Source organism: Halichoerus grypus, chromosome 15 (genome assembly GCF_964656455.1).
Source record: "Halichoerus grypus chromosome 15, mHalGry1.hap1.1, whole genome shotgun sequence".
NCBI lineage: Eukaryota > Metazoa > Chordata > Mammalia > Carnivora > Phocidae > Halichoerus > Halichoerus grypus.
This window is the reverse complement of record NC_135726.1, coordinates 21277445-21565802: the sequence shown is the minus strand read 5'-3', so window position 1 is coordinate 21565802 and position 288358 is coordinate 21277445.

The following is a 288358-nucleotide window of genomic DNA, read 5'->3' as shown; positions in this document are numbered from 1 at the left end:
CCAAATCTGTCACTTCTGAGATATATGGAATTTGGCACCTTAGCTAGCTTGTTTTGCCTTCTAGCTCATCAGCTTTCTAATGACTAAAATAACACCTGTCTCACTTGTAAATATTGAACAAGATTCTGAATGTGCAAATGCCTAGGTCAGAAGAAGTCCTTCCTAAGTGGTAGTCATTTGCCCTTACTTCTTTATCTGCAAAATGGAAATCAAATGCAGAAAATTATATATATATATATATATATATATATATATATATATATATATATAGTCCTTTCAAAATTACTGCAATAATGGAGCTTACATAACTTTAACCCAGTAATCCACAAACCTATTTGACAAGATCTTACATAATCATTTTTCTAAATGTATTTTTAGAATAAATAAATGCATCAAATAATTGACTTACAAACATGTTTTACATTAGCCTTGTTTATTGTTTATCTATTGGTCTTTTTTTCTTAGAGGGTTTCTAAAGTATAGTAATAAATATTTTCATCATTACCATCATCATCATCATAAACTACATGTGTCTAATACATCCAGTGGATTAATGGCTGTATCTGTTGTCGATAATATTTATATTCCCAGGGACAGGGCAGAATATGTGCACAGAGTATTTATTGAATGAATGAAGCATGATTATTATCACATCACTACCTTATTGCTGGCAGTTGAATTTTTATTGATTTTATAGTGTTTTAGTGATTAAACCCACATAAAGCAATTAGATATTAAATGTAAGCCCTAGGGAGTTCTTTAATTTAAGCAATAATAAAATAAATTTAGCATTTGAAATAAATCAGACCCAGATAAATGAACCAATTTGCCCAAAATTATCTGCTTTATAATAGCAGAAGGAAAATGTAGATGCAGATTTTCTGATTTATAGCCACAGATACACAGAAACAGTATATCTGTGTTTGCTAAGCCAAATGCTGCAGTTTTATTGGATAGAATATTGAAACCAAGAGAAGAGAGTTGACAAGGAAGAAATTCATAGAACTAGAAATAGAGCTTATCCATTAAAACAGGAAAGGTAGTTTTCCAGGTAGAGAGAATGAGTTGTGAGAGAAATTGACAATGAGGGAGTAACCCAGTTTAAATCTGCAAACACCTAAGTAGAGTAAAGACACAAAATACTGTTTTTTTGTTGTTTAAAAATAATGAAGATGAAATTAACATAAATAAAATGAACCACTGTAAAGTGTACAATCCACTGGTATTTAATATATTCACGATATTGTGCAACACTCCACTAATTACGTAAATGTTTCAAAAATATTTTCACCACCTCGAAAGGAAACCCCATACCTATTAAGTAGTCACTACTCGTCCCCCCCTTTGCCCCAACAACTAACAATCTCCAGTCTGCTTTCTGCCTCTATATGGATTTGCCTATTCTGGATATTTCAAGTAAACAGAATCATACTCTAGTACCTATGACCTTTTGTGCCTGGCTCCTTTCACTTAGTGTCATGTTTTGACATTCAGTCAAGTTGTAGCATGTATCAGTAATTCATTCCTTCTCTGGCTGAATATTATTCCATTCTATATATACACTAAGGATGGCAAACCTAAGACATATTTTGTGACTGCAACTTTTTTTTTTTTTTTTTTTTTGACAGAGAGAGAGATAGCGAGAACAGGAACACAAACAGGGGGAGTGGGAGAGGGAGAAGCAGGCCTCCCGCCGAGCAGGGAGCACGAGGCGGGACTCGATCCCAGGACCCTGGGATCATGACCCGGGCCGAAGGCAGACGCCCAACAACCGAGCCACCCAGGCGCCCTTGTGACTGCAACTTTATCTCCTACTGAAGTAGCTTTTGGATTTGTCATATTAATGTTGAGTGATTAATCTGTGATGCTCTTTAATTTTGCTTGGGTTGCTTCTGTTAGCAACCATCTTTTTTAGCCCTAAGTTGGTACTATTGGGAGAGAAAAGAGAAAATCTCTACTGTTACAAGAGCCTTTGTGAAAGCAATCTAATCTTTCATCTCCTCCTGGAATCCCCTATATTTGCATAATTGTTTTGACTTTGGTCTCTATTGAATCTCTCTCTCTCTCTTCCTAAAGTTCAAGAACAGGGGCAGATGCCCATGTGCACACTCCATTCAGGAGTGGCCCTTGGCCACCTCATTTCTCGGTGGCTTTTGTTGTGCTCATCTGTTCAGGAAGCCTGGTTTTACAAGGGCTCATTTGCTGGTTAATTGCATTCTCAGATCCTCGAAGAAGGCTGGCGCACCTGCTCTCCACTTCACTGTCTCTTTTGATCTCTCTAGAAATATCCAACTTTGATTATGTGAAAATCTTCTGTAACTGTAATACGTGCCTAGAAAGCTACTGAAACCCTCCATTGTGGCTATGCTGACCTGAAAGAGGCTATTTTAGGGGTCATGTGGAGTGACAACAAGAAAAAAAAAAGACTTTCTTATTTCAGTGTGTAATCCAGTTCAGGAGATAGAAGTTCACTTGGTATTTAGCAGATGTTAAACAGATGTGAATTGCACAGTTAACACAATTTTAACACAATTTTTAAAACACTGGTCTACTATTAAATTTCTATTTTCTAAGCAATCATGTACTATTGCTGGGAAATTTATGGAGAAAACAGGAATATGACCTCATTTCTATATAAATACTATAGGAGAAAAACAAAACAAATGAAAATAGAAAAAACATATATATCATCATAAACTAATCAGCATTGTCCTCAGAATATTCACTGTACGTAGCAAAATTTATTTCCAAGACAGAATTATCACCTAGTTCTTGATTTCTCACAGCTCTTACATAAACTTTTTTAGTGGAACTTACTATTTCCACTTTTGTGGACTAACCATTCAGTCCGTGTTCTGCCACCTTTCACTCCTCTCCACATGCTCACTAGAAAAGTATTCCTCTTACAACAAATCTTGTATCTTCCTTTATTATATTAAAAAAAATTATCCCATGCCCCCCACCCCAACATCACAGGGCTTGGAACAAAGTGGAATGCTAGGGTACTTACCAAAGATTACATATATATTTACTCATTCATGTATTAATCTGTCAAGACATCTTGAATATATATGATGCAGGAGCACTATACTAGATCTTAAAAATGGAGGTTTAGAGCAATTAAACAAAAAGTTTCAAGACTTGTCAAAGCCTTTATATTTCCATCATTTAAATTCCTTATTGTTTATTCTTATCCAGTCATGGAAACTAAGTTTTCACATATAAATGTATATTGCCTTCCAATTAACCTGTCGGTGGTTAACAACTAAATCAGGTAGGATGACATTTCTGTGAGGACTGTCATACCAATTCCCATGAAAAGTATCTTTTTTTTTTTTTTTTTCTTCATGAGGTGAATCATAGATGTGTTAACTTAGGAAAAGTAAATGTTTTATGTGTACCATCTGGAGCGTACTTACAAAATGATATACTTGTATATCTTTTGTGTTTTTCCCTTCCTTAAGAAAAGAGAGTTCAATACATTTAAAAGTCATAACATCCATGCATTAGAAGGGAAATTGGAAGTCAATGGCTCTAATTCCTCTGTGATATTTGAATCTTTCCCATACATATATTTGAATACTCAATAGTTAAGCCACTGATTTGTGATTTGGGGAGTTTGTATCAGCTTCCTTGAGAAACCTTGGTTTCTTCATTGCTAGTTCTAACTCTTAACAACAGTCTGAAGATAACCTATATATTTTGTAAGACTTTGGGTCATTGTTCCAAGGTTATACTTCTACCCCAACTCACTTTTGCTAACTTACATTCAAGTTTTGTTTTTGCTTTTGCTTTAACAGGAAAGACTTTTTTGGCTGGCCACAAGACCTTTCTTGCTGGCAATAGAGATCTTATTTTATTCAAGCTCCTCTATACTTTACTGAAATGATTCAACTTTCAATGGGAACTTTCATTTCCAATATCAGATTAACCCTATTTCTTATAAGATGACTATCCAAAGCCATTAGAGTAATAGTTGTTATTTCTATAACACTAAATCTTATTTTCAGCCCAGAGCTATAATCATCTTATTTCTCTTTTGGAACATGGGTCTCTCTTGTTCTTTCAGAGTCTTTAATTAGGCCATCTGTTTCAAAATTAGTCAACCATTGGGAAAGGATCTAGTTTCATTTGTGTTTACTTGTCTGTTTGCTTTATTTTTACCATTTACATTTTTAACATGGCTTCTTGCTTCTGGTAACCAGAGATCATTTATTTCTCTTACAAGTGGAGAGAAAGGTTTCATGCAATTACCATTCTCTACAGCCATCAAGTGAAAATACAAGTCTTCCATTTTTCATTCAAGGCAAAACTTTTTGTAAGAGTGTCAGATATGTCATATGGGGGGAAAAAAAGAAGATTAGAGGCCTGAGAGACACTATTCACAAGGGTATATATGGCAAAACACAGTAAGTCTTAAGTCATTTTTGGTGGATTAATTCTCTGACTTGTTTGAAAGTAATCTGACTCCTCCCTTTATTTAAACACTATATAATGGAAATTTAAAATTTATTTGATATGACTATGTAGTTATATCTACCCCATATGTAGCTAAGAGAGTTTGAGGCTGGGATTCATGAGGCCTGAGTGTTATACCTACCCGACAGAAACTGCCTGAACTTGGTCAAGTCAGTTCTCAATTTCTTTACAAAGAGAGGTAACGTGTACATGGATTTTCTTTGAGCTCTTCTGTTTAACTTTGTATACCCTTATGATTTCTCAGGGGTGTTTTAAGACTTATGTGAGATTAAGTTAAATACAAAACAACTTTGCAAAAATGGAATTTTATCAGTTAAAACTAAGAGTTTCAGACATAGCAACTCAAACATTTTCAGATTTCCTTTCATTGTGTGCAAGGGACAGCATCCTATTGTCATCCAAGGGAAAAACAGGGCTTTTTTTTCTCCCATTAATTAGAATAAAAATTAATCAAAAGTCCTTGTGAAAGTGGCTGGTAGATTTATTTTTCGAACCTTATAAAATGCAAAGCCTGTAGGCTATGACCATTCACCTTCTCTATCTTCATCTCTTCCTTTTTTCCTCAAACAATGAACATCCCCAAATCTGGCTGTTGGAAGAACTATGTGTATATATTGTGATACCTGGACTGTCAATTGCCTTAAAGCCTGGATTGGTCTGAATAAATGGGTTTAACTTTGTAGATGGTATAATGTCAAAATTTGAAAAGCATTTTCAGGTATAAACTCCTCCTAGAAATAGAATAAGAATATAACTGTATCCTAGATGCATTTTGGCTACTATTGTCAGTGTTTTTTCCCCCTCATTCTCTCATATTATAGGATTTTCTATAGTCATAGGCTATATATATGTGTGTATGTGTGTATGCACATATGTGCATGCATGCATGTGTGTGTATATAGAATTACTATTAATTATATATAAAATATAACGTAATTTATATAATATGGATAATTATAATTATATATTATATGTTATTATATAAGATATACATCATTAATATATATAATCATACACAAAGGTAGAAGAGCTCAGAGAAAACTCATGTATTGCTTATCCTGCTTCAGTAGTTAGTAACATTTTGCTGATCCAACATATATTTTGCTTCTTATTTCCAGAAGGAATATGCTTCTCTATTCCATGACCCTTTGAGGCTGTTATGTTATAATCAAAGAAAAGACATAAAATGGCAGAGAATTTGTCCTTGATGTCCTCAGGCTGATCTAATAATAAAGCACTTCACTGAATTGCAATGAATGATAAACACACTTTATGTGTTTGTCAAAACACTGAAAAGAGTGAATTTTACTATATGTAAATTATACCTCAATAATCGATTGTTAGGGGTGCCTGGGTGGCTCAGTCGTTAAGCGTCTGCCTTCGGCTCAGGTCATGATCCCAGGGTCCTGGGTTCAAGCCCCGCATCGGGTTCCCTGCTCGGCAGGGAGCCTGCTTCTCCCTCTCCCACTCCCCCTGCTTGTGTTCCTTCTCTCGCTGTGTCTCTCTCTGTCAAATAAATAAATAAAATCTTAAAAAAAAAATCGATTATTAAATAAAATATTTAAAAGGAAAGAGAAGAGCCAGAGGGTGAGGGGCATCATGTGTCTATATGTGAGAACACAGTCTATTTAACATTGTTTGTTTGAATTGGTGCCCCATTATGTTCCTGCTTGACATCCTCTTAGACCACAGATTACTTTTGGAATTGGTAAGGCAAACAGCTTTGCTCACATGTAACCTGACTACTATAGCTACAACCAGGGCATTCTTCTCCAGAGCTGCTTTGGTACTGAAGTTTTGAACACATGCAGGCTTTCAGTCAGCACCTAGGAGTTCTCACTAACTTGAAAAGACAGGACATTTAACAACATGCGACAGCCCTGGACTAAAAAGAGATAACAGTTTTTGTTTTGTTTTTGAGATTTTTTGTTTTTTTTAAGTAATCTCTTCACCCAATGTGGGGCTGGAACTCAGAACCTTGAGATCAAGAGTCCCGTGCTCTACCAGCTGAGCCAGCCAGGTGCTCTAATAACAGTTTTTGAATAAACATGTATAAATTCTATTATCAGGGGGACAATTTTGAAGCTCATACTGCTCCTCTTCATTGTTTCACCAAGAGTTCCAAAGGAAAGTGGTCCCCAACGGCCAACAGCGCTATCCACCTCCATCATGACATTTCATATTGGCTCTTTTCTCCCCTCCGCCTCACACTTTCCAGTCTCCCACTCCTTCTCTCATACAGTTTTCCCAAATCAACTACCATCATGCAAGCCTTGACTCAGGTTCTTTCTAAGTGGTAACCCAGTCTGTGGCAGAGAGGAAGTAATATTAACATGCAGTGAGAACTAATTATGTCCTCATATTCTTTCTGAAATTTATATACATTATTTAATCAATTCCTACATTATTATGAGCTAAGATTATTATTCCTACTTATCTTAGCAGTTGAAAATTAAGGACGGTAATAATTCTCAAAGACCATGATTATTAAGTGATCGATCCTTCTGACTTTAAATTCAGTATCTTCCTGCAAAACCAAACTGCTTTGGATGAAAGTAGATCTTCTCATCCAGTAGATTACTTTTAATCTAGCAATTATACTTTTTTCTTAAAAAAATGTATTTATAGTAGGCATCGATTTCAGAGTAGATTAAATTAATTGTCTCACAAGCCCACTCCCCCATAAAATGCAAGCATGCACAATTGTTCCCTGATTTCTCATATTGGTGGGAGTAGTTCATATGTTTTTGTTCCCAACAGCTCCTGAAGAAAACCTGTCTTAATACATAGTAGGGTATCCTTTGTTAGATTCCTACTTTAGACTTAGCACTGAGAAAGATTATTAATATATATTAGCATACAGGCTGTCATATATTAAAAATATTAAAAATCCCAATTAATATATAAGGTATTCCAAGCCTGAGAGAAGTTAAATGATTTAATAAGTTGAGAGTGAGAAAGCAATGCCAAATCTAACTGGCCCAAATCCTGTGCTATTGCCAAGCTTTGAAAATTTACCTAATTTGAATCAACTATGACAATATTTGAAGCCAACTATTGAGAAGCTAGCCCCAATGCTAATTTTATCATGGTTACAAGATGAAAATTCTGTAATATTACAAAAGGTAGGGACTTAGAGTAACAAGTTAATATCCCCAATTGTTGGTATCTAAAATAAATTTAGCTCACTATATTTATTTCAAAATTATCCTATTTCTTTTCTCATTAACATTCCAAAATAAAACTAATTGTGCTGCAAATAAAAATCTTACCATAGCCAAAAACAGCCCTTCTTAAGTCCCATAAACAGAATAATGAGAGCTGGGATTTCTCTTTTCTTCCTCAATAAGTGGGTCACTTAACAATCTCTTCAATCTTCTACAGTATTTTAGGGATTTCCAAGAACTTTCCTATAATAATTTGAGTTTCATTAACTATCCTATGTTGTAGGCAATGCAAGAATTATCATTCCCATTTTACAGATGAAGAAATAGATACTCATATAAGCTAGGGGATTTATCAAAGAATATAAATGCATTCAGACTTTGTCATTTTATTCACTTTATTCTAAATTGCAGTGGCATAAATTACCTCCATATATTGACAATGAGGGAGCTGGTCACTTAGGATAATACCAGTTATTGGCATAGCTGTGGCTGGCTTTTAGTATCTATGACTATTGTCTCATCTAAAAGGCAGTTTCACTGGGAAACACTGATGAATACTTAGCAGTACAGTTCAATTGTTAAGAGAAAGATGTCAGAATTGTGGATGATCGTGGGAATTAAAAAATGCAGATGCATGGGATCCTAAAGGAAATGGCCAAAGTGTGGAATTCAAAAATGTCTAATGAAATAGGTTGAACACAGAATCTATGACACTCAAAATCAGAAAGGCAAGAGTACCATTGGCTTTATGAAGATAAATTCTAATATTGAAGAAAATGGGGCAGATTCCAACTTCTTGTTAAAAGAAAAAAAAGAGATATGCACCCCTATGTTTACTGCAGCATATTTACAATAATCAAGATATGCAACCCAAGTATCCACCCATAGGTGAATGGATAGAGAAGATGTGGTGTATATATACAATAAAATATCACTTGGCCATAAAAAAGAATGAAATCTTTCTATTTGCAATGACATGAATGGATCTAGAGAGTATAATGCTAAGTGAAATAGGTCAGTAACAAAGAAAAATACCATATGATCTCACTCATATATGGAATTTAAGAAGCAAAGCAAATGCACACACAAAAAATGAGACAAACAAAGAAAACAGATTCCTATAGAGAACAAACTTGGCAGCTGCCGAACTGGGTGGTTGGGTGAGTGAAATTGGTGAGGGGTCTAAGAGTATATTTCTCATGTTGAGCACTGAGAAATGTATAGAATTGCTGAACCACTATTTGCATACCTGAAACTAATACAACACTGTATTTTAATTATACTTGGAACGAAAAAAGAAAGAAAGGAAGGAAGGAAGAAAAGAAAAGAAAGGAAAGACAATATCAGGATCCTAGCCAGGTAGACTGATTTCAATTCCAATAACATCCTAACCATGACCATCACCATCATCAATAATTGAATACTTATTTGGAAGTAGGTAAATATGTAAACATATCATGTACATCAGAACCTTTAAATGCGTACGGCCACCTACACATTAGCTTTTAACATCTCTCAACATTTTCCATAACATAGACTCAAAGAGGTCCATAATAACTATGTGTTACATCATCATGTAACATTTAAGGTAACCAAAGTTAATAATGATTATGGAACATTTTCGAGTTTATTCAGTTCCTAAGAGACAAACCAGGTCTAAAAGCTGTCTTCTGAACTAATGTACCATGCTACCTTTTCATACAGAGAACTAAAGAACACAGCTATAAACACACCTAAGCTTGCAAAGTAGGGCTATACAACATGGGTAAACAGTGAGTTGTCACTAATTTGGTGTAGCGCCCTGTCTTACATGGGAATATCAGATACCGCACCCAAGACACTGATTTCAATTCCAGACTCACTTCACCCACTTTCACCTGTACCCACCATGCAAAATAGAGAAAAAAACAATATAAACTATCTCTGTACTTGTCAGGATTTCCTTAGAATATAAGTATGGCTGAAATTGTGGAGTAGAGAATAATATCTACAGTCTAGTAAACCTGGTTTTCTAAATGGGACATGATTTCAAGTAGTAAAGTAAAACAATCCCTTTGGTTTTCCACAAAACTTCAATTGAATAGGCAACACGAGAAATTAGAGCCTGGGCTAGTTAGCCTCCTTTATATAATATTCATTAAGATTTTAAGTGCCCATGATAGACTTCTTTGTTAGCATTTTCATTATCCTTTCTTTATGGTCATTCTTCATTCAATTTTCAATCTATGTGACAGTACTTGCAGCTAAGGTAATTTGAATTAAATTTTCAAGCAAGATCTTTTGTATGTGTGTTTGTGAATTGCCACCAACTTGTTTTATTATAATCAAGATATTTTCCATCCACTCCATTCCTTTATCCACTAATTTACTGAGTTTATCAAAAAAAGCAATCAAGTTAGTCTGGCATAACATGTTCTTTATAAATTTAGCATGGCCCCGGAGAATGTAATCTGCTATTTATTAACAAAGCAAGCAACAGAAGCACAAGCTTTATTTTACTTACTTACTTACTTATTTATTTTTGGAAGCCACACTCCTCCAGGGGACTGTTGCAGAAACTGATTCCTCATTTGAAAGAAGAATTCAAGGTCTGTTCTTTATAAAGTGGTAGGGCCCCTGAGGCAAGGGCTGAGTTTCTTGAAACTCATATAGAAGTCTCAATTTTTGAAATTGGATGGATTTACAAGGGAATATACCCCTGATGTGAAGTCAAGGGCCCTGACATGTCATGGACACGGCATCTGAAATTTTGTAAGCTGGTAAGATCTGAGGCTCACAGTCTGAGCCACAGTTCCCAGTTGGTCTTACTGGAACTCTAGAGCCTAGAAAGGGTCTGCCATCTGTCACACTTTTTGAGTATAAATCTTTTAATTGGTTTCATCATATTTTTTTTTTCCTATTTAGCTAATTATATCTTTAAAAAAATCTCATTTTGTTAAGTAAATTTTGAAACCCCCCTTTGTTTGTATTAGAATAAGGAAGGACTTAATTACATAAATGCAAATAAATAAAACATTTTGAAAACTCCTGATAAATCAAATAGGTTTATATGTAGATTAAATGAAATTGTTCATATGAAAAAGCCTGTAAAATTTAAGTATCATTTCTCTAAATTTATCCAGTAGACAGATTATTTGTTTAAAATGCAGAATTCCACTTGCATAGGTTTTGATTTAACAAGTTAACAAATGGTAATCTTTCTTTTATAAAGATATCTCTTGAGGTGAATTCCACATTGATGATCTTAAAGCTACACTTTTAGGGAAAACAACAACAACAATAAACTTGTTTAAAGTACTATTAAATTGAAAGGAAATGTTAATATTGATCATTTAATTTTAATTTTAGTATGACCAGTTCTAAATACCATTTGTTGTGTTCACTCAATGTATACATATATATCCTGGTATATGTCAATATATCACACATACACACAGACCATATCTTTCCTTCTGTTGTGGTAATGTAATTGCCAACATTTATAAAGAGTCCAGGGCACCATGCCTGACAGTGATGCACAACATTTCCACTATCATTTCTTTTTTGGTCAGAACCCAGTCATATGACCCCAACCTAATTTCAATGAAGAAGGATACATAACCTTCCTATGAGCCTGGGGAAAAGATTGGTGAGTAATTCTTCCCATTGTCCAGCAACGTCCTGAAATAAAGCAGATCTATATATCCCTGAAAGTAAGATATAATTCCCACTCTGAGTCTGAAGGGAAACAGAAGAGTTACATAGAATATTATCTTTGCAACAACCTATAGAGACAATTTAGTCTAATGTCAACATTTTAAGAATGAGTATAGAAAAATATTGAAATTTAGGAATTTAACTTTTTCAAGATGTCTACTTTGAATGAGTGTGTAATTAAATATTTTTAGTCAAAGGATTTAGATATTTGTTTTCTTGTTTTTGTTTGTTTGTTTTTTAACTCTGTTATATGAATTGATTATTTATCCATAATCAGACTCCACTATGCTAACAGTGGTTTACAGATGAAAGAGCTACAAGACATGAATCATCACTAAAAAGGAGTACTTAAAGAATTTCAAAGGCAAGAGAGGAGGTCCAAACAAACAAAAAAACAACACTACAGGAATCTGAAACCTCCAGCACCTATAGCAACATCAAACATTAAATACAGTGCAAACCTTGCAAAAACAAAAGCAAACGAACAAAGAAAAACAATGTGTAAAAAAATAAAGCTATCATCATAACCAGATCCAGATAGGATACATGTTATAGGCAGCAAAGGGGAAGAACAGAGGATTCTGTTATATGGCTGCTACACTAAATGTGAAACAGTAGTTATATTTAAAGGTAGGCTTAGATTAGTTAAAACTATATATTGTAAACTTTAACACCATTTGTTGAAGAGACTTTTTCCCATTGGATATTATTTCCTGTTTTGTCAAAGGTAAATTGACCATATAGTTCTGGGTTCACTTCTGGATTTTCTATTCTGTTCTGTTGATCTATCGGTTTATTTTTGTGCCAGTACCATACTGTTTTGATCACTACAGCTTTGTAATATAACTTGAAGCCTGGAATTCAACTGATGAATGGATAAAGAAGATATATATATTTTTTTTTTTTGAAGGATGAGTAGATGTTTAATAGGCAAAGAACAGTCTTTCAGCCAAAATAGATGCTCAATGTTTCTTGAATAAATAGGAGTACAATATCCTCAATATTATATTGTATTTACAATATTATATTGTATTTATAATCTCTGGGCCATTTAAATAGTATTTTTGTACATGTTTTATTAATCATCTTAAATACTTCCCAGTAGATGTAGTTTACATTAAAATAAATGAAATGCATAATTTGTGTAGTGACTACTGATGAATTTTCAGTTTGTAGCCAAATCAGAAAGTCTCATTTTTTAGGAACCACTATAAAGTTTTGTATTCCCCCATTCTGAGTATGTATGTTCAGTTGCCTTTTGGGTACCATAATGCAGAACTGTGCTTTTTCTTATCTTCTTTCTCCTATTCTTAGTTGTAGCTCATTATTCCAGCTTATTAAGCACTCTGAATCTTGATTCTAACATCCAACATATTAGCTATAACTCTCAGCTTTATATTATCCCCAAATTTGATAAGCATGCCATCTGCGTCTTTATCGAAGTTGTTAATCAAAATGTTGAGGAAAAAGGACCAAGCATTTTCCCCTCAGCATTCAGCCAGAGCTGCTGTAGTGGGAGGGGTCAACAGGTCTTCCATTTTTGTCAGAGCAGGAGAGATAAAGTGATACCTAGACAAACAAAAACTAAAGGAGTTTGTGCCCACTAAACCAGCTTTGCAAGAAATTTTAAGAGGGACTCTTTAAGTGGAGAAAAAAAGAACAAAAGCAACAAAGACTAGAAAGGACCAGAGAACATCACCAGAAATATCAACTCTACAAGGAACACAATGGCACTAAATACATATCTTTCAGTAATCACTCTGAATGTAAATGGACTAAACGCTCCAATCAAAAGACACAGGGTAAAAAACAAGATAAAAAACAAAATCTGTCTAAATCTCCCTAAAATAAAGAAGATGTGGTATATATATACAATGGAATATTATGCAGCCATCAAAAGGAATGAGATCTTGCCATTTGCAACGACGTGGATGGAACTGGAGGGTATTATGCTGAGCGAAATAAGTCAAACAGAGAAAGACATGTATCATATGACCTCACTGATATGAGGAATTCTTAATCTCAGGAAACAAACTGAGGGTTGCTGGAGTGGGGGGTGGGGTGGGAGGGATGGGGTGACTGGGTGACAGACACTGGGGAGGGTATGTGCTCTGGTAAGCGCTGTGAATTGTGCAAGACTGTTGAATCTCAGATCTGTACCTCTGAAACAAATAATGCAATATATGTTAAGAAAGAAAAAAAGAAGAAGAAGAATGTAGCAGGAGGGGAAGAATGAAGGGGGGGAAATCGGAGGGGGAGAAGAACCATGAGAGACGATGGACTCTGAAAAACAAACTGAGGGTTCTAGAGGGGAGGGGGGTGGGAGGATGGGTTAGCCTGGTGATGGGTATTGGGGAGGGCACGTTCTGCATGGAGCACTGGGTGTTATGCACAAACAATGAATCATGGAACACTATATCTAAAACTAATGATGTAATGTATGGGGATTAACATAACAATAAAAAAAATAAAAAAAAAATAAATAAATCTCCCTAAATACTTGTTTTAGACCTAAAGACATCTGCAGATTGAAAGTGAGGGGGTAGAGAACCATCTACCATGCTACTGGACATTAACAGAAAGCTGGAGTAGCCATACTTATATCAAACAAACTAGATTTTAAAACAAAGACTATAACAAGAGAGGAAGAAGGGCATTCTATCATAATCAAGGGATCTATCCATCCATCAAGATCTAACAATATAAATATTTATGCCCCCAACTTGGGAGTGCCCAAATATATAAAGCAATTAATGATAAGCATAAAGAAATTCACTGATAATAATACAATAATAGGAGGGGACTTTAACACCCCACTTACAGCAATGGACAGATCATCTAAGCAGAAAATTAACAAGGAAACAATGGCTTTGAATGACACACTGAACTGGACATACTTAACAGATATATTCAGAACATTTCATCCTAAAACAGCAGAGTACACATTCTTTCAAGTGAAAATGGAAGTTTTCTAAAATAGATTACATACTGGGTCACAAATCAGCCCTCAACAAGTACAAAAATTTCAAGATTGTGTGTATTTTCAGACCACAACATTATGAAACTTGAAGTCAACTACAAAAAGAAATTTGGAAAGACCTCAAATATGTGGAGGTTAAAGAACATCCTACAAAAGACTGAATGGGTAAAAATATACAGAAGCAAATGAAAATGAAAACACAACAGCTTTGGGATGCAGTAAAGGCAGTCCTAAGAGGGAGGTATATTGCAATACAGGTCTTCCTCAAGAAGCAAGAAAAGTCTCAAATACACAACCTAACCTTACACCTAAAGGAGTTAGAAAAGGAACAGCAAATAAAGCCTAAAGCCAGCAGAAGAAGGGAAGTAAGAATCTGTTTCTGGGTTTGCCTCTCTTTCTCTTTATTCCTTATGCTCATTTGTTTTGTTTCTTAAATTCCATTATGTGTGAAATCACATGACATTTGTCTTTCTCTGACAGACTTATTTCATTTAGCATAATACTCTCTAGCTCCATCCACATCGTGGCAAATGGCAGGATTTCTTTCATTTTTATGGCTGAACAATATTCCAGTGTGTGTGTGTGTGTGTGTGTATTAATGGGCATGAACTCCTTTAGTTTTTGTTTGTCTGGGAATCACTTTATCTCTCCTTCTATCCTGAATGACAGCCCTGCTGGATAAAGAATTCTTGGCTGCATGTTTTTCCCGTCCTGCACATTGAATATATCCTGCCACTCTCTTCTGGCCTGCCAAGTTTCTGTGGACAGATCTACTGCAAATCTAATCTGTCTTCCCTTGTAAGTTAAGGACTTTCCTTTTTCTTGCTGTTTTCAGGATTCTTTCCTTGTCTGTGCATTTTGTGAATTTGACTATGAAATGCCTTGGCGATGTCTGGCTTTTTTGAATTTAATAGGAGTTTTCTGTGCTTCTTGGGTTTTGATGTCTGTGTCCTTCCCCAGATTAGGGAAGTTTTCAGCTATAATTTATTTGAATAAAACTTCTGCCCCTTTTTTCCCCTTTATCTTCACCTTCTGGGACTCTATTGATATGGCTGTTATTACATTTTAATAAGTTGCTGAGTTGCATAAGTCTACCTTCATATCATTACCTTTCTTTCCCTCTTCTTTTTAGCTTCATTATTTTCCATAATTTTACCTCCTATATCACTGATTTGCTCCCCTATTTCATCCATCCTCATTTTTATTGCATCCGTTTGGCTTTGCATCTTGGTTATAGCATTTTTTTTTTTATTTCATCCTGTGTTTTAGCTCTTTTATCTCTGCATTAAGGTATTCTCTAGTATGTTTTATGCTTCTTTCAAGCCCAGCTAGCATCTTTATAATTGTTTTAAATTCTAGTTCACACATCTTACTTATATCTGTGTTGATTAAATCCCTGGCTATGAGTCCTACTTCTTGTTCTTTCTTTTGGAATGAATTTCTCGAACTCATCCAGAAAAGAAAAGAAGAAAGGAAAAAGAAAAGAAAGGAAAAAAAAAAAAAAAAATAGACCCTTGGTGTGTTTTGGTCTGCTTGTTAAAAGAATCTAGATCCAAAATTAAAATAAAATAATTAAATAAATGAAAATAAACACAAATTTTAAAAAATATAATTTTTTAAAAATAAGAAAAAGGAATTAAAAATAAAATAAATGAAAAATATAAAAAATAAAGAAAATTAAAAAGGAAGCTAGATCCTAATGCCTCTACAGCTGAAGCTTTGAAGCACTGTATGATCAGTAGACTTGGTGCCGGTGAGTTGTTTGAGCTGGTCTTCTTGGGGAGGGGCTTGTTGCGTTGATTCTCAGGTGGACTTGCCCTAGTGGAAATGCGTCTATAGCTTGCAGGGGGGCAGGGCTTGGTGTAAGTAGCTCTGGCCTCCACTAGGTGGCGCTGTTAGGCTCCCTAAAGTCTTTCAGTGCTCCAGGGTGGGATGAGTATAGCCCGGAGCTGAAAGTTCCTGACCCCCACTCTTGAGTGAGCCCTCACAGAAGAGCAATCAATCACTCCTTTTGTGTCCCCTGTTTCTGTCATAACCCTGTGTTCACCCTGCCTGTGTCCAAGCTTTTTTATCTCAGGTGCACAACTGAATTTCAAAACTCGAAATTTTAGGGACTCCTGTGGCACAGACCCACGCCGTTCCTTCAGGGGAGAGTCTCACTGCGTTTTTGCCATTTGCCAGCCCGTCCCAGGAAAGTGGTTGCAGGACCATGACGCAGTTTGCAGTTTATGGCAAAACAGAGCAGAAATCACGCTCTCAGATGGCTTCACTGTTCCTATGCCTAAGAACAGTGTTGTGCATTGGCGTCTCCCATTCTTCTTGCAACCCAGGGGATTTTCAGACCTTGCTGTCACTCCTGGCACTCTGCCCCGTCTCACCACCTGAGCACCTTTAAGCCAGGAATTGCCCCCATGGTAGTGGAATTCCAAAAGTTTAGATTTTATCCTCCATTGCTTAAAATACTTCACAATAGCCTCCATAAGCAGAGCTCCCTCCCTGCCACCATACCCATGGCTATATCTCCTTCAAGTCAACTTTCTGCACCTCCTACCATCCAAAAGGTGGTCACTTTCCTACTTGTAGACTTGCAGTATTTGCTCTCTCAGAACAAAACAAAACAAAACAAAAAAAAGATTGATTTCTTGGGTGTTCAGAATAATTTGCTAACTATCTAGCTGGTGTTGGACGGATGAGACAAGCTTTGGGTCCCACATCTTAACTCTTCCTAAGAAACAGACTCTTTATTACAGAGAATATACTGATGGTTACCAGAGGGGAGGTGGGTAGTGGGATGGATTAAATAGGTGATGGGGATTAAGGAGTGCACTTGTGATGAGCACTGGGTGATATATGGAAGTGTTGAGTCACTATATTGTACACCTGAAATTAATGTAGCACTGTATGTTAACTAACTGGAATTAAAATAAGAACCTAAAAAAACCCTCTATGTTGTACATCATATAGCGATCACCAAAAAAATAAAATAAATTAAAGAAGTATAGTTAATAGACCAAGAGAGAAGCTAAAATGAAATCATATTAAATGTAATTTCAATGAAAGAAGGCAGGAAAAGAAGGGAGAATAAACTAATGCATACAATTAGAAAACAATTAGAAACATTATCGATATTAATCTAACTATAGCAAAAATAACTTTAAATACAAATAGTTTTAAAACAAAAATTAAAAGACAGAGCATGTAAAGCTAGATTAGAAAAACAAAACAAGATTCAAGTAAAAACCCATTTTGAATGTAAAGACTCAGATAAGGTAAAAATAAAGGTATGGAGAAAGATATGCGTACCTTAATTAAACAGTAGCTGGTGTAGCTACCCTAATTTCAGAAAATAAGCAGACTTCAGAACAAAGAAGATCATGAAAGATAAAAAGGGGCTTTGCAAGATAATAAAGGGGTCAAATCTCTAAGAGGACATAATGAGTCTACGTGTGTATGCATAACAGCAGGATACATATTTTTCTCAATCTTACATGGAATACCTACCAAGATAAAGCACACTCTATGCCACAAAACACATCTGAACAAATTCAAAATAACAGAAGTCATACAAAGTATGTTCTCAGACCACAATGGAATTAAACAAGAAATCCACAAAAGAAAGATAGATGAAAAAACCCTCAAATATTTGGAAATTTAACACACTTCTAAATAACAAAAGACACAAATTACTCATGTTAAAATGAAAAATGGGTCATAACTACTCATACCTTAGACATGAAAACAATTAAAAAAGAATACTATGAGCAACTCTGTGTTCACAAATTTTATAATTTAGTTTAAATGGACCCATTCCTTGACCCAGTCTACTAAAACTCACATGATGGAGAGATACATAAATAATGGAGAGATATTTCATGTTCATGCATTGGGACACTCAGTACTGTTAAGATGTCAGTTCTTCCCCAGTTCATGTATAGATTCAATAAATTCTCAATTAAAATGGCAGCAAGAGATTTTGTAGACGTTAACAAAGTGATTCTAAAATTTATATGAAAAGTCAAAATCCTACAACAGACAAAAAATACTGAAAAAGAAAACCTAAGTTGGAGGACTCATATTATACAATGCAAGATTTGTTATAAATATACAGTAATCAAGGCAGTATGGTATTGGTGAAAGAAAAAAACATACTAACAGAACAAAATAAGAAACCTACAAATACACCAACACAAATATAATCAACTGATTTTTTTTCATCAACTAATTTTTGACAAAAGCATGTTCTGTCTATCCTTCCCTCATTTCCTTCCTTCTTTTCTTTTTCTGTCTCTTCTAAATTTTCATTATTCCTACTATTATTCCTACTTCTGTTACTAGTACTACTACTGCTGCTATTATTACTTTTAAGTAATTTATATGTAAAGAAGTCTAATTGGATATAATTACGATTTTTGAAAAAATTTCACATAGGAAATGCATATTTTATAAATTAAAAATTCTTTAAATATCTATGAATTTTCATTGTGGAGAGACCATGAGAAAATTAAAAGTATTATTTTGCATATTTGAATTCAAAACAATCAGTTACAGATAGAAGAAAACTGGTTAAAATTTGCAACCTATTAAACTGCTGCTTTTGAAGACAGATGATTATTGTATTTATGCTTAAATACTTAGAGATTATCACAATACCTAGTGAATAGTTTGGCTGAATAAATGTTAAATAAAAAAGTGAAAACAGTTAAATAACTAAAGATTTTTAGAATTAATTTAGCTTTTCAGTTATGTGTAATTGTTTACCCTTGTTACTCTGTTTTGGAAATTTACAGTATTCATCATCATGTTAGATTTATATCCTTTTATAAGCATTAGTTTAGACTAAGATAGCGTCCCTTTCTGAGGATATTTTGTGTTTTATTAAGTGCTTTCTCATTGTATATTTTCTCTTATTATTATTTTAATAAATTGTGACATTATTGTTTCCCTCTCCATTTTATAGATGAGGAATTAGAAGCTGAGAGGACTTAAGTGGTCTTCAAATCCAAATAGCTACTGTCTTTGTCCAACTAGGTTGCTGCCATAACAGAATACCATAGATTGTGTGGCTTAAACAACAGAAATTTATTCCCTCAGTTCTAGAGTCTGCAGAGTCCAAGATCAAAATGCAGAAAGATTCGGTGTCGGGAGAGTGCCACTTACTGGTTCATAGAGGGCTGTTTCTAACTATGTCCTCTCCTTAGTGGAAGGCATGAGGGAGTTCTCTGAGATCTCTTTTATAAGGACACTAATTCCATGCATGAGAACTCCACCCTCATGACCTAATCACTTCCCAAAGTCACCAGCTCCAAATATTATCTCATTGGGGATTAAGTTACAACATAGTAAATTTTAAGGGATCACAAACATCCAGTCTATAGCAGGTACATTGCATAAGATTAGATTTATGTTTTCTGACCTTACTAAGGTTCTTTGGGCTAAGCCAAAATATATTGCAACTAAGCTTGAGGATATTTCTTTGGTTAGGATGATAAACATCTGTAGAAAGAAAACCAAACAAATCATTAACCTTTCAAATGTCAAGCCTGGCATATATCCTGACTTCTGGTTTAGATCAAATTCATCATGAGAAGATAGTTTGTCCTTTTATCTAAATTCTGAGTTTTTCTATCACCTGCTATTTTGCATGGATGAATGACTTCCAAGAACACACTGTATCTATCATAGATACCACTTTTTATAGGCTGCCTGAGGTATTCAGCACTCTAATGACTTTACACCAAATAGAAAACAGACATAATAACATTAGAAACAGATTTTTTCCTATATGATCTTTTGATTAAATCAGAGGCAATGATATTATCGTGCTTTCTTTAAAAAAAAGTTTTTTTAAATTAAGTAGACGTATTTTTTTTTTAAAGAAATCCCACTCTAATACCAAATCTTTTGTGTCATTTCCAATGAACTCTTTGGTACCAGTTGCATCACCATAACTGCATTATGTTTTGTTTTTATTATGTTATACAGATGATTTAAAATCAATTATTTTATGCTAGTCTAATTATTAAATCAGGTGGGCATCATGTAACATTATAATGCATTTTATGTGTCAGTAGAAAAGAATACTATAAAATAGTAACTTAAAAACTATATATTTTTTTTACATAATGTTTTTCAACACCACCAAATGCTGTACTCTCAAAGGCAGCCATACAGATTTTCAAACAAATCAAATACAATATAAAATTTCAGTACTCTTCATGGAATTTCAGGCACCATAGTGACACAAATCATGTGGCACATTTCAAATCAACTTGAGTATATGGCCAGATGGAACATTTGGGGAAATAAAAACCACACAGTGACTGATTTTTAGCCATTTTCTTACTTTCCAGAATTTACTCATATCCCAGAGAACACATACAATGATAAATACTTTTTTTTTTTACTCAAAATATCCTCTACATGAAATTATGAACTAGTAGACTTCCTAAGAAATATCAAAGGCTCCATTATCTTGCTGAGTTTGAGAGCTGTCAGTAAAATCATTTCTACTTAAACCCACAGAAAAGAGAAGGAAGGAAGGAAGGAAGGAAGGAAGGAAGGAAGGAAGGAAGGGTGGGAGAGAGGGAGGGAGGGAGGAAAGGTGTGCTCTTCCAAAGGCAAACGTAGTGTCAAATATCTTTGGAATATCCTTTGTGTTAGAGCTACAACCACATTCCTGTGCCAATTTAGAGCTCCAGTTACCCCAAGATTATATAGTGAAATTTTACACATCACAACTAAAATGTGGAAAAAAACAGATAATCGCTCTCATCTTGTTCTACATCCCCAGTCTTTTTTCTAGTACTAGATGATAGGGAAAGTGTAGGCATACTTAAAATTGCAGATGATTCTGTCTTACAATTTATTTTACTTCTTATTCATTCTTATCCCATTTATTTATTTACTGAATCATTTAATCAATCATTTATTTACATCACTATTGATACATCATAGGTAATTATTTATTATCTCTTTATCATCTAATACCATCACTATTTATGTTATTGCTCACTTTTTTCTCCAGTCGTGCTTATTAGGAACTCTTTCAGGTTGGCTCCTGTGTCCTTATTGTATTTAATGGCAATACAAGAATATGCAGGCATATGCTTAGTTTATATTTCCCTTGCCCCAAGTCTAAAATCAACATTTTTAAAAAGGGGTCTTTGTTTCTTTTATTAGGAAATGGTGTTTAGAAGCCATGATCTAAATACAAGATGTGCTCATTGCTTCTGGGTTGTCACTGATTCTAGGCCCTCCAAGAGAATGGAGTTAGGAAAAATATATACATACACATGTATCTATAAGCACATATATTGACTTTTGTTTTCTTACCTGTCTATTTATCTATTAAATAAATATAATTTCATACTGATATATATAACTCTAATTCATAAGCACAGAATTCATTCTAACATTTTCCTTACTTATTTGTAATGTCCTTCTTTGACAGTGAGAAATCTAGCACTCAATAGCGACACTATACTATATATATATATATAAAATTTATTTATTTTTAAGTAGGCTCCATGCCCAAAGTGGGGCTTGAACTCATGACCCTAAGATCAAGAATCTTGTGGTCTACTGACTGAGCCAGCTAGGTGCCTTCAAACAGATGCTTTTTTTTTTTTTTTTTTTTTTTTTTTTTAAGTATTCTTCATTGCTTTAAATATGACATCTATGTTTAATATAATTAGATACATTTTTCACAGTCTGCTTATATTCTGGGTGCCACCCCAAACCTGGTCAAAATTTTTTCAGCTCTAGAAGCATTTTATGTAGATGTAGTAAGGTAGATTTTCCATAGTTCAACATGCTATCTGCAGATAGAGACAGTTTGTATTCTTCTTTTCTAATCTGTATGTGTTTTTCCTCTTTCTTGCCTTACTGCACTGCTAGGATTTCTAGTGTGGTGCTGAGTAGGAGAAGTGAGAAAATTTCCTTGCCTTGTTACCAAACTTAGAAGAAAAGCATCTAATTTCTCACCACTTAATATGATGTTGGTTGGAGGTGTGCTTTGTTCAATTTTTCATATTTTTATATGCCTACAATCATCTTCCCCTTCCTTCTCCTTCTCCACCTCCTCCTCTTCTTTTTTTATTTTTAAATTTGGACATATGTATAGGGAAGTAGATACTATTTATTTTATCTTTATATATAAGCACATCTTCCCTTCTGCTTGGCTTTGGTGCATGTATTTGTGTGTTAATCTACTCATGGATTAGACTAGGTTTGATGTTTTTATTGACATTGAGAACAGGGAGGAGCCTCTGTGCTGTTTTCTACTGAGCTCTTGATGACTCGACCAGAATTCCCTTTTAAAAGGAAATATCAAAAGGCAATAAAAAATACGAGCATAACACTTAGATTTTTCCATTAAGAGGTGGAGTCTGTTTTCCTTAAACTTGAATCTGGGCTAGCCTTTCTACTTGCTTTGGCCAATAGAAAGACAAAAAGATGGTCTCTTGAGATCTTGGAATTTCTACTCTTTATGCTCATAGAAACTTCATCCACCACTACGTACATGAATTCAGGCTAGTTTGCTATGAGATGTGAGACATATGACCCAGTCCGCCTGTGCCCTGGCCCATAGTCAGTCCCTTGCCAGCCAACTGTCAGATATATGAATGAGACTTTTGACCACTGGCTGAAGACAAATGCATGAGTCAATCCAGCCAAAACCAGCAGAAAAAACTGTCCAACTATGCACAGCCAAATTGCCAATCATAGAATTGACCACAGGGATGGATGGTAGATGCAAAAAAATCCTTCCATCTCCTCCCTTTTCTTCTATTTGCAACTTTCAGAAGTAGAAGGACTTTATGCCTGCCATTAGATTATAAATCTGTTATATCTTCTTCTTCCCTAGTGTGTGGCTCTTTTATCTTGATTAGTAAGAGAAAATTTCCTAATATTAAAAACTCTGTTATTTATCCACAGAGTTTGCTTTCAAGACAATTGATTCACTGTCGACAAATCTGTCTACAAAATTTAAAATTCAGGCATTAGCAATGAACCATTTATTTGAGCTTGATGCCCCAAAGCAGTAAAACTATTGATTTCAATATGCAGAGAAATCTGGAAATATATGGACTAATGATCCAAGAAGCATTGATTCAATATCACATAGTATTATGTATTTTATCATTTACTAACCACAGTGATTCCTTTCAATCTTTTCCAGTTATACCCATCACTAATCCCTGATTTGCCATTCTACTTTCTTCTAACTTGATCTTAACTTAGCCTGTTGCAGAGATTTCTTCCTATAAAGTCTTGGTTTCACAATATCTGAAATGATTTATAGTTACCATAGTACTTATTGCCTATTATATTTTCTCCACTTATAATCAACACTTCTTTACACCAAATATTTGGAATCTTTTATTATTGCTTTTGTTCTACTTGCTAGAAACTCCTGGAGTAGAATGTATTTTGTGTTATTTAAAAAAGTAAGTGAAAGGAGAAGAGGGAGTTAACTTTTCAGTACTGTATCAAGGGAGCATACTTTCCAGATATCTACTCAGTTTCTGCAATGAAAAACAAATGTTTCCTTTAAAAGTCCCATATTAACTTTAGGGTAAAGTCACACTACTTATTTTGTGGGCCCTATAGTATTGGGTGCTGACAGACTAATATAAATAAATCACATCTCATTCCATTAAACCCTCAAATTTACTTTCACTCCTTGACACATACAGAAAGGGGCACTACTGTCCTGTAGTGCTATTACCTGCCTTGTCTTATTTGACAAAGTCTAAATATATTTTCAAGATATATTTGGTCACTCTTCTCTTTGACCTCCTCAGGTGCCCTATAAAGTATTTCTTTCTGTGATATTAAAATATTTGTACATAGCTCTATAAGCTCATAGTGTGTGGCATGGTGATTGTCCATTCCCATGTTAAACTCATTCAAAGACAGAGGCCTTGTCATATTGTTCTTAATTTGGATAGTAACTGGAACACTGTAGTTATATTACTTATCAAGTTACAAGAACCAAGATATCATGACTATCTTGTTTTTGGCCCTCTTTCCTTATCCAACAGAGATCTTGATGCCTAATAAAAAATCAGTGAATACATGATGAGTGAGTTAGCCTGTGCATTCTGCATATAAATAATGAACAAAACATAGAAAATACAGCCCTTCATTCATGGAGCTGATGGATCATTGATGAAGAACAGATATCAAAAAAGAATGTGCCTATACAATATAAAAACAGAATTTTAATTAGAAAGCTGAAGAGAAAAATGTATTGAGTTCCATTTTCAAAAGAGCTATCCAAATATAGCATACGAAAGCTCAGTAATATTTGGGCAATACCAAACACAATATTCTAGTGAAGTATAAACAAAATAAAAATATAAACACTCATCAATTTAGATAGAACTATATATAATAGAGCTAAGACATATTATCTTAAAAAAGTTCCCCCAAATTTTAATTCATGGAGAACAAATATTGAGGTTATAGCACATTAATTGCTGAGTTCATCTTTATCACGGAGTGAATTTGGCAACATCTTCTCTCTTTACATGCATATATGTTTATGGCTAAAGACTGATCAGAGTGTGCTGTGTTTGGTAGTAGAGAATTATTAATCTCAAGGAGTAGAGTCATTATGCATAGTTCTTATAATTATTTGTTAAAGCCAATTCTTTTTAAAAAAATTTTTTTATTGTTATGTTAATCACCATATATTACATCATTAGTTTTTGATGTAGTGTTCCATGACTCATTGTTTTTGCATAACACCCAGTGCTCCATGCAGAATGTGCGCTCTTCAATACCCATCAACAGGCTAACCCATCCTCCCACCCCCTTCCCCTCTAGAACCCTCAGTTTGTTTTTCAGAGTCCATCGTCTCTCATGGCTCATCTCCCCCTCTGATTTCCGCCCCCTTCATTCTTCCCTTCCTGCTATCTTCTTCTTCTTCTTCTTCTTTTTTTTTTTCTTAACATATATTGGATTATTGGTTTCAGAGGTACAGATCTGTGATTCAACAGTATTGCACAATTCACAGTGCTCACCATAGCACATACCCTCCCCAGTGTCTATCACCCAGTCACCCCATCCCTCCCACCCCACCCCCCACTCCAGCAACCCTCAGTTTGTTTCCTGAGATTAAGAATTCCTCATATCAGTGAGGTCATATGATACATGTCTTTCTCTGATTGACTTATTTCTCTCAGCATAACACCCTCCAGTTCCATCCACGTCGTTGCAAATGGCAACATCTCATTCCTTTTGATGGCTGCATAATATTCCATTGTATATATATACCACATCTTCTTTATCCATTCATCTGTCAATGGACATCTTGGCTCTTTCCACAGTTTGGCTATTGTGGACATTGCTGCTATAAACATTGGGGTGCACGTACCCCTTTGGGTCCCTACATTTGTATCTTTGGGGTAAATACCCAGTAGTGCAATTGCTAGATCATATGGTAGCTCTATTTTCAACTTTTTGAGGAACCTCCATACTGTTTTCCAGAGTGGCTGCACCAGCTTGCATTCCTACCAACAGTGTAGGAGGGTTCCCCTTTCTCCACATCCCCGCCGACATCCGTCGTTTCCTGACTTGGTAATTTTAGCCATTCTGACTGGTGTGAGGTGGTATCTCATTGAGGTTTTGATTTGGATTTCCTTGATGCCAAGTGATGTTGAGAACTTTTTCATGTGTCTCTTGGCCATTTGGATGTCTTCTTTGGAAAAATGTCTGTTCATGTCTTCTGCCCATTTCTTGGTTGGATTCTTTGTTCTTTGGGTGTTGAGTTTGATAAGTTCTGTATAGATCTTAGATACTAGCCCTTTATCTGATATGTCCTTTGCAAATATCTTCTCCCATTCTGTCGGTTGTCTTTTGGTTTTGTTGACTGTTTCTTTTGCTGTGCAAAAGCTTTTTATCTTGATGAAGTCCCAATAGTTCATTTTTGCCCTTGCTTCCCTTGCCTTTGGTGATGTTTCTAGGAAGAAGTTGCTGCGGCTGAGGTCGAAGAGGTTGCTGCCTGTGTTCTCCTTTAGGATTTTGATGGACTCCTGTCTCACATTGAGGTCTTTCAACCATTTGGAGTCTATTTTGTGTGTGGTGTAAGGAAATGGTCCAGTTTCATTCTTCTGCATGCAGCTGTCCAATTTTCCCAACACCATTTGTTGAAGAGACTGTCTTTTTTCCATTAGACATTCTTTCCTGCTTTGTCAAAGATTAGTTGACCATAGAGTTGAGGGTCCATTTCTGGGCTCTCTGTTCTGTTCCATTGATCTATGTGTCTGTTTTTGTGCCAGTACCATACTGTCTTGATGATGACAGCTTTGTAATAGAGCTTGAAGTCCGGAATTGTGATGCCGCCAGCTTTGCTTTTCTTTTTCAACATTCCTCTGGCTATCCGGGGTCTTTTCTGGTTCCATACAAATTTTAGGATTATTGGTTCCATTTCTTTGAAAAAAGTGGATGGTATTTTAATGGGGATTGCATTGAATGTGTAGATTGCTCTAGGTAGCATTGACATCTTCACAATATTTGTTCTTCCAATCCATTAGCATGGAACGTTTTTCCATTTCTTTGTGTCTTCCTCAATTTCTTTCATGAGTATTTTATAGTTTTCTGAGTACAGATCCTTTGCCTCTTTGGTTAGATTTATGCCTAGGTATCTTATGGTTTTGGGTGCAATTGTAAATGGGATTGACTCTTTAATTTCTCTTTCTTCTGTCTTGTTGTTGCTGTATAGGAATGCCACTGATTTCTGTGCATTGATTTTATATCCTGCCACCTTACTGAATTCCTGTATGAGTTCTAGCAGTTTTGGGGTGGAGTCTTTTGGGTTTTCTACATAAAGTATCATATCATCTGCAAACAGTGAGAGTTTGACTTCTTCTTTGCCGATTTGGAATCCTTTTATTTCTTTTTGTTGTCTGATTGCTCTTGCTAGGACTTCTAGTAGTATGTTGAATACAGTGGTGAGAGTGGACATCCCTGCCACGTTCCTGACCTTAGGGGGAAAGCTCTCAGTTTTTCCCCATTGAGAATGATATTCGCTGTAGGTTTTTCATAGATGGCTTTTATGATATTGAGGTATGTACCTTCTATCCCTATACTCTGAAGAGTTTTGATCAAGAAATGATGCTGTACTTTGTCAAATGCTTTTTCTGCATCTATTAAGAGGATCATATGATTCTTGTTCTTTCTTTTGTTAATGTATTGTATCACGTTGATTGATTTGCGGATGTTGAACCAACCTTGCAGCCCAGGGATAAATCCCACTTGGTCATGGTGAATAAGCCTTTTAATGTACTGTTGGATCCTATTGGCTAGTATTTTGGTGAGAATTTTTGCATCCATGTTCATCAAGGATATTGGTCTGTAATTCTCCTTTTTGATGGGGTCTTTGTCTGGTTTGGGGATCAACGTAATGGTGGCCTCATAAAACGAGTTTGGAAGTTTCCCTTCCATTTCTATTTTTTGGAACAGTTTCAGAAGAATAGGTATTAATTCTTCTTTAAATGTTTGGTAGGATTCCCCTGGGAAGCCATCTGGCCCTGGGCTTTTGTTTGTTGGGAGATTTTTGATGACTGCTTCAATTTCCTTAGTGGTTATAGGTCTGTTCAGGTTTTCTATTTCTTCCTGGTTCAGTTTTGGTAGTTGATACATCTCTAAGAATGCATCCATTTCTTCCAGGTTATCTAATTTACTAGCATAGAGTTGCTCATAATATGTTCTTATAATTGTTTGTATTTCTTTGGTGTTGGTTGTGATCTCTCCTCTTTCATTCATGATTTTGTTGATTTAGGTTGTTTCTCTTTTCTTTTTGATAAGTCTGGCCAGGGGTTTATCAATCTTGTTAATTCTTTCAAAGAACCAGCTCCTAGTTTCGTTGATCTGTTCTACTGTTCTTCTGGTTTCTATTTCATTGATTTCTGCTCTGATCTTTATGATTTCTCTTCTCCTGCTGGGCTTAGGCTTTATTTGCTGTTTTTTTCTCCAGCTCCTTTAGGTGTAGGGTTAGATTGTGTACTTGAGACCTTTCTTGTTTCTTGAGAAAGGCTTGTATCACTATATACTTTCCTCTTAGGACTGCATTTGCTGCATCCCAAAGATTTTGAACAGTTGTGTTTTCATTTTCATTGGTTTCCATGAATTTTTTAAATTCTTTTTTTAATTTCCTGGTTGACCCATTCATTCTTTAGTAGGATGCTCTTTACCCTCCATGTATTTGAGTTCTTTCCGACTTTCCTCTTGTGATTGAGTTCTAGTTTCAAAGCATTGTGGTCTGAAAATAGGCAGGGAATGATCCCAAAGTTTTGGTACCGGTTGAGACCTGATTTGTGACCTAGGATGTGATCGATTCTGGAGAATGTTCCATGGGCACTAGAGAAGAATGTGTATTCCGTTACTTTGGGATGGAATGTTCTGAATATGTCTGTGAAGTCCATTTGGTCCAGTGTGTCATTTAAAGTCTTTATTTCCTTGTTGATCTTTTGCTTAGATGATCTGTCCATTTCAGTGAGGGGGGTGTTAAAGTCCCCCACTATTATTGTATTGTTGTCAATGTGTTTCTTTGCTTTTGTTATTAACTGGCTTATATAATTGGCTGCTCCCATGTTAGGGGCATATATATTTACAATTGTTAGATCTTCTTGTTGGCAAGACCCTTTAAGTAGGATATAGTGTCCTTCCTCATCTCTTATTACGGTCTTTGGTTTAAAATCTAATTTGTCTGATATAAGGATTGCCACCCCAGCTTTCTTTTGGTGTCCATTAGCATGGTAAATGGTTTTCCACCCCCTCACTTTCAATCTGGGGGTGTCTTTGGGTCTAAAATGAGTCTCTTGCAGACAGCATATCGATGGGTCTTGTTTTTTTATCCAATCTGATACCCTGTGTCTTTTGATTGGGGCATTTAGCCCATTTACATTCAGGGTAACTATTGAAAGATATGAATTTAGTGCCACTGTATTGCCTGTAAGGTGACTGTATATTGTCTGTGTTCCTTTCTGGTCTATGTTGCTTTTAGGCCCTCTCTTTCCTTAGAGGACCTCTTTCAATATTTCTTGTAGGGCTGGTTTCGTGTTTGCAAATTCCTTTAGTTTTTGTTTGTCCTGGAAGCTTTTTATCTCTCCTATTTTCAGTGACAGCCTAGCTGGATATAGTATTCTTGGCTGCATATTTTTCTCATTTAGTGCTCTGAATATATCCTGCCAGTCCTTTCTGGCCTGCCAGGTCTCTGTGGATAGGTCTGTTGCCAATCTAATGTTTCTACCATTGTAGATTACATATCTCTTCTCCTGAGCTGCTTTCAGGATTTTCTCTTTATCTCTGAGACTCGTAAGTTTTACTATTAGATGTTGGGGTGTTGACTTATTTTTATTGATTTTGAGAGGGGTTCTCTGTGCTTCCTGGATTTTTGATGCCTGGTTCCTTCCCCAAATTAGGGAAGTTCTCTGCTATAATTTGCTCCAATATACATTCTGCCCCTCTCTCTCTTTCTTCTCTTCTGGGATCCCAATTATTCTAATGTTGTTTCGTCTTATGGTATTGCTTATCTCTCGAATTCTGCCCTCGTGATCCAGTAGTTGTTTATCTCTCTTTTTCTCAGCTTCTTTATTTTCCATCATTTGGTCTTCTATATCACTGACTCTCTCTTCTGCCTCATTTATCCTAGCAGTTAGAGCCCCCATTTTTGATTGCACCTCATTAATAGCCTTTTTGATTTCGACTTGGTTAGATTTTAGTTCTTTTATTTCTCCAGAAAGGGTTTCTCTAATAACTTCTATGCTTTTTTCAAGCCCAGCTAGTATCTTTAAAGTGATGATTCTGAACTCTAGATCCAACATCGTACTAATGTCCGTATTGAGTAGGTCCCTGGCAGTCGGTACTACCTCTTGTTCTTTTTGTTGAGGTGATTTTTTCCGTCTTGTCATTTTGTCCGGAGAATAGATGAATGAGAGAACAAAATGCTAACAGAGTAACAATGTCCCCAGAAAATATACTCTAAGCAAATCAGAAAAGACCTGAAGCTGGGGGAAAAGAAAGGGAATGAAAGAAAAAAGAAAAAGAAAAAAAAGAAAAGAAAAAGAAAAAGATAAAAACAAACAAAAACAGAACAAAACAAAACAAAAAAAAACAGAATATGATCAAATATGATCAGGCTGGTGCATAGATCAGTGCCACACACTAGATTTCGGGTGTATTTTGGTCTGTTAGAAGAAAGTGCCTCCCAAAATTTTAAAGAAAGAAAAACTTATATATGTACAAAAATAAGGGTTGATATGATGAAGGGATGGAATATGACTGTAAAGATGAAAATTATAAAAAATTTTATAAAAGGAATTGATAAGAAGTTGTTTGAAAAAAGAAAGAAGAGGATTTAAAAAAAGAAAAAGAAAAAAAAAGGGAGAGAATGTGATCATGCAGGAGAGTAGAACAAAACCATACACTAGAGATTTAGGGTATATTTTGATCTGTTAGAAAAAACTATCTCAAAATTTTAAAGAGAGAACAACTTATATATATATGCCAAAAATAAGGGTAACTACTATGAAGGGATAGAATATGACTCTGAAAATGAAAAATAAAAATGTTTTTTTTAAAAAAGGGATAGATAAGATGTTGGTTGAAAAAGGGAAAAAGAAAAATTCAAAAAAAAAAAAAAAGACAGTTAAAAAAAATAACTTTGAAAGACTAAAGAATCATGGTCAAAAAAGCCATGCATTCTATGTGCATTATTCCCCTAGCGCTGGAGTTCTGCTGTTCTCATTGATCGGTAAACTTGGTCTTGGCTGGCTGCTCTCGCTGATCTTCTGGGGGAGGGGCCTGTTGCCGTAGTTCCCAAATGTCTTTGCCTGAGGCGGAATTGCCCCGCCCTTGCCAGGTCCGGGTTAAGTAATCTGCTCGGGTTTGCTCTCGGGAGCTTTTGTTCCCTGCAAGCTTTTGGTACAGCTTTGGAGGACGAGAGTGAAAACGGTGGCCTCCCAATCTCCGCCCCGGAGGAGCCGAGAACTCAGGGCCCTGCTCCTCAGTGAGCCCCCAGAGAAAAGCAGTCAATCACTCCCGTCTCCCTGGTCTCCAGCCACACTCCGTGCTCACCCGGCCTGTGACCGAGCGTTTCTATCTCTGGCACCTGACTCGGTGTGGAGTCTCCAAACCCAGCAGATCCCTGCGGTGCACTCCCGTGCCGCTCCTCCTGGGGGAAGAAGGGGAGTCTCCCCGGATCTGCCACTTGTTGGGTCCCTGCTGGAGGAGCAGTGGCCCGACTGTGCCGTGGATCACGGTTTATGGCAACCCCGAGTTGAGAGCCCGCGCCTCGGCTCCGTCTCTGCAGCCGGCTTCCCTGCTCCGATACCTGGGAGCTCTGCCGCACTCAGGCACCCCCGGTCTTCCTGTGACCCCGAGGGTCCTGAGACCACACTGTCCCACGAGGGTTCCACCCCCCGCTTAGCCACTGGAGCAACGTCCCTCAGCGGAGCTGACTTCTAAAAGTTCCAATTTTGAGCTCCGCTGCTCTATCACTTGCCAGAAGCGGCCGATGGAGGCTCCCTCCCCCGCCATCTATCCTCCCGAATATCGCCTCGGATTCACTTCTCTGCACGTCCTACCTTCCAGAAAGTGGTCGCTTTTCTGTTCAGAGAGTTGTTGCTATTCTTTTCTTTGATCTCCTGTTGAGTTTGTAGGTATTCAGAATGGTTTGATCCCTATCCAGCTGAATTCCTGAGACCAGACAAAATCCAGGTCTCCTATTCCTCTGCCATCTTGCTCAGAAAAACTTAAAGCCAATTCTTCAGACAATTATTGAACATTCGTTATGCAGAATGCACTGCTGTAAGTACTAGATATTTAGTCTTATTTTAGGAATGAAGAAATGGTGTCTAGATTTTATGTCCATCTCAGGTATGGAAGACATGAAAAATTCTAAAAACTTGGTATACTGCAAAAACATACAGTTTCCATTGCTTTGAATATAATCAGTAAGAAAAGAATAAATATCTATGAACCAAGTTTAGTTGATGGGGAGGGTAAGATGTCCACCAAACCCAGTATGGATCAGCAAAGATCTAGAGTTAAACATGGTAGAGTTTGGTACAATAACAAAATGGAATTCAGAAGTCAGAGACCATGTGAGATGTGTGGTTATCATGGGTTGGCAAGAAGGCCAGACAAAGGAAAATATAAAACATATGTTGAGTTTCAGGTAAGAAACATGGGCTCTTTATGAAGCATTAGAGCCTTTTCCTTACAAATGTGTTCCCATTTGTTATTAACTGATTAAAACTCAAGGAAGTATCATTTATGAATATAAAGCAAAGAGAACATTATAGGTCAAACAGAAATATGATTAACATTAGCAAAATAAAAACAGAATCTTTGAACAAATATGTTAATTGCAGGTATTAGATTCTGGTGGATGCTTCTGTTCTCACCAATTGAATATAGAAATAGAAAATGCCTTGTCATCTGTTCAAGCTCTTGGAACATTGCTAGGGTTCGTGTGATCAAAACCCAGGATTAGCTTGCTGGATGCTGGACATGTGACTCAGTCATTACTATAGCTTCACCTGATAGCCAGCAAACTTCAAGATGCAAAACTACCTAGATTATTCACAATGGAACTGTGACCAAAATGCAAGGTCAGCTGAGATGAGAACTGCCCAGCTAGCCAGACCAAATTACTGAACTGCATAATCATGAGCTATGTAAAAGTTTCTTCTTTTGCCACTGAAATTTTGGGGTAGTCTGTTATGCAATAAAAGCTGATATCTTAACCAACATAATGGGAGAGAAATTAAATCTTGACATTATTGCTCAATTCCTGAATCCTCTTTCTCTTTGATTTTTTAGCTTTATTAATGAATAATCTCTTTTTTTCTTTAATCTAGTATAAATTGGATTTTTCTGGCAATTGCAATAGAAAAGGATCCTTGTTGATTCACCTACTAACCAATATGTATATTCCCCTTTTCTATCCCTTTGATCTATTCTACCCACTACAAATATGAACATATTACTCTACTGAATAAAATGCCTGTGGGACGCCTTATCTCTTTTTTAATATATTCCAAAGTATTTGCAGGGTCTTTCTCAATTTATGCTTTGTATAGGTCTTGACATTAATTTTGTAAGTCTTAATTAATTGTCAACACTAAGCTTCTCACACACACCCCCACCCTAGGCACGCCAACTTAATGATTGCAATTAAACACATAAAAAACTCTACCATACCACCATACATTTGTACATGATATTCTCTTTGCCAGAAATGTCCTTCCCCATTTGTCTTCTTTTCTAACTTCTTATTTTTCAAGAATCATCTCCTTTAGCAATCATTTAATAAACATCATAGGATTTATAGGAAACCATTCTCTGTGCTCTGATTTGATAACAAGGTTTGATGGTGCTATAATCATAAGATACTGTGCTTCCTGAATTTCTTTCTCTCCAGGATTTGGATTAGAGCTCACTATATAGTAGGTGTTCAGTGTGCTTTGATAAACAACATAGATATATGACCTAATAACTTTGTTCAGTGCATTTAGAATTCATTCTTTATGAGATTTAAAAATTTTAAGGTACAACTTTAGTTAATGGTTTGGTTATTCCCTTTTCCTTTCCAATGAAAATGGATAAGCAATTGTTAATAAAATTACCTAACAATTAAACTCCAAAATTATATTAAAACTTTAATCCAAATGGAAAGATATTTGGAGGATAGTCAAGGAAGCATATCTATGAAATAGAAATTGCCACCAGGCACAAGTATTAATTACAGGTATTTAAATATATTACAAGATACAAGACTCTCAAATGAGATCCAAGGGTTAATTTTTCTCTCCCTGTGGTTCCTTGAACTCTTCTCTGTATAATTGTGCTAGATGTTTCTTATTTTGCATTCTTATTTTCATATGAATCAACATCTGTCCTTTGTTAATTAGGATACCCTACATTCTTCACACTTGTGGTTTTTAATAATTTTACCCAATGCTCTATGTTGATTGCATTTTTTTTTAGCTTTACAAAATTAGACTTTTCCAAAGCCTAATATCCTTACTATCCTTACAGCATTATGTCCTTGAAAACATTTATTTTTATATGAAACTTGAGAAGCCTTTTGAGATGGTTAGATTAGTGTTAAGTGGAGGTAGCACACATTCAAAAGTCATGGAGGGAAATTTCCTATATGGAACGTTGACATAAAATGACAAAGGACTAAGAAAATTGGCACTTTTAACGGATTTAATAAATTGACAACTTGATGATATTTTCAGCATTTAGCATATAAATTAAACTGTATTTTATACTATCTGAATGTTAAGCATATTTTCTAAAATGGGGCTATAGTTATAAGAAACAATTCAAGTAAGCTATGCATTTTTGTCCATAAAATAGAACTTCAAATTGTTTGACTTTATCTTTTCAGAGTTTTGTTACTGTTTTTCAAATTTCCTTGGATGTGAGTAGAGCCAAAGTTTCAGGAGAATACTGTCAAAAATCAGCAAAGTCTTTACTTAAAACCAAACCATATTAGTGCAGTTAACTTATAGTTGCTGATGACTCATTGAAAGCATTGATCTTAGTCTATCTTTTTTTCTTCCATAATTTGAATCACTAAAAGAGCTCTTATCTGTATTAAATCATGAGAGCTATTTCATATTAAATTGTAAGTTTGCAGATATTGGTTTTATTTTTCGTTGGTGCTGTGTCCTCAAGCTGCCTTCCATAGCAGAGGTATCTAAAAATGCAAGTTGGGTAACACTCCATATCTTACTTTCTCCAAATATGAAACTATTCAACAATAGCTAGGTGGCACACTGGAATTTGAACCAAGTAACTCTAGCCCTGTTTCCAGCAACCTAGGGAATGTTTATGATAACTGAGTCAGCTTCCTCGACTGTGAAGGGAACACAGCTGTAAGAGCATGGCCCATAGTATAAGGCAGACATAGTATAGTTTAAAGAGAAACAGATAGTTAAAGAGAAACACAGCTGTCAATGCTTTGAAAAATACAATGCCTTACCACATGAAAAGGGATATCAAAATTTAAATAGTAGATAGCATTTTTATCTCTCCAATGTCTGTGAATCATGCAATATCTCTCAGTAAATTGGGAAAACAAGGGATGTAAATGTTAATGCCGAGCAGATAAAGCAGATTGTGACTTTGTAAGACATACCCCTAATTTCTGTGTTTGTTTATATATGTGTGTGTATGTGGGTATAACAACATTCGAAGATGTCATTTCTTATTTAAGAGGACTCCTTTAAGAATCAAACCATGCAATATAGTAACATTCACATAGATTTTATCACTCCAACAAGTACTGAACACACAGTTATCAGTGATATATTGTTTCTATTTGTTACAATGGTCAGTACTCAGTGCTGAAGTGAAATAAGAGAAATCAAACAATCAAGTTTAGGAGAATTAAGGCTGAAGATTCTGTCCTAAGAGGTAAACTGAAAGGTAAAAGAAAAAATAAATCTACTAAGTAACGACAAAAATGAAAACAAAAGATGACTATAGAATCATTATGTAGAGTGCTAATAGTCTAATACCAGAAACTATAAAGGATCCTATATAATATGTATATTATTATTAAAAATGACTCCAGATATTACCACATCAAGTCAAAGTCTATTCAAAATATGAAGGTAAAATAGTTTATACTTCCACTATCACCTGTCCCTGTCAATAACTCATAGAAGAGTGGATAGTTACCTCTCCTACAGAAGTGTTGCTGTGTATTCCTAGAATCTTGCTATGTCCTCCCAATCTAGTCCAGGCTGGCTCGTTTAGAGACAAGTTAATTGAGAGAGGAGAGATCCACTCAGTTTTACAAAACTGTTTTTTGGAAAAGCTGAATCTGGAATCTATGTATATTTTTTGTCCCTTGGATACTGAATACTACAGAATAAGACTTCCATTTATAATTGGCTTTAAGAAATAATAATAAAAAAACAATAAGGTAAATGCAAATTTTATCCAAAACGTATTCAGTAACATCGTAGGCCTGGACCTATTTGCTATCTTGATCTTATTATGTCTCATACTAGAATGACCTCCATAATCTTTGTGAAAAAACAAACAAACAAACAAACAAACAAAAACAACAGTTTAACCCTGTAGGAAGTGACCAGAAGTACCCATAAGCACCACATTATTTTTAACAGAAATGCCAATTTCCAGCTCATTGATTCCATACTCTATCCTTGTCCAGATTTCCAACACAGGATCTCTCCTGCCAGCTAACTACCAGCAGAATGAAAAAGTTTTAAGGCTAATTCAGAGATCATAAAACAAGATGACATTTAGCAACATACTCCAAGTAAATATTTCATTTGAAAAGAAAGGAGGTATAGACACAGGTGAATGATAATTTACTAGATGTAACATGCCGATTCATCTACCTCCCTTCCATGCTGCAAGCTCTTACAAGTACACAGTGAGCGTTCTGAATTCCAGCAAGTGTAGAGTAGGTAAGCAGGCCGTGTCTGCAGTCAGTCTGTGAAGGTGCAAATCCCAGGGCCTGCGTTTTGTACTTGTGGAAACTTGGTAATATTACTTAACCTCCCTGTGTCTTGCCTTTTCTCATCTGGGCAGTGGGGATTAGAATAAGTCTCACATCACAGATCTTTTTGGAGAACTAAAGGATTTCATAACTAAAAGCCACTTAAAATCATGCCTGAAGCTCCGTAGTAAAGTCTGTATAAAACATTACTATTCTTTTATACTCCCGGAACTGTATCTCTCCATTTTTTCTCTACATACTTTCCTTAACTAAATTTTTGGGTTTTATTTTTAGGTTACCTTTCTCATCTTGCACTTCCCTCATTATTATGAAAAACATGAGAGGCTATGGCACTGGAAAACAGGTATTGTGTGTAAGTTATGGAGACTAGCCCCTTTATGTAGTCCAGGAGGCATCTGTTATGCACACTAACCTCCTCTTTCATGCTTGAGTCCAGGAGGCAATCAAAGAAAGAATATTGTAAGGGAAAGCAAAATCACAAAACCAGATCAACTTGACTGACTCTTCAATCTGAATGTGCCATGCAAAAGAGATAGAACTTGGTGAAAGAAATGAACATGTAACTCTTTCGTTATATAGGTCCAGCCAAGGAGAGGCGAGAGGTGAGGGTGGGCTCTGAAAGCTTACCCATTCATCCCACGAGCAGACATTATGTCTCCTCAGTGCTAGCTACTCAAAACATGCTGAGCATGAGATATGGGAGTTTGTTTGGAATTAACAGTGAGTCTTTCTCATCTCAGTGCCCTTGCTCAGGACTTGTTATAGAGCCCAACACATGTTAGGAGCTCTGTGAAGGTTTGTGCAATGAATGGTGTGTATTATTAGGAATATGCTCATAAATAAAATTGACCTATCTGTACCTTGTTGCAAGCCTTTTACACTTAGTACAAGATTTAGCTGTTTGTGGTATCAAAAATACCTGCCCAATATCCAACCTCACTTCCTACTATATCTGGTTTTCATACACCACATATTTTAGTTCTCTCTCAGTAGATTTATCCCTGCCCTAGCTCCTCAAAATTCCAGGTTTTGGGTAGAAAGGAGCAAACAGCCTTAGCAGGGATACTCTTTCCCCAATTCTAGCTTCATATAATCCAATGAAGCTTAGTGTTTAAATATTCTTATTCTTTTTTCATATATATAGGTTATTTATTGCTGCACAGCAAATTACCTCAAAACTTATTGGCCTAAAACAAATATAAACATTCATCATATCATATATCATATCATACAGATTCTGTGTATCAGAAATTGAGGTACAACTTGGCTGAGCTGAACCAGCTCCTGTCTCTTCATCTTGAATTGAAGATGAGATGTCACTTGAAGCTGCAGTCATCTGAAGGCTTGGCTGGGAATAAAGGATCTGCCTCCAAGATGGTTCACCCACATGGCTGTCAGGTTGGTGCAGGCTGTTGTCAGGAGGCCTCGATGCATTGCCATATATCTTATTCCTAATTATACCTGGAGCTTATAGTTAGTGCTCAACTCTCTACTCACAGCAGTGCCCTTTCTGGTAATCAGAGATTTTATACCCATGGTCTTCTTCATTCCTCTAGGAAGTCTTATACATGAAGCAAGTGCATATAATACAAAAAGACTAGAAGGGATTAATTTAGAATAAACATATCAAGTCTTGTAGGCACTTATTACACGCAAATCACTAATCCACAAGGGAAAAAGCAGCTCATTTATTGTCCTGAAGGAGATCATATCCTGGTTGTGGAATGGAGTTTGCAAACACCCTACACTCTATCTCATTGTTGGAGGAGTTCTCAGTTTCTTTCATTAGATTTAAAGCTTAAGATATTCATCTGCATTTTTAATACACAGCAATGGTCCTATAAAATTGTGGGGTTTGTAATGTAATCATTAAATATTTGTAGAGCAACTGCAACAGATATGTTTTGGACAGAGATGCATGTAAGCCAAACCAAAACCAACCAAACAAAAACAAACATACCCTGGTAGAACTTACCTCCTAGCAAGACTGTGGTCATGAGAGTGAAGATAAGAAATGACTAAACAATTAACCTCTTAAATTAGTGTGTTACAGTGTGATAAGTGGTATGGAAGTAAATTCAATATAGAACACAGTAATGTGAATCAGAAAAGCAGGAGGGAAGGAACATGTAATTTTAAATAAGATACTGTCAAGGTGGGCCTCATAGAAAAGTGACACATGAGAAAATCTTTGACGCAGATGTAGTAGCCAAGGAGGTGAGGAAGAGGAAGGAGATAATATCCACATAGAGATGTTAGTGCAAAGACACTAAAAGTAGAGAGTGGCTGAAATGTTTGAGTAACATAAGAAAGGTCAATGTGGCTGGAGCAAAGTTAGCAATAGGGAGAAACAAGACCACATACAGAATGATGGAGAAGACTATACCAGCTTGCTAGGTCGTTATCACAAACTTGACTTTGTCTCTAAGGGAAGTGAGAGTTATTGCTGAATTTTGAATAGAAAGATGCATGGCAGCCTACTTTATTTAAGGATACTATTAGCATTTTGGACAAAGATGGCAGAAAAGAGAACTTCACCTTCTGAAAAAGTAAAAAAAATATAAATAAATAACACAATAATTATTGTATATTTTATATATAATAATACATATAACTTATGAAATATATAACATAATTATAATTATATATGTAACTATACATAATATATAATATATGTAACATATAATATATGTAAAAAAACTTTACAATGGTGGACACCGGGCAAAAAGTAATAGTGATCACTGAAAGATAGAAAACAAAAGAGGTGAGCCTGCTATTACCCCAGCGTACTGCATTAAGAGACTGTCCATGGACCAGAGGATCAGTGATCTGTGGCAAAAATTCAAGAGACCTAATATACATGTATTAGGACTTCCCAAAGAGGAGGACTATGTAGAAAGAAAGAAGAAAAAAGACAAACTCCAAACTTCCAAATTTGGTAAAAGGTATAACTCTGTGGATTTAAGAAGCACAGTAAAAAGCCAAGACATATCAAGACACAGTTATCAAGTTTCTTGATACCAATAAAAATTAAAAATCTTAAAAGCACCCAGAGATAACTATAGACAGAGGGACAAAGATTATCAGCTAATTAGCCAATTTCTCATCAGAAACAATGCAAATGAAAAAAAAAAAAAAAAAAGTGGGTCTTCTTTTAAAATACTGAAAGAAAATAAACAAGAAGCTATCAACCTACAATTCCATACTTAGTTAAAATATCCTTCCAAAAAGCCTTTCTCAGATAACCATAAACTTAAAGTATTAATCACTGGCAAACCTGTATTGCAAGAATTGTTAAAGGAAGTCATTCATACAGAAGGAAAGTGTTATCAGATGAATACATAGATCTACAAACAGGAATAAGAACCATTGAAATGATAACTACATGTATAAACACTTAAGGAAGAACTGTTATAACTACACACATTCTTTTAGATATCTAAATAGAGTGACTCTTTTTCCAACTCATTCTATGATTACAATGATACTAAAGCCAAACAAAATTCATTACAAGAAAATTGAATCCAATAATGTATAAAAAAACTAATGCACAATGATTAGGTGGGGTTTAATATAGAAATGAAATGTTGAATTGTGATCTGAAAATTAATATAATTCATCATTTTTATTCACTAATAATTAAAAAAAGAATAACAACATATGAATATCTTAATAGATACAGAAGAAAAATTTGGTAAAATCAACATTCATTTCTGGGGAAAAAAAAAAGAACTCATGGCAAACTAGGAACAGAAATGAAATTCTTCAAACCTGACAGAGGTAATCTATAGGTGACATCGTACTTCACACTTTAGTTTCAGAATAATTTAATTATTAAATTATGATTACTGTTAAATTACTAATTAAATTATTGTTAAATTATTAACAATAATAATTTAATTATTGGTGTTAAATTATTAATTAAATTATTTAGTCTGGGAGAAAAGTTAAATTAATTTCTCTTGAAATCAGGAGCAGGAAAAGGATGCTACTGTTTCTGTTCAGTGCTAATCTGGAGGTTCTACTCAATGCAATAAGACAAGAAAAAGAAATGAAACAGAGATTGGAAAGTAAGAATTAAAACTTTTCTGTGTTCATCAAAAACATGAGTGTCTATATAGATCTATAAAATCTGAGTAGAAAAAATAAGTGAATTTAGGGAGGTTATTGGATCTAAGCAATATTGAAATCTATAAAATATAAGTGAGTGATTAAAGAAAACTAATAGAGAGATATACCATAATTTTAGGGAAAAAATAGGAAAATATCTATATGACTGTGATCTTACATGTATGCCAAGAGCACAATTCTTAAAATAATAAATTGATAAACTGGGCACTTGATCTTCAAAGGCAATATTAGAAGAACAAGAAGACAAACCACAGACTGGGAGAATACCTATGGAAAGTCCATATCTGATAAAGGTCTTGAACTCAAAATATATAAGAACTCTCAAAAATCGACAAGAAGAAAACAACCTAATCAAAAAGGCAAATATTTGAAAAGATACTTCTCCAAGGTAGATAGATAGATGTCAAATAAGCACATGAAAATGTCCTCAATTCATAAGTTGTTCTGGAAATGCAAATTTAAACCACAATGAAATATGCACCCAGAATAGAACAACTAAAATCAAAGACTGATCACAGCAAGTGTTGTCTAGATATTGAGCAAATAGACTGCTCAAATGCTGTTGGTGTCAGGGAAAATGATACAACCAATTTTGTAAAAAGGCTTAGCAGTTTTTAAAAAGTTATTAATAAACTACCATATGATTAAGCCTCTCCAAGTATTCTGTTATTTACCCAATGAAATGACAGCATATTTTCAGACAAAGACTTAGACACAAAGATCATACACTGTACGATTCAACTCGCTTAAAATACTACAAAAATGCAAACTAATCTCTGGGGACAGAAATCAATTCAGTAATAGGCTGGGGAGGGAGGAAGAGATTGTGGAAAAAGTTACAAAATGGAAAAAGGAAACTTCTGAGGTGATGGGTAGGTTTATTACCTTGATTTTTGTGGTTATACGTTAATATGTTTATTATCTTGATTTTGTATCTATATCAGATGGTTTCACAAACGTGTATTTGTTTTGAGACACTTAGTTATGCACTTTAAATGCCCGCAGCTTATTGTATGTCAATGACAAGTCAATAACATTTGTTGGAAACAAAATAAAACAAAGTAAAATATATTTGGCAAGATTGTTAAGGGACACAAGGGCAAAGCAAGGATTCCAGCCAGAAAAACAGATTCGGTAACTCACATAAGGAATTATAGTGGCTCAGATCAACATGGAAACACTGGAGGCAGAGCAAAATGGTAAGATTTTAGATATATTAGTTAGAAATGCCAGTATGATGTTCTGATAGATTGGATGTGGAGTGTCAAAGAAAGAAAGGAGTCTGAAATTACTCTAAAATGTTTGCATGATCACATAAAAAAATGGAGTAGATACAAATGTAGAAAGGGCAGACTGAAAGCAGGTTTTATTTTGGGGATTTATTGGCAGTTCAACTTTTGAGTAGTTAATTTTACATGCCAATTAGACATTGAAATGAGGATATTTCAAAGACATTTGGATCTATGAGTCTGAAGTTCAAGAGAGAAGTCTGGATGACAGATATAAAATTGGCAGTCAGAATAGAAAGATATAATGGTAAAAATAATAGACATAATAGCTACGAGCATGTATTGAGTGTTTACGGGGCTCCGGGATAAAGATAAATGTTTTAGGCCCATTTCAATCAATCTTCTCTGAAGCCCTGTAAAGTCAGTACATTGACTTTGGCCCATATCTTCAGATTAGTAAACTGAGCTTTAAAGCAGTTAAATTGTCCAGATTGGTAAGTGGGAAAGAAAGAACCCATGACATATCTCTCTGAATCCAAAGACTGAATCTTTAACCCTTAGACTGTTCTGCAAAGCAAGTACCTTCTTCAGCACCAGATGGGAATAAGTGGATAGATGTACGGATGAATGGAATGCATGGGAGAAGTAATTTGTGTAAGTCTAAACAAAACAGCTGTTAGCCAAGTGCACCAATTGCTCCAAGAAGGCAAGGGAAAGAACAATCAATTCTGACTGAGGAGACCTGGGAAGTCAACCTAAAAAAAAGTTAGAGTGCTACAAATAACGGGATGTTGCTAGGTATAAAAACAGGAACATGGCAGGATAGATGGAAGCACAGCGGAACAATGACTTAGACATTAAATGTCTCGTCAAGAACAGACAGGGATAAAGAATGAGATTTGGCTGGGCAGTAGGGGCACAGTGAGAAGTGGTGGGAGATGCATTTAAAGAGATCCAAGGGAAGCCAGCGCCGGAACGCTTTAGCGTGATGTGTTAACATACTTCACTGAGACCTGCTGTAATCCACTGCTGGACGCTGGAAGGGAAGACTGTATATTGGTGACACATTGCCATATGTAGAGAATATGATTAAATAAAATCTATGACCAAATGACTCTTTAAAATCCAGGGAAGTTCCTTGCAAATGTCACTCACGGACTGTTTATTGATAAAATTAGGAGAATCTGTCACATATAATATATACCTTTTAAGATTTCTGATTTGTACCTTACTATAATTACTATTTTCGTTGACGGAAAATATGAGATTTTCAGGATCTTATTGTGTATTTAGCATAATACTGTAATTTTTGAGCTAATTTTTTCTTTGTAATATGACAGATTTCTGCTATAATGTTAATATATATTAAAATACTTTATTGTATAGTAAACATGCCAACATATTCAGTATTTTAGTAACTGAAATGACCTCAGGAGTTTCCTAAAGCTCTTTTTTCCTATTTTTCCCATTTTTAAGATGAATGCACTGAGACTCAAGTAAACAAGAGAGTCATTAATAAATTGTGGAAATTAAGGTCATTTAAAATAATAATTTTTCCACTATTCAAATCTCAGAAATTTTTTTTTTTCTCTGACCTGGATGTGGGCAAAGTGAACCTCAGCCTGTTCCCATGATTGAAGTATCATGGAAACTACTTAATGGGGCCCACAATATATATGTATTGCTAAGTCATTTCCTTTGCTTGAAATGGTCTATAGATAATGAAAATAAAATTAAATTAAAATTAAGCTGGTTGGCTAGTTACTAATGCTGAGCACTGTGCCTTAGATATACAAGGCTTTTTTTTTTCTTTTTAATGTTTATAGAATTACAGATATTATGTCCTTGAATTCTTGCCATGACCTTATAATGTAGGTCTCTTAAGTATTCTCATTTATGTGTTATGTAGGAAGAATCTCAGAGAGATTAAAAAAACAACATCCATGATCGCAGGACAGGATCTCATGGACAATGTATCTCAGAGCATGAATTCTACACCAATTTGTCCAATGGCTGAAGCTTTTGCTCTGAGTTACTACATACTATGGTAGTCTTCACAGCCCAGCTCCAAAGGTAACCATGTTGGATAACTCTAACCTGTTCTATATTTTGTGAATAAAAATAATCCCTTCTTTTTGTTGGAAAAATAGCCAAGAAAATAAAGGCTAAGAGTAATATTTAAATTTTTGTATACTATTTGTATTTTTTACTCCCATTATAATTCTCAAAAGCTAAGCAATTCATGACTCAGAGTATGGGTATACTGAAAGCACCCTTCATCTCATCTCCACCTGGACCCTTTCTTCTGTTTGGTCAAGATCAGTTTTCATGAACTTCACTTTTGTGGTTGCTACCATGTAAATATTCTGCAGTTTTATTACTTTTATTTTGTTTTTCTTTTGTTTCTCAAAAGGGGTTACATGAGTACATTATGTCATATTATATTATATATAAAATTTACATATATTATATACAGCCACAAAATATACTAACCTAACTTACTTTGTTTCACTGTTATTTACCATTTAACAGTGACATCACGATTGTTCCCTTTGATAATAATTCCCCTGATAAATGATTGTTCCACATGTAATTGGAATTGCACAATGGTTTAAAATTCAAATAAAGAGAAATATGCACACGTAACTCTTTAACTCTTACTTCTTAATAAGTGCCAAGCATGAAACAGCCTCCACATCCCTCATAATGAAATCTGTGAGGCCTAATTTTTGAGGGGGAAAAAGTACATAAAGTATGATGAAATAAAAAATTTTAATTGATTAATGCATTTGCTAGATTGATTAATCAAATAAAGTAATTATTTAAAGGTATTTGTATTTTTCTCCAAACAGTCCAAAGTAAAATTCAGAACTGATATGAATATTCCTGAATTGGAAATGAGAAATCTTGAATTTACTTACACACAAAGTGTAAATTTACCAGAGATCATGATAAAGATTTCTATTATCTTCACATTTGGTTTTTTACATATGAGGGGTCAGCACATTGTTCTTCTTGCCATCTCGGATATAATTTTCCCCATTAGTAGGAGAAGTGGAAAAAGTAATGTCCCTGACTCGTCAGACTGTTACATTGACAACACAGACCTTGGGTGGAACGCTGGTGTGTCACCTCTGGAAGGAGAGCTTAAAGGGATTTGGCACTAGTAGAGAGGGAGGGGGGTGGGGAGAACAGTGAGATGAGACAATGCAGAAAGGAAACCAATAAAAAAAAAAATGAGAATAGGTAGGTGGAGAAAGATTTCTTGTTGTTGTTGTCATCGCCGATAGTGTTCATATGTTTTACCTTCTCTTAAAAAATAAAAACATCTATGGTTTTCGAAGCAAGAATCCTGCCACTCAAGAAATAACTATTCTAAATATACGAGACCACTTGAGGGCACTGTGGCATTGCATTTTGGTCAAGTGACCTTTGAAACGCAACTCCGGGAGAATAATCTAGTTTTTCAAAACCCAGGATGAGCACACACAGGTACTCTAGGGTAATGTCTGTACATGAGGATGGGCATAGCTGTGTGGACATATAAATCAGTTAGTGCCCCACCGAGGCAGCTCCAGGACCAGAGATTGCTTTCCACATCCGGCTTTCACTATATGCTTCAGAGATTTCCTTTACTGGTTGTTCAGGCTGAACTATGATATTATGATTTTCCAATTGCAGGGATAATGGATCATTTTTGGCATTTCCTACTCATTAGAATCTGTGCCAGTGTGATGGATTAATTTAGGGGCATTTTCTGTCCTTGGTATAATCACCGGGAAGGGAATGAGAACGGCTGCTGAACATTACAGCACAGGGTGCAGGACTTAGATGTGAAAAAGGAGACAGAGAGAGAGAGAGAGGGAGGCTTGGAGAGAATGTGTTCGTGAGGCTTAGCAGAGCAAAGGTAAAAGTCTCAGTTTACTGGATGGGATCGGAATCAGTGGGCAGGTCACAATGGAATGCAGTGCTAATATTGGAAAATGTTTAAATGTATGCTAATAGAGCTGGATCCTCTCATGCAGTAATTTTCCTTTTTATTAAAAATCAACTGACTGCAATAAAAATAATGAAGCCTTTTTATTTGCCATTTGCATTTTTTAGCATTTATAATTCTTGTAATAAAAGAAATATCAGACTTGAGTCTTGTATGAGTAAATGTCTTTGATAAACATATATTGAACATCTACACTGTGATCAGCATATTTATAAGGATGGGAAATAGAGGAAGTCTTAAGAGTTCCTCCTGCCCTTACTCAGAACACTCTTTGAATAAGCTGAAATACTTTTTTAAGCAAATGAAATATGAACTGGCATCCTGTGGTCTCAAGTTCTCCATCTAAATTTATTTAAAAGCTATTCTCATTCTACGTTTTTTTGTTTTGTTTTGTTTTGAGTGAAGGAAGCTTGGGATTCAAAAGTAGCCTTCAACCTCACCCATCTGATTAATTAAAATTGTCAGTAACCTTGGGAAAGTCTTCTATGGCACAGATAAAATAGTGAGCATATCCTCAGTTGTAGACATGTATATGTTGAGAAATTAGAAGTAATCTTGTTACCAGAGAAAAAGGAAAGACATAGTGGAGACTGTGATAGACTTAAAAATAATAAAGAATGTAGGAAAGAATGGCTTATTTAAATATGAACAAATGACAATGAACTTATAATACAGAGTCACATAAATGGAGAGATTTGATGGGTCTATAACATGGCTCTGTATATCATAAAACATGGAAGATGAAACATATAAAGATTATAAGATGGTCTCAGAATGTCATTAATGAATGGTGATAAAACAAAGGAGGAAGGTGGACACATGAACTTATACTGAGACTTTTGATAAGAGGTGCTTTCTGCTCCAAATAAGAGGTTTCTATGAATTATAAAGAATAAGAAACATCAAATCTGTGGTTGTTAAGAAGTTATAGGAAATGTCAGCTAAAAGTAAAACTGAGCTAGTTAAAAGAAAATCTAAAAGGGATTACTTGAAATTTTATAAAAAAGCCAGACTTAATGGGTAATTTCAGAACAAAGTAAGAAACTAATTTTTTGAACATTTTTTTCTTTAGAAACATCCTCAGCGGGTAGTAAGCATCCTGTCAATGATGGTGTCAAGTAGAGACAAGAAAACCATTTGATGGGATGTTGCGAAGAGAATTTTTAAATCAGCTAGTGGTTTAACATTTCTTCCTTAAAGTAATATCAGTCCTGAGTTTCAATTAATATCTTCAAACTATACATTTGAAAATATTTATATGCAAATATCATGTGCCAGTCATAGTAGTGGGCATTGTTGATATCAGAATAAAGAAAAGCAGTATGTATTTTTAATAAAGAGTTACGCATATTCCTGAACAAATGATTTAGTATCATACCAATGGAAAGTGTCACCAAATTGATCCATAGGTTTAATGCAATTAAACCTAAAGCCTAGGGGATTTTTTTAAGGAATTTGAGAAGGTGATTGGCAATTTTATATAAAAAAGCTTAAGAATATAAGTGAAATAAGCCAATCAGAGAAAGACAATTATCATATGATCTCACTCATATACGGAATTTAAGAAACAAAACAGAGGATCATAGGGGAAGGGAGGGAAATAAAACAAGATGAAATCAGACAGGGAGATAAACCATAAGAAACTCTTAATCATATGGGGCGCCTGGGTGGCTCAGTCGTTAAGTGTCTGCCTTCGGCTCAGGTCATGATCCCAGGATCCTGGGATCAAGCCCCGCATCGGGCTCCCTGCTCGGCGGGAAGCCTGCTTCTCCCTCTCCCACTCACCCTGCTTGTGTTCCTGCTCTCACTCTCTCTCTCTCTGTCAAATAAATAAATAAAATCTTAAAAAAAAAAAAAGAAAAGAAACTCAATCATAGGAAACAAACTGAGGATTGATGGAGGGGAGAGGGGTGGGGGCTAATAGGTGATGGATATTAAGGAGGGCATGTGATGTACTGAGCACTGGGTATTATATAAGACTGATCAATCACTGAACTCTACCTCTGAAACTAATAATCCACTATATGTTAATTAATTGAATTTAAATTTAAAAAATGGAAGAAAAAATAAAAAATCAATTAATTAAATTAAAAGTACTTGAGCATTAAAAAAAAAAAGCTTAAGCATAGAAGAAGCACAGGTTATTGTATGGTACTGACACAGGGGTAGATAAAGTGACCCATGCAAGATAATAGATATTATAGAAACTGACTCAAGGTATATGCAAACTTAATGAGTCTATCTATGTAGTATGCAAATCGTTGCATATAGGGGGTATCATGTGATAAACAGTGTTAGGAATACATATTTTAAAATTAAAATGGATCTCTATGTCATAAAACACACACACAATATATATATTCTCCAAATGGAATAAGAACTTAAGTGTGAAACCCAAATCCTTACAACTTCTAGAAGAAAATATAGGAGAATACCTATTTGTCTCTAGGAAAGGAGAGGTTACCTAAGTAATTCATGTGAAACATTAACGCAGAACTGATGTTTCAAACATTTTATCAGATTAAAATTAAGTAATTATGTTCATCAAAAGATACCATAAAGTGAAAAAGGAAGCCAATAAATGAGAGAAATAATTGCAGCATATGTAATTAATAAATAATGTCTAGGATATATAAAGAGCAATAATAAATCAATAAGAAAAACAGCCTTTTTTTATTTAAAAAAATGACAAAAATCATGAATAGGTATCTCTTTCACAAGGAAAGGGAATCCTTTTCAAATAAGGATAGTCACTCAACCTTATTAGATATGAGGAAACTTTCACTTTCACAATCACTTTCACACTCAGTAGATCAGTAAAAACTGGAAATTTGATAATACTGAGTGCTGAAAAAGGTATGGATAAAGAAGAGTGCAAAATAATATAATCATTTTTAGAAATAGTTTTGCATTATTTCACAATTTTAGCATTTGCATAATTTATGACCAAACAATGAAATTCTTAGGTAAACACCTTAGATAAATTCTGACATATGCACCAGGAAACCTACAGGAGAATTGTGATAATAGCCTTGTCAGGAGCTGGGAGGGCGGGGGGAGAAAATCATAAATGGAGTATTATACAACCACAAAAAATAACTGAACTGTAAAAAAACAATACAGACAAAATTTAGTTTTGTAATAGTCAAAAAAAGAAGTCCCATGAGGTTACACTGTATCATAGCATATTAATAAAGCTCAAATGAAGCAAACTAAAATGTAAAAAAAAGACATTAGGAAATGTCTTGAAGGAAGTAATTCTCCATTTTAATATTTTTACATCAAGCTCACAAATAGCAATTATTCCGGTTCCTCTGTACTGGACTTGCTATAGGTATTATTTAACCAAACTCACATTGTCCGTTTAAGAAGAGAGACTAAACAAACAAATGGTGCTAAAAAAGAGCAAGGACCCAGAAAATTACTCATAATGTCCACATGCCTAGACATATGATTTATAAACATATAAGTGACATATGTTTAAGCCATTGGCCTTGAACTCATGTGGCTAGGATTTATGTAGATGGAGTCTTTGCATATATAATTGTATTACAGATCTCCAGAGAAACAGAACCAACAGGATATATCTATATAGAAAGAGGTTTATTGTAGGGAATTGGTTCACATGATATTGGAGGCTGAAAATTCTCAAACTCTACAGTGAGCAAGCTGGAAATAGTGTAGTTCCAATCCAAGGCCAAAGGTCTGATAAACATGCTCTTATAGGAGTCTTATTAGCATTGAGGGTCTTGAATCACCCCGAGCTGGTTTTCAGAATCTCTATCCACATATCTTCAAATAGTCCACTTATTAAAATCTGCTATGATTACCATGCATTCCCTATACAGACTAGATGGGAACACCTCTCATCTGACATCACTGAGGTGATTTCAACTTGCTCTTCAGAAACGTTCCTCTACTCACATATTACAGCTAAGGTTGCCACCAACCTCAATTCCAGAGGTGATAATGTGACAAAGTTCAAGCTTATAAGGTATTCCAATTATTTAATCATTATACTTACTTCAAGAAAGAGATTTGAACAAAGTCAGGTGAATATATCTAATTATCAAGATTTAATTTTTTTTATTCTTATTTTTTAATAGCCAAGAAAAAGACCCTCTCTTTCCACTAATATTGTCTAGCTGGGAGGTTGTAAGCCTGGACCTGTTGGTGGCTGTCTTACAAGAGTGAAGGTAGAGCTTGCCTGAGAATAAAACTAAAACAGAAAATCAGAACCAAAAGATGAAGGCAGACACAATTTTACCCTGTGTTAAACAGTCAGCATGCCTTTGAACTTTCAGGTTTTTTTTTTCCTTTCTTAGGTCAGTTTGAACTGTGTATTTGCCTTTTTTTAACCAAATGTTTTATGACAAACACTTCTCTCACACATTTTTCATGAATGCAGGTTCTGTAACAAGGGCATGGTGACAGGGTGCTTCCCTTCTGGTTTCTTGTTCTCTGAATGCATCCTAGTCTGGTCTATGGTGGCTTCTTTGGTACCTTGCCATGGTTCTTTTTTCCAGAATGGTCCCAGCTCTCCTTCCACTTTAGACTGTGGGACTCCTCTGACCTATCATCCTGCTGACTCTAATTCTTCTTCATCAATGCTCTCTTACTTATTCCCTAAGGTCCCACAAAACATTCCTGGAAATCTAATCACGGAGCACTCACTATGTATGACTTGTTGTAACTTTAGAGCTACTTATCAAATATGAGCTCACATTTTCTTCAAAAGCTCTCCACCTCTGAGATACTCTTGACCATACAACTGGACACCAGCAGACCAGTTCTTGCCAATCCTTAATCTACTCACTAACAACCCAGGCATCTCCAGAATTAATAGTCCTCTTTCTATAATGACTGGAATATATTCCAGCATTTTAATATATATAATTTATTAAACCATTTTCTCATTATGTAATATATTATTTTCAGTGTTTTCTTCTTTTATATTATTCATAATAATATAATAAGCACTTCATTGAGTAGTTTCTACTTTTGTTGAATTATATATTTAGATAAATTAAACTAGAAGAATAAGTTGATTGATAATTAAAAATACCATTATAGCTCTTACCGTAAACTACAATATTGCTTTACAAAAGAGTATAATAGTTTAAGTGACATAGGTGATGGATGAGTATACTAGTCTATAACATCACCAGTATTGGGTGACATTTTGAAATTTCTTCTTTCTTAGGTGTGCAAGAAAATGTGACTGTAATTTTTTTTATTACCTCTTAGATGCATATTTGGCTATCAGTTCTTTTTACAGAATAAGTTCAATTTATGCATTACATAGAAAAGAAAGAGAAATCAATTAAAAAATAAATAACCACATAAGGAAAACCATTGTTATAAGAACAAACAAGATATATACAATAAAGAGTAAAGCAGAATAATAACAAATTTGCATATAATTTGTCATAGAGTGAAAAATCTTTCCTTGACAAGGTATTTTAGCATAAAGTAGACCAAAATAGTTTCCATAAATTTGCTCTATAATTTTTTATATTATTATTAATTTCAAATTTTCACAGAATAATTCAAGTCCTGATACAGGCTTTATAATTGATGTATTAATTTCATTTTTAGCACAATCTATCACATTAGTGAACACTGAGGATCGAGAAATCGTAATTGAGCAGTGCTACTGTCAGTGAGTCGTTAGAATGCATTCAGATGTGTTGTGACTTGGAATATTACTCTTCTCCCACATTACTTAGGCCTTCAGCATGTGATCTGAAGCAAAGTTGAAAGTTGACATAAGGTGTAATGAAGTTAGCTGTGCCAGGTTTTGGTGGTCACTTATAATATTACGTAAGAGAATCGAAAACCTTTTTCTCCTTAATCAATATATTTGAGGAATGTACATTTGGGAAGTTTGGTGCTATGCAATTCTGGAAAAAAAAACACAACATAATAAACTATGTAGTTAGTTAAATAGATACGGAGAACACTGTCCCACACATGGAGCCAGATCAGTGAATAGAGGTCTAGACTGAGAGTCAGATAGTGTGGGTTCTAACCACAACTATCTAGATTACTCTCTACTGGTCTTCGGTAAAATGCTTCACTATTTTAAATGATGGTTTCCTTATATGCTGAATGGGATGAGGAGTCCTTCCCTAATAGACTTTGTGAGGGTCAGCTGTGGTGTCTGTTTAAAATTAATGCACTACAGAAACATAAATTTCTCTTCCTATTTGCATCTCACCATCTTCTACATTGGGGGATAGTTTTGTTCATTTCTGTGGCACAGAGAAACACAAACTGAATTAATTAATTCAGAGTGAAATTATCTTTATATGTCCTCCCAGAAAACACACCCTTTATGCTGTCTGATTCTAAGAAAGCATTTCTCCATAAATAATTGTTGTTGAAACAAAGAGCCTTCCAACTCCTGGAATTGCAATCACATTAGACAAGCATGCCCTCCAAAACGCTGTCATTGTTAATCAGACCTCAGAAATCTACATTGAATAATGGAATTTTGAAATGGAAGAAAAAAATATGTCTCTATATTTTGGCAGGCTTGTGCTTATATATGAATGTGAACAGACATTTGCAGACAATATTATCAAAAGTTCATGAGCAATAATTGTAGTCTTCACTTGATTCTCCATTTTGCCAGTTTCTCTCAAGATTAAATGTGAAAAAGTGCATCTGAAATATATTTAATGGGCTATCCAGAAGGCACTGTGGAAGATAGATTCTTTAAAACTGTTTTTAGACTCAATTGAAGATTTACTACATGAAGAGGTAGAGATGATTGCAAGTGATTGTAAAATCTGTCATGAGAAATTGATTATTGAGCTTCTATATATCTAAGTGCTAATTAGCTGGCGGGTGCTATACACACACGAGTTCTCTCTCATACATATTCTAACACACAGACACACACACGTATACGTGGATGCATATATGTGTGTGTGTCTGCATGTATATGTGCACATATATGATGTACACACATCAATAAAGTCACAATCTGAGGCCTTAATATGTCTTAAAAATGTGTTTTTTTAAATTGAATTCCTATTACCTCTCCAACCATATGTCTCACAACTTCCTCTGTCTTACCCTCCTCTCCTTTTAGTTTTCTGAAATTCCCTGTGTCCTTTCTGTTTCTAGTCTTCATTCCATGCTGATCCTTCTGCCTGGGACACCCTTTACATTACTCATTCCTACTCCAAGTGTCAGCTTTAATGCATTTTCTTTGAGAAGCGTTCCATAGTCTTCCAATTCTGGCTTAAATGTCTTTTATACGTGCTCTCAAAGTACATTGTGATGGTGTTCGTTAATCAGCAGTGACTGGATACTTGTCTACATTGTCAGTTAGATTGCAAACTCCATGAGGACTGGCATGAAACTTTATTAACTGTAGTATCCCCAGTGCCTTAAACACAAAAAAAGCATTTAATGAGAATTTATGGAATAAGTGTATGAAAGAATGAATGAATCAAGCAATTTGGGCAGCTATATTTGGGCCTAACAGGTTCCTCTTAACAAGGACTGGAGATCAGAAGGAAGGGGAAGATAGGATAGGGTGTTTCTTCTCTACTGGTACTGTCAAAAACATTTCTCTATTGGGGCGCCTGGGTGGCTCAGTCGTTAAGTGTCTGCCTTCGGCTCAGGTCATGATCCCGGAGTCCTGGGATCGAGCCCCACATCGGGCTCCCTGCTCAGCGGAGAGTCTGCTTCTCCTTCTCCCTCTGTCTACCACTCTGCCTACTTGTGCTCTCTCTCTGTCAAAAAAAACAACAAAAAAAAAAACAAAAAAAACCATTTCTCTATTTTTTTCGCCAAATGTCTGTTGATAAGAACATAAGCCCAACCATTAAGGCAATTACAATGGACAACTTAGTTCCAATAATCATGAAGTTGTTGATTCAAAGAAATCAGCTAAAAACAATACATTGCAAAATGCTCATCAGCAGTTATCCTATCAGACGCTCATGGGCTCCCTCAGAGGAAAGGGGCAGGTTTGCTTGGGAGACGAACAGTGTTGTTAGCACGATGGTGAAACAGATTATTTTCCTATATTTTGTTCATTTTTTTCTCAACATGTAATGTTTCATAAATAGTACTATTGTTATTTTAAAAGCAAACTTTACAAATTTGGACAGATATATATTAATCTTTCTTTCCATGACTATTACACATTTAGAGGATTTTATATGGATTCCCATAAGATGTCTATATATAATATATACACATATATATAATACTATATATAGTACTTATGTATATTATTTATAGTATAATACATATAGTGTTTATATTATGAACTACTTCTACAATTGTGAGATAAACACATTATACATCCTGGCATGCATGTGGGTATTTGGACCGTTACATAATGAAATCCAAAGGAGCTTGATTCTCCCACAAGCTATGTGACTTTTGACAGAATATTAGATCTCTCTTGGACTCAGTATTTTTCTCCATACATGAGGGAACTGAACCAGGTGATCATCTAAGTTGCTTTACGTTATATGATACAAATCCTTTGAAATGAGAATTTATACAACATTTTTGCTTCTCCGTTATCACATATATTATTCCTTTCTGAAAAGGAGTCAAATCCTAATCTACTTATTGATTCATATATTCATTCGTTCAGCACCCATGTTACCAGCACAGAGTATTACAGTATTAGTGGCACTAATACTAGTAGTACTACTAGTACTACTTCTGCTGACACAGTTGCTGGTAGTGCCAGTAAGACCAACAATTACTGAGTAGGCAGCATGTGTTAAGTACTGAGCTGAAAGGATTTACATGGATCAGCACATTTAGTCGCAGTGGTATTTCTCAGTCCACAAACATCCAGTACTCCCATGAGGGTGGGAATTTAAATTTCCTAAAATAAATATTCCTCATCTCTGCTATTACTATTTTTCTTTGGAGATCATGAAATAGAAATTTATATAACTTCCAAAGTTGTAGTTTTATTTACTGCTATTAAGTGAATGAGCCAAGATTTAAACACAGCCCTCATTCTTAACCAATCTGATACTACTATTATGGTATTTTCAGTATCTGCTTTTATTTTCTTAAACATTTTATTTCAGAATAAGCTTAGATTCACAACATCTGCTTTTTAGTATTGTGTATTTTTAAGAATTCTATCTTTGAGATGCTAAACTGGGATTTCTTTGAGAATAGGAAGTATATTCCCAGAGCATAGCAAAATTTCCAAAACACGAAATAAAAATGGGTGCTCATTGTGTTCCTTAAATCAAATAAAAAATAAACAAAAAGAGAACAACCACAAAAATAAAATAAAACAAAAAATCTCAAGTATGCACTTAGAGACAAGTCTTCTGAGGCAGAAGGTAGAACCGGTCACTGATAGACATCGGGGCTTCATGGGGAAGAGTCCCTAAATGAAAAGCAGGTTGCAGGGATGCCTGGGTGGCTCAGTCGTTAAGCATCTGCCTTTGGCTCAGGTCCTGATCCCAGGGTCCTGGGATCGAGCTCTGTGTCGGGCTCCCTGCTCAGCGGAGAGCCTGCTTCTCCCTCTCCCTCTGCTGCTCCCTCATGCTCATGCTCTCACTCACTAGCTCTCTGTCTCAGATGAATAAATTAAAAAAAAAAGAAAAGCAGGTTGCAGTCTTGGTTGAGCATGGAATAAATTTGTGGGAAAGGCCTGCATTTCCAATGTAAGAGAAAGCATTTAGAAGAATATGTAAACCATCTTTGATAAGAACAATTTATTTATAATTTAATGGTTTTAAAAATCTTGTATTATTCAGTTTTATAATGAAGTATGGATTAGCATTATTTAACAAAAAGAGGTTTTTTTTTTAAATTATGTTATGTTAATCACCATACATTACATCATTAGTTTTTGATGTAGTGTTCCATGATTCATTGTTTGCGTATAAAAAGAGGTTTTAATTGACAAGGTCCTTGGTTTAGAGCGCTGGTATGTGACTATTACATGCTATGTGCCATTTGTCTTCCTTAGTACTAGCTTTAATGGTTCTATTAGCCACATCAAGAGTGTTCTCATAATTTGTCTGCATTTTCTTGTAATTTATGCTATTGTTCCAAGGGGGAAACCCAATGCAAGAGAAAGATGGCACGCATTTTTTAATCAATGAATCTTGTCTAATGCTTTTAAAGCATTTCATTTACAAAATCAGCTTTTATTAGGATGTCAATAAATAGTTCTATGTTTGATGTAAAAAGCAAAGTTGGGTCTATCAAATATGAGGATTTCAAGTATAACCCATAACTTTAAGTTTTTTTTCCAGATTTATTCTTAAAGTTAAGCAGTTTTAGTTTTTTTTATTTTTTATTTTTTTAAAGATTTTATTTGTTTATTTGAGAGAGCGAGAGTGAGAGAGAGAGCATTGAGTGGGTGAAGGGCAGAGGGAGAAGCAGGCTCCCCGCTGAGCAGTGAGACCGATGCAGGGCTCGATCCTGGAACTCCGGGATCGCGACCTGAGCCGAAGGCAGATGCTTAACCGACTGAGCCACCCAGGCACCCCAGTTTTTAATGTCACTTAGAAAATGACTTGATTCTTTGAGAAATCTGACTGAAATATGCTTGGTGTATTACAATATGCTGGCAGCGTAAAAATACATGAATTCAGGTAATAGAAAGCAAAATATAAATGTGGAATAGTTAACTTATCTTTTTTAACTCTAGTAGCAAGTGAATATCATGAGAAATTTGGATTAGAAATAATTAGCAAAACCAAACCAATCAAACAAACAAAACAAAACAAAAAACCTCTTTATTCTCAATTCTGCCTGTTCCTGGGTTGGAGAACTTGGTCATATGTCATCTCTTTGGGCTTTAGGGATTTTTTTTTTAATAAGAATTGGCCTTTTTTATATGTATACTATTTCATGTTGTTTCTTGATTGTGACATTTTAACTATTTTTTTAAAACAGGAATTTATAAGCTTTTAAGATTTAACATTGGTATAAATTGAAGGATGATAAGCATCAAGATTTATGATGATTACATGACAAATTGGTATCTAGCATGTTTAAAATAAAGTATTATGTGTGAAAATATAAAAGAGTGAAAGAAAGTATATTATGACTGAGTAGAAGTCATAAGGCCTATGTCTTGAGTTTAATTTTAGCAACAAAAAATGATACATGAAATAGAATTTTAGGGTGCATAATAAACTTTGTAATTATACAATATTTTAATTTTCCCTCATATCCACCATAAAGAAAACAAACACATATATTGCATTTTTGAAATGGAAAAAACGTGATACATCAATAGCTATGACCACTGATAGCTTCTTGTGATCTGATTCAATACAAGCTCCTCTTTCAGTGAGCTGAATTCTTTCTTTTTTTTGTAAGCTGAATTCTTTTTTTTTTTTTTTTTAAGATTTTATTTATTTATTTGACAGAGAGATAGAGAGAGAACACAAGTAGGCAGAGAAGCAGGCAGAGGGAGAGGGAGAAGCAGGCTCCCCGCAGAGCAGGGAGCCCGATGCGGGACTCGATCCCAGGACCCTGGGATCATGACCTGAGCTGAAGGCAGCCGCTTAACCGACTGAGCCACCCAGGCGCCCCTAAGCTGAATTTTTAATAGCATGTTTTTTTGAGCAATGATATGAGAGCCAACAGATTTTTTTTTTTTATAAAACCAAACATGTCAGTAGGAAAAATACATAGAAAAAAAAAAAAAAAAAAAGAAATGAGGAAAACTATCCAGAATTAGAAGAATGAGAACACAAACCTTCATTTTGTATAAAATCGTATTATGAATATTTTTAAAATAACTCATATATTGCACCATCACTGATTATTTTATTTCTTATATTACACAAAATGAATGTGTTGTATTTTCATTCTTTTTTTTTTTTTTTAAGATTTTATTTATTTGTCAGAGAGAGAGAGCGAGCACAAGCAGGGGGAGCTGCAGGCAGAAGAAGAGGGAGAAGCAGGCTCCCCGTTGAGCAAGGAGCCCGATGCGGGACTCGATCCCAGAAACCTGGGATCATGACCAGAGCTAAAGGCAGACATTTAACCGACTGAGCCACCCAGGCGCTCCTGTATTTTCATTCTTTCTTTTTCTTTTTCTTTTTTTTATTATGTTATGTTAGTCACCATACAATACATCATTAGTTTTTGATGTAGTGTTCCATGATTCATTGTTTGCATATAGCACTCAGTGCTTCACGCAATATGTGCCCTCCTTAATACCCATCACTGGGCTAACCCATTCCCCAGCCCCTACCCCTGTAAAACCCTCAGTTTGTTTCTCGGAGTCCATAGTCTCTCATGGTTCATCTCCCCCACTGATTCCCCCCTTTCATTTTTCCCTTCCTTCTCCTAATGTCCTCCATGCTATTCCTTATGTTCCACAAATAAGTGAAACCATAAGAATTGACTTTCTCTGCTTGACTTATTTCACTTAGCATAATCTCCTCCAGTCCCATCCATGTTGATACAAAAGTTGGATATTCATCCTTTCTGATGGCTGAGTAATATTCCATTGTATATATGGACCACATCTTCTTTATCCATTCGTCTATTGAAGGGCATCTTGGCTCTTTCCACAGTTTGGCTATTGTGGACATTGCTGCTATGAACATTGGGGTGCATATGGCCCTTCTTTTCACTACATATGTATCTTTGGGGTAAACACCCAGTAGTGCATTTGCTGGGTCATAGGGTAGCTCTATTTTTAAGTTTTTGAGGAACCTCCACACTGTTTTCCAAAGTGGCTGTATGAACTTTCATTCCCACCAACAGTGTAAGAGGGTTCCCCTTTTTCCATAACCTCTCCAACATTTCTTGTTTCTTGCCTTGTTAATTTTTGCCATTCTAACTGGTATAAGGTGGTATATCTCAATGTGGTTTGGATTTGAATTTCCCTGATGGCTAATGATGACAAACATTTTTTCATGTATCTGTTAGCCATTTGTATGTCTTCTTACTTTATGTGGAAAACCCAAAAGACTCCACTCCCAAATTACTAGAACTCACACAGCAATTCAGTAATGTGGCAGGATACGAAATCAATGTACAGAAACCAGTTGTTTTCTTATACATTAACAATGTAACTGTAGAAAGCGAAATTAGAGAATTGATTCCATTTACAATAGCACCAAAAACCGTAAGATACCTCAGAATAAACCTAACTAGAGAGGTAAAGGAACTACACAACACTCATGAAAGAAATTGAAGAAGACACAAAAAGATGGAAAAATATTCCATGTTCATGGATCGGAAGAATAAACATTGTTAAAACGTCTATGCTGCCCAGAGCAAACTATACTTTCAATGCCATCCTGATCAAAATACTAATGGCATTTTTCAAAGTGCTGGAACAAACAATCCTAGAATTTGTATGGAATCAGAAAAGACCCCAAATTGCCAAGGAAATGTTGAAAAAGAAAAACAAAGCTGGGGACATCAAGTTGCCTGATTTCAAGCTATATTACAAAGCTCTGATCACCAAGACAGCATGGTACTGGCCCAAAAACAGACACATAGACAGATGCAACAGAATACAGAGCCCAGATATGGACCCTCAACTCTACAGTCAACTAATCTTTGACAAAGCAGGAAAAAATATGCAATGGAAAAAAGACAGTCTCTTCAATAAATGGTGCTGGGAAAATTGGAAGCTATATACAGAAGAATGAAACTCAACCATTCTCTTACACCATACACAAAGATAAACTCAAAATGGATGATGGGTTGCCTGGGTGGTTCAGTCGGTTAAGTGGCTGCCTTCAGCTCAGGGCCTGATCCTAGGGTGCTGGGATTGAGCCCCATGTCCCATGTCATGCTCCCTACTCAGCAGGGAGTCTTCTTCTCCCTCTCTCTCTGGCCCTCCCCCCACCTTGTGCTCTCTTTCTCTCAAATAAATACAATCTTTTTAAAAAAAGTATTTAGTGCATTTTATAATATTTTCCATCAGTATACTAGTCTCATTTTAATTTTTATCAGATTTTACAAGATTTTCAGCCAACTTGAATTGGAAATTACAAAACAAAACAGAAAAACAACCTATCCTTCTCCACAGATGGTTGGGAGGCGCTACTTTGCACTCAAAGCTTTTACCATTAAAGGCCCATCCTATCTTTAGCTCCCACTGACTTCTTCTCCCTCTACACATCCCTTCCTCCTTTGCCAGGATGTAGTCACACCAGCTTTTTTTTTTCTTTCTGTGCCTTGAACATCCTAAGGTTATTTTTGTCACTTGAGTCCTCTGTGCAGTTCATATTATGTGGGCACCTGTGCATTTGTGTGCAAGTATGTGCATGTGTGTGTTTCGGTATGTAATGCTCTTCCCAGAGACTACCCCATCATTGGCTGTCATTTGATCATTGGTGACCATTCAGTCTAAAGACACCAGCCTTGTCCCTGCAGTTCACTTTCATATGTCACCAAAATTTAATTTGTTCCTGGCATTCATCAGTCTCAATCAATTCTCACTTATTTATGTTTATTGTCTGATAAGAGTTGGAGCTCCATGACAGGAAGTATCTGATATAGTCCATTTCTCTAATCTTTGAGCTTGGAATAGTATCTGGAAGATAACAGGTACACAACAATATGGGATATGTGTTAGATAGTGAATAATTATACTGCATTTTATCAGTTTGAAAGTAATTGCACATACATTATCTAATCTAATTTCATTGACCATAGGAACGCTATTACAACCTGAAATAATAACTTGGGTATATTAATATCTCCCCATAAATATTCTCTAAAACATTTAGTTTTAACTTAATTAAAACACATTTGATCGAGTAGAAGGTGAAGCATAAATCATGATTACATGGAGAGAGATGCTGGGGTAGAAAACCTGGACAGGAAACCAATCCAGGACAACTTGGATCCCCATTTATTATTTGAGTTTAAACAAATCCCCTGGTTCATTGTGAATCTCAGATCCTTCATCTATAATAATGAATGTTAAATCTACATTTCTAGGTTTTCAAAAGGATTCAAGGAGATGACACATCTAAAATCACCAAACATAAGTTTGGCATAAAATATGCTTTCTCAATTATTCCCTTAATCAGAGAGAATAAAGCTTGTCATTACTAATAAATTAATACCATATTTAATGACACATTTAAATTATATACCTGTTACTTGTTTACAAAGGAAAGCCTATCTCCCTTTCAGCATTATATATCTATGTACACTTTTATACTTTTAATATATATATATATAGATATATCTATATAACTATATATATAGATATATATATATATATATCTCAGACTGTATTTTTATCACCAAACTCTAATTTTACCTGCTGAGAAAGCATTTCTAAACCTCAAGCAATTTTTACTTAACTTTGAAAAATATTGTTCACTCTTGGGGCCATAATTGTAAATCTAATCTTCCATCTAGCATTCTTAGGGATTTACTGACTGCCTAATTTGATGGTTTGGGACCTATTCATAATTATAATAAAAAATACATGTTAGAACACATTTCTGAATGACATAGTTATTTAATGATTGCCATTTCCACTAGCCTGAAACAGCATTATTGTCAGCATTTAGAGTGATTTATGGACTTGCTGAATATGATACAAAGGAGAGAATGTAATCTGTAAGGAATTTCTGCACAACCACCCTGATTCCTGTTTCACATCCGAAACTTCAGGCATTTTCTCTGATTCATGTCTTTATATATTTAGTTCATATCCTAGCTTAAAACTAATTTCACAGCTCTATTATAAAAATCTACTTGGTTTGGGTGCCTGGGTGGCTCAGTTGGTTAAGCGACTGCCTTCAGCTCAGGTCATGATCCCAGAGTCCTGGGATCGAGTCCCACATCGGGCTCCCAGCTCAGCGGGGAGCCTGCTTCTCCCTCTGACCCTCTCCCCTCTCATGCTGTTTCTCTCTCTCTCTCTCTCTCAAATAAATAAATAAAATCTTAAAAAAAAAATCTACTTGGTTTGAGTTAAAATCAGGAAATTAGAAATGAACTGGTCTGTACTAAAAATATTTATTTAGTTAGATTTCAAAAATATTTCCCCAGTGGGCATTTCAACATTATTGGGTTAAATAAAAGTCTGCAGAATTGCTTCTTCTAACTCATATTTATAACAGGAAATGTTCCTCATGAAAAAAAATCAGATATTCTTATTTTCTCAGGAAAATAATATATTTATATACATGGGAAAATAGAAAATATTTTGGATACATTATAGGGACACTGGTTGGCCAAATCTCTCCGCCATATAAACAGATAATGATCAGGTAGTTCCATAAATATTTCCCAAGTTCCATATTTGTGGAATACAAGAGATTCTAAAACAAGTAAGTCTCTTTTCTAAATGTTCTCACAATGTATCCCCGCTTACAATAAGAGTCAGTTGCATTACAAGGGAGTAAATCATGGAAGCACATGGAAGGGCACCTGACATGGTCATAGAAATTATTTCCATCCTGGGATGCTCCTGGCACATGAATAGGAGTTTGCCAAGCAAGAGTAACAGGAGGTATAATTCTATATTGTTTGGGCTGACCAGAAAATATAGACAAATAAGACTAGTCAGATTGAGTAGAAAGTAGATGAAAGTACAGTGAAAATTAGCTTTAAACCATCCATGGAATCAGTTGGAAATGGCAAGAGAAGACTGTTCAAGCAGATATAGGAAAGGTCAGGAAAGTTTCACAGGCTATGAGTAGGAGTTTGGAATTTTATCCTGAATAATTGAAATAGGAACCTGGTACGGTTAAGTTAGCATTCTTGAGCACTCACTCTAGCAGGTTTGCAATCTACACATGACATGCTTATTCTCATGAAGCTGAGCCCTGGGAGTACTTTTCTCTCTTATCCTTTCATACTTGCCCTTTTTGTTGAAAGCTCAACATGGAGTTATATGAAAACATATTTTCTCCACTCATCATTTTCCCTACCCCATTCTCAGATTCACCATGACTTTTTAAGAACAGAAAAGACATTAAATTTTGAGAAACAAAGAAACTTTGACCCCTCCTCCTTTGTCCCATCAAAAAGTCCACTAGTGCAAAAAGGAATGGGAAAAGGGTTTCCAAAGATGGCTCTTTGTGACATTTACATAACAGAATGTGTCTCCTTGACATGATGTGTGTTAAGTGGAAGGATAGAGTATCTTTCTTATACTGTGATGTCTCCCTTGAAATTTTCCTTACCGGAAAGTATGTTTGCTTACGCGTTCCCAGGAGTAGCAGAAGCAGTGTGTATTTTGTGTATATGAGCAAGTAACTTGGAGAGTCCTGGATGGCTTATACATATAATTAACAACAATTAATAATTAAAGAATAACTTAAAAAGAAAAATAATTAATCAAGAATTAGAAGATTTCTAAAGACCCTAATGAATGTATTTTCTCTGTCTCAATCTGTCTCTCTCTCCCTTGCATACACACACACACACACACACAGAGTAGCACAAACAGGCATTGCTGATCAATCATTTCAATGTCTGAGGTCAATAATCAGCTTTTTTTCAGTGAATAAGCAAGAAATACTTGTCCTGGAGTAGCCAGTTTGCACACAAATACTGTGACAAGCTCCTCAAAGCAGATCCCAAGCCCTTGCAGAGTCAGAACACTGATGCTTTCACATCTTTTACTTCTTTTACTTCAACCATGCTTTTACTTCTAGTTTTAACTCATGTGTTTGAGTTCGTTATGGGTCTAACAGGAATCTCTCTTCCAATCAGATCACAAGCAAACAGTTACTGTATAAAGGTGGCTTACATCATCTTCCATTTCTGTCCACTATGTCAACACTTGACTAATAGACATAAGCATTTCATTGGAAATGCTATAATCATTCCCTGTTCACCAGAGTACAGTTCCTCAAATATTCTGAGCAATACTAGCACCTCCACAAATTATGTCCCTGGATCAAATATATTTTGGTACACTTCCCGCAACAAAATGTCCTCTCCTTAGAAATTCACAATTCAGGGGAATATGTTAAATTCTCAATAATGACACTTGGCTTACTGTTTTACAGAAAAAGTTTCAAACTCATTTGACAACAGAATCTTCCTTCCCTTACTATATTTATACATACACACAAATATGGACACACACAAGGACACACACACACACACACACCCCAAGTGATAGCACAGGAATCCATTTTTAGAAACAATGACATAGGAAATACAATAATTTATAAATCTGCATGCAAACATTTGCATAGTCTATTCTAATCCTTCTTTCATAACCCTCATTTCCCCTGAGATTTTAAAATCTGAGAGAGATGATTTCCTTGTTATAATACTGCAAGTCTATTATTTATACCATGGCTCATTCTTCAACCTTTGCCACTCCCTAGCATCTCAGTAAGGTGTCCTTGGCAGTTTCTAGAACTCATCGTTCTGTCCCTCATTTGATGCTTCATAAAGATACTGCTGATTCTTTGCTAAGTGCTCAAGAAAAAAAAAGATTAAGTAGAACAGGTGTTGGTGTAGGAAGGCCATAGAAGGCTTTTGCAGGACACTATAGACAAAATTACAATTAATTTTGATGATCTTAAAAAAATGTAAATGGTGGAGAAGCATATGATCCCAATTATGATATAAAAATGACATGATATGTAATAGAAAAAAAAAAAAAAAGAGTCTTTGACCTGGGGTCCAGTGCTTATCTTGCCATTTCCTACATTAATGATCATGATGAAAAAAAAAAAAATGATCATGATGGTCTTTATTTTTTTGTAGATTCATCATGTTTACATTGGCATAACAGTCTCCCTCAGAGAACCACTTTAAAAATCAAATAAAATCAATGGTGTGAGTAAGAACATCCCAATTTCTAAACAAATATATAAATTCAAGCCAGAAAATTACTAACAATCATGGTCATAATGAGCATGCGTTATGATTGATCACGTGGGACTCAGTGTGCTATACTAAGAGAACATGCAACACAGTATTTCATTAGATTCTACTAACATCCTTCCCTATTTCACAAATGGAAAAACTAAGTTTTAGAAGTTAAATACCTAGTTCAAGGTCATGGAACAAGTAAGAGATGAAGCTGAGATTCAGAGATAATATTCTTAACCAGAAAGGTTTATTGAATTCTCCTAGGGGTATCCAACCTATTGTATAAATCTGTTTAACCTCACCAAGCCCAGCACGTTATTGAGCATGTCCTAGTTAGCAAGGAACTAACAGATGTATTTATTCACAGAGAGGTAATGTCTTAGTGGAAATTCTAGCCAATGGAAGATACAACAATTGATACCTATTTAGTCAGCTGTTAGTTCTAATTAGCCAGAATTCAATACTGAATCCACTGTTGTACATCCCAGTCTATTAATTCTCAGAGTAGAAAAATCTGCTCTCATTTGGAGTCCACAATATATTTATCATCAGACACATTTATTAAGATTTGTAAGATGCCAAAATTCATATAGCTGAGTTTTCTTTTTCTTTATGTGGAAATTGGGGCTATTAAAACAGTTATTATTTTGAAACTTGGCATAACCTTCAAAATTGCTTGGTTCTAGTCCAACATAGATGTGAAGACCAGGGAAGAAATGAATAAGGTAAGCCTTAACAACATGTTAGTGTCAGGGCTGTGATATTTGGTTCTGTATCTCATAAATATTTGTGGGTATAGTTTTAGTTTCTGGTCTTTGGCATGACATACTTTGTGAGAAACTAGAAATCGAATACAATCCTGGGCACTCCATGATGGATAGAACTTCTAGGACAGATAGAACCATAAACATGAACTGGAGGACAACTAAGACTGAATAGTCTAACATCTTAAACCTTGAACATATTCCAAATTTTCTTAAGGAGAGAGTTTATGTTATTGTTCTATTGCCGCTGTTATTGTTTTATTGAGCAATTAAGATGATGCTGAGATTTTGCAAGGCAGAAAATCTCCCTGTCCTGATCTTTCTTTAACTAACATAGATATCAGGCCTTCAGGGACAATTCACTGGAGTCAATGTTAAAGGAAATTGGGATATACCAAGGAAGGAAATAAATAGTTGAAGGGCACATAGAATGAAAGAGGTAAGTTATACTCAGATCTCACAATGCACATTCTCTTCTGTATGTTTCTTTTTTACAATATTAAAGTATAAATAATAGTGGCTCCTCTTCATCTTCCTTGGGATTATATTATTTTATTTTTTAATTATAAATACATTTCATGACTTTTTAAAAAGATTTATTTATTTGAGAGAGAGAGAGAGAAAAAAAAAAAAAAACAGGGAGAGGGGCAGAGGAAGAGGGAGAGGAAGAGAATCTCAAGCAGACTCCCTGCTGAGCACAGAGCCCAGCACAGGGCTAGAAGTGGGGCTTGATCTCACAACTGTGAGGTCATGACCTGAGCAGAAACCAAGAGTAGGTTGCTCAACTGACTGAGCCACCCAGGCACCCCTATATTTGATGACTTTTAATGGTATAACAGTTCCATATACAGTGCTTTTAGATGTTATCATTTACTGTTATTTAATATTTACCTCTACTCTAGGAGGAAAAACATATTGTAACCATTTTGTAAATGATTTAGCTGAAGTTCAGAGAAGTTAAGTATACAAAGCCTGCAGGCTCCCTGGATTCTCCTTTGGTGTGGATGTTGCATTTGGATCCAGAAAAGCCTAGACAGAGGAGGGCTCTTGGAATTAGTATAACAGAGAGCAAAGGTGATAGGGACCAGAAAGTTTCCATAGCTTAACAGGAGACAAAAGGAGGGTGATTCAGCTAGGGATAACTACATCCAGAGTCAAAGCATTAATTAAATCAGCCACCACTAAAAATTAGGGGCCCATAAGAAGAGGAAAGAGCAAGTACCCAAGAGATATTACCCTTCTGAACAGATGGGATCCAGAGCATGCCACTTTAATCTATGGATGTTTTCACCATGTTGCCGAGAGGTCATGTGATTCTTCCCTTATCCAGAAATCTTGGAAGTAGTAAGGCTATGGTGCAGATATCACAGAGCCTGAACAGTCATCCCCAAAACACTAAATATTACTTTTCTACACTGTTTATTTCAACCTTCTCTCTTGCTCTGTTACCTAACATTTGGAGGGAAGTTGGTGGAGCTGTGAACATTAGGAAGTCCAGATTCCTAATAGATCAATTAAATTATACATGTTATACTTTCTTTTCCCATCAAAGTTAAACTGTGTTAAGTTGCATGTTACTTCTTGTTCAATAGCCAATGGCATTAACCATTATATTGTCACAGTGCACAAACTTTCCAAAATAGATCACATTCTATGGATACTTTTTGCATTTAATTGTCATAATTTCAGAACTGCTAAGTATATCTAATTTAGTACTCAAAACAACATTGTTATATTCTGTTACTGTGTACCAACAATGACGAGGATGATAATTAATACTATTAATAATATAAAGATGAAATAATAGCAGGATAATAGCTTAATTCATCAAGATGCCAACTATGTTTAAGGAGTAATTAATTTATTCATTAATTAAATACTGAACAAAGTTTTTGAGTATTTCAACAGTAAAGGACCAATTATTTACTCATAACATCTTAGATACTTATCACATCTATGCATATGTGGTATCCAGTTTCAGAAAGTACACAGAAAATTCCCCTATTTCTATGGTAGTAACCATTTGTAACACATAAATATATCAAATCAACATGTTATATGCTTTAAACTTATACTATGTTATAAGTTAATTGTAGCTCAATACAGCTGGGGGGCAAAAAATTTCCCTATTACTCTTTTCTATTCCCCTAATACCATCTTCTACTTCCCAAATAATAGAACATCTTTATGAGGTTTTGAAATGGTCCCTTTCATAGGTAATCAATTTAGTTAATAAATGTGAAATAGGCCTGATTCATCAGTAATTACCCATGAACACTCACATGGATGAGCAATGGTGTTTTCTGGATAGTAAAAACTATATGTTCAAGACTAGTTGTTCCTATATGCAAGTCACACATCACTAAGCATTTCTCATTCCTATTTGCATTTTTATGATGCCCAAAGCCTGATGTTGCCAGTCATTGTAAATAAAATATCTGATCTAACCACACATCAAATTAAATGTCTTTTCCTAATTATGTGGAAAACATTTTGTTTTTCATGTTTATTACTTTGTATCCATTCAATAGGGCAGGACTGAGGGAAATGGATAGAACACAAGGAAGTTCTATAAAAGTTACATACACTTAGTAAAAAATTGGAAACCCCAGCACATTTGAACAAGGGGGAAAAAAAAAGTTTTAACTTTATATATATTAAAAAAAACAAAACAAAAAAGGTGAGGATACAACAGTGAAATATGTAGAGAGGCTCCTAGGCAGTTTTTTTTGTTTTGTTTTGTTTTGTTTTAAGTAGGTTCCATGCCCAGCCTGGAGCCCAACACAGGGCTTAAACTCAAGACCTGAGCTGAGACCAAGAGTCAAATTCTCAAACAACTGAGCCTCCCAGGTGCCCCTAAGACAGCCTTTAATGGTATCTCATCTCACTTTCACTGAGGTTCATCGGGCCTGCCAGAAGGCCAGAATTCAATCTGAGTTTGTGCTCATAGCACAGACAACTCACTGCATTTCCCCAAATACTGCCCTGAACATTGTGCAGTGTTTCTCCTGGATGGTAATGAGACCATTGCCTGTTATTACATCTACAAATGTCATCTTCCTACTGAAAGAACTTTTGAGACAATTTTGAAGAACCTAACAGGAGAACATACATACAGTTGTAAGTTGATTTAAAATCAACCAAAAAACTATAGTTAAAAGTATTCCCTATTAGTGAAAAAGAGAGGTTTCTGATGAATAACACCCTCTCCAACCCTGCCATTTATTTTCTTACCAAGTAAGAGCAAAATTAATGGTGACCAGATCACTTTAATGACAGTTGAGGTGATCATAAAAATGTTAAGCTTTATCAAGTGGCCTCTTCAGCTATTCACCAAATAATATAAATTAACTGATTTTTAGCTAACATTTCTTGAATACCTTCTGTGTTCTAGCACTATTTTAGGCACTTGAGGTATAATAATTCATATAGTTTTCTTAATATTTCCAAGAGGTATGTACTAATAGAGTCCTATTTTATAGAAAATAAAAATAAAGCACAAAAAAATTCTACTGGGGGCTACTCACTTGAACTGCTTGGATGGCCTTTCAGAAATGCCCCAAGTTGTGGAGGAAAATCGGTCCTGATATACTTGCAATTAATAAAAACAAGCTACCCCCAGTGAAAGTCAACAGCCCGAGGGAAGGGGGTGAACCCTGGGTGTGGCATGTCCTTGTACTGAGGACAATTACAGGAGAAGTACTCAACTAATAGCAGTAGGCAGTCAAGAATTCTAGCTTCTAGAATTGGTGCCTCAGTTCTGAAGGTGGATCTCAGCAATGCACTAGAGCATCTTCTACTGCCTAATGGAGAATCCCTGGATGTGTGATATAGCCATGGATAAACTAATGAATGAAGGCATGATTGTAAATATTTGTTTGATTTATCATCTGAACAAGGACACCTCAGTTTTCCTAGGGTAGGATCATATTCACCATGTTCAGATTTCTAATTTTCATTTGAAAGAAGAAGCATAATCTGAATTTTCATCAAGGAATATTCATAGATTCCAAATGATGACTATGGGACATGAAAGCCATCCAGTGGAACAGGAAGTACTAGGCTTTTAGTAAAGACGACTCTGGCCACTCAAGACAAATAGAAGGAAATGGACTGTCTCAGAATATCACCACAAAGAATAATAACTCTAGAGATAACACTGAAATTAGGTTTTAATAAACTAGAACAACAGAGGAGGAAGGGAATTACCATAGAGTGAGGTTTGTGCTGAGTGTTTTATTTTTATTATCAAACTTAGAATTTAAAACTCTCTGAATATTAGAATAGGACAACCAGGTGAGGAAGTAAAGGTTCAGAAAGGTAAAGTAAGTTGTCTAAGGTGACACAGCTAAAAAGTGATGCACCTCATATTTAAACACAAAAGTGTCTAGATCAAAATTCAGGGATCTTGTCTAAAGAGGCTACAATTACTGTCTCTAAATTTTATGTTTATTATTAAATAATCATGATTGCTATACCTGACATTAAAATCCATTTTATAGTTCGCTATAGAAATATTATTTTTGAAATTTATTTTGTATTTTTTCTTTATATCTTGCTCAATAAGCAAAGCAAAAACAATGACTGTCCTTGTTTTATATATGGAAGGTTTAGGCTTAGATGAGGGCTCCTTTTGTCTTTTCTATTCTCTGGGCTGCTGGAATGATGGAATTTCCACCCTCATTTGTCACCAGAGTTGATGACATTCTAGGTTGAATTTTAACAGAATGAACTGAGCAGTGTACACAGAAAGCACAGAGTCCTATGGCTCATTTCTTTGGTGTTGCCTTCCTTCCAAAATTACACATGGAAAGGTTTTGAAGAGGCTAAGTGGCTTATCCAAAGTGACTCAGCTTGGACATGGCTGAGTCAAACCATAAAAACAGGTTGTCTGTTTCAAAATCATTTTGACATATTTTTGACACAACAGCTATAGCTCTTGATGTGATGATGGTAACACGTTTCTTTCTTAGTTTTCTTTTTTTTTTTTTTCCCCTGAGTTCCTGCTTCTTCTAAAATGCTTAAGTTCTGGCTCTCCAAACTGATGGCAAGGAGAAGCCAACGTCAGATGAGACCTAGGACAATCTCCTGGCCCAGATAATGCTTCCTCTGTCTACTCCTGTAATCCCTCTGAACAATACTTGGCAACATCTTTTTTGCTCTACAGGAATGTAGAAGATCTTCCCTCCTGCCCCAGGGGGAAAAAAAAGCTATTGTTTGTTTTTTCTCTCTCTCTCTCTCTTGCATCTTTCAACTTAAATAAAATTCTTTTGAAGTCAGATAACCTTTGCTTCAATCACTTTCAATTCCATTGCAGCCAACAATCTCTGTATTACCCATTTTTCATTTTTTTGTGTGTCAAAAGATTTGTTTAATTTCAACTTTTCTCCATTTAGATAGTTCAGAGAAACTTTAACCTTTTATCAGCCAAGTAATTTGCACATTCTTTGGAATACATCTGTACTCCAGAGGAGAGAGAGAGAGAAGGAGAGAGAGAGGAAACAACTCTACATATAAAGGAAATCTTTAGATAAGCACGGAAAAATGTGAGAATCTAAGAATCAGGTGTGTGCACTAGTAGCCTAAGAAGAAATCAGCTTTAAGTTTTTCTTTAGCCTGGAGTATATCCTTAAGTAGAGTAGGAAAATATAGTTCCCCTTACAAGCCACTACCACTCTAATGCATTAAAATTCCAAAAATGGGAGTTGGGGCTAAAGCTGTCATTCACTCATCTGTCAATTCATCCGTCCACTTACTCCTTTTTTCTCTCAATATTCATGAATACCTAAGAGATTCCAACTACTAATAAATCATTCCATTGCCTTGATTTGGTTCCTACATGCATGTCTCCCTCAGAAGGTATTACCAGGTCTTTAAACCATGATCTGACCACATATTCTAGCATGATGACAAAAAAAGCTAAAGGAAACACTGATCAAAACTGGCAATTTGGGGGCGCCTGGGTGGCTCAGTTGGTTAAGCGACTGCCTTCGGCTCAGGTCATGATCCTGGAGTCCCGGGATCGAGTCCCGCATCGGGTTCCCTGCTCAGCGGGGAGTCTGCTTCTCCCTCTGACTCTCCTCCCTCTCATGCTCTCTGTCTCTCATTCTCTCTCTCTCAAATAAATAAATAAAATCTTTAAAAAAAATAAAAAAAAAAAAACAAAAAAAAACCTGGCAATTTGTTTATTGTTGGGGCATTGTTTTCTAATTCATTTCTTATATATTTTTCCCCATTAACTTTCTCTTTGGACACTTTCTATATTTCCTAAAATTCTAGAATGATCCATTCAAGTGAGCAGCCAGAGTAATTTTCATTATCTTAGCTTTGTCATATACCTGTCCAGAGATAAGCTGCACATTCTTTTCTTATTAAATGTATCAGCTGAAGGTTTCTTTACTGAGATCAGGTTATTCTCAACCCTTCAAATCAGGGATAAAAGGAAGAGAGACACATTTAAATTTACCTTAACTTTCACAGACGTTAATCCTTACAAAACATGTCAGGGAGAAGAATCAATAAACTGTTTTCTCTGAAGGGTAAACTGAGGCTTCGAGAGTCAACCTGTACCCATGGGCAGGAAGTTCATTTATGATGGAGCTGAGATTTACCTCAGACTTGTCCAAATCTAAAGCCTTGACTACTTCTACCGGAATAAAGCAAGAGAAAGCTATACACTACTGAAGAAGCCATTGGATATTAGCATAAGATCTGCTACGCAGCTGGTTTCTACTTCATACATTTGATATTTGTTATGGTTATGTTGTCACAGTGGCTTCCTGGTGGTTTTCTATATCTCATTCAACTGGGACATTTTGTCTGTGAATGATCTCTTCTACTAAAGCAGTTGGTACCTCCAAGTTTAAGTGCATCTGTGTATAATTTTAATATGCAGGGCCACTTCCTCTCTGCCACTAACCCCTTCTCTCGAATTATGCAGGTGGCTGACACCTACCACTGCGGCAGTTAGTTGTATTAAATTGAGAAATAGTCACAGGTCATAAACCTCCCAAATAAATAGTGCTCAAATAAGATGTGCACAGAAACTCAAGTTCCAGATCACATTCATTTCCAAGTTGCACTGTGTTCACAACATTTCCCCTTGTTCCTGTAATGAATCCTTATTTGTTTAATGATAGTGATTAGATGCCTTAAATTACCAGAAATAAAATCCATTTCCCTCAGCACTCGGCATATATATGAGAACCATCAGTTGTGTATTCTCCAGGCTCTTTTTATAATGGTACTAAATACATATAAACCAGCATCTGTTGCAGTAATTTAAATGTTTTATCCTTATGTACTATGTGTATATTAAAAACAGAATGTGTTATTTAAAATATTAGTTATGTTCATGGATTAGAATCTTTATTTGTGACTAGCTAACACATAAAGATCACCAAGTGAATACTGCAGAATACACTCTCTGATTCAAGTAGGCATATTATCCATTTGACTCTGTCTGTTTTACATCTATTATTTGGGATTATGGTACAAATACTTAGAATCTACATCTACAAGAGGTCACACCTCTTCTTGCTTTAGGTAATTTTAAAGAAAATAACTACTTTTTCTTAAGCTACCCAGAAACTCAAATACAATTTTGACATTTGCTGCCTTGAAATAATGGTGCTGATTATAATTAAAATTAGAATAGAAATTGAAAATTAAAATGACAAAAAAGAAGGCCCTGGAGTTCAGAAAAATGTATATAAAATAAGGTCATAAAAGGAGAGAAGAGTTGGAACATAGTACACTGACAATTATTTTAGAAATAAAATGTTAATATGTGTAATAGAGGCAATATATTCTATGTACAATGAGGTGACTCTTACCCTGCTATTTTGGGTGCAATGACATTTGATGTATAAGATATTAGAAGGAACATGAACTAAACTCTTCAAAATAAGAAAGGTCAGTATATAGACATTATCTGAGATTTCTTTCATTAATTTTACTGCTTACAAATTCAAGTGGGATTGCAGAATAAAGCCAATTTTAGAGACATGCCATTTGACCCAAGCCCCTCAAAAATGATAATATTTAACCTCTAACTCCAATCTATATTAAAGTGCTTTGCCCTTGAATTAGCCAGTAAATGGCTTTCATTCTCCTCCATCTTGTGCATTTTTGTAGGCATATACTAAATGCCTATGGAACGGAATACTCTATATTGAAGATTAGCCTTTGGATGATAATTTAGTGAATGATATGCCAACTTATAAATTAATATTTACGTTCAAATAAAATATGTAGTTTTATCCATAATGACAGGTACTCTGTAATTCGTTTATTCAGTTCATTTAAAGATGATGTTGGCTCTCAGAAACAAAGAAAAATCATGTTGGCTCTCTTTTACTGTGTAACAAATTACTATAAACTTAGCAGTTTAAAACACCATAAATTTATTACCTCATAATTTCCATAGGTCAGAAGTCCAGGCATGGTATACCTGGATTCTTGGCTCATAGTTTCAAAAGATTATAATCAAAGTTTTGCTACAACACAGCTCATATGAGACTCAGTGTCCTACTTCAAGCTCATTTAAGTTGTTGGCAGAATTACGTTCCTCCTGGTTGTAATACTGAGGTACCATTTTCTTGTTAGCTTTTAAATAGGGACAAATCTCAATTTGTAAGGCTGCCCGCTTTCCTCGCCAAACAGCCTCTAAAACCAGTTCACAGCAACACTGTTGGCTTTCTTCCAAGCCAGGATAAATATTTACCTGTAAGGTCTTCAAGGAGGACCAGCTGGAGGAAAGTTGCCAAAGGGCTCACATGTTAGGTCAGCCTCACCCAGCATAATCTTTTTATCTTAAGGTCACAAAAGCCCTGCCCAGCAGTACCTAGATTAGTGTTTGATTGAAGAGATGAGATAACATACATATACCCTTGGGGCCTGGATCTTAGGGGATAGTTTAGAATTCTACATAACTCAAAAAATACAAACGAAGGCTCTTTATTTAGCAAAGAAGCAGCATTATCTTGCATGATCAAAAACTATGTGTGGGCTTAGACTACCTTGGGTTAACATTCAGGCTCTTGGGAAAAACTCTTTACCTCCCTAAGAGTAAAATTTCATATCCCATATAGATAGGATGTCTATACATGTTGGTTTACCCAGGAAAGTTCTAAATTACCTCTGTTTTTCTGGAGGTAGTAACAGTCTTCCCTTTTATTGTAAAATGCAACCATGTTTGGATAATAAATCACATGGTATACTTCCATGGTTATTGAGAGGATATAATACGAGAATGTGCATAAAATCCTTCAGTATGTTTGCCTAATAAAAGGAACTGAAAAACCATTAATATAGGTACCCCTTTTTCATCAATCTGGACTTGTGTAAATGCCATTGTACAAAGGATTTATGTGTATAAACACTATGACATGTTCAATGATAAATGTAAAGAGATAAATATAAAATAAGAACCTAAGACAGGATAATGAGTTATACTTAAGAATTTCAGAAAATTAGGAAACCAAAATCAAAAGCCAAAGTTATAAGTAAATTTGTGTTGGAAATACAAAATTGAAGTGATCAAATTTTGGGGGTGGTGGTGGGAGAAGCTATGTAAGAGTTCTTAGAAGAGAGAATTGAAATGATTCTAAAAAGATAAATATAAGTCTCACCAATGAAAAAGAAAAAGGGAGGATAGTCTAGTTCAAAAACAAACAAACAAACAAACAAGCAAATGAATAAATAAATCCCAGAGAATGGATTAGAAATTCTATGTGGATAGAACACAGGATGATAGATGGAGCCAACAAAGTGAAGTTCATTCCAAATAGTAAAGGATTTTGACAGCTGGGCAAGGAGTTCATATGTTTTTTAATAGGTGATTGACACAATCACAGCATGTCAAATGATTTTAAGGGGCAAGGATTGAAAGAGGGAACAGGGTCAGAAGAAAACGCCAACAATTTGAACAAAAATAATGGAATCTTGAGTTAAGATAGTGGTGGCTTAAAGAAGGAGGAAAGGACATAAATGCAAGAAATGGAAGAATACACACACACACACACATCAAAGCAATATATAATGACTGGAAATATCAATCACTTATAGGATGGATGAAGGGATCTATTAAATAAAAGTAGAGAAAGGTGTCAAAGTTAGGTAGTACAAATACCAAGATTTAAGTTACCAAATTTACAAAGAAAATTGCTCAATTAAGGAAACTATGGCCAGGTATATAAACTATTACTGGAGTAAAGGGACCAAAAAAGGTGGAAGAAAGCAGAGCTGAGTATGGTTTGTACTTTATTACACTGAAGAGTTAGTGAAACTAAAAGCATAGCAAAAATCTGACCAGGTAGAGATAAAGGTGGCCTTTTAAATGAGCATATTTCTTATATCTGATTGCTGTGTTCATGTCAACAGAGTTCCTGTTTTATGGTGTTAAGTACTATAATTACAAAAATTAAAGCAAGTAAGTAATATACTGATTAGAAATATGGCCACATCTTGTCTAGTTAGTTCCATCTTGGGAAAAGTTTTGTGGAGAAGTTTAAAAAAAAAAAAAAAAAAAAAGCATGGCACATGGAGCCTTGAAAGAAAGACTATGACCCTGGAACCTCAAAGTTAATATATATATATATATATATGTGTGTGTGTGTGTGTGTGTGTGTATGTACATATATATGTAATGTTTAAATATATCTCTATGTTAATGTATATATGGTTTAATATATATTTTACATGCATATGCATACATATATTATACATATGTGTGTGTGTGTAGTTTTCCTAGTGTCCCATCAGTTCAACTAACTAATAATCAAGACGATAGAGGAGCTAGATTACAGGGAAAAGCCCAAGACAATATTTGTGTGGATGTTAACCTCCACTTGGTACAACCTAGAAGTCTGTTTCTTGGATTACTTTTTTCTTATTTTAGCCCTAGATGTTTGGGCCCACCTAGAACAGAGTTGAACAGAGTCACCACTATGCATATTCTTAATTGTGTTAAGTATTCTCTCTGTTTAGCTTACTATTTTTCACCCCATTACTTCCAGTGATCTAGGGAGAGTACAGGTTTCAGCAGCATTCTTGACTGCTTTTTTTATACTCCTAGGAAGTGTAATGGTCTCCCTCTGCATCTGGTAACTGATACCATTAATTAGACCTGACAAATTAATGATAGGCTATATTAACCACATTTGTCTAAGCATTACACAGATATCTCCTGCTTCCAGTGGGAATCATTTAGACTAAAGGAAAATATTTAGAATCTGGATTCACCAGTAAAGTCAGGTTTCCTAATCACAGAAGTATCACAAATAGTTTTTAACAAAGAGATAGGCTGAAATCCATTGCATGCATTTCAACCAAAAGCATCAGACCAGCTGGTTTGAAATCTCATCCTAATGGTTAAAAATCATCAATAGTTCCCCATTATATCTTAGCCAGAGAAGGCACTTCACAGTCTGCCTTTCCTAACCTATATCTATTTCCTTTTACAAAATATCCCAGTCTAGTTGAATTATTTGCTTATTCATGTCTTGAAGGGTAATATCCATTTGAAATTGATTTTATCCAGACAAGTTAGGTTTGGCTGTACCTGCTTGTTTCATCCTTACTTTATATCATGAGAGTGGACAAAGCAAGGAATACACAACTCCAGTCTTATATTGTTCCAATGTCAAGAAATAGGGGGTAATCTGGGTAGAAAAGCTACAAGGCACTGATCCTTCATTCAAACTACCTCTTAGGTGCTATGCCAAAACCTGGGTATCTAGGTCACACAGCAAGGGACAATCCCAGCATGCAGAGACTCCCAACTCTCTTCTCAGACATTAGGTCATTTAGGGAGTAGAGATGGAAAAACTAGGGGGGAAAGCACAGCCTCAGGCTCTGGGGAATTTTGCCTCAAGAACAGAGAAGTCAATACAGAATTGGGTTACACAGAAAACATAGTTACTTAGCTGAAACCACATTAAAATCTGTTATCTTCCAATTTGCCCTAGGGTCAGAGCTAGATCAACAAGTCTTAACAATCTAGTACTAAATTCATGGCTAAGCAGTGGAGGGCTCATGCATCTGTGAATGATATTATTTTACTTCTGTAGGTAGCCTGGACTCAGAACTCCATAAGAACAACAGAGCTGAGGAGTCTAGTGATGGTCCCAAGCATTTAACCACAGCATTCAAAACACCCCTCTAAATTCATCACCTGCATTGGAGGGAGGTAGGAGAAACAAAAACGAGTTAGTATCAAACACTACAAGTTGTGTGATTAAAGGGAGTTCTTTTCAGTGGTACTCACAGACCAGGGGTAAAGTTCTAAAAGAGGTTGCAATTGAAAATTTTCAGTATCTCAATCAATCTAATTTAGGTCATGATCCAGAAAGTATGAGTAGGTTTATATGTATTCACTAAAAGAAAACACACAAACAAAATACCTTTTCTGTTCTGTAAAATGGGGACATTAATACTGATAACATGGAATTAAGATGACTATTAACTAAGAGGATAAGGAAGGGACAGTGGAAAATGATATTGATGCTGTATCTCATCCATCTCATCCCCCAGGCCAAGCTGCATTCACCTGTTAACTGTGATAAGGTGTTTTCCACATGCTGGCAGCTTCCTAACTCAAGTGCCTGCATCTCTCCTCTTCTCTGCCCAAGAATTTTCTCCCAACATCCCTGGGCTATGCTAAATGAAAGCAGTTCTCTATTTTGAAATGTGAGAAATTAACACCCAGGGGGCAACCCTTTACCACTAGAAAGTGGGAGTTGGTATATAAATAGCCCAGTCTCCAGTCCTCTGAGTCTATAGGTCTGAGCATGCTCCATACCATTTCTCAACAGGTCCTCAATGTCTTTGAGCTTCAGTTCCCCCAGCCCAGCAGTAACTAACATACCTTCTATTACCTTTCTTTCTTTCTTTCTTTCTTTCTTTCTTTCTTTCTTTCTTTCTTTTTCTTTCTTTCTTTTTCTTTTTCTTTCTTTCTTTCTTTCTTTCTTTCTTTCTTTCTTTCTTTCTTTCTTTCTTTCTTTCTTTCTTTCTTTCTTTCTTTCTTTCTTTCTCCCTTTCCTTTCCTTTTTTTCTTTCCTTTCCTTTCTCTTCCCTTTTCTTTCTTTCTTTTTTCTTCCTTCCTTCCTTCCTTCCTTTCTTTCTTCCTTCCTTCTTTCCTTCCCTCCCTCCCTCCCTCCACCCTTCCTTCCTTCCTTTCTCATTTTACTCACTCCCTTGCTTGTAATTCCTGATCGCTCCCAACTGAAGTACCTGTACTCAAGGCCTTACTGCAGTGTCTCCTTTTAGGAAAACACTAACTAAAATGGGACATCCCCCCCCCCCCATTCCTTTACTTCATAATAGTGTTGTACCTATTCAAAGATCTAATTTAATATTTTATCATTGATTCACTTGTTTATTTCCCCTATAAAAAATGGAATCTCTTTAAATACCAGAAGAATTTATTTGGCATTCTAATTTTAATGTCATTGCAATCAGTAAAAGATTATCAAATAAATGAATAAAAAACACAGAGATGGAAATCAATGAATTGTTCTATGCCTTACTGAGTATTTCTGTGACCAATGTAGCAATAATTCAGCTGACAATAGCAGATGGTAATTTCCATATCCTCTGAGGACATAAACCGTGGCTCACTACAGGCCTGATTTCAAGGAGCTAAGCCGTCCTCTCTACTAAAAAGTAAACTAAAGTAGACAATACTAGATCATTACAATAGTATAAACATTTGGCAATGTCAGGTCGGTTCAAGCAAGTATATTGAGAAGAGAGAAGCTTAGAGTAAGAATCTCAGGGGCATTGGGAACGTTTGGGAAAATAAGATAAGGTGACTTTGGGTGCCAATTTTTTTTTACTCTATTTGGAGGCTCTTCCTTCCATCTGAAATAGTTGTTCAACAAGTTGGAACTGACAATAGACAAAATGTTTTACTGCCATGTGTCAGGCAGCTTGATGCATTTCATGCCTGAATAAATGCAAAATGAAATTTTAGCTCAAGGAGATGGTATAGCAAATGGTTCTTCACAGAGCAAGGAGTAAGGAATATGTGTCCCATGGAGAAACTCATGGTGACAATGTGTCTGATTTATATTTTAATTGCCAGAATAAAATCAAATATCCCTAAATTCAGGCATGCTAATGAACAAGAAGCCGAACTAGCATTTTCTCTGCCTACTGAGTTGTCTAATGTTAGCTGAGAGAAGCAAACAGAGAATCGTAGATCCAAATAGTACCCCAAGGTGTTATAAGCACTATAACTTGCAGATTAACATTAAATGACCTTTTATAAGAACCTTTTGAAATGATACTGAATCTTCAGCAACATGGTTTCCTCACAAAGACATGTTACAAAGATTTGTTAAAATTGTCTACTGAATTTCATTAAATTGGGACATACTATAAAGTAAATCTGACTTTTAAGCCATGTTTTTAAAACTGGCTTAGACAAACATTAGTTTCCTATTTACCATAAGAATTTATTTATTTATTTATTTATTTTACTACCTCCCCCTTTAAAAAAAATATGTTTACTATATTTTATTAAAGAAAATTTATTTTTACTTTTATTGTTAATATAAATATTATTCCTAGCTAATGCTTTTATTTCACAAAACAAGTTTACTTTACTAAAATGAGTCAATATGATTCCAACTTAAAAAAACAAACACACTTAATATATTAGTACATCTATGTGGTCTAGTGGGGAAATACACAATCTTGAAATTGTAACAACAGCTCAAACATTCTCTTTGCAAAAATTCTATTTACTAGAGAATTTTGATGTTACTGTTCTAGTAGACTTGTAGAGAAGGGGAAAGATATGTTTTGAATATATCATTCACTTATTCCATAATGTTGACTCTGTAAGTATTCAATGTATGTTTACTGAGGAGGTTCCCCAAAATCAGATTATTGGTATTTTTCTCCAAAAAGACTTTCTTGAATTATGCAGGTTTAGGGAAGTGACAGAGAAAGAAGAAAGAGCAGCTGTCTGCCTACTCATATACCCACATCCAAGCTGGGCCCTGGGGAATAGTAAGCAATGGGAGTGTACTTGGATATCCAAGTATGATAGAGCTGGGGGTGTGATAGATCAGAGAAACAAAAGGTAATGCATATTTTTAAACTCAGATCTTAAGTTTTTACTTTAAAATTCATATATCGCTACTTAAGAATTCCCTAGTGACTCAAAAGAAGACATGGTAGAGTCTAGAATTATCACATATGAGTATGTACACATGTGTACTATGTCAAGCACTATACTAGACATTACAGTATAAGAGTGATACGTTCCTTCTCCTCTTGGTGTTTATATCATAATGTTCATGTAATAATAAGTGAGGTGTGAACTGACAAAAACAGAAAAATATATACATGTTCATAAAAATTCAGGTAATGCTAAGTACTATAAACAAAATCTAGCAATCTAATTTTTTGAATGACTGGAATTTGGGAGGCTGACAAGTGGGGCAAGAACATATCTGTAGGCTATCCAGGTATACAAGTAGTCTTTTATTTATATATATACTTAATAAAAATTATATATATTTAAAATGTACAACATGATGATTTGATATACTGATTGAAATGATTACTAAAGTCAAGCTAATTAGCATATCATGTCACACAGTTTGTTTTTTTGTGGTGAGAGCAACTGAAATCTACTCTCTTAATGTATTTCCATTATTCAATATAATATTATCAACTATATTTATTATGACTGTATATTAGATCTTTAGACACTCATACTATGTAAGTGCAACTTTGTACCCTTTGACCAATCCCAACCCATCCACCCCAAAACTCCTGGTAAACATTGTCCTGCTCTGCTTTTTGGAGTTCAACTTTTTTTTCTTTATTCCATATAAAAGTGAGATCATACAGTATTTGTCTTTCTGTGTCTGGCTTATTTTGCTTAGCAAAATGTCCTCCAGGTTCACCCATGTTTTAAAAATGGCAGGATTTCCTTCTTTCTCATGGCTGAATAATATTCCATTCTCTGTTGATGGACACTTGATTCATTCCACATTTTGGCTGTTGTAAATAATGCTGCAATAAACATGGGAATGCAGATATCTCTTTGAGATACTGATATTATCTACTTTTCATATATAACCAGAAGGGGTTTGCTGAATCATATGGTAGTTCTATTTTCAATTTCTTAAGGAACCTCCATAACTCCATACGTTTTCCATAATGGTTGCACCAATTTACATTCTCACCAATGGCATATAAAGGTTCCCTTTTTTCCACATCCTCACTGACACATTTTATATTTTATCTTTTTGATAATAGCCATTATAACAGCTGTGAGGTGATAGCACATTACGGTTTGATTTGCATTTCTCTGATGATAGTGAAGTACCCCTTATCAGATGTATGGTTTACAAATAAATTCTCCCATTTCTTAGGCTCTCTCTTTACTCTGTTGGGTCCCCTTGGCTGTGCAGAAGCTTTTTATTTTGACACAATCCCATTTCTCTATGTCTACTTTTGTTGCCTATACTTTTAGGTTATATCCAAGAAATCATTACCCATAGCAATGTCAAGGTTTCCTATGTTTTTCTTCTAATAGCTTTATGGTCTTACATTTTTTTACGGTCTTACATATAAATCTAATATATTTTGAGTTGACTTTTGTATATAGAGTAAGATAATGGGCCTAATTTCATTATTTTGCATGTGGAAAATAGTTTTGCTATCAAACCACTGTACATTTTATATATATTGTATATACATGTACATATATCTGTAGTTAGTTGCATACATGCACATAATTCTACATAATTGTTATATAATACTAATGTTATGTAATACTTTTATAATTAGGAAAGTACTTCTGATTCTCTAGGAACATTTTTGTCTTATCCGTTTTGTCTTATATTAGAATAGGCTCTCATAATTTCTTACTGTTGCCAAAAGAATGATATGACTTTTTCTTTCATTTTATTTTCTACTTGTGTCTTTGAATCAAATGGATGTTTCCAGTAGACGGCATGTAGTAGAATCTTGTTTATTTGTTTTAATCAAGTCTAGGAACACTTTGACTGGGTAGTTTATCCCATTAATATTTGAGGTAATTATTGATAGAGTTTTTTTACAGAGCTTTTAAATTATCTTTTTATTTATATTTCTGTTTCTCCTCAACAGTTGTTCCTTATTGTAGCTGACATTTGGTGTCATGTTCTTACACTGATATTTCTTTTATCCCATCCACCAGTTTAGTGTGATTATTGAGAAATATATTATAATTATATGTGTGACATAGATCCTAGAATATTGTTTTGTAAATATGATTTTATATAATTGATGTCTAAATCAGTTAAGAGAAGAAAGGAGAAAAAACTATTCATACAAATGATCTTTTACAATTACATAATCATCTTTACCAGTGCCTGGTTTTGTTTCGTTTCTTTTCTCTTGTGGATTTAAATTACTGTCTGGGTACATTTGTTTTCATCTGAAAGAACTTTCTTTGGTATATCTTGTAAACTGGGTCTGATAGCAACACCTTCCCTCAGTTTTTCTTCACTATGAACTGTCTATGTTTTCATTTGCATTCCAAAGGATAGTTTTGCTGGGTATAAGAGTCTTACTTGTTTGTTTGTTTGTTTTTTTCTTATTTCTTATAGTATCTTGAATATGTCATATCACTGCTTCCTGGCCTCTCTTTTGTTTTCTGGAAAGCAAGCTTGTAATTTTTTCAGACTCCCACTATATGTAATGAACTGATACTATCTTGCTGATTTTAAGGTTTTCTCTTAGTCTTTATCTTACTGTTGTTTGGATTGCATAATTTCTATCAATCTATATTTAAGTTTGCAAATCATTTCTTCTGCCAGTTAAGGTCCATTTGAACCCTCTTTAGGATAGTTTCCATTGCAGGCGATGTAACTTTACATTTTATTACAGAAATCTCAGCCTGCCATTTCTTAAATAGAACCTTATCATATGAATAAAGGATAGGTGAAGAAGGAGCCCCTGGCTTCCTGGCTGCACTCATCTGAAATTTAGCCTATAAAATATGAAGCTGGGAGGAATAATAAATTCTGGCGGACTCTCTCTTCCAGTAATTCTGGGAGCTGGGTGAGGAAACCTCACCTTTTAGAAACACAACCTACAGATGAGCTTCTATAATCTTGAGTTGGGAAGAAGATGAGTAAGGCAGTGGGTCATGGCTCCACTTTCACCAACTCTTACTGTTCTCATTTAGATTTAGCAGATTTTCTTGAATAAATGTTACTTCATTTGCTATAATGCTAGCTCAAAATGAACATACTTTATATGTTTATTTTTGGTAATTTCCACCAGTTTCAGTTGTTTTCCAGAGGGTCAGATTCATGGAGTTTCTTACATAGCCACCCTAGAAATTGACTCAAAATAGTTCTCTTTCCTTATTCATATTTGGTGTCTGCCTATGTTTATTTATTTTTCTACTTTTAAATTTTTTTTAAAAAAAGATTTTACTTATTTATTTGACAGAGAGAAAGAGCACAAACAGGGGGAGTGGTAGAGGGAAAGGGAGAAGCAGTCTCCCTGCTGAGCAGTGCACCAGACATGGGGCTTGATCCCAGGATCCCACGATCATGACCTGAGCCAAAGGTAGACACTTAACCAACTAAGTCACCCAGGCGCCCCTCTGATTATGTTTATATAGCCCAGCATCTATCAGATGTTTAAAAACTGCATTTGTAAATAAATAAATAAATAAATAAATAAATAAATAAATAAATAAATAAAATTCAAGTGAATAATGCTGAAGGATTCCAATATGTTGGCTAACATTAAATATTTTTGAAGTTGACTGGCCTCACAGACAAGGTTATAGATATGTTGTAGACATATAAATATAGACATATAAATTATAGATGTATAGAATATAGATACATAAATGTCAAGTTGCTTTCTATTTCTTTTGAAAATGAATAAAGGATATGTTAAGTTTCAGTTGTAAACATTCCCTATAGGTCCGAATCCAACTGTATCAAGAGAGTAGATTTGATCACCATGGAAACAAAATATCTCTCCCCTTTACATCTTGCTCAACCAATAAGAATCTTTCAATATAGATTACTCTGTGCCTTCTAGAGAACCCTGGGTCATTATCAATTCCAAATGGAAAAGCACAAAGGAGAATGAAAACACCTCTTCTCAAATACCATGTTAAACAAAACTTTGTAAAGAATCTTTAAACAGTATTTCAAGGAAAAAAAAACATTTTATTTGTATTTTTTCAACAGAGAGTCTAGCCTCTTGTTAGGTGTCTAATACAAAGCCTGATAATTGAGGTCCACAAATAATAAGCAATACAGCTAATAAATTAAGAAGTCTGAGTTTTAAGTAAGGGATATCTGTAGTCAAAACATCTTTTCCAGAGTAAGTGCATATCCCTTCAGTGGTCGCAATAACATAAATCCATAGTATCTTAAAATATGTATGTTAGTTCTTATATTCTGCTTCTGTTACCAATACATAAGAACAGGCTTTTTCAACCATGAGACTAAAACATCCTGGGGCTCAGTAAACAGTATTTAGTAAAACCCTTGGGTTTTTGCATTAGTTTTGTTTTGTTATGTATTTTTCATTTTCAGTTTATCTGAAATCTGGCTTTTGGATGGCCAAAGAGGATAATTTTGTTTCTTTAGACATTTAAAAACAAAACGACTCAAATGCATTTTTATTATTGGTCCTGCTATAGTAATGAAATAAATATGTTTAAAAATAACGTAGTGTAGCAGAAAATGGGCTTGATACCAGATGTGTCTCACAAATCTTAGATCTCCTACTCTTAAGGCAAAGACTTTAGATAATTACATTTTTGCAACACCATAAACAATACCTTTATTATATTTTGCATTAATTTAGTCTTGGCTTGTTTGTCTTTTCTCATACTTGCAGAGGAGAATTTACCTGTGAACTACATTGGTGGGAATAAAATGGGTCAATAAAAATGTAAGATGTCTTCTTATAATTATTTCATAGTTACAACTATAAGATTCATTTAAGCAAATCAGTTTCTTAGGGTTTGTGAAATCCTAAGATGTGGCAACAATGCTTATCAAATGATCATTTCTCAAATAATGATTGACTGTCAGAGAGCAAGTGGGTTTCCTTCTTGTTTTTAATGCAAAATAATCACATGACGTTTGAGGAAAGCACAAACAAAACAATATCCCAGGTATATGCACATGTAATCACTGTTATTTTTTTTTCCCATTACTCTCCATTAGTAAAAGAGGGAGAGTTCTTTCTTTGAAGACATATTAGAATGAAAAATTCTCCCAACTCTTCCATAGTCCCCTGAAATTCATTTCTAAATTCATAATAATGGTCAGTTATTAGAGTTTTGTTATGAAATTATAAACTGTGAGATTAGTCACAGAAACAGTTCACAATTCGTATTTTTTAAGTCACAAAATCTGAGATATGTTAACTTTATAAGAAACAAATACAATCTGTACTGAACACATTTTGTAAATCACAATTATAATTCCTACTGTTAATACTTCATAAATCCCACATACTTTTCACGTTACCCAATTAGCTTGATGCAAACAGAGCATGTCCAAAGAAAGGATATTATGATGTGAGGAGATTTCTAAGCAACATCTACAAGCAATTATTTAAAGAGTCTTTTTCCTTTTATTTTCTTGGAAAAAAAAAAAAAAAAAAGACTGGATAGTAATGGTAACTCATTTAGAACATCACAAAGAATTTATTTTTAAAAGATTTTTTTTTTATTTGTCAGAGAGAGAGAGAGCGAGAGTGAGCACAAGCAGTGGGACCGGCAGGCAGAGGGAGAAGCAGGCTCCCCGTTGAGCAGGGAGCACAACGTGGGACTCCATCCCAGGACCCTGGGATCATGACCTGAGCCGAAGGCAGAAGCTTAATGGACTGAGCCACCCAGGTGTCCAGAACTTCACAAAGAATTTAATGAAAGAATGACACATTTCATGTGTGTGTGCCTACCAAAAAGGGGGTATATGCTCTGTGTGTACAGAAGGAGGTAATCTAATAGAAAGTAAGCCATTGTAACAGCCAGAATGGAAAAGTTATCTAAGTGGTTGAGGATGCTGTTTAAATACGTTGGATGATAGGGTTTCAACATTGAGAACTAATTGGCTAATCCATCCTTTGCCACCCCACCTCCCAATTTTTAAAGTGCATTTTTCAATGCATTTTTTTCTCCAAGCACTAATCCTGGGACAGAAGTCATGTGTCCTACAAATCCAGACTTAAAGGAATCTATTCCAACTTTGTGTCCTCTTCTCTCCTTTCCTTAAGAATTTAATTATTTTCTCCTGCCTTTTTCCTGATTTGCTATATAACATTTCCACTCAGGGCTTTTCTTTCTTACTTTATTTTCTCTGTTAGTAATGTTAAAACTTGTTAAAGAGCACTGTTTCCCTCCATAAAACATGGATCCAAATCTTCTTTACATAAACTAATTATGTATTTCCAATGAAGTTCACATTTTCTATCATCAGGAATTATAAATAATTTCAAACATCATAGTTATGTTTAAGTATACAGAAAAGAATATTAGCTTTATTTAGTGTCTCCAACAGGCATTTTAAATTAGTCAAATTATTTCATTTGTGTAACAACTATGAAAAATAGATATTACACTTATTTTAGTAGAAGGTAATGCCAAGGTTCATCAAGAATAAATAATTTGGCCTAAATTGCAAATCTGCTTTGACTTCAATAACAATTGCTGAAGCTTACCACTTGATATCAACTCTGGTGGCTAGCAAGCTGGAGGTTGAAATCATCTGTAAACTCTTTCACTTGTATGACTGGTTGTTTATTCTACCTATCTCTTACATCTCCTCAGAATTTAACTGGGTCTGTCAACTGCAATACTAACATAATTTCTCATGCGGCCTAGGATTCCTTATAACAGCTTAAGTACAAGGTCAGAGCAAGGGGAAAGAGAAAGAGATAAGAAAAGGGAAAGAACCACAAGGAAGATATTATACCTTGTATGACGTAGCCATGAATATCATACAATGTCACTTCTGCTAGTGTTTATTAAAGTCATAACAAAAAAGAAGAAATTAATCTCCCTTTTGGCCAGATACTGGAAGAGCATGTGGTACTGAAATATAGCTGTGGGCATTTTTTTTTTTTTTTTTTTTTTTTTAAATTTTATTTATTTATTCATGAGAGACAGAGAGAGAGAGAGAGGCAGAGGGAGAAGCAGGCTCCCAAGAAGCAGGGAGCCCGATGCGGGACTCGATCCCAGGACGCTGGGATCATGACCTGAGCCGAAGGCAGACGCTTAACCATCTGAGCCACCCAGGCACCCTAGCTGTGGGCATTTTAGAGAACATACTGTACTACAAGTTTATTCTTTGCCCAAAGCAGACTTTCTCCAAGTATTCTGAATTGTTTATTTATTTTTTCCTTTCAACATGTTGATAGAGATTTTAGAGATTAAATAGAGTCCAAAAGCCTTCCGGAAGTAAATCAGGTTTCATTAAGAACAATGATTAGGTCTTTGGGAGTCACCTTAACAATTCTCACTGACCTTGAAATTAACCAGCACAGTACCAACCACATTGAGTTTCCAACTCAACCTTTTAAGATAACTGGATTTGCACCAAATGCCGAAGGCGGGGTTAAAAAAAAAAAAAAAAAGACCATGCTATTTCCTCCTCTACAATATATTATGATTACATTGTAGTAGAATATTTGATGTAGTAAAATATTTGATGTTTAAATTTCTGTAATTGTGCATTGAAGAACATCCATAGAAAGTGTTCATTCAGGGTGCCGAATGCTAAAAAAGTCAGCATCCCAGAAATGCTGATGAGCATAGCTAAAAATCACCAGTAAACATCTGCACTCTCAAGCCAAAATACCAGACAAGGACAGCCTATCAAGAAAGAAACTTTTTGACAATAATCAATGTACTACAGCCAAACACCACAGCCAAAATGGTGGCCCCACTGCCATCCACACCAGGAAAAACTGAGTTATCAGTCTAGATTACCATAGAAAGTGTTCATTTGGGGCACTCACCAGGCTGTAATGAAATGTTCTAACACTCCCACAAGGATGGTTTCAGAGAAGGCCAAGTAGGGAGCCAGGACTTTCATCCCTGACAGGTGGTAACGTTAACTCCATGCCTCATCATGGTTTTAGAGGAGATGATGTGAGCATCCTAGACTTTCAGTCCCCAGTTACCCAGCAGTAACAAGTCACTCCTCTTCCTCCCAGCCGGTTGGTGTCAGAGGAGACCTAGCAGAGAGGTTCGGGACTTTCACCACCACCAAGGGATTTGACAGGCATTGTCTTCCACATGATGTGAGTCGTAATACCAAGAAGCCACAAACTGAATCAAAACACAATCAACAGATGTCAATGCTGAGATGAAAAAGATGTTAGAATTATCTGACGAAGATTCTATAGTGGCATCATAAAAATGATTCAACAAAGAATTGTGAATGCATTTGAACTTGAAAAGAGCATTTATAAAAACTCAGCATTATTATTAATAATGAAAGACTGACTGAATGCATTCCTACTATAATCAGGAAAAAGGCAAAGATATCTGCTCTTAGCATTCTTATTCAACATAGTGCTAGATATTCTAACCAAGTGCAGTAAGGCAAGAAAAAGAAAATAAAAGAATGAAGATCATAAATAAAAACTTCCTGTATGCATATGATATGATTGTCTACATAGACAATCCCAAAAAATCTATTTTTAAAAAAAGTTATCCAAAAAATAATAGTGAGTTCAGATAGGTTGCAGGGTACAAGATAAACATACATAAATCAATGGAATTTATATATATTTTGCAATGAAAATGTGGGTACCAACACTGAAAAAAACAATACAGTATATAATTGCTCAAAAACAAAATCCTTATGGGGCGCCAGTGTGGCTAATTCAGTTAAGCATCCGACTGTTGGTTTCAGCTCAGGTCATGATATCAGGGTCCTGGGATCCAGCCAGCACTGGGCTCAGCGCTCAGTGGGAAGTCTGCTTTCCCTCTCCCTCTCCTTCTGCCCCACACCCAGCTTGAGCACGCACATGCACGCACTCTCTCTCTCTCTCAAGTAAATAAAATTAAATCTTAAAAAAAAATACTTAGGTGTAAATCTGACAAAAAATGTCAGGAGTAATATGCTGTAAACTAAAAGATGTTGATGAAAGAAATCAAGGAAAATCTAAATAAATGAAGAGACACACATATTCATGGATTAGAAAACTCAATTTAGTAACATACCAGTTCTCCACAAACTGATATAAAGGTTTTATTCAATTGCTAGCAAAATCTCACCAAAGGTTTTTGGAGACACAAGCAAGATTATTCTAAAATATATATGGAAAGCAGAGGATTTAAAATAGAATATTTTTGAAAAATAAGAATCATAAGTCTACCTGGTTTCAACTCTTTTTATATAGCTATAGTAGTCAGGACTGTGAAGTGCAGGTGGAGGGGTGGACACATAGATCAAGGGTTCAGAACAGAGAATCATGAAACAGACCCACACAAAATATGCCCAACTGATTTTTGACAAAGACACAAAAGCAATTCAATGGAGTAAAGATAGTCTTCCAATAAGTAGTGCTAATTCATCTGGACCTCCATAGGCAAAATGAACCTTGACCTAAATTCTATATCTAATATAAAAATTAAATCAAAATGGATCACAAACTTAAAGACAAATGAAAGAAGAAAAAAAATAGGAGAAAAAAAAAAAAAAGGTTGGTGGGGAGGTGGAGAATATCTTTGGGATCTAGGGCTAGGCAAGGGCAAAGTCTAGAGTTAACAGTCCTGATATCAAAATCACAACCTGTATATTAAAAAATGACAAATCGTATTTCATCAAAATTAATAAATTTTTCTCTATGGAATACTCTTTGAAGAGGATGGAAAGACAAGCTATAGGCTGGGAGAAAATATTTACAAACCATATAACCATCAAGGACTATTACTAAAATATATAAAGAACTTTCAAAACTCAATATTAAAAAAAAAATCCAAATAGAAAATGTTCAGGATGCCTGGGTGGCATAGTCAGCTAAGTGTCTGACTCTTGATTTTGGCTCAGGTCATGATCTTGGGGTTCTGGGATCAAGCCCCACCTCGGGCTCCATGCTCAGCACGTGTCAGCCTGTCCCTCTCCCCCTGCTCTTCCCCCTGCTCACACTCATGCACACACTCTCTCTCTCTCTTAAATAAGTAAATAAATAAAATCTTTAAAAAAAAAAAAAAAAAAGGGGGCACCTGGGTGGCTCAGTTGGTTAAGCAGCTGCCTTCAGCTCAGGTCATGATCCCAGGGTCCTGGGATCGAGCCCCGCATCGGGCTCCCTGCTCAGCGGAGAGCCTGCTTCTCCCTCTCCCTCTGCCTGCCACTCTGCCTACTTGTGCTATCTCTCTGTCAAATAGATAAATAAAAAATATCTTTAAAAAAAAAAAAAAAAAGGAAAGAAAATGCTCAAAAGGCATAAAGGACATTTCACCAAAAGAGGAAAATCCCATGAAAAAAATCAATGCATTAGCCATTAGGGAAATGCAGATTTAAACCACATGAGTATCACTAAACATCTATTAAAAAGGCATGTAAGGTGTATGTGTGTGTGTGTACATATATACATATATATGCATATAGACACGTGTGTGTACACACACAAACACTGATGACAGCATGTCCTGATGAGGGTGCATAGAAACTGATTCATTCATATTTTGTGAGAATTTAAAATGGCACATCCACTCAAGAAAACAGTTTCTTAAATAATTAAAAATGCAACTACCACATGACCCAACAACTGTACTCTTGGGCACATACTCCAAAAACTTATGTTCACACCAAAATGTGTATATGGATATTTTTAGCAGCCTTATTTGTAAGAGCCCTAAGTTGCAAACAATCTAGATATACTTCAATGGTTGAATGGTGAAATGAACTGTTATACACCCATTCTATAGAATATCAGTCAACAATTAAATAGGTATCAGACTATTGATACCTTCAACAATCCCGATGAATCTCCAGAGAATTATGCTCAGTGAGAAAAACTGATTCTAAAAGGCTGCATGCTATATTATTTCATTTACATAACATTCTTGAAATTTTAAAATTATAGGGATGGAGAATAGATGTTAGGGCTTCGAGAAAGGACAGGGGCAGGGGGGAAGTGAGTGGGACTTTAAAAGGGCAATATGAGAGATTCTTGTGGCAATGGAAATGCTCAGAATCTTATATGTATAACCAATAATGTCATTTGTGATATTGTATTAGGGTTCTGTAAGAGACCTCATATGGGAAAACCGTGTAAAGAATATATGGGGTCTTTCTGTATTATTTCTTATAACTGCATGCCAATTTACAACTATGTCAAAATGAAATGTTTAATTAAAAACTGTATTCTCTAATACTTTATGTACTCAGTCTGATACATTACCTCTAAGTTATCAGACTGAAAGTGTCTTGAAGGCAGGAAACATTGAGAGCTCTCACCAATTTTTATTCTGCCCTCTTCTTTTGAAAACAACCAAAAAGTCTGAAAAGCACAAAGACCAAAGAGTCTTAAAAACATATGTATAAATGTTTTTATACATTTATAAAGACAAAACAAAGACAAAGACAAAACACCTGGCCTTGGTCTCATGCTGTGTTTTTTAACTAAAGATTAACATAGACCTTTTGGACCAGTATGAATTATCCTCTGTTTATTCCTTCAGTTAACACCTCACTTCTCATTGTCATTCTTTTGGTACTTCAGGCAAATCAACGGTTTTTGATTCTGTCACTGTCCTCCCCAAAGTAGGTTTCTTTGGCTTATATTCCACGAATACTGGTCTCTCTTCCTAGAATGATCTTTAAGAGATTATAGGCAGTGGGATAAATTTAGTAGCATTCTATTTAAGGATATAAACAGCGGGCAATAGAAACAGACAAGATTGAAAAGTCTTACTAGGGAGAGAGGAAAGGTAGGAAGACAAGCTTATCAGGAATGCATCTGAATCCAACCTTAAGGGGCCTGCCACATAGTAGGGATCATGATATAATAATACTTGAACAGATGGGTGTGAGTGATATAAGTTTCTTCTTTAGATGAGTGGGGGGAGGGGTTGCATTTTAGAAATTTTGTTCATGATTTTCTGAAATTAGAAATATATGAAAGTCTATCAGCTTTAGAAGTCCCTCAAAGAGATTAAAATGCCAGGGATAGAGTAGCTTGAATTGGTACAATTTTTTTAAAAGCAAATATATTTAACAGTGTCTTTTTTTAAATGAACTATAATTTCAATAATGAAGGTCTTTAAGCTTTATAAGACCTGAGCACTTCCTCCATCATCCCCTTCCCCAATCACTATAACATGTGGTCAATGAAAAAGTTTCCCTTCGTTGTAGCATTTATTTCCATATATTTTCTTACTTCAATTACATTAGGAAAATCCCATGATAACTTCACCTTTGAATCTGTCAGCTTTCGCCAGAACAGGTCTATGTGGTCTTAGAATTAAGGAGAAGCAGTAGGGGGAGCTCTGACAGCATCAGTTCCAGGGGCGTAAATTTTCCTTCATTGAGCGGGCAATCTCACAGGCTCAATGAGGATCTCACAATAACACCTTGTGATTTGTGAGAACATTTGAGATAATCCATGTAAGACACACACACACACAAAAAAAAAGGAAATAGTTTTAATATCCACGTAGTGTCCTATCTTTATGAAGGTCTTTGAATCATTGTTGATAAAAGATCATCATACCATATACCTGGCTTAGATTCTCCATCCCAATACCCATATATCTTTTTTGCCATTTTAAATGTCAAGCATAGAATTAAAAATAAATATCTAAAAATATTTGGTGCAACACTGTAAAATTTAATTTGTTTCTCTGATGGAAAAGGGGAACAATATAATGCTCCCTCTTCTCTACTCATTTGTCCTTCAGCTCAATAGTGTTTTTGATTTCCTGGTGTTAAAGCCTAATTCTAATTTAACTCTCCTGTGTTCCCCAGAATCTTCAGGTATAAAATTCCACTGACTTCCCACCTGCCTTTTCTAATGACAGCCAGTAGTTTGATGACAGAAAGAGCTAGTGACCTTCCCTGGAAGAGGTCTCTTGGAAACTTCTCTCCTGAGGTTAGTGGGAGTGACAGGAAAAAGAAATTCACAGCCATATCTACTAATGGCATTTAGCAGCGCCATTAAAAAAGGAAACCCCTTGGCACAGCCAACAAAGGTCACCCAGAAGGTACGAGTGCCAGCTTGCAGCAAATACCAGAATTGCTTCCCATCATAAACCCTATTACTCATTCCTCCTGTGTCTCAGGGTGTCTGTAACTATTCACCAGCAACCATTCTTGGACTGTGGCCACTAATAGTGCCATTGTTCTAAAGTCAGGAGAGTGACTTCTTTTATGTACTTAACCTAAAATGAAAAATAAAAAGTACTGACCCTCACTCTGTAAGGAAACAAAACAATTTTCATAGCTCTCTCACTTTTGTCATCTAGACTTAGGATATTGCTTTAGCTTATTCCAAATCTCAACTTCCTTATTTGTAGGACAAAGATAATAATGCCGATATTGCAAGGCTGATGTTGAAAGAATCAGAGATTGTTTATGTGGGTTTTTTTGACACAATTAAGGGGTTCTATGAAGATAGTAATATTGTATTTTCTATGATTTCTCATGTCCTCTTATACTAAATATTTTGGGAAAGTCTTAAGGCATTTATTTAGTTATTACTATTAGATGAAGTGTTCTTCTTCTTTTTTTTCCTAACATGTGACTATTCTGAGAGGTACAGAGTGCCTGTGAAATGAGTGTCATTAAAAAATACCCCACTTGGAAATCATCCATTTACAGTAAGTGGTCACCAATTATTCTCCACTACCCCCGCTACCCAAAATACTGAGAACAGACTTGGCTAGAATTATGGAAGGAGTATCAGTATCAATGGGGAGAATTAGTGAGATGCATTCCAAAAGCCAAACTGGGAGAATTATGAGACTCATTGCAAGAATGCAGAATCCAGAAGCTTAAGGTTTTTGTTGTACTATGCAGTCAATGTCAGGGAATACATTTATAAAACCTTTGCTGGGGGCACCTGGATGGCTCAGCGATTTCAGCTCAGGTCATGATCTTAGGGTCCTGAGATTGAGCCCAGCATCCAGCCCCACATCGAGCTCCCCACTGAGCGGAGAGTCCGCTTGTCCCTCTACCCCTCCCCACACTTGTGCACACGTTCTCTCTCTCTCTCTCTCTCAAATAAATAAAAAAAAAATTTTATTAAAACTCTTTTAAAAAAATTTTGTTAGATTACAAAACCATTAACTCACTCATCTATAATCATTGCATTGCTTTAAATTTGTTTCTTTGAGGTTATAAGCATTAGCTATCTACGTAAAAGCATAAGTAAATGTGGATTTTCCATTAAGTGGATATTAATTAGTGGGAAAATTTTGGTGGTTGCTTTGAAATCCTCAACAAATATATATTTAGCATCTACTTTTTGCATTATGCTTAGTTATGAGTTATGAAAGTAAATAGTCATTCCCTCAGTTTTCAAAATGTTCATAGTTCAAAGAGAAGGGAGGCATTGAAACAAATTGTTTCATAATACAATTACTACAGTGATGTGAAATTGGCATAGTTAAGAATGATCGTGGAAATGTTCGCAGGCAGTTAATATTTCAGAAAAGGGCTAAATTATGGGTATGATTTGGCCAAATATACAATTTGTGTGAGGGATTGAGATGCTTTAGATGTGCTAGTTGAGCAAAAATATATAAAAATAATATAAAAACCTCAGTTTCTATTCTTTTCCCTTGAGAAATAATGGAGACTTCACATCCAGGGTGGTAATTAGGAAGGCACAAAAGACTAGAATCAGAGGAGGCAGCTAGCAGGACAGTCTGAGATCAGGAAGCCAGGTAAAAAGAAATATAGGAGAGTCAAGTTACTGACCAGGCTTTGAGAAATCACCCACAGTGGAAAGTAGAAAGGTCTGTGGTTTTTGTCACTTTTTCACCCCATCAAAATCATAATTTTCTTGGTTACCTCAGATCCATAAGTGGTCCTTGGCATGTGGAAAAGTTTGTTTTAACAGCTTTTAAATAATATTGTATGGTGAGAACACAGAGCAGTGTCGACATTGCCTTGATCAAGCTGGCAACGCTGAGCAACTTTCTAAATAACTGAAAGGGAGGAACTTCTACCCTGTGCCTTAGACCATGTCTATGCACTGACTATGTTGGGAATTATATGCTATTCTCCCCTATTTGTCTGGACTCTCCAAAGGTTAGTGTTTTATTTTACTTACTTTTAATTTGGGGACAATTTGGGGTTACAACTAAAATTTTCAGTATCAGTACACAACCAGAGAATCTAGCAAGTGAAGATTTCTGAGGCAGGGTGTTCATTCTACAAAGGTAGGGAATATTTTACCTAAGGCTGAAGCAGACACAAAATGCAGAATGTTACTATCAGGAGCAGTGGAAAGAATGGTCACGTAAAATTTAGAATGTCTGACAGTGGAAGTACCAGACATATTCTCAAGGAGCCCGGCATTTCAGTAGTGCTCAAGGACCCCAACTAGGGTGTCAGCAAGTACCAGAGGACACACAGTTATCCGAAGGCTGGATGCATCAGTCTCAGGTTGGGAGCAATTATTATAGTTTCTACTATCACTAACAGCAAAGAAAAAGGCCTGGGTTTAGAAATTGTAGGATATAATTCAAATAGTGGCTCTGCCATATTGTGGATTTTTAACTGTAAACAATTATTTAATATACCCGAACCTCAGTTTCCTCACCTGGAAAAAAGAGAGATGTATATTTATTCTTTAAAATGATTACAATAATTTGTTGGGATTGTGTCTTATATAATGTATGGACCTTTCACATACTCTACTCATTCTTTGAAGCTGAGAAGGAGAACTACTGAAGAAATAACCACCATGCAACCCCACCTGGGGCACCAGGACAGGTTTACAGTATGGTTGGATTGAGCTTTAAAATAGCGTTTGGTGTGTGTTAGGCAATCAGTAAATATTTCATAAAACAAATGAACTGATAAAACCACTCTTAAATATTAGAAGGACGTGGATGATTCAGATTTGCTGGCAACACCATTAAAAGTGCTATAGAAATGGTTGACCCCATTGCTCCTCTTTTATACAGAGGAAGTTGGAAGAAATAAAAAGAAATTAAGCATCTACTCAGGATAGCCAGTTAGAGACAAGGTTAACATTTAAACCATGATGTTAGTTTTTATTTATTCTCTTCATATAATTTTGTTTTTATTAATTAGGTTAAACTGAATAGACAATCCAAGACATCCTTAGGGCAATATTTATTCTTTATTTAGTTCGAGAGAGTTCAATGACTGTTCTTTCAGACCAATGGTTCTTTTTTTTTTTTTTTAAAGATTTTATTAATTCATTTGACAGAGATAGATACAGCGAGAGAGGGAACACAAGCAGGGGGAGTGGGAGAGGGAGAAGCAGGCTTCCCGCCAGCGAGGAGCCTGATGCGGGGCTCGATCCCAGGACCCTGGGATCATGACCTGAGCCAAAGGCAAACGCTTAACGACTGAGCCACCCAGGCGCCCCCAGACCAATGGTTCTTAAAACATAATATGCACCACACACACACACACACACACATCTCAGAGATGTTTCATTTGTGTGTGTTGTGTTCATGCACACAAGAGTTCTTTTTACTAGGTTTACTCCCCATAGATGTTGATTTATTTTATTTGAAGTAGAACCAACAGATCTGCATTTTTATATGGAACAAGGTAATTCATATGCATATTGTTTTCCATTTGAAAAATACCACATGCGTTCCTTCGTTTTATTTTTCAACCATTTGTCCACTAAACAATTATTTTAAAATAATAATATAATAAACATCTAAGTGCTACAACCTAACTAAATAAAACAGTATGGTTTTAGCATTGGTTCCATGGTTATTCAAATAGAATTGAGAATTCTTTTGCAGATTTTCCCTGATTCCATTCCCACACCCCTACTCAAAAATAATCAATCTTCTGATATTTTTTCTTTTAAATTCCAACAAATGGTCATTATATTATTATTTATTCATTTGTGGAGCTATAATCTATGTTTGTAACTATCCGTCATATACTTAAACTTTATAAAATCTTATACAGAATGAATCATTCAATATCTTGCCTTTTTGGTAAATACTATTATTTTGGAATATTGGTGCATATAATTTCAGTCCATTCATTTTAATTTCAGCACAGGTTTCTAGTCCATGAATATTTCATACTTTTTTAATATATGTCCTACACATATGTATTTTATGTTATTTCCAATTTTTGTTATAAAAAACAATGCTGAAATTCAAACCTCTGGTACATGTTTTTCTAAGTATATGCTTAGAAGTAATATCTTTACTGGATACTAATACATGGATAATATCTTTAAAAGTACTTAGGATAATAGTGAGAATTTTGGGCAATTTTGTTAATCTAACCCAGCTCAATTCCCTTGCCTAAAAATGAGGATAGTAATTCCTACAGGATTTCATAAAGATTAAATGGGTCATCTTTTGTGAAAGTCATAGGAAATTGAGACAACAAATAGTCTCCAATTTTTTTTCTTTCTCATTCTAAATTGTGTCTATGGACAGAGAACTAAAGACACAAAACTGTCATTGAGACCATCAGCATTTCATACGTTTATCTAAGTCAGAGAACTCACCCATATCAACGAGAAACATCTGCATTCTGCCTGAGTTTGTCTGGGTAACTTTTACTTTGATATTCAGAATCATCATCTTTGAATTTCTGAGCTTGTGACCTGCACAGGTGGGTGGTGTGTCTGTTTCTCTGATTTAAAAAAAAAAAAAAAAAGGGAAAAAAAAATAGTGCCATTGAATCTTATTTCTTATTCTGTCCCTTTTCTCCTCCTCTATTTTATATTCATTTGCTTGTCCTTACTGAGTCTTCTCAGGCTTTTCAACCAAATGCAAAGATTAAATGAAGGCTTTCCTGCAATTTCAAAGCAAAGCAAAGCAATTCCCCTAAAGGGAGAGAAGGCAGTTGCTGACTGTTCACAGACACAGTGAGACTCCGCTTGCCCCTCTGGAGGGAGAAAGGGAGGTCCAAGCTAAGAATAGAAGGACAGGAAAATATTGCTGCCTGATACAAGATGTTGGGACCCGGAGGAAGGAAATCAAAGCATATAGATTTTACTTTTAGTCTATACCAGGCTCTGTCCTGGGCAGCTTCATCACTTTCATAAGACAGGACAGATGACTGCCTATGTTTACAGATTTCAAGGTTATAGAGAAGGTCAATCTCACTCCTACGTTTACCCTTACCTAAAAGAGCCTCATTTTCTCTCGGATTGTTGATTTTTTATCTTCTCCATCCCCCAACATGTCAAAGACTACGTTTTAGTTACCAAACTAAAATTATATGCATAATTTTATAGAATGTACAATTTTCCTGAACAAATATAATATAAATATAATGTTTCCCTTTGGCCCAAAAATTCTATACTAAAAATAGCATATAGTAATACTATGATATCAGGAGAAATATTTATATGGAAAAATATTTATTTCATCATTCTGTAGACTCACAAAAATGGAAATCATTAAATGCATGATAACTGAGGAATAATAACTGAAGTATCATATATTCATGTTAGAAAATATTATGCGGCCATTAAATTGAGGTGTTTAAAGAATTTGCAGACATACAAAAAATTATCACATTAAGTTAAGGAACCAAAATAAGGTAAAAATATAATTGGATTTCAAGGGTATAAATGCACATATTTTACATAAAGAAAATACATAAAATGACTAAAAAATGCAAATAAAAGTAAAAATTGTTTATATTTCTTTGTCCTGACTTTTTTACTGTATGTGTTTTTTTCATATTTTTCTGTATTTTCATAGTTTCTACAATAAGTATGTACTGTTTTTATAAAAGGAAAACATCTGAATTATGGAAAAAATAAAAATATTGCCATTATTTACAGGTAGTTTTTTGGTAAGATTAGAGAACTTGGAGGGTAGAAAGAAAGTATTTTGTTAGCCAAGTATTGGCTACAGAACCAGTCAAATTATTCAAATTCTAGGGCTTTATTCATAAAATCAGTTTATATAACCAGACTACTCACAGTCTAGTTTTGTCCTGAGGGTTAAATGAGTAAATGAGAATGAAGGTATTTTACAAATAGATCACTAAACATAAACACTACATTTTGCCAAAGCAGTCCTACTTTTTTCCTATGGGGTAAGAGGTCATGTCTTATTTCCCCTAAAATTCCTCCCTGGCCTGAAGGAGTTGAATAGATGAGAGGCAGAGACAGTCTCCCATGAATGGATTTCTGTTAGCAAGTTGCTGTGGAAAATGTGTAGGATTTCAGGTGAAACAGATCTGGCAGTTTGGGGGATTTCCTCACATGGAAGGTAAAATTAACATCACGGCTTTCATAGGGTTGCTCTGAAGATCAATTTTGATGACATCCCCAAAATGCCTTTAGGACATGGCCTAAAAGAGGGGTTTGATAAAGGTGGTGCTGTGCCTCATATAATGTCAACTTTTCCAAGCAGTGGCAAGCATTCTGCATTTTCTATTTGCACTGGTAGAAGTTATTAAGAAATACACAATCTTATAACACAACTGACTTGAAATAATAAAGAATCAAGGCATAAAGTGCTCGATCATAACAGCAAAACAAATATATATTTTTTTAATTGTACAATAAAGAGTTTTTCCTGTGTCAGCTACTTAACCCACTACCATTACTGGAGATAATTTCTAGTTGGCAACCATAACTTTCATAACTAGCTGTCAAAAGACCAGAACAACCAAATGAAAATCATATGGTTCCTTTCTTATTATAAACCCAATGGGATAAAAAGACATATAGACATGGTGGAAGAGTCATGAGATTTGTTTGGGGCCTATTTTATAAGGATATTAATCAAATGGAAGGACCCAACCACTTCCCAAAGGGACCATATCCTAATACTATCACATCAGGAATTAAAATCTCAACACACAGTTTTTGAATGGACAAAAAATATCCAGCCTAGAACACAGGTATATAACCAAAGAGTTGAAAGCAGGATCTTAAAGATATATTTGTACATACATGTAGCACACCACCAGTATTCACAAAAGCTAAAATGTGGAAGTAACTCAGGACTATCAATGGATGAATGGATAAACAAAATGTGAGATACACACACACACACAATGTAACATTATCAACCTTAAAAAGAAGGCATATTCTGACATATACTATAAAATGGATGTTTGAGGACTACGCTCAATGAGTAAGCTAGTCACAAAAATGTAAATACTACAGATTCCACTTATTTGATATACTTAAAGTGGTTAAAATCATAGATAGAAAGTAGAATGGTGGTTGTCAGTGGGTGGAGGGAGGGGGAGGGGAGTTCTTATTTAATGAGTATGAGTTTCAGTTTTACTGGATGAAAAGAGTTATGGATGACAGTGATAGTAGTATAACATTATAAATGTATTTAAAACCACCGAACGATGCACTTAAAAATGGTTAAGATGGTAAATTTTATGTATATTATGTTTATGGTTATTTTACCACAATACAAAAAAAAATGGAAATAAAGAATTGATAACTAACAATCTGAGGGAGGGAGATCAAATAAAATAAAATAATAGATGAATCCAAAGGAAGACAAAAAAGAAAAAAATAAATATGAACAAAAATAAGTGAGATAAGTAAACAAATATTAATGAAGTAGATTTAATCCAAATCTCATTCATTACATTAAATACATGTAGATTAAGTTTTCCATGAAAAGACAATGGCTGCCAGGCTGGATACATAAACAACATACTGCAATGATATGCTATTTACATGAGACAGAATTTAATTATAAGAGCACAAAGTTTGAAAGTAATTGAAAAAAGATATGCAATGCAGATACTAACAAAAGCCTATATAGGGGCACCTGGGTGGCTCAGTTGTTAAGCGTCTGCCTTCAGCTCAGGTCATGATCCCAGGGTCCTGGAATCGAGCCCCGCATCGGGTTCCCTGTTCAGCGGGAGGCCTGCTTCTCCCTTTCTCCCTTCCCCTGCTTGTGTCTCTCTCTGTCAAATAAATAAATAAAATCTTTAAAAAAAAAAAAAAAAAGCCTGTATAGCTGTACTAGGATTGGGCAGATTAGCCTTTAAGATAAGAAGTATTACAGGATGTATAAAAGAGCATTTCATAAAATTAAATTGATCAATTCATTAGGCAAATATATTAATCCTAAATTGTATTTATCTAAGACTATAACTTAAAATATATGAAGCAAAAGCCTGCTGACCTAAAAGGAGAAATGAGGAGGAGTTAAGATGGTGAAGTAGGTGAACCCTGGGCTTGTCTCATCCCTCAAACACAGCTAGATCAACATGAAATCATTTTGAACAACAAGGAAATCAATCCTAGGATTAAGAAAACAATCTGCACAATTGGAGGGAGAGAATGTGGCAGATGTAAGGTTTAGAGACATGAACTGGGGGAGAGAAAAGCCTTGGTGCTGCAGAGGGGAAGGAGCCCTTTTCACAGAGAGAAGTCAGAGAGAGAAGGAGAGAACAGAAGAAAGAGCAGCATGTAGTGTTTTTGCAAGACGCTGTGGTGTGGGGATCCCCTGGGCCACACTGGGCCCTTCTTGGAACACATTTGGAAGAAGGTATATTGCCTCTCCAAGGACAAAAGTCCCACTGAGTGGCCATTCAACAGTAGGCGACAGAGGTGCATGCAGAGGGCAGATAATCTTATCACAGCTTTTCACTGTGCTTCATCATAGCCTCTGGGCATCCATGCCGCAACGCAACTGCTATTCTGGGACAGAACAGTTCTGGGCAAAGCACTGGGAGGCTCTCCTTTCGGGCAGGCGAGTGAGTCCACGCTTTGCCAGGTACTTTAAGATTTGGAGTTTTGAATCCCAGCTATCAGCCAGAGATAAAACAGAACTTTGGTGCCTGGAGTGCCAATAGCCAGGGCACAGACAGGTTGAGAATAGGGATCTGATTAAAGCCTGGGACATAGGAGGGGAGATTGTTTGCTTTTCTGTGAGGGCCTCCTGAACAGCAGTGGTGGGGAGATCCCCTCCACAGGGCCTGAGAGGGCAGGGTGATGCCATCTTCTACCCCACTCCCCATCACCAGCCCACTAGTACTGTCAGACTTTAGAGAGAAACAAAGCACCTCCAGCGGAGACTGGAGTCCCTCACACCAAACCCTGCCCTGTTGCACCCAGCAGGGGATCTGTACTAGGGTAGGTCTGACCGTGAGCCAGCATAGTGGGCCTCTCCCTCAGAAAACCAACATGGCCCCCCCACATGTACCAAGTCTACTAATCACAGAGTGCTACAAAGTGTCAGCTTCAGTTCTGGTGGAAATAGAACCAGGCTTTCCTTTATTTATTTATTTATTTTTTAATGTATGTTTTATTTTATTTTGTTTTAATTAATTAATTAATTTTTCTTTGGAATCAGGCTTATAGTTTTTTTGGTTGTCTGTTTGTTTGCTTTTTTGTTTCCTTTCCTTTTCTCTTTTCTTGGATCAGGTGTGTTGTTTTTGTTTTGTTTTGTTTTTTTCAGGCTTATCTTAACAAACAAAGGAAAGCACACCTAGTTAGAGGTCTAAACACTCCCTACTGCAAGTAACTCTGCAGAACTCTGGGGGAAAAAACAGCCAAAACACAATAGCAGAGTGCCCACAGCATACACCAGAAACACTTCCTGAAGTGCCAGGCCCTGTACAGTTAATGACCCTTTCTTAATACAGTATTACTATCAGGAGCAGGAAACATAACAAGCTTTCATAACACACAAAAGTTAGAAACCTACACATAATGACAAGATGGAGGAATTCTACCTAAAAGAAAGATCAAGAAGAAATCACAGCCAGGGATGTGCTCAAAACAGATAAAAGTAATATAACTGAACAAGAATTTAGAACAACAGTCATAAGAATACTAGGTGGGCTTGAAAGAAGCATGGAAGACACCAGAGAAACCCTGGCTGCAGAGATAAAAGACCTAAAAACTAGTCAGGCCAAAATAAAAAACGCTATAACTGAGATGTAAAACCAAGTGGATGTAATCACAATGAGGATGGAAGAAGCAGAGGAAGGAATAGGTGATATAGAAGATAAAATTATGGAAAGTAGTGAAGCTGAAAAGAAGAGGGAAGACAACTATTAGATCATGAATACAGACTTAGGGAACTCAGCAATTCCACAAAGCACAATAATACCTATATCACAGGAGTTCCAGAAGAGTGAGAAAAAGGGGCAGAAGGTTTATTTGAATAAATTATAGCTGAGAACTTCCTAATCTGGGGAAGGACACAGGCATTCAAGTCCAAGAGGCACAGGGAACTCCCCTCAAAACCAACAAAAATAGATCAACACCAAGACATATTATAGTGAAACTTGCAAAATAAAAAGATAAAGAGAATTCTTAAGGTGGCTAGAGACAAAATATCCTTAACCTACCAGGGTAGACACACAAACTTGGCAGGCCAGAAGAGAGTGGATATATTCAACATGGTAAATGGGAAAAATATGCATTCAAGAAGACTATATACATCAAGGCTGTCATTCAGAATAGAAGGAGGGTTAGAGTTTCCAACAAAAACTAAAGGAGTTCATGAACACTAAACCAGCTCTGCAAGAAATATTAAAGGGGATTCTTTGAGAGGGAAAGAGAGGCCAAAAGTAACAGATACTAGAAAGGAACAGAGACAACTTATAGGAACAGTGACTTTACAGGTAATACAATGACACTAAATTCTTATCTATCAATAATTACTCAGTGTAAATGGACTAAATCCTCTAATCAAAAGACATAGGGCATCAGATTGGAAAACAAAACAAAATGAAAAACAAACAAAACAACAACAACAACAAAAACAAGACCCATCAATATGCTGCTTATAAGAGACTCATTTTAGACCCAATGACACCTTCAGATTGAAAGTGAGGGAGTGGAGAACCATCTATCACGCTAATGGACATCAAAAGAAAGTCAGAGTAGTCATACTTATAACAGAAAAACTAGATTTTAAAACAAAGACTGTAATATGAGATGAAGGGCACAATATCATAATAAGGGGTCTATCCAACAAGAAGATCTAACAATTGTAAATATTTATGCCTCCAACTTGGGAGAAGTCAAATATATAAATCAATTAATAACAAACTTAAAGAAATCCCTTGATAATAATACAATAATAGTAGGGGACTGTAACACCCCATTCACAGCAATGACAGATCATCTAAGCAGAAAATCAACAAGGAAGCAATGGCTTTGAATGACACACTGGACTGGATGGATTTGACAGACATATTCAGAGCATTTCATCCTAAAGCAACAGAATGCAGATTCTTTTTGAGTGCACATGGAACATTCTCCAGCATAGATCACATACTGGGTCACAAATCAGGCCTTGACCAGTACAAAAAGACTGAGATAATACTATGCATATTTTCAGACCACAAAGCTATGAAACTTAAAGTCAACCACAAGAACAAATTTGGAAAGTCTACAAATACTTGGAGGTTAAAGAACATCCTACAAAAGAATGAATGGGTTAACCAGGAAATTAAAGAAGATATTTTTAAAAAAGTACATGGAAGCAAATGAAAATGAAAATGTGTTAGTCCAAAACCTTTGGGGTACAGCAAAGGCAGTCCTAAGAGGGAAGTAAATAGCAATTCAGGCCTTCCTCAAGAAGCAAGAAAAGCCTCAAATACACAATCTAACCTTACAGCTAAAGAAGCTGGAAAAAGAACAGCAAATAAAGCCTAAAACCATCAGAAGAAGGGAAATAATTAAGATCAGAGCAGAAATAAATGATATAGAAATAAAAAAAAGACAGTAGAACAGATCAGTGAAACTAGGGGCTAGTTCTTTGAAAGGATTGACAAAATTGATAAACCTGTAGCCACACTTATCAACAAGAAAAGAGAAAGGACCCCGACAAATAAAATCACAAATGAAAGAGAAGTGATCACAACCAGCACCTTAGAAATACAAACAATTATAAGAGAATATTATGAGCAATTACATGCTAACAAATTGGGCAATCTGGAAGAAATGGACAAATTCCTAGAAACATAAACTACCAAAACTGAAACAGCAAGAAATAGAAAATTTGAACAGACCCATAACCAGCAAAGAAGTTGAATCAGTAATCAAAAATCTCCCAAAAAACAAGAGTCCAGGGCTGGATGGCTTCCCAGGAGAATTATACCAAATATTTAAAGAAGAATTAATACCTATTCTTCTGAAGCTATTCCAAAAAATAGAATTGGAAGGAAAACTTCCAAACTCATTCTACAATGCCAGCATTACCTTGATTCCAAAGCCAGACAAAGACCCCACTGAGAAGGAGAATTACAGGCCAATTTCCCTGATGAACATGGATGCAAAATTCTCAAAAGGATACTAGCTAATCAAATCCAGCAATACATTAAACGGGTTTTTTGCCATTATCAAGTGGGATTTTTTCCTGGGCTGCATGGATGGTTCAATATCTGCAAATCAGCTGACATAATACATAATATATCACATTAATAAAAGAAAGGAACCATATGATCCTCTCAATAGATGCAGAAAAAAACAACTGACAAAATACCACATTTTTCTTGATAAAAGCCCTCAAGAAAGTAGGGATAGAAGAAATATACCTCAATATCAAAAAGGTCATATTTGAAAAACCCACAGATAATATCATTCTCAATGGGGAAAATCTGAGAGCACATGCCTATCAGGAAAATGACAGGGATGTCCATTCTCACCACTATTGTTCAACATAGTACTGGAAGTCCTAGCCTCAGCATTTAGACAACAAAAGGAATAAAAGGCATCCAAATTGACAAGGAAGAAGTCAAACTTTCACTCTTTGCAGACGACATGATATTCCATGTAGAAAACCCAAAAGACTCCACCAAAAAATGCTAGAACTGACACATGAATTCAGCAAAGTTGCAGGATATAAAATCAACATACAGAAATCTCTTGCATTTCTATGCACCAATAATGAAGCAGAAGAAAGAGAAATCAAGAAATTGACCCCATTTACAATTGCACTAAAAACCATAGGATACCTAGGAATAAACCTAACAAAAAAGGTAAAAGATTTATAAGCTGAACACTATAGAACACTTATGAAAGAAATCAAAGAAGACACAAAGAAATGGAAAAACTTTCCATGCTCATGGATTGAAGAACAAATATTTTTTTCAAAAGATTTATTTATTTTACTTTAGAGAGAAAGAGAGCACAACTGGGGGGGGGGGGGCAGAGGAAGACGGAGAAAGAATCTCAAGCAGCCTCTTTGCTCACAACCCTGTGGTCACCTCCTGAGCCGAAACCAAGAGTCAGCCACACAACTGAATGGAGCCACCTAGATGCCCCCTTATAAAATGTCTATACTACCTAAAGCAATCTACAGACTGAATGCAATCTCTATCAAAATACCACTAGCATTTTTCAGAGAACTAGAACAAACAACCCTAAAATTTGTTTGGAACCACAAAAGACCCCAAATAGCCAAAGGAATGTTGAAAAAGAAAAACAAAGTAGGAGGCATCACAATCCCAGACTTGAAGCTGTATTACAAAGCTGTAATCATCAAGACAGTATGGTACTGGCACAAAAATAGACAAATAGATCAATGCAACAGAATAAAGAACCCAGGAATGGACCTACAACTCTATGGTCAACTAATCTTTGAGAAAGCAGGAAAGAATATCCTATGGAAAAAAAATCTCTCCAACAAATAGTTTTGGGAAAACTGGACAGCAATATGCAGAAGAATGAAACTGGACCACTTTCTTATACCATACAGAAAAATATATTCAAATGGATGAAAGACCTAAATGTAAGACAGGAAACCATCAAAATCCTAAAGGAGAACACAGGCAGCAACCTCACTGACCCGGCCACAGCAACTTCTTATTAAACATGTCTCCAGAGGCAAGGGAAACAAAAGCAAAAATGAAATACAGGACCTCATCAAGATAAAAAGCTTCTGCACAGTGAAGGAAACAATCAACAAAGCTAAAAGGCAACTGACAGAATGGGAGAAGATATTTGCAAATGATGTAACAGATAAAGGGCTAGTATCCAGATTCTGTAAAGAACTCATCAAAATCAACACCCAAAAAATAAATAATCCAGTTCAGAAATGGGGAGAAGACATGAACAGACATTTCTCCAAAGAAGACATAAATGGCTAATAGACTCATGAAAAAATGCTCAACATCACTCAGCATCAGGGAAATTCAAATCAAACCCACCAAGAGATCCCACCTCACACCTGTCAGAATGGCTAAAATTAACAGCTCAAGAAAAAAACAGATGTTAGTGAGGATGCAGAGAAAGGTGAACATTTTTGCACTGTTGGTGGGAATGCAAACTGGTGCGGCCACTTTGGAAAATATTGTGGAGGTTCCTCAAAAAGTTAGAAATACAACTACCCTATGAACTAGCAATTGTACTACTAGGAATCTACCCAAAGGATACAAAAATGCTGAGTTGAAGAGGCACATGCACCCCAGTATTTATAGCAACAGTATCAACAAGAGCAAAATTATGGAAAGAGCCCCAAATGTCCATTAACTGATGAATGGATAAAGAAGATGTGTAATATTCATATGCATATGAATATTACTCAGCTTTCAAAAAGAATGAAATCTTGACACTTGCTACAACGTGGATAGAACTAGAGTGTATTGTACTAAGTGAAATAAGTTAGTCAGAGAAAGACAAATATGTGATTTCAGTTATATGTGGAATTTAAGAAACAAAACAGATTAACATAGGGGAAGGAAAGAAAAAACTAAAATAAGATAAAAATAGAGAGGGAGGTAAACCATAACAGAACAAGCTGAAGGTTGCTGGAGAGGAGGTGGGTGGGGGGATGGGCTAAATGGGTAATGGGTATTACAGAGGGCACTTGTTAGGATGAGCACTGGGTGTTATATGCAAGTGATGAATCACATAAATAATAATAATAATATAAAGATAAATGAAAAAATCCACACTCTTAATAAATATATTAACATATCCCTATTAAAATTTGATAAAATAATCAGACAAAAATTTTAAAGACATAAAGTAGTTCAGCAAAATAATTAACAAAATTAGCTTGATACACACACACACACACACACACACACTATATGGCAAAAAATAAATGCAAATACATCTATTTTCAAGTGTATATAGAAAAACTATCAAAATTGACCATATGCTAGACCTTAAACTGAGTATGAACAAATTTTAAAGAATTAAAATTATGCATAGTTAGGGGCACCTGGGTGGTTCAGTCAGTTGCATTCCCACCAACAGTGCAAACTCTTGATTTTGGCTAAGGTCATGATCTCAGGGTCATGAGATAGAGCCCTGTGTTGGGCTCCATGCTGGGTGTGGTGTCTGCTTGGGAATCTCTCTCTCCCTCAGCCCCTCCCCACTCGCACACCTCTCTTTATCTAAAAAAAATAAATAAAAATAAAATAATAAAATCATGGATAGTTTAATATCCTTACACAACGGAATAAATTTAAGTATCAATAAAAATGTACCCAAGAAATCTCCAAATAGTTTAAAATAAAGCAATGTAATTCTAAAGAAACCATGGAACACACAAGAAATCACAATGGAAATTTGAATGGTTGCTAAATATATTAGATGGAAAGAAACGATGAAAATAAGAGCAAGAAACAATGAAGTGGGAAACCTGCATCCATAAGAGGAAATCTACAAAGGCAAAAGTTGGATCAAAATTGTGGAAGAAAGAGAAGATACAAATTACCAGTATCAGGAATGGGAATATCACTAAGATCCTATCAACATTTAAAAAATAATAAGCTTTATGGGGAGCCTGGGTGGCTCAGTTGTTAAGCACCTGCCTTCAGCTCAGGTCATGATCCCAGGATCCTGGGATCGAGCCCCACATCGAGCTCTCTGTTCAGCAGGAGGCCTGCTTCTCCCTCTCCCACTCCCCCTGCTTGTGTTCCCTCTCTCGCTGTGTCTCTCTCTGTCAAATAAATAAAATCTTTAAAAAAAAAAGTTTAAAAAATAATAAGCTTTATGAATAGTATTTTGAAAATTCATTTGAAAAATAGATAAAATGGACAAATTCTCTGAAAAACATAAATACTAAATGGATACAAGAAGAAGAAAATCTAAGTCTACATCTATCAGAGTGATAAAATATTTTTAAATAACACTTTTCCTACAAATAAATTTCCAAGCCCAGGTGGCATTACTCTAAATTATCCCCAGATTTAAAGAATAAATAGCATCAGCCTTACACAAAATTATATGTAGAATAGAATATGAAGGAATACTTCCTAACTCTTTCTATGAGTTTATTATATATAGCCTTGTTTCGAGACCAAAGATATTTCAAGAATGAAAATTCACAAGGCAATCTCTTGCATGCACATAAATGAAAATATCTTAATAAAATATTTAAAAATGAACACTACATTATTTAAACGAGATGATACACCACATCCCAGTGGAAACTGTTCCTGAATATCAGGTTGGTTTAACATTTGAAGTTCAATCAATGAAATTCTCTGCACTAAGGAATAAAAGGAGATATGATTATTTCAGTACATGAAAAAAATTTTTATAAAATTCACCACCCATTTATGAAATAAACTCTCTAGAATTAGGAATAAGCGAGCACTTAATCTGATAAAGAGATTCTGTAAATACAGATAAAATTGTACTTTATGGTAAATTATTAAAAACTCTTCCCAGAGATCAGGAATCAGAAAAAAATATTTCACTATTACTATTTCTGTTTAATGAAAAGTATATTAGAAAGTTGCTATGAGGGGTGCCTGGGTGGCTCAGTGGTTAAGTGTCTGCCTTCAGCGCAGGGTCCTGGGATCGAGCCCTTCACCTTGCTCCCTGCTGGTGGGAAGCCTGCTTCTCCCTCTCCCACTCCCTTGCTTATGTTCTCTCTCTCGCTGTGTCTCTCTCTGTCAAATAAATAAATAAAATCTTTTAAAAAAATAAAATAAAAGGAAATTTCTATGGTTTAAATATTTGTGTTTCCCTAAAATTCATGTTGAAAGACTTAAATGTGGTGTCACCAGTAGATGAGGCCTTTGGGAGTTTATTAGGTCATAAGGAGGGAGCCCTGAGATATGGGATTAATGTCATTTTAAAAAGATACTCCACAAAACTCCCTGGTTCTTTCCCCAGTGGGAAGATACAACAAGGAGTGTGCAACCTGGAAGAAGGCCCTCACCAGACCGAGTTGGACCCCTGATCTCAGACTTTCAGCCTCCATAAGTGTGAGAAATAAATCTGTGTTGTTTATAAGCCACCCAGTCTGTGGTATTTTGTTATAGCAGCCTGAAAGGACTAAGACAAGGATCTAACCAATATAATACCATATTCTCACATATATATATGAGAAAGAGAGATATATAATTTATTTATATGAAAACCTTTTTTAAAAATCATAGAACATATGTTAATATTAATATGCAGATTTAGGAATAGCACTATATACGCAATTATATGTTGCATTTCCATACACTAGAAAAAAACTATTTGAAAATAAAATGTTAAGGAGCGCCTGGGTGGCTCAGATGGTTAAATGTCTACCTTCGGCTCAGGTTATGATTCCAGGGTCCTGGGATCCAGCCCTACCTCTGGCTCCTGGCTTGGCAGGGAGCCTGCTTCTCCCTCTCCCTCAGCCTCTCCCCCTGCTCGTGCTCTCTCTTTCTCTGTATCTCTATGTCTCAAATAAATAAATAAAATCTTTAAAAAAAAAAAGAAAAGAAAATGTTAAAATTAAAGGTAACATTTACAATAGTATCAAAATAACATCAAATGCAAAGGAAAAATGTAATGTGAGGTATGCAAGACCCTTACCTAGTAAATGAGAAGAGGGAGAGAGGGAGAGAGAAGTAAATAAATGCATCAATATATAATAAAATTAAATAGTTTAATATTAAAAATATTTTTTCAAAGACGAGTTTGTTTTATCTTTTTTGTTTTGATTTTCTGGGGTTTTTTGTTTGCTTATTGTTCTACATTTTATATGTGAATGAAATGGAAAATGACAATCAAGATCCTCAGAAAAAATAACACAAATGGGTAACTTAAACTAGCAAATATCAAGACTGTATAATGACACGGGGTGCCTGGGTGGCTCAGTCGTTAAGCGTCTGCGTTTGGCTCAGGTCATGATCCCAGGGTCCTGGGATTGAGCCTCCCTGTTCTGCGGAAAGCCTGCTTCTCCCTCTCCCACCCCCCCTGCTTGTGTTCCCTCTCTCGCTGTGTCTCTCTCTGTCAAATAAATAAATAAAATCTTAAAAAAAAAAAAAGTATAATGCCACACTAATTAAGACAGTGGTATAACATTTGTCCAAAGTTAGGCAAAAAAAAAATAATAATAATAATGTAAACCTAAAACTGCTCTTAAAAAAAAAAAAAAGTGTTTTTTAAAAAAATGGAACAGCAGAGAGAGGTCAGAAGCAGACCAACACATGTCAAGTAGCATGATTTACAATGAATGTACCACTTGGGGCACTGGAAAAATGCATGTCTTTTCAATAAATAGCAAACATGCACTTGTATATCCATAGTGGAAAAACGAATTTATACTCTTACCACACACCATAAACAAAATCAATCCCAGATGGTTTATAAATCTAAATGTGAAAGTTGGAACAGTACATATTCTAGAATGCAACATAGAGTATAATTAATTCACCACTCGGGGCAGCAAAAAAGTACTAACACAAGTAGTGCTAACCATAAAATAAAAATTTGATAAAATGAGCTACATTAAAAATAAAATTTCCAATTTGTATCAAAGATATCTTTAAAGAATAAAAATGGAAACCACCAAGTAAGAAAACACATTTGCAAAACACATATTTGGCAAAGGACTTGTACGTAGAATATATATAGTACTCTGACAAATGAATAATAAACAGATAAAACCCAACTGAAAAAAGACGAAGGAAAAAGAAGGAGGAAGAGAGGAAGGAAGTAAATGAGGGTGGAAGGGAATTCATAAATCTTTGAATAGGCATTTTATAAAAACTGTATTTCCGAATGTTTAATAAATATGTGAAAAAATGCTTACTACCATTGATTAACAGAGACATTTAAATAAAAACCACAATTAATTGCACTACTATGTCATTTGTATGACTAAATTTAGTATAATTCTTTTTTTTTTTTTTTTTTAGGGCGCAGGGACAGAGGGAGTGGGAGAGAGAGGATTTCAAGCAGACTCCTCACTGAGCACGGAGCCTGACTTGGGGCTCGATCTAATCACCCTGATATCATAATCTGAGCCAAAATTAAGAGTCGGACGCTTAACTGACTAAGCCATCCGGGCGCCCCAAACTTAATATAATTCTAGATGTACAAAGGGATGTAGCAAATCTGAACTCTCATACTGGAACAACCTCTTCACAAATTTGTTTGAGATTATCTGTTAAAACCAAACATATCATGAGATGTAGCAACCTCACTCCTACATAGATAAGAGAAATGCCTACATATGTACCACAAAGACATATATAAGAATATTTATAGCAACAGTACTTGTAGCAACCCAAATTGGAAACAACATGTCTATGAAGAATATATAATAGACAAATAAATGGTGATATATTCATATAATTAATTAATACATATCTATAGGTTTTAACAGTTCTCTGTATATTTTGGATAATAGTCCTCTATCAAAAATGTCTTTTACAAATATTTTATCCCTGTCTGTGGTATATCTTCTAATTTTGACAGCATCTTTTTCATAACATTTTAAAAATTTTAATGAAGTCCAACTTATCAATTATTTCTTTTGTGCCTTTGGTGTTATATCTAAAAACTCATTGCCAAAGCCAATACCATCTGGATTTTCTCCTATATTATCTTCTAGGAGTTTGATATTTTGTATTTATATTTTATCCTATGATCTATTTTGAGAATTTTATTTATTTTTGGACTGGATTTTCCAAAGGATGGAACTAAACTCTAAAACCCAAAACACTCGGTAGAGATAGTAGGGATAAAGGAGAAAATAATTTCTTTCATTTATTGAAGATCCAGATGGAGTCTGGTAACATACTGAATCATGTAGAACATAGAGTATCTCAGAATATATCATCTGGAAGGAGGCCTGGTAAATTGGTCTTCTTTGACAGTAATGCATTTAATGGATCATTAACAGGTAGATAAAAATGGATCTCTTTGTCAAATAAGTTTTGAAAAATTTTACTTAACATGCAACATATGCCTTTACCATCAAAATTTTTAGGGCCTTTAATGTATTAGTGATTTCTGTGATTCTCCAAATGGGCAATATATTAGCAAGAGTTTCTCCAGCTCATTTTACTGGACATACAATATTTTTCTTGGGAAACCTGGAGTTTTGAGTGAAAAAAATATATTTTATAGATAAAAAAATAAGCTCATGACATGAAGTTCAGTATTGTGGCAAAGGTCATTTGGTTAGTTATTGGAAAATTTAGCATTGGCATAAATTGTTACAAGCCTGTATTGATTTCATTTCTATCTACTTCTCCTTTAAGGAAGGGAAAATTCATTCATTAAATAACTATTTTCAGAGCACCTATTATGGTATTTTGGACATGGGGAATGTCACTACAAGGTCCATGCCTTAAAATTGAACTCTAGTGTCCTAATAGAAAAAAATTTTTATCATGATATAAGGGAACTTGTTATGATTAACTGAGTGACTATTCCAAAGTTTCAGGAGTTTATGTCTTTTTTTTTTTTTTTTAAAGATTTTATTTATTTGAAGAGAGAGACACAGCGAGAGAGGGAACACAAGCAGGCAGAGCGGGAGAGGGAGAAGCAGGCTCCCCGCTGAGCAGGGAGCCCAATGCGGGGCTCGATCCCAGGACCCTGGGATCATGACCTGAGCCGAAGGCAGACGCCTAACGACTGAGCCACCCAGGCGCCCCAGGCGTTTATGTCTTAATGTATACATTGTCAGCTCTATTCAGTCCTTTGTAATTACCGTGGCAACAAGATTAACTGAGTGCTGCTTATGTCATTTGGGGGCATTCATGACTTGCCCTAGTGACCTCATTTATGGGAACTATATTTAGGCTTCTCTATTTGTGCAGTGACTTTGTGAAGATGTTATTTTTGTGACTGGTGATTATGCAGTCAGAAAAACTTGTGCATTGATTGTGAGTTTATATTCTCCCATAAAAACACCATTAGATAAATTCTTCTGCAATCCACTTCAGTCTTTGCAGAGTCAGATAAATGCAAAGTTTGGGCATATGTATTCTTCAGAGCATAAAAAAGTGGGGGGGGCTTGAAATGACAGCTCTCAGTGAGAATTCTGAGCAACGATTAACATTATGAAAGAGCTTGTCCATCTGTTAAAGAAAATCTAAATCCGATTCAACTTGAGCACAACACATGTATTTCCAGAGCAAAGCTCTCATCCAACGAATCTAACAATCCAGGTACTGCAGTGTTTATTATTAGTGTCACATTATGAACAGAAAACTAATCTTAATTTTTTTAAATGTCTTATAGATTTACAATTCAACTTTAGTAATGTGGCTGTGCGTAATAATATATTCAGGCAAATCAAGAGTAACAGTGGATATATCTGTAGAGTTCATTTGTACAATACCTATCTACCAGGGTTTCCCAGGCCTACTACAAAACAAAACAAATTTCAAAATACATAGAAACTTCTCCTAACAAAATCTTACATGCATTAATTTTGAAAAGGTTTACAAAAATTTTTGTTTAAACAAGTTTTGATCACTCTTAGCATAAAGCAACAACAAAAAACTTCTGAATACCCCACTGGGCATGTTCCCATGAAGAAAAACAGTTCCATTAAAAATTATGATCTCATCCTAATTATAATGTGGAGGAAAAACCAAGAGTTCAGAGAAACATGCAGGTAACTGGTATGAATCTTAGCTCTTTCACCTACTAGTCATGTGACCATGGGCGAGCTAAGCAACTTCTGATCTCAGCTTCCTCACCTAGTAAACAGACACAGTGAAAATAACTGTGTCATGTGTATTAAAAAATGAATAACATAACACAATTAGTATGCTACTTAGTATTAAATAGATATACAGGAAGTAGTCGCATCTTTTCCTTTTTCATAGAAAAAGTTTTCATTTACAGAATGCACAACACTTCCTAGAGAGTTTAGTGCTAGAAAAAGGAAGAAAGGCCATTTGTTCGTCTCACTAACTTACTGAAACAAGGCTATACTGTGTAATAAAAGAAGATACTATGAATCATTTAAATAAAGAAGATTGAACAAGATCCAATTTATATTACACAGTCCAAGAGTTACAACACTCGGGTTTCCTTAAATATGTCTCCTAAATGGCATCTGGGTGATATGTAGAATACTTGGTATTAAAATACAATTTAAATTATATTTGGCAGTTTATAATACTATTAAGGCCCTTTTCTTTTGGAAAGGATGTAGTTAGTAATGAAAATCTCACTTAACTTCTCCATGAGTTTGATAGGATTGCCATCACAAAATACCATAGACGGGGTGGCTTAAATGAGAGAACTTTATTTTCTCACAGTTTTGGGGACTAGAAATCTAGTATCAAAGTGTCAGCACGTTTGATTCCTCCCAAGGGCCCTCTCCTTGACTTGGTCCCTATCTTACTGTATCCTCACACAGTTGTCCCTTGGGCTGTGTGCTTCTGTGTCCTAATCTCCTCTTCTTATACGAATACCAGTCATATTGAATTAGGGCCCACCCTTATGACCTCATTTTACCTTAATTGCCTTGTAAAGGTCCTATCTCCAAATGCAGTCACATTCTAAGGTACTGGGGGTTATAACATTAACACATGATTTTTTTGGGGGGGGGCAAGCAGGGACATAGTAAGCCCATAACAGTTTCCCATCATTACAAGTAGAAGACAGCACAAAATACATGGAATAATTATTCTCAGACATTGGATTCCAGGCAGCACAGGAATATTTTCTCTGAGAGAAAGGAAACAAATGTGATGAACAGTACTATTACCCTAGTGTTTTGCCTAGAGGCCCATGCCAGTCTCCAAATCAAGACAAAAATTCTCAAAGCAGAGCATAGTGGTCTCAGTGAGCTTAGGAAACAAAGATCAGAGTTTAGGGAGTCTAAAGTATGTTACAAGGCAGAATTTTGGAGAAGATGTATCTACACAGAGAAAGAGCACCACAAACCTGAAGAGGAATCTATTTCTGTGTTTGCCAAACTAAGTCATGTATGCATGGGGTAAAATTCTAGGAGGCTTCACAAAGGCCTAGTGTGCTGTAAACAGTAATTCTCAAAAATCACATTTCGTAGGTAGACTTTCTAGCTCTGTCAACTCAGTGTAGATTTTTTTTTTTAAAGATTTATTTATTTTTTTTAGAGAGAAAGAGAGAGGGAGAGAGTGCAAGGGGTGAGGGGCAGAGGGAGAGGGAAAGAAGCAGATTCCCCGCTGAGCACAGAGCCCATGCAGGTTTGATCTCGGGAAACTGAGCCAAAATCAGGAGTTGGATCCTCAACCAACAAAGGCACCCAGGTGCCCCAATTCAGTGTAGATTTTTCATTTATCACGTGGGCATTCAATAGGAAACCTAAAAGGCCCACAGCTTAACAGTAAGGCTAAACAATTCCTAGAGTAATAGGTACTCTTAAAACATGCTTAAAAGAAGTCTCAACAGGGGCACCTTGGTGGCTCAGTCGGTTAAGCGTCTGCCTTTGGCTCAGGTTAGGATCCCAGTGTCCTGGGATCAAGCCTGTGTTGGGCTCCATGCTGAGCAGGGAGTCTGCTTCAGATCCTTTCTTCCTCTCCTTCTCTCTGCCCCTGTGCCCCTCCCGGCTTACTTGCTCTCTCTCTCTTTCTCTCAAATAAATAAAATCTTAAAAATAAAAATAAGTTAAAAAATAAAATAAAAAGAACAGCTCTAATAATCCATGGAACAAGACTGAGAAATCAAGAAATAGTAGATAAAATTTACTAAATATGATGAGAGCTATATATCTGAATTTCAGTAAGCTAAACAAAAGCTATGCAAAATAAACACAATAAACCACATAAATGCATATTGTAATCAGACTGCCAATAAGCAGTAATAAAAAAAATTAAAGTAGAGAATAAAAAGGCTTATCAGAGACAAAGAAAAGATAAGGACTAGTTTTCTTCTGTGAATTTATAAAAACAAGAGAATAATTAATACCATTTTTTAAGTTCTGAGAGGAAAGAAAAAGGAACTAGAGTTACCACAGAGAAAATGTCTATCAAAAATGAAGCTGAAATTTATTAAGAAAAAAATTTAGAAATTTTTGTCCAACAGATTTCCACTAGAAGAAATAGTGATTTTTCAGGCAAAATTGAAAGATATTCTTCAGGCATAAGTAAAAAAATAATTCAAGATCAAGATTTGAATCTCTACTAATTAATACACAACAAACAGTAAACATACAGATGAATATAAAGACTTTCCCATATTAAAAATTCCTTGGGCGCCTGGGTGGCTCAGTTGGTTAAGCGACTGCCTTCGGCTCAGGTCATGATCCTGGAGTCCCTGGATCGAGTCCCGCATCGGGCTCCCTGCTCGGCAGGGAGCCTGCTTCTCCCTATGACCCTCACCCCTCTCATGTGCTCTCTCTCTCTCTCTCATTCTCTCTGTCTCAAATAAATAAATAAAATCTTTAAAAAAAAAAAAATAAAATAAAAATTCCTTAAATATTTGAAATCTTAAAGTGAAAATAACAATTATATGTCATAAAATTATTTTATACAAGTAAAATATAGATAAAAATAGTACAAAGGTTGAAAGGAGGAAATTAAAATTATCATGTTATAAGTTTCTTACATTATATTTTAAATGGTCTAATATTATTGAAGGTTAAATTGTTGCCAAAGCTTATGAATGGGGAACAATTAATAGTTTCAACAAATTGTGCTGGAACATCTGGATATCACATTTGAAAAAAAAAAAAAAAAATTGGACCTCAATCCTTGCCTTACCCCAGATAAAAATCATCTTAAAATGAAAAAAGAATTCCTACTGATTCAAAATTAAGGAAACAAATAACATAAAACTTCTGAGATTTAGAAACTTCACAAAAGAAGATACTGAAATGGCTAATAAACACATGAAAAGATAGTCAATATTAGTAGCCATTAGAAAAAAAGAAAAGAAAGTTAACATTACAAGATTTACCTATACACACTTGAATAAATAAAACTTTTTAAACTGACAACACCAAGTGTTGGCTAGGATATGTAGAGAAATTGGAACAAATATGTATTGCTGATGGGAATACAAAATGATACAACAAAGTTTGAAATACTTGGACTCTTCTACACTTGGTATTGCCCAAGAGAAGTGAATGCACATTTGTCCATAGAATTTTTTCTGAATGCTCATAGTGATATTAATCATAACAGTAAGAAAAATGTAGAAATAACTCACATTGCTCAATAGTTAGATGGCTAAGTAAATTATGATTTCTTAGACTACTGAATATGACTCAACAATAAAAGGGAACAAACTACTAAGAGGTGGGGGATGGAGAAAGAAATTATGCTAGAAAAACAGAAAGAGGCCTTTTAGGGTATGGACAATAATTTATACAGTGATCTTGTTTCAGTGAAAAGTCATGGAATGTTTTAAATGAGGATGTGACATGAAATTTTCTTAAAACAAAGTAATTTTGGTTTCTGTGTCTGCAATTATTGAGGGTGGGTGACAGTCAAGAAAATGAATAGACAGTAAGGGACGTTGTGCAGGTACCCGAGTGAGATCCAAGGCAGGTCTTCACTTTGTGGTGGTAATTGCAAAGAGTGTGATGGGCAGATATTTAATACGTAAACAGTTTAAAATACGCATGTCTATGTATATCTACATTGATGTGGATAGAGATACAGAATATAGATATATAGATATAGGTATGATATGAATGTATATATGAGTATAGATATAGGTATAGATATAAATATAGATATAAAGTTGATAAGCCTTCCTTATGGGTGGAATGCAGGTAATTAAAGATGTCAAATCAAATATGACTACAAAATTTCTGTCTTGAGCATTTGGGGGATATGGTTCAATTTAAAAATTGTGGAATACTGGGGGAGAGTGTAGGACAGCTAAGAACCTTGTTGTGTTAGGGATACAGCAACACTAACCAAAAAAAGAAGGCAACACCAAAGCCCAAAGCTATCTTTGAGCAGAATTAAGAAAAAAGCTGCATCTATTGCAAGTGTCCCTGAAGTGGTATTTCTATCAATTCTTGATAGAGATTACCATGGATGCATGTATAATTTGGGTCCCACTTCTGAGATATCAATCAAATTAATGATACAGATGAGCAGAATAAAGTTCTGTTTGTTTATGAGTGTCAGGTGGGCCTGAAATATAATTAAAACAAATCCATCCAGGACTTGGACTTCTGAAGATACCAGCATAATCGGAAACTATGTTTCTACTAATCTGTCTAAAAATAAGCAAACAAGCAAGCCTATTCAAATTCAGGTGAATACCAAGAGGCACATTTGCTCTACCGTGAAATAAAAGTAAACTCAGACTGGTAAACTAACTCTAACTGGGCAATTTAGAGAGATCAACACAAATTTCTGCAACCTCTGCAAAGTCACTAGGTGAAACTGACCAACATTAAGGAGCTTTTTCCATGATCCTCAATTTTCATGTAAAGATGGAAATATTTACTCTCTGGCTACTTGATAAAAACTCTCAACTTATTCCAGAGGTAACTGAATTTGGTGGTTTTAAAATCCCTGGGATGGTCTACAGTTTGCTTAGGAAATCAGGAGCATCATCCTCAACTCCAGTTGAAGTGACATAAAGGCCTGGAGTACAGTACCTCTTCAGAGAAGACGACAGAAAAACACCAAGAACCACTGGCCATGGATTCTAGATCTAGTTTACTACTCACCTAACAAGTACAAGTTGTTTCATACTCTTATCCCTCAGTTTCATTATTTATGAAATGGAAATGAAGTTCATTTCACATGGAGAATTATAAAGATTATATTATTTTGGAAATTTAATCAATAAATAATATTTTCTCTATGTATAAATTTATTCAACAAACATTTATGGGGTTCTTACTATGTGCAAGCCAAATTTAATGGTAATAATCAAGATACAAAAGTCCCTATTCATGAGGATATTACATTCAAATAGAAAAAAAAAAAAAAAATAGGGGCGCCTGGGTGGCTCAGTTGGTTAAGCAACTGCCTTCGGCTCAGGTCATGATCCTGGAGTCTCGGGATCGAGTCCCGCATCGGACTCCCTGCTGAGCAGGGAGTCTGCTTCTCCCTCTGATCCTCCCCCCTCTCATGTTCTCTCTGTCTCATTCTCTCTCTCAAATAAATAAATAAAATCTTTAAAACAAAACAAAACAAAAAAAATAGACAATAATCAGAAATTAACTGAACAAAAATATAATGGAGAAATATAAAGGCAAGTGAAATAAAAATATACAAAAGTGAGGGTGCCTGGGTGGCTCAGTCGTTAAGCGTCTGCCTTCGGCTCAGGTCATGATCCCAGGGTCGAGTCCCACATCAGGCTCCCTCCTTGGGGGGAAGCCTGCTTCTCCCTCTCCCACTCCCGCTGCTTGTGCTCCTGCTCTTGCTATCTCTGTCTCTGTCAAATAAATAAAATCTTTAAAAAAATATATACAAAAGTGAATGGGACGTTTTTCAAAGATTTATTTATTATTTTATAGAGAGAGTGAGTGTGGGAGGGGCAGAGGGAGAGGGAGAGGCAGAATCTTAAGCATACTCTCCGCTGAGCATGGAGCATGGAGCACAGAGCCTGACACAGGCTTGATTTCACGACCCTGAGATCATGACCTGAGCAGAAACCAAGAGTCAGATGCTCAACCTACTGAGCCACCAAGGCTCCCCATGAATGGGTTATTTTTGATAAAGCTTGTCAGGACTGTACCCTGAAAACAAAACCTTGATAAAATGTAGAATCAACTCATGCAGTGGTCCAGAGGAAGAATATAACAAGTAGAACAAAGAGCTAAAACAATAGTCTTGAAATAGAAGCCACTTTGGTGTCTTCAAGAATAGCTGGTGCCTTAGGCTAGTGTGCAGTAGATTTTAGATGAGAAGAAATGGGGCAAGATCTCTGAGCTTTTGATTGCAGTAATTCAAATGAGAGATGATGGGGCCTTTAATTTAGGTAGTGGGAAGTTATGAGGGGAGTCTTATTTGTATTTTGAATAGTTTTTCTGAAGTTTGAAGAAACAAGTTGCTTATGGATTGGATTACATGTGTGAGAAAAATACAGGAATAAAAGTTAGTCAACAGGTATTTGGGTTTAGCCAAATTGTGAGTTATTTAATAGGAGAGAGATTTCTTAGCTGACCTCACAAAGCAATATCCAGGGTTAAATCTGATAGTGTCTAAAAACTTCTAGAGAATTAAAATGTTTGCTAGACATTAGACGATGTTACGTAAACACTAAGTGCATAATACCCAACAGTGCTCCATAATTTAAAAAATAGTTAATTATACAATTAATATAAGCTAATTGTAAAATAATTAGTATAAGGAAAAAAATCAATAACCATAAACCTACCACCCAAATACAACCACTATTAAGAGATGGATGGATGGATAGATGGATGGATGGATGGATGGATAGATGGATAGATAGATAGATAGATAATCTGCAGTTATAAATATACCTTAACATTTTTCAGGCATTTGCTTTGAGTAAAATACAAATGCATGTAGACACACATATATTTTACAATTAGGATAATAAAATTTATCGCATCAGTTAATTCATACATCCCTCTAGTCATCCATATTGCTTAATAAACTTATTTAAGTTAATTAATAATATGTCAATTTTCATTGTCTGTGAATTCACAGACAGGACTTTTGAAGCATCCACATGACCTCAGTTTATAACTCTAATTGTCTTCTTCCCTCTTCATACATAGAAACCACTAAAGTGCTTTGCAGGACAGGATGACCTTAATGAGGACATAGAGTAACTGATAAATAGAAACCATTCTGATTCTACAAAAGATTAGAAAAATTTTTTATCATAGCCATTTTTTTTCTTGCTACCATTGACTTGACTTGAGAAATTCATTGTAACATGAAAATTTAAAAAACCCTGCAGACCTTGAGGGAAGAATTTCATCAAATGCTAATGTTCAAGTAATAGCACATACAAATAGAATACATGCATCTGTGAAATATTAAATATCAATGCAACGTATAGTTATTCCAAAGTCATTCATTTTATATAAGATGTTAGGTCTTGATCTTCCTTCCAATTTAACTTTGCTACTCTGCTCCTGATTGAATTTTTTTTTCAAGCAATGCTATGCATATGGATATAACAGCAGTGTAGATTTTAGCTTCACACCGCATGCATTACCCAAGTCAGGCTCACAACGAGTTAAAAAGAAAACGCTATAAAATCTGATATTTTGTTATTTTAGTTAAGTATCCATTTTTGTTATATGTGTATATGTGATTAATCATTTACAAGGAAAGAGAGAGAAAGCCTAATTTTTAAAGTTTTAATTAAGGCAAAAATAACATCACTGAGCATGAAGAATCAAAGTTGATCAAATCAAATCCTCCGTTGTATAGTGAAGTACTAGACAGTCACTGGACAGTTTTGAGGACTGGATTTAAATCCTAGCTTTATTTTGTGGTACTTGACAACTTAGTTAAACACTGAAAATTGAAGTTTCTTTACCAGTAACATGAGAGAAGTAATTAGCTCAAGCACATTAAAATAAAAATATTGTTTAAACACTTTGAATTAATTTAGCAAACATTATAAAAATAAAGCATCAATGAATTCAAACAGAAGCAAGGCTTCCTGAAGGAGGTGAAATGAGCTAATGGCCTTAAGGATGATTAGGAGGTGGCTTGGTTGATAAAAAGGATGTGGGAAGAAGAAGGCATTCTAGGTTCTAGGTAAGCACAAAGAGTATAATGCATTAGGATGTATGATTATTTTAGGAGGACCACACATAGAGTTCAGGTTACTAAAGAGATTACAGTCATAAGCAGGAGCCTTGCTTAGAATGGTGCCTAGATCCCAATGGACATTTCATCAGACATATTAGATTAATAAGCCAAGAGTACCTATGTAATATAAAAGCCAAAACTGCATGATTAGATGACCTCATTTATCTTGAAGTGTGATTATTGTTAGTAATACTCTTGGTCTTGATATCAAAACCCTAATATTTAGAAATTAATGAGACAGGATCCTGATATTGTTTTTTTCTGTTAATATTCTTAGGGTTTTTGAAAAGGTATCTTAATGTCTATAGATCTAAGTGATATGCAATTGTACCTTTGCATCACTCCTTCTGCTCAGATATATATATATATACCCTACTCTCTGTGACTCTAAAATACTCTTTCTTGGGGGTAAAACAATTAATCCCAAGTTAAATCCCTTTAGCAATATTTTATTCAATTTTCTTATCCTCATCAAGATTTCTTTCTCTCTCATCTTCTCTGTTTTAACAAACAGAGGCTAGAGTTTAAAGGGAGAAATAGATTCCCTCAAAAATACTTTACATCTAAAGGTCACTTATTTACAGAGACATATTTCAGGTGCTATATTAATACTTTCAAGCCAATTTGTTGCAGTTGTTCTTTTTTTTTTCTCATTAAGAAAATCTCAAAGGTAATGAGAATAGTAAAATAAATATCCTAAAGTTTGAATAATGATTTTAGGGGTTCTTATTCTCTAAACCACTTCTGCTAATACATGATGATGAAATTTTACTGTAATGAAATGAAACACATCATCCATAAACCAATACTGTTCAGTTTAAAGACTCTACAAAGGGTCTAAAAAGAGCTGAATGTTGGCTATTCCCCCATTTTTAATGACTTTGAACCAGTCCAAATTTATTCCATAAATAGTTTTGTCCGTGTTTATAAATTTGTAAAGACAAAGATCTAGCAAATCGTCAATTGCTGTGTCTCCACTCATTTATTCATTAATTTATTCCATGCTTCAGGGGCAGCAGAGGATAAAGAAGGAGAGCTGGACTTTGGCCAAACTGAGGGATTTTGCATTACATATGTAAAGCTCAGACTTTTTGTTTTCCTGTGTAGTGGGAGAACTGAGATGTTATAACAAGGGAATGGTCTGATCATTTGTTGTTTCTCAATCAGCTTGCTCTTGCCAAAGGAGGGAAAGTGGATTAACGGACCTAGAGGTGGGGATGAACAGTAAAACGATAAAATGGATACAGATTAAGAGAACATTAGATTTGTCTGAAGGCAAAATAATGAAGTCTTAAAATAATGTAGTGACAGAATGGTTAGGAATGACGGACAGGATTCAGAATACTTATGTGGTGGAAATTGTATAATTTGGAGCTATAGCACGAGAGAGGAAGAACAGCAAGTCTTGTGTTGTCTTTCAAATAACAGGTGATAATATTTACAGACCTGTGGAACCATGCTGTTTATTTATTTTATGAGACTGTGAGGAAGGATTTAATTGTGGGATGAAATATCTCTATGCTTAATGAATAATGACTTGAAAATCTTAAATTCTTAGGCTATGGAAGAGATGACCACATACGAATGAAACTAAGGTTAGAATATATGGCGTGGCAAGGGGGTCAGGAGGCAATGTCATCACAACCTTGAGGACCTTTCTTCTTTAAACTGCAAAATAACTTCATGGCAATGGTGGTTTTGTAAATTCAATCACAGTTGAATGTGGTTTGAATTTAAGGAGAGTGTCCCCAGCTTGGTGGTATCAATTCTTCAGGAAACACAAGCTGAGAATCTTGATGCAAACTTGCAAGAACTGAAAACTTCTAAGACAGGAAGGGGAAACCAGAGGAGAATGAAAATATGAATAGACCAAAACTCTGTACATTTCTAATGTGAGCTTCATTTCCATACTGTACACTTGTGTAGACAGTCTCAAATTCTCAAGGAACCAGAATCCACCCAATGCTGAGTTGTGTGTGTGTGTGTGTGTGTGTGTGTGTGTGTACTCACCATCTCTGAAGAAGTGGCTAATATGGTCCCATATTCCCACTGTGACGAATAACAGAAATAGCAGACTAGCTCAGAAAGTCAGAGAGTGCTGTATTCTATATCACTTCAGACTACCGTGTATATCAGCAAAGCAGCACCATGATAGGGCATTTTCTGGTAAATAGTAAGGACTCACATAATTCAGTAGTGGTTGTTTCCACAGTCCAAATTCTTCACCCCATGATAGATAGTGATGGAATGGAAATTGGCCATAGCGGTGTATTTTAATTCCAACCTATGTAAGCACCTTGACTACTGAAGCCAGCTATGGACTCAGGCTGAGACAGTGGTAACAGAGAAAATACATCAAGAGGCTGAGGATAAATTTCATGGTAAAAACTAAGATCAGTTCCCGAGTATGTGATCCATCATAGTGTAATATTAAGACAATGGACTGAATTTAAGTTTCATTTACTAGTTTTGAGTACAAAGGTTATAGAAAACTATATGGAACTGTCCTCATGGTTGATATCATGGAGATAGGCATGTCAGATAATAGGAATTTAATTAGCAAGTGTTTGGAGATCCAAATAAGAGTGTATTTGATCATTTGATATCTAATTTTGTAAATGATCTCCTTTGTCTCCAACACCCTACTTATTCTCTTATAATTCAGAGGGAAAATCAAGTCGTTTGAAAAGTATACTGCATTTTTAGTTAAAAAAGGCAGGGGAGGGGTTTATATCCTAGTCAACTCACCATATGGGAGTTAAGTAAATTTACTTAAATTATCTGAGCCCTGGTTTTTTCATTTGTAAGCTAAGGGTAATAAAACCCAGCCTGTCTCTTTCTTGGCATTATTTTAAAGACATGGAGGGAAAATACTATACAAGCATGACATCGATGCTATTATTGAATTATTTATCCTGTTTTATCCTCTAAATTTGAATGCCACGCTCTTTTTTAAGGTGCAATAAGGACACTTAAGGCAAGTCCAAAATTCTATCGGCATTTCAACATAAGTTCCTCTACATGGTGGGGCTTTTATTTTTCTTTTACAAGTGTTAATATCAGTATTAATCATAAAATCACTTGAAGACTTCAAGGTTTTAAGAGTCATAGGATAAAAATGAGACTATTCATAAATTTAATGTATGTTTGGGTCATTACCAAACATAAAACATTCCTCTGGTAATTAAAAAGGTATATTTATGCATATGTGTGTGAGTGTACATTTGTATGTATGAATGTGTGAATGTGCATGTATGTGAATTTTCAGTATACAGAGATTCCTTTTAAAATTAGTGATAATAATAAGATTGACCTATCATGTAAACATCTGCCTATCCCAATCAATTTTGTCCTTTTAACATGTATATAGAGGAGTTGAAAATTTGATATTTGTTAAGAATATTCAAAACTATGGAATAAATATGTGGAATTACTCAGATGGTATAAATCTTTTGACAGAGGTCAATCACTATTGTGATTAACTGGCAATTACATTGGCTCAGAATATTAAATAAACATTTCTAGCTGGATTATGTATGCCATAAGCAAAAGGCCATTTTGAACTAAATGTGTTCCAATGCCCACACCAGTTAAATATTCCATGAGTATCATTCAAAGGTGCTAGTTCAGCAGGAAGCCTGGGCAGAGGAAATGACTTCCTTAGGTAAAATGATGAGTTCATTTAATCAGTTTCCAAATTCTTGACAGGGATTAATCTCCCATTAGGAAAGCAGGAAACTCCTGTATACCAAACACATGGAGTGTTGTCTGCCATTTTAGCAAAGAGGTTTTCTTTTTATTGCAGCCATCAAATGTCTTTTAGCACTTTATACATTCATAGTAATTTTCAGCTGATTCAAAACTAAATTGTACTATTATGAGTAATAATAAATATTATTTATTGAGCACAAATTATATGTTAGGCACTATGCTAAGCACCTTGCATGCCTAATCAAATTCTAAAATAAACTGACTGTTGGGTACTATTTATATACTAATCTTAGCACTGACTTCCTAAGTTGACAATGCTAACATGTGGTAATGCGGGAATTTGAACCCCTTCAGTTCACTCCAGAGGAGAAACTCCTAATTAAGTAGCCATTTTTCTTATTCCCTTTCTTCTTTGTGATAATACGACATAATGAGGACAACTCCAGAACTGAACTAAAAAAAAATTGGGGTTTGTAACCTGATTTCACCATTTTTCAATTCCATGAACTTGGTTCCTTAATGTTATCAACTCAAGTCAGCTTGTAGGATGATACTATAGGAGTGAGAAACTCTTGTATCTAAATCAAGCATGGTTTTAGAGACTGTCCATCCAGTGATAACACATCCTCATATTTATATTATGCAAAATACCTAATTTCCATAATAACATTTTTTCATTGGTAAAATGAGCATTAAAAACTTTCTTGTGAACCATGAGAGACTATGGAATCTGGGAAACAAACTGAGGGTTCTAGAGGGGAGGGAGGTGGGGGGATGGGTTAGCCTGGTGATGGGTATTAAGGAGGGCATGTATTGAATGGAGCACTGGGTGTTATACAATCAATCATGGAACACTACATCAAAAAACTAACGATGCACTGTATGGTGACTAACATAACATAATAAAATAAAATTAAAAAAAAAAACTTGTAGTTGTGATGATATATTCAGATAATGGCTATGAACGTACTTAACATAATGCCAGGCACCTAGTGCTACTAATAAAACATTAGATCACTCACCACTTTCTAGGAACAATAAACAAAAGATAATCTAAAATCTATCCATGAATAGGTTAGGGAGCAAATAAACCATGGTTTCTCAACCTGGGATTAATGTAACATGCTCACTAGCAAGTAATGGAGAGATAATCATAGGGCCTGGAGAGAAAATCTTAGGTCATGTGGTCAGAGTTAAGGTATTGCCATGGCCTGTGCCTAGATGTAATGGTAATTCAGTTCAGAAGGAAAGGAAAACTATGAACAGACTTATGTAATGAGCTTTAGCATGTTACCCAGTATTCAAGTCAAAGCTCTTGGCTAAAGACTTCTTTTCCTGACCCACTGAGGCTGCGAGGTATAGCAGTTCTCATCTGGCTACAATAAATGGGAGAAGGATTCCTGATAAATCTCAATATTAATTTTCTTGAATGGTACCTGAGGAAGGGATCACATCAGTGATATCTACAAATAAGTAGTTATAATGCATGTTTCATTTGCACTTAGTTAATAAAAGGGTTTCATCATGATCATTTAAATTCCTCTAATCCCCATACCACAAGACTAAACACACACACACACACACACACACACACCCCTGTATTTTATAACTATATGGACATTTAGGTGAAATCTTTTAAATTGAAGCTATTAAAGTGAGAGCAGTACATCATAGAATAAATTTTCCTAATGAAACCTTCTATTTTATTTTTTTTATTTTCACTTTTTAAAAGATTTTGTTTATTTATTTGAGAGAGAGAGAGACAGAGCTTGAGCAGGGGGCGAGGCAGGGGGAGAGGGAGAAGCAGACTCCCCACTGAGCAGGGAGCCCAACAGCTGGGCTTGATCCCAGGACCCTGAGATCGTGACTTGAGTCGAAGGCAGACGCTTAACCGACTGAGCCACCCAGGCGCCCCGAACCTTCTCTTTTAAATCAATTAGCTCTCTTCAGTACTTTGCCAAAGTTTTAGAGCAGATGACATGGCTAGAAATCCTTATATAAGGCAGAGCCTTAGAAAAACAAATGCCCTCTCAGAGAGTGGGGAGATGGATGTGAAGAGGTATTAATTTATGACTAAGTGAGCTTATTCAATGTCATATCTCATAGTGACACAGTAAGCATACTTCACTAATCACTCCTGGGAGGAAGTTGGAGGCATGAGAAGCCATGCGTTAGGGGATCATGACATAGGGACCAAGTCATTTACTCTTGGTGTAGGTAAGTGAGCTAGAGAAACACATTATATTTATAAGACCTTGAAGATAACATGGTACGTGTTGGGCAAAGAGGGTACCATGTTACATCTGCTCAGGCCTGAGACACAAAAGCCATTGCCAGAGCAGATGGGACTGGTGAAAATGGTGGCCTCCCACTGGAGAGAGTATAAACCCTCTATGTTCAGGTAAATCTCCTCGATACTAACCCTGGACTATTAGAGCCCCATGTTATTTTTTATAGCACCTAAAACCCTATTTCTGTGTTCCAATTCATTTACTCAAGAATTCAGTTACCAGTATATCCATTAATTAATTCATTCCTTTGATCAGGATTTATTGAATATCTACTTCATGCGAGACACCATCAAAGTACATTGCCCTGCTTATACTCAATGGTGAATGAAATATGTATATCTCTTACCTCCGTGAAGCTTGTGGATCTAAAGGAACATTTTATCCATGAGTCTCCAAAGACCAGAGGCTACACATTTTTCATACATAAGTCACCAGTGTCAACCCCATTGTCTGATATATGGCAAATGATCTTTATAAGATGATAGAATTTAACTAAATGATCCCTCAGGACTGCCCAAGCTCTACTATTCTAAAATGATTAGGATAATAGTCATGATAATAATGACAATGATGATGATAATTTGATGATAATAATGAACACATTTTATTGTTCACTAAATAGCAGGCTCTCTGCTAATTATTTTACATAAACTAGCTCATGCAATCCAAGCATATGAGTCAGATATTATTCATCTTCATATCTTACATATAAGAAAAATTAGTTTTAGGTTAGTAAATGTGAACAAATTCTTGAAAACAGATCACTGCACAACTAGTGTCCAATCCAAGATGTCTGACTCTAGAATTATCATATGATACTTGTTCCTTTCTGCAGAAACATCTGCCAGTGATGGGTGATAAATATTACTATGGGTAACAGCAGCACTGGAGTAAAAACACATTCTTAGTAAATAAAGATTTTAAAGACAGAAAAAAAAATGCCTGCTAAATAGAATTTAGGATTTTTCTTCCATCTATCACACTCAATGCAGTTAAGAATACAAGCAACTTTTTACAACCTCCCTTGCCATTTAACTTACCTCGCCATTACTTTGGCAAAAGCATTGCCATGGCAACTGGTCTCTTCCAATTGTGTTTATACTAATGTTTCCATTTTAACTACTGATTTTGAAAGTATTCTCTAACTCTGGCTTAACTGTAAGTTAGGAGGACACAGTTATAAATGGTAAAAGAAAAAAAAAGTACAACCAAAACAACTTGAAGCAGAGCTAAAATCATTCACAGAGAAACAAAAGTTGTTGTGACGGTAATAGTAATAATAAAAGCTACTCTTTATGAAATTGATATGGCATATCAAGATATCTGGGGGGACCCCTATTTATTTCATTTCTCCAAACAGTCCTGTGAGATAGATATTACAGATAAGAAAACTGAGGCACATGAGGTTAAGTAACTTTTCCAAGGTCAAACTGTTAGTAGCTGATATAACATACATACCCAAATTTGTCAAACTCTATAGACCATTCAATTAAAAAAAATCTTAAGGACACCTACATCTGCCTTAAAACTAGTTGATCTCTGGCAGGTAATTTCCATGTCAGTTGATTAAGAATGACTCTAGAGGCGCCTGGGTGGCTCAGTCATTAAGCGTCTGCCTTCGGCTCAGGTCATGATCCCAGGTTCTGGGATCGAACCCCGCATCGGGCTCTCTGCTCGGCGGGAAGCCTGCTTCTCCCTCTCCCACTCCCCCTGCTTGTGTTCCCTCTCTCTTTCTGAGTCTCTCTCTGTCAAATAAATAAATAAAATCTTTAAAAAAAAATGACTTTTCTAGAAGAAGAGCCTGACTGTGATTTTTTTTATTATGTTATGTTAATCACCATACATTACATCATTAGTTTTTGATGTAGTGTTCCGTGATTCATTGTTTGCATATAACACCCAGTGCTCCATGCAGTAGGTGCCCTCTTTAATACCCATCACCAGGCTAACCCATCCCCCCCACCCCCCTCCCCTCTAGAACCCTCAGTTTGTTTCTCAGAGTCCATAGTCTCTCATAGTTCGTCTCCCCCTCTGATTCCCCCCCTTCATTTTCCCCTTCCTGCTATCTTCTTTTTTTTTTTTTAACATATAATGTATTATTTGTTTCAGAGGTACAGGTCTGTGATTCAACAGTCTTACACAATTCACAGCACTCACCATAGCACATACCCTCCCCAATGTCCATCACCCAGTCGCCCCATCCCTCCCACCCCCCACCACTCCAGCAACTCTCAGTTTGTTTCCTGAGATTAAGAATTCCTCATATCTGTGAGGTCATATGATACATGTCTTTCTCTGATTGACTTATTTCGCTCAGCTGACTGTGATTTTTGTGAAAGTATTTATTAAGGATATGTTCCCAGGAAAAGGTATTAATGGGACATTCCAAATTCATTTTCTTCTACTTTCTTTTCTCCGCCCCCACACACTATATATATATATATATATATATATATATACACACGAAGCTTTAGCCCAAAACTAAATTCTAGAAGAGAAAAATCTGTATCATTCAGTTAAGATCAAGTATCCACGTCTGGTTTCATGAAATATGGCCACAAGGACAGGATGATAGAGTAAACACACTGATGCCAATACTTCAGATAATGGTTAATTTTCAATAAAGATGAACAGACAAACACCTGAAAAAATATTCTTCACATTTAGCCTAAAATAGTTATCTCTTTCACATGACAGCTTATAACTGTTGTCATAGTAGATCCATAAACTCTGTTAACAGCTTTAATGCAGTTAGCATTATTTAACCACCTGACTAGTCCTATGAGGTGGGTGTTATTTTCCTCATTTTACAAATAAGGAAAGAACTGAAAGAGCTAAATAATGTACCTAAGGTCACAGAGCTGCAGCAGCAAAGTAGCATTTCAAGCGCTTTTTACCACACCACACATACACATATCCTGGCTGCCTTAACAGATCCAATATTTCTTGGGGATCATCTTTGCGAGTGTGAGAGTGTGTGTTCCTTTTATGATTCTCCCCATCCTTCCTCCGACATTAAAACAGGGTCAAGAAGGCCAGCTCTGGCCGCAGCAGGGTCCTTTTAAGGAGCAGCACCAGGGTTCCCTGGAAACCATTCATCTTCCCTCCCATACTGGGAGACCATCCAGAGCCTGCCACTCTCACAGCCAGACTGTTTAGATAAATATCTCACAGATAATCTTTTTTGTCCCCCTCTCTCTTCTTTTCTACTTGCACCGCCCCCCTATCTTTCTTCCCTCTGCAATTTCCAGGGAATTAATCTTAGATAAGGGCAAGATTTTTTAGACTAGAAAGAATTTCCACGGATTCATTTAACGTCTAAGCAGCTCTCAGAAATTCAATTTCCTTACCGCATATGGAGCACCTACAATGGGCCCAAGTTCCAGAGTAAGATTTGAAGATGAAAAGGATGTGGGGTGCCTTAATTTTGAGCAACATTAAGGACCTATTAAAAAATAAATCTTTGTAAACAAGAACAAAATGATTTTTTTAAATACTGAGAGCTTACCATGTTCCTGTTACTGTACTTCCCTTATAAATGTTCTTATCTAATCCATGTTAGAACTCTGTTAGGTACATACTATCATCACTATTTTACTAATGAAATGTCAAAGTCAAGGTAATATGGCTAAACAAGAATCCCATGTGGGATCTAAACAAGCATTCTTCTGACTCTTTTTAATACCCTCCCTTATCTGTTCAACAATTCAGTGAAATGTAATAAAATATTGAACAGAAGGGTATAGTAAAACTCACTAAAATGCCACACAAGACATGCAGATGTATAAAACGTCACATCTGAATGCAGAATTATGCATTTTATTTTGTGTCATGCTCTTCGTTACGGGATTGTCCGAGGTGAGGATCCTCAGGCAAGACTTCAATAAAAGTCACAGGTCACATGCTTTCATCTATTTGTCGTAGCTACAGTTCTATATTTGGGGAGCTAGGAAACAGGTACCTAGAGTCAAGCAAGAAATTAAGGGGGTGGTAGAGAATGAAGTTGCCAAGAACAAGTCAGATAAACATGGAAGGTCACTGCCAGTATCCACAGAGAATGGGGAATGGGAACGTAGAATAAGACAGCAGGCTGGCAGCTCCACACATCAGAAGGTGCTACAGCAGAGAATTGAGGAGCCTAAACTCTGAGTTCAAACTATCTCAGTTCAACTCTTCACTCTGCATCTTGCTCCCTATCTGGCTTTAACTAAGATATTTACCACTTACGACTCCAGTTCTTTACTTTTATTGAGAGCAATCAAATGTATATTGCCATGACTAGTATTAGATAAGCATTCAAAACATATTATCTGAATTTCTTGGAATAAATCTGCAAATTTGTCTCATTCCTTGTCTCTATCTCACTTAGATTTAAGTCCTACCTGCCTCCATCTGTTGAAGATGCCAGACTCTGGTGTCTTGTAGGTGCCAGGCAGCCCTACAGAATGAAAGAGACAGATAATTTAATTTCTAGGAGAAGGAGGTAAGGGCACATATATAGTCATATTGTACATGACTTTCCCATTTTTATCCCAGTAAATGTGCTCAGAGATAAATTAGTGAAATCATTTGGGGAATGGAATCCTTTGCCTTGACTTTCTTCTCTTTTTTATAGAACTGCTTTCCTGATGCTGATCATCAGGAAAGGATAGGAGGGACCCCATTTTTTGCAAGGCATTTAGAGGAATGGAAGTTGCTCCAGAGCTGTAACCACGCTGCAGAGCCAGTCAGAGTTCATCACACACATCCAGCCACACATGGACATTGATGAATCTGGCAATTAGATCATCCCAGCATCTAATACGTAAAAGGAGCATATTTCTGGTTCTCTTAAAGACTTCATGGGATGCTAACCATGGCATAGTCTCTCCTCTGTCCCTGTGGCAGTAAATTGCAGTGGGATTAATAGCTGAGCTTGCTGGAGTGGGCTTCCTGATAGGGTTATTTTAAAGGACAGCAGTAAGCTGTATATTACAACTTTCACATGATGGCCCCTTCCTTCCCACACATGCTCCAGAGGTGGCTGATGAAGAATGACTTGTGTGATGATGAAGCTCAGATGGTCTCCTTAAAGGTACCACATTGCCTAAGGACAGAGTTCTCAACAAGGTTTGGGCTCCCTGGGTAGAGGTAGAAAATGTGGAATGCAATAATAAATAATTAAGTAAGATTTTAAAAGATTTATAGAGAGAAAACCTAATGTTTGAATTCCTTATTAGAGATAAAGTAGATATTTTCACTATTTCAACAAGTGTTATCAGGGCTGGAACACTGGATCAGACTATGAATACAACAGTTATAATGTTTAATGTCTGTTCTTTTGGCTGAAGTTGTGTCAACTGATTGTGGACGTCCTGGTTATCTCCTGCTGAGTCAGCCCTGACAGGCAGTGATAAATGTCTTTGATTAATAAAACATTAGGAATCAAATTAAATATTACTGAATACATGTAGTGTCTTTGGTAGACAAGATCTTTCAATATATGCAGCCTTTTCATGGGTGGAAAATAGTAACAACTTACAGTAAAAGTTAAGGTTTACTGGGCACCTGTTGCATGATAGGCACTGTTCTAAGTGCTCACAAGTATTATCTTTTAAATCCTTAAAACAAGCCTAAAAGATAGGTTCAGTTTATTTTTCCATTTTACAGATGACAAAAGTTTACCACTTTGCCCAGTAATCTGCAAAGAATATGGCTCCAGATCCTGTCCTCTTATCCATTATAATATATTTTAAAAGTATAATAACAACAATAATAATATTTTCAGTACTGTAGGGGGCTGACTGAAGGCCACCCAAAGATACCAGGTCCTAATCCCCAGAACCTGTAAGTGTTCTGAGATTAGAAGACTATCCTTGATTATCTGGAAGGCTCCTAAATCCAATCATAAGTCACATTTCATATGAGAGAGGCAGAGAGGGATTATACACACAGAAGAAGAGAAGAAAATGTGAAAATGGAGATGAAGATAGGAGGGATGGGGCCACAAGCAAAGAAATGCCATCAGCCACCATAAGCTGGAAGTGGCAAGGGATTGGGAAAAAAAAAAAAAAAAGGAAGAAGAAGAAGGAAGAAGAAGAAGAAGAAAGAAAGGAAGAAGAAAGGAAGAAGAAGAAGAAGAAGAAGAAGAAGGAGAAGGAGAAGGAGAAGGAGAAGGAGAAGGAGAAGAAGGAGAAGAAGAAGAAGAAGAAGAAGAAGAAGAAGAGGCAAGGGATGTATTCTCCCTTAGAGTCTCCAGAGGAAGTATGGCACTGCCCACACCGGACATCTTGATTTCACCCCAGCAAAACCGATGTTAACTTCCAGCCTCCAGAACTGTGAGAAAGTTAAGTTTCTGTTGTTTTAAGCCACCAATTTTGTGGCTATTGGATGGCAGCCACAGGAAACTAATATAAATTGTGAAAAATAATACAGAAGTTATCAGACACTTTATTTTATTTAGAGTTAGTGAAGATGTTAGGGCTAGAACCATTCAGTGATAACTCCTGGAAGTAGAGGTTATATTTGTTGACTCCTAGCCCAACATTTTTACCTCAGATGTAGTATCTCCGAACTTTCAACTAGAATTTCCTCTTGATTAATTGCATCAAACCCTCCTTCCCCTTCAGGGAGATCTTTCTGGTTTAGAGAAGTTTTAGTTTGGAGAGCAGTGCTTCTTTCTTGCTATGTCTCACTAGAGACCCTCACAAAGAATATTTTGTTTAGATACTATGTGACTTTTGAAAAAAAATGGACTTTGGGATGCCAAGGTCGCTCAGCTGGTAAAGTGTCTGCCTTCGGCTCATGTCCTGATCTCAGGGTACCTGGGATCGAGCCCCGCATTGGGCTCTCTGCTCAGCAGGGAATCTGTTTCTCCCTCTCCCTCTTTGCTTTCTCGCTCTCAAATAAATAAATAAATAATAAATAAATAAATAAAATCTTAAAAAAAGAAAATGGACTTTTAATTATCTAGAATGTAATTCTTTTTTGTTAAAAAATATGCATAATTACCTACCTTTCATGGTTTTTGTATTAAAAGGTATAATATATATAAGAGGCCATCCCCAAGTAAGACCCATCTGATTTTTTAAATTTTATTGATTTCCTTATCAAGTTATTATCATTCTTGGGAGAGATAAAACACTAAATTTTTCTGAAGGACATCATTTTCAGATTTAAATGACTCCATTTAAGTGCATCAGAGATCCATGGAAAGGCAGCATGTTGCACAAGGAAGAAAAGAGGTTTCAAGTGGAAAAATTCTTCTTTGAATCACAGGATATGCTGCTTACAGGATTACATTACACAAGACCTATATTCTTTGATCTTTGGTTTCTTCATCTCTAGACCAGAGATAATTGTGTTTGCCTGATCTTTTCCAAGGAGGCTTTGTTGGGGTGGGGAGTAGGGGAGCAGAAATGATAATAGATCTGCCTGTACTTTTTTTTAAACTGAAATATATCTATATATAGATATATAGATATAGATATATAGATATATAGATAGATAGATAGATATAGATACAGATATAGATATAGATATAGATTATTAAGTCCATAGTTTTAAGTATATATCTTGTTTGTTCTAATCCTGTATGTGTCAAAACAGGAAACATGAAATTACTAAGTCACTTAAGAAGCATTTATAGATACTGTGTTAGGATCGTAAAGAGAAACTTCCAGATCTTAGGGATGAATCTACATTGTATAGCATAACCATCTTTCTCACCACAGTCTCTCCTTTTAAAAATTTAGTATACTGATCTCTTACTTATTATTCATGATCTCATTCAACTGTTGCCTTTTTGGTGAAGGATTCCACAATCCACCAAGGTAGATTATGTTTTGGGTTTTTGTTTGTTTGTTGTCCCACAGTACTTATCCCATGTTCTTATAATAGCATTTGCAACTGCCCTGCAATGGGTCTCTTTTTCAAGGCAACCTCTCCTGCTAGTTCCCTGACCCTCTGACCTGCATAGATTATTTAAGGCAGCCTATGGCATCCATCTACTAATCATGCAACTAGAACATTAATGCACGACAAGCCATTTTCAGTAATGACATCCAGAGATATCCATAAAAGACAAACTCTATCATCTTTCCATTCATTTGCACTGCTGAATAGCATTCAGAGCTGACTCCTGATTCAATTAATTTCCTTAAACATCTCTTTACCTGATCTGACCTGGTACCACTTTCCCCATTTGCTCCTCTTTCTCTCTTTAACTGTGATTTGAATTCTACTCCTAACCAAGTAGACTTCTAGCTTAGAAGTAAATACTCATAGCAATCATACTTGGCTCCAGGATCCTCACAGTAGGACATTTAGAGGAGTCCTTCATAGAAAACTAATACATTGGCCCAACTATAAAACTAGAGAGCCTACATATGATCTCCTCTCCCTATACCCTTAATCACTTTGTCCAAGACCTCTGATGTATTTAGTACATGATCACTGAACACATGATGAGATTAAACCTTAAAACAGTAAAGTATTATCCTCTGATAATCTTATTAAAATATTTATTTATTATAAAGACCTGCATTAACCTCATTTCAATAAAGATATAATGAGTACCAACTGTATTTAGACAATAGAGCTGTAGCTCTAAACAACACATTCTGGAGATGCTTACAATATAGTCCTAGAGACAGAGGAGCAAATAGACGGCCACAATGCAGCATACGGTGAAGGTGTTTTGATGGGGAAGTCACGGATGCTAAGGGCATAGAGGAAGATAATGTATATAAGACAAGGAAGAATACAAGGGTAGATTCTAAAAGGAAATGACTCATAAAGGAAGACTGGGACCTGGCCAGGTGAAGACAGGGGAGAGAGCAATCCTCAGTACAGCTCTCCTTTCTCTTTTCTTCCAACATTTTTCAGGCATATTGAACACCCAGCAGGGTTTTAAACTATTTCTGCATAATTTCTTCACTTCTTTCCACCTTCTTTTAACCCTATGTGTCTTCATTTGTAAAATCTGCTCTGTAGTTAGTCAGAAAGCCTAAGTAATACAGCAACTATATCTCAATATTGCTGGTTTTAAAATCAAATAGATTTTATATTAGGCCTATAACAAAAGTTATGGGTTACATTGGAAACTGTTTAACATGTGATCTTCGGCCTTGTTCCTCCCACCATCAGTTTTATTCAAAAGCTACAATTGGATGTTTCATGTGAAAATTTGTAAGATCATACCATTCAGTGACTACAAAAGCTCAGTTCCTTGGAATTTAAACCCAAGTTCCAACTAATGTGTTACATTATATTACATGGTCTGCTCTTATCAATGAAGGTAGAGTGTTTTAAGATTCTTATTTAAGCTTTCAAAATACAAGTCATGTTAGCACTGAGTAACAGAGCAATTTAAAGGAACCAAAGTTTGTCACCAGTAGAGATTGAAATGGGTCAAAAAGCCCAATGTCACTACAGCACTCAACTATATGTGAATGCTTTCCTAGAAGTGTGATTCTTCAAGACCAGCTGGAGGAGTTTCTGGTCTATGCAGTATTACCCACTAAAATCTTGATTATAATACATCTAGAGGAATATTGCAGAAACTTCAAATTAGAGATTATATAAATAAAAGTAAAAGGAAACTCAAATTTGTGTAGGGTTTTTCAGCTTATTCAGTCTTAGTAATTTGCTATAAAGAAAAAAAAAAATAAAGCGGGCCTAGGTTTCTCAGTCAGTTAAGCATCTGACTCTTGGTTTTGGCCCAGGTCATGATCTCAGGGTTATGAGATGAAGCTCTACGTCGGACTCCGTGCTCAGGGCTCAGCACAGAATCTGCTTGAGATTCTCTGCCTCTCCCTTTGCCCCTCCCCACACTTGCTTGTGCTGTCTCTCAAATAAGTAAATAAATAAAATCTTAAAAAAAAAGAATATGTATTTTCTGCCAAATGCCTCACCTTGTTCATCTTATTTATGACTTGGAATAACCTTGGGAGTGATGTATTGTTACTGCAGTATAAAGATGAAGACTTTAATTCAGTTAGGTGATGCAATGACCAAATCAACTGCTTAGTACTCATATAAGCCAGGTCAAAACCCATGCTATCCTCCCTCAGATATCAAGCTTTTTTTTTTTTTTTTTTCACCCCCAGGCATCTCTCTATAAATGGTAGAAAGAAATTGAAGCAGAAAGAAAGGAAAACAGCTAAATGAACTGATCTAAATAAGGCTGATCTCAAGGAACTCAAAGGGCCAAAAAGTCAGACTAAGGTTACAACTCCCTCTCTGCATTGAAGAAATGCAGAGCAAAAACTCTCTTGCCCACTGAGAACCATGTCCTGCCTTGGCAAATGACTATCACCAAACACAAAAGGAAAGTGATTGAATCATCAACCAGCTAATAAAGTGAAGAAAGGTAGTGAAACAGAACACTCTGAATCTGGAGGTAGTGGTAGAGGGCATGGTGATTTGGGCCTTGAACTTGGTTGAGCCTTTTCTCATCACATAAGTCTTGATTTCTATAGGACAATCATTCTCCACCTCTTCCTGAGCAAGACTTGTCTTCTGACTCCTTATTCCCTAAAGCTAAGCTAAAGAATATCAGCCTCTCTTTTTGTCCAGACTCCAAGGCAAGGCTAATCAGTCAACTGTGACTTCCATTCTTTTGGGCCCATCTTGACTATTTAATGTGTTAGACTAGGAAACAAAAATGAAACAGCTTATTTTATGGTGTCCAAGGTCTTGTGCTAAACTCAATTTAACTAGCTGGATATTGTTGCATTATTTCCATTTCCTTGATTAGGAAACAAAACTTAAGGTATATTATTGGTCATTGCCTTAGCTTGGATTCAGAATTCATTTCTCTGATTGCAAATGTCACACTCTATACTGGGAGAAGTCATTTTCTGTGACTCTATATATCTACATAACTGAAACCAAACCCTTACTTTGTACTATTGTTACAAGAAATAGATTAACATGGTAAAGTAAATAAAATAAATTAATGTTCAATAAATAGCATTCTTTTTAAAATTTTTCTACCAGACTCCTTGGTAACAAGTAATATATTTTCTCATCTACTGTTCACTATATGTCAAATGCTTAAGAAACATTTGTTATGTTAAGAGATAATTGATCAAATGAATATTTTAAAAAACAAAAACAAAGAATAAATAGATGAAGGATTGAAATCTCTTGATAGTCCCCCACCCCCACCCCCCCGCCCTTTAGTTCTTCTAGATGTGTAATCCCTTTAGTCATCCAGAGACTGGGCAATAGAAGATTTGGAAGGAAGGGTCTCCTAGATATCCTTCTGCTCCCTGGGTGAAAAACTGTAATAATAGTTCTTAGTCTTTCAATCATTTGCCCTGTCTCATGTTTGTAATTAATGCTGGCTCCCTGGATCCATCCAGTAATAGAATAAAAGGCAAACAGTGTTGGAGAAGCTTATTTCCACCACTCTAAATATAAATTCATACTTAAGGTAACATGTAATAATATCTTTCTATGAATTAATCATCTGGTATATATTGAGTCACTACTCATATGCCAGGGAGCTCTTGCAAATAAAAAGATGAAAAAGCACAGCTGGAATTGGAAAAAAAGAAATTTCCTGCATTTTTGTCATTGTAAAATTATTTAGAAATTAAAAATCTAAATGTGTATCAACAAATGGATACATTAAATTATGGTACATTTACATCATCAATTCCCATGCATCCATAAAAAGAATGATTGAGATACCTCTATATGCTGATGTGGATAACACTACAAAGCATATTGCTAAATGAGAAAAAAAGAGTGTATTATGAATATGAACACAGGAATTTTTCCATAGAGAATGTACACCTATAATACGATTTTATGCCCATGTACAATATCATGGTCACAAATAATGTGCAAAATGCAACCCCATTAATGTAAAACAAAGCTAAATGCCATAGTATCCATATATATGTGCATAAAAGGAATGTGATGCGGTCTTCCACGGCAAGATGGCGGAGGAGTAGGAGACCTGGATTTCGTCTCCTCTCAGGAATTCAACTGGATAGGGATCAAACCATTCCGAACACCTACAAACTCAACAGGAGATCGAAGAAAAGAATAGCAACAACTCTCTGAACAGAAAAGCGACCACTTTCTGGAAGGTAGGACGTGCGGAGAAGTGAATCCGAGGCGTTATTCGGGAGGATAGACGGTGGGGGAGGGGCCTCCGTCCGCCGCTTCTGGCAAGTGATAGCGCCACGGAGCACAAAATCGGAACTTTTAGAAGTCTGCTCCGCTGAGGGACGTCACTCTGGTGGCGAAGTGGGGGGTGGAACCCTCGCGGGACAGTGTGGTCTCAGGACCCTCCGGGTCACAGAAAGACCGGGGGTGCCTGAGTGCGGCAGAGCTCCCAGGTATCGGAGCAGGGAAGCCGGCTGCAGAGACTGAGCCCAGGCGCGGGCTCTCAGCTCTGGGTTGCTATAAACCGTGATCCGTGGCACAGTCGGGCCACTGCTCCTCCAGCAGGGACCCCAAAAGCGGCAGATCCGGGGAGACTCACCTTCTTCCACCAGGAGGAGAGGTGCGGGAGCGCACCGCCGGGATCTGCTGGGTTTGGAGACTCCACCTGGGGTCGGGTGCCAGATAGAAAGGCGCGGTCACAGGCCGGGTGAGCGCGGAGTGTGGCCGGAGACCGGGGAGACGGGAGTGACTGACTACTTTTCTCTGGGGACTCGCTGAGGAGCGGGACCCCGAGTTCTCGGCTCCGCCGGGGCGGAGATTGGGAGGCCGCCATTTTCACTCTCCGCCTCCAAAGCTGTACGGAAAGCTTCCAGGGAACAAAAGCTCCGGAGAGCAAACCCGAGCAGATTACTTAGCCCGGACCGGCAAGGGCGGGGCAATTTTGCCTCCGGCAAAGACATTTGGGAACCACGGCAACAGGCCCCTCCCCTAGAAGATCAGCGAGAACAGCCAGCCAAGACCAAGTTTACCGATCAATGAGAACGGCAGAACTCCAGCGCTAGGGGAATACTGCACATAGAATTCATGGCTTTTTTACCATGATTCTTTAGTCTTTCAAAGTTAATTATTTTTTTTAACTTTTTTTTCTTTTTTCCTTTTTTCTTTTTTTTTGAATTTTTCTTTTTCCCTTTTTCAACCAACATCTTATCAATCCCTTTTAAAAAAAAAAAAAAATTTATTTTTCATTTTTAAAGTCATATTCTATCCCTTCATAGTAGTTACCCGTATTTTTGGCATATATATATAAGTTGTTCTCTCTTTAAAATCTTGAGATAGTTTCTTCTAACAGATCAAAATATACTCTAAATCTCTAGTGTATGGTTTTTTCCTACTCCCCTGCCTGATCACATTCTCTCCCTTTTTTCTTTCTTTTTTTTTTTTTTTAATCCTCTTCTTTCTTTTTTCAAACAACTTATCAAATCCTTTTTTAAATTTTTTTATAATTTCCATCTTTACAGTCATATTCCATCCCTTCATCATATCAACCCTTATTTTTGTACATATATAAGTTTTTCTTTCTTTAAAATTTTGGGAGGGACTTTCTTTTAACAGACCAAAATACACCCAAAATCTAGTGTGTGGCACTGATCTATAATCCAGCCTGATCATATTTGATCACATTCTGTTTTTGTTTTGTTTTGTTTTGTTCTGCTTTTGTTTGTTTTTATCTTTATCTTTTTCTTTTTTCTTTTTTTCTTTCCTTTTCTTTTTTCTCTCTTTCCCTTTCTTTTCCCACTGCTTCAGGTCTTTTCTGATTTGTTTAGAGTATATTTTCTGGGGACGTTGTTACCCTGCTAGCATTTTGTTCTCTCATTAATCTATTCTCCTCTGCACAAAATGACAAGACGGAAAAAATCACCTCAACAAAAAGAACAAGAGGTAGTACCGACTGCCAGGGACCTACTCAATACGGACATTAGTACGATGTCAGATCTAGAGTTCAGAATCATCACTTTAAAGATACTAGCTGGGCTTGAAAAAAACATGGAAGTTATTAGAGAAACCCTTTCTGGAGAAGTAAAAGAACTAAAATCTAACCAAGTAGAAATCAAAAAGGCTATCAATGAGGTGCAATCAAATATGGGGGCGCTAACTGCTAGGATAAATGAGGCAGAAGAAAGAATCAGTGAGATAGAAGACCAAATGATGGAAAATAAAGAAGCTGAGAAAAAGAGAGATAAACAACTACTGGATCACGAGGGCAGAATTTGAGAGATAAACGATACCATAAGACGAAACAACATTAGAATAATTGGGATCCCAGAAGAAGAAGAAAGAGAGAGAGGGGCAGAAGGTATAATGGAGCAAATTATAGCAGAGAACTTCCCTAATTTGGGGAAGGAAATAGGCATCAAAATCCAGGAAGCACAGAGAACCCCTCTCAAAATCAATAAAAATAGGTCAACACTCCGACATCTAATAGTAAAACTTATGAGTCTCAGAGACAAAGAGAAAATCCTGAAAGCAGCTCAGGAGAAGAGATATGTAACCTACAATGGTAGAAACATTAGATTGGCAACAGACCTATCCACAGAGACCTGGCAGGCCAGAAAGGACTGGCAGGACATATTCAGAGCACTAAATGAGAAAAATATGCAGCCAAGAATACTATATCCAGCTAGGCTGTCATTGAAAATTGAAGGAGAGATAAAAAGCTTCCAGGACAAACAAAAACTAAAGGAATTTGCAAACACGAAACCAGCCCTACAACAAATATTGAAAGGGGTCCTCTAAGCAAAGAGAGAGCCTAAAAGCAACATAGACCAGAAAGGAACACAAACAATATACAGTAACAGTCACTTTACAGGCAATACAATGGCACTGAATTCCTATCTTTCAATGTTACCCTGAATGTAAATGGGCTAAATGCCCCAATCAAAAGACACAGGCTATCAGATTGGATTAAAAAACAAGACCCATCGATATGCTGTCTGCAAGAGACTCATTTTAGACCCAAAGACACCCCCAGATTGAAAGTGAGGGGGTGGAAAACCATTTACCATGCTAATGGACACCAAAAGAAAGCTGGGGTGGCAATCCTTATATCAGACAAAGTAGATTTTAAACCAAAGACTGTAATAAGAGATGAGGAAGGACACTATATCATCCTTAAAGGGTCTATCCAACAAGAAGATCTAACAATTGTAAATATCTAAGCCCCTAACATGGAAGCAGCCAATTATATAAGGCAATTAATAACAAAAGCAAAGAAACACATCGACAACAATACAATAATAGTGGGGGACTTTAACACCCCCCTCACTGAAATGGACAGATCATCTAAGCAAAAGATCAACAAGGAAATAAAGACTTTAAATGACACACTGGACCAAATGGACTTCACAGACATATTTAGAACATTCCATCCCAAAGCAACGGAATACACATTCTTCTCTAGTGCCCATGGAACATTCTCCAGAATAGATCACATCCTAGGTCATAAATCAGGTCTCAACCGGTACCAGAAGATTGGGATCATCCCCTGCCTATTTTCAGACCACAATGCTTTGAAACTAGAACTCAATCACAAGAGGAAAGTCGGAAAGAACTCAAATACATGGAGGCTAAAGAGCATCCTACTGAAGAATGAATGGGTCAACCAGGAAATTAAAGAATTAAAAAAATTCATGGAAACCAATGAAAATGAAAACACAACTATTCAAAATCTTTGGGATACAGCAAAGGCAGTCCTAAGAGGAAAGTATATAGCAATACAAGCCTTTCTCAAGAAACAAGAAAGGTCTCAAGTACACAACCTAACCCTACACCTAAAGGAGCTAGAGAAAGAACAGCAAATAAAGCCTAAACCCAGCAGGAGAAGAGAAATCATAAAGATCAGAGCAGAAATCAATGAAATAGAAACCAAAAGAACAGTAGAACAGATCAACGAAACTAGGAGCTGGTTCTTTGAAAGAATTAACAAGATTGATAAACCCCTGGCCAGACTTATCAAAAAGAAAAGAGAAATGACCCAAATCAACAAAATCATGAATGAAAGAGGAGAAATCACAACCAACACCAAAGAAATACAAACAATTATAAGAACATATTATGAGCAACTCTATGCCAGCAAATTAGATAACCTGGAAGTAATGGATGCATTCTTAGAGATGTATCAACTACCAAAACTGAACCAGGAAGAAATAGAAAACCTGAACAGACCTATAACCACTAAGGAAATTGAAGCAGTCATCAAAAATCTCCCAAAACACAAAAGCCCAGGGCCAGATGGCTTCCCAGGGGAATTCTACCAAACATTTCAAGAAGAATTAATACCTATTCTTCTGAAACTGATCCAAAAAATAGAAATGGAAGGAAAACTTCCAAACTCATTTTATGAGGCCAGCATTACCTTGATCCCAAAACCAGACAAAGACCCCATCAAAAAGGAGAATTACAGACCAATATCCCTGATGAACATGGATGCAAAAATTCTCACCAAAATACTAGCCAATAGGATCCAACAGTACATTAAAAGGATTATTCACCACGACCAAGTCGGATTTATCCCTGGGCTGCAAGGTTGGTTCAACATCCGCAAATCAATCAACGTGATACAATACATTAACAAAAGAAAGAACAAGAATCATATGATCCTCTCAATAGATGCAGAAAAAGCATTTGACAAAGTACAGCATCCTTTCTTGATCAAAACTCTTCAGAGTATAGGGATAGAGGGTACATACCTCAATATCATCAAAGCCATCTATGAAAAACCTACAGTGAATATCATTCTCAATGGGGAAAAACTGAGAGCTTTCCCCCTAAGGTCAGGAACGCGGCAGGGATGTCCACTATCACCACTGCTATTCAACATGGTATTGGAAGTCCTAGCCACAGCAATCAGACAACAAAAAGAAATCAAAGGCATCCAAATTGGCAAAGAAGAAGTCAAACTCTCACTCTTTGCAGATGATATGATACTTTATGTGGAAAATCCCAAAGACTCCACCCCAAAACTGCTAGAACTCATACAGGAATTCAGTCAAGTGGCAGGATATAAAATCAATGCACAGAAGTCAGTGGCATTCCTATACACCAACAACAAGTCAGAAGAAAGAGAAATTAAGGAGTCGATCCCATTTACAATTGCACCCAAAACCATAAGATACCTAGGAATAAATCTAACCAAAGAGGCAAAGGATCTGTACTCAGAAAACTATAAAATACTCATGAAAGAAATTGAGGAAGACACAAAGAAATGGAAAAACGTTCCATGCTCATGGATTGGAAGAACAAATATTGTGAAGATGTCAATCCTACCTAGAGCAATCTACACATTCAATGCAATCCCCATCAAAATACCATCCACTTTCTTCAAAGAAATGGAACAAATAATCCTAAAATTTGTATGGAACCAGAAAAGACCCCGCATAGCCAGAGGAATGTTGAAAAAGAAAAGCAAAGCTGGCGGCATCACAATTCCAGACTTCCAGCTCTACTACAAAGCTGTCATCATCAAGACAGTATGGTACTGGCACAAAAACAGACACATAGATCAATGGAACAGAATAGAGAGCCCAGAAATGGACCCTCAACTATATGGTCAACTCATCTTTGACAAAGCAGGAAAGAATGTCCAATGGAAAAAAGACAGTCTCTTCAACAAATGGTGTTGGGAAAATTGGACAGCCACATGCAGAAGAATGAAACTGGACCATTTCCTTACACCACACACAAAAATAGACTCCAAATGGTTGAAAGACCTCAATGTGAGACAGGAGTCCATCAAAATCCTAAAGGAGAACACAGGCAGCAAGCTCTTCGACCTCAGCCGCAGCAACTTCTTCCTAGAAACATCGCCAAAGGCAAGGGAAGCAAGGGCAAAAATGAACTATTGGGACTTCATCAAGATAAAAAGCTTTTGCAAAGCAAAGGAAACAGTCAACAAAACCAAAAGACAACTGACAGAATGGGAGAAGATATTTGCAAATGACATATCAGATAAAGGGCTAGTATCCAAAATCTATAAAGAACTCATCAAACTCAACACCCAAAGAACAAAGAATCCAATCAAGAAATGGGCAGAAGACATGAACAGACATTTTTCCAAAGAAGACATCCAAATGGCCAACAGACACATGAAAAAGTGCTCAACATCGCTCGGCATCAGGGAAATCCAAATCAAAACCTCAATGAGATACCACCTCACACCAGTCAGAATGGCTAAAATTAACAAGTCAGGAAATGACAGATGTTGGCGGGGATGGGGAGAAAGGGGAACCCTCCTACACTGTTGGTGGGAATGCAAGCTGGTGCAGCCACTCTGGAAAACAGTATGGAGGTTCCTCAAAAAGTTGAAAATAGAGCTACCATATGATCCAGCAATTGCACTACTGGGTATTTACCCCAAAGATACAAAAGTAGGGACCCGAAAGGCTATGTGCACCCCGATGTTTATAGCAGCAATGTCCACAATAGCCAAACTGTGGAAAGAGCCAAGATGTCCATCAACAGATGAATGGATAAAGAAGATGTGGTATATATATACAATGGAATATTATGCAGCCATCAAAAGGAATAAGATCTTACCATTTGCAACGACGTGGATGGAACTGGAGGGTATTATGCTGAGCGAAGTAAGTCAAACAGAGAAAGACATGTATCATATGACCTCACTGATATGAGGAATTCTTAATCTCAGGAAACAAACTGAGGGTTGCTGGAGTGGGGGGTGGGGTGGGAGGGATGGGGTGACTGGGTGATGGACACTGGGGAGGGTATGTGTTCTGGTAAGCGCTGTGAATTGTGCAAGACTGTTGAATCTCAGATCTGTACCTCTGAAACAAATAATGCAATATATGTTAAGAAAGAAAAAAAGAAGAAGAAGAATGTAGCAGGAGGGGAAGAATGAAGGGGGGGAAATCGGAGGGGGAGAAGAACCATGAGAGACAATGGACTCTGAAAAACAAACTGAGGGTTCTAGAGGGGAGGGGGTTGGGAGGATGGGTTAGCCTGGTGATGGGTATTGAGGAGGGCACGTTCTGCATGGAGCACTGGGTGTTATACACAAACAATGAATCATGGAACACTATAGCTAAAACTAATGATATAATGTATGGGGATTAACATAACACTAAAAAAATTAAAAAAAATATAACAGTAACAAAAAAATAAAAAAAAAAAAAAAAAAAAAAAGGAATGTGATGGGATGCATACTAAGCTATTGAAGGTGGTTTCTCCTGGAGGGAAATAAGAGATTTTAGGAAATTAGGTGAAGTTTTCATATCATGTGCTACATATTTATGATGTTTATTATTAAACAAACAAAAGTGTTAGACCTTACTCCAAGATTTTATATTTTATAGGGATAATATGGGGAATATGGGCATAAAATCATATTATAGGTATATATTCTCTGTAGAAAAATCCCTTGTTCATATTCATAACACCATCTTCTTATTTGTGAATTTTGTGAAATAAAAACAGTTATGATAACAAGTAAATTAATTTGGTGCATCACTTGAATATCAAAGCAGGGTCTTTAACTTGCTAATGGAAATGTCAAAAATGATCAAGTTCCCATTTCTTCATTTTACATGTGTGAAAAATTAGGCACAGATAAGGAATGCTACCTGACCAAATCACACAGCAAATTACTGGCAGAGTTTAGGGAAATATATGGTTTGGAATCCACATTTGGATTGATTATTTGGGGGCTTCTCTTGATTCTAAAATCAAAGAGAGTAAATATAATGTGATGTATAGTACAATATATTAAGATACTTGGTTATCTTAGTTGCTCCAGGATTGTTTATTCCACAATACAAAGTAGGCAGAGGTGATATTTAACAATTAAAAAACACTAAGGTATGATCATGTTTTGCTCTCAGCATTAGGCTGCTGAACACTACTCCTCCCATTTTTCTTTGATCTCAGCCTTGCAATTTGAAAGCCAGAGGAGTGATAAATGGCCATGAAATGGAGACAAAGATTCCTTTTGTTTGTCCCACAGAATAGGAAGATGGTCAAATTGATCAGTCATCAAGGTATAATGATCTGAAATAAATACCAGCGTCTTTGATGTGGCTTAGGATGCCAGAATCATGGAAAGAGATCATTCTCCTGACTTTCACATAATTGAATGATTATGTTGGTTTGTGAATGGGCTTCCTTAATTGCTAACTGGTAATTTGGCATCCTGACATGTGTGTATGGGAACTATGATCCCTCACCCTGCACAAGGGATAGAAGATTGAACTGAGAGGGATGAATGGGAAGAGAGGTCTCCAAATTAGAAATAATTGGAGCAGAGAGCAGGTGACAGGAAAAGGCACAGAAGTTACTCCCCTTCCCTCAAAGAAATGACACTGAGTCATCTGTGGGAGGCCATAGCCTTGATCTCTGACAGGTGTGTATTTGTTTTTAGAAACCATCAAGCAAAGACTCTGGGATGTTTCCATTTATAAGAAGGATGTAATCTAAAAGCCTTAACCATCCTGATCTTGAGAAAGCCTTAACATGAAAACAAAAGGCCACATGAGCTAATAGGTGAAGGGCATCTGAAAAGGTCAGGAAATATGAGAGATGTTAAAAATTAATAATTTGGAAGAGTACAGATGTTAGAGCTAGCAAATATTATTTGGAGGACCTGCTGTTTTTATGTACCTACTGTGCTACACTGGACAAATAAGTAAACTTTCTATAACCCATTTTCTTCCTCCTTCTCAAAAAGGTGACAACGGGATCACAATTGTCCTTTTGTGATGATTGAAAGAGTTTATGAAAGTGGTACTTTCCGGGAAAAAGGTCTAACTGGCCCTTGGGTCCTCCCCTTCCTCCCTGTCTTTTAGATCAGAATGAAATAAGGTTTATGGTGTCAATATTTTACCAAGCCTTAAAGGCCAATTGGTAGTCCCCACTTATTCACAAACACTTCTCTGGGGAATTTCTCCTTCAACACATGAGAAGCCTCATTTGTGACTTATAATATTTTTTGTAATTTGGATATGCAGAACCTCCCTGACCATCATCATTTCAGTCTCTTATAGTTTTTTACATACAGTCTCAGACCCTACTCTCTAGTCTCATCATCTTCTCACTAGTATTTGAACATTTTCAAATTTAGCTATCTTATCATGAATTCATGTTCAAACTGGGATTAAATTTTTCCAACCATCACCAAATTTTTCTTCCAGGATATCATTGATTTATTTATACCTGTGTTCTTTGATTAATGAACTCAAAATGATTTTTCAAGTACTTCCTATGAGCTAAGAACTGAGAAAGGAACAGAACCAGGGATATCTCATACCTTCATCAAGCTTACTATCCAGAGGAAAATATAAATAAATACAGACATGACCATGAAAGGAAAAATGTGTTAAGATCTATGAAATAAAGTTATACGATACCAAGAGGATATTTGATAGGGAAAACTCCAGTGGTGATCAGGGGCTACTTCCTTGAGTAAAGGATGTGGGATGTGTAATATCTATGTTCATGTGTATGTGATGATGATGGTGATGATGATGATTTTACCCCAGGCAGAAGGCTAAGCTTGTGCAAAGGTTCTCTCACTAGAGGTAATATAGCACAGTCATGTGAAAGATGGATCAGCGTGATTGGAAAGCAAACTATTAAAGGGATTATGGTAAGGGATGAGGTTGGAGACATGAAACATATTAAACTCCCCCAAACTCATTTTCTTCCTCAACCTCAGGTGACTTTGGCAGGGACACTAGGCCATTTTTCCTCCCTTATCCCCTAAGCTCTGTTATCAAGAATAATGTGCCCATGATAACTATCATTTTGCTGACTCAGACAAAATTCTCCATTGCTTTGAGTGAAAATTGCAAATTCTATCCAAGAACATGGGCCATTTCACATTCTTGCCTATATCTTCTGGCAGAAAAAAACAAATTTGCATTAGATGAAAGTGTCAATTATCTCCACCTAATGTCTTTCCCTTTTTCCTTTATAGGTAACCATTGCCAGTGGTTCTCAAACCATGGGGTTCTTCACATTATGCCTTTAAAGTGCCTTAATATTCAGATATGCAAGGCTTTTCTTCTCAAATTATATATATAAAGTCAGGTTTAGACCTGAGAATATGAATGTTTAACAAGGGGATTCTCTGTTTGCAAACTAAAATGTGAGAACTAGTGTACTATGTGAATCAATATTCTTTCACTTTCTGAATAAGAATTTAAACTTTGGTTAAATTATTTTATTTTAATAATAAGATAACAATAATTTTATTATTATCCCTGGCTCTATGCCTTGCCCAGTTCTTGGCTCATAGGAAGTACTTGAAAAATCATTTTAACCAGGGACACCTGGGTGGCTCAGTCGGTTAAGCGTCTACCTTTGGCTAAGGTCATGATCCCAGGGTCCTGGGATCGAATCCCGCATCAGGGTCCTTTCTCAGCATGGAGCCTGCTTCTCCCTCTGCCTGCCGCCCCCCCTGCTTGTGCCTTCCTAGTCTCTTTCTCTCTCTCTGAAAAACAAATAAATAAAATCTCTAAAAAATCATTTTAACCAAAGGTTAAAAATCATTCTTATCTGCTCCTAAGAAGAAAACTCTTGTAATTGACATGTGTCACGTAGGGATTCTGGAAGCTCTCCTCTGGAGTGGTAGATAGATACTACTCATGTTAGGGATGAAGATTCTAAACTAGGCTGAATCACACACCTGCAAGACATGAGTGTTTGTTTGTTTTGTGTTTGTTTGTTTTGTTTTTTTATTACCTGAGCTTTCACCTGGGGGAGATAAGCGGAGCTGGCCAACAAATACCTGGACTTCTGCAAAGACATATTTACTGTCTAGTATGCTGTATTTCCTGCCCTAAATCCTTCTGAGTAGCTGGAACAACATGTGGCCTGTAATAGCCTTGTAATTCTTAATATTTATTTGAAGATAAGAAGATGAGTCCCTGGTGGGTATTGCCCCTGACATTAATACGCATGCTTTCCCAAACTGTGCAATCTCATGCCTTTCTATCCTGTTCACAGTGTCTCTTCCCCTGAGGAATAGCTCCCCACTCTTCTCCACAGAAAAGCTACAAGCCGTCTTTCAAGGCTCAACTTAAATGCTTCTTCAACTTTTTGTTCATTCTCAAGGAAGAAGAATGTGTTGCCTTCTCTGTATTCATGTAGCACCATGTCCGCATTCCTATTTTAGCACTTCATTGTCTGAGTTGCTGTCATCTTTGAAGTGTCTGTGTCTCCTCTTGGGGGCACAGTGTGTCTATGCATTTTGCATATCCACTGTCTTGCACAATTCTTGGAGCAGAAAAAAATGATCAGCTGTTCGTTAAACTCCACTAAATCACAGGGATGGAGCTGGATGTCTTGAGATCAAGTATAAATTATACCACTTCTTCAAGATTTAGGCAATAGCTAAATTTTACCTTAAGGGATTCTATTCCTAAAATTCTTTATGTGCCTAACCCATGGGATTTAGTTTCTGTCTTTTAATGATTCATACTACTACAATTGTTGTGTGGTTGTATTATCATGACTATACTTAAAGAAATTATTGTATGCCTAAGTTTGTCCCCTCAGAATATCACACCCTTGAGAGAAGCAGCCATATCTTACTCTTTACATGGTTTAAAATACCAAATTGAGGTATGAATGCAAAGGAAACATGCAATGGAATGTTTGTTAAAATACATTCAACTGCAGCTTTATAATTTAATGATTTAGAATTATTGTTGGATAGGAATCTGCTTATGTAGGTTGTTAGAATGGGTCTGATTTTGCTAACTTTAAAGAAACATATCATTAAATTATAGGTAGATAGGTAGATGGAAACAGTACAAATAGACAGATAGAAAGATGAGGCCAGAGATACTTAATTTCCCTACATGATGGCTTCAAAGTTGTTCGTATAATAGTAACCCCTGCTCCACTCACACACATGCACACTAGACGGCCTTAATTTTCTTGTTTTGTCTCTACTACTGCTGTGCCCTGCCCCCCATATGCTTCCTCCTTTAGTGGATATGTCATTGGTCTATGTCTATTTGTTTATTTACTTATAAATTTGAATATAATTCCATATTTATTAGTCTTACAACAATTTAATAAATATGGGACAAGTAAGAGAGAGATAATTTCAGCAGGCTTCAGTTCACCATCCTGAAACAAGTATGCTATTTCCATAATCAATATATTTGTGATTAATAAGTATAAAAAGTAACAATCTCTACTTATCACCCTTTGTAGATTTCTCTGTAGAAATTGAAGATTTATTTATTTTCATTGTTCAGTTTCCTATTTGTGGGTTAATTATTTCCCTTTGAGGTCCCACAAAAACATGGGAGGTGAACTTTCCTGATAGTCCTCCAGCTGAGAAGCACAAAATACCCTTCATAAATATTGAAGTAATCAATTATCACTTTACCGTTCTCATTTTAATTTATATAGCTAGTTTTTTTCAGATTCAGATCTGAATGAATCTAAAGATTAAGATTTGATTAAATGTATTAAATAGATGTGTAAGATGTTCCTCCAGCACTTTAGTGATTAAAAAAAGAAAAAAAAAAAGGTATGTTTCACAAAATGATACAGGAGCAATGTTAATGAGTGTATTTGTATTATTTATTGCTTGCATTAATTTAGCTATACTCTTTTCCTTTTTAACTTCAAAGTACTTTCTATCAGTGATAATTAATTGGAAAGGCCCCTGTGATTCTTCGTGACACAGACCTAGGAAGGAGATTTGATTTTAGTTTTACCTCTTCATTGGAATACAAGCCAATAATTTACATGCCTCATGATATCTCGTGGCTTTGGAAAACTATGTCCAGTTTTTACATCATCTTGTATGAACACAGAGTATAATAAATGAGCCAATTCAAAAATACTTGAAACTAATTTCAGAGGGAAAATGAAGAAAAAGGATGGAGAAAAAAAAACCCCACACCTCTTGACATACTTCTGAAATATTGACAGTAAAACAACGACCAATGTGATCTCATTTACAAAAGATGTCAGGTTTTCTGTGACATTTCTCCTAGCCGAGTATTAAAAAAGTGTTGCATAGAATTCTATGTAATGAATGGAAGCTGGTGTTTATAACTATCTCTTTACCAATGTGAGCATTTAGTCCAGTTCCAGTTTTGTGATTTAAAGTTTTTAATAAAACGCCCCCTTGCTTTTTGTTCTATGTGGATAAGGTTTGGGTTGATTATTGCTTTTGTTTTGATTGATGTTGCTATTTTTCTTTCCTCTTAAATAAATATTTGTGAATATAAATACTGAACAAAAGCAATGAATGCTTAAAATATCTACAAATGCTGACAAGTTTTGGTCTAAGAATGCTTGGCTAATTTTTATTTCCATTACAAATTTATGAAACTATGCTATACTCCACACTGTTTGCACTGCTGGGTGTTAATAACATTTCATTTATTTACTTTTTAATAATATTCCCTTTAAAATTTTTTCAATTGTACCTATAGTCAATAATGATGTATTATGTTAGGAAAGTAGGCTTTATGTTAAGTGTGCTTACCATACTAAGTTTTAAAACAACAACAAAAAAAGACACACAACCAACACAACTGTTGATATATTATGCATTTCTTTAATTACTATTGAAGTTCAACCTCTCAAATGCTTATTTTTCTTATATGTCCTTGTCACTGTGTAGACGGTTTATATGATGTTTTCTATTTTTATTGGTACGTTATTTTTCTTTTGATTTTTTATTTGTCCTTTAAAATTATAGTAAATAGTCAACCAATGTTATATATATTTATAGCGCTCCCAGGTAGGTGAATCTCTTATATACTAATATCTGCTAACCAGTATCACCTCCTCCTTACTTCTTATATAATAAAGTCTCATCTTTTTTTTTTTTCCTTAAGATTTATTTATTTATTTTAGAGAGAGAAAGAGAGCACAAGTGGGGGAAGGGGGAGAGGGTGAGAGAGAGAATCCTCAAGCAGCCTCTCCACTGAATGTGGAACCTGACATGGGGCTCAATCCAAGGACCCTGAGATCATGACCTGAGCTGAAACCAAGAGTCGGATGCTTAACCCTCTGAGCCAACCAGGCACCCCAAAGTCTCATCTTTTTAATCTCCCATTTAAGTCTTTCTGTGATCTGACTTTTTTATTTTACTATTTCATTTTGTTTCATTTTAGGTTTTAGCTTTCTCTTTTATTAACATCGTTGCTGAATCTTGTGATGTTTCTAAACTTGCTCATAAATTCTACCAGGCATAAGCCTAGGATAACAATGGTTTGCAAGAAATCTTTGCTGAATGAATGAACTCAAACTGGCCATCCTCTACTCAAGAATCACCCAACATTCTCTCACAGGTACTACCCAGCTCCTAGTATACACACCTCTGACATATTTCTCTATCTCTGATGTTTCAAGAAATTTTAGCAGAGTGCCTGGAAGAAATCAGTTGTTCTAATATAGATTATTCTGAGCTGCCCCAGTGAAAGAATTGTCATGCCATAAATGTGTTTTTCAGAGCAGGAAAAGTTGAAAGCAGTCCTCATCAGATGATGATAACAAATGATGGTGGTTTCTCATTCTCAGATCCTTAAAAATCTATTTGAAGTGTTTAGCACAGGACATAGTAAACTGTAGTCTCACAAAAAATATTAAAGGACCTCATTTTTATTCATTGAGAATCATTGTTACAGTTTTTGCTAGTTTAGATAGTCTACTTTCCCTCTAAAATGATGTGGCCTTGATGGTGTGATTAGTTTAACCAAAAGAATGTTGGCAAAAGTGATGCAAGTAGAAGCCTCATATGTATTTGTATAGTTTGATTTGGCTTTTGTACATCAGTGACCCACCATGAGAAAAGTATGCCACAAGCATCTGCTGGCCCTGGGTTCTGGGCCTCAGAACAAAAGCTCATGGAGCAGATCTGAACCTAATCCAGAGCCTAAAGCCATGCTCAACTGCATCTTCATGCTAAAGCAAATCTACCCAGCTGAGATGCAGACAGGATCAGCCAAATCACAGTTGACGTGTAACTCCCACAGTGTAAGAACAAATGCTGATTGTCATAAGCCACTGAGTTTTGGGATCATTTGCTATGTCATTGTGCAGTAGCTAAAAGGTATATTACTAGTGCTCAGCAGCATCCATAATAATAGTAATAGATTGTCAAGGGCTTACTATAGCTTTTCTCATGTGATCTTCCCATAATTATAGAATATTTTATTATCCTCAGACACAGAGAGTTTAAATATAATGTTAACATAAAAAAAAATAGGTGATGCACTTAGGATTGGAACCCAGGCTTTCTGAATTCAGCACCCAAGTTCTTTATGACCACACCACATAGCCCCTTTAAGTGCCCAAAATGTGACTTCCCAAGAAGATAACATGAGATGTGTGTGTGTGTGTGTTTTAAGATTTTATTTTTATTTATTTTAGAGAGAGAGAGACCACGTGAGTGAGTGGGTCCCATGACTGCGAGACCATGACCTGAGCTGAAACCAAGAGTTGGATGTTTCACTGATTGAGCCACCCAGGTGCCCCAATATGAGGTGTTTTAAGGCCTTTGCAAGCATGTCTGATATTCTTTGTGAATATCGGGAATCTGACCTAATCTGACATTAAGAATATGGGGTAGAGCAGTAACTCCCAATCTCAGCCATTGGTAAGTATCACCCAGGATTGGTAGTGGGGAAAGGGGAGTAAAGATATTCAGGGTCCAACTTGGACATTCTTAAGTAAAAGCTCCATGGGTAGAGACTATGGATATTTATTTGGAAGATACTCCTTAGGTAATCTGGAAGGAGTTAGGCTTGCACCTCACCAAGGGACCCTTAGGCTAGGAATGACAATCTTTTTTTTTTTTTTTTTAGACTTTTTTATTGTTATGTTAATCCCCATACATTACATCATTAGTTTTAGATGTAGTGTTCCATGATTCATTGTTTGTGCATAACACCCAGTGCTCCATGCAGAACGTGCCCTCTTTAATACCCATCACCAGGCTAACCCATCCTCCCACCCCCCTCCCCTCTAGAGCCCTCAGTTTGTTTTTCAGAGTCCATCGTCTCTCATGGTTCGTCTACCCCTCCGATTTCCCCCCCTTCATTCTTCCCCTCCTGTTTTCTTCTTCTTTTTTTTTTTTTCTTAACATATATTGCATTATTTGTTTCAGAGGTACAGATCTGTGATTCAACAGTCTTGCACAATTCACAGCGCTTACCAGAGCACATACCCTCCCCAGTGTCTATCACCCAGTCACCCCATCCCTCCCACCCCACCCTCCACTCCAGCAACCCTCAGTTTGTTTCCTGAGATTAAGAATAGGAATGACAATCTTATTAAGAAAAGAATTTTAGGGAAACCTGGGTGGCTCAGTCGTTAAGCGCTTGCCTTCAGCTCGGGTCATGATCTCAGGGGTGCTGGGATCGAGCCCGGCATCGGGCTCCCTGCTTGGCGGGGAGCCTGCTTCTCCCTCTCTTACTCCCCCTGCTTGTATTCCCTCTCTCGCTGTGTCTCTCTCTATCAAATAAATAAATAAAATATTTTAAAAAAAGGAAAAGAATTTTAGGGGCGCCTGGGTGGCTCAGTCATTAAGCATCTGCCTTTGGCTCAGGTCATGATCTCAGGGTCCTGGGATTAAGCCCCGTGTCGGGCTCCCTGCTCTGCAGGAAGCCTGCTTCTCCCTTTCCCACTCCCCCTGTTTGTGTTCCCTCTCTGGCTGTCTTTCTCTCTGTCAAATAAATAAAATCTTCAAAATAAAAAAAAATAATAATTTTATTTATATTTTCTTTCCTAAATGCCAAAGTTATTTGAATTTCCATTTTTACCTGGAAAGAATGTCATGCCCAGTACACTGAGCTAACAGAGATTCATCAAGAGAAACTCTGTATTCCCCATCTTGACCTTTTTAGCAGTATGATGTCATGAAAAGATCATGACATGAGAAGTCAAAAAGCTGGTTCCCAAGCCCAGCTCTGCTTTACTAGGTGTGTGACTTTGAACATGCCAGTTAAATTCACTTTCCTTATTTAAAACAAACAAAACCCAGCACAATAGTCCTTATTGAGTAGGGTTTTTGAGAGATTCACTGAGCTAACATGTTCTAGAACAACCCTTCCAACGACACAATTTAGTGAGTGCTCAGTACACAATGGGGACAGCGTTCCCTTCTTCTGTGCATCAAGTTGCATGGAAGGTTTGTGACAGTAAGAAAACAAAGAACTGTGCTTTATTTTTTTCTAAAGATTTTTTAAAAATTAATTAATTAATTAATTAATTAATTTATTTATTTGACAGACAGAGAGAGAGCACAAGCAGGGGGAGTGTCAGGCAGAAGGAGAAGGAGAAGCAGGCTCCCTGCTGAGCAGGGAGCCAGATGAGGGACTCGATCCCAGGACCCTGGGATCATGACCTGAGCTGAAGGCACATGCTTAACCGATTGACCACCTGGGTGCCACAAGAACTCTTCTTTAAATGCGCAGTTTTTAAGAGTTCTATGAGCAGTGGATGCTAGGTAAGTGCTTTTCCCCCCAAATCACAATCTGAGACAGAGTCTCTGTAAATATGGGATTATGACTCCGGATAGCATTGCCTTCACGCCTTTAATTAAAAAGAGAAGAGACTTGCCTGAGTGGCTCTGATCCCAAAGCCTTGACAAGATCCCAAATTTACAAAACATGGAGTTGTCTCCAGGTGGTCAATATGACCTGGAATCTCCCTTCTTTATTTTCTAACTTCACGTAGAAATGCGATAATGGAAGATGACTATATCCATTCATTTATATATTGTGGATGTTTCCTACCTGCCTATGCCTAATTTAGAGGAATACTTTTTGATATTTAAAATATTTTTTTTTGGTTTGACTTTGTTTTAGTTTAGTAAGTAAAAGATAAACATATTGGGTACTAAATAAGAAAAAAATACTATTGTTTGAATACAAAACCATTGTCTCTCCCATATCAATCTATCCTGCCTTGTTTTCCACATAGGCAAAGCAATTTGTCAGCTCTATACTCTTACTGGGAAATTGAAGCTTAAAGCTGTTCAGTGATATGCCCAAGGAACTATAGGAAACATAGGTAAGAATGGCACAGGGTTCATTCCATTGAAACTTGCTGAACCACATTGTTACACCATACACAAAAATAAACTCAAATGCATTGAAGATATAAATGTGAGACCTGAAACCAAAAAATCTTAGAAGAGAATATGGGAAGTAATTTCTTTGACATTAGCCATAGATACATTTTTCCAGATATGTTTCCTCTAGAAAAGGGGAAAAAACAAAACAAAACAAAATTAAACCTATTGAGACTATACGAGATAAAAAGCTTTTGCACAGGGAAGGAAACCATCAATAAAACAAAAAGGCAATGTACTGAATGGGAGAAGATATTTGCAACTAGTTTATGCAAAAAAAGGTTAATATCCAAAATGTATAAAAAAGTTATACAACTCAGCAGCAAAGGAAAAAAAAAATAATCTGATTGAAAAATAGGCAGAGAACCTGAATAGATTTTTTTTCCAAAGAAGACATATAGATGGCCAACAGACTCATGAAAAGATGGCCCTCACTAATCATCAGGAAATGCAAATCACAGCCACCATGAGATATCTCCTTATGCCTACCAGAATGGCTAGAATTAAAATGAGAAGAAATAACAAGTGTTGGGGAGGATATGGGAAAATAGGAACCCTCATGCACTATTGGTGGCAATGCAGCCATTATGGAAAACAGTATGGAGGTTTCTCAAAAAATTAAAAATAGAATTACCATATGATCCGATAACTCCACTACTATTTACCTCATAAAACAAAAACACGAATTTGAAAAGATATATGTACCTCTATGTTTATTGCAGCATTATTTACAATAGCCAAGATATGGAAGCAACCTAAATGCCCATTCATAAATGAATGGATAAAGAATATATATAATGGATCATTACCCAGCCATGAGAAGAATGGAATCTTGTCATTTATAACAACAGGGATGGACCTAGAAGGTATAATGCTACGTGAAATAAATCAGTCAGAGAAAGATAAATACCATATGATTTCACTCATAATTTAAGAAACAAAACAAAGAAAAAAAGGAGACAAAACAACAACAGTAACAGACCAAGAAAATAATACAAAAAAACAGACTCTTAAATGCAGAAAACAGATGGTTGCCAGAGAAGAGGTGGGTGGATGAAATAGATAATGGGGATTAAGGGTACACTTATCCTGATGAGCACTGAGAAATGTATAGAATTGTTGAATCATTATATTGTATAATATAATACTATATTAATATAACATTATGTTAATTATACTTCAATTAAAGAAACTTGCTGATTTTTTGGAGGGGGGGAATTATGTCTTTTTGGAAATTAGCGTGAATATCAAGGTGCAGAACTTCACCACCTGATTTATTTTTTAAGTTAACACCACACCCCTCAGTTCATAGTACACTATTAAGTTGTATTATTCTTAAGTAGACCAACATTAAAACAACAAACACATAAACAACAAAACAAAACACCCCTCTGATTTCAATGTGTCCACAATTTCGCAAAGTCCTTTGAGCTATAGCCTTAGTCCACTCATCATCCTTTTGTTATGAAGTAGAGGATCTCATGACACCATACACAGGAACCCACCAAAGCCTGGGAATGGACACAGGGCTGAGAGCAGCCCAGTTCTCGTTCCTTCTATTTTCTTTCTTTTCCTTTCCTTTTTCCTTTTCTTTTCCCTTTTCCCCTTCCTCTTCTCCTACTTCTTCCTCCTCCTCCCCTCCTCCTCTTCTATCTGCTTCTTCTTCCTCTCCCTCTCCTTCTCCTTTCCTTCCCTTACCTTCTCTCTCTGTCTCTGTCTCTCTCTCTGTCTCTTTCTCTCTTTTTTTTCTTTTGAGTGGCTACAAGTGTCTCCAGGCCCCTGCACACTGGAGAGGATCAGGACAAGTTATCAGCTCTGGGCCCTCAGACCAAAGTCTTATCCCTCCCCTCCTATTGACAGGCAAAGGGCATGGCTGAGAAAACCAAGATGTCTGCACAGACAAAAAGGAAAACAGGACCCCAGCCTGCCACCCACCCCAACAAACTACTGTATTGCTACTTCTCAGTGAAATATCCAGGGACAAACCCTTTGAAGGACGAAGTAGGGAGATCATGTTCTGTAATCAGTAAAAAGAAATGAGTAAGAAGCCAAGGCTGATTTCTAGGAAGGGAAATTTATGATGAACACAGTGCCAGAAGAAAAATAACACATCAGAGAATTAGGTATTGAACTGGATTTAGATAGGTTCAAGATCATCCCAAGGCCCCCTGGTCAGTAAGTGGCAGAATTTGAAGCCATATTCTTAACTACTATGATCAAATGTGCTGGATAGTTTTAGGATATTTAGGTACTAGGCTATGTGGGTAGGATGCCTGCATGGAGGTGCAATTACATTTTTATTTCATAATCTGTAATGTACATAACATTATTAGTCATAATGGAGGGCATTTATGGGAGGAGGTACATGAGAAACACTTTGTCTTCTCCATAAAAAACATTTGGAAAGAAAAATACATAAAATGTTTCAGTAAAGTTTGTGCACATTTTCATGTTTGGGATCTAAATGCCCTTACTTTAGCAAATAGGTAACCTTAAATAGACAATGCGAGCAAGGAAGAGCTCTTTTCCTGGAAGGATTTGAACAGCATGACTATCCTGTATCGCGTTTAGTAAGAAGGAAAGGCTGCTTTCAGCAGGGACTTGGCTTTGGCTGTGGCCATAACTTTCTGGGAAGCATCTAACTCTCAGAGTAGTGTGTGTGTGTGTGTGTGTGTGTGTGCGCGTGTGTGTGTGTGTGTGTTTCCCCATCTTGATCCTGCTGATTCCTTTTCTATTTCCAAAAGTTACTCACTGCCACCACTTTTGGGACCCCGTTTCCTTTGTTTTTTTTTTTTTTTTTTTTTTTTTAAGATTTTATGTATTTATTCAAGAGACAGACAGAACAAGCAGGGGGAGGGCAGAGGGAGAGGGAGAAGCAGAGATGCAGGACTCCATCCTAGGACCCTGGGATCCTGACCTGAGCAGAAGGCAGATGCTTAAACGACTGAGCCACCCAGGTACACTGGGACCTGGTTTCTTTACCAGTTAAAAAAAAGAAGAAAAAAAGAAAGAAGGGGAAAAAGGGCTCATGCAGTGATTTCTGAGATCATAAGCTCAGTCTACATTAGGCTCTTTTCTTGGTAAAAAGGCCCAGAGCTTTATGAAAAACAAAAACAAAAACAAAAACTTAAATCTCCTATGGAATTATTTTTGCTTTGAGATGCCATGACTTCAACTCTGGCTTCAAAATATTTCCGTTCCTTCATATAATCACATTCAATAATCATTTTTAGAAATGTGTTCTTTGCATGCCTACTGTTTTGTGCCCTTCATTTTTGTCTGCACCTAATTTGATAGCAAACTAAAGTCAGGAGTAGATAGAGAACATCCTCCAGCCATTGCATTAATTGATGTCTGGGAGTAAGGTAATGCTATCTAATGAGACTGAATCAAGTGATCAGTGTAAAATACTGATTTTCAAATACATTCTATCTAACCATTTGAGCTGCCTTGAAAATTGGCATAATTACACACTCTGAGCCTCTAAGATATGGTAATTCTTGATTCAGATATTTCATTTCACAGGAGAGGGAATGAGAAGGAAAGGTTTGATGTGAGTGACTTCAGTACCCATTGACTAGAACAGAGTACACTTTTCAAACACACATGAAAGAAATGTAAATTATTAAATTACCTGAAGTGATTCTGAACAAGTAGACCCACCCTAACACCTCATACTACAAATAAAGCCTTCATTTTTTTCTTTTACAGAAAAAGAACATCATAATCAAAAGACTATGAATATTCAGAACAAAAATGAGATTAGAAAATTTATGGTGCTTACACAATGAGAGGAAAGAAATTAGATTTTTAATTCATTGGGTCACGTCATACCCATTTCAGATTCCATGGTTGGGCACTTTGTCCTAAAAACAGAGGATTCATTATGAAGTGAAAGCAATTTTAAAAATACATTTTACTGAATTATGGCAAGAAAAACACCATAAAATGACTGGGAGTTAAAAACTGAAGTAATGTGTGTGCATGTGTGTGCAAACACATGTGCACATGTTCACACATTTTGCATGTATGGATGAGAGAATAAGCATAGATGAGAGGCAGAGTTAGTGTTTGGATCCTGTTTCTAGAAAGCAAACCAAGCTGTATGTGACTCTATAATTTCAGTGAGGACAAACCATCTCTCAAAAAAGAACATTATTGTCTGCCTACTATGTTCTAGCAGTTGGATAGTGCTGTAAAGCTGACTATGCCATGGTTTCTGCCCAGAGGAACTTAACAAGTAGAAGATATAGACATGTGAAAAGATCGATTAAATATATTGTAAAAAATGCCATGATCTATCTGCCTCATCCAGACTGCTATACCCTAGGAGTCTACACAAGTCTAGGGTCCCCTCTTTCCAATCTGCTTCCATGTTATCATTTTCTAATCTGTCCTCCATTTGTCCCATTAGAGTAATAATTTTTCTATGATGTGAAAAGCTGGGCACATAGCCTCCCCAACAACTCTTTTGGAAAAAACAAATCTGGTTATGGAATTTTCTGAAACTATGCAGACATTGCTGATAAGTCACAAGAAAACAAACTGCAATTTCTGACAAGAATAACTTTTCTTCTTGCTTTTTCAATATTAGAAAATGGCTTTGTGTAAGGTATTTGATACAGAGATATATAAATCAAGCCATTGATTTTTATCTTCACAAACAACAATATTTATGTGATAACATGAAGAGGAAGAAAACTGATTGTGCATGGAAAAAAATGTCATAAAGTCACAGAAAATGACTGAGAATTTTTTTTTCATATTTTAGCACCTCCCCAGTAAAGGGTATTTAATTTACTTATATAGATGTAATTAATATATAATTTTTATTATATGTTAATTATAATATCTAATTAACAAATTAATATATATTAAATGTGTATAAAATTTATGTTTATATAAAACATAATACATATAAAATACTCTATATATGTACTTTATGTCATACTTAAAATACTTGTAACATCATTTTAGAGATCTAAATAAAGAAAAAATGCATTAAATTTTCAAAATAAGGCAATCTTTACTCAATCTTACATCAACAGATATAAGTTACCAGAAATGTATAGTATTTCAGAATGCCCAAAACAGAAAACTAGAGCTCAGAAAAAAGAAAAAAAAAGAGAGAAAAATGGCATTGTTGAAATGATTTCAAAAGATGTCTAGAGATTCTAAACCCTTGTTTGCTCATCATGTGCTAATGCTTACTAATAGGATTTTAACTATAATAGTAATAAGAAAATGAGTGGCTTCTATTCCATTTATCATTAAACACATACAGGGAAGTGAGAATGGGTTCTTTACATGCCTCACCATTATTTTTTTCTTTCTCTTTTCTCCATTATGTTTCTCTCTTTTTATTCTATATTTTTGGAACAAACTTTTGGTGCTTAATTTTATGTGTCAACTATTATGTTAATTTTATGTGGGCTAAGGGAAGCCCAGATAGCAGGTAAAACATTATTTCTGGGTGTGTCTGTGAGGGTATCTCTGGAAAAGACTGGCACTGAATCAGTAGACTGTGTAAAAAGGATTGCCTTCACCGAAGCAGGTGGGAAACATCTATCCACTGAAGGCCTGAGTAGAACAAAAAGGTGAAGAAAAGGCAAATTCACTCTCTCTGAGCTGAGACATCCATCTTCTTCTGCCCTAAGACATCAGTGCTGCTGGTTCCTGGGCTTTAGGGCTCAGATCAGGATTTACACACCTGGCCCCTGAAATCTCAAGTTTTTGGACTCGAAGTGAATTATACTACCAGCTTTCCTGGTTCTCCTGCTTGCTGATGGCACATCGTGGAACTTCTCAGCCTCTGTAATCATGTGAGCCAACTCCTATAATAAATCTCTCTCTCTCTCTCTCTCTCTCTCTCACACACACACACACGCACACACACATATCACCACCACCTGAGGCATATTTTCATTCATCCTCTCACTTCCTGATCCAATAGTTACGGATCTACTGTACTTATATCTGCTGGCTGGGCTGTTCAAATCATTGCAGAATTCCTCACCACTTTTTGAATGCATTTAATTCAAATCAACAGAGAAAAGTTCCTAAGTGTCCCAGAAATTACCAAGCAAGAGTTTCTGTGTCTGCTTTGTTAATGACATGTAGAAGGAAAAGGGCTTATTTTAAGGTCTGTCACAAAACTTAGAATGTAACAGTAAGAGGATAAAGATAGAGCCCTATCCTTTTTTTGACTTTCACCAATTTACAAACCATTTAAGGTTCTGGCCATCAGTCCTGACCTGCCTGTCTCTGATTCGCATGATGTCAGAGAAGAGAAAAAAGAGTTCACAAACTGTCCATTACCTTATTCCCCTTCTCTTATTTTCTGTAGCAAATATGTACAGAGCAAATTCATGTCAAAAGCCATTTCTACTATAATTTAGACTATAAAGCCTCAAGGTATTAAAGTGTAGTCATTAGTTCATGCTAAACCACACAAAATTTGAAGGAAAAGAGAATTGCATTGTGAGGAAAAGTAAAAATGAGAGGGAGAGGTAAATAGATTGCAATTATTTTGCAAGGATCAAAAACTATTCAGGGCCGTTTAAGATTCATCTTCTAGTCTAGTAAAGGCTACAGCACAGGCAAAATTGAACAAGGGTCTGTTTAATTCAGCAGATCCAAAGTAAAATAAGGATTTTTTTTTTTTACATGAACAACTTAGCTTACACTTAAGGGACAATATTCTGAGGGGTTTTATAATTTGAAATGAATATTCAAGAAGGTTATGGAATCCATTGTGGGAATGTCATCATGTTACATAGGCTCCCACCATTTTGAATGCCATTATACTAAATGTTTTAATTATCCCTTTTCTAAATATATATTTATTGAGTATCTACCATATGCTAGTGTGTCACACATAGACAAACATGTATTAATCATTTCAAAATCCATTTGCTCACTCAATCACTCTTTCAAACATATTAATTAAATAAGCTCCTCTCTCTCATGTGGCATTTCTTTTTTTTTTTAACTAGGTAATAGGATACACAAAGAGTGGTGTAAAAAAATGTCTACATTTGATAAATTCCGGGATTTATGGGGCAGACAGAAATAAAATTTGTTTCAATACAGAGTAACGTGATAAAATAGGGTGATAGGCACAAATATTAACTGTTAGAAGGATCACAGAAAATGTCACAAGAGCAATGGCACTTGAGTTAGATGGATAAGTAAAAGTATGTTTAGGGGATACAAAAATTCATGTGTACATGGTTTTGTACATTTGAGGATATACAATGAGTTCCATGAAACCAGCATTAAGATTCTCAGTAAGGGAAAATTGTGTGCCCATGGGACATTTGCCAATGCCTGGGGCCATTTTTAGTTGTAAGGACTTGTGGGACAGTGCTTTGGGAATCTAGTGAATAGGAGCCAGGTATGCTGCTAAACACTGTATAATGCACAGACAAGTTCCCCATCAAACATTAAAAAGTATTCAGCCTAAAATGTCAGTAGTGATTTAAAGCAAGTGGGTGAAGAACCAATAAAAAAAGAGATAAGAAATGAAGCCAATGATCTAAATATGGTGTTTTGATCTTTTATTATGGGTAATGAGAGGAAATATAATTTTCATAGGATAATTACATTTTTATAATTATTTTCTAAGAAAAATATACAAGTCAAAGGGTGGAAGATAAATTTGTTGGCACTGAAATTGAATGCTACGATATCAATAGTTACACTATCACAGTAATTCATGTGTTAATTCTGGTAAGTAATTATAAGATTGTGAAATAAGACCACAGAGATAGAGCAAGTTACAGAATAGCAAATCAAAAGAAACTACATACAAAAGCACTTAGTGGAAAAAAAAAAAAGTTTGAGAGAGCTCACTAGTTCACTTCATGCAACCTGTTTGAAAGATTTACATTTGAGGTAAGATGTAAAGAAATATGTGTGCTTAGAGGAGTAACAGTAACTCAGGTTGAATTCCCCCATCTGCTACTTTTTGCCCTTCTTATTCTTTTGAAATAGTTTATATTTTGAAAACTCTAGATCCTTGGCAATTTGTTGAACCACATCATCACTGATAGTACTAGAATTTAAAGTATTTGTTCACATTATTGACTCCAAACTGGGCTTGTTAGTATAATGTTATTAAGGAAATTCTCCCACAGATCAATGCCTACTGTTCAGAATGTAATATATTCAAGTAGACACTTAAATCTTACAGAGACAAAAATATGTGCATAGGCCTCTCCTGTCAATTTTTAGTATTTTGTGTTTTTAAAAATTTCTTTTAGTATGAAAATTTTGAAACCCTCCCTGACTCTTTCATTTGCTTAAGCAAAGTATGTGTCTGTGATTCCTTTGGAAGATGCTTTACAGATGGACAGGGCCTCTGTTTTTTGCATTAAATAGAACCAAATGCCGTGTTACATTTGTACAGCAATGAACATTTATGCAAATCCAAAGAGTAGGCAGGTGCAAGAGCAAATTTCTTAATGCCATTTGCTCTGAAAATTATATAAAGCTTCTAAATCTATGCTTTTTATAGTAGCTAAAGGAGTTTTGTTTGGTATTTTTAAACAATAACACCTGCTCCGGGCAGAAAAGTAAGTTCCCATACAGCAGGAAGTGGGCTGCTTTTGGTGGGGAGAGGAGTTCCAGTGCTTGTCTCCAATAAGTAATGAGACAATAAAATATAATGTATTTTGAAAAGGCTGGGGTGGGTGGTGGAGGGAAAAGTAGGGGGGTGGGAGGGGAGAGATTTTGCCTTTTGCACTGACAGATGCAGACAAATGGCAGAAATTCAGCCCAGGCAAGGAGATGGCAGAAGTCCACAGGACTCCATCTGGGGCCTGTTTCTTTGGCCTCTGAAACCTGGCAGGTCTAAATTTCCCTTTCTCTTTCCACAGTAGCTTAAAATGAGAAGGCCTTTGTGTCAAATTCTCTGATTGACTATCATAAGCTAGTGATAGCCATTTCTCTTTTGCTTGATGAATGTGCCTCCATTATTTTCAACCCAATGCCACAGAATCAATAGTGATTAATTAAGGTCAATGATTTGTTCATTCAAATCCCTTTTACCAAAGCTGAATTCTTCCTGATGATATATTTTGATAACATCCTTATTTCCAAAAAGATGCAGAATATCTGTTTTTCTTCTTTTAACACATTTTTATTACATGATTTGTTAATATATTTCTTTGTTCTCGAGGATGCTGGTAATTCACTGATATGTTCATTATTCCTTTAAAGAGGTCTTAGCTTGTGTTGGCAAGAAACAGTGGTGCTAAAACTGAAGAAACTCCTATTTCATCCTAGCTGTGCCATTAACTTCCTTCACTCACTCAGTCGCTTAATACAGTTTCATTGATTTTCCTGAGTAAAATGACATTATGGCTATGACAGCATCACCCCATTCATCTCGAGGTTTGTCAGCTGTTGCAACTTTCTGGACCAATGTCCCATTCTTGTTAACGTCTCCCTGTACATCCCCCAGGAAACTACAATGCATAATCTTTAGAAGGAGGTAGCTTAACTACTCTTCAGCAAAGGATAAGAAAGGGATGAAGAGGGTGTCAAACAAAGGATAAGCAAGGAATAAGAAACTTTCTCTATACTCAGCACCACACTATGTGTTAGAAATTCTGAAATAAGTAACATTTAAGCTGAAATCTTACAAAGCTGAAATCTTTCTCAGATATAAGTATAGAAATATATCACAATAATAAAATAGAATATATCTATTTATTATATCAAATAAAGGAATAGGCATTCTTGTGTGGCAGTTCTGTAATGACAGCATAATTTACTAACTCTGTTGCCTTAAGCAAGATACCTATGCTCCTAGGCATTATCGTGTCTTCCATTTGCCTCTCCAGATCCACCCATACCTTAACCTCAGCCTTGATATATTTGCTTTTCCAGATCCTTCCATGCAGGGTACATTTAAACCAACTGTTTCCCTCAACCAACAGTCCCAACCCTTTGGAATGTGGTCCTCTCCAGAGGCTTTTCTCCTATATTCCTTAATTACCCGTGTACCTCTGGAGTCAAGGGTGGTATAATCTCTGTTCCACAGTGCAGGAAGGAATAGCTCTGGCATTTTCTATATATTCTATCTATACCTTTTTACAATATTCCTTTTAATAAGCCCTCCTAAAATTATAATAGCTTTAATATGTCAACTATTTTCTACTGGTATCCTAATTATTGCAGTTTAAGCTGAAAGTGATATAGAGTTGTCCATGGAAGAAGGATGGTCCAAAAGGTAGCATTTCACAGTCATAAATATATAGGAAAATAAAGTACCTGAGGGGAATAACTAGTAATTTGATGTCTTGATCATATTCCTAGGATAAGAGGCTCAGAGATGGAGACTTACATATTAGGAGCATTCTCAAGATCAACACCTATAGTGGAATGAAGGTAGTGGGGTTGTTCAGAAGGAGGAATCTAATTGTGATTGAATTGCAGTAAAAGAGTCAGATATTACCTGGGGAGCTCTGGTGATGGATTGGCCCTTCAGAATTGCTCTGTCTTTAAGGTAAAGCAGCTAGACCCTGACAATGACCAGTCAGAGAATACAGGTATGGGTGGGAGGGGGCATCAGCTTGGGTAAGGTGGCTCTGTTTGGCTAAACTAAACTCCCCAAGAAAGACTAATTGCTAGTCTTCAGCTGTCTACACTTCCAGCTGCCACTGAGGAAAGAGTGCCTTGGTGCAAAACAGATCTGAAAGGTTGGCACAACACAATATCCATTATCGCACTTGGTATAGAATGATATTTTAGGTCATGTTTTGGAGAGTATCAAAAGAAAAGAGGGAGATATTAAAAAGTGTCTTATCATGAAAAGTCTTGCTAACAGAGATAACTAATTGTAATTAGTAATAAGTTATTTACCCTTTCAAGGACTCACTTGACCATAAAAACCAATAGCTGCTAAGTGAAATAAGTCAAGCAGAGAAAGTCAATTATCATATGGTTTCACTTATTTGGGGAACATAAGGAATAGCATAGGGGACATTAGGAGAAGGAAGGGAAAAATGAAGGGGGGGATATCAGAGGGGGAGACGAACCATGAGAGACTATGGACTCAGGAAATAAACTGAGGGTTTTAGAGGGGAGGGAGGTGGGGGGATGGGTTAGCCCAGTGATGGATATTAAGGAGGGCACGTATTGCATGGAGCACTGGGTGTTATACGCAAACAATGAATCATGGAATGCTACATCAAAAACTAATGATGTACTGTACGGTGACTAACATAACATAACATAAAAAAAAAAAAAAAAGAAAGAAACAAAACCCAATAGCTGGCTACATATCTGAGATTTTTAGGATTTTAACTTTTTTGCATGTATCTAGTTGTTACTCTCATGTATATCAACATGAAAATAAGAATTACAAAGTCAAATATGTCCATATCTATCGGTCTGCTTAAATGAGCCCTTTATTAACCTCCCTGTTTTAAAGAAAACAGGAGGTAAGTGGTTTTTACTAAATGCCTACCCAGGCCAGTCACTGTGGTATTTTCCAACCTGCTTAAGTATGTTGTTCGTCTATATTGGAGCGTCTTTTGTCTCTTTTGTATTATCATTATATATGCACATTTTTCAATCTGCTCTGCTGTCAAGGTAAAACTATGATTTTTTTAGAAAGACTGACATGGATTAATATTATTATTCTACTTAGTTGTTATGGGACCCCTGACTGATTCATTAAGTTAACTCAACCTCAGTTTCCTCATATGCAAAATAAATTCTCCCAAATTCTATAATGTATATAAATGCCCTGCAGAGTGCTTGAAAGATAACAGGTACTCAGCACTGTATGTTACCTCTCCCCTCTCTTGGCACATACTTTCATCTTTCAGTTACTTTTATGCTTCCTTCTCCTCTGGCTTTCTCCTTTCTTCTCTGGTGTGCTCCTTGAGAACAGAATATATGCATAGCACATCTTATTTTTACAGTGGTTAAAATAATGCTTTATGTTTAAGAGTGTTTCTCTTAGTGCAGTCTTTGGGCCACCAATAACAGAGTCACCAGTGTACTTAGCTCAAACAATCCGATTCAGAATATCAGAGGTTATACCTATGGGTTTTATCAGCATTCCAAAGTTAGTCTTACATACCTATACTCTAAAAACTATAAAACACTGATGAAAGAAATTGAAGATGACACAAAGAAATTGAAGACATTCCATGCTCATGGAATGGAAGAACAAATATTGCTAAAATGTCTATACTGCCCAAAGCATTCTACACATTTAATGCAATCCCTATCAAATACCAACAGCATTTTTAACAGACCTAGAACAAAGAATCCTAAAATTTGTATGGAACGACAAAAGACCTCTAAGAACCAAGGCAACCTTGAAAAAGAAAAGCAAAGCTAGGGGTATCATAATTCTGGACTTCAAGTTATATTACAAAGTTGTGGTGATCAAAACAGTATGGTACTGGCACAAAAATAGACAGAGAGATCAATAGACCAGAATAGAAAACCCAGAAAACAACCCACCACTATATGGTCAATTAATCTTTGAAAAAGCAGGAGAGGATATCCAATGGGGGAAAAGACTGTCTCTTCAACAAACATTGTTGGCAAAACTGGACAGCAACATGCAAAAGAATGAAACTGGACCATCATACACAAAATAAATTCAAAATGGATGAGAAACCTAAATGTGAGACAGGAAACCATCAAAATCCTAGAGGAAAACACAGGCAGTTACCTCTTTGACCTCAGCCACACCAACTTCTTAACTAGACACGTCTCTGGAGGCAAGGGAAACAAAAACAAAAATGAACTATTGGAACTTCATCAAGATTAAAAGCTTCTGTACAGCGAAGGAAACAATCAACAAAACTAAAAGGCAACTTACAGAAGGGGAGAAGATATTTGCAAATGATATATCTGATAAAGGGTTAGTATCCAAAATCTATAAAAAATTATTAATTTCAACACCCAAAAAACAAATAACCCAGTTAAGAAATGGACAGAAGATATGAATAGACATTTTTTCAAAGAAGACATCCAGATGGCTAACAGACACGTGAAAAGATGCTCAACACCATTCATCATTAGGTAGATACAAATCAAAACTACAATGAGGTATCAACTCACACCTGTCAGAATGACTAAAATTATCAACATAGGACGCAACATATGTTGGAGAGGATCTGGGGAAAGTGGAACCCTCTTACACTGTTGGTAGAAATGCAAACTGGTGAAGCCACTCTGGAAAACAGTATGGAGGTTCCTCAAAAAGTTAAAAATAGAACTACTCTATGATCCAGCAATTTCACTACTAGGTATTTACCTAGTAAGTAGGTACTTACCTAAAGGATACAATAACACTGATTTGAAAGGATACATGCATCCCAGTGTGTACTGCAGCACTATCAATAATAGCCAAATTACGGAATGTCAATGTCCATTGACTGATGAATGGATAAAGAAGATGTGGTGTGTATACACACACACACACACACACACACACACACAATGGAATATTACTCAGTCATAAAAAAGAATGGTATCTTGCCATTTGCAAGGACATGGATGGAGCTAGAGAGTATTATGCTAAGTAAAATAAGTAAAAATAAGTCAGTCAGAGAAAGAAAAATACTATAAGATTTCACTCATAAGTGCAATTTAAGAAACAAATGAGCAAAGAGAAAGGAGAGAAAGAGAGAGGCAAACCAAGAAACAGGCTCTTAACAAGAGAGAACAAACTGGTTACCAGAGGGGAAATGGGTGGGGGATGGGTTGAATAGGTGATAGGATTAAGAAGTGTACTTGTGATGAGCACCAAGTATTGTATGGAAGTGTTGAATCACTATATTGTACACCTGAAATTAATATTACACTGCATGTTTACTAACAGGAATTTAAATAAAAACTTTTTTAAAAAGACAAAGTTAGTATTATATAGGTGAAAATTTGGGGACCACCATCCCAGGTTATTCATGATAAATATTTGCATAAATATGTGTGGTATGGTACCAATGTCCTTCTCCAAGGAAATGTTGGTAGTCAGTAATAAAAGGAGAGAAAGATAAACATGCTTCTTTTAATACGCTGGCCCTTTTGTGTAAGTTCTATGAAAATGAAATGATGAGTAGGGAGGTTCATGCTAGATTTGGTTAACTATGTCCTATGATATTATAAACCAGAAGGATGCTGGATCAAATTAGAACCCCCACACAATACTTTATCCAGACAATTTGAAGAATTAACTGGACTCTTCTCAAAATTTTCTTATTTAAGAAATGAGAACTAAGACTTCCTGGTGTCTTTGGCAGTATCCTAGATCATTTAGGTTCTTCTGCTATAAAGAGACACAACATAAATGAGATTCAAAGGCTAGAAACTGGCGGATTACAGACACCAATATTATTAAAGACTTTTGTTAATAGAGATTTCAGTCATCCCACTTAATCGTTTCTCTGCTTTGTGGGTTGAGTGGCTATTGTACAATGCTTTTAAAATCTTAATCAATTTCCCTTCTCTCTTCTCTGTTTTTCATTTTTTTGTTTTTATTTTGTTTTTTTCTGCTTTGGACTTAAAGGAATTCCGAGGACAATGATAGCTTTCCTTGTGTACTCCTGTTGATTTCACTCTAAATTTTGATGTTATATGCATTGGTTTATCTTTAATCAAGAACACTTTTTTAAAAATTCTTCACATGAAATGAGTTTGGTTCTTCCATATCATATTGTATATGATTTCTGGGACTATGATTCTGCCACTTTTGGGAAGAAGTTGTTATTTTCCAGCTAAACATGATCTAACTTTCATCAAAATTATTAACTACCTTTACTTCCAGTTCTCTGAGGGATATTTAAAACCAGGAAATCCTAAGAAACTGTTGTTGTACCAGTCTCTGCTGCACAATGGAAATAAACCTGACTCTTTCACAGTAAAATGTATAAAAATCAAAAGAATAAATAAAAACAAATGAAAATTCTATTGTCAGACTCAGCAATCTTCACCATTACAAACTGAGTTAATGACTAATACTCATTTCCAGGCTCTAATATAATGCTGATAATGCACAACAACAGAATAAATCCATACATATGTGTTTTTCCATCCTAATTAAACATTGCCTGCCCAAACTTATCCCTAATCGGCCTTAATTTTTACTTAATAAGTAATGTTTTGTCTATGGTCCCCAAACTGTATGTTTTATATAATTGGTATTTATTTGAATCCTTTCTGGTAGGTATCTTATCTTTCTTTTTTTGTTTATCTAATCCCTAAGATTCCCTCCATTCCACGGCCTCAGTCTTATAGAATGCAACCCACACCATGGCCAATCACTTAGTATTCAGCTAGAAATGCACCAGCACTTAAATAAGGATTGTAATACCCATGGCCAAATGATATTCCTATTCATCTTTCAATGTATGAACTACATAGTTAGATAAATAGATATATTATCTATTTTCTCATGCTGAGTCCTATTTGAATGCAAAGTACAAAACCAAAACACGTCTTTGAATTCTGTTATCTAATCGCATCCTCACACCTCACAATGGACTATGTCAAAATCCAACCAGATATTTCAGCATATGGATCATTAAGGCAAGAGATGAGGCTGACCTTGGCATTCTGGACAACTCTTCAGGGGTCCAAATAATTTAAGCAACAAAGTTAATATGGAAGTCATTACAGTATACTTGAAAAATATCATTCTGGAAAATCATGTTCTCTACAATGTTGGTTTGAGTCAAGGGAGATGAAGAAGTTATATATGGTTCATAAAACAGACTTCAACTGCATTGGGAAGAGAAAAAACTAAACTGCTAGAAACAAACCATGATAGTATCTTCTTAATACCTTTTTCTGTTGTTCTTATTTTATTTCTTTAAACCATCTTTATAAATAAATTATGTTATAAACCAACGACATGAGAAATCTTCCAGGAACTAGATATTAAAAGAAAACTGCTTGAAAGGAGAAGCACAATACAAATTTTACTCTAAAAAACCCAGAAATATAAGCAAATTATCATAAAAATATAATATATAATATATATACTATACAATACAGTATACATACAATATATGTATATAGTTGCAGCACCAAAGCGGTAGTACGGATTCTAGCTGGTAATCAGACTCACAAAATAAAAATAAGCTTTTGTCAAACACTATGTTTACTTAGCTTTATAAAAGTATTCCAGGTAATGGATACAACAGGTAGAGCATTGTCACCTCACTGAGAGACCAGACAGTTTCTGGAATGAGTACACAGTTTTTTTTTTTTTTTTTTTTTGCCTCCTTACCTGTGCAGGCCATATATGGCTTCCATGAATAAGACCCAAGGTGTCTGTGGGTCGATTTGATTCAAAGAAGCCATCCCCTCAGTTCTCCGCCAAACTTTTATACCATTTGAGAGACAGAGGTCCAAGACTTGCTTGACTACCCAGCTTCACAAAATCAGGTCTATTCCCAAAAAGCAAGTGAGGCAGAACAACTTTGTACATTTATCTTAACTCTAAAGTTTCTAAGGAAACATTACTAGTAGAGTGATGAGGGACACCAAGGTCAAGGCTGCTCTCAGCCAAGCCTGCAGAGACTAGGCCTGATATTAACTTGTTAGTCACAGCTATAAAACAACAACGCAATATGGTAAATGCTAACATATAGGCATGTAAAATTCTATCAGAGGGAAAAAAAAAAAAAAAAGAAAAAGAAAAAGAGATTAATCCTAAGTGGGGCACTTAGGAAAGGTTTCATATAAAAGGTAACATTTGAGGGTCTTTTTGAGAGAATAAAGAGAATTTTTAGTAGTTGGACAATAAAGCTAAGGCAATTGAAACACAAGACAGAATAGGTAGGAAACTAGAGAGACTTGCAGATATTTGGGAGAAAAGATTTGGGATTTCAAGATGTTAGAAATATTTTGAGTATAGCATTTAAGGGAAGTGAAACTAGAAGGGCTGGGCCCAACTGATCTGACCTTATGGAATTGAAAATATCAATACAGATTTTCTGTAATAAATTTACATGTTTAAATCTGCCTTGATTTAGGTTTACATTATTAAAAAAGTCAACCTGGGTCACTATCATAATATTATTTATAATTATGGACAATAAAAATAACCTTCATTAACAAAAAGAGAAAAGTATTAAGTACATTTTACCACTTCCCCTTGAAGGACTGTACATTCATTGACAAAGAACGCATGTGATGGACATATGCTATGAAAGCTAATACTATGCATAGTTTATCAGGCCTCCCTGAAAAAAGCGGGTGTTGAAAGAACCAGAACAAGCAGACTAGAAGTACCACAATTTCCAAATTGGGAGTTACGCTCCCTGATGCATTGTTATCATAAAGAATTCTTTTGTGTTTTATTATTTATTGATGTAACTTGTCTTGGGGCACAATTAGCAGTATTGTATAAACTGGATAATATCTGTTCAGCCCCCAAAATATTTTAAAAGTATTTTTCCTCACTCTTAACTGAATAGTAACATCAAGCCAAATTCCTATGATTTCTCTGACAATATTGAAATAAGAATATGTCTAAGGGACAAAAAAGCCTATGGAGTTAAATCCCAGGGAATTAGGGTGATTTTGTTCTGAAATCTCCTGCATTGTTATCTTAGTACTTCTTTGTCTTTGAAAATTTTATATTGAACTGATGTGATTTCTTATGAAAATGGTTCAGTTCTAGGAGATAATACTAAGATCAGTACATTAATTAAGTATAATTTAGAGGGAGTTAGGGTGATACCTGTTACATTCCTCTCATCCAAGCTTCTAAGACTAAAATAAGGTCTTTATTTAAAAAAAAAAAAAAAAAAGTGGTAATTTCGGGGCTGTTCACTTCATTCTTTAAAATTCCAGAGTCTGACAAGTTTAGATATATTACTAATACAAAACCATCCCCTCAAATACATTTAAAAGAAAAATACTTATACGAAGAAATAATCTTTTTCACTAATTGCTTCATTTTAGAAATTAGAAAAATGTATACTTTTTCTGACAATGACTTCTATGCTTATTATTGACAGTTTGGGAATTCAAAAAATTTGAGGTAGCACTTAATGCTATCCATGCCCTACACCTTAGATGCAATCACATCAATACTTACGTGTTTTCTTCTTGAAATTTTACATTTTAAAATGAATGTCTTAATTTTTTCTCACCTAACATGAAGACATACTTTTCACTGAAGTAATACTACTCTTTTTCATAAAAATACCTTTGGTCCGGGCGCCTGGGTGGCTCAGTCGTTAAGCGTCTGCCTTCGGCTCAGGTCATGATCCCAGGGTCCTGGGATCGAGTCCCACATCGGGCTCCCTGCTCGGCGGGAAGCCTGCTTCTCCCTCTCCCACTCCCCCTGCTTGCGTTCCTGCTCTCGCTATCTCTCTCTCTGTCAAATAAATAAATAAAATCTTTAAAAAAAAAAAAAAAATACCTTTGGTCCTACATAATATTACAGTGGTTGAATGTACTATGCTTTACATTGTGATTTTTAATTTTTTTTGGATTTGTAGGCAATTTTCAGTACTGAGCAAGTTGTAGCGAACATATTTGAGAATACAGATATTCTTTACCTGCTTTATTTTTTCCTTAATATTTATTTTTTAAGTTAGCCAAAATATTTATTTTTTAAGTTACCCGAAAAAAAATATTTATTTTTTAAATAAGCTGATATTTATATAAAAAAAATGTCATTTATCACTATGGGTGAATCCTTTGCTTGAGGTCTCTTAATTTTAAAATGACTTTTATCAATCCATTGGCTCACTTCATATACTTAGAGCTGAATGCACAAGATTTCTTTACTTTATAAATAAAATTACAGAGATTTCAAATTACAGCTCAATTTGCTTTAAAGTTCCACGTGATGAAGAAAAGTGATTCTGAAAAAAATGAATGAAAATATAATTTTTCAAAGAAAAATACATTTTTTAATCTCCAAACTCTCTTAGGTTAGTCAAGGTCCTAGCAGGAGGAGGAGAGAGATGGATCATTTAAGCTGGCTAATTTGTAACAAACTAAATTAAGTCGCTCTTTATCAAGATATGGTCAGAATACAAGGAAAAAAATCAAGGGATAGTGAAATATTCTAGATCTAACAATAGCAGAAAGATATAACAAATACCAGGACTGAGGAAACAGGAGGAGATGGTGATTATTGCAACAACATGGAGTAAGCTGGGTGGATAAAGGGACCTGTTATTAGCCCGTGTTAAGGGACATTGTGGCCCACAGTCAACTGGCATGGAAGGATTTGTGGTAAATAAACACTGAGTCTCCTCCCATCCTCTGACCTCATTTGGTGTCTCTCATCTGCCAGACTAATATGGCAGGCAAAGAGTACAGGAGACGCCAGTACAATCCAGTTTCTGGGGCAGAACAGGGTAAAAAAGAGTCAAGAATGCATCTGAGTTGGCAAATGAAATCACCCTCATCTTAAAAGATTTCTATTATGAATCCTTTGGGGGATGATTGTTCTGTGAACAAATAATTACTCTGTGTATTCTTTGCTTGCAAATCTGAGTAGAACTCTATATTATAATACAAAATGGAACAAGATTATTTGAAAGATGTATTGTTGAACTTCAGCTCTAGGAGTAATTTAGATGTTAACAATTACAGCTTTTACAAATTATTTATTTGTTCAATTGTTTAGTGCTTGTTATGTACCAAACACAGTACCATGTGCCAGGCATGTACTCTCTCATTTGATCCCACACAAGTATTGGATATTTTAAGTGTCTTGCCCACAGACATGGAAGCCAACAGAGGCAGAGCCAAAATTTTGGCATGTGGCGTCTAACACTAGCACAATTGAATATATTGCCCTATGTGCATTTGAGACACTATCCCTCCCTCGGGAAAGACAACTTCACTATGTTTTATCACCTTCTTTCCTCCTTCATTAACCTCCCCTACCCCTAAAAGATAATGATCATATTCTGCTTTTGTTTCTGTTGTTATTAACTGTCCATCTTTTCCCATTTCAATCAGCTCTTCCTTTCAGGCATTGTTTCTGGTATTTCTCCTTGGAAGGCAGATTCTGAGATGCAATAACTATTCAGGATTTTTAGAAAGGAGTATTCCTAGGGTTAACATCCGAGAAAGGAGACTGTTTATTTCATGGAGATCTGCATGCCTGTTCAGATATGGGGGCTGAGCCTTGTATCCTTGTAGTGATCATCTGCAGTATGGTGGGTGCTACAGGAAAGGGGCCTGACACTGGATATTGTCATTTTCTTCAGCTGAGAGAGTCACAAGAAGGACTGACAACTGAAGGCCAAGGGTCATCTTGGCAGGACTGCCATCAGGTGGAAGAAAGAGCATTTCACTCCTAAAGGGAGACTGTGCAGTGCATGACAGCATCCACCATAGTAATTATGAATCTCTTCTTTAATTTATAAGCAAAATAATATAAATTATGCACACACATGCTTATACACATATATTCTATTATATGTATAAATGTGTTGTTATAAATAACAAATAAGGAGATTACAGCAAAGGCGTTTAGGCAGTTACTACAGTAATACCTGATAAAATATTTAATCTACATACTTAGAAAAATAAAAGTATATATGTGAATTTGTAGCTAAACCTGCATTATTCCTAGATAAAAAGGACTCACTGAAAAGTTTATGAATTGCTCAACCACAGAAATCAATGAGTTTATACACTAAATTTGTTTTAGATTCTTGAATTAGGGCAATTAATGGCTGTACATTATAGGCACAATTTCTGAATCCTGGCATCCAAATGATTAATGATATTGTAGATTCTACATGTTTATTATTACTTAAGAAAAGAAAGCCTCTGTGAGTGGTCCTGATATTCTGCCCATAGTTGGACAAATTGTTCATTTTTATATTCAAGGTTGCAAACTGTCATGCATGGGTTTGACCCTTCCCTAACTATGGATCTCAAATAGTTTCTTCTGTAGCCAAGGAAAATGATATAGAGAAGTCAAGCTCTTCCTTTAAGATGAGTTCTGGGAGGCAAAACACAGATAGAGTAAAGCTGGAAGAGCAGAGGTTACAGAGAAAAGAAAAGGAAACAGATGCACGCTGTATATTTTATTTATTTTAATCTTCACAATATACTCTAATCAAGAGGTATTTTCAAGTGAAAATCTGAGTTAAAGATTTTAGATGAACTTGCTCATGGTCACACATGAAATATTTTTATAGAGAGTATTTAAACCTAGTTCTATTGACCAAAAATGCAAGTTTTAATCCATTATTCTGGTTCACCTGCTACGAAACTCTTTCAAAGGTAAGCTTGCATTTGGGATATCTAACTGGAAGCACATATATGATGAGTGCACTAACATAATACCAGTTTGCCTTCTTTTCCCACTTTCCCATCTGCAATTCTTGATGCGGATTTGTGACTATTCCTCTTTGGAAGAGAATTGGTATAGATGTATGAAAAACATGAACTCTTAAAAATGTTAAAATCTAGAGCAAATGAACCATTAAAGTGTTCAGATAAAAGTCAAATGAAACTCCTTGTGATTCACTTGTAAATTTGGTTTAAGATTTTTCAATTTCTGGACAAGCCTGCACCTGTCCACAGATTCTGCTTTTCCTCTTTTAATAATTCAGCTGCTGACAGTTGGAGCTTTGCTTCTGCTTCATTAATCTGCTCCTGGGAAGTAGTATTTTCTCAAAATTTTGGTGACATTTTCATTTCTCATCTTAAAGGATCCCTCTCCACCTCTTCCAGAGGTCGCACATTTCCACCAACTCAGACAGATGGACTGGCTCATTCTTATTCAACCTGACAGTGTTCAAAATCAAGTGCTCATTTTTTCCCTTTGATTTACCACTGCTCATTTACATCTTTGCCCATTAGATAGAAGTGCCAGTCTCGTTCCTATTCCTTTTGTCTCTAAATCACAATTCACTGAGTTTGCATCCTCAGAGATATTTTGGATTTTTCTAAGGATGTAAGGGGTTCTTTTTATTATCAATGAAATGTTAATCAAACAAAAGTAATATTACTATAACATGCTGACTCCTCAAACAGATTGTAATGCAAAAAGATCATGGCATATTTTAAATGTATATCTATTTTTTTTTTTTTTTTTCAGTTTCAAAAGACAGTCTATTTAAATACTGATTTTTTTTCCCCTCTAATTCTGGAGGTTTAATTCTGGGCCCTTGTTTGGGTGCCAATGTGTTCAATAAGTAACCTTTTATGTTTGTTTTCCAAACTCCCAAACATACTAATTTCATTCATATTGAGTCTTATTTATAAAGTCAAATATTATAACACATGCTGATTTTTTTTTATGAGTCAGAATATTTGAAACTCTCAAGTTCCACAAAAGAAAGGATGAATTTGGAGCACAAAAGATTTAGAGCAAGGCTCTGGTGCTTACTATGTGACATTGAGTCAGTATCTTAATCTAAGACTCATTTTTTTTTTTTTTTCTTGGCTCCAAAATAGTGTAATTGTCAATGCCTATCTCATAGCACTGTTGTGAGTACCAAATGAATTGCTACATGTAAATTCCTAACACAGAACATGAAACATGGTGGCTTCTTGAAAATGCTATTATCGTTGATATGAAGAGTTTTGGAGCATAAGACACATTACTCTCCAATGGTAACTTGGTTATCCACTTTGAGTTTTAGAGTTTCCATCTTTGACTTGAGAAAAAAGTAAACTTAATGTTATTGGCTGGATTGTGTCCCTCATTCCCATTCATATACTGAGGTCCTGAACTCCCACTACCTCAGAATGTAACCACATTTGGAGATATAATATTTTTTTTTAAAACTTTTAAAATTTATTTGAGAGAGAGAGAGAGAGCACCAGAGAAAGAGCACGAGTTGGTGGGGGGGAGGGAAAGAGAGAGAAGCAGACTCTCCACTGAGCAAGGAGCCCAACATGGGGATCGATCCCAGGACCCTGGGATCATGACCTCAGCCAAAGGCAGACACTTAACCAACTGAGCCACCCAGGCGCCCCTAAAATTCTTTTCTTTATAAAGATTGTCATTCCTAGCCTAAGGGTCCCTTGGCAGTTTTAGGAAATCAATATTCTTACCTCTAATTATGAGGTATAGCATACTGCCCATACACAGGAGGCATTTAATATTTATTTCATTTCCCCAAATTATAAAATTTACAACTTTCTTTGTCTTATAATTATTTGTGTAAATGTTTTTTTCCCTTAAGAATATAATCTCTTGATGTCAGTAATCATATAACCCCTACTTAGCACTCTTCCTTCCATAGCAAAAGTCAGTGATTTGCAACTAGTGCATTGATGATTATTAAGTAAATAAATGGACATATGAATGATAGTGAGGCTGAAATATCTATAGGAAAACTAAAAATTCTGTTTGGACCTCATGTGGTTAAATTTAATGACAACTTTATCTCCAACATCCTGAAATTGCCAGATGGTTGTAGCCATTTTAACATAATACTAATTGGCAGCCTAGAAGCAACACATTACCGGAATATTTTCCCATGTAACTCTCCCTATTTGGGCAATGTGGAAATGTTTACCTCTCATTTACCTTAAAGCCACGTGAATATGGCCTATTTAATATTTTATTTATGTCTTTTCCTTTGTTTTCAGGGTGAGATTATTAACGTAGCATAAATTGTTTAGTTAAATATTCTTGCCAGCCACAAAATAAATGCAAACATGCATAGATCGGTAATGCCTTACTTGAAAAGTGTTCTATCAATATTTTGCAGAGAAAATGAAAGGATTTGTACAACCAGTCTGAGTTGACTTGAGACAACCAAAGAACATCAGCATAGCTTATACCATGCCCGTACATGTAGAGCCAATGAAAGGTTACGAATGCCAATACACAGACTACCATCTAGAACACTGAAGCACATTGGACTGAGTTTTCATCATTGGGAAATCACAATATTTTTCAAATTGATTCAGCAGGTCTATCTGAACATTGTAAGAGAGGTATTTGATTTCATAAGATCATAGTTTGTCTTGCCCATTTGCAGTTAAATCAATTGTCAGTAAGTTCATTTTGAATCTGGCTACATGAAAAATTTTATAATGTAGGAACCCACACAGCATTTCCTGATGTGTGTCCTTTAGAATACCAATTTCTCCACTTATTAGTGAAAATAAGAAAGAAATAGTGGGATATTTTCTAGTCAATTCTATTTGGGAGACCATTACTCAGAGTTAAACTGAATTCTGACTCTCATAAATTTGCAGAAATTTTAATGTATGAATATATGTTAAGATTATCCAAACATGTTATTTTCAAAATGTACTTGACCATGAAACCCTAAATTTAGAGGGTGACTTATAGGCTCATTATACTGTACAATGCACCAAAGAAACTGCTAAGCATAACAGTAAACATTGCCAGCTCGGACATTAGAAATATAACTTTTTTTTTTTTTTTTTTTTTGGTATAGTGAGGAATATATGTCAGCAGAGGGTTGAAACTTAGGAACAAGAAACCTTGAGAATCTCTATTAATCCTCTTGGCTTTGGCACAAGACTGTTTTTTTGTGTGTGTGTGTTTGCTTGGTTTGGTTTGGTTTGTTTTGGTTTTTGTTCTGTGGCTTAGATGTGACCTTACTTATGATTCCTTCCTCTTGAAGGACATGTGAGACCAAATGGGTGTTACTTGGTTAAATCATCCAAAATGGGAATTAAAGCATAATCCAAGGCCAACTAACAGGGAGATAAGGACTATGGAATAGAGTTTCCGGTTAACAAAATAAGGTCTCCCTCAGTGGTTGAACTATTACTCAGTGTGACATAAGTGGTAAGTACTGGAGGTATCTATTCTAAACTTGTTCTTGAATTCATTGTGCTAGGCAGTTGGGATAATGAATTCATATATATGTATATACACATATATGTGTATATACACATATATACACACATATATATATATAATTTGCAAAATGTTTCAGACATAATTTAAAATTTTATCACCCAAAAAAGAAATACTGTACTTTTTTAGTTGTCACCCTCTAATCTCCCTCTCTGACCTGGGTCTAGGCAACCACTAATCTACTTTCTCTGTATATTGATTTTCCTATTTGGAATATGTCATATAAATAAAATAATGTAATATGTGGTCATTTATGATTGCTTCCTTTCACTTAGCATAATGTTTTCAAATTTTCCCATTTTGTAACATATATAAGTACTTCAGTTTATGGTTGAAAAATAGTCTATTGTATGGGTATGCAACATATTATTTATCCACTCATCAGTTGGTATACCTTTGGTTTGCATCTACCTTTTAGCTGTTACTAGTAATACTGCTATGAACATCTGTGTACAAGTTTTGTTTGTACATTCACTTTCATTTCTGTTTGGTATATAACTGGTATAATTGGTATACCCAGAATTTCTGAGTGAAATAAGTCTGTGCTTAACTTTTTGAGGAACTAAGAGACTGTTTTCCAAAGCAATGGTACCATTATATATCCAACAGCTGTGTATGGGGGTTTTGATTTCTCCACATCCTTACCACCACTTAATTTGTGTTTTGCTTTGTTTTGTTTTGTTTTAAAATAAAAGCCATCCTAATAAGGTAAAGTGGTATCTCATGGTGATTTTGATTTGCATTTCCTTAATGATTACTGACATTCAGGATCTTCCCATGCACTTTTGGCTATTTGTATATTTTCTTTGGAGAAATATTTATTGGAGTTCTTTGCCCATTTTTTTTTTTTTTTAAGTTGGGTTGTTTTCTTGCTATCAAGTTCCAGCAGTTCTTTTTATATCATGGATGTTAATACCTTATCATATATGATTTTCAAAATTTTCTCTAATTATATATGTTTTCACATTATTCATGGCATCCTTTAAAGCACAAGAGTTTTTCATTGTGATGAAGTCCAATTCTGTCCCGCCGCCCCCCCCCCCCACCCCAGCTTTTGGTCACTTGTGCTTTTGGTGTCATATATAAGGTTACAGAGATTATCCTTACCTTTTTTACTAAGAGTTTTACAGAATTAGCTCTTACATTTAAGTCAATGATCCACTTTTAGTTAATTTTTGTGTTTGGTGTGAGGTATGAGTCACCTTCATTCTTTTGCATGAGGATATACGGTTGAATTATTTTTTGAAAAACTATTCTTTCCCAATTGAATGGTCTTGGCATTTTGTTGAAAGTCAGTTGACCATAGAGATATTTTATTTCTTTCTCTCAATTCTATCTTATTCATTTATGTGTCTACCTTTAGGCTAGTACTACACTATCTTAATTACTATTATTTTGTAGTAAGTTTTTACATCAGGAAGGATAAGTTATCCATTTTTGTTTTTCCAGATTGTTTTGGCTATTCTGGGTTCCTTGAGTTTCCATGTGAATTCAGGATCAGCTTGTAAATTTACAAATAAGCTAGCTGGTATTGTGATAGGGATTGCACTGAATATGTAGGTCAATTTGATACGCATTTCTTTCCTTACAATACTAAGCCTTCTAATCTATGAACATAAAATGTCTCTTTATTAGCTATTTAATTTCTTAAAAAATAATAATTTTCATAGTATGAGTTTTGCATTTCTTTTGTAAATTTATTCTCAGGTATTGTATTCCTTTAGATGTTGAAAATCAATAGCTTTTTTAATTTAATTTTTGGATTGTTTATTGCAAGTGCATAAAAATATAATTTATTTTTGCATTCTGATCTTGTATCCTGCAAGCTTCCGGAACTTGTTTAATAATTTTAATAGATTTTTTTTAATTGATTCCTTAGGAATTTCAATGTAAAGATCACATTATCTTGCAACAGAGTATTACTTCTTTTTCTTTCTAATATAAATAATTTTTATTTCATTTTCTTGGCTAATTGATGTTGCTACAACCTCTAGTATAATGTTGAATAGAAGTGGTGAAAACAGACATCCTTGTGAAGTTTGTTGTGGGTATTGCATAGATGCTCTTTACCAAGTTAAGTCCCTTTTATACATAGATTGTTCAGTGTTTTTAGCCAGAAAGAGTGTTGGATTTTTATAAATGCTTTTTCTGCATCTATGGATATGATCATGTTTTGTCTGTTTTGTTATTTGTTTTGTTCTGTTTTCTTTTTTTTATTATATTAATATGCTGTATTGTTGATTTATGGATGTTAAAGCAACATCGCATTTCTGGGATAAATTCCACTTGGTCATGGTTTGTTTTGTTTTTTTTTTAAGATTTTATTTATTTATTTGAGGGAGAGAGAGAAAGAGCGAGCACAAGCAGGGGGAGGGGCAGACGGAGAAGGAGAAGCAGGCTCCCCGCTGAGTAGGGAGCCCAATGCGGGGCTCAATCCCAGGACCCTGGGATCATGACCTGAGTCAAAGGCAGATGCTTAACCGACTGAGCCACCCAGGTGTCCTCCCACTTGGTCATATTATATAAAACTTGCTATATGTTGCCAGATTTTATTGCTAATGTTTTGTAGAGAATGTGTCTTTGGAGGGTAGTTTTAACATTATTAATTCAATCTCTTTATTTGTTATAGGTCTATTCGGATTTTCTCTTTTTCTTGAATCAGTTTTGGTAGTTTGTGTCTTTCTAGGAAATAGTCCATTTCATCTAAATGCCTATTTTATTGGCGTACTATTTTTCATAGTACTCCTTTTTATCCTTTTATTACTCTAATGTAGTATTACCTACTCTTTTTATTCTGATTTTAATAAGTTGAGCCTTGTATTTTTTTTCTTGATCAATCTACTGAAAAATTTGTCAGTTTTATTGAGTTTTTCAAAGAAAAAAAACAACTTTTGGTTTCATTGGCTTTTCTCTATTATTTTTTCTGTTTTCTCTTTCATTAATTTCCACTCTAATTTTATTATTCCCTTCCCTTTGTTAGCTTTGGATTTGTTATATTTTTCCCGTCTTCTGGGGGGAAAGGTTTGGTTTCTGATGTTTAGATTTTTTTTTTTTTTGGTTTAATATAGGCATTTACAGCTATAAAATTCTAAGAATTGCTTTAGCTCCATCCTATATATAATGTTGTGTTTCATCTTATTTCTCTCAAAATATTTTCCATCTTGTCTTGCAATTTCCTCTCTGACCCATTGCTTAAGAGTATATTGTTTAATTTTTACATATTTGTGAGTTTCTCAAATTTCCATCTGTTATTGATTTCTAATTTTATTCCATTGTATTTTGTTATTTTTTTATGGTTTGGCCCTATTATTGTCATTACTGATACAACTGGATATAATTTTACTTTTAGTTTTGTTTCTATATGTGTCATGTGTTTTTTTGTTGTGTTTTATCTTTCTTTGGTGCTCTGTTTTTAAGCGATTTATTTTATTTATTTATTTTATTATTTTTTTTTTACAGAAATCTTTCAGTGTGAGGGCAACTCTTGAAACAATTTCACTGGTATGGCTGGAAGCAAATGACTATATATTTTTTCCAGAAGCCAAAAGAAATAACTATTTTCACCCACAGATATCTTGGGATTTATGGAAATATTTGGTGAGCAAGTCCCCAAAAAAAGACTAGGTTTTATGACACTATGTGTTGGTAGGGACATAAAATCATTGCAATTTGATTAAATAAATAATATATCCTATTTATGTACTCCAAGATTGCAGATCAAGGCATTTTATGTTACACTACCTTGAATAATTGTATGCATAGACTTTCCATTTACTGAGGTAAGTGCTGCAGCTGATAAATCTGGTTTGGGGAAAAGGATCTTGCGTTCAAATTAAAGGGATTTAGAATTTACAGTATTCTTGGTATATCCAAAATATATGCCTATTACTCATTAGAATGCAATAGTAAGTCATTAAGGTAACTAAAAGGAGGACATCTGTGACCACTCAACCAGGTGCCTAAGGTCTCAACTGGGCATGAGATAAGATCTATGTCTGCAAAATCATTCCTAATCCTCACTGGAGATCAGATTAAATGTATAGTTCTCAGCATTATCCTGATTAGGTTTGTCTAAAAAAACTGGGCAGAGATAATTTCGAGGAGTCCCAGGACAGTGACATTGGATGAGGTAAGGCATTACGGAACAGGGACTAATGCTTCCAATGAGTTTATATTTATTGGTCAAGATAAGAAAGTGTTTGATGGGGAGTTTTGTGCTGTGGCTGAGTAAAAAATGTTGATATCACTGCATTTAGGGTCTCCTGTGAAAGTCAGTATGTATCAACAATGCACTTCAAGTTCTATTTGTTGGAGGAACAAAATAACTGTAGATTCTTCTTTTTTTTTTTCTCCTGAGGGCAAATGTTTCTAATGAACAGGCATTAGTGTTTCTTCCATTAGGAACTTTTAAAAATATAAATTAATGTCTTGGTATTGTGGCTTCTGTAGCAGTCTCTTGTGTTTTAGAAGAGCATGAATCAATTCACCAAGGCTACAGCCTCTTACATTGTAAACCAGTGAAATTAAGTTTGTGAATCTGAAAAGCTGAAAAATTACTCCTGGGACTGAGGAAAATGTGAGAATAAGACTGAGAAGCCATGATTCCCTATCCATCTTCCTACACACTTACATAGCCTCTGTCATCTGGGAAAGGAAGAAAGGTTTTTACCATGCCAGTTAAAAACTGTGAATGTGACCTAGATAATTCTTGAAGAATTTAGGTGAAACACTGCCTTTAATGTCTATTGGAAGGAAAACTAAACCTTCATTCCTTAGAATGAATTGTGGTAAAACAAGTGTATCAAAAGGGCTAAATTGAGATTTTTAAAAGAAGATTATACATCCAGGTAAGCTGTCTGGATATATTTGGTTATTATCTAAAATAGTTTTATCATATTTAAAACACAGGTAATACAGTGTGTGTGTGTGTGTGTGTGTGTGTGTGTGTGTGTGTGGTAGTTTAAATAACAACCAGACATTATTCTCAGCCATAGGAATAAACAACCTTTCTACAAGAGTAAGAAAAACTTGACATTCAAGAAATATCTAATCTGGAATTATAATGCTGTAAATAATTTTCTCACTGAAAATATGATATTTTATTCCTTACTAGAGTTCTCCTTTGCCACTTATCTCAAGAAAATAAATTATGTAATAAATTTTAATATTCTTAGCTTCCTGTTTTAATTAGAACAGGAACAGAGGATAAGCAGGATGATTGTCTGGCCTGATGCCTAGCTCTTTTATAGATTTCCAATAAATTTTTTGTGAATGATTCACAATTGGTATTGAAACATCAGAGGAATGAAAGTTGAAGAAACTTGAGCTATCCAGCACATAAAGATAAAATCTCCATGTCGGCATTCCCAATAGCTAAAATTTAATAGGAAAGAGATGTTGGACATGATTTGTCCTGCTTCTAAGGAAAGCAAATTTAAAAGAAGGAGGGATTTGGTTCACTATAAAGAAAAACAGTAAGAATTGCCCTATGGTAGTTTAACTTTTTGGCCTTTATCCAGTAGTGTGGTTCACTGACTAAAAACAATGAAATGCCATTTTTTTTCTTTAGAGACCTTGACTGGGTGACCTAAAATGTTTCCTCTAGTATCAAGCCTATAAAAAATTAAATATCTCATGCTTTCAATTAATTTGTTTATTCACCCATTAATTCATTCACATTTAATTTTGAGTATCTACTTTTTCCCCCTAATTGTGTTAGTTACTAATGATCAGAATTTTGGAAGATACACATTGCCCTTTCCCCTCATGGCTTCAAAAACAGTAGAGAAAATAAGAAGTAAACAGACGGTGCCAATATCATGTGATAAGAGCTATAACTGAGAAAGGGAAAGTTATGGAAGCAGAGAGCAGGGGCTTTTCAGCCCTAATACTTTTCCCAAAAGTATGGAGGATTCAGGTACCATCAAGGAAATTTCACACTATTCCAGATACTTATATCAAATACCCTGGGACCAAAGTAAAGTATGGACCATCAAAGAATCAGGAAGCTAGGGTCATGTTTAGATAGACGGAAGAGGCAGAACAGAAAGCCCATTTTCACTGAGACTCCTACGATTCAATTAATTCTGCTAGAGGTTATACTAGGATAGTAATGTACTTTCTTCATAAATGACATACTATCCATTGTTATATTCATTACTGAATTCCTATGAAGTAAGTTGATCTTAGATAATGGAGAGATGGAAATTTTAAGTTTAGCTGTGCAAGTGTCTTCTGAGATTTAATTGACTTGACATTTGAGATTTACCCAGGCCACATTATACACATTTGCAGCTCCAAAGGTTTGATAACATCAATTTTGAAGTCTCCCTATCAAAGGATGGAGAAAGCTCTTTTAGCCTTTCTGTAAATACATTCCTAAAAAAATGCTTCCAATATGATAAAATAGTTTTCTCCAGGTGGTGGTATGCAATATGTCAAGGTAAAAAAATTTGCCCCAAGTAGCTACAAGAAGTAGCAGAGTAGAATGACTGTAGGCATTCTTGTTCTGTGCACATTCCTTGTATACTTCTCTTCTTATTCATGTCAACTGTCCTTCATAAATGAGCTATAGGTTACATTTTTTATACAATACAGCCACTTTCAGAAGTCTATATGAACACACTATAAGTAATAGCACATGATGGACTTCTACTTTCCTAAATTCAAAGGTTACAGGTATGTGAAATTAGGCTGATGTCTTAGAAAATCTATTTTATCATTGGTGACTAGACAGTTGGGGTGGGGAAAATTACACACACACACCCCCATATTAAGTTTGGACAAAGTTTGCAATTCATTAGCTAGGAATATAAAAACAGATGACAGTCACAGGAGATTAAGCCATATTTATACACTTTTACTTGGCCCCAGAATTTTGAGGGAGACATCCGTCACATATGCTATCCACACAGAAGAGGGCCAATGAGAGGTTAAATATGTAATATGTACTGCCTTGTACAAAAAGGGACATGTCCCTTTTATGTTTGTGGCTTAACAAAGCATGCATACTACTTGAATCATTATTTGAGAATATTTACAAATATCTAAGGCCTTCCTTCTTTCTTTTTCTTCCACTCCATTTTTAATGAAATATAGTTCACATAACAGAAATTCACCAAATTTAAGTATACAAACACAGCCATATCCATATCCAATTTTAAAACATTTCTATTACTGGCAAAAAATAAATTTAAAAAATATTAGGGATTATCTTCCTTATCCTCTTATCCCCAGTCTTAGAAAAATACAAGTCTACTTCTTGTCTGTATGGATTTGCCTATTCTCAACATAATAACATAATATGTGGTTGTGTTCTTTCATTTAACAAAACAGTTCCAAGGTTTATGTGTGGTGTAATATATATCAATACTTCATTCCAATTTACGGCTGAATAATATTCCATTGTGTGAAAACACCACATGTTATTTATCCATTTATCAGTTGGTAGGTATTTGAATTATTTCTACGTCTTCGATAATACTTTTTTGAAACTTTGTGTACTTTTTTCTTTTTTTTGGTAGACACACATTTTTGTTCCACTTGGGTATTATACCTAGGAGTGGATCTGCTGGGTTATGTAATAACTTTATAATTAACATTTTGTGGAACTGGCAAAACGTTTTCCAAATTGGCACCATTTTACATTCCCACCAGCAATGCTTGTGGGTTCAAAATTCTTCTCATCATCAACATCTATTTTGTCTATCTGTTTCTCTTGTATCGATCCTAGTGAGTATGGAGTGATACCTCATTAAGGTTTTGATGTGTGTTCCTAAATGACTAATAATATTGAACATCTTTCCGTGTGTTTATTAGACATTATGTATCTTCTTTGGAGAAATGTCTATCTGAAACACTTGCCTATTTTTTACTTGGTTATGTATCTTTTTTTTGTTGTAACACATATTTATATATACTGTATACAAGAGCCTTGTCAGATATATGATTTGCAAATATGTTCTCCCATTCTTTAAGTTACCTTTTCACATTCTTGATGGTATCATTTGCAGCATGAACATGTTTATTTTTGATACAGAACTATTTACCTGTTTTCTTTTGCCAATTGTGCTTTTGGTGTCATATCTAAGAACCAATGCCTAATCTGAGATCACAAAGATTTGTTCCAATATTTTCTTCTAATAGCTAGTTTAGTTTCAGCTCTTACACTTAAATTACTGCTGGATTTAATTTTTGCATATGACATGCCATAGAGGCCATCTTCATTATTTTACATACAGATAACCAGTGGTCACTATACCATTTGTTGAAAAGATGAATCTTGCCTTCATTGAAATGTCTAAACACTCTTGTCAAAAAAAATTATTGACTAGAAAGATGGGGGGGATGGACTGTTGATTCTATTTTATTAATATAGATACCTATTCTTAAGCCAGAATAACACTATATTGATCACTGCAGCTTTGTTGTAAATTTTAAAATAGGAAGTATGAGACCTCCAAGTTTATATTCTTTTTCAAGATAAATTTGACTCTTCTAGATCACTTATATTTCCATATGAATTTTGAGATAAGTTTGTCACTTTATGCCAAAAAGCCAGATGGGAGTTTGATACAGATTGCATTGAATCTGTAGATCAATTTTGGGTATGTCCCCATCTTAACAATATTAAGGTTTCCAATCTGTGAAAATGGGATATATTTCCATTTATTTAAATCTTCTTTAATTTCTCAGCAATGTTTTGTAGTTTTCAGCCCTTCGTTATTAGTTTTATTCCCAAGTATTGTATTTTATTCTTTTAGATGCCATTGTAAATGGAATCGTTTTCTTCATTTAATCTTCATAGTGATCATTGCTTATGTAGAGAAATACAACTGATTTTTGTATATTGAGCTTGTATCCTGTATCTTAGATTACTTATCAGTTCTTTTTTTTTTTTTTTTTAATATTTCACCTATTTTTGACACAGAGAGAGAGTGTACAAGCAGGGGAAGCAGCAGGCAGAGGGAGAGGGAGAAGCAGGCTCCTCACTCAGCAGGGAGCCCGATGCGGGGCTCGATCCCAGGGTCCTGGGATCACAACCTGAGCCAAAGACAGATGCTGAGCCACCCAGGCGCCCGGATTTCTTATCAGTTCTAACTATGTTTGTGTGTGTGTTACTGAACTCCTTAGAGTATTCTATATAAGACATCATGTGATCCACAAATAGAGATAATTTATTCCTTTCCAATCTAGATGTCATTTATGTTTCTTTCTTAATTGTCCTAGAATATCCTGTACAATGTAAAAAGAAAAGTGGTGAAATCAGGTATTCTTGTCTTGTTCCTAATCTTAGGAAATGATATTCATTCTTTCACCATTGAATAAGATTTTAGCTGTGGGGTGTTTTTCCTTAAAGTCTTTTATCAGGTTAAAATGTTTCCTTATTTTTACTAGTTTTTTGAGTATACGTATCATGAATGGATGTTGGATTGAGATGAGCATTTAATAGGGTTTTTGTTTTTATTCTTTGAATATTATATATTATTTGATTTTTAGATATTAATCAGTTTATAGATATTAAATCAGCCACAGAATCTTGGGATAAATCCCTCCTGGTCATGGCATAAAATACTTTTATATATTGTTGAAATATTTTGCATCCATTTTCATAGAGGGCATTGGTTTGTTGTTTTGTTTTCTTGTGCTATTTTTGTCTGTTTTGGGTATCAGGTTAGTCTGTCCTCAAAGAGTAAATTCAGAAATAATCTTATTTAGTAGTTTGATTGGATTCACCAATGAAGCCATCTGGTATTGGACTTTACCCAGCGGAAAGTTTTAAATTACTAATTTAATGTATTTCTTTTACATGCATATTTAGAATTTATTCTTCTTGAGTCAGTTTAGTTAGTTTGTGTTCTTCTAGGAATTTTCCTACTTCATATAATTTATCTAATTTGTAGGCATGAAATTCATTTATGTGACCTTATATATCCTTTCATTTTTCTAAGATTAGTAGTTATGTCCCCTTTTTTGGTATGATTTTCATAATTTTCATCTTCTGTATTTTTTCTCCTTTGTCAGTTCAAGTAAAGTTTCATCCATTTTATTACTCTTTTCCAAAAAAACACCTTTTTATTTCACTGATATTCTCAAACGATTTTCTAAATCCTTTTAAATTGGGGCTTCTGGATGGCTCAGTCAGTTAAGTGTCTGCCTTCAGCTCAGGTCATGATCTTAGGTCCTGGGATTGAGCCCCACACTGGGCTCCCTGTTCAGCGGGGAGTCTGCTTCTCCTCTTTCCCCTGCTCCTGCTCTCTCTCTCCCTCAAATAAAATAAATTTTTAAAAATCTTTAAGTCCTTTTGAAGTTATTTTCCTGTGATCTTTATTATTAACTTTTTAATAATTGCTTTGTGTTTGCTTTTGTTTTTCTAGTTTCTTAAGGTAGAATATTGTTACTACTTTGATTTTTTTTAAAATATGGGGGTTAGAGTATAAGTTCCTCCTAAGTACTGTTTTAGCTGCATCCCATAAGCACTGGTATATAGTATCTTCATTTTCATTCATATCAAAGTATTTGCTAATTTTCCTTATGATTGCTTACTTGACAGACTGGTTCTTTAGGAGTATGTTGGTAATTGCCATATGATATACATGGTTGTATAGGTAGGTAGATAGATAGATATTATAATCATTAATTTGTATAATCTTCTGTCCCTCTAAAAAGCTGAGCAAAGAATAGGAAGTATGTATTTATAGAATTTGTTATATTAATGTTTTAATTTATCATTTCTGATTTCCTTAATTTTTTAAATGTGAATTTGAATTTTCATTTCCTTATTTCAATACATCTTCTAATTTTTTTCCCTACTCACCTCATTTGTGCTTTTACTCTTCAGTGTATTACAGTTCCATAAGTTATAGGTATAACATACATTATTTACTGTAATTACTGTTTAAATCATTTGAGAATAAACAAAAATAAATATATAATTGTACTGTTTTTTGTAGTAATTTATATAATTACCTTTTCCAGGGTTCTTTTCTTGATGTTGATTCAAATTGCTATCTGATATCACTTTTTTTCTTCAGGCTAAAAGAACTTTTTTTGGTATTTCCTTTAAGCCAGATCTTCCAGTTACTAATTCTCCATGTTTCATTTACATGGGAATGTGTCATTTTGATCTCCCTTTTGAAAAACAGGTTTACCGGATATAAGAATCTTAGTTGTCATTTTTTTTAATACTTAGAAAAATATGTTATTGTACTGTTTAACTAAGACAGTAGACAGATTTCCTAATTACCTCAAGCAAAAGAAGACAGAGGGAGAAAAAGAGAGAGAGAGAAGGAAAAGAGAAGAGAAGGAAAAGAAAGAGGAAGAGAGAGGAAGGGAAGGGAGCGGAAGAGGGGGAAGAGAGGAGATGGGAGGATAGGGGAGGGGAGGAGAGGGGAGGGGAGGAGAGGGGAGGGGAGAGGGAAGGGGAGGAGAGAAAGAAGAGGAGAGAAAAGGAGAGGAAGGAGAGGGGAGGGGAGGAGAGAAAGGAGAGGAGAGGGGAGGGGAGGAGAGAGAGGAGAGGGGAGGGGAGGAAAGAGAGGAGAGGAGAGGAGAGGGGAGGAGAGAAAGGAGAGGAGAGGGGAGGGGAGGAGAGAAAGGAGAGGAGAGGGGAGGGGAGGAGAGAAAGGAGAGGAGAGGAGAGAAGAGGAGAGGAGAGAAAAGGAAGTTACTCTCCATTATTTGCAAATTGGCTTTGTGTTGAGGTATTCCTCCAATGCCTAGCCAGGCCTTTTATACCTCAGCCTTAGCTTTCACATAGTGCTTGCAGTGAGCCTGAAAATCAGCTAGAGGTAAAGCTTAGGTTCTTCTCAGTTCTTTTAAAAACATGCTTCCTGGGGCACCTAGGCAGCTCAGTCAGTTAAGCATCCAACTCATGATTTCAGCTCAGGTCCTGAGCTCACGGGTTGTGATCTTATGGGTCGTGATCTCATGGGTCATGGGATGGAGCCTGAGTTAGGCTCTGAGCTCAATGGAGAGTCTCCTTGAGATTCTCTCCCTCTTCCTCCCTCTATGCCCCTCTCCCTTCTTTAATCAGTCAATCAATTAAAAAACATGCTTCCTGTCATGCCTTTGTTGATTGATTTCTGTATGGCTTAGGCAGTGCTTCGCATCTTCCCATCCTACTCTGATTGTTCCTGAGTGGGCATAGCCTAGTACATTCATACAGCCTCCTGGCCCCCAAATTTTGTGTGATCCTATGAAAGCTCTTTATGACTATATCCCTTATTCTCTCTTTTATCATTCTGAATTGTCTGTTTTCTGTTTTTTATTTATTTATTTTTTCTGGTTGCTCTAAATATCATGAAGCTACCAGTCCCCCATTCACTGTACTCTACCAAGTACTCCATCATTTTCAACAATTTTATTACACATGCAATGAATTCTCCTTGGTCTGTTTCAAATATAATCAGTCCCTTCAGTGAGATACATATATTTCCATCCTTAATGCTGCCTTTACCCCTGGTATAACCTCTCCATCACTGCACCAGAGCTATGGGCAGAGACATTAACCTCTTTCCTCCAGAATGGGGTCTCTGCTCTATAAGCCAAAGTCCAGCCATGATGTTATCCCTTGCTCTTGGTTTGCCTCTCTCAATCTGAAGCCTCTGTCCCATAAACATTTGAAAGTGAGTGCGATCAGAGCTCCAGTATTCTCAGATTACCACACTTAACCTAGAGTTTTCACCCTAAGATTAGGAGCTACCTTGGGTAAAAGAGCCATAGTCCTCTTGGCTATTCTCATCAAAACCACAGTTTCTACATCATTAGGCTGTGGGTGATGAGAAACCTTTCGCAGCCTACTGTACCCAGAGTGAAAATGTAGCTCTGGAATGTATACTGGAATGAGATGGAACCCTCACATTCTGGCCACATCCACACAGTACACAGCTTTTGGTATAGAGCTCTCATTACCTACAGCTTGGAGTGCTGGGAGTAGGAGCATTCTCTGGCATACATGTCACAAACTCTGTCTTTACTAAGATTCATTAGGATTTTCTTGAATAAATGTTTTGCCACTTGATGTTTGCCCTTGCTTGGGACAATTTCTAGAGAATGTAAATGGTTTTGATTTTGTGTGTTTGTTTTTTTCTTCTTAAATAAAATTTTCTACTAAAGTAGTTGTTTTACTGAAAAGAGGGTTCACTGAGCTACTCATTTTGTCTTTCTGAAAGTTGCCCCATTTCTAGCTCCCCACATACTTTTTAATGAAACTCTTTTAAAGATGTAGCATAAGGATGTAGATTTTGGGGTAGAGGGACAGGGGTTTAAGGAAGTGCATCTAGAATACTCATTAACAAGGCAAACTTGAGAGGTGATTTCTCAAAGTTACCTTGAGTTCTCCAGTAACTCACAATGGCATTTCCCCACAGTGATCAAACATTGGCTATTTAACTACTTGTATAAATATTTATTTTGATATAACCTGCTATATATTTACTTGTAAAAAATAATAACTGAATTTCCTTTTGGATATCCATTCATCTGCCACTCTACATTCATGGACTTTCCATGATGTAGAGCTCTCTAATAATAATAATAATAATAATAATAATAATAATAACTACAATCATAACTATATTCTTATTCAAGACACCCTTGTACCAGATGTGCTAAGCAATTTCTATGAATCAAACACATAATTTTGATAAAACAATATGATTCAAGTACTGTTATTATCCACTCTCTATAAATGCAAATAGGAAGCAAAAGGATTAAGTAATTTGTTCAAAGCAATACTGTTATCAAGGTCATCAAGATATCAGGTTATCAAGATACTATAGTTATCATAGTTATCAAGGGAGACAGGTTAGAGTCAGGCAGCAGGACCCTAAAGACTAAACCATGAGCTGACCATCTACAATCTTTCTTTTCCTTAGAGTTTAGGAATAAGCTTATATTGAAATAAACCAATGGGGCTAATAGATACTTGGCTTTCAGAAAAAACTCTTCCTGTATGGACATGAATCTCTGAGTATGTTAGGATCCTTCCTTCATCTACTACTATGTGGCTGTAGAGACCAAGACTGCAGAAAGGAAAATAGCTAAAAGTTGGAACTTCCTTGAGACTTGTTGCCACCATTTGAACTCTGAATCTGGCCACTTTAATTCATGAGTAACTCAACAATTGAAAGTTATTTAAAATCAGTTCTGTTTCTTGAGTGTCTTAACTGAGGTTCACAGATTCCAACGTTCAGTGAGATGCCTTTAAAAACACAATCTTGGTGGCTTGTCCTATCAGTGAAAACAAAATACTTAAACAATTGTATCATGACAACATTGTCACTTTCCTCTAAGGAAAAAAGAATTTGTGTATATTTGTGTGTGTGCATGTGCATGTTTACACAAATGTACATTCAGTCATGATTCTTGTTTTCTGTCATATTAATAAGAGAAAATGCATGCATATATGCAGCATATGTGTGTATGTCTGTTTACAGACAAATATAAATTTTATTATGATTCTTTTTTTTTTAATATATATTTATTTACTTTAGAGAGAGAGAGCACACACTAGTGGTAGGGGAAAAGGGAGGGGGAGAGAGAATCTCAAGCAGACTCTGTGCTGAGGGCAGGGCTGGATGCAGGACTTGATCCCAGGACCCTGAGATCATGACCTGAGATGAAAACAAGAGTCGGATGCTTAACCGATTGTGCCACCCAGGCACCCCAGTTATTATCGTTCTTGTTTGTTTGCTTCCATGTTGGCAAAAAGATAAAATTCAGGTTCATGATATTGCTTGTGAACACCAACACTCTTTCCACACAACCAAGAAATACATCTTTTCTGAATGATTTACAAAATTAATGAGGCCCATTAATATGAGTTGAAAGACTGATATCCTCCATTTTATTACATAAAAGAAAATTATTACATAAAATATAGTTTGTAAGTACAATTTGTTTGTTTTAACCAACACTAAAAAAACAGAACTAGCAAAGTCGGAAGGAATATGCCCTGGAGTTATTTGCTTATCCTGTCATGGAACATTTAATTTAAAGGTCTGTATAACTCAGAACGATACTTCCATGTTTGTTCTGTTCAACTTCTGATATGTCTCTCCTAATCTTGACAACAAGAACAAGATTGTGGACAGATCAAAATAAAATGTATATCATTCATCATGTTACTTGCTAAGAACGGCATAAAAAGGAACAATCAATTATCGTTTCTGATTCCCTGTCTCTGATACCTTTCTCCCACCTCTCTTCCCATGCAGCCTAGTAAGACACAAACATGTTTTCAACAATATGATGAATTCTTTAATGCAGACATGAACAAAGTATTAATCATGTTTGCATACCCCACAATGCCTCTCTCAGGGCTTTTTACAGAGGAAGAACTGACTAAATGGTGGTTGATTAATACTTGTAAAATGCAGTGGGTTTACAATTCTCGTAACAATCCACTACAATAATAAACCTGTTTCTATGTCTAAAGACTTCATATGGAGTGAGGTCTATCTGTCTGTCTGCCTATCATCTATCCCTGTATCTATATCTATATATTTATCAACATCTACATATATCTTAACTTAAAAGGTTTTTTTTCTTTAATTTGGAAAAATCTTATAATGATAATGCTTTCCCTTCTTATCTTTGTATTTCAATCAAAATTTAATGGAATCATCACAGTAACCATTACCATTTGCTTTTCCTCCACCAGGTAAACTCTTTTATATATATAAATAATACCTATCGTTCCATTCCATTTACATTTCTATATTTTATCTCCTAATCACCAAAAAATTCTACCTCGGTCTTATATTTCTGTTCCTGTTTTAAGGAAAGTCTTATAATTTAACAGACATTGAATGACAATCAAAATGCTTTTCATTGTGGTTTAAGTTGTTCCTTTCTTGGGACTCAACCAGAGATAACACAGACCTTCAGATGCAAGCACCTCCATCTTTACCACTATAGTAATGAAAAGGGGTATTATTTTTTTTCTTAAAGATTTTATTTATTTATTTGAGAGAGAGAGAGAATGAGAGAGAGCACATGAGAGTGGGGAGGGTCAGAGGGAGAAGCAGACTCCCTGCCGAGCAGGGAGCCCGATGCGGGACTCGATCCTGGGACTCCAGGATCATGACCTGAGCCGAAGGCAGTCGCTTAACCAACTGAGCCACCCAGGCGCCCGAAAAGGGGTATTATTACCCACTGTGAATATGGCATAAAAGACGTTCTGGATCCAAAGTTCCAAGTCAATTATATTTCTAAACTTGAAATCAAGAAGAAAGAATGTAATATCAACTTCACACAAAAAGAATCATCACCTACTGGAATTATACTTGATTGAGTGTCAGCTCATCGAGATTCTGGTCTTGATGCTAGCACTGATTCTTAATGATGAGGCACAAGTCCCTATATCTCCTAAGAAAAAGACATTGGCCAGTGGCCAGATAATCTGCTGTTTGAACCCTCCATTCATTCATAGGAGGGGACAAATGACCTTGTAGGTTTTTAACCCATGTTTTGATATTCCAATTCCTAATAACTTCAGTTATAAAATGCTGATAATATTTGTCTCATTGGTTGTACACAGATTTATTTCAAGATTCAAATAAGATGAAGGATATGAAATTACTTTAAGAACCATAAAAACAGGCTTTGTTTTTCTGATTATAACTTGACAACAAAGGCAATTGTTAAAATAATGAATAAAGGTATGATTTCTTGTGTCTTTACATTGTGTGACAAGCAAAGATTTCCAAGATAACACAAGAAATTGTTAACTGTGCAAGACTTACTGCATTATGCCAAGTCATTGAGTCAAGTGGAGCCATGCCCAACTTTGCTTGTTTGTGCATTTAGGCTTGTGCTGATGGCTGCAGGAATGTCCATCCATATGTTAGGCAATGGCCCGGAGTAAAACATGCTCAGGATCAGGGTTATTTGCCAGGTTAGGCTGCTGTAATACTTTATAGAACAGCTGGATTATGTTTTCCAAGAGTACACAATAGCACCTAAATAGCTGTCGTGCCGTGATTTAGAGATTTTAAATTCATTCCCATGTTTAATTCATCGTACAACTCTGTCCTGATACTTTGATATGCATTTTTTTCTTTTTCTTTTTGTTTTCTTTTTGTTTTTTTCTTTTTTGATGAAATCTATTTCTTGCAAGTTGCCTTTTCCATTTTGGTATATTCTCTGATGGACCTCAATAACAAAACCAGCATTTGGATTCCTTTTAGAGAAGGAAAAGGCACCAAAGTGATTAAAGCAGACAGCAGGGTTAGAGGACCTAGTGGTAGAACGCAGCAATCCATGAGGGAAAGGAAAAGATGAGTGTTCAAGGATACCAAATTAAAAAACAAACAAACAAACAAACAAAAAACAGATTTGGCAAAACCAAATTTGAAATTCCAGCTCCTCTAAACTATTGGGTGCCTGTATAAGGTGAGATAGAAAATAAATGCATTCCTCAGCAAATTTAGCTTCATTTTTTTCTTTTTTTGAGGTAGTGGGAGAGGCAGAGGGAGAGGGAGAAAAATAATCTTATGTAGGCTTCATGCCCAGTGTGGAGCCCAGTGTGGGGCTCAGTCCCAGGACCCTGAGATCATGACCTGAGCCGAAATCAAGAGTGGGATGCTTAACCGACTGAGCTACCCAGATGCCCCAACTTTAGCTTAGTTTAATAGGAGTTTATTAGTCTTTATAAAATTATAAGCTGCAAAGAGGCTATCCAGAGCTAGAACAGGGGTTGAATGGTGTCATCCAAGACTCTAACCCTTCTAATTATTCTGTTCTATCATCTTAGGAGTTATGGCTTTACATCTTTCTGATTTTCACCCCACAATTCCATGACATTGCTAAAGATGGTTGTTGTACCTCTGAATATTTATGTTTTCTATAACAGGAAGGAAGAGGTATGGCAAAAGTGCACCACAGTTTATTCTAGGAAGGGGTTATATTTTCATATCAGAAAAGAAATGCACCCTACCTAATTTATTCTTATTTAATATTAGCTAGAACTGGATAAGATATGTGTCCTTAGACCAACTGGTCAAAGGAATACAATTTCTAAAAATAGTACAGATTAATGGTTCTTTGGGATGAAGACCAGAAGCCTGTGTTTTAACCAATGTTCCAAGTGATTCTGATGCTAGCTAAAGTTTGAGAACCACTCATATTTGATTGCAGGTTGGATGGGGTCTATCATTCCTAAATCAAGAACACTTTACTTATGACCTAAATAGACCATAAATGTGACAACAAGCAAGAAATAGGGCTGGAGAGGCACTGGCTATTGGAAACCTAGATCTAAAATACTCTTATGAATGCATCTAAACTCTTTAGGTTTCAGGGGTTTCTTCCTATTTAATATGAGATTAGGGGCACTTGGGTGGCTCAGTCGGTTAAGTGTCTGCCTTTGGCTCAGGTCATGATCTCAGGGTCCTGGGATCCAGCCCTGTGTCAGATTCCCTGCTCAGTGGAGAGTCTGCTTCTCCCTCTCCCTCTGCCCCTCCTCCTTCTCATCCTCTCTCTCTCTCTCAAATAAATAAAGTATTAAAAATATGAGATTAATTCCCCTTATACAACATTATAAGAGCAAACGGAAATAATGAAATGGTAGTATACTCAATATTAACATTGAATGATGAAACGATAAACAGCAAACAATCAAGGAAAGAAACAAACATGATGATACTACAGTGGAGTTCTAACATGAGGGTGAGGATCAGAGTGAGAAACATGAGTGATAAATAGATGTTAAAAGATTATAGACAAGAAGGGTTATGGTATCCAAGACTTTTTATCATTGTCCAGTAAGAAACGCATCCTTTAGCCTGAACAACATTCAGAGTATGACTCTGCTCTACTATAGGCTGACACATGCTGTGAATCAACCCACAATCAATAGAAAGCAATTAAATTATAGAGAGAAGCTTCTTTCCTGAATGAGTAGTGAGAGCAAAGTATTTTGCTAAATTAATTGAAGAAGCAAATATCCACAGAAATCAGCTGATTAAATGTAACATTGGAAGGGGACATTTATAAATTGTAGTTGAGATTAAGGATAAATTTCTAATAGGAATAACAGCTTTTAAAATTGATAAAAACACAGAGAGTATGGGAAAAGAAAGTCATGGGGCACAAAAAGATGACAGAGGAACATGGACAAAGGAATTGGGACCACACTGTGCCTTTCTCAGCCATATTGTTCAAAAATTCCCATTAGTCCTTTAGTAGAGGGAGAATTAAACCTTACTATCATAATATAGTGTATAATACTAAATTTTTGAATTTTATAATTATGCAACATTAAATGCATCATGAACTGTGTCTCATTATCACTCTGAAGTGAAAGTTAAGTCATTCTCAATTTATAATTTTGTTATCTTTACAATGTTGTAAATTAAAGAATCCCTTCAGACAGCACAGGTAATAACAATGAGAAGCACATGTGAATACTAAGTATAAATCCAAGTGCTCAGAAGGAGTTAAAAAAGAGAAACAAAGCCCCTCCACCCCCAACAGAACGTTATTTCTTTTTTCTTTTTAAAGATTTTAATTATTTATTTGACAGAGATAGAGCGCAAGTAGACAGAGCGGCAGGCAGAGATAGAGGGAGAAGGAGACTCCCCGTTGAGCTGGGAGCCCGACGTGGGACTCGATCCCAGGACCCTGAGATCATGACCTGAGCCGAAGGCAGATGCTTAACAACTGAGCCACCCAGGCGCCCCAGAATGTTATTTCAATAGGATTGTTTCTGACTGGACTTTTTGAAACACTTAATGAATTTTAGATTAGTACATAAGAGATAAATGGTTAATATTTTAAAATACCATGAAATGCTAGTGTAGATAGTAAAGGGAAACTATTTGTGGGTAAAAAAAAAAAAAAATCCCCATGGATAAGTGTCTTTCTAATTATTTCAGTCAGAAAGATAGTTTACACCTGATCAGCTTGGTAACCAGCAGGAAAAGAAATCCATAGACACTGTGATACTGGGTCTATTTTGTGCCTGACCAGGCTAATTTGTCAAGGACAATCAATTTGGCCACTGAAGAGAAACAGGACATGTCTAAGGAAAACTTGTAATATATTTGTACTTCAGAGCTTATGCCTGTCAAATGGGATATATATATATATTTTTTATAGTCAACTCATTGTTGCTCTGATTTAAATTCTTTCCACAGTGGAACAAAAGTAAAGTAATTTTGAAAATGACATATTAAGTGAAGCTATTTATTTATGCTTTACTCTATATTATCATATTTGGAAACCAAAAAGAATCATGTGATATAAAAAAGAATGCAATATGTTTTCTGTGGAAAGAAATGCATTGAATGCAATACAATCCGATGGATATAAGTACGGGATTCTGAATTGTATAAATATGTGCAATGCACAAAAGCAAGTTACATAGGAAAAATACCAACTTCATAGAATCCCAAGGTCACAATTACCCTTTTATCTAGATCATTGTCCTACATTATGACCTAGGAGAGGTTCCTACTTTATTGTTAAATGAGAGGACTGGACCCACATAATCTTTCTCTCAATTCCTCCAGATTTAAGTTAATGAATACTAGATTTGGAAATACATGTGAATGTATGTGTGCTTTAAAATATAGTTATTTTCTTATAAGAAATTCTATAAGGAATAAAGCAGGTGGTTCTTTAAATTATATATATTAGTATATGCATCCTAGCAAGGAACAGATGGAACACAGAGATTGTAAGGTTTTAAGAATTTATTAATAAAGACACTATTAAAACTTTTGTAGAGAAGTTTAAGTTATACCACAAAGGATAGCGCATGAATCCAAGGTTTTAACCACCCCTAGGTATAAAGAGATAACTAAATAGAAGAGGTTAAGGCAATCTAAAAGGAGAATGTCCTATATTACAAGAAACTTTGAGAGGAGCTTTAATTTAATTCGGAAACAACCAGTAAGAGGTGATTCTTCAGAGAGGAAATAAATACTCTGATCTCACTTTCTTCCCTGTCCCTCAGTCTTCTGTCATGGCTCCCAATTGGCCAAAGCCAATGGAAAGCCAGAGCATAAAGGAGCTCCACTGGTAAACTCCATACCTGACAGTCTCAGTGGGGGTAGAATGAGTGGGGGGAGAAACAGAGCAAATTGGAGAAGAGTGGGCAGTGGATCTGGAGGGGCAAAAGAAGATATCTTGCTTCATTGGTTTTGTTTGCATTTAAATTCAATTGTTGGACAATATCCCAACGGATTACTGATATACTGAATTACTGTTTGCTTTTCTACAAATTATCTGTGTGTAAAAATTAATCTATGTGATACTAGTTTACCTACATGAATATAAAGGTATATTCATATTATCCCAAAACCATTTGTTTCTAAAAATTGTAAAAACTACTATGAATGCATTAATATGATTGTCCTTGGAGCCTTGGACATGCACATGCAAACATGCATACATGACATACACAGATCATATACATACACTTAAAATAATTACTTCAAATTCTGTGACTTTAATAATAATAATGGGTACTAATTATTACACTAATCTACATAGCAAAATGCCTAAGAGTGTAGGCTCTGGATTCACATTACCTGGATCTCATCTTACTATTGCCAATAACTACCTGTGTGTTTTTGGTCAAGTTATTCAACATCTCTAAGCCACAGTTACCTTATACACAAATTGGGTATTTTGATAATTCTAATTGATTTTGGGTGGAAATAAAATAGGTAAAGACCCTAGCATGATTCAGTTTTAGGGATGCTAGATTAATGAGCAGTACTAGTAATAGTAATTTTCTTTCTCTTTATTCCTCCTACTTGTACTACTGATATTACTACTGCTTTCTATGAGAAAAGTAGATAAAAGTGTTGGATATATGTGCTGACTCTACCTCTATTATTATAAACACTTAAAAGTAAGGTAAGAATAGTGCCTAGTTGGCTCAGTTTGTAGAGTATCTGATGCTCGATCTCTGAGTTGTGATCTCGAGCACCATGTCAGGTGTAGAGATTATTTTAAAAAAAATAAAAATATTTAAAAGTCAAGTAAGAATAAATGTCATTGTGTCTCCCTATGTGATTTTACTGAAATCTGGAATGCAGTTAAAATGGAATAATATGGGAATTCCACATATTGGTCTCCAACTGAAAAGTAGCAGCTTAGAGTAGATTACACCAACTAAAACGATTTTCTTTATATATTGTTACATTCCTTAAACACTGAAGAAAAAAATTGTCTTTAGGGGTCACACTGTACATTCATTTGTGTGCTTACTTGAAATTCCCAAGTGATCCTACCAGAGTATTAGGTAAAGCTGAGTTCAACATCTCTTTCCCTAGGGAACATCTTCTCTTAGTTTTTTGCTTGCTTCTTTGTTTTTGTTTGTTTGTTTGTTTTGGTGGGGGTTTGTTTTTGTTGTTGTTATTATCTTAATTCTAGAAAGTTAGAGAAGATCAGGAATATTCAGGAAGTACAAAATCTGAGATCACTGATTTGGAAACGAAGCCAAATAAAACGAATTCTATATCACCTAGTGTAACAGAGGTTATTAAACATCTAATTACAGAGCAGAGAGAGCTTTGAGGCCTGGACTTCTACTCCAGCTTAATGAACTGGCAGGTCATGTTTAAATAGAAACTGAGGTCATATAGATTTATGGATATATTTGAAACATGGATATAGCCCATTGCAACGTATCTTGACATGATAAACCTAATTCAATTATGGAAAGAATTTTTCTGCTTCTTACTTCCTCTGCAAGTCTTATGAGGAAAAGGAATTAATGATTGAGTGTTTTATGTGTGTGTATATGCATATATATGTATATACATACATACATATTACATGTTATATATAACATATATAATTATATTATATATTGCATATCATTGTTCAAACACAATGATAATTACTTTATATACAGAATTTTGTTTGTAAGGATTTAAATGAGGCACACCTGGGTGGCTCAGTCAGTTGGGCAGCTGCCTCTTAATTTAAGCTCAGGTCATGATCTCAGGGTCATGAGATTGAGCTCCACATCAGGCTCCATGCTCAGTGCAGAGTTTGCTTGAGATTTTCTCTCCCTCTCCTTCTGCTCCTTCCCACACTCACATGCTCTCTCTAAATAAATAAATAAAATCTTTAAAAAAAGGTTTAAATGAATAGGTGAGAGAGGTATCACTATAAATGATGGCCTTAATGGATGTCTAGGTGAATATTATAAATAGTAATCTATATGACTGGAGACACTTTCGGGAATCTTAAGAATTTTACTAGTTTAAGATGGTAAACAGAGCAACAATCGCTAATTGAGAGACACTGTAAAAGCTTAGCCAAATAGCATAGGTATGTCTCATTCAGCCTATAGTTGGGACAAAAATAGGGAAATCTGAATTGTCACCCCTTGAAACCTTTTTCTGCTGTCTAAAAAAAGAACCTTACAAAGAGTATTTAAATCACCCATACTTCTAATACTTCTACTATAATATAAACACTACTGCATTCATTAGAAGATCATAAGATCTATATTAGATACAAATGGGTTCAAATCCAAGTTCTACTACTCAGTAGTTGTATGAACAATGTTGACTAAATTAAACTCTGTGCCTGTTTTCTAATCTATGAGCAGAAATAAAACTACAAAGGATATTTGAGAAATTCCAACAAATAAGAAATATTGCAACCATATCTAACATTATATATTTCAGAACTATTTCCAAATAAAATTATTTCAAAAGGTAAGCTCAGCTTCTGGATCCACCAAAATAGAGCAGCCCCATTCTTCCTAGGTCTTCTTCCTTACAATTAAAGTAGCTTGGGAATACCGTAGGAACCAAGAATAGACAAACTCTGAAAGGTGGAAAGAAGGTTGGCTGCTTAAGGTGCTTGACACCTGAGCTGCACAGCAGCAAATCTCCTGGGTTGCTTTACTGCCTCCCATACATCCCACACAGGGAGTTGAAAAAGACTCCAACCTTGAAACACTAATAGGCACAGACTAAAAAAAGCTCTATGCAAAAGTCTTTCCCACCCCTCCGCCCCAGCCACAGGACAGGGGAAAGGGTGGCCTAACAAAAGGATATATATATATATATATATATATATATATATATATATATATATATATTTGGCAATACATAATCAACTACAGCCAAATACCACTGGAAAGCATATATCAAGGAATAAGTGGGGAGTTGATTTTTTCACCCTACCTTCCCCCGCCTTGTAGAAAATGTCAGCCATGCTCCTATTTCCCAACCTAGTCATGTCAGCAGGACCAAGCACAGATCTGATCTTCCATGCCTTGCCCATCACAATCAGGTGAGTAGCATTACAGTTCCTCTGCTGAGACAATGATAATCAGCTGAGCAAGGAGCTCACCTTCAATCCCCACATAGTAGAACCAGACAGAGTTCTGTTTCCATTGCCAAGGTAGTGACAGTGTCATTCAGTGGAGAGCTGACCCACATAAACATTAACAAGTCTGAAGGAAATGGTATGAGTAAGGGCTAGTAGGCACTCTGTTTTTATCCACCCTCAGAGTCAATGGACTCAGTGGGGAGCTAAGCTCTACCTCCATCCAACATCAACAAGATACAATGAAGTGATAGAAGGTGTGGCTATTTGTCACTACTAGCCCACCCTTCCCCTTTGGTGGCAGTGTGTCTCAGCGGGGAGCTGAGCTTCCGTCACCACTCTGCAGTAGAAGTGGTAAGAGTCAGACCTCCTTGTCTACCCAAGCCATAGTGGGCTTACCCCCTCACTCAGATAAACTGAGATGGTACAAGTCAGCACTCCAGTTTCACTGGGAAGCTGTCAGTGGGACTGGGGGACAGCTAAAATTCCACATCACCCATCTGCAAAAAGCCCAGGTCAGTCAGTGCCCACTTATGCTGGGGTGGATTTGGAGAGTCCCAATGGAAAGTTGAACATAAACACCTATGCATCTTTCCCACTACACTCAAAAAGGGAGACTGATCATTTAAAAAGAACATTTTCTAGAATCCAGAGCTTCATAACATATGAAATAAAAAATATCCAAGATATAATAGAAAAGAAATCACTCAGCATAACAAGAACCAGGATAATCACCACAAGCATGAGAAAATACAATCAACAGACATCAAAACTGAGATGAATCAGATGTTGGAATAAGGATTTTGTTTTTGTTTTCCAGCCTTGAGCTATAACTGACATAACATTGTGTAAGTTTAAGGTGTACCATTTGATGATTTGATACATGCAGATATTGCAAAATGGGGGCACCTGGGTGGCTTAGTCATTAAGCATCTGCCTTCGGCTCAGGTCATGATCCCGGGGTCCTGGGATCGAGCCCCACATTGAGCCCTGCATCGGGCTTCCCGCTGAGCAGGAAGCCTGCTTCTCCCTCTCCCTCTCTCCCTGTTTGTGTTCCCTCTCTCGCTGTCTCTCTCTCTCTGTCAAATAAATAAATAAAATCTTAAAAAAAAAAATTGCAAAATGTTTATTTTAATACAACTATCATAAAAATACTTAAACGGCAACTATGAATTACCTTCAAACAAATGAAAACATAAATCTCAGCAAAGATATGAAAGTTATAAAAATAATAAATTTATTGTTCCCCCTTGCCACCAGCCTGAGAATTCCTCAAAGTCACAGATCATTTTGTAATCATTTATGTGTCTCCTAACTACAGGCAAAGGACATAATAAGGGGCTTAAACTTGTCTTCAACAAACAAAGAATAGATAGATGGATGATTAGATGAATGCATGCGTTATCCTCACTAAAAACCATTTTGAAATGTTTGTGTTTGGGAGAAAGGATACTAAAAAAGTCAGCTTGAAAGTTTCTAAATGAATATTTTAATACTCTTACAGAATATTAATACTTGATTAGGAGCTTCTAAACATAAAAAGGTGCAATTGAACCATTCTATCTTCTTCTATGGTGAATAAAGTGTGATTATTATATTTTGCAGAATTACTTTAGTAATATGTGTGACTAATGTATAATGTATGTTAACTTTAGAACATTGGAGCATACCTAAAAATACAAAAGAAAAGAATTATGTATAATACCACCACCTTCCAATCACCACTAATGTTTTGTTGTTGTTCTCTGGAAACATAAATATATATTAAATTCAGTATTATTTATTTTCAAAAGAGAAGACAATTCCCCAAATCAAATAATGGTAGAATAATGTACCTCCTTGGTAAATATGGTTGCACAACTCAGGAGTTCTTATGTCAGAACCATAGGCACATAAAATTTTATTTAAAAGTTGGCAGTTTTACATTGAAATTTGATTCCTACCTGACATCATAGACAAAAGTAAAAGCTAAAACTATAAAGCTTCTAAAGCATAAGAAATAGAAGAATACTTAACATTATGGCCTTGAGTTAGGAAAAGATTTTTTAAGTAGGACACAGAGAGCTCTAAATATTAAACTAAAAAGATAAATGGGACTTGATCAAATTCTAAAACTTTTGCTCATCAATAGATGTCATAAAGAAAATGAAAAAAATAAACAAGACACAGATGGGAGGAATATATTCACAACACCTATATCTGACAAGGGATTTATATCTGGAATATACTAAATACTCTTATGCCCAAATAATAAAAAAAGACAAGCAACACAATTAAAAGCAGGCAGAAGTCCTGAACAGACATTTCCCAGAATAAGATATACAAATGGACAATAAGTGCATGGAAATGTGCCCAACATAATTAGTTATCAGACAAATAAAACTAAAATGTGATAATACTTCACTTCCAACAACATAACTTAAAATTAAAAGATGGACAACACTAAATATTGGCAAGAATTTGAAACACCTAAATTCTTTTTTTTTTTTTTTAAGATTTTTATTTATTTGACAGAGACACAGCGAGAGAGGGAACACAGGCAGGGAGAGTGGGAGGGGGAGAAGCAGGCTTCCCGTGGAGCAGGGAGCCCAATTCGGGGCTCGATCCCAGGACCCCGGGATCATGACCTGAGCCGAAGGCAGACGCTTAAGGACTGAGCCACCCAGGCGCCCCTGAAACACCTAAATTCTTATGTACTGCTGATGGGAGTGAATGTAAATTGGTATGGTTTTAAAAATATGTTAGCTCCTTATAGTTAATTATAAACCTACCATATAACTTAGCATTTCCACTCCGTAATATTGTATTACATTCCTATTGCTACTGTAACAAATTATTACAAAATTAGTGGCTCAAATCATAACAAAATTATTATCTCACATTTCTGGAATTCAGGATCCCAAAGTGGGTCTCACAGGGGTAAAATCAAGGTGATGACAGGGCTCCACTCCTTTCTGGAAACTTGGGATGAAAATTCATTTTCATGCTTTTTCCAGCTTCTAGAGGCCACTCACACTTCTTGGCTTTGCCCCCTTCTATCTTCTAAGCCAGCAATGGCCAAGTCCCTCATCACATCATTGTGACACTGACTATCCTGTCTCCCTCTTCCACATTTAAGGATACTTGTGATTATATTGGGCCAACCTGGATATCCAGAACATGCTCCCTATTTAATCTATTTTAAGGTTAACTGAATAGTAACTTTAATTCCACCTTCAAACTCAATTACCCTTCCCATGAAACTAACTTATTCACAGGTTCTGGACAATAGATGTGGATATCTTTGAGGGGCTATTATTCTGCCTATCATAGGTATTTATCTAAAATGAATGAAAATATGTTCATGATATTCTTGCACAAGATGGTTTAAAACAGCTTTATTCAAAACAACCTAAAACTAGAAACAACTCTAACGTTTATCATTAAGGGAATCAATAAAAAAATGATTAGAAGGAAAAACTCCTCAAAAATTTTTTAAAGATGAAATAAGTCAATCAGAGAAAGACAATTATCATATGATTTCACTCATATGTGGAATATAAGGAATAGCACAGAGGACCATAGGGGAAGTGAGGGAAAACTGAATGGGAAGAAATCAGAGAGGGAGACAAACCATGAGAGACTCTTGACTCTGGGAAACAAACTGAGGGTTGCAGAAGGGAGGGGGGTGGGGGGATGGGGTAGTCAGATGGGCATTAAGGAGGGCACATGATCTGATGAGCACTGTGTGTTACACAATTAATGAATCATTGAACACTACATCAAAAACTAATGATGTATGTTGGCTGATTGAATTTAAATAAAAAATAAATAAAATAAAGATGATTTGATACATTAAACAATACCCAAAACATTACACTGAGCAAGAGAAGCAAGACAAAAGAGTAAATACTACAGGATTCCATTTTCATGGCATTCAAGAAGACCAAAAGTAAACTATGGTGATGGAAATAAGAATACTGGTACTTTTAGCAAGACGAGATTAGTTGGAAAGGAGCTGAAGGAAAATTTCTGAGATTGATGGAAATATCTTATATTTTGGTTGAGGTTATGATTACACAGGTGTGTGTATGTGCACGCACGCACATGCATATGTGTTTTGTGTATGTGTTTGTCTATGAGTACTAAGATCTGTACATTCCATTTTGTGTAAATTTTACTTGATAAAATAAAAACATATTGGAGTAATAAATAACCCATGTACATTTCTATAATTAAATAACAACAAAAAACAAAAAGGAAACAAACAAATAGTGGCTAAAATGTCATTGTTGCTTGTTGCTGTGAATTTGCAAATTCTTTTTTTTAAAGTAACTCTTTAAGTTTACTACCTATATCAATGTTCTCAACACAACTGAACATAGAAATTCTATGTTTTTACCTTAGTGGAGAAACCTTAGAGCTTTTCAAAAAATGTACATCAGATATAATGTTTTTCAATTTAATTGAGGTATTTTGACAAATAAAGTTTAATATGTTTTTAATTGGAATTTTTACACAGGTGACTTAAATATCCTGGCTTTTATCCATATTTTAAAGCACCTTTTACACTATGCCAAAATACTCATTCTTCAGATTTAACCCATATTTACCATCCATTAATTGGTAATAATTCAAAAAATAAGGTAATGCATTTTATGAGTGTTACTGGTTGTCTATACTTGAGGAAAATAATAATCACTAGGTCATGTCAGCCATTTCCAGGATTGCTTTGAAACTTGAGTTAAGACAGACAGTCCTTCAGTTTTAATATAATTCAAAGTGGTTCAGCCCAATTTTGACAGAATTTGAACTGAACTTTTAAGCAACTTTAATACTTTCATTCTCAAATCTTTACACTGCCTGAATCTCTGAGTACTAAACCAAGGCAGATAGCCCGAAGACATGAAATACTATATGTCACCATATTTGCATAATCAACTCTGAACAGACTGTAATAGTGCCCCACAGTTTAATTTGCTGGTTTTGAATCATTTAGCAGAAACTTAAAGCAGGTCTGGATACTTAACTATGTTTTTATCAATGAGATACTGGAAAATAAAAATTATATTTTTATGAGAATCTAGTAAATGTCAAAGTGTTGTTAACCGTCCATTATCAGCGTCTAGAGAACCTTAATTATTTTAACTGCTATTTACAAGCCATGGGACCCCATTTGCATGAGTGTTTTGTTTCTTGTTTTTTTTTTTTAAAGATTTTATTTATTTATTTGACAGAGAGAGAGAGAGCACAAGTAGGCAGAGTGGCAGGCAGATGGAGAGGGAGAAACAGGCTGTCCGCTGAGCAGGGAGCTGGATGTGGGGCTCCATCCCAAGACACCGGGATCATGACCTGAGCTGAAGGCAGCTGCTTAACGGACTGAGCCACCCAGGTGCCCGTTTTTTTTTTGTTTTTTTTTTTTTTAACTCATTTTATACAAGAGATCTTTCACTGTATTCAGAAATTGAACTTGTAGCACAGACTTAGGTCCACTTAGAGAGCAAATACTGTTTCTGGGAAGTGGTAAAGTGATACGGGGTAGAGGTGGTGGTAAAGATGGAGTATGTGAGTAAAAATTATATTATGCAATATTCACCTTTACTTCCTTATTTTCATTTCCTTCCCTCCCTCCCTCCTTTTTTTCCCTCCCTACTTCCCTCCTTCCTTCCTTCCTTCCTTAGTTTCTTCTTTAGGACCATCCTCTCCTACACATTATTCACACACATTTGAAAGGAAAAAACAGAAAAATAAAAGAAAATTTTAACATTTTTATAGCTGTTATATTGTTCTTTCCTTCTTTTCTTCTTTCTTCCCACTCTTTTCTGGAGTTCCTTCATTTTTTGTTTCATCCATCCAAACATTCCCCTTACAATTTTGCTAAAACTTATTAAGTTCTTTTTTTTTTTTTTTTTTTAGATTTTATTTATTTGAGAGGGAGAATGAGCGAGAGAGCACATGAGAGGGGGGAGGGTCAGAGGGAGAAGCAGACTCCCTGCTGAGCAGGGAGCCCGATGTGTAACTCCATCCTGGGACTCCAGGATCATGACCTGAGCCGAAGGCAGTCGCTTAACCAACTGAGCCACCCAGGTGCCCAAAACTTACTATGTTCTAAGCTCTGTGCTAAATGCTGGCAATATAAGGATTTGTCATGGTCCCTGAGCTTTAGATCCATATTCTCCTGTGGGTTTACAAATGTATAAGATGGTAAGCACTGCATATAGCAGTGATACACACTGAAATTGGTTTATGAACAAGGCTTGTGAATCCATAAGGACGGAAAGGAACATTGAGGGTCATACAGACCCAGGTTCATAGCATGAAGCAGGTTACTTCCCTTTTCAACTTTCACATCTCATGGAGATGTCAGGATCAATCACAGATAGTACATGCTGAGCTTACAGTAATTAGTTACTCTACTTTCATTTAAGGAAGATATAGTGAACAGAGTTTACATAGCCTTCTGACCTTAATCTCAATTATGAATACTTCCTTACTTGGTTCTGAAAATTATACAAGTTGGTGTACTGGGAATAGTATATATTTTAATCTGGGTAGTGGTGCCGTATGTTTACTCATGTTAACTCATTCAGCTATGCTCTTAAGTTTAGTGGTCTTATGTGATTTGTGTGTGTGTGTATGTGTGTGAATGTTAATTCAAAATAGATGGAGAGAGAGAAAGAGAGAGGGGGAGAGAAGAGAAGGAGAAAAGGAAAAAAAGAAGAAAAAATCTTGGTGGTAAATATGAGTTCTGAAACACATAGAATGATTTTTACTTTTTTAAAAAGATTTTATTTATTTATTTGTCAGAGAGAGAGAGCAAGAAAGAGCGAGAAAGTGGCACAAGCAGGGGGAGCGGCAGGTGGAGGGAGAAGCAGGCTCCCCGCTGAGCAAGGAGCCTGATGCGGGACTCGATTCCAGAACCCTGGGATCATGACCCAAGCCAAAGGCAGATGCTTAACCGACTGAGCCATCCCATAGAATGATTTTTAAAAGATACCAGATGTAATCAGAGTTGTTTTAATGTAAAGCTAATATGGATTTTGATATAGTTACAATATGACAATATTTGTGAACTGTGTTTATATTATCTTTAGTTTGTTAATTTTTGAACCAAGCATGAAAATGAGACTTATTTCATGGCACTATCTCATTTGATTCAATCAATCTTCCTACCAGCCAGGTACAAGAGAGATTAACATATTTGTTACAGAGTTCAGTGATGTTCAGGGAGATGGTAATAGAGGAAATGACAAGAGGTGACAATACCTGGACTGGGAAATTACAGTGTTGATGGAGAAGAGCAGGTAACGTGTCTCCACTATCATAGAATAAGGTGCACTCATTTCAATACTCTTCCTTTGGGTCTACTCAAACATTTAGTCTTTGATGTTCTATTTTCTGGGTCTTAGTTCAAGGAAAAATCTGAAGCTACCTTGAATTTTGTTTCGTTGTACATCACCTACTTACTTTTTAAAAAAATGCATGCATATTTCTAGTTTTTGCCCTTTATCCTGAAATCCATCATTTTTATCAAGGCATGTCTTAAGTGGTTGATTTCATCAAAATGCCTTTGTTTCCTGGGAAGAATGCCAAGGTAGCTCACAGATTGAAAGGGAGAATTGCAGGCGCTCTCTTCTCACAGTTTGGAACTGGGTCATGAAGTGATAGGCCTCCCTCCGTCTTCTCTTTCTGCTTAGCTCTACCCAGTTTTACTCTGAAAACAAGCTTTCCACATATAGCAGTTAAAAAGTATGTCACAGCTCCATAGCCACACTCCTCAGCCTTAGAATTTGTCTTGTAAAAATAGAGTTTCTTCATCCAATTGCTGCAGATCAACTTCTGAGAAGACTCCTCTGCTTGGTTTAGCCTCAGTGATGCAACTGCCTTTGAATTAATACTTGAGTTAACAACGAAAATCACTGGGGGAATAGAGAGTGTGTTTTACCGGGCCCTATGTTATGGTCTATCTTCACAGAGCCAGATAGGTTGCTAAGATTGGCAGTTCAATTAGGACCACATGGAAGGGAGAAAGATAGTTTTCTGAAGGATGGAATATTGAAAAATTGGAATGAATATATATGAATATATACTAATGTGTCTAGCATGTAGACTCTTTAGGTTAATTTGCTTACTAATCAAGTAAGATCTTTTTGAATTATTTTATTATTTATCATGTTTAGCATACTTCTACTATTTCTTTAAGTATTTTTGTCTTCCCATGTTCTCTGAGCTCTCCTTTTTAAATAAAAACCATCAGTGCATCGGTTGTCCTGGATACATCCTCCATGTTTTCTTTTATATTCCATCATTTTATTTATTTATTTATTTATTTTTATACTCCATCATTTTAAACACTGAATTTATTCTCATAGTCACTGCCCATGTACTAGACATAACCATTTTACCTGGATTGGTACAATTCATTCTCTCTCTTTGCTTCTTCTTTAGTCTTAGGAAGAAAGTATCAGATGTCTAGCACAAGTAATAGGAACTAACAAGTTTAGTGGGTTGGATAGACATAAATTCAATCCTGGCAATTTGCTAGCTGAATAACCTAGAAAAATGTACTTTATTCCTCATTTATAAAGTAGAAAAATAATTCTTATATCTTATTTTTTTAAGAAAATAAGTGAGGTAGAACATCTAGCTATTGCTTATGAATGTCTATATAGCTATATCTATAACATATATATTTAACAAATTCAAATAGTTTTACTGAAGTGATCCATTTAAAGACAAAAAAATGTTTGTTTCTTCACTCTCCCTGACGCTTTGGAAGGTCCGACTATAGATAGGACAAAGTCATAGCTTCTTTGCATGGCTTATAATGAACTCAATATAATACCACCATATTTTGTATCCATTGCTATGTACCTCATCTTTATTGTATTTGTTTTCCTTCTGAAGAGCTTTTGTTTTTGCCTGAAATGTTCTTGCCTTCTTTTCCCCCAAATTCTTGCTCATTCTTCAGCTAGATTGTATGACACTTATTCCACAAAATGTTTCCTAATGTCCTAATCCAATTGCAAGTGTTGGTGCTGAAATACTGAACATGTACTTCTTATGGTATTTAAAAATTTGAATCATATTTATTCCTATATATATATATGTATCTCTTCCTTGGATAGTTACTATGCTTCATTTATTTTTATCAGGTGCCCTTTACAATATATTACAGTTAAGAATGTGTGTTATGACTTGATAAATTCTCCATCAGAGGGAGGAACTGACTATTTTTGCTTAATATATTATTTGTACCATCAAATCCAGTACCTAAAATAAAACTATTTCTCAAAAGTATGTTGAACACCTAGCTAAATAGGTGAATGCATGAAAAAATACATAGATGGATAAATACTTTATTGATTAAAATAGCCTCAGGTATATGTATTCATTCAGTAAATATTCACTAAATTCATACTTCAAAGTAAGCCTTGTTTTTCTTTACTGATAAAAACGTATCCTCATCAGTTTACCATGAGACATTTACCATTCTAATTGTCTTGGAAGATGAATCATTTTACAAAGTTTCATTATGAGATTTCCTTAGATTTTGAACTCTTCCATCAATTCAATCTGTCATTAATTTGCCTTAGACATTATGGTATAGAGATAAACAGATTTTCTCTTCTCTGCCACTTTTGGAATGGTAAGGAGCTGCAATGTTCAGCCAATATTCCCTTGATCATCTATGCTGTGCTCACAGTGCTGGGAAAGAAAAGAACCTGAGCTTCTTCCTAGGCCCTTAGGGAATCTTTTGAGGCTAGTGTGCCCTGAAAAATCTTATCCAAACATGGCATGCATCTTATTACCTAAGAGGGTATTACACACAGAGAATATATAACTTAGCAAACTAGAAAAAATTAATTTTAGCATCTTTTTAGGAGTGATAAGTTTCTTTTTATCAAATGATTAATATAAATCTATATAAACACATTACATGTAGCATACATTTATAGGGAAGGTTAATAAGTTATTAATAAAAAATATAATAATTATTAATTTCAAAGCAAATTATTTATGACCCTTTAAACAATAAGCCCATGGAGAGGAATACTAAAGAATCGTGTATATTTTCTGAATCGTCTGCATTTCGTTGGCCAATGAGGACTATCTAAAAAATGGAGGAGAATATAGTTGATGATTAGAAGTTGGACCCTTAACTTTACAACTCTGCCATTGTAACAGCATATGTATACCCTGAATTGGATCCATACCAGCCCTCAGGCATCTTTATAATAATGTGGTGGCTAGTATGTTCAAGACAATGGTTTATTTGTTCTTTTACTTATTAAATCAAGCAATGCTTACTAGTGCCTAACATATGTTGAGAACTATCTTAGGTAATTGATCTATAGTAGTTAGTAAAATAAAGATCACCTGTGACCTCACAGAACACAATGTTTACTGAAGAAAGAATGCCAATGCATAGGTCGAACAATAATCATTCAGTCAGATAGTGATAAATGAATGCTATGATGTTAATAAACAAAATACTATCCCAATGGAGATCAATTAAAGAAATCTACTGGAATAAGTTTAGTTTGAAAGACCTGATAAGACAGCAACAACAATAAAAAAAAAAATCAATGGAAGATTTATAAGACAAGAGGGAAATGGAATTCCAAGATGAAGAGAGTATGCACAAAGTGTCTGAAACTTAAAAAAAAATTATTTTAAAAATTGAAAGGAAAATTAGAGAACTAGATTGTAGTGAAGGAAGGAGAAAGTGGCTCAAATTTGTTAGAGAGTTTCAAGATTATATGAAAATTTGTTGCTGATAAGGAATTTGAATATAATTTTATGTTCTATAGACACTGAGATTATTTTTACGTAAGGCCAAGTAAGGGCATGATCTAATTTATATTTTAAAATATGACTCTGGGGCGCCTGGGTGGCTCAGTTGGTTAAGCGACTGCCTTCGGCTCAGGTCATGATCCTGGAGTCCCTGGATCGAGTCCCGCATCGGGCTCCCTGCTCGGCAGGGAGTCTGCTTCTCCCTCTGACCCTCCCCCCTCTCATGTGCTCTCTCTCTCTCATTCTCTCTGTCTCAAATAAATAAATAAAATCTTTAAAAAAAAAAAATAAAATAAAATAAAATAAAATATGACTCTGACTTCTTTGTGGAAAATGATTTAAGAAGAACAAGGCAAAAAACAACAAAAACATAGGGGTACAAAAGTAGAAATAGAAAGGTTTGGGTCTGTCCCCAGAGATTTCAAAATCAAGAAAAGGAACGCCAAGACATTAGCAGCCAATCCCTCTGAATTTTTGTCATTGGAATGTAGTTTAGAAGAGACATTGACATCAGGATGAGAACTTAATAAAATATTGCTAGCCTGGATCTTATACATATTTTTTGTCACATTTGACTATCTGAGGCTGAAATCAAGACATTTCTCATCCTTACGCGGTCAAAGAAATCTCCTATGTTTCTGCAGTCTCAAAGCGATCTAGAACCTTCAAGTTATTCTTAAAAATTTAGAAGGCACAAGTCCTGGATGGAAGAAACCAACACTGGAATAAACCATTATCTTGGGAAATAATTCATTTGTGTTTCCATATATGTTGGAAGTTCTTAGACATTTTGTGAAATATAAATGACACCCTATCCTGCTAGATTTCTATTGCCTAATATCAAGTATAAATAGCTTTATTTTGAGCCCATTTGGATAATAAAAATGTTATTTACTAGCTATGTCTTCTTTAGTAAAATACTTAAAACTCATTCTCAATTTGCTATTCTGCCCAAAGAAGGGTTGATGTTGACAATATATAAAAATCATTGAGCTTTAATTTTTGATTAATCTTTTTTTGAGAATAGAAAAGGGCTTGTCCTTCTTCTTCTTTATAGCTTGGAAATATTTCTGTATTTCCTCATGTGAAAAATCTTGACCTATAGAATTACTGAGAAAAAATCAAATGTGTGGAATGAGAAAATATTCTGTATTTTCCAAGGCTCTGAAGAATGCCAGATTCCTTATTTAATTTAACCTACATTTATCACTCTCTACTGTATGTCAGATATTGAGTGCATAGAGCATCAAAATACAGCATCAATTCCCAAGGTGTTCATGGGCTAGTAGGAATAACTGATGAGTAAATGATAATGACAATCCAGAGTGATAAGGGGAATCATTGAGCTATTAATAAAATCATGATTCTATGAGATTGCAAGCATGGATTTTATTTTCTTTGAGTTTCCAAATAAATATGATTCTTCTGGAGTATATCCTAGACTAATTGCTTTCTTAGCAATTTTCCACCATCTTTAATGACAGCTCCTATGTAAAAAACAAAACATTGATACAAGAACTATCTCTAGGCACATAGAGTTGAAAGTAGTTTCGGGGTCATTTTCTGCAAGCTGATCAATACGAATTGCACAGCACATGTCTACCCTGAATTTATTCCTGTAATTTATCTTAGCTTTGAGTGTAGCCATGGTTAATTGCTAATCCATATTCATTGAACATCACAAATGAGGGCACAGTCAGGAGATACTTCATGTACTATCTCATCTACTGTGGAAAAAAAGTTATGGGCTCAAATTTCCATCTTCTTTTACAGTTGCTTGGTCTCTCTACACTCTTAAAATTAAAAAAAAAAAAAAGAATTACTGCAGGAGAAGATCACATAATTTGCATGGTGATGCTTAGCAGGTAATAAATTCATTAAAAATAGGAACATAATTTAAATTGCCACCATATAGCAATTGAGTTGGTTTAATTGGACTGAGTTAAAGATATCTTTTTAGTTGTGAAATTATTTATACTTCCAAAGGCATCAACTCCAACATTGAACACGTAATTATTTGGATTATTTCATGAACTCTACTTGAAATGATCTCTAAATTAATGTGTGGCATAATATGCATAATGATATTAATTATATTATAAAAGAAAAGTCTCCCCCAAATCTCCAGTATTTACTTGATGATATTTACTTGAATATTGGAAAGTGATACAAAGGGAGAGAGGGGAGAAAGAGTGATAACTAATAATACATCATTTAGACTTTCCTTAATATTTATCATAAAAAGTTTCTATTAATGTATTTTAATAATCATCAATTTAAGGATATTTACCTATGGCCTATAAACCTCTTGGACTTTCTTCTGTTTATGAAAACTTAATTTTTAACAGTAATAATAGCAGCAATTACATGTGAGCAATAGTTCTGTACAAAACATTCATATAAATAAACTTATTTATCTTCAGAATTTGAGGCCAGGGCCCTATTTCAGATGAGAAAACTTGAGCTTAGAGAGATTAATTAATATGTCCATAGTCACTGAGGAAATAATTGGCAAAGGCCAGATTCAAGCTCAGTTTTGTCTGAATATTTTTATAGATCATGTTCTTAACCACTTTGCTATATTACTGTTATTTCAACTCTTTTATAAGGTAGCATCTCCTTTCTTCTTTTAAACTAATTTATATTCAACATATCCCCTACATTATGTGTTTGTTATTTTATATGAAAAGCCTGGTGAGCCTTGAACAACAGGGGTTTGAACTGTTCAAACTTGTACATGGATATTTTTCTGTAAATACAGTATGCTACTGTGAATGTATTTTCTCTTCTTTATGATTTTCTTAATAACATTTTCTTTTCTCAAGCTTACTTTATTATAAAAATATAATATATAATACATATAACATGAATATATGTGTTAATTGACTGTTTATATTATCGGTAAGGCTTCTGGTCATCAAAAGGCTTTAGTAGTTAAGTTTCTGGGAAGCGAAAAGTTATACATGGATTTTCAACTGTGTTGGGGAGGAAGTTTAACACCCCTAATCCCCATGTGATTTAAGGGTCAAATATATTCTCAATCTTAATTTATATACTACTTTCCACAGACACTTAAAGTATTTATAAAGTCACTACCAGAATCCACATTTTTTAGTTTCTCCACAACTTCAAATGAAGCTTCCCTAGATAGCTGTATTTGTATCTAATTTAGTTCTCTTATTGGATATATTTATTATTATTTAATTTCAACCATTAGGATCATAAGCTGCTCCCCCAGATCAACTGAATATGTTGTAGATGGCTGGTTCTTGCCATATGAAATGTAATCCCTATTAAGTCTTCAAGTCTTTACAATTACCTTTCACGTTACTGATTCACCAACAATTCTCAATTCTACTCAATCTAGGCTTCCTGAGGCCTTGATTAGTAAAAACACTACACCCATCTCTGCTTTCAACCACATTTCCATTTTCCTGATAGGCTGACTCATCAGTGTAATGAAAGCAAATGAAAAAAAAAAAAAAGAGAGAGAGAGAGTGAGAGAGAACGAGAGGGAGTTAGAAATGAGATGAAAGCCACTCACCCAACATTGCATAAGCAACATCAACCCTTTGATCTTCTCTTATCACCCTTATAGAATTGCCCTGTCTAAAATTTAAGAACAAAAACAAAAAAGTTTCAGTCTTCTGGCTTTCAGTGTTACACACATTATTCTCTCTGGCCCAAAAATCTTAGTATAATCTTTTTGACATCATGAAACAGTCAGGACATCTCTTTGCTTATAAAAGTAGCTTCTCATTGCCTTGTGGACAAAGTCAAAACTTTTTTCATGGCTTTCCAGATCTTGTGATTTTACAGATGAGAAGATTGAGCTTTAGAGAGACCAATATAAATTCCTCACAGGGTTAAGCTGTACACTGAACATCTTAACTTGAGTTTATTTAACTATAAAGCTAACATTCTTCATTGTTGTAGTCTACAGACTATCTAAGGCTTATCTTTTTAAAGAAACTCTCTCATCTAGAACCTGAAAGGAAATTATGGCACACACAGAATGATTTAACTAAAGAGAATGTAACTGAGGAATTATTTACAGAGTTGTAGATAAGGCTATGGAAACCAAGAAGAGATGATGAGTCACACGTGGGCTTATGATAGCTGGAAGCTGTTACCACTGCTAGAATGGGTAATGCAAGGGGAATGACTGAGTTATCTAGAATGTAGTATGAATGGGAGTTTTGGGAAAAGTCCACCCAACTATATTTATAGGGGAATTAAGCCATTTCCAGAGCCACAGAAAAGCACAAAGGAAGGAGCATAATCCCTATATTCTCTCTTCTTGTGCCTTTTTTATCTCCTGTTGATGCCTCCCATTGGCCAAAACCAAGAGAAGTTAGAGAGTATGGGAACTCAGGAGATGCCTTCTTTAGACAGCATAGATCAAGACAAAACAGAGAAGGGTAGAAAATGGATCTGGGGGACAAATAAAGAATAATCCAGAAGCCTTTCTTTTTACCCCCCAGTGGTGTTAGGTGTCCCTCCAAGGAGCTTTCTTTGCATCTTGCCCTTTCTTCATATAAAGTCTTATCACATTCTATAAAAATGTACCCTTTTAAAAAAGATTTATTTATTTATTTATTTATTTATTTATTTATTTATTTATTTATTTTATAGAAAGAGAGAGAGCACAAGCACGGGGAGGAACAGAGGGGCAGGGAGAAAGAATTTCAAGCAGACTCAGTGCTAAGTGTGGAGCCCAATGTGGGGCTCAATCTCATAACCCCGAGATCATGACCTGAGCCAAAACCAAGAGTCAGTCACTTAACCTACTGAGCCACCCAGGCACCCCTAAAAATGTACTTTTTAATTATCCTAACTCTCCCCTCCCCCCAGCATGTGAGATCGCTAAGAAAATAGATGGATTTGACTTTGTTTTATTTTGACAATTGCATCCCTAGTGACTACAATAATGCATGGGATGTGCTTATTACTCAAGCAATGTTGACTAAAAAAAAATGAATGAGAATGAATATATGTAAATAACAAAGAACCTTTCCAAACTTTCAAACATAACAAACAAATTTTGTCTTGATCAGTGTTAATAGCTCATTAAGATTAGAGAATCTAACATATCTGTGTAAGAGGACCTCAGAGTTGTCAATCTGTGTATTAGTGATTTTTCCTGGGGGCTACATTTGCATAGTAAACTCTGTTATTACTTGGATTATTTGTTTATCTTGCATGGATTGGGGAATCAGCACTGACAAAATTACAAGAGGAGCTGCTACATTACATTGCATAACTCCAGGAGGGACCATTCATATTATAATACACATTAGTGGTACTCTCTTGACAGTAATGTTGGAGTCCTAATAAAGTAGCTAAAGTTCTCCCAAACTACCCTCTGGCCACTATCCCTAGTACCACTGTTTTCATTGTTTCCATTGTATTCAAGGAACTGCTGACAGTATTTGTTAAATAAATAAATGAACTAGTACTTGAGTGCTGATAAATCCATACATTTAATTTAAATAACATGGTACCTGGTACACTCTCCACTCACCTGTTACTTATATGTCATCTTGGAATCTACCCAATAGTTACACTTTTATCATAATGTAGCTGCCTGACCAAATCCCAGTTTTTCTCATATTAAAAACAAGGAAAAAAAGAAAGAAAAAAGTTAAGCCAACCACAATAGGTTTGGTAATAATAAAATTAGATAACACTTACAAAGCCCAATGCATAGAACCTAGTATAAGCACAATTAATATTATTCTCTTCCAGATAATTTCTAAATTCTGGAAAAAGAATAAAATTAAGGGCACATTTTTTCCATTATACAGTAAAATACTCTTTAATATCATCACTTCCATTTTTTTCTGGTTAAGACAGCCTGATAAAACACCATACCAAATCTCAGGCATTTCCCATATCCAGGCAATTTGTTTACCTGTATTATTTTCTAATAATTTTGACAAGGAAGACTATCAAAGACATTTATAGTCAGATAAGTAATATTTGTTCCAGAATATCCCTGCATCCCATTCTGTAATTAAACTGTGAATTTGTAAGATATATATATATATATATATACATATATATATATGGATATATATAATATATATAAAATCTTTTAAGAACATTTGTCTACCGATACTTTGAAGAATTAATGAGCTTACTTCTTTGAAAAAAGGAAGGAAGCAAGCAGATTTGGGAGAAGTCCACTTTATGACTTCAGTGAACTGGTTGTGTTCTGATTAAAGAATAATGCTTAGAACTTCATATTGTCAACACAAGGGAAATTAGCATGTCCATATTTGAATTTAGTGCATCATTTGGCATGCAGTATAATACCATAAATATGCTAGGACATGCCTACATAACAATTTGTGGCATGAATCACATGTAATATTTTCTCTGAGTTGGTTATAAAGTACATTTGGAAACCAAAATTAACCAGATGACATTTTATTATGCAGGCGGACTGACGTAATGTAAAATTTAATTACATAATATTTCACACACAGCTGTGACAAAACACATATGAGCTTCCCAGATTCACCAGTGAAGCTGAAATGAAGATCTTTTGGGGAGGTGATTGAAGTGGGTTGTGCAAGAAGATCTTCCCAACTTACTCTCCTCTGGATAAATGAGAGTCTATTTATATGTCCTGAGGCTCTTTTCTTAAATACTCAAATGCCACTTTCACCAAGTTCCTCTGAGAGCAGATATGCTTCAAAGAATCTTTTACAACAAAGCAAAACAAGCAATAAAAAACAAGATAGTTCATCTGAATTGTTTTGAAAAGCATCACAAATAGTTGGTGAGCTCACCCTACTTTAATCCCCCTTGTGTTTACAAAACTTCAGATTTTTGGTATCTAACTGCTAGCAAACAGCAGATAATAAAATGCACTCATCAAACCAAACAGCATTTGAGTTCATTTTGTGGCTCCATTGTTTCTGTCTAAAAACTTCTATCTGAAATGTGCTCAATGAAAAGCCATTTTACACCTAGAGAGAGAAATTTAATTAGAATAAAGTGAATGAGCTGCCAATATCATCAATTAAACAAGCATTTATTGAGTCTTACTACTTACCCAGCACTGTGCAAAAAGATGAGGAGATATGGGAGAATGATTTACATCTTATATATCTAGTATATTTCTTTTTTGAGGTTATGTGGGAAACATTCTAATGGGCTACACAAGAGGACATTTGATGCTTACTAAATCCATATTTTAAAGCAAGGCTTTAATGAGGCCCCTCCCAGACTGGGCCTTATCTGCTCTCAGTCAGCATCCCTCTCTAGTACAAGGGCTTCTTAACTAGCTTCCAAGGTCTTCTGTCAGATGTTTTTGGGCAGGGGATGGAAAGAATGAAACTAGAAGAGCCAAATCACCCTCACAGTCTTTGTACAGGGAGCTTCTTCTCATCAGCCTTAGGGTATCTTAACTTGCAACTCAAAGATGCAAAGCTGGCTGGATGTATGGTAAATATGTTAGTAGAGTTGACTCTCAGAAGAATTCTGGGGTGAAATTACACACACAGTGTTCGCAATTCATTAAAGGTAGCAAAATTCTGACAGCAAATCCATAGTGAGAAGATTAAGGGGAGCCAAGGCAGCCTTCGTTGTCAGTTTCTCCTTAGAAGACTGTCTTAATTCAATTAATCCAAATGCTCATTGGGGTAATTTATTGTCTCCCACCCCAAAACTGTTCTTGCAACTACAAAACTGACCTCAGCATTTCTCTAACACTGTATGGTCAACCCTGTTCATGTCATGCCTTTATGTTTCTATTCATAGTGTTTATTCTCCCTACAATATTCATCATAGGGAACTCAATTCCTTATTAGGATACAATACCACATTATTTCTTTAGGACAGTCCTCACTGAAGGTTTCTCAGGAGCTCCGCTATTAAAGCTTGGTATGGTTATTACAATAAAACATCGGCATCACTTATTTTGTCTGTCTCTGCTAGCACATTGTAGGCCTCTTAAGAATATTTCAGCCTTGGGATGCCTGGGTGGCTCAGTTAGTGAAGTGGCTGCCTTAGGCTCGGGTCATGATCCCAGCATCCTGGGATCGAGTCCCACATTGGGTTCCCTGCTCAGCGGGGAACCTGATTCTCCCTCTCCCTCTGCCTGACACTCCCCCTGCTTGTACTCTCTCTCTGGCAAATGAGTAAATAAAATTTAAAAACAAACAAACAAAAAACAAACATATTTCAGCCTTTTCACCTGTGTGTCACTGGTTTTAAACACCATGGCTGCTACAAGCTAAGTGCTGAACTGAAGAAAAAAATCAACTAAGATATCCCCTCAGCAGAAGTTGTCTTATACCTTTATAAAACTCCAAAACCCAAAGGAAAGGTAGGGATCATTGCATTTAGGGATTGTCAATCATTCCTTTTGCAAGACAAATAACAACCATATTTGCAAACACCACATATGGGAAATGTCTATTTGGGTAAAAAAGCAACAGTATAAACCACTACAGTAATACCTAGTCACCGCACGCATTAAGAACGAACTAATATCGCTCTGTTCACTGCAGACCTAGATAAGGTAAATTTCAGATTTTTCACAATTTAAATTTTAATTGTAGATCTACGTACTAAGAAAGCATATCAAGATGGCCAGCCATTGCCTATTTCACTTTCTCAGTTTACAGGCCCCATGTAGGCAGCTGTGTGTACCAGAAAATTCATTAGCTTAATAGGTATCTGTATAATTCTCTCTATTGACAATGTAAGCTAAGTTGTACAAACACTCAAATACATGTAGGATAAGGAGCTAAGCCATATATGAATGCAGAGCAAGGCAGGAGAAAGAGTCACATCATGGAAAGAAAAGATAAAATATACATCTTGAGAGATGGAGAAGATGTCTGATCAGTGATAGTGTTCCAGTTTCTATATCCTCTAGCTATAATACTTCTCAGGCTTTGGAGTCTGTGAAATTAAGACGCAAATATTGTTATAATCAAATCCCCCCCTTTTTTTTTGTGAGCCAGCTTAAAGTGTTCTCTTATTATCTCAAACAACAAATATTTTAAAGTGGAAAACTGAAACCAATCATTTTATTTTTTTTAAAGTAAACCATTTCCAAATCTTGATGGTTATATTTTTATTATTTTGTTTCTATTTCATTATCTTTGGACTCTTGAAAAATTATCTCACCATATTAGTGCAGTGTTCCACCTTCAAAAATACTGATTTCACCCAACCCATTCACTTTGTACATGAAAAAACTGAGGTCCAATAAGGTTGGGTGGCTTAACAAGGCTAGCCAGATAACACTAAAATGTGAGTTATAGTGCATTATCTCATGCTTGGTCCTGAGATTTGGCATATAATGTCTGTTACTTGCTCTTTATTAAATTGCCTCTCAATGCCAAGTCTTCTCTTCCTTGTATGAATAGAGACTGGGAACAGAGCATGAAGGTATATTGTGCATACTTGAAAATAAAAAAAATAATTTTAAAGATAAAAAATGTATTGGAAGAAATGTCATTTTGTTGTTTTTATGTTCCAGCACCAAATAATCTTGATGTGTAAAGAATATTGTAAGCCTTATTTTGTCATATGTAAGAAAAGAGAATGTAGCTGAATTCTATGTTTCATTTCAGTCCACTACTGCATGGGGACTTCACTGGAAGAAACTAAGTGCCTGAAAAGTAATTTATTAATAGTGGATGAGTTCTGTGTGTTGAGCTCCAGCTGGCACAGCTTACCCTACCCCTGACTGAGTGCTGAGGAGAAGATAAGCTGATGATGCTCTGTGAGCAGACTACCCTCGTTCCTAGACAGTTATAGATAATAGATCATTGGTGCCAACCATATTTATAGGCCAGGGTTTGTTTTTAAGTGTGGTGAAATTAAACTAGACAAAAGAGTTCTAGATGCCCATCCTCCCTCCTGCCCAGATAGATAGATCGATAGATAGATAGCCAACAAAAAATTCTCTGAACAGACTGTTGTCAGCCCAGCATTGTGTCACCATGGAAACGTCCACCTGATCAAGTGATGCCCCTAGACCAAGGGGAAAGAAACAGTTTCTGTAACAAGAGGCGCCCACAAGTAGATGGGGGCATTTCTGGTAAGGGGTGTTCAATGTTTCCTAATGCTGTGCATCCTCCTGCTTCCAACAAATGTTCTGAATCTCAGATAGATCTAGTGTCATATCCTAGCTTTTCTCTCTGTGGTGTAAACTTTGATAAGTTACTCAACTACTCTGAGGATCAGTACTTGCCTTATAATGCTGCTGTAATAATCACATGAGGTAATAGATAGCCACTTCTAGCATAGTGGCTGATGTAAACTAAATGTTGAATAAGGGGTGGCAGTAGCTTGTAATATGCATGAGGATATCATAACCATAATGAAATAGCTGAATTCACATCTTATTCAATACTTACCAAAAACATACAGTGTGTGTGTGTGTATATATATATATATATAATTTTTAGCCCTTCCGTGTTTTGCTCTCTCATTTCATTGATGATCGGTTTGATATAGAAATATAGGAAGCAGCTATTTTTTTCATAAGAATTCTGAAGACATTGCTGCAATATATTTTATTATCCGGTATTAATGTTGGCAAGTCCAATACTATGTGCATTTACATTGTTTTGTACATGACCTGCTAGTCTCTCTTTTTTTTTTAAAGATTTTATTTATTTATTTGACAGAGAGAGAGATAACAAGAGCAGGAACACAAGCAGGGGGAGTGGGAGAGGGAGAAGAAGGCTTCCCACCAAGCAGGGAGCCCAATGTGGGGCTCGATCCCAGGACTCTGGGATCATGACCTGAGCTGAAGGCAGATGCTTAACGACTGAGCCACCCAGGTGCCCCGACCTGCTAGTCTCTTTAGAAGGCATTAAGGATTACCTTTTTATCCTTGGTGATTCTAAAACTTCACAGTTCTATGCCTTGATGTGCATGCTTGCATGTTACTCTGTGTGTGTGTGTGTGTGTGTGTGTGTGTGCGCATGCACACAATAGTTTGTTTTTCTTTAGGTTCTTGGTGATCCTTTTGGATTTCCTAGCCTTTATTTTTACTGTTTTCTCTGTTTAAAACTTGAATTAAATGTTGAGCCTCCTGATCAATTTTTTTTTTTTTATTTGTCTCTCCTATTTTCCATATCTCTCTGCTTTTGGCTTACTCTGTAAATTCTTTCAATGTTATCTTTCTAACTTTCGAATGATTAAGGACATACAGATTTTATTTTATTTATGTACAAATCATTTTCATATTTAAAGATTTTTTCATTTTTATTTGTTCTTTGCATTTTATCATATTCTGTTTGCTTAAATTAGTCTTTTTCATGTTGGAGATTTCCTGAAACATCTGGTGATTCTTGGCTGTCTATTCAACAAAGTACTAAAACTTGTGTATAGGAGAATTAGTGATGGTCAGGGATCCTCTGTTTATTGTCTACATATACATGCTTGACATTGTCCTGGAAATATCATGTAGGGGTATTTATTGGGATCATTCAGTTTCTCTACAGAAAAATCCTCTAATTTCTTGTTTTGGTGTGTATAGGCCATGCTTCCTAAATTTTGTGATTAGGGTGGATAATGAAGAAAATGTCCCACAGTATAATATATAGACCATTACTTTTTTTCACTTTTCTTTAACTGTCTTTCCATCTTAGCTTTGCATTTCGACTAGCATGGCTGAGTGTAAATGTTTTGATTAAATATTTCTATATAGCAAGCTTCTTTTCTCTCGTGAGAAAGAAGAATCAGTGGGAGAGGAAGGAGTAATCTTCCAAGAGTGTGGCATGAAAAGGAAACCCGTGAGATGTTAACTGCTCAACAAAAGAAAAAATATATATATATATACACACATACATAAAGAATCCCCATGTTTTTGCACCTTCCTCACCTCCAAATTCTGAGTCCCTCAAGGGTTCGGCAGGGCAAATTGCCCAACTTCTTAATAGTCTTCCTCCTTGGAAGCCATTTATGTTTTGACTCCCTCCCTTCTATGGCAGCTACAACTCCCTCATCTACCACACTTGTTGAAAAAATTAGCCTGCTCTTTTCTCCTTACCTGTCTCATTGTCATTTCAGTAAATAGTGATTTTACCCAACTCTCTTTTTAATTTTATTTTTTTTAAATCCCAGCATAGTTAACATACAGTGTTATCATAGCTTCAGGTGTATAATATAGTGATTCAGCAATTCTATACATTACTCAGGGCTCATCACAATAAGTATTCACCTTCACCTAATTAACCCATTCCCCCACTCACCTCCCCTTTAGTAACCATCTGTTTGTTCTCTATAGTTAAGAGTGCTTTTTGGTTTGTTTCTTTTTTTTTCCTTTTGTTCATTTGTTTTGTTTCTTAAATTCCACATATGAATAAACTCATATGATATTTTTCTTTCTCTGACTGACTTATTTTACTTAGTACTATACTTTCTAGATCCACCCATGTTGTTGTAATTACATTTATAATTTAATTGTTATATATATAACATTAATTATAACATTTATAATTTAAAATTACATAAAATGCATAAGTAATGGAGGAAAAAATAGATTGAACTGAGTCTCAAATAAATTTGACAGTAAAATGTTAAAATATCATTATTGAATGGGGTGCATAGAAGCCACATAGATGTTCTCTTACACAAACAGAAAACATAAAGATATACAAAATATGGGTGCGAAAATACAATGGCTACCATAGAAAAAGTAATAGACTTTTCTAAGTCAGGAAAATGAAATATGCCTTTTCACCTTTAAATCATCATGTTCAATACTGGAAAGGGTTAAAAAAAAAAAAAAAACAGACATGCACATCCTGATGAGGAAAGATAGATGAACACTTTGGAAAAAGAATATGACAAAATGATTTAGGAATTTTTTGAGAGAGAGAGTGGGTGGGGAGGGCAGAGGGAAAGGGAGAGAAAGAATCTTAAGCAGATTGCACATCCAGCATGGGGCCCAATGCAGGGCCGATCTCACAACCCTGAGATCATAACCTGAGCCGAAATCAAGTCTGATGCTTAACCAAATGAGCCACCTAGGTGCCCCAAGAATACTTTTTATATTATTTGCTTTATTAATCCTAATTCTGGCTATCTGTTTTATAGAGAGACAAATATTATAAGAAAAAATAAATTACATGTAATGAGTGAAGGAAGGAAGATGGAAAGACAGAAAAGGAAAATAAAAGAAAGAAAAAAAATTGGATACCACCTAATGTCTAAGGTATTTTACTACACAGAAATAATATGACTTGTATATGGAAAACTACATGAATTTGTTCAAAATACTGATTTCACATATAAGAAAAATACTATATACTCTGTTATTTTTTAAAATTTAGGCACTAAATTATAGCACACATGCAATATGACCAAAACCATCAGAATTAGTGCTAAAGAAACAGCCCAGAAAGAAATATATTAAAATATATCAAATGGGTGGCTTTGTGTAGTTAAATAAGTATGCGATTTTTATTTTTCAACTCTTCTGCATTTTTCCAATATTATCTGAAAATTTACATTACTACTAACATTGAAACAGCAAAATAAACTTTAAAAAATTAGTGTTAGGATGGAAAGTGCCTATGAGGCTTTTAAGGAAAAGTAGACTTCCACTCCCACCATTTTGAGCCATGCTCTCCTGACCACTTATACACAAACTCAGAACACTAGCTCCTGACAGGCAAGAAGTCCTCCTACTACTGATTTTGTCCTTTAGTAGTTGAGAACACAGGCCTTAGGGTTAGTCTGATGTGTTTCAAGGCCTGGATTGTACTCTTATACCAAGAGTTCTCAACATTGGCATTGTTGACATTTTGGGTTCTTTGCTACTGGGGAAGGGATGTTGTCCTGTGCATTTTAGAAGGTTTAGGATGAGCATCCCTGGACTCTACCCACCAGATTCTAATAGAATATCCTCAATGACAACTAAAATGTTTCCAGTCATTGCCAAATGTGACTTGATGTGCAAAGTCACCATCATTTGCAAATGAATGTCTTGCTAGTTACATGGCTTTAGAAAAGTTATCAACTTTTTATTTCCTTTTATAAAATTAGGCTACTAATATATTACTCTCAGAGTTGTGATTATTAAACATGTTTGGGAATTTAATCATTGTTATTGTTCTTTTACTCACTGTTATTGTTATGGGTTGAATTGTGTCCCTCAAAAACACGTACTTTTAAGTCTTAACCCTCAGTAACTCACAATGTGGCCTTATTTAGAGACAGGGTCTTTATAGATGTAATGGAGTTAAAATTAGACTTTTATGGTGGACTCTTGTCCTATATGATTGGTGTCATTATCAAGGAGGGAAGTTTGGAGACATACACGCACATAAGAAAAATAGCTGGAGATGAAGGCAGCTATCAGAGTAATATTTCTACAAGCCAAAGCATGTCAAAGGTTGTCAGAAAACCACTACAAGCTAGATGAGAGGCATGGAATAAATTCACAACCCTCAGAAGGAAAAAAACCTGTGGACACCTTGATTTTGGACTTCTAACCTTTATAAGAGAGTCAATAAATTTCTGCTGTGTAAGCCACCCATTTTATGGTACTGTTATGGCAGCCCTAGCAAACTAATGTAAGTATTATATTAAATACAATAAGTATTTATTATCGTTGTTGTTATCATTACTACTTCTCCATTAATCTACCTATATTCCATAGCAGCTAACTCTTGTGTAGCTATTAGTAGAATGTTAGAGATGCCTTTGGCTTGGCAGTAAAAGATACGAAAAAGAAAATAAAACTGCTTGAATTCGATTATGGTTCTTCAATATCCAGCATCAGGATTTATTGTAAAAGTATGAAATGCTGCTGGATCCTAATTCAGGTTATAAATGATAGAAGGTTAAAATTTTGTCCTCATTTCCTTAGAGTGACTCAGTTTTAGAAAAAGTCACAGGAACTTGAATAGTTGCCTCAGAAATTTTTTAGATAGAGTGTAACTGTAGATCACAGATAAAGTCTCTGAGGAAAATGACTTTTTGGGGGGTGGTTGGAGTGAAAATTGGATACATGCATTCTAGTCCTGCTATAGGACTTACCACAAGTCAGTTTACTTTTATGGACATTAATTTTCTCAACTATGTAATTTGAGATGGTTATGCTAAATGACCTATAGGTTTCCTTGAAGCACTGATGGTTATATTTTTATAGAGAGAAATAGCAAGCAGAAAAGAAACAAAAGCCAATGATACCAACTTTGGTTGCCTCTCTAACATGTAAGTACATATATAATATTTATTTCAATTAATGTTTCTTGAAAGATGTAAGCATGTCACACACACACACACACACACACACACACACACACAAGTAAATTCTGGATTGTGCAATCATCTGTATCTACATACCATAGAACATCTGAGTAAAGTCACCTTGGGAGAAAATGCATGTAGTCTTTCCAAGAGCTCTGGCACAATGCAAGAGTATCTACATATACTGAGAATCCTACAGAATGACTGCCCTAAGGATTAACCTTATAAATGTCATCATCTTCAGTTCAGGGTAATAAAAATAAATAAATATTAACTTTCCAGTTTTACATAATTTAATTTCCCCTCCTGTTTTTGGGTTAAAATCCATTTCATTGGTGGTATGAAAAAAGTATGTTAAACAGAAACCAACTAAAAATCTCTCACAAAAGACCTAACTACCAAAACCAATGTGATAAATGCTCTATATACATATATATACCTTCCAAACAACATTATTCACAAGAAACTAAGGTTCAAATAGTATATCTCCCCAAGTGTCACTTGGCTATATTCTAAAATTATCAAATGTTTTTGTTTTTTTTCTTCCTTAGGATACTGTGTTAAAGGGAACATAGATTATAATGGTGATGGTGATAATGGATGGATGGATAGATAGATGATAGACAGATAGATAGCTATAGATAGATAGGGAGACAAACACAGTCACCAAACACTTTGTTTACATAATGTCACTTAGAAATATTTGGAGGTAACATCTTTTTGTTTTAACTTTTCTTTTAGGGCCAAAAAGGATTCAAACAAAGCTCACATGTATACATACAGAGACTGCATATATATATATATATATATATATATATGCTCCAAACATGATGTGTTTCTGTTCTAATTGAAATTTAATATTTTAATCTAACCTTTTAATTATGCCAACTTGCCAACTTGCTATGTACCTGATCTGGACATATTGCTGTGATCTTTGGAAAAACAAAGAAACAAACAAAACCAAGCAAAACAAACATTTAAAAAAGGTAAAACCCAGTCCTAACATGAGACATCTGTCTGCATCTCTTGCTACCTGTTTCTCTGACCCTAAAATATGCACACACACAAAGACACACACAGAAAGAAAAGCAAAGAGGCAAAAACCCACAAAATACATAGTCTTAACATAGTTGGTAATTTTCTCACTTTGGAGTGCTACTGCCTACCACAGATTTCTGCCTCACCTGTCTCCCTGGACTTTGAGATACCCCATCCATCTGGACTTTCTCTTCTTTCAGTGTCCTTCCTTAGATGGGACCTCTTGGTTCCCCAATGATAACTAAACACTCTGGTTCAGTACTAACTTAGAATTGCTTTTGACATCAAATGATTCTCTTGAAACTCAGCAACCTGGGTTTGTTCATCTGTCTTAAGTTTATTCCAACAAGTCCTACTGAAACATTCCCACTACATGATATTAGAATATGTCTGAAAAACCACAGGTGCTGAGTGTATCCAGTTAGGCAAAATAATAAACCGATATTCTTTGTTCTTGTTTTTCCTTCCCCTCCTCTTTCCATTAAACAAAGTATCATTTCTACAGGTAGAAGTTGACACAGGATAAAATCTGCACCTGTGTCATAAGAGAGACAACTGGAAGCAGTCCATATAGATTTTTATTTAATGTTAGTAAAGTTGTATCTTGGAAGAGTGTGTTTTTTAGCCATAGAACACAACGGAGTATTCATGTCAGTGAGGGTGAACATCCAGAATACATTATAATCACTTATGGCATCAACTGTCTTCTCTAGTAAAAGTCTAAAGGACAATGCAATTGAAATCATATTCACTCTATTCCCAGTCGATTATTTTTCTCTCTCAAGAGGTGAATTACCTCAGAAGATAAAATAAGTTTTTATTTGAATGCATGAATTTACTCACATAACCCCAGCACTGAGAAATGCAGTGCAGATTTTTGTGTCTCTCTCATAATCCTCATTATGTTGTCAGATTTTATTTTTCTAGTTATTAATTGTAGCACCCATTAGTCCACAAGTGACGCTTTGTCAACAGCATGTGTCACAGATTGTAATTTGGTGAAGTCATGTGATAGTACATGGAGCTAGTACAAGGAGAAAACGTCAAGAGGCTGAGAACCAAGTTTATGTGATTCTTTCACTGCTGCAACCAAGTTGCCTGGCATAGTGCCTGACAAAATAAAAGGTGTTTCCTGAATATTTTTTTAATAAAATAAACTGATAAATGAGTAAGTGAACTTCAGTGATGGCATTTTGTATTTTGTTCTTATTTTCAAAATATGTTAAATGTGAAATTCTTTTTCTTGCATCTCTCCCACCCCTCTTTTGTTAGAGTCTTGAGGGTATCCCAATTTTAGGCCTAAAAAAGGCTCATCAATAAATATTGAATGGGGGCGCCTGGGTGGCTCAGTCAGTTAAGCGTCTATCTTCGGCTCAGGTCATGATCCCAGGGTCCTGGGATCGAGCCCCGCGACGAGCTCCCTGCTCAGCAGGGAGCCTGCTTCTCTCTCTCCCTCTGCCACTCTGCCTACTTGTGCTGTATCTGTCTGTCAAATAAATAAATAAAATCTTTAAAAAAATAAATATTGAATGAATTGTGGTTCCTGATTCTTAGACTGTATCCCTGATATTCTGTTCTCACCCAGCACATTTCCCTTAGTCAATCTGAATTATGTCAATGGTCTCAGCTATTATGCCTATGCAGAAAACTTCCAAATAAATGTCTTCAAATCAGATTCTCTCTGACCTCCAAATCTGTATGTAGCTCTGCCAACTTGCCATCTATTATGACACTGGGTCCCCAGACAATATTTTCAAAACCCACTTTTTTCATGTTCTCCATCCCTGACCACTGTGTCATATTTCAGACCCTTGCCATTTGGCCTCTTGACTCTAGTCATTGTCTCTTGCTTCTGCTTTTTACTTTCTTTAACCCATCTTCTTTGAATTGATGACTATATTACAGTTTGTTAATTCACTGTCTTGTTGGCATCCTTTGGTTGTTCATGATGATATATATTATAATTTGAATCTTTATCAAGATCTACAAGCCTCTTCATGATATAACCATGTCTCCCTAAGCACTTCATCTTTGACTTGATAATTTGGCAATTCCCAGTGACTTTATGGTTATTTGAAGTATATTTGCATTTTTCTAGACAACTGAACATGAGAATCTGTCCATCTGGAATGCTCTTTTAAACTTATCTATCTAGCAAAATGCTTTTGTCTATTAAGTCTCATCTCAAATATTTCCTCCTCTGGGAAGACTTAACTGACTCTAGGAAAGATTGTGAGATTACATTTCCTGCACATCATGTGTATTTATCCAGATCCTCTAAAATTTTAGTGAGTTTGAGTAGAGGTGTATGAATTTAGGGAGTCCTTGGATGAATGCCCTGGGGAGGTGGGGAGGGTGTTCTGCATTTCCCACAGAAAATTTGGTATATAAAGCCATGTGCTCATACTTAAACATTTGCATGAAACTGTGCCAAGATTAAAATCAGAAAAAATTAACTCAAACTCAAATTCTAAATAATGGAGTTGAGAAGGTCACAGTTACTGAGTTACAGAGCCAAAAGAATTAGCCAAGGGGAGAAACCAGGAAAGTCAAGTGAATAAATTAGCAGAAGGAGGCAATCACCAGGGGCTGTACATAAGTTCTGAACTTAATATTATCTAACACTATTGCAAATATTGTCCCCCTCCTTATCTGTGTCTATTTGTTGAGAAATGTCCACATAGAAGATGAGATACATAGAAGATGAGATACATAGCAAAGAGATACCTCCGTAACATAACCATCTTCATGGTGATTTCATAATCCCTAAATCATGTATTTCCTCAATTAGAATATGAGCTCCTTGAAAATAGAGATGGAGTTTTATTTATCATGTTAATTCTGTATTTATCCAAGATATGAGCCAGATTAAGTGGCAATGAATGTTGGTTAAATTAAGAATGAAAAGTTATCATCAGTCTGCAACAAGAAAATCAACTGAATGGTAGTATAGTTATAAGAACACTTCCCAGAAGGTTCTCCTGAAACATTTTACTAACCTAGCTAAATTGGGTGATACTAGCTCCTTTTCCCCTCCTATCCATGTCTTTGCATCTCTTCACCACATTTCACATAAGCAGCATCCTAAGAGGCACTCAGTAAACCTTTAATGACTTTGGAGATGCATTCCCAAAGAAGTGATGTTGTGAGAAGAATGATTTCATGCTGAATTGCACTCACTTCTGACAGGGGCTTACACTATTTCTTGAAACAGTGGGCACTCCAAAACTGCAGCTAAGAAAGACAGCAACTGCAGGGAGATTCCTGTCCCTGCTGATGATGGAAGGGTTTTCAGAATGAAGCTTATTGATCCTTGATAAGTGAATGTTACAACTGTGAATTCTCACTCCATGATACTGAAGTTTAAAACCCATTCTAAAAGATGTTATGCATAACCCACTGACTCTACTGAAGAAATTGATGAGACTTCCCCATCCCTTAGTGATATATTCCTGGAAAGGTTTTTTTTTTTTTTTTTTTTTTTTTTTTCCAGAATGTGAGCTCATTTTGAGAGAGTCACATAGTTACCTATCTCTTAGGGAAGCAGATCCATTAGGCAATAATCTTTAAGGACGGAAGATGCCATGCTCTCACTTGCCAAAATAAATTGCTTGCTAGCATTTCTGCTTTGAAATATTCTTAGGTAGCTTTTGCTTTATAATTCAGCTGTTACCAAAAGTTGGAAGCTATATTATTGTTAATTACATTTCTTTTTAATTTTTTATTGATTTATTTGAGAGAGAGAGAGAGAGAAAACGAGCAGGGGGAAGGAGCAGAGGCAGAGGGGGAAGCAGGACCCTGGGATCATGACCTGAGCCGAAGGCAGATGCTTAACCTACTGAGCCACCCAGGTGCCCCATGTTAATTACATTTTCTCAAAGCAAAAAGAGATGTGATTCAGGATCATAGAATTTCATGTTCCAGAGAAGCCTCAGAAATTACCTCGGGCTGCTGCGATACCTGAATTCCTGCCTAGACATTCCTCCATGAGGCTTCGGTCAGGGTCCTACCATTGGCAGAACGTACTATTGCTGACTCTCACACAGCTGATCTGTGATTTTAGGCAAAATGGCCTTATTATTGTAGATACAGACAACATGTGTGGACACAGAGGTCAGTTTCAGTAACTTAAATGATCATAGCTTCTGTGTAAGCTATCTGATTGAGATTTAACTGGTATTTATTGAACGTTTATTGTATGGCAGGCACAGAGTTGATGCATTTCCATACAGTTACATTTAACTTTCACAACAATTTTGCAAGTTTCTAATATTGTTCCAATTTTTAAAATGTTGAAATTTAAGCACAGATGATTTAAGTGTTTTGCCTAAAATGACAAAGATGAAGTAGCAGAGAAAGGATTAGGAACTAAGTTTCCTGATTCCAATATTAATGTTATTTCCTATGCTCTCAGCATGTACCTCTCATTCATTCTGTTTTTACTTGATAGGATTTAACACATCATGCTCAGATCATGCTCAGTAATTTCTCTTCATTATCTCTGTTTTCCAAACTTCTTATTAAATAATTTAATAAATACCTCAAATATGTGTGTATATATTAGATATTATATGTATGTAATATTTATATGTATATATATATGTAATCTCATATTACAAAAATTATTTTCCCATTATTAAAACTAGGGTCCAGCAAGTTACCAACTGCTTTTGTAAATAAAGCTTTATTGAAACACAGCCACACTCATTTATTTATTAATTTCCTGAGGCTGCTTTTGTCCTGTAATGGTAGAGCTGAGTATTTGCAATGGAGACTTGGAGACTTTATAGCCTGCAAAGCCTAAAATATTTACCACTGGTGTTGTCCAGGGTGTTTCCACAGAGTTGAAATTCTGACCCTAAACACAGCCCCTGTATTGGTGTTGCTTCACCTGTTTGGCTTCTTTGCTTGATTGTACCAAGATGGCCCTGGATAATGATGATGTACTTTGCACATTTTAATTCAATGTGTTATCTGAAATGTTTGCTCACCTTGGTTTAAACCATGGGAAATCATTTATTTCCCATGGAAAATCATTTTCATTTGTGTATGTACATATAGGGATGCATACATGTGTACTTTAAAATGTTAATAAAACCTTTTTTGGAAAAAGACTGGTGGAAACAAATGCTTGCATATGAAGATCTTATCTATATAAGGATATATATGTCTGTCTGTCTGTCTGTCTGTCTATCTATCTATCTATCTATCTTGACCTATGTGTTTCAGCCATTTCTCATGCTCCACCTTTTATTCCAGCCATTACTGCAATAACAAGCTTTGCAAGTTAGAGTTGATTGTCTCAGCTGAACTATATTTCTCTCTCTTAGTGTCCTAGGATTTTTCTGATGTCAAAGTATGGGATATCAGGAGGAACCTAACCCCTTGAATGCACAAACTTGGAAGATCAAAGGCAATAACAACCCATGGTCAAGTCTTGACTAATGCAGTAGAAGAACTGGGTACTCCCTTTTCTGTCCCCAGGATGGACAACTCTGAGGTGCATTCCACATGAGTCTTTAAATGTTCTCAGAAATAGAGGCCCAGGTGCCTATAACAATAATAACCAGTTTGATGATGTACCCTTTGATTGGCTTTTTCTTTTTCCTTATTTTCCCTTTCTAGTTCCTCACTACTAATCTCTAGGATCACTTTCAAGAATAAACTAACTATATACACACGCACTCGAGCACACAGGATATAGAACAATATATGCATTGATGTTGTATATACTTAGTTGAGAAGTGGTGAATGAGAAATACACTTCCAACAATTTCCCTTTACCACAATATCCTTTAATATGCATATTAATATGCATTATCCTTTAATATGCATATATTTTCCCAAGGCAGTTGGATGAGCCATCTGAATCTTGTTCAAAATAGCATTTTAGAAAATAACTATTAACTATCCAGAGTTGCCACTGAAAATAAAAACTATGTTTAACTCCCAGTATATATAGTATTATATAGCTTAAATGTAATGTGTGTGTTGGTAGAGGTGGGTGGGGGTAAGTACTCATAGGTATGCATATACACCAGAGCATTACACAAAACACATTTTCAATATTATGCATATTCTTGCATATATTAAAAGTACTATAATTTTACATTACATAGTAAGATACTTTGTTACAATATATGAAATAAAATTATTTGAAACCCAGATATATATATCTATACATATATGTAGATATATATAGAGATATATAGATATACAGATATAGATATAAAAGTTTTTGAAACCCATATATATATATTTCCCTGTTTTGTGTTTTACCCAGTATTATTTGTCACATCCTATACCTATCTATCTATCTACCTAGCTATCATCTACCTATCTATATAAATTTAAAATAGAAAAAAATACTAATATAAAAACAGTGGTATATTTTTGACCAAGCCTATGTGATTAGATTTATTAGAATTTGATTTGTTAAACTTTTGTTGCTAGGTTCACATATTTTAAAAATTGTTACTGTTACTCTTCATTTTTTAGAAAGAGAAACAAGGGCAATATAAAATATACTGTGTTATAAAGTTGCTGTTTTGTGGAAATATTAAAGTCCCTTCTAGTTGCACAGTGTCTCCTATCAGTGAAGAGTAAAATGGTATTTATCAGTCATGTGTGAATATAACTAGCATTGCCAAGTATAATAGACAATAGATTCTACCCTAAGTTTAGAGAAGACATAGACATGTTCCTCAAAATGATGTTTTTTATACTCACCCTCCATAAAATCTGATGTCATAGTATTATATCTTTACTCTGTGTAAGAATTTTCATGTCAGACCAGGAAATTATGTCTCCTGCTATAAAATCTGTCCTTGATCCACAAAAAGAGAGGCTTCTGGAGAAAATATGGTTCTCCAACATGGGTTAGTGTGATGGAGAGACTACAGAGCCTAGAGTCAGATCTCTCATAAGTCTAAGTCTGGAGTGTATGAATGTGTGTGCATCCTTCTCTGACCCTCTGTCTCAATCTCAGTGGGTTAGTTTTCATTGCTGCTGTAACGAATTACCACAAAGTTAGTGGTTTAAAAGAATATAAATTTATTATCTTACAGTTCTGTAAGTCAAAAGTCAGACATGGATCTCATTGGGCTAAAATCAAGGTTATCAAGAAGATTACATTCCTTCTTGGATTCCGTGACAGAATTGTTTTCCTAGACTGCTCTGTTTTCTAGAGGACACCCACATTCCTTGGTTCCTGGGTCCTTTGCTCTATATCAAAGTCACTAACATAGCATCTCTCTCACCATTCTTCCATAATAACATCTCCTTCTGACCACAGCTGGGGAAGGTTCTCCACTTTTAAAAACTCATGTAATTACATCGGGCTCATTGACCCATGTAATTAGAGATCTCACCCAGAATTTTCCCATGTCATGGTCCATAATTGTAATCATGTTGAATAAGTCATTTTTGTCATGTAAAGTAACATAGTAACAGGTTCTGTAGATTAGAATATAAATATCTTTGGGGAGGGGGGCATGATTCTACCTACCTCACTCTGTGCTGAGATTTAAAATATTTGTTTCCAGTCAGCTGGGAAGATGGTGGAGTAGGAGGACTGTAGGCTTGCCTTGTCCCACAGATAAAACTAGATAACACCCATATCAGTGTAAATAACTCAGAAGATGACCTGAAGACTGGCAGAACAAACCCTACAACTAAAGACAGGGAAGAAGCCACATCACAGGAGGGAAGGGCAAAGACAAGGTCTGGGAGTGAAACAGACTGTGGCCATCTGTGGTGAGGAGGAAGCCAGTGGTGTGAAGGACAGAAAGCAGACTTTCACACTGGGGAGTCCATTAATGTGGAGGACTAATTGCTGTAATACATACCTTTGAAAGTGAGAGTGACTGAATTTCATGAGTTCTTAAAACCAGTGGGACTTAAAGCTTGGAATTTTAAAAATCAATGGGCTCACTTCTGGGAGAGCCTGGACTGCTTCAGGAAGTAGAGCCCCCACCCTTAAAGAGACAGAATGACAAACAGCCTGTGTGGATACAGCACAGAACCAGCAGTTTGAAAAAGGTTGAGGCAGGTGTGAGGGAAAGTGATTTGCTCATCTCAGTGTGCTGACTAGAGAAACAGGGATCAAGGGAAGTCACCCTTCAGGAACAAAGAACCTGGCCAGCACCATTTCCCTCCACTGACCCCACACCCAGCATAAACAATGGCCACCTTCAAGAAGCAGAACAGCACCAATACTACTTACCTAACTTGCTTGCACCAAGCCGCCCTACCCACACTTTGTGGGATCTGCCCTTCCCAGCCATACTCCTCTCAGTCCTGACATTCCAGGCCCCTTCCCTAGAAGACCTGCATGAACTCTGTCAACACCACATCTCCTGACTTGTGCATTTTGCCAGACCTGAGTTCCGGGGGCAGCAGGGGCATGTTTTGTTTTGTAAGCAGGCCATGGCACACGTGTCTGCCCACAATAGGAAAAGAAAGCCTCTGCAGACAACTGGACTGAAGGAAAAAGGGCCAAGACTCAACAGCAGAGTACATGCAACACACACAGCAGATACTCCCTGAAGCACCAGGCCATGGGGAACAAGGGATACTCACTGCATTGCAGGGTACTAAAGAAACTCTTCTTCATAAGGCTATTACTGTTAAGAGCAAGAGAAGGAGCTGACTTTCCTAACACACAGAAATAGACATAGAAAGTCAGACAAAATGAAGACACAGAGAAATATCTCCCAAATGAAAGAACAGGACTGAACCACAGCAAGAGACAAAAGTGAAACAAATTAATATGCCTGATAGAGAATTTAAGGTATTATTCATGAAGATACTCACTGGACTGGAGAAAAGAGTAGAGGACATAAGTGAGACCCTTAACATAGAGGTGAAAAGAACCAATCAGAGATCAAGAACACAATAAATGATATTAAAAATAAACTTGATGGAATAAATAGCAGCTTAGATGAAGCAGATGAATAAATTAATGACCTAAAAGACAGAGTAATGGAAAGTAACCAAGCTGAGCAAACAGCTGAAAGAAAATCATGCAAATTGAGAATAGTCTTAAGGAACTCAGTGACTGTGATCAAGCATAATAAGATCCACAATAAAGGGATCCCAGAAGAAGAGAGAAATAAGGGGGCAGGAAATTTATATGAAGAAATAATAGCTGAAAATTTCCCTAATCTGGAGAAGAAAACAGGTATCCAGATCTAGGAGGCAGAAAGATCCCTCCCCCCACAAAATTCAACCCAAGGAGGTCCACACCAAGACATATAGTAATTAAAATGAAAAGTAGAAACAAGTAAATAAATGAATATACATATTCATTTATGAGTGTGTATATATATAATTTATATGAAAGCAACAATAGAAATAAAGACAGGTATACAGAAAAGAAACCCCATAAGTCTATCAGTGGATTTCTCATCAGAAACTTTGCAGGCCAGAAGGGAGTGACATGGCATTTTCAAAGTGCTGAAATGGAAAAATCTGCAGCTAAGGATATTCTATGCAGCAAGGCTATCATTTAGAATAGAAGGAGAGATAAAGAGTTTCTCAGACAAACAAAAACTAAAGGAGTTCATAACCACTAAACCAAAACTACAAAAATTATTAAAGGGGGATTCTTTGAGTGGAAAGGAAAGACCATGAGTGAGAGGATGAAGAGTGAAAGAAAAAAAAAAAAAGGCAAAAAAAAAAAAAAAAAAAACCACAAGAAAAAACACACACAAAAACAGTAAAAATGAATATTTCAGTAAAAATCAGTCAAGGGATTCATAAAATGAAAGGATGCAAAATATGACATCACATACCTAAAAAGTGGTGAAGGGAGAGGAGTAAAGAATGGGTTCAAACTTAAGCAACCATCAACTTAAAACAGACTGCTATATGCAGAAAATGTTATGTACAAATCTAATAGTACCACAAATCAAAACCAGTGATAGATATGCAAAGAATAATGAGAAAGGAATCCAAGTATATCACTAAAGAAAGCCAACAAACCATAAGATTAAAAGAAGAAAGGATGAGAGAAAATCTTTAGAAACAACCACAATGGCAGTAAGTACATATCTATCAATAATTATTTTAAATGTAAATGGACTAAATGTTCCAGTCAAAAGACAAAGGGTGACAGAGTAGATAAAAACACAAGACTCATCTACATGCTGCTGACAAGAGACTCATTTCAGGCCAAAAGACACCTGCAAATTGAAAGTGAGGGTATGGAGAAACAATTATCATGCAAAAGGATACCAAAAGAAAGCTGGAGTAGCAATTGGACAACACAGACTTTAAAAGAAAGACTATAACAAGAGACAAGGAAGGACACTATATAATAATAAAGGGGACAATCCAACAAGATGATATAACAATTTTAAGAATTTATACACCCAACATGGGAGCACCCAAACACATAAAAGAGTTAACAACAAACATAGAAAAAAATAATTAATAGGAATGCAATAGTACTAGGGAACTTTAACACCCCATTTATAGCAATGGACAGAACCATCCAAACAGAAAATCAATAAGGAAACAGCGTCTTTGAATGACGTACTGGATCAGATGGATTTAAGAGACATATTCAGTACACTCCATCCTAAAACAGCAGAATACAAAGTCTTTTCAAATGCACATGGAACATTCTCTAGAGGAGATTATATATTAGGCCACAAAACAAGTCTCAACAAATTCCAAAAAAAAACCTGAATCATAACAGGCATCTTTTCTGACCACAATGTTATGAAACTACAAATGAACCACAAGAAAAAATCTGGAGAAGGCACAAATACATGGAGATTAAATAACATGCTATTAAACAATGAATGGGTCAACCAAGAAATCAAAGAAGAAATAAAAAAAATTACATGAAAACAAATGAAAATGAAAACGCAACTGTCCAAAATCTTTGGGATGCAGCAAAAATGCTTCTAAGAGGGAAGTTTATAGCAATATGGCCCTATCCCAAGAAGCAAGGAAAATCTCAAATAAGCAACCTTACTTTACATCTAAAGGAGCTAGAAAAAGAAAACAACAAAACAAAACCCAAACCCAGGAAAAGGAAGGAAACAATAAAGAGTGGAGCAGAAATAAATTATATAGAAGCTAAAAACAAAAACAATAGATCAATGAAACTACGACCTGGTTCTTTGAAAAGATCAACAAAATTGATAAACCTCTAGCCAGACTCATTTAGAAAGAGAGGCAGACAGAAAGAGACAGAGACAGAGAGAGAAACCCAAATAAACAAAATTACTGATGAAAGAGGAGAATAACAACCAACACCATAGAAATACAATCATAACAGAATATTATGGAAACCTATATGCCAACAAATCAGACAACCTAGAAGAAATGGATAAATTACTAGAAACATATAACCTACCAACTAAAGCAGGAAGAAACAGAAAATTTAGAACAGACTGATCACCAACAATGAAATGGAGTCAGCAATGAAAAAACTCCCAAAGAACAAAAGTCCAGGACCAGATGGCTTCACAGGAAATTCGACCAAAAATTTAAAGAAGAGTTAATACCCACTCTTCTCTATCTATTCCAAAAATTACAAGAGGAAGGGAAACTTCAAATTCATTCTCTGAGGCTAGTATCACATGGATACTAAAACCAGATAAAGACACCACACAAAAAAAGAGAAGTAGAGACCAATATCCCTCATGAATATAGATGCTACGATCCTCAACAAAATATTAGCAAACTGAATCCAACAATATATTATATCATATACTACAATCAAGTCGGATTTATTCTTGGGCTGCAAGGGTGGTTCAATACTTACAAAATAATCAAGCAATTTAACATATCACATGAGTAAGAGAAAGGATAAAAACCATATGCTCATTCCAAAAGATTCAAGAAAAGCATTTGATAAAGTACAACATCCATTTATGATAAAAATCCTATCTATGCAAGGTGGGTCTAGAGGGAATATATCTCAACATAATAAAGGCCTTCTGTGAAAAACCTGTAGACAACGTCATACTCAGGGGTGAATAACTCAAAGCTGTTCCTGTAAGGTTAGAACAAGACAAGGTTGACCACTCTCACCACTTTTACTCAACATAGTAATGCAAGTCCTAGCCACACCAATAACACAAGAAAAAGAAATAAAAGGAATCCAAATTGGTAAGGAAGAAATAAAACTCTCTTTTATGCAGATGACATGATACTATATATAGGAAAACCTGAAGACTCCACCAAAAAACTACTAGAACTGATAAATGAATTCAGTAAAGTCACAGGATACAAAATCAATGCACAGAAATCTATTGCATTTTTATACACTAATAAAGAAGCCACAGAAAATTAAATTAATAAAACAGTCTCATTTATAATTGCACCAAAAACAATAAACTATCTATGAATAACTTAACCAAAGTGGTGAGAGACATGTACTCTGAAAAGTATAAAACACTGATGAAAGAAATTCAATACAACACAAAGAAATGGAAAGACATTCCATGGTATGGGTTGGAAGAACAAATACTGTTAAAATGTCCATACTACCCAAAGCAGGCAATAATCGCTCTGACATTAGATGTAGCAATATTTTTCTAGATATGTCTCCTGAGGCAAAAATATGTCCTGAGGACATAAAAGCAAAAATAAACTACTGGGAGTATACCAAAATGAAAAGCTTCTGCACAATGAAGAAAACAGTCAACAAAATAAAAGGCAACCTAGTGAATGGGAGAAGACCTTTGCAAATGACATATCCAATAAAGGGTTAGTACACAAAGTATATAAAAACTTACACAACTCAACATTCCCAAAACAAATAATCCAATTAAAAAATGGGCAGAAGACATGAACAAACATTTCTCCAGAGAAGACATGCAGATGACCAACAGACACATGAAAAGATGCTCAACATCACTCATCATCAGGGAAATGCAAACCAAAACTACAATGAGATATCACCTCACACTGGTCAGAGTGGCTAAAATCAAAAACACAAGAAACAATAAGTACTGGCAAGGACTGGAGAAAAAGGAACCTTGTACACTGTTGGTAGGAATGCAAATAGGTGCAGCCACTCTGGAAAACAGCATGGAGGTTCCTTAAAAAATTAAAAATAGAACTATTCTATGATCTAGTAATTGTACTACTGGGTATTTACCCAAAGAATATAAGAACACTAATCCAAAGGGATACATGCATCCCTATGTTTATGGCAGCATTATTTATAATAGCCAAACCATGGAAGCAGGCCAAGTGTACATTGATTGATGAATGAATAAAGAAGTGGTATATACACACACACATGCACACACACACACACACACACACAATGTATTATTATTCAGCTGTAAAAAAAGAAATCTTGCCATTTGGAACAACATGGATGGAGCTTGAGAGTATAATGCTAAGCAAAATAAGTCAGAAAAACACAAATACCATATGATCTCACTCATTTGTCGAATTTAAGAAACAAAACAAAGAACCAAAGGAAAACAAGAGACAGAGATAGAGACAAATGAAGAAACAGACTTTTAACTACAAAGAAAAACTGATGGTTACCAGAGAGGAAATGGGTGATGGGATGGGGGAAATAGGGAATGTGGATTAAACAGTATACTTAAGGGGCGCCTGGGTGGTTCAGTCAGTTAAGCATCTGCCTTCAGCTCAGGTCATGATCCTGGAGTCGTGGGATCGAGCCCCATGTCGGGCTCACTGCTCAGGGGGGGTCTGCTTCTCCCTCTGTCTCTTACTCGTGCTCTCTCTCTAATATAAATAAATAAAGCTTAAAAAAAAACAGTATACTTAATAATGATGAAAATAAATAATGGAAAAAAAAAGATCAAAGACCTAATGCATGAAAAACTAAAAACCAACTATTTGCTCTATAGTAAGTAATGCCTTATTGAAATACAATGCCAGTAATAAAGGCTGATTGTTACTTCATGCATAAAATAAAATAAATAAAATACTTGTTTCATAGAACTACAAGATTGATTCAATAAGATGACATGAGTAAAATTAAATAAATAAATAAATAAATAAATATTCAATATTTGGCTATTATCACATATGCTTGTTTATTTACTTTTGTCACTGAATATGTGTCATGACTTTTGTTCTGTCAAAAACCCAAATCATAAGACACAGTAAAATGGTTGTGATTTTAAGCTGTCAAATTTCAAAGTAATTTATTCTGTGCAATTGATAACTATTTAAGAGTGAAGGTAAGGATGATCTTGAATTCTTAAGCAGTCCATGAAAGATGGTGGAGTGTAAGGCAGTATTTCAGTCTATGATTCAAGTTATATGGAGATTGGGAGTAAAAAGACCATACATTCTCAAAATAGAAAGATTGAGTCCTCCCTAAGTTTTAAATTTAGTTTTGAGGAATGCTGACTCTTTGAGATTTCAATATAGCAAGGGCATATATGTGCTAGGTGATCTTTGTTTATTTATTATGTAGGAGGATAGTAGCCCAGAAGGAAGGAAGGAAGGAAGGAAGGAAGGAAGGAAGGGAAGGAGTGGGGGTGGAAGGAAGAAATAAGGAAGGAAGCAAGCAGAAAAGCAAGCAAGCAAGAAAGGGGAGGGGGCAGGAAAGGAGGAGGGAAGGAAAGTCAGATAGATGTTTAGGTTGAGAAGCAAATAAGTATGTAGATTAAATGAACCAGGATCTAAATAATCAGCTTCCTACTGGCTGAAAGGGCCAGTTCTTGGAATCTGTCTTCTAGCAGATATACCTTACTTCTTAAACCATCAAGATGCACAGAATGTCATTCAAACTTTATAGAAAGTGTGGTGCCTCTCAAGGACTGCATGGGTGCTTTCTGGTAAATTACTTTTGTGTATTTAACTGTTTTCTAATGTTAATGCTAACTTATCTCACAGTACATTATAGAACATGGTTTGGAAACACCACCACTAACTATATTCAGAACTCTCTCAATTACAGCACATACTGGTCCTTTTTCATCAGAGTCCTTCATTACATTTACATTTTCTTCCTTATAATGAACTCATATGCTGTCATTGAGTTAGTTTAGCATGGAGTGCTGGCTCATGAGCTCGTTTTGCCTGGATCCAAATCCTGTTTCTGCCTTTTAGCAGCGTTGAGACACTGACAAAGTCACTTTACCCCTCTTGGCCTCTATTTTTTATCTTAATGCACTAAAAATGGCACTGATCATTTAGTTTATTATAAGGAATCAAAGAGTTCATGCACAGGAAGCAATCAGAAGAGTACGAGGCATGTAGTATGAACTCAAAACATATTCAATATAATCAGACTCAATTTCAATGCTTCTTTGAGGACTTCTTAGAATACTCAAGTCAGCTTCATTTCCTCATCATATCTCTTACCATAGCACATTTTGAAACATCTGTCACCTTGCAATATCACTGTCTGTCTTTCTGACTAGAGACTAAATTCTTGAAATGAAGACTAACTTAGTTATTGCTGTATTCTTGGTGGCTTACAAAGTTCAGACACAGATTCGTACTCACAAAACAGAATCCAAATAAATAAATAAATTATTCAATACATCTGTCAACATATTTGAGATGATTAAGATTAAGCGGGGATTTTTTTTTCATTTTTTCAACTAAAACTCCCCCTCTCTCTGTATATAAATATATATATATAACATATATAAATATATATATATACATATATTTATTACATATGTAAAGGTTAATATAAAGGCAGAAAGTATTAGTTGAAAAAATGGAGGAGTTGAAATCATACAGAGCAGGATTAAAATAAAAAACAGTCTTTGGCACCAAGCACTTGCCGTTTGACTTTCAGGAAGTAACAACAAACTAGAGCCTCTTTTATCTACCTACATTGCATTGACCTGAAAATTCATATAAAATGTATAAAGAACCTGCTGCCTTGAAGACACCTAATAGCTAATAGCTATTGTGTTGGCATTGCCAAAGGTTATAGGCTTGGCTATTCATAGAGCACATTACGGATTCTTAGGAATAAACAATTCTGCCTAGACACAGCCACATTATTATTCTGTTTTTAAAACAAAAGTAGTGAAGTAATTTAGTGCCTTCCAGATAAGCTCAACTTTCATATATTGTTACTTGGGGCCAGAGAAAGTATCAGTGGGAAAGCAACTGGTAGAAATAGATAGGGCTATTTGCTTTTTAACTGTCTCTGGGCCTGTGATGAAAGTTCTACAGGCAGATTTCCCAAAGCTCATGAGAGGATAACTGCTCTGCTGGAGCCTTTTACCTGTACACTAAAATAGACAGAGTAGCTTCCTTTATATAAGAAGTCTTAAGTTTGTCCATTTACTCCAAGAGATCAATAAATCCCAGTTTCTGATTTTATTCTAAGTATTCATTTGCCACTATCATAAAATCAAATGAAAAAGTTTTATCCTCAAAGAAGAAATCATCATCATAACAGGTGTTATGTGCGCGGTGCCAACAAAGCCATGTTAAGTGTTTATGTGTATTATTTTATTTAATCCAAGCAAAGACCTTATGACTAAGATTCTATTATTATTAGCGTCATTTTATAGAAGAGGCTGCTGAAATTTGGAATAGCAGATTAATATTCACAGAAAATAAGGGGTAGAAATGAGATTTAAGCTCAGCTTTCTATTACTCCATGACGTGGTTCTGTCCTTGAATTACACTGTCTTTCAAAAACATTAATTAATTAATTGTCACATGTTAGCGGGAAAGAGCTAGACTAGATATTGAGCTATGTCAGCTAAAAGGCCTTACTTTAATCATACAGTGAAGGAACATGTGATCAGAGGATGGCAGGAACAAAAGTCCACAGGAAGACTTTTATCTCAGCGCAATTCTTGAGGCTAAAATACAGTGTTGTGTTTGGGATACAGGTATCATTGCCCCACCTCTACCAATTCTTAGCTGTGTAAGTTTAAGGTAATCACTGATCTTCATAAACTTTTCTCCTCAGAAATTGACCTTGTAACAGAGACTTGTGCACAAGTATTTTACTTAGGAAGCAATTCTAGAAGATAGTAGGGAAATGGGGGGGGGGAAGATACATGGGGGAAGAAAGGAAGTCAATACAGAGTTCAATGATGAAAAAGACAGGAATATGGGCAAAAAAGAAAAAAAAAGGTTCAGTCCCACTTGATATCTCTGGGAGCCTGCAAAAAACCAGAGTCATGCATCTTGGAAAAAGAGTGAGGAAGTTGGGACCTTTATCTATCAACTCCTGTCCATCTTTGGACAAGGACTGCACTATAGGCATTAGCACCTGTTGTTTCTGGTCTGTCTTGTGGAGGTAATCCTGCTCCAATTGCCAGAGAGAATCATCAGTTAAAACATCACAGGTTTGGAAGTAGAAAACCATCAATGCATACAGAAATGATGAGTGCTGAAGACATGTGGATGGGGCCCTGATAGCATCTGCTATACTCACAGAGCCTCAAGGCTCTTGCGCAGAAAATAAGGATAATAACCCTTACTCTGTGTAACTTAGTTGTTACTAAAACATAAATAACATGAATACAAAAATGAAGAAAAATCTTAAAGTAAATGCTATATATTTTTGGTGAAATCATTAGTCTTATTGTTATAGCAAATCTTACCAAACTACCTTAAGTACTTCCTATTCAGGATGACAAAACCTAGCATTTCTCATTCCATCTTTGTTAAGCTAATAAGAGATATGTTATTATCATCTTGTTTTTCAAGCCATATACATTTGGACTTTTCAGTTGAAAAGGTTTCTTTTTTTTAATTTATTTTTTATTTTTATTTTTCTTAGGGGATGGTCAGAAAATCATTTGTAATTCATCCGGGGGGAAGAATACCTCATTCATCTTTGTGTATGCTCAGTATCGACTACATATTGGAGGTGATTCATGAATATTTCATAGATAAATGAATGGAATTTATAAAGCCTTAGATGGTAGGCTAAAGACCTTGGAAGTATATTCTTCCTTTTTTTAAGATTTTATTCATTTATTTGAGAGAGAGAGCACACAAGCGAGAGAGCACAAGGAGGGGGAGTGGCAGGGGGAGAGGGAGAAGCAGGCTCTCCATTGAGCAGGAACCTGATGTGGGGCTTGATTCCAGGACCCTGAGATCATGACCTGAGCTGAAGGCAGACCCTTAACTGACAGAGCCACCCAGGGGCCCTGGAAGTATATTCTTCTAAACTCATTATTTTTAAAATTTTCAATTATCCTTTTTCATTTTGTTCTCTCATTTGGAGTTTTTAAAAAGAATATATTTTTTTAAATGCCTCTTCTTATACCTGATTCATTACTTCAAAAAACCATATTTCAGGGTGCCTGGGTGGCTCAGTGGGTTAAGCGTCCGATTCTTGATTTCGGCTCAGGTCATGATCTCCATGCTTAGTGTAGAGCCTGTTTAAGATTCTTTCTCTCCTTCTCCCTCTGTCCCTCCCTCCCCCTCACCTTGCACTGTCTCTCTCTTAAAAAAAAAAAAAAAAAAAAAAAAAGAAAAAGAAAGAAAGAAAGCCCCTTCTCTGGAACACAGGAAAGCTTGGCATCATTTGTTTATCTGACAGATATTGTTGATTGAGGTTTGGTCATTTACTACTTAAAATATTTAATATTTTTACAGATTTTATTTATTTATTTGCCAGAGAGAGAAAGCACAAGCAGGGGGAGGGGCAGGCAGAGGGAGAAGCAGGCTCCCCGCCGAGCAAGGAGACAGACACAGGGTCGATCCCATGACCTGAGCTGAAGGCAGCCGCTTAACTGACTGAGCCACCCAGGTGTCCCTACTTAAAATATTTAAAAGATTATTTTTCCCCCTCTGGGATTCACAGAAATTTTGTTCACTTAATTGATGCATGTATCTCAGTAAGCCTACCGTCCTTATATGGGCCAAACATATTTAAATGATATCATAGCATTTGGGGGGTGCCAGCCAGCCATTTTCAAATGTATAAATTGGGGTGTCGAACAACAAAACATTTGTGTTGGCATGGGTGGGGGCTAGCAACAGCATGGTGTTTTTGAGGAATTTAGAATTTCACAAATAAGATTAAAAAAAGATAGAGAGTAAACTCAAAGAGCAAGCATAAAGTGCCTTGAAAAATATGTAAACAGATTGCGATGCATACAATTTAAAAGATTTTCACACGGGGACAACACAGCTAAAATCATGCTATAAAATATATATGTCAGGTAGTGCCAGATCCAGGCTAGCACTTCCACCATGAGACCTGTAGAACTGAGCAAGATATATGAGATGACATTTCTCAGGCTCAGGCAGTTGGCAAGGCAACCACGTTGTGTCTGAGAAAAGGAGAGCTCACAAGGTGAGTCCCATTGCCCAGATATCTCTCTAGAGAAAATTTCTCATCAGACAAGGATGAAGTCTGAGCAGAGCACAGCTGTCTGTGGAAGGAAGTGGAAATTTCAGATAAGGGCAGCTGAGTCTGAGAGGTGAAGCATCAGAGAAGTGCCTCAGAAGTTCATGCGGGATGTCCTGCACACTTGTAGCTGAGGGCTAGATTGAACATGTGCAGGGTAGGACCACTTGAGGTTGATCAGAGAGCAGCTGCTATGAGGTTGAAAGTAGGAGGGGATGGAAGTGAAAGTGCACAGAGAAGGGTGGTGTCTGAGGACTTAGAATTCCAGCCCCACCAGAGTGGAGAGATTTCTTTATTATCTTATTCTCAACCCTGAACTATTTAAGATACAATAAAGGCTGTACCGTGGGAGCAAAGACCACACACAGAAAGAGAAACCCATACAAGTACAAAATGATTAGTTCATAACTGAATGTATCATCCTGCTCCTAGATATTTCTCCTAAAAGAAAAAAAACACACATCCACTCAAATATTTGTATACAAATGTTTATAGAAGATGTATTAGTAATGGTTCCAAAGTGGAAAGAACCCAATCATCTATCACCAGGTGAATGGATAAACAAATTATGGTATTTCATACAATGAAATAGTACTTGTTCAGAAAAAAAAAAAAGGGAAGAACTACTGAAACAGACAAAATGGACAAATCTCAAAAACATCATGCAGAGTAAAGCAAAAAGCAAAACACAAGAATAAACACTATGTGATCTATTTATATGGAACTCCAGAGAAGATCAAATAACATGACGGGACAAAAAGAAAATCATTGATTTACTAGTTCTATTTTGTTTATTTTTTAGAGTGTGAGTGTGTTGAATGCACAGTCTCAAAATTAATTTCCATGATTAAAGAAATGTTATATATTTTGATTGAGGCAGTGAAAACATGGGTGCTATGGAAAGAAGTGTGTCCACTCAAAATTCATATGCTGAGAGGGGGGAAAGATGGCGGAGGAGTAGGGGACCCTATTTCAACTGGTCCCCGGAATTGAGCTGGATATCTACCAGATCACTCTGAGCACCCACGAAACCAGCCTGAGATGTAAAAAGATCTGGATCTCTACAAACAGAATATCGCAGGCAGTTGGTTTTGAGGTAAGAAGCGGAGAGCCGTGATTCTGCAGGCAGATATCGGAGGATAAATGGAGGCGGGAGGGTGCCTGGACGTGGGGATCCTACACCGCCGGTGAGTGACAGCCTCGCGCGCTGCGGACGGGGCACAGACTCGCAGACCGGTAGCGTCGGCAAAGAACTTTAGGGCAGCCCCTGGGGTGGAAAACCATACCGGCGGGGTCGCGCGCACGTGAACCGCAGGCCCCCCAGACAGAAACTGGAGCGACGGTCGCACGCATGCGAACTGCAGCCTCCCAGACGGAAACCCGGTGCGCCGGGGTCGCGCTGGTGAACTGCAACCCCCGGGGGTGGAAACCCCAAGCGGCGGAGTCGCGCGTGCGAACTGGGAGCGGCTGGCGGTTTTAGAAGCACAAAGGGCAGAGACGTGCCCCGACCTGGAGGCAGGACTGGGAGCGCTGCAGAGGGGCGCACAACCCAGGCCGCTGCAGTTTATAGCAGCACGGACAGAAATGGAGACAGTGTGGCCTGGAGAGCTCACTGAAGAACAGACTGAGGTCTCTCTGCTCTGAGGCGGAGGGTTGGAAATGGTCTCTTCTGCTCTGACTCGCAGAAGAGACGCGGAAAGCCGCCAGGGAAAGGCTCCAGAGAACAAAAGCCCCAAAGACTGATTCCCACTGAGCCCATCTCCCGCCACAGGGGCGCAGGGCAACTCCGCCCAAACAGGGTTGCCTGAGTAACAGCGTGGCAGGCCCCTCCCACAGAAGACAGGCTGGGAAAACAAGAGGCCAGCAACCCTAAGGTCCCAAGAAAACAGATGCATCTTGCTTGGGTTCTGGTCAATAATTTCGACTCTATACATTCCCTCAAACACCCATCAACAGAATGACTAGGAGGAGGAGCCCCCAAAACAGAAAAGACTCAGAGAATATGACTTATGCTGCAGATTTGCAAATGGATGCAGATATAACCCAAGATGTCAGAGATGGAATTCAGGCTAGCAATTGTGAAGACAATGGCTAGAATGGAGAAATCAATTAATGGCAACATAGAGTCTCTAAGAGCAGAAATAAAAGGGGAATTGGCAGAACTTAAAAATGCTATCAGTGAGATCCAATCCAATCTAGATAAACTAACAGCTAGGGTAACTGAGACAGAAGAGAGAATAAGCGATCTGGAAGACAGTATAATAGATAAAAAGGGAAAAGAGGAGGCCAGGGAAAAACAACTCAGAATCCATGAAAATAGAATCAGAGAAATAAGTGACACCATGAGGCGTTCCAATGTCAGAATAATTGGAATCCCGGAGGGAGTGGAGGGAGAGAGAGGACTAGAAGATGTATTTGAGCAAATCGTAGCTGAGAACTTCCCTAATCTGGGGAATGAAACAAACATTCGAGTCCTAGAGGCAGAGAGGACCCCTCCTAAGATCAAGGAAAACAGGCCAACACGCCGGCATGTAATAGTAAAACTTGCAAATCTTAGAACCAAGGAAACCATCTTAAGGGCAGTTAGGGGGAAGAGATTCCTTACGTACAGAGGGAGGAACATCAGAATAACGTCAGACCTATCCACAGAGACCTGGCAAGCCAGAAAGGCCTGGCAAGACATATTCAGGGTACTAAATGAGAAGAACATGCAGCCAAGAATACTTTATCCGGCAAGGCTTTCATTTAGAATGGATGGAGAGATGCAGAGCTTCCACGATCGGCAGAAGTTGAAAGAATATGTGACCACTAAACCGGCCCTGCAAGAAATATTAAGGGGGGTTCTTTAAAAGGAGAAAGACCCCAAGAGTGATCTACAACAGAAATTTACAGGGACAATCTATAAAAACAACGTCTTCACAGGCAACATGATGACAATTAATTCATATCTTTCAATAATCACTCTCAACGTGAACGGCCTAAACGCTCCCATAAAACGGCACAGGGTTGCAGATTGGATAAAAAGACAGGACCCATCCATATGCTGTCTACAAGAGACTCATTTTGAACCTAAAGATACATCCAGACTGAAAGTGAAGGGATGGAGATCTATCTTCCATGCCAGCGGACCTCAAAAGAAAGCTGGGGTAGCAATTCTTATATCAGACAAATTAGATTTTAAACTAAAGTCTGTAATAAGAGACACAGAAGGACACTATATCATTCTTAAAGGGTCTATCCAACAAGAAGATCTAACAATTGTAAATATGTATGCCCCCAACATGGGAGCAGCCATATACATAAGCCAACTGTTAACCAAAATAAAGAGTCATATTGATAACAATACGTTAATTGTAGGAGACCTCAATACTCCACTCTCAGCAATGGACAGATCATCTAAGCAGAAAATCAACAAGGAAACAAGAGCTTTGAATGATACATTGGACCAGATGGACCTCATAGATATTTACAGAACATTCCACCCTAGAACAACAGAATACTCATTCTTCTCGAGCGCACATGGAACTTTCTCCAGAATAGACCATATACTGGGTCACAAATCAGGTCTCAACCGATACCAAAAGATTGAGATTATTCCCTGCATATTCTCAGACCACAATGCTCTAAAACTGGAACTCAATCACAAAAAAAATTTGGCAGAAATTCAAACACTTGGAAGCTAAAGACCACTCTGCTCAAGAATGTTCGGGTCAACCAAGAAATCAAAGAAGAACTTAAACAATTCATGGAAATCAGTGAGAACGAAAACACATCAGTCCAAAACCTATGGGATACTGCAAAGGCGGTCCTTTTTTTTTTTTTTTTTAAGATTTTTTTTTATTTATTTCACAGAGAGAGACACAGTGAGAGAGGGAACACAAGCAGAGGGAGTGGGAGAGGGAGAAGCAGGCCTCCCGCGGAGCAGGGAGCCCGATGTGGGGCTCGATCCCAGGACCCTGAGATCATGACCCGAGCCGAAGGCAGACGTTCAACGACTGACCCACCCAGGCGCCCCTGCAAAGGCGGTCCTAAGGGGGAAGTACATAGCCATCCAAGCCTCACTCAAAAAAATAGAAAAATCCCAAATTCACCAACTAACTCTACACCTTAAAGAACTAGAGAAAAAGCAACAAACGACGCCTAAGCCACATATTAGAAGAGAAATAATTAAAATTAGAGCAGAAATCAATGAATTAGAAACCAGAAACACAGTAGATCAGATCAACGAAACTAGAAGTTGGTTCTTTGAAAGAATTAATAAGATTGATAAACCACTGGCCAGACTTATCCAAAAGAAGAGAGAAAGGACCCAAATTAATAAAATTATGAATAAAAGGGGAGAGATCACGACTAACACCAAGGAAATAGAAACAATTATTAGAAATTATTATCAACAACTCTATGCCAATAAACTGAGCAATCTGGATGAAATGGAGGCCTTCCTGGAAACCTATAAGCTGCCAAGACTGAAACAGGAAGAATTTGACAACCTGAATAGGCCAATAACCAGTAACGAGATTGAAGCAGTGATCAAAAACCTCCCAAAAAACAAGAGTCCAGGGCCTGATGGATTCCCTGGGGAATTCTACCAAACATTCAAGAAGAAATAATACCTATTCTACTGAAGCTGTTTCAAAAAATAGAAACAGAAGGAAAACTTCCAAACTCATTCTATGAGGCCAGCATTACCTTAAGCCCCAAACCAGGCAAAGACCCCATCAAAAAGGAGAATTTCAGACCGATATCCCTGATGAATATGGATTCCAAAATCCTCAACAAAATCCTAGCTAATAGGATCCAACAATACATTAAAAGGATCATCCACCACGACCAAGTGGGATTTATCCCCGGGATGCAAGGGTGGTTCAACATTCGCAAATCAATCAATGTGATAGAACACATTAATAAGAGGAGGGAGAAGAACCATATGGTCCTCTCAATTGATGCAGAAAAAGCATTTGACAAAATACAACATCCTTTCCTGATTAAAACTCTCCAGAGTATAGGGATAGAGGGAACATTCCTCAAGCTCATAAAATCCATCTATGAAAAACCCACAGCGAATATCATCCTCAATGGGGAAAAGCTGAGAGCCTTTCCCTTAAGATCAGGAACACGTCAAGGGTGCCCACTCTCACCACTGTTGTTCAACATAGTACTAAAGTCCTAGCAACAGCAATCAGACAACAAAAAGAAATAAAAGGTATTCAAATTGGCAAAGAAGAAGTCAAACTCTCTCTTTTCGCAGACGACATGATACTTTATGTGGAAAACCCAAAAGACTCCACCCCCAAATTACTAGAACTCATCCAGCAATTCAGTAATGTGGCAGGATACAAAATCAATGCACAGAAATCAGTTGCTTTCTTATACACTAACAACGCAACTGTAGAAAGAGAAATTAAAGAAACGATTCCATTTACAATAGCACCAAAAACCATAAGATACCTCGGAATAAACCTAACCAAAGAGGTAAAGGATCTATACTCTAGGAACTACAAAACACTCATGAAAGAAATTGAAGAAGACACAAAAAGATGGAAAAAGATTCCATGCTCATGGATCGGAAGAATAAACATTGTTAAAATGTCTATGCTACCCAGAGCAATCTATACCTTCAATGCCATCCCGATCAAAATTCCAATGACATTTTTCAAAGTGCTGGAACAAACAATCCTAAAATTTGTATGGAATCAGAAAAGACCCTGAATCGCCAAGGAGATGTTGAAAAAGGAAAACAAAGCTGGGGGCATCACGTTGCCCGATTTCAAGCTATATTACAAAGCAGTGATCACCAAGACAGCATGGTACTGGCACAAAAACAGACATACAGACCAATGGAACAGAATAGAGAACCCAGATATGGACCCTCAACTCTATGGTCAAATAATCTTTGACAAAGCAGGAAAAAACATGCAATGGAAAAAAGACAGTCTCTTCAATAAATGGTGCTGGGAAAATTCGACAGCCACATGCAGAAGAATGAAACTCTACCATTCTCTAACACCATTCACAAAGATAAACTCAAAGTGGATGAAAGACCTCAATGTGAGACAGGAATCCATCAAAATCGTAGAGGAGAACATAGGCAGTAACCTCTTTGACATCGGCCACAGCAACTTCTTTCAAGATACATCTCCAAAAGCTAGTGAAACAAAAGCAAAAATGAACTTTTAGGACTTCATCAAGATAAAAAGTTTCTGGGGCGCCTGGGTGGCTCAGTTGGTTAAGCGACTGCCTTCGGCTCAGGTCATGATCCTGGAGTCCCTGGATCGAGTCCCACGTCGGGCTCCCTGCTCAGCAGGGAGTCTGCTTCTCCCTCTGACCCTCCTCCCTCTCATGCTCTCTGTCTCTCATTCTCTCTCTCGCAAATAAGTAAAACCTTAAAAAAAAAAAAAAAAAAAAAGATAAAAAGTTTCTGCACAGCAAAGGAAACAGTCAACAAAACAAAGAGGCAACCCACAGAATGGGAGAAGATATTTGCAAATGACACTACAGATAAAGGGCTGGTATCCAAAATCTATAAAGAACTTCTCAAACTCAACACCCAAAAAACAAATAACCAAGTCAAAAAGTGGGCAGAAGAGATGAACAGACACTTCTCTGAAGAAGACATACAAATGGCTAACAGACACATGACAAAATGTTCATCATCATTAGCCATCAGGGAAATCCAAATCAAAACCACACTGAGATACCACCTTACACCAGTTAGAATGGCCAAAATGGACAGGGAAAGAAATAACAAATGCTGGAGAGGTTGTGGAGAAAGGGGAACCCTCTTACACTGTTGGTGGGAATGCAAGTTGGTACAGCCACTTTGGAAAACAGTGTGGAGGTGCCTCAAAAATTTAAAAATAGAGCTACCCTATGACCCAGCAATTGCACTATTGGGTATTTACCCCAAAGACACAGATGTAGTGAAAAGAAGGGCCATATGCACCCCAATGTTCATAGCAGCAATGTCTGCAATAGCCTAACTGTGGAAAGAGCCGAGATGCCCTTCAACAGATGAATGGATAAAGAAGATGTGGTCCATATATACAATGGAATATTACTCAGCCATCAGAAAAGATGAATACCCAACTTTTACATCAACATGGATGGGACTGGAGGAGATTATGCTAAGTGAAATAAGTCAAGCAGAGGAAGTCAATTATCATATGGTTTCACTTATTTGTGGAACATAAGGAATAACATGGAGGACATAAGGAGAAGGAAGGGAAAAATGGGCGGGGGGAATGGGAAGGAGAGATGAACCATGAGAGACTATGGACCTGAGAAACAAACAGGGTTTTAGAGGGGAGGGGGGAGAGGGGATTGGTTAGCCCGGTGATGGGTATTAAGGAGGGCATGTACTGCATGGAGCACTGGGTGTTATACGAAAACAATGGATCGTGGATCACTACATCAAAAACTAATGATGTATTGTATGGTGACTAACATAACATAATAAAATTAAAAACTACAAAAAAAAAAATAAAGGATACTGATTTCAACATGTAAAAAAAAAAAAAATTCATATGCTGAACATCTAACTCCCAATGTCACTGTATTTAGAGGTAGGGCCGCAAAGAAGTAAGTAAAGTTAAGTAAGTTCATAGGGTGGCACACTGATCTGGTAGGAATAGTGAAGAAACAACAGAGAGCTCATTCTTTCTTTTCACCATATGAGAACACAGCAGGATGGCAACCATCTGCAAGCCAGGGAGACAGCTCCCACCAGAAACCAAATAGACCAGAACCTTAATCTTCAATTTCTAGCCTCTAGAGTGTGAGAAAGTAAATTTATATTTTTTATGCCACCCAATCTATAGTACTTTTGTTATAGCAACTCAAGTTGACTAACATAATTGGTATTTACATTTGTTAACATTTAGTAAACTCCATATTTAAACATGTGTAAAATTTATTATATAAAAATTATATTTCAATAAAGTTGATTAGAAATATTACTGACACAGCACACTGAGAGAAATGTAGTTTACTGAGAGAGATGGATGCAAATGAAAGGCAGAATGCATACTGTTCATACCTAAGTTCAAGGAACTTGGGAAGTACCAAACAAAAGATTAAGAAAAACAAACAGATAAAAAGCTAAGCTTTTGACAGAAGGAGGGAAATAGGCGCAAAAATGCCCATTATTATCCAGAAGTTAAAATGAACGTATTTTGAAGTTTGATACATTGTGTTGTGATGTCAAAGATGGATAGGTTTTGGGTAATGTCCAGGATTCTGGATTAAGTTACTAGGTGAATGATATTTATTGAAAAACAGGGAACCACGTAACATGCAGATTGGGAAGAAGGATGCATTTATTTTGGGTAAGATAGGTTGAGTTGTCTTGTGGACATTCAAAAGGAGATACATCTATGGTACAAGATGAAGAGCTCTGAATTTCAGAATGAGCTCATACTTACCTATAAATTAGAGTCATTAGCATAAAAATGAGAATTACAACCATGAAAGTGGATGAGATCACTCAGTTGGAGATGTTAGAGAAAAGAAAAGAAATTATCTGAGAATACATAAAAATATGAATATTTAAGAGACAAGCAAAGGAAGTGAAGTCAATGAAGAAAATAAGAAAGATAAAAGAGTGAATAAAGAAAAGAGGTCAAAGGAATAGAGAATTTTGAAGAGGGCAACATCAATAATGTCAAATGCAGCTGAAAAGCCTAGTAGAAAGAGTCCATTTAGGTCTGAAGTACATTTATTGGATTTGGCACTAAGAACCGGGACTGGCCAGGGACGAGAGAAAGAAATCTTGGCCTAAAAGCTGGAGTATCTGCATTCATATCCAGACTCCAGGGACACAGAACAAATTCCTTTACCTCCATGTACCTGAACACTCTTTACCAAATGGGATGATAAAAAATAAGTTGCTGGAAGATGAAATACAAGAATGTGTGGAAACAACTTCTTACTTTTGGTATTTTTTTTCCCCAAATAAGCTATTTTAAGTGCTACTCTACTTTGTGAGGAAAGAATAATGTACCCGAAATATAACTATTCTATCATATCTTCATCAACCAAGAGAGGCTAAACTATGTTGCAGTAACAAAATATCAAAAATCTTCATGGTTTAGCACAACTAAATTATATTTCTCATATCCATGCTACATGTCCAACACAAGCTGGTGGTGAGTTTGGGTCCATACATTCACCCCAGACCATCTTATGATATTACACTATCTTATGATATGCTCTCACACACAAATGCTTTCAGGTTCCTTGTGGTATAGAAGGAGAGAGCTGAAAAATCAAATACTGTCAATTAAATGTTTTGTCCTGGAAGTGAAGGCCACTTCTTTTCAAATATTCCATGACATAATTAGATACTTAACAATTCCCAACTTCAAAGGCTTAGGGAAATCCAATTTCCCCACATTCCCTCACAGGAATAAGAATTAAAAATATTAGAATATAATTACAATACTCTAAAATGATATTAGGATACAAGTTCTACAGAATGATACATTTTAAAAAGAGACACAAATATTTTTGGCCTCATTCAATGCAGGACTTTCTTTGTCCCCAACTTTGTCACTTGTAACATCTAACAATGTCCATAGACTTGTTAGAAAAGCATAATCATTCACTTATATTACATGATTATTTTATTTATTAAGTGGGAAGATATTATTGTTCAGTGGAAAGAGCACACGTACCAGGAAAACAGATGTGGTATTCTGGATATGTGTTGCAAGTACATGCAAAATACTTAAACTCTCCAGTATTTGTCATTTTTATTTACATAATAAAATTAATATATCACCATTAGAATATTTTTTTTCTGAAAATGGAATAAGATAAGTAAAATCACTGAGCCCAATACCTTAGACAGAATTGGTAAAGCAATTTCTTCATTTGCTTTTTTTTTAATTGCCAAAACTAACCTAGTCAGATCCACTAGGTTTAGAGATGATTTTGTATCTTTAGTCTTTACTTACAGAATAGGTTCATTTCAGGTTCCTTGAACAGCTGATTGAAAATACCATTAAATAAACATACTTTGAATGTCAGAAATAGTCCTACTATTCATCCATGTTCCACCTTCCTCTAGTTCTTGTGGATATACTGCCTAGGTAAGAAGGACAGGTTGTTATTTCTAGGATATCAAGTTTCTTATTCAAAAGGACTTACGCATGCTTTGTCTAGCTTACTGCTCTGTGTCTTCTGTGGAACTGAGGAGATTCAAAGTATGAAGGTTCACAGTACTTCTATCCCCTCCCTAATCTCAATCACCGTGCATACCTTACTCTTACTTTTCTACATGTAGGAAAAGATACAATATAAATACTTTTGTCATTATGGTTTGTGTGTTGCTTTCAATTAATTGCTGTTTCCCAGAACCCATAACTTAAAGTCAATACTTTAAGTGTTAGCCAACCAAATTGCCAGTAACCAGGCTATTACCCAATCACTTATTTTGTGTCTTACTGAATAAAACCATCAGAGGTGACAACTTCATTTCTGTTGTGAAAGGAAATATGCTTTTTGAGGGAAATTAATTATATTGCATCCCATCGCTCAGTTCTTATCTAATTTATTCCACTGGAGTAACTCAGGAGTGACTGTTAATAAAATGGCAAGCATCTTCTCATGACCAAAGACGTGTTGTTGGCAAATGATGCTGCTTGAGTCTGATAAAGATGCTCTTGCTTGCTTTGACCAGTGAGAAGGAAATATGTTTAGACATCTGGGTCATGATTTGATTTATTTAATGTGTAATTATATCTCTGCTTATCAGAGATACTAAAAAATAAGTCTTGTGCCTGTTTCCAAAGCACTGACTTAGAATCAAGAATCAAGGACTAGGCCATTTGCCACTGACTGTCAATGATATACATCAGTAGTGATTCATCTTCCCTGAAAGGAAAATCACTTCTTTGCATGTTCTTTGGAAAATGAATAAATAAACGTATTATTACTATAGGAAAGCAGCAGAATTGTAAAGGTGCACTAACCTTCCTTTAGAAATAATTTATTGAAGTAATATAAGTCACAAGCTAAAAAAAAGACACACAGCATCAAAATATGATCAACCCTTAAAAATTATATCAGATTTATATTAATATTTTGTGCCAAATAGCACTTTCAATTGTAAAAATGCAATCACAAATAGTAACAACTACAAACACAAATCAAAATCCAGTTTCATTTTCACAAATGCCTTTCTTGCTTATTTTTAAAAAGAAATAAAAAATAACCCATCTCTATTCCAGTGAAGCTGGTTTTAAATAAAATTAAAGCTGAAGGGTTGATTAATAAGAAGTATTGACTAATCCCTATAATCCTTAAGCAGATTATCTGAAAATAGATTGATTTCTGATGGCCAAAGATAGTGCATCATGAAAATATTGGAGTTTTTATTTTTCAAATTGTTACTGTGCTTTTAAAAATAAACAAAATTCTAAAGCCAAAACCAAAACAACTCCCATTAATATTTGCTTATGCTTAAACTACAATAATCTAAATTCAAATTGGATAAACTGTATGTTTTATCAAAGTATAAAGTCATATGTTACAAAGATAGAAATTTGAATTTGGCTTCTCTAGAATGATTTCTAGAGTTATTCTTTTATTGGTTTATTTTAATCAGGTTTCCTAGGGAAACAGAAACAATAGGTTGGGCATATGCACAGAAAGATGGGGAGAGAGAGAGGAAGGGAGGGATGGAGAAGGAGAGAGATTGAGAGAGAGAAAGAGAGAGAAATAGAGATTTTAAGGAATTGACTCACACAATTAGGGGAGCCTGCAAGTCTGAAATTTGTAGGGCAGCTCTCAAGCTGGAAACCCAGAGAAAAGCTGATGTTGACATCTCAATTCTCAATTCTGTCTACAGAATGCCTTCTTTATCTCAGAATCTCAGCATTAGTATATGTTTCCAGTAGTCCAGCATGCCGGCCATTCAGCAATTCAATACCTAGATCCATCTTAATGGATGGAAGTCCATGCTGTTGGCCCATATAGTCTCCATCCCAACACTCTGGCTACTGTATTCATGTACCAAGATGCATCTCAAAATGACCAATAATGGAGGTTAATTGAGGTCAGTTGGCTTGTTCATGCTATCTTCTTAATTTTTAGGGTCTTTTCCATAGTGGATACTCTCTGCTGGATTGTTTTCTTTTCTTCTTTTTTTAATTTTTATTTATTTATTTGAGAGAGGGAGAGAGTGCACTCGAGCAGTGGGAGGGGCAGAAGCAGAGAATTCCAAAGGACTCCACACTGAGTGCAAAGCCCAAAAAGGGGCTCAATCTCACAATCTGGAGATCATGACCTGAGCAGAAACCACGCTGGACGCTTAACCAGCTGAACCACCCAGTCGCCCCTCTGCTGAGTGGTTACGTTCAATATAAAGATTATTCTCTGTGTTCAATATTATATATCCATTGCATACTTGCTTTCATGATCTCCTTATCCATTATCTTCCAATCATTTTCTTTCTAAGCCCCTGACCAGTTAGGTTAGTCATTTGCTACTACCTAGAAGTCCATGTATATTCTTGTCTCAGGCCATTACAATTTTCATACATATTGAATGACCCTGTGCAATATCCAGATATCTTCCCACTGTGGTTTTTTTTTTTTCTCTCTCTGCTATCTTTCATGACCATGTGCTAGTGGGGATGTACTAAAGCAGTCAATATTTGTCTCACACACCCATACTGAGCCAACCTTTGTAAGTACCATACTCATCCTATATCCTCTTTCCATCAGGTGGTGATCAGAGACATTGGCCTTGAAAGGAGGATCTTGGTGTGACTACAGACTCCACTACAAAGAATATGCATCACATTTTTGACCACCAAGTCAAAGAAGATGCCATCAATATCCCAGATTAAATAGTTAAAAAAACTCATAAAGGAATTTATAGTTTCACTCGATCTTGATAAATTAATGAGATAATTGTGGAAGAGACAAAAGGATAGAGTCAAAATGACAGCATTTGAAATGCATGGAGACATTAAGGGGTGTTGCATATTTCAATAATAGTAAAACTCCCATACCCTTCCACATGTCTAGAATTTTTTTTTTTAACTCATGAATTGAGGGACCTCCCTTTTATTTCAACAGACTAGCTCAAATATCTCTTCATACTTAATTTCTTCTCTGAACATGTATTCTAGACTAATATATTTTTACAGCTTTATTTGCCTATAACTGACATACAAAACCACATATTTAATGTCTACAATTTGATGAGTTTGGACATATGCCTATATGTATAATGCCTTCATCACAATCAAGGCAATAAATGTATCTATTACCTTAAAAGTCTCCTGGTGTCCCTGTGCATTGTGTGTGTGTGTGGGTATGTGTGTTAAGAACACTTAACATGAGATCTACCCTTTAAAAATTTTTTAAGTGCATGATACCATGTTGTTAATTACAGGCACTATACTGTACAGAAGATCTCTAGCATTTATTCATCTTGTTCTAGTCTAATTTGAATACACATTTCTTTTGTTCCAATACTTGCTTCAGGATTCCTAACATTCAGTTATCTGTCTATTGCTATAGCAATACTATAATCCCATTGAGAATGCAGAATTTTCTTAGTCATCTGTATCTTCTCAGTATCTGGCACAGTAACATGCCCATAGTAGATGTCATGGTATTTTTGATGACTGAATAAATGCATGTAGATTTCTTGCAAGAATACAGAGACTACATGGATGAATTGAAATACAGTAGGGTACAAACCTTACCTTCTGTTATCTAGCTTTGGGACCAAATAATGCTGGCAATGACGAGTATTTAGAAAGTATAAAGGAGGGAGAGCAAATGCTGGGTTAAAACAAGAAAGACTGTTAATCTGTTTTGAACCTCATGACAGACACCCTATTGACTGCTTTGACTGCATCTAGATTTTATTTCCAATTCTCATCAGAAAAAAAATATTAATTTCAAAATATCACAAACATATTGAAATATCTATAAGCCATAAAAACATAGTACTTTAAATTTTATCTAAAGCAAAATTGTATGAAAATGTAAATGGTTTATATTGTTTACTCTCTTGCATAATTCTCATTTTGAAATATATGCCCGTATTTTCATTTATTTCATTATTATCTCACATCATGTGAACTATTCACAGTGACTTGTATTTCATAGGTGAAATTAATACAGACTTCACCGAAACACTTACAGAACTTTCTGGAGAAAACACAGCAAGCCATTTGCATTCTGTGTTTAGGGAAATATGTGAGACCATAACACTTCCTACATTAGAGCTTTCTCTATCTTGCAACTAATTATGACAGTGGGATTATTCTCTGCAGTGTCTGCATCTTAGATAATCATTTAATGCATAGGTGTGATTTAGGACTCTGCAGCTGTACAATGCAACATTAGCATAATTTGGGAGCTTGTTAGAATCACATTATACAAATATATCAAATCAATAGGCTGTCTACCTTAAACATACACAAGGTTATGTGTCAATTATATCTCAATAAAGCTGGAGGGAAAAAAGAAGAAAAGAAATGCAGAATGTCAGGCACCACTCCAGACCTACTGAATCAAAATCTGAACTTTAGAACAATGCCCAGGCAAACCACAGGCACAATGAGTTTGAGAAGCACTATTTTTTAATACGTAGGTCTGGGTCTTCTTGCTGCCATTAATTTGCCTTATAACTTTAGCAAGTTTCTTTCCCACTCTATTTCTCAGTTTCCTTATCTCTAAAATAAAATAATGACCCTTTCAAACTAACAAACAAAAAATGACAAGCAGATCATACTAACTCCAGACTGATTAAATCAGAATATTACAGGTGGGACTGGGCACTGGTATTTTTTACAAAATCATACCAGGTAAACTTAAGGTTCAGCCTGGATGAGATCCACTGGACTATACAATCCTGAAGTCCTTTTCCAAGTCTTGGATTTTTTTTTACTGTAAGTTGTCAGCAGTCGTCTGTAATCTATGAGGACCAGCATATTTCATGACACAAGATGTAGTTGTAGGGGCTACACCCTACAACTTACAAAGTTGCTGCTGGCACTAATTACTTTTTAAAAAATTTTTTTGGCACTAATTACTTTTAAAAACAACAAAACACCATTTGTACAACTAAAGACATAAGATAAAAAAATTATATAGAACTGTGCAGAAGAGTCTTAAATTTTTTAATAAGAAAACATGGAAGACAAAGGTGAAAAACAGAAGAGATAAAGAGAAGATAAAAGGTAAAATATAGATTCTCTATACTGTCTGAACCGGCATTACTAAACCATTCTAGAAGCTCTTATTTTGAGCATGAATTGCGTTTGATTGTTCATGTATTTCATAGTTCAAATGTGGGAAACTCAGAGTATCCACTCCATGTGTTTAACTTTCATCCCTGGTAGCTTTCATGGCAATGTTCACACTTGGAATACATCTTTCCCTTGCAAGGCCTCTCAGATTGGCTATAGTTATTGGCTCTTCACACCTAGACTACTGGTTGATCAGTGTAGTAACATATGGCTCTTCTTATTTTTAACAGTTATTCTCTTTATCATGTTCCCTATTCATCTTAATTGTTGTACTTTCATTTAAATCTACAGTGTATGTGGACCCTCCTCATCCTCAAATATGTTACAGCATGATGCCAGTTTTATATTTTTCAAATATTTAAATCTTTTATGAAAAATCAAATTCCTTAAATCATTTAAAATACTTGATTAATTAAATTAAAAATCAAAAGTGCAGGGGTGCCTGGGTGGCTCAGTTGGTTAAGCGTCTGCCTTCAGCTCAGGTCATAATCCCACGGTCCTGGGATCGAGCCCCACATCAGGCTCCCTGCTCAGTGGGGAGTCTGCTTCTCCCTCTCCCTCTGCCTGCTGCTCCCCCAGCTTGTGCTCTCTCTCTCTGTCAAATAAATAAACAAAATCTTTAAAAAAAAAATCAAAAGTGCATACAATCCTCATAAACAACTGTTAGGTACTCTGTAATTTTGTAAAATTACCTATTATGGGAACTCTTGGATTTTTTTTTTAAATTAAATAAACAGTATTGCAAAAGTTTCCAATAAGCAGTCATTATCCATTTCCTCTCTTTGCCCAGAAATTATCATAATTAGTGTGAGATATTCCATATCATCATTGTGTATACATGAGTTCTTTAGAGAAGTGATCATGTGACAACCATGTCCAGATGAGCTAAGCCTTGGGCAAATATGTGTAAGCAGGGTTTAGATAGAATTAAGGCCAGAGGGAGGTGGAAACATGATGAAATGAGAGTCTAAATAGAAGGGGATAGATTGACAGTGAAGAGAGAAAAGCATGGCCCTGTCTACAGCATTATAGTTGATATTCATGCATCAAAAAATTACTAAGCATTTACTATGTTCCAGGCATATATGGCAACAAAGGGAAACAGAGAAGATAATACGGACATTGGCCTCAAGATGTTCATGATCTACTGTGAGACAAAAAATTTTTAAACAAATCAGAATGTGCTAGTTTTGTTACAAAATGTGGAAGCAAATAACTGAACACATAGTGGGTGAGATTAGTTTTGACTGAAGAATCTAATAAGATTTTTCAAATGAGTTGATCATGCCATGGGTTTTCATTTCATGGCTTTCTACAGATCAGAAAGTCCACGGCCTCAATTTTAGGCAAAATAAATTGTACACCTAGTAGGACAGGGACACAAAACTGCTTAGGATTCAGCAACTGTACTCAGTATTGTTCTTAATATATGTGAAACAGAAAGAAGCTAGAGAGACGGATTTTGTCAAATTGTGAACTATTCTACAATTAATTCTATGAGCAATCGCGAGCCATCTGTGGGCTAAAAGGGAAAGGCTTTTCGGTAGTTTGCATTTGGGAAGGTCAGCCTGGCAGCACTGTGAAGGAGTGAAGGAGGCAGTGGTAACACATGATGGTTGGGAAGGGAAGACATGCCTGATAAAACTTTCCGAGACATAAGCAGTAGACGTGTTTGAATAGGGTAGATGACCTTTTGCTTATAAAATTGTGGAAATAATTCTGGTGTAAGATAAAAGCTGTTGATTAACAAAATGTATTATCCTTTTCAGCTCTAGAATTATAAGAATTATAAGATATTATAATCCTCCAAAATGCTATCGAGTAGGCATAGGTTTAAAGTCAGAGCTCCAGATTAAAATCCCACTTTTGCCACTTTTCAATATGTAAATTAGGTCAATTCTTTAACCACTTGGAGTCTAGTTCTTCAATTGTAAAATAAGCATAAGCACTGAATCTTGTCGTGAGGACTATGCCTAGTCCAGTGTCTGGGACATGGGAAATGTTTAGTGAAGTGATTCTACAGTTACCTAAAAAGAGAGCTAAACTAGCATTTTGCTTTAAGAGGTCAGCACCAATCTTGGACCTTTATTGCAAAGTTCCATGTCTCCATGCCTCTCTTATCCATCATATTCTCATCACCTGTGACCAGGTGTGTATTTGGACCCTCTCCATATTTTAGCAGTGAACTCCCAGAAATGTTCCCAGGTCCATCTGGCATTAATCCTAGGAAATGACAGATACTTAGATCAAATTATAGATGATTGAAAATGCCATTTGTTCAGCTATTAAAGCAATAAAGGGACACTTGTCAAGAAAAATCAATGTTCGGTAAGGCAAAAATCTGTATAAGATAAACATCTTTATTCTTTGTCTTAGGAGAATAAAAACAGTAGCTTCATGTCATCAATATTTGAAGTTGCTTTGAAATGTGTTTAAATCAGAAATACAGGAACATCTGAGATAGTACTTTCTTCTCCAATTTATACTTCTAATTCCCCTTATTTAAAATCTTTCTTTTCTAACAGCTGTTGAAACAAAGAACACAGGGTTTGCTTTGACTTAAGAATATTTAAGTGACATATTCTTAGTTTCCCTCTAGTCCCCAAATTAACAGAGTGTTCAGTAAAATAATATGCTAAATTTAAGAAGATACTGTTCTAAATTTTTGTTATAAGCTGAGCCAAAATCTGTCTTAGGTGGTCACCTATTCTTATTTAAAACTCCCAAGGCCAAGGGGGGCGCCTGGGTGGCTCAGTCGTTAAGTGTCTGCCTTTGGCTCAGGTCATGATCCCAGGTCCTGGGATCGAGCCCCGCATCGGGCTCCCTGCTCCGCGGGAAGCCTGCTTCTCTCTCTCCCACTCCCCCTGCTCGTGTTCCCTCTCTCGCTGTGTCTCTCTCTGTCAAATAAATAAATAAAATCTTAAAAAAAACTCCCAAGGCCAAAGGCGGAAGGTGAAACAATTCTTCTCCATTGTTTCAACTTCCTTCTACTTACAACTCAGAGAGCAGGTAATGTTTATTTGAGGTCTGTTTCAGAGTGTGATATTAGTGTATATTATAAAGATAGTGTGTTTAGATGAAAATTCTAGGAATTTCTCAGGGAGGACATAGAGCGAATTAGGTTTTGCTTTTTATCTGACTTCTGCTTTTGACTCTCCTGGTTTTCTCAATATTAGGTTTCTTGGAGATGATTTACAAGAGAAGAGAGAGAAATTATAATTCTTATTCATTGTTCTAGAGTGACTTCTCACATTAGCATTCAGCAAGAATTGGAGGGAGGTGGGCTGGAGGAGAGTCGGAGAGGTGAGACACAGACATGTTTAGCATCATTCCTTCCTTTGGACCCAGGTCTATTTCCCTGAGTCTTAGCTCTCTCCCTTCCTTTGAAAAGAAATGCTCAGCAGAAGCAACTGTATAGGAGATCCTAATGTAGCAGACTGAGCTGAGTTTACCTTGGACTCAAGCTGGAGCCTTGTTCCACTTCAAGTACCCAATCTGTCATTTCCTTTTGAAACCATGTCCTTGTGTTCTGTCTCCTTCTGTAAAGGTTATGAACTGTGCTTTCCATCTCTGTATCTGTTTGGCATAGAACCAGGTCAGGCATGAGATGGGTAATCTGGTAAATATTTATTGAACATCTAAATAGGTGCATGCATCCCCACAGGCAGGCATGGATAAATGAATGGTGCCATTTAGAAGATAACAAATTATATATTACTAAGAGTTGGTCATAGTAAAATTATGTCAAATAGATGTTCCAGGGAAGAAACCATATTGCAACAATAGCAGTTCTCTATCATTCTCCTCTTGCATTTTTATCATTAGTAATAATAATAATAATAATAAATTATCTTTAGAACCTAAAGATACCAGATACTAGATAGCATATAATGAACACAGAAAGTATCCCATGACTCCATCCTATTTGAAATATTTATACGGAAACAGTACTAAGAATGTAGAAATACATGTGTTTCTTTATAATGCTGAAATTCCCTCTTTTGCCACAAGTGCTGAGGTTTTGGCCTCTGGAATATCTTTTATTAATGGCAACTGTTATCAGCAATTAATAAACATGGAAGAATACTCAGAAGCACTGGGGGATAAAATTACAAACTCAATGTCCAAACATACAACTAGAAAAATTATCATCTCATTACTGGTCTGGTCATTTTTGTGCACATTTAAAAAAAAAAATACTGTGTTTTTTTTTTCCTCTAGGGACAGATAATAAAATTCTGCTATGATGGAAATCACTGTAATATGATAGCCCTTTTGTGTTTTCCTTGTAACTTTTCCTAACATCTTGAACTGCAAGGCTATTGTCATAATGTTTTAGGTAGCAGAAGGCTCTTAGGGCTTGTATCTCTGACATCAGACCAACCCCCTGGGACTGGTCCAGGCCATTGTATCTGAAGTGATCCTATTTATCTGACAGTAGAAGAAGCAGTAGTAGTAAAAGGGGTCAACAGCAATAGCAAAATCCTTGTATCTCAGTTAACTAGGACTAGAAGTTGTTAGTCATTGTGAAATGGTAGTGCTCTCCAAAGGCAATTACATACTATTTGAAGTCAAAAGACTCAGATGTGATTCTTTTCACCACTATCTGTTGATATCATTATTTCCTTAAACTTTGCCCTCTTCCTCTATAATACTGATTGGTAATAAACTTTGCCATACAATGTGTCTATAAGAAACAGATCCAAGAATGTGTTTCATATCATCAGTGTTTAGTGAGGTTGAAATCTCATTCTACATATGCCATCAGTTAACAATTTCCCTGTATTTGCTACCTAAGTCTTATTGATGATGTTTTAAAAAATAAACACCTAACTGGTTTAAAAGTAGTAATCAATTTTTATAAAATAAAACCATAGTCCAATAATTTACTTTTCCCATCCTTATCCTGCTACCAGAAGCAAGCAAACCCATACCAATAATCGTTTTTAAATTTCAGTTAGCTTTTTATATTGGTATTTACCTCCATACATTTTAAAAAATATGTGCATCCTATTATCTTCTGACTAATCATATTTATTTTTCTTTTATTTGAGATGTAGATTGAGCTCTTTCCACTCTTTCTTTTTTTAAAGATTTTATTTATTTATTTGAGAGAGAGAGAGAGAGCACAAGCAGGGGTAGTGGCAGGCAGAGAGAGAAGGAGGCTCCCTGCTGAGCAAGGAGCCTGATGTGGGACTCGATCCCAGGACCCTGGGATCATGACCTGAGTTGAAAGCAGACGCTTAACCGACTGAGCCACCCAAGCATCCCGAGCTCTTTCCACTCTTGTCCTTACTCCCTCCTACCAAATGAATTTCCAGATAAATATTTTTATTGTTGTTGCTGTATCTATATAAATAGAATTCATTACTAAGCCAAGAAATGTACTAAGACTTAATTCTCTGTTTATATTTATTTTGCTTATTGATAACAATCATCTCATATTTTCCTTAAAAATCTAAGTGTTTCTACACATTCCAGGGCTCTTTAAAAACATCTTTCAATATAATTCAAAAAGTCAGATAATTTATTAGTTTTCTTCTTTTCACTCTAGACCTCCATCTACATCCTGTTCCAGGCTATGCTAGCTGCTTCCCAGGCCTGGCCACACATCTCCTCACTTCCATTTAACAATGGTCTTCTCATTAGACATTCCCCTTGTATTTATTTTTCCTCAGTATACTTCTTAATTTTGGAAGAGTAGATTCTTCAATAAGTTCTTGAAAATTGTACAAGACATGTGAAAGGAATGTGTTGTGAGAGTTAAAATGAAGTTTGGTGGGAAGCCATACCTCTGGGAAGACACGATAAAGCATAAATAATGAGGTTCTACAGCTGAGAACTTCATGAACTTGAAGAATGCAAAGGGCCTCTCTGAGCACCCAGCACACATTTCTCATTAGATCACAGGGAGGAATGATCAAAAGGGAGTTAGCAGCAAAATCACAACTACAGTTAATCTCCTGATTAACCATCCAGGTCTTTCCTTCACACTGTACATATGTCAGTGTGTTTGGTAACTTTTGTGAGTATTTCTTTCAATATTCAATCTTTGCAATAATACTGTGGTATTTGCCTCACAGTGACTATGACTATTTTACAGGTGAGAAAATAGGGAAAAGAGTCACAGAAATTGATCAAACTGTACAAACAATAAGTGACTGTTGAGACTTCCAAAGCCACACACACACACACACAAACACACACACACACACACACAATCTACATTTAAATATTCACTGTTTTTAAAAGTCTATTTCTATTCATGAGCTTTAAAAATAAAAATTAAGTAACCAAGGCCACCTTTTTAAATGTTTCATGAGTTTTCCTTTGTTCAAAATTGGTAATAGTAGTAGCAACACTTTATGTTATTACTGCTGAGCCCCAAAAGCTCAGCTTTCTCTAAAGGTCAGCTAGAAATTTTCAAAAGGGCAAAGCTGATTCTACACATGCAGTAACTATGTAGGAGGATGTCAGCAACTGCTTTCTGAATTACTTCTCTCTCCTTAAATGAACTAATGTTTAAGGTACTTCAAATTTCTAATCTCTCTCTCTCTTTTTTTTTAACCACATTGAGTTCAATAAAATTTGTTTTACAATTTAAGGTGAATAGCATTGTCCCTATAAAGCTGAAACATTAGTATAATAGTTATTGGAATTTCCTGAGCAATGTTGATACAGTATAAACATTACCCATAGAAATAAAAATACATTAATGAGGAGAAAATAAACCCACTTTCATTTGTTCAACAACTATATCCTAAATGTCCCTGTGTCTACTGCGCTGTTGACATTCTAGCTACACATATGAGCAAGCTATCCCGTGTTCAAAAGAGGAAATTTCCCACTTACAAAATGAATGTATAAGCTGATAAAACTTAAATGCATTGTGAGAATTATGATCCTTGTTTTATAAAGTACTGTGTGATATGGAACAATCTCCAATATGTACAACTAGGAAATAAAAACAGGAATAAAGGAGTGCCTGGGTGGCTCAGTAGGTTAAGCATTTGCCTTCAGCTCAGGTCATAATCCCAGGGTCCTGGGACCAGCCCCTGCTCAGCAGGGATCCTGCTTCTCCCTCTCCCTCCTCCTGCCACTCCCCCTGCTTGTGCTCTCTCTGTCAAGTAGATAAATAAAATCTCTAAAACATAATAATAATAAAACAGGAATAAAAATATACCATTTAGTTTGATTAACAAATAAAAGTATAATGCCTTAAATGCATTTGCTTAGATTATTTCTCTTAGGTATACAGGAAGCTTTTGAAAGATTGTATCTGACATATGGATTAAAAAGTTTAAGGTAAGAGATTTACTTTTTATTCTGTATAATTGTATGCCAATTGTTAAAAGGCACTATTTGCCCAAGATGAAAGATGAACATTTAGGTTAGCTTCGGGGACCCAAGAAGTCTTTGCAGAAGATGTGTCACTACACTTCAGTTGTCATATATGAAGAAGAACAAGATAATAAAATATAAGAAGGGGTTTCAAGATAAAAGGAAAAATATGGTATGCATGTCAGAAGTGGGAAATACTAGTCATATCCTATTACCAGGAAATGAGGCAATTCGTGCTTAGAGCAAGCCAGGAATGGGAAGCAGAGCAGCATTGAGAAGCATTTTAGTACTCAGTTAAGACCTTGCAGTTTGTGATGAAGATGTGAAAAAAATTACATGCCTAGAGATGGGTACTACTCACCAGGAGAGAATTGCATTGATTAAAAAGTGTAATGAATTTTCCAGGAATTTCACTTTGTAAAAAGCTCTATACATGGTAATGTCTTTTTTAGGATTAAAAAAAAATATTATTGGGTTTGTCAGTAGAAGTAGAATAATTTGACTTCATTTTTAGCAATATGGCAGATGAGATTCCTAAAAACTCAGCATTACAGAATCTTTAAAATATTGGATAAACAGCAAAAATGTATTGCATTGCCTAGTTGAATTTATAAGAAATTAAGCGGAATTCCCAAGGGCCAAACTTTCAGTAGAAGCTGAAAACCAGAGTGGCATACTGACATTGACACTTTAACTACCCTGGGGCCATTAGTCAATTCTGATCCAATGAGCCTTAAGGGAAAAGTGCAAAAAAACAATGGATCAGATAAGGTCAAGTGTTAACAATGAGACACTTAAAGGACTAAAACTTCACTGAAAGATAAACAAAAATATTTAAATGTGTGTGTGTATGTTTATTTGACTCAGAGCTCTGGGAATAAAACAACTCTTCCTTGGGAATGCTTTAACTTCAGCCTATCCCTCACAACTTACCTATGGGGAGAGCATTTATAACACATGTCATGGAGTTTCTGGGAAACAGTGCCAGCTGAGAGAATCTCAGGCAGACTCCCCACAGAGTATGGAGCCTGACACGGAGCTCAGTTTTACAACCCTGAGATCATGACGTGAGCTGAAATCAAGAGTCAGATGCTTAACCAACTGAGCCACCCAGGTGCCCCTCAAGTATGTTCTTTTACATATAATCTAAGGCTAGCAAATACACAATATTTTGGTCATGCCCCCATACAGAAATTCAGATTCCAACCATATGTTTTATATATTTCTGATATTTTATTCTGGTTATATCCAAGAAATGAAAATCAGGATGTCCAAAAGCTATTTTCACACCCATGTCCATTTCAGTATTATTCACAATAGCCAAGAGAAAGAAGGAAGCAACCCAAGTGCCTGCAGAGGCATGACTAGATAAACAAAATATGGTATATACAAACAATGAAATATTAATCAGTCTTTCAAAAGGACATTCTCTCACATGTCACAACGCGGATGACCCTTGAGGATGTTATGCTGACTATAATAAACCAGTTCACAAAGATATAAATACCTTATGATTTTACTTACACGAAGTATCTAGAGTAGTCAAAGTCATGAAAACTGATATTTTAAGTCAAGAATATTATAGATTCAGAGGACTTACATGTCAATTTTCTGGCATCATTTTCCTTATTTGGCATTTCAGATAGAAGAAAGTAAGAACTAACATTTACTCAATATCTACTATATGTCATATACTATAGTGAAGAATTGCCATCCTCCTCACCCAATGTTCACTGGTTTTTCCAACCAAGTCACATCTTAATACCACCTTTTTAGAGTTTTGGAAATGGACAATTATCTAAAATTGATATGTTCTAGTTATCACATGGCTGGACAGTGGGTAAATAAATGATTGAATACATTAGTTATAAGATCAAGATTCCAAGTCTAACTTTCCCCAGCAGAAAGGTGTTAGTAAGAAATGAATAAGCCTAAAATAGGCAGAAATTGGTGCCCGGAATCCAACCAAATTCCACATTAACTGATCAGAACTGATCCACATAGAACAATGTGGAAAACAGAGAGTAGAGTTTGAATATTTGCTACAATAACCATCCTTCTCCCCAGTCCTCTGGGGAAAAAAAAAAGAAAAAAAAGAAGAAGAAGAAGAAGAAGAAGAAGAAGAAATGCATTTTCATGTCCAGGTAGTGCAACTCAAATCCAGTTCCCATGTCAATTAGACAGGTAGAGGTAAGTACCATGCCAAAAGCCACAAACTAAGGAGAGATAGACCTAGCTATGTACAGTTCCAGAGTCATGGAGCAGATCTGTAAGAAAAATCTGAAATCTGGGATCTGGATCTAGCCCCTTTAAATACAGTGAGTATATAATATATCCTCCTTTAAAGTGGGGCACTTCTGAGAGTTAAAAGGTACCCATTTAATACTTAGATTTGGAGAAGAGGCATAAGCCAGGACTGTCCCAGCAAAGTCCAATGTGTGTTGACCATGCATATATAACATTATGCCACCCCTCGGAGGGCTTCAGAGTTTGTTCTGATGCCAGTTACAACCATCCCATTTTGCCAGTTTCCCAGGTCATTTTTACTCCTAAACTAGTGCCCTAGACAAAATTGTGCCATCAACATTTCCATATGCTCTAAATTAGGAAAGTAAGCTTGCTTTGAGAAAGCAAGCTCGCTCCACCACTGGGGGAGCATAAGTTTCAGAAATAGAATATTTGATCTCATGCGTAAAGTCAACAAATAGTTCTAGAGGCATAAGAAAAATCCATGCACAGCTTCTAAATTCTCAGAGACAGATCCTCAACATCCACAGGTCACTTCAACAGAAAGAATGACAAAACAGCCCCAAGATTCCCAATTGTGTCTTTCCCTCTTACAAATTAACACTTCATAACATTAATTCTTGATGATTTTGCTGAAGAAATCTTCTGATAAGTGCCTCTTTGAGGCTGTCAAATTAAAACTGTGTTGTTTTCCTTCCCTAAAAAGAAGGAATCCAGTGAAAGAACTGGAATGATCTACATTCATCATTTGGACCCCAAACTCTGAGTCCATCTCTCAGGGTTCTCTTTGGTTATATGCATTTCCTCCTTTGTTCCATATTTGGTCAATTTCTGTCTGGGAATTAAATAATTTCAGCGCAGCAATAATGTTTCCATTTTTGTGAACCCAAAACATATGACCACTAATCAGAGCCATCAACAGCACAAAATGACAATGAGTTACATTTTCAGACATAAAAAAGAACTCTGATGTTGTGGATAATTGCTGTAGCATTATCTTGGGAAAAGACAGAATTTCTTTTAGAGTTCTAAAATATTGAACGCAGTTTTCATGGCTTTGTTACTACTTTAAAATATTTTAGGAAGCAGGGGACCTCTGCTTTTAATAATACCTTGAGACCAATGTCTTCCTTTTAGAGATAGAGCAAGTGAATTTCAGGGAAGGAAGGAATAGAGTCATTCCATATCATGCAATTAGTGAGAATCAGAGTCAGAACAGGAGCCTGGGCAGGACTGAGTCCCTGGCTCACTACATTTGTACCAACATCTTTGCCCTCATAACCATCTGTGTCACTCTGATACCTGCCAGTACTCCTAATTTTAGTATCACCGGTTTTCTTCTATATATGCCATCCTATAATCTCTATTTGAGTCTCATATGGTAATAGTGACCTTCTCTTGCCCTCCGTATCCTCTGGCCTTAGTTTTTCTATGTTTATTATCTTGGTCTCTTTTTATCTTCTATTTAAAAATGCATTTATATAGTTTAACCTTTGGTAACATACATATGAAATAGAACAGGCTTAAGAAAATGTCTCTGATCTTTCTTATTCCTCTTTCTCTTTACATTTCCCTACATTTATAAACTGAATAAAAACGATTAAGGATACCACACAGTTTTTTTTAAAAAGAAACAAAATAGTGGGAGAATAGATAGTTTTAAGGATTACTGTAACACTAAGATGCTCAGGTCCACATGTTAAAGACAGTAAAACTGACAGTCTTATAGGAGAGGTTTTAGGCATACTCTGTGGGGTTTGGCAAGAGTCTTCTAGCTGGCCTCTTGGCCAACATCCACTTTCTTTTCCATTACATTCCCAACCAACTGCTAAACTGATATTCCTAAAATACAAAATGCATCATTTCATTTACCAGTCTAAATGTCTCCTGTGAATTCCTACTTCTCAAAGATGAAAAGATGAATTTATTAACTTTGAAGCCCTTCCCTAATCTGCCTTACTGTCTTTCACCTTTCTACTTTTGCAGCCTATGTCTGGTCCCTGACCAAAACACATACATGATGCTTCAAGGAAAAAAAAAATTTCTCCAATATACCATGATTCCCTTATGTCTCAGTGATTCTGTCTGTCAACTCTGTCTCCTCTTTTTTTGACTAGGAAATTCTTTTCACTCTTCCAGATCAAATTCAGGCTTCAGAATTCTTATAACATCTTCTCTACCTTTGCAATCATCCTTTCTTTAGTCATCTATTCACTCAAAATATATTATCATGTGTGCTTAGGTGCCAAGCCATGGTTGAGATGTCAGAGAGACGATGTTGAAAAAGACACGTTTCTCCCCTCTTGGCATTTACATTCTAGAGAAAAAGTAGAAAATTAAAAAATAATAATAAACAAGTAATATGTTTTAAAATAGTAATATATGTAATAAAAAAATAAGAACAGGACAACAGTTAAAAATGTCTGGGAATAGTGAGGAATACCATAAACTTGATTGTTAGGGAGATGTCTCTTAGGAAATGATCCTTGAGAAAAAACCGAATGAGTAGAAGGAAACAGAGGTTCAAATGTACAAAATAAAATGCAAGGGACCTAAGTGGAACCAAGCCTGTCCTTTTTGAAAGACAGGTGAATAAAAACAAAAAGAAAAATGTTTTTGTTTTTTTTTTAAAGATTTTATTTATTCATTTGAGACACAGAGATACAGAGAGAGAGAGACCATGAGCAGTGGGAGAGGCAGAGGGAGAGGGAGAAACAGACTCCCTGCCGAGCCAGGATCCCGATGTGGGGCTCGATCCCAGGACCCTGGGATCATGACCTGAGCTGACGGCAGATGCTTAGCCATCTGAGCCACCCAGGTGCCCCAAAAAGAAAAATGTTTTGACTAGAATGTGGTAAGTGAATGGAAACTGGTACCTTGTTCTCAAGGGGGTTAAAAAAATCTATATATCTTTTCTATACTACTGTTTTCTATAACATTATTATTTTTTTTAAAGATTTTATTTATTTATTTGAGAGAATGAGAGAGAGAGACAGCATGAGAGGGGGGAGGGTCAGAGGGAGAAGCAGACTCCCCGCTGAGCAGGGAGCCCGATGCGGTACTCGATTCCGGGACTCCAGGATCATGACCTGAGCTGAAGGCAGTCGCTTAACCAACTGAGCCACCCAGGCGCCCCTCTATAACATTATTAAACCATTTTTCATATTTGTTTTGCTTTGTATGCCTAAATATCAAAATCCCCTACTGGATTATGAGATACTTCCACAAGAGTACACCTTATACTTTTATCATATTTCTCTGTGCTGAGAAAGGCCTAAGAAAACACATAGGATATGCAGACCGATTTACTCATTTATCTGTATTTTTCTTTATTCCATAACTGTTTATTAAGAGGCCCACGTATAGCAGGTATTACATAAAGACACAGGATAAACTGGTGAGCAAAGATTATCACAGCCCCTAACTTTATTATAGAATTCACAATCTCGTAGGAGATTCATCAAATAATTATATCAAATAATATAAGATTGAAACACAATAAGTAATGTAAAGGAGAGATAGGTGTGTTGTAGTCAGGGGATCAGGAAGATATTCTTGGAGTAGATTCTAAGCTACAATCTGAAGGAAGAACAGGAGCTGACTACCTAAAATCTGGGTTGAAAGAAGAGTTTAAGTAAAGGCTTGATGTGGAGGACAAGATTTGAGGCACTAACAGAAAGCTAGCTTTTCATACCATGCAAAGGATTTTGGCTTCTACTGTAAGAACAATGGGAAATCTCCTGTTTCACCTCAGGTAACTACCTGAGTTTTAATGAGTTTTAATTAATTCATCTCAGTGAACATTTTGAGGGTCTATTTTATGGCTATTCAGTTTGAATGTCCTCACCTTCTACTACAACCATGAGATATTTTAAAATAACAAGGCAGAGTGACTTCTCTGATAAAAACATGATGTAAAATGGCCTTCCTGTATAGGATTCCTTCTAGGGTAACTCTCCAACCTCTCCCATCTAGTGTTCATGTCATTCACGTGGCTTTTATTGCCCCCAAAATGCAACGTTATCACTTGTCTTTGTGCCTTTGAACCTCTGTGCATTTGTGCTGCCACATGTGAATGAATTCTTGATGGGTCCTGGGATGGACCTGGCTTACAACAAGGGATCAGGCATCTCTTGAAGGGTCATGTATACAGGATTTATGATCTGGGGTTACCAATGACAATCTGATCAATCTCTCTTGCTCAACAAGAAACTGTTACTAGTCTAGATGGGGGATACAAGTCTTTGTGGTGTATTTTTAAGGTTTTTCTTCAAAAAATATTTTTTATTTTTGTAAATTCAGTCTACGCAGGAAATGGAGGATCCTGCCCATCCTAATTGACAGTTATGATCCTGCTAGTGCCTTTAGGAACAGGACTCAAGATTTGGAAGACTGTCTATCTGTAGCCCAAACCAGCCCACCTCTTGCATATAGTTTGTACAGGAAGACATACACAAAGCCTCTTAGACATAATTTAAGTGTCTTCTAACAAAAAAAAAAGATGGAAATGAATCAGGAATAATGTCACCACACCGGGCACAATGTTCTAGTTTTATTATGACAATAGTCAGAGCTTCTCTACAAGATGTGGTTGTTTTATTGGACCCCGATGTCCACTAACTGACAAAACTAGAGAAATGTCCACGGAAAAATATGAGTGAAAAAAGAAGAGGCAAAAGAAAGTCACAGAATAGATCTTTTTCCTTTTTTTCTCTCTCTAAGCAAAGACAAATTTTTCATTTGTTAAAAGCTGTACATATATGAAAGATAGAATCCTGCATGGCCTTTGCTTTATTCATTCATTATAATGTGGCTTCACACCTCGGCATTACTGACATTTTGGGCCAGCTGATGTGTTCTGAGTGACCCCTATGTGCATTGCAGCATATATAGCAGCAACTCTAATGTCTACTCAAGAGATGCCACCAGCTCCCTTCTGCCCCCTGGTGGTGGCAATAAAAATGTCGCCATACATTGCCAAATGTTCCCTGGGAGTATGAGTGAGAACCGCATTACAAAACGAATTAAGGGTCTAATGTGAACAAAGAAATATACTAAATAATTCACCATTATATATTCTCTATGACTTATCCATATTTCTATGTATGAAGCACATGAGATTGTGTATTATGTGTATTTTATAGGTGTGATTCTTTCATTATCTCATTTAATCCTCACGGATATTATTTTTTTAAAGATTTATTTGTTTGAGAGAGAGAAACAGAGAAAGCAGGGGGAGGGTCAGAGGGAGAGGGAGATAAGCAGACTCCCTGCTGAGCAGGGAACCCAATGCGGGGATCCATCCCAGGACCCTGAGATCACGACCTGGGCTGAAATCAAATGTCCCAAGCTTAGATGACTGAGCCACCCAGGCTACCCCCTCACAGATATTCTTGAAGCAGATATTATTTCCCACATTCAACTCATGTGAAAACTAAGGTTCAAAAGATTAAATAACTTGTTTTAAATCCAAAAAAATTAGAGGTAGAGCCAGGAAAGAAAAACAAACAAACAAACAATACTTTCCATAAACCACTGACAAACTGAACATTTTGAGTAAATATAAACTAATGTGATAACTAAGTCTTACAACTAAAACTTTGAAAATCACTAACTTATTACCTTCATTCCATTTCAACCCTAGACACAATAAAAGTCTCTCATGCACAAAAACAGTTGAACATATTCTTAAGCACTTTCATGCCATGTTTCCCTCAGATCCCTCATCATAACCCTGTGAGCAACATAGCAGAGGTCAATATGCTCATTTTATAGCTGTAATAACTAAATGTCAGGGAGGTTGAATGGCTTATATAAGGGCTTATAGTTTATAGAAACTGGATCCATCTAATGTATAAATATATTGCATATATATACATATATATGCATATATGTATGTGTGGCTGTCTAAGTATCACAACATCCAGACATGTCTTTACATACTAATTTTGAATAATTAAGTTCATTTCACAGCATTGCAGAATCCCAGGAAATGAGAAATAAATCTTATTTTCTTTTCTTCTTTACTTAGTCAGCATTAGAACTTACTTATTAGAACTCAGCACACACTTTTCTCTTAAAATTAGATTTATTTTTTTTATCATAGTGAATGGATTATGATTATCTTTGTTTCAATGTGAATCACATTGGATGAGGATAAATATATACAAACCCTAATCCAGAAATGAAGATTTTTATGGAGATGCTAGAGGAGTATGGAGAAGCAGAAGAAAGATTGTGGGGTGCAGGATGAAAAAATTTACTAAGAAGACAATAAAATCTGGTAAGATTAGAGGGTTAATATTGGAAGTCTATGGGAGATACAGTCAGATTCTTGGGTGGGATAGGTGAGAGGGACTTCCACGGTTTGGCTCTAGAACAAATCCATTTGGCAATATAAGCCAAAGGAGAATTCAGAAACCAAAGAGGTTAGAAGATATCCCTTTGAGAAATATAGAAGTATTCAAATGGGAAAAGTCCAGGGAGGCCAACTAGGAGATCACAAACAAGTGATCATCATACAGGGTGAAATTAAAATAATCCAAAACTTTAATTTTTGTGTGTTTCTCAAACATTATTCAGTATTGCATCTTGGAGTTCAATGAGTACAACTCCTTCATGTTTTAGGGAAGACAGTTCTATAAATGTCAATTGGGTCAAGGTGGTCAATACTGTTGTTGAAATGTTCTATATCCTTATTGGTTTTCTATTTGTTCTATCAATTATTGAGATAGTAGTAAAGCTCTCTGACTATAATTGTAAATTTGTCTCTTTCTCTGTGCAGTTATATCATTTCTGATTCATGTATTGGAACATGCGTAAAAGTTCAGCAAAGAATTGGCTCCTTTTAATTATGAAGTGATCTTCTTTGTCTATGGTAACATGTTTGCTCTGAAATCTACTGATTTAATATTATGTAATATTAATATAACATGCAGCTTTTTAAAATTAGTATTAACATGGTATATCCTTTTCCATTATTTTAATTTTAACCTATTTGTTTCTTTATAGAGTACGTCTTGCCGCCAGTATAGTACTGGATATTGCTTCTTTAACCCATGGCTATTTACTGTTTGTATTTAATTTGAATTTTACATCATTAGTTTTACACCTATCAATTTATTACTCGTTTTGGATCTGTCTCATCTGCTCATGGGTCTTTTTCTTCTCTTTTTCTGCCTTCTTTTTGATTAATTCAATATTTTTTTTCATGATTCATTTTATCTCTCTTTTGGGGGATTATTAGCTATCACTCTTCATTTTGTTATTTTAGTGGTCTTTCTGGGGTTTACAGTATCCACCATAATCTTTCAAAATCTACCTTCAGCTGATATCCTTTCATGTCTAATATAAGAAATTTATAGTAGTATATTTTCATTTCTCTCCTCTCAAAATATTTGTTATTCTCATATAATTTGTTTCTCTGTATGCTAATAAAACTCTTCACTAACTTGTTAATATTTTTGTTTAAACAGGCGATTGCCTTTAAAGAAATTTAAATGAAAGGAAAAATACCTTATGCATTTGTCCATGTAGTTATCATTTCCAGTGCTCTTTGTTCATTTGTGCAGATGTAGATTTCCAAATGGTACACTTTTCCTTCTGTCTAAAGGATATTTTTATAAACTTTCTTATAATGTGAGCCTGTTGGTGATTAATTATTTTAGCTTTTGCATATTGGAAAAAGTATCTATTTTGTCTCTATTTTCATGGATATTTTTGCTGGGTAAAGAATTCTAGGTTGCTAGTTTTCTTTTTAGCACTTCAAATACATTATTCCACTATCCTCTTGATTGCATTATTTCCGATGAGGTTTCTGCTGCCATTTTCACTGTGTGTGTGTGTGTGTGAGTGTGTGTGTGTGCATAATGTGTACTTTAATTTTTTTTTTTTCTTTATAGCTAGTTTTGAGCATTTGATTATGATCTGCTTTGGAGCTGTGCTTGCAGTTTATTGAGCTTTCTGCATCTGTGAACTTTACATTTTAATCAAGTTTTGAAATTATTTAGCCATTTTTTTTTTCAAATAGATTTTTCTGTATTCTACTCTACTCCTGGAATTATAACTGCAAATATATTAGGTCACTTGAACTTGTCTCAGAATTCACTGGCAATTTTTTTTTTTTTTTTTAAATTCTGATTCTGGTTTTCTCTTTTTATTTGTATCTATTGCTATATCTTAAAATTCTTAATGTTCTTTTCTGCTAATACCTATGTTAATTCTGTATCAGTTTCACCTTATCAGCT